Raw genomic sequence first — 288,358 nt, forward strand, 5'->3', positions numbered from 1 at the left:
GGAATTCCACTGTGAGAAAGTTATTTCCTACTACAAACAGGTCAAGCTAACATTTCAGTAAATCTGTTATTCGGTTAAATCTGACCTGATCTCCAAGGTGAAGAACAATTTTGGCAGAAGATGGCACCCTGCAATCAAAGGCGTGTCTTTGATGGAAAACAGTCGGTCTCATGTCGCCGATGTCACCAGTTTGGTGCCAGGGTGCGGGTGATTAATTTTGCAACATTTAATTGCTGCAAGGTTTAATGTCTTAAAACAAATGATCTGGGAGAGCAGGTTAATTTTGTCGTCTGCACAAGAAGAAGAAGACGACGATAATGATAATAACGAGGACAACGACGATGAAGACGTTTTTGATTTGGTTTTGTATTGTTTTTAAAGCCATTTTTTAGCACATGATCGACTAAACATGACGCCAGTAAATTTGGTGGAAGAAGAACCCGGGCAGAACCAACCACCCACGGGAAGCTACTGGCAAGCTTTCTTGCATTCCAACATTAGTCGAGCCGAGCCAAGATTCTAACTCACGCAAACAGAGGTGAGTTGTCCATGATCTGTAAAGGCGAACGCCTTTGCTTACCAGGCGTCCCTAAGCCCCCGACGAAGGCGTCGAATACTATCTTTTCACTGACGTCACACTATCTTTCCAATAATGTCCCAGTATATGCTTGCATTCATCTTTTCCAGAATGAAGTACATATTTCTGTAGCCTCCTTTCTTTGTTGAATATGCTTTTATTTACGTTCCCCATTTAAGTTCGGCCAATGTGGGTATATGAGAAAGCTTGCCAGTAGCTTCTCGTGGGTCAGTGGTTCTTTCCGGGGTTTTCCTGGGTTCTTCCTCCACCATTAATACTGGCCGCCATGTATAGCCTATCGTGTGCTGAAAAATGGCGTTAAACCCTATAACAACAACAACAACGTTCCCCATCCCCTGTTAAATATCAGTTTTGACCAACCGGCTAGTTTTAAATACCTTGTATTTTTCCCGATTCTAAGATGACATCAATTTTGTACGAAGCAGAGATAGATATGTGAGTTTATTTCAGGAATCATGCATGTGTTTGTTTTTGTTTGTTTTAATCATCGAGTAAAAACAATTCGGACTTAGCCCCCTGTTGCCCTTGTGCCAGCGAATACTAACTCGAATTTATAAAGTAGATGATACCGCGATAATGTATCGGTACATTCGGGAAGAGTGTCTGACACCTCATTGATCCATCTGGATGCTCCGGCTGGTGATTTACCTCCGATAACAAACTTCGTGGAGACTTATCGATGGCAAGGGTATAAAACAATTTCGGTTGCGCTTTATGGGATTCAAATATTGATAAACGATAAATGAGTGAATGCTTGGCTTATCGCGATGACCTGTTGTATCAGAAATTTACTTTGGGAACGACGAACAGTACCTATTTTACGTTTTTGCAGATAAACATTTGCAAATCTAAAGCTGTTTTTTATTTGTCTCCGGAATCCCATTACAAGAAGGTGAAAACAATCGGTTTACTGGAACTTTATTCATTGTCACGTGTTAAGATCTTCAACCTTACCAGGGCTCTGGATGGCTTAGTGGTTTAATGGTTTCGCCTTTACTGATCATTTACACATCTCATCTTGAGATAGCTTGCAAGTTCTTTCCCGCGGGTCAGTGGTTTTTCCCAGGTTCTTCTTCCACCAAATATACTGGCCGCCAGGTATAGCCAGTATATCATGTGCTGAAAAATGGCGTTCAACCCTACACAAACAAAACAAAACCGTAACCCCATCTGAGTTTACATATGTGAACATATAATACACGTAGTGGCCCTTTTATTATTTATATGTATATTAATGGGTGGAAAATTGCTTTATTTCCACAGAATACTGTGTAATCGAAAGTTGGGAATTAATATGCGATTCAGAAAGAGTACTCTTCGTCTTCCGTCTAAAAAATCTTGTTGGTTGAAGAACATGATTGGTAAAAGCACATGCGAAAGGCTGAGAGTTGATGACGTTTGAAAAATATAGAAAAAAGAGATCGCATGATACGTGGATATAATACAGTGTACAGTGACCCTCGTGTCTTTGTCTCAAAAGGCATTAGAGTAAAAATGCATAAAATTGGTAAGAAACTTGATTAATGACCTTGACATTAAAAATAAATATGTTAATAAAAATATAAATAAATCATTGACTACTATACAAGATATACCATCATATAGAGACTACTGCACCATAATTCATCGATGAACGTCAACAAGCTTGCAGGATATAAAGCAGAAACAAAAGCAACCTTAAAAAATAATCATGTGGCCTTGACATTGAAGATAGAACCCCAAAAGTGGATAACAATACATGTTCTAGTGACTATGTACGTATACCAAATTCAATTAATTTGCGTTCAACAGTAATATGTTATCGAAAGGAAGTGAAAATGCTAAAATATTACCCAATGACCTTAACCTTCAAGATATAATCCCAAATATGGCACATGGCAAAGACAGCAAGTTCCATCACTTAATCTAAGATCACTAATGTTATTGAATAGAAATGTAAGTATGAAGGAAAACTTAAAATACTGACCAAATACCTTGATCTTGTAGAGGACCCCGACGTGAGTTATAGCACTACTTAAGTGATATGCGACACACCTACTAGTGATGATGTATAAGTATGCCAAATCTCATAGTTTAATGAGTGTGTGTGTGTGTGTGTGTGTGTGTGATTTGGATTCATAACGTAGCTTTAACAATTTTTCAGTCATATCGCTTTGATGTCTGCAGTGTGACAGTTTATAGTGATGTCTAGCACCGGGGTATCATGCCGCAGACATCTCATGTTCACACATATTCACATTATCCTGACCCCAGGCCGACTAGTCCTAACACTAACTTCTTAATGTTGAGCACCAAGCGAGGCAGCTGTTATTACCATTTCTGTAAGCCTTTGGTACGACTCAAGCGGGGTTCGAACCCGCGACCTCCCTCATTCGAGGCGGACGCTCTAACCACTTGGGACACCTTTGTGGTATATTTTAATGTTAAACGATTCCGAAATATTGAGTGAAAAGGATTTTGTTAAGAAACTTAAAATACTGAACTATACCATGACCTTCAAGGCGTGACTCCCACCGTGGTGTACGAGACACTTCCTAATGATAAAGCGTATGTATGCATAGTTTCATCCCTAAAACTGAAATGTCCATGAAGCTGCAAATTAGAAAAGAAAGTGTGCTGAAAAATAAATGTAAAATACTGACGTGTGACCTTGGCCGTGGAGAAAGGAAAAACGGTTTAGTACAGAGCACATCTTTTAATGACGGTATATATGTATACCAAGTTTTATTCTCTCATTTCTAACAGTCAAAAAAGTTAAAGACCGCAAAGGAAAGTGTGGCGGAAAACTTAAAGTATTAAATATTGACCTTGACATTAAAGACACAGTTCCTAATGTGGAAGGCAACACATCTTCTATTTATGATTTTTTTTAATCGATATATCCGGTTTCATCCCTTAATGTAAACAACTCTAACATTATTGAGGAAGTGTGATAGTGAACTATAAATATTGAGCCATGACCTTGGAACTGGAACCCAACATGGTACGCAGTACATCGTGTAATGATGATCTAGAAGTAAACTAAGTTTTATTCCTGAATCTCGAACAACTCTGAAGTTATGGAGTGGAATGGAAAGTTTCAGGGAAACTTAAACATATTGCGTCGTGACCTTGACCTTGAAGATTCTGAACCCACAACCTTTTTATGCGGCATTGATGTATTAACACACCAAGATTACAGAGCTTATTGGAAAGTGGAAGTGAAATCTTAAAATATTGAGCTGTGGCCTTGACCTTGGCGATAAGACCCTTATGATGGTGTTGTGGAGGTAGTCTAAGTTTCGTTCATTAATCTCAAATGGAAAGGAACGTGTGCTGGAAAACTCAAAATACTGAGCTGTGATCTTAAATTTGACTCTAGTACGCCATGTTAATTACGCGACACACATTGTAATATGATGTATGAACGTACGAAGTTTCACCCCTTAATCGCAAGCAGCGTTCAAGTTACAGAGCGACTTTTTTGTTGTTGTTTGTTTTGGGCCTTAATATTTGTACCTCTTGTATTAATCCTGTGAGCGGCAATTACCTAAAATATGGTGAGATGCAGATGAAAGTTTTAATGTTCTGGTTTACTATTCGGGTTTTTTAATATACATATCCCCTTATACTTAGACCAGTATGGCCAATAAAGGCTCATGGAACACCAGCAATCATTGGTTCTGTTCTAGCAAGGCGAGGTGACTGCGTTGTGCTGCTCGGTGGTAATTTATTGTGTTATAATATTTACCAGGCAGAATCCAATGTTATTAAAGCTTATACCTTATCATTATTTACCTTTGATAGCAAAATCTGTTCTGACCTGGAATAATCCCCTTTCAGCACCTTACTGATTCTGTTTTTGATTTCATGATTTCAGGTGCTTGCAAGACGGAATTTATTGCGCATTGTCTGCTTCTGAGAGACAGTTTATGAGCCCAATGAACACTTTGTGTATTTCAAAATGTGAAGAGCTCTCAAGACGAATGTCTCCAGACTGGTCACGAAGATTTTATTGTTGAAAACGATACCCAGAGCGCTTATCGGTATCATGTCTTTAACTGAAGAGGATATCAAACAAAACAGAGACTACAACAAGGTATGCAACGCTTTTGAATGGAGTACCTGGGTAATCACTGAAGGATTAAGGAACTTCAATACGTGAAATAATAAGAATCAAGAATCGATACCCCCTCTTCAAGATGCTCTATTTTATGCTATGTTCAAGTCTAATGGATCGTCAGTGGGAATCAGAAATTCGCCATTAACATGAGGCATTGTTTAATCACTTTAAACTAAAGTGAAGTTACTGTGAACCATCCACTTTGTGCCCCCCCCCCCCCCCCCCGCAGACTTTTCATGTATTGGTTCCAAAAAGGCATTTTTGTAAAATTAATAAAAACATCAAGAAACTGGACATCTCTGTAAAACAGCTAATAAATAAAAATAAATAAATAAATAAATGAAGAATTTTTTTGGGGTCCTGACAGTGACTGGTTTACAGCACTTTTACTCCAGTCCCTAATAAGATCAAATTTTAAAGCTTTGTAATGTAAGGATGGATTCAGTTTCTTTCTTGAAACCGCCAATCCCAATTGATGTCCAGGTTTAATGCATGGTTGCACATAGGTAAAGACTTCTAAGACGGGGAAAAATGCAAAACTCGTCAATCATGCATGGAAAAATATACGAACAACTGTATCTGATAATGCGTTAATAACAATGGCATTACTAACTTCGTACACAGCTTGGCTGTTTCCGATAGCTTTGACGGGCATGTCCTATTGCGAGGTCAGCTGTACAAAAAATACAGACATTTTCACGAGCTGTGTGAAACGTTTTTGCTTCGTTTTCTCACATGGACAGCGTCGTGAAAATGTTGCACTACAGAAAGTGGAAACAAAGGCAACCTTAAAACAAAATGATGTGACCTTGCCCCTGAAGATACGATCCCAAAAGTGATATGTAACACAAATTCGAGTGACTATATGCGTATATCAAATTTAATTAATTAATTTTCAACAGATCATGAGTTAAGGAGTGGATGTAAAAATGCCACTTAAATCTGAAACATTGGTCATGACCTTGACCTTCAAGAGACAACCCCAAATATAGCACGTAACAAATACGTCAAGTTCCATGCCTTGGTCTCAGATCACTGAAATCTTAAAGGATGGAAAGAAAAGTGTGAAGGAAAACTTAAAATACGGACCAAAGACCTTAATTATGTACATAGAACCCTAACGTGAATAGTGCTACACCTGCTGGTGCATATGTATGCCAAATTTCATCTTTTAATCTTTAACTGCTCCTAAATTAGAAACAGAAAGGAAAGGTATGATAAATAACAACATAAACTACTGACCCACACCCATGACCTTGAAAATATGACCCCCTAATTCAGTGCACTTCCTAATGATAAAGTATGTGTATACCTATGTTCATACCCGTCTAAAATTGACATAGATCGTATTGGAAAGTGTCACCGAAAATGTAATATATTGACATTAGAAATTAACCTTGAAGAAAGAAGGTCCGGGTCGGTAGACAGCACACATTCTAATAATGGCATACATGTCTACCAAGTTTTATCCCTTCGTCTCTAACGGCCCTAAAGTTAAAGACCGCAAAGGAAAGTGACGGAAAACTTAAAATACGCAGGCTTGACCTTGACATTGAAGATATAATTCCTGGTGTGGAGGGAAACACATCTTCTAATTATGATGTATAAATACACAAAGTTTCATCCCTTGATGTTAAACAGCTCTCACTTTATATAGCGGAATAGGAAGTGTAATGGAAAACTGAAAATATTCAGCCGTGACATTGCCCTTGCAAACAGGACACCCAATATAGTACGCAGTACATCGTGTAGTGAGTGTATAGGGAGAACTTAAAAAATTGAGCCGTTGCCTTGTTATTGAAAATAAACCCAAAATGGGGTACACAATGCATTTTTAATGATAACGCAAAGGTATTACAAGCTTCAGTCCTTCATCTCAAGTGGCTTCAAAGAAAGGTTCAATGAATGATCGAGATACCAAGTTGTAACCTTGAATTTGACTATAGAACCATAGTGAGTTCCACGACGCACATTCTACAATTATACGAAGTTTCATTTCTTAATTAATCTCAAGTGATACTAAAGTTGGAAATGACTGCCGAACGAGCTGTCAAACAACCGGACGAATACGACAATGCCATGTCCACCGGTTTTCTCCATAAAATCTGTCCCTTTAGTATTAGTGCTTTGAGTGGCAATATTGCACGTGGAAGCGATGATTACAGATGCAAGTTTTGTTTTTATTACCCACTGTGCCTTTTTGTTTTGTACACACATCCCCTTATTCCTAGTCCAGTAATGCTAATAAAAACATCATTGTAGTTCAGTCTTTGTTTGTTGTTGGAAAATAAAGCAAAGTCAACAGAGGAAGAAGTCAAAGAGAGGCAGAGTGTGTGTGTGTGTGTGTGTGTGTGTGTGTGTGTAATTTGGATTTTTAACGTAGCTTTAAACATTTTTCAGGTACTTCGCTTCGATGTCTGTAGTTTGGCAGTTTATAGCGATGTCTAGCACTGGGTCATCATGCTGCAGACAAGTAGCATTATGTCCCACCCAGTCACATTATCTGGACACCAGACCGACCAGTCCTAACACTAACCTCTTAATGCTGAGCGCCAAGCGAGGCAGCTGCAAGTACCATTTTTGAAAGTCTTTGGTATGACTCGGGCGGCGTTCGAACCCATGACCTCCTCGCATCCGAGGTGGGCGCTCATCCACTTAGGCCATCGGAGCGGTCAAAGAAAGGCAGACTCATTGTACTTGATGTCAGGCTGTGTTGTAGCATGCCGAGATGAGTATGCAAATATTGTACTGTTTGGTGGTAATTTATTGTCTTACATTATTTACAAAGGAAAATCCAATGTTATTAAAGCTTAGGTCTTATCGTTATTTACTTTTGATAGCAAAATCTGCTCAAACTTGAAATAATCCCATTTCAGCACTTTTCTGATCCTGTTTTTGATTTCAGGTGCTTGCAAGACGGAACTTATTACACATCTGATTCGGAGAGACAGTTTACGAGACCAATAAAGACTTAGTCTATCTCATGATGTGAAGAGTTCTCAAGACAAATATCTCCAGACTGGTCACGAAGTTTTAACGATTGCAAAGGAAACACAGGGGGTGCTTATTTGTCTCAGGTTTTTAACTGAAAATGGCACCAAACAGAATAGAATCTACAGCAAGAGAGACAGCGTTTTTGAATGGAACACCTGGGTAACTGAGAGATAAAAAGAACTTCAATACAATAAATAATAAGTATAAAGAATCAATATCCCCTCCTCAGGATGCTGTATTTTATGCTATTTTCAAGTCAAATGGATCGTCAGTGGGAACCTGAAATTCGCCATTTACACAAGGGTTTGTTTCAAAGCGTAATTACTCTAAGCCACCCACCCCCCTCTGCAGACTGGTCTTTTGATTCCAATAAAGTAATTTGCTGATAATAGTCATGCTTCAAACAACCGACCATCTCTCTTAAACAGCAAAAATAAATAAATAAATTAATTTGTTGCAACAGTTTCTTTTCAGTTTATTGGAATCCACAGTGGTCTGAAGTATGCCAACTTTATTGTTTTGTTGAGTAACGGAAGTAAACAATTTCTATTTTCGGTTAACATTTAATGAACACATACTTGTTCATTTTATTGATTTTACAGCAAAGTTTTAAACTTGTGTGGCGTATAATCAGTTAATTGTGAGTTTATATACATATGGATAATTATGAGTACTACAGCCACAATTATAAATTATGTTACTGTGATCTTATATTTCAGCGTCTTCATTTAGGCTGAAACTCAGTTTGTCTAGGTTATGGTTTGTGATCATGCACGTCTCACAAACGATTGCCCGTACAGTTACAGAAGCTAAAACAGAGATTCAACCATCTCTGGTTCAAAGAAACCAAAGGTATACAAAATGTGGCAATGTTTAATATTCATGGTTTGTATTCCGGTCATGCCACCGTTACTTTCGATTTCTTGTTAATTAAAATTTTGCTAATTTTTAGTGTTGAAGTGTTCCATGTTTACCGTGAAACGCGTGAATTTTCCGGAGCATTTTCAATAGCTATACATTCAGAACCACATTTAGGCAGTTATTTCAGTAGGTCATATTTGTGAGGAAAGACATGTGCGTGCGAACGTGTGTGTGTGTGTGCTTGTGTGTCTGTTCACGTTTTATACCAAGATCATCAACATTAAATTTAAGCCATATGTTTTAGTAATGTTCTAAGAGATGAAAGTTACTGCCCACTTGCGTGCTTTTTAGGAACATTTTACCACTGGCACGTGAATATTTTTCGAACAGCATTTTCTTCTAAGAACTCACCTCTGTCTGCGTGGGTTCGAGTCTCGGATTTGGCCAATGTGGATATGTGAGAAAGCTTGCCAGTAGCTTCTCGAGGGTCAGTGGTTCTTTCCGGGGATTTCCCGGTTTCTTCCTCCACCATTAATACTGGCCGTCATGTATAGCCTATCGCGTGCTGAAAAATGGCGTTAAACCCTACAACAACAACAACTTCTAAGAACTATTTGCACAAGTCAAACTTTTATATGTAAACTCACACATGCACGCGAATGTATAGCTACTCTATTCTTCTTTGATTGCAGAACCTTAAAACAGACTGTAAAAGGGTAAATGAGTTTGTTCTTGTCTACACAAGAGTTTCTCTGTTATTGAAGTGGCCCCAGACAGACACCATCCAGGGGCGTTGAAAATGCACGCTGAGATATTGGATACAGTCTGAAAGGCATAGTTTTGTTGACAAAACCTGCTCATCTATCGTCTGCTTTGTTATTTTTCCTCTGGTATTTTACAGGTAAACGAGACTTCATTATTGCATAGAAAGTGCGGTATGCATCACATAGGAAGGCATTCATATTTTTTTTAAAGGTTTATTTATTTAACATTAAACAGTCAGATGACTGTTAATTTATGTTGCATGTTTCTGTAGGTTATTAGATTATCTGAAGAGTTATCTGTGTTAACCTTTCATTGAAGAAGCAATTAATTCCTTGTGTTGAACAAAATTGAGATATGATAGATGAAACCGGATTTAGTCTGCTCTTCACGCTTTGTTGAGAACGTCATAATTTCTGTGGCCGGTGCTGCCACCAAGACTTTCGCTGTTTGTGTAACCGGTGTTACCATGGCTGTACATCTGTCTGCGGAGTAAATGCCCTTAAAAAAAAGTTTCGAATCAGCGTAGCATTATTTCAGTCTAAAATACAATCAATAAACTGGTGGTAAGGAGAAATAAAGCGAAAATCTACGAGGCGCCGTAGCGGGAAAAAAAGATGGTCCAATGAGAAACTTGCAGTTGAAATTTCGATGTCGTATGTCGAGAAATCCAAAATCATGTGTTGGATCAAACCGCATGTCCTTAAAGCTCCATTTTCTAGATCGAGTTTTTAGAATTTATATGTTGAATTATACTATGTCGACGTTTTACAGTGTATATTTTGAATTACGCAGCGGTGATTGAAATTTTGAATATCATATGTCGAGAATCCCTAATTGACACATTGAATGTAACTGTTTGTGATGACAGTTCCATATCATATCGCGAATATTTTTATTTCATCTGTTGAATTTCACAGCAATGAGAAGCAGCCTCCTTTTTTAAAAAAAATAACACGGTCCGTTCACGAGAGCGACCTCTAGCGAAGAATCTCATTGTAATTCTCGACCTGTGAATAGTAACTTTCACACTGTAAATGCATGAAATGTAAAGGCGCCTCATGCCTGAATACACGAATATCTTTATACTCGATATTATTTGGAATTGTTAAAGCGGACATTTTGTAATGTTACTTTTAACACCAACGCATTATTTCACCATATAAAAATAGCAATTCTGACAAGCACAATGAAATGTCCAACCACCGTTGTGTAATTCAACAGATACAATCTAAAAACTCAACATACGAAATGGATCTCAGCACAATCAATGTGATTCAACATGTTAATTCGAAACTCTCGACATATGACATTAAAATTTCAACAACCGCCGTGTAATTCATTCAGAAGATACAATCTCTAAAGTCGGCATTGGACATCGGATTTTCACGTTCACGGTTGTGTATTTCAACAGATGAAATCTAAATACTCAACATATGAAATGGAACTTTCAACATAAACTCTTTGAATCAATACGTAAATTAATAATTCTCGACGTATGACATTGAAATTTCAACCACCGCCGTGTAATTCAAACGACACAATCTAAAACCTCGACATAGAAAATATAACTTTCAACCACTACTGTTTAATTCAACAGATACAATCTAAATTCTTGACACAGAAAATGGAACTTTAAGGACAAGCATTTTTGCAACAAGACGTGAAATAGGAATTCTGGACATATGACATTTAAATTTCAACGGCAAATTAATTAATTTCTACGGCGCATTGTAAAAATCCATCTATATTTGCTTTGAATGTACTATCAGCATATCTAGCCATTCTGCCTTACAATTCCTTGTAACAAAAGGTCATACTACTTGCAATTTTGACGACGTCAGCATTGATTTTATGTAAACTGCACATAGCCCATAGGTGTGGATGAAATATGGAACAAACAAAGCGTTAAAATTATCAGGATATAGTGAGTTGTGAGTTCATTAAACACATTAGGAGAGAGAGAGAGGTGAGCCGGCGTGTTTGCTACTCATGAATGCTTATACCAGACATGTCCAGCGACTTTGTAGGATCATTTTTGGAGATGTTTGCATGGTCGAAATGATACAGATATCCCTGGTTCGAATCTCTGGGAAGTAAGACTTAATTATTCTCTAACCTGTATGATAACGTTATGTATTCATGTTTAAAATTTATGTTCAGGTTATCACGCATTTCGGAATAGCATCTGAATTTTAACCTTCACTGATAACGGATTTCACAGTTTCATTTAAACATATACATTACAGCGGTGAATTATTAAAAATATAGATACATTGAGGTATCTAGATTTGTATTTATTAAAAAAATGGTTCATTGCTAGTAACTGAAAAATACCTAAGTGTTCAGATGAGTTTAGCTCTTTTTATTTAGAACAAATTATTTATGGTTTGTAAAGAAAAATACATAAGATTCTTTATTTACTCGTTGGACATGTCCTTCATTATGAAACAGTAATACTGTATAATGAAAAGATGTTGCGTAAATTCATAAAGTTTTATTAGGGCCGAAGAAATGCCTACTAATTTGGATATTCTTTATGGGGTTAAACCCATTGTTATAAATTAGAAAAATACGTGTTTAAAAATTTTGGAGTTGAATATTAGTAAATAGAGATAGTTTGATTTGTAGAACTTAAACTGTGAATTTTAAAAAGCGACGCTAATAACGGTAACCCTTGTAATGAGTACATTTGGGCATTTCAAGTTAAATATCTGTTGTATGAACTATCATATAACCTACGCAAGGAACAATCAATCTGATATTCTAATTCAAGTCAGTGAAATATTAGATTGGGTTTTTGAGTACTATAAGCAAACATGCAAACCTCTGTGACGTCATCAAACAAGTTAGTATATCAGTCCTTGTGTAAAGAATATTTGTCATTTGAAAAGTACTTAGCTGTGATACATGAACCTCGTTTTAAAATTGCACTAAGCATGATTAGAGCAATGTGGCACAACCTAAATACAGAAATGGGTTATTATGAGGGGGTAGCAAGAAACAAGCGAATGTGTAATACGTATAATATATCACATAACTTGAATACAGAAACGGGTCGTTATGATGGGATAGCAAGGAACAAGCGAATGTGTAATACGTATAATATATCACAGAACTTGAATACAGAAACGGGTCGTTATGAGAGGGTAGCAAGGAACAAGCGAATGTGTAATACGTATAATATATCACATAACTTGAATACAGAAACGGGTCGTTATGATGGGGTAGCAAGGAACAAGCGAATGTGTAATACGTATAATATATCACATAACTTGAATACAGAAACGGGTCGTTATGAGGGGGTAGCAAGGAACAAGCGAATGTGTAATACGTATAATATATCACATAACTTGAATACAGAAACGGGTCGTTATGATGGGGTAGCAAGGAACAAGCGAATGTGTAATACGTATAATATATCACATAACTTGAATACAGAAACGGGTCGTTATGAGGGGGTAGCAAGGAACAAGCGAATGTGTAATACGTATAATATATCACATAACTTGAACACAGAAACGGGTCGTTATGATGGGGTAGCAAGGAACAAGCGAATGTGTAATACGTATAATATATCACATAACTTGAACACAGAAACGGGTCGTTATGATGGGGTAGCAATGAACGAGCGACTGTGTAATACGTATAATATATCTCATAACTTGAATACAGAAAGGGGTTATTATGAGGGGGTAGCAAGGAACAAGCGAATGTGTAATACTTATAATGTATCACATAACTTGAATACAGAAACGGGTTATTATGAGGGGGTAGCAATGAACAAGCGAATGTGTAATACGTATAATATCTTACATAACTTGAATACAGAAATGGGTCGTTATGAGGGGATAGCATTGAACGAGTGGCTATGTAACATGTGTAATACAAGAACTAAAGTAAAAGAATATAGTCGTTTACTTGTTCTACCTTCTAGAAGGAATGAAGAACAACATATTTACCATGATGTCATTGTTCTTGACCGAGTATAGAAAAATGTAAAGCCGCTATGTCTGTAAATTCCAAAGATTCTTAACTGCATTATCTAAATTTCTATACTTTTCCGCAAAAGGACTCGAAAATATATATATATATATATATATATATATATATATATATATATATATATATATATATATATATATATATATATATATATATATAATTAGTCATAATTTTGGTCAATTTGGTCAGTAAATTTCATGTAAATGTGATAGTATCTTTTACGAAATTAAATCACTATTATTTTTAATTCTCAACATAATTACGTTGCATATCCTCTTTTGTAATACATATTTACATATCCTCTGTTGTAATAAATGTTTACATATCCTCTGTTGTAATACGTGTTTACATATCCTATGTTGTAATACATATTTACATATCCTATGTTGTAATACGTGTTTACATATCCTATGTTGTAGTACGTGTTTACATATCCTCTGTTGTAATACGTGTTTACATAACCTCTGTTGTAATACTTGTTAACATCCTCGCGTCTGTATGTATGCACTGCTTTTGCAATATAATGCAAATTGTCTACAACGCCAAGTCAGTGTGCAAATATATGCCTTTTTTCTAAGCATTTGCTAATCTTAATAGGTCACACACTTTTACTTCCCATAGTGGCTTGCTTATATACGGTTTAAAACATTTCAGTGCTGACAACCCGACAATCCATGACTCGAATCTCTTCGCAAACTGGTATCTATCTTCTCTCCTTTATTGTTATGTTGAGTATTGGAAGTAAACATCGGCATTTGCAGTGTTGAATCAGGTGGTTTTAGCGGTCGCCACAGTGCTACCATCAGCAGAAACAAGGTTGTCACGGCGAGTACAACTAGGAATAACAAATTCAAGTCATACATGGATCACAGGAGTCTGACGTTTTATAAATAAAGTACGACGATATCTCCGACAACATGAAATCACCTTATCGGTACTCTAAAGAAACACAAAACGTACAAGCGTGACCACAACCCTCCACTCGATTCTACTTTTCTCACGCGTCTTTTATCGCTTCAGAATCGCAAGAAGATTGAAAAACTACGCATATGCATTCAAAAGACAGCGATGACGTGCCCACGCATAACTCTCATACGAACATCGCTTAAATCCAATCCGGCGAATTAACCTTTATTTTCTGTACTACGGTCACAAACCCTTTTTAGCAGAATCCATCAGACGAAAGTAGCCCATTCTACCAGTTTCTACCCTGTAGTCAATATGCGCTAGGGTCTAATAATCGTACCGAACAGGGCGCAGAATCCGTGTTATCTTTTAATACTTGGAACATCTAATAATGCGGAATCAACCGATTAGCTGAATTTGCTCAGAATAATGCATTGCATTTTACTTTTTGTTTTGCAAGTGCCTGTGATAAAGTTAGGATTTTGCCTGTTCGAAGGGTATTTTGAAAAGTTCTGAATATTGATACCCTGTACAAGAAAGTTCTTTATTATTGAACAACCAGTGCATCGCCTAAATTCAGGGCCCCATGACGGATATGGCAAAGTCTGGACAATGTGCTTCTTCAGGAAGTCTCAAAATTGTTGGCAATACTTTGGATGCATAAGAATGACCAGTGACACTAGTAGAGACCGGCAAAAGTACTGGACTGCATGGCCATTTGCGTCGAAAAAGAATTGTGTACAAAACGGTCTTCACTGCCCGACTACGTCAGCGATGTGAGGTCTCTGCTTGTAAAGTACAGACTTTATGGTGTTTTTTTTCTTCTTGAGTCTAGTTCATTATAGTTCAGAAAGGAAAGTTCATGTTTCATCACCTATAACAATCTCAGTCCCTCATTTCTTACTTGTTGAGTAGCTGTTTGGCGATTTCAACCCGAACCTGTTTTTGACCCGCCGTCAACAAATGCCGAACCCAATTTTCCCAAATCATTCTAAGCTTGTAAAGATTCTTTAATGTATTGTACAACATCTGACGATAGTATGCCCATAATGATAGAAATATCTTCCACTGTGTATCTTCATCAATTTCCCCCTTCGCAGCTGCCACTTTCCTCTCGACAATTGCATACAACGGTCGATTATCTTCCATGTATTCGAGACGATCTTGAAAACGATGAAACAGCCTGACTGTTGTACGATATGACAGAGAATAGCCATAAATATCATCCAAGTCGACGCTGATATCACTCTGAGAGCAATCGAATAGCGTCCAGATTTCAATGGAATAATAATAATAATAATAATAATAATGATAATGATAATAATAATAATATTAACTATTATTATTATTATTATATGATGTCATTGTTTATGACAATATCATTAACCTACGTTATGTCAGACGCATGTATCTGCAGATGTCTGGCTTTTTGCTCTTTTTTGCACGTTGTCTTGCTGATCATTGAATATAAATTTATTTGGTCTTTGATCGGAGTTAGATTTATTCACAGGTTTCAAAAAAAAAAAAGTTGATATAAAATATATTTTTTTAAAAAATACCCATAGTACAGTTGAGAAGTCCTCCACCCCTGTGTGCCACAATTGTGGTACGAAAATGCCCATATCAGAAGAAATTTGGCATTGATAGTTTTGAGAAAAAAAAAACGCTTTTGGTGAAGTACGAGCCAAGACATGAAATGACGTTATTTCATAATTACAAAGTTAACAGCACGTGCGTAGTTTCCCCACCACTAAACGATGAACAAGGTTAAACACATTAGTGAACGGGATGAGATGAATCTGCAGGGTGCAAATTTGCTGTTATATCAAGCTACAATGTAACCTTACACTTTCTATTCATTAGAAATTCCCCCATCCCTCCACAGATGTGAGAGTGATAAAACTTGTACCACTGCCTAATAGATTCACTACTAATCTGATAAGTAATTATAAATGAAATAAAATATAAATCTGAAATTTGAAAACTGTATTGATCCACACATACCTAAACATGCAAAACTGACTCTTCCTTTGTCCTTATACGCAATCTGATTAAATTCGGATCTCCACTGTCCTACGTGAAGATCTAATAGCGACCGCTTAGGGTTCATGTTCTAGAGACATTTGAATTAGCCAACGGATATGCAGCTTTCAAAATTCTAAAAGTGAATAAAATCGTTCCACACATATTGATGCTCTTCAGCCACACTGCCCAGTCTCCCAAACGCGAACATATAAGACTTCGTCTTATTGGCTGATAAAGTTAGCGATTATATTAATAACGCAGGTCAGCAGAACATGACCCATAAGCGGTCGCTGTCAGATCTTCACGAAGGACAGTGGAGATCTGATTTTAATCAGATTGTCCTTTGACCTTGCTATCATTGTGTGGTTCAATAGGAGCTGATGGAAAACAGGTGCGTGTTCTCAAAGTTTCATTAATTATATACATCTAACAACTCCAGTGATAAGCAATTTCTTTCGGCATTGGCCAAAATTGCCATCTTTATGCAGCAAGCGTATTCAGAAGAGTCAAAAATGTGCATGATCTTGATAAGCAATGCCAAAAATGCCACACAACTAACCATGCCTTTTCAAAGGACATAAAATGACCATATAATCCCAATTTATTTTTCCAATATGGCGCCTGATTCCAAGACGACGCCCCTTGACTGTCATTAGAACACTATCAGATCCTGTCGGAAAAGCATTAAATCTGACCCATGTTTCCATAATTGAAATTTGTTCCCCGAGTCCTGTCAGAAAGTTGCCAGTATATTAAAATTGGTTTAGCAAAAACGTTATTTTTATTCCTTACAGCTTCTCGATTGAGACTGGGTCCTTCAGATCCAAGGATAGTTGAATGTTTAATCAATACGTCACTATATTTCACCGAGACTGCACTCAAGACATATTAAATGGCATAAACAAAGTTTAATTCAGGGGACATTGTTTTCAGAATTAGGGTCATAAATAAAGGAGAATTTTATAGGTCCTAGCTTTTTAATGCAATATTATGGAGGCTAGATTTTTATCAGTCCCCGTTTTGCAGAACTGTAATCCCTGAATAGGATAAGATAAAGATATGAGCAAATTCACGATGATAAAGAAAATTCTCCGGCACAAGTTTTATTTATGTTAATTTTCTTAAATTCGATAATTTTGATTTCACAATCGTGTCATCTATAAAATAAACCGTTGTAGGAAAACTATTTTTGTGATGCGCATTAAAAACGTGTATGCAAATTATATAGTTCAGCTTTTAGCACCCTTTGACTGAACAGTAAAACATTCAACAATGCAATATTTGTACTGAATTCCTTTCTTGGGTCCCGAAAACTGTACCATTCACTGCTTCTAGCATCTGTAACAGAAACTCTGGGATGAAATTTTAAACTGGTTTGGTTTTACTGGACTACATTAAATTTGCTAATGTGTGTATCTAATGACAAATTTGATGTCACGGTTCACTCTTCCCTCTCACATAATTTATTGCTCGCCGACTGCCCGCCGGTCAGTCAAACATTAATACTACAACACTGGCCAAATGGAATTACATCACAATTAATACTTCCAGTTCAGTACCCACGAATGTAGTTCTAGTCTATTTTTAGAACAGTTTTTCCTCTCTCATTTTGATGGTGATAGAAGAGTTTTATTTATGCAGTTTTGGTAGGGATTTAAAGGTAACTGTTTATTCTTGATAATATGAGCTCAGGGTGTTGTTGTCTGTATGTATTTTGGCGACAGTGCACAGTGAGTAATAAGGCCTTGGTGATGATCCGGAAGTGAAATACGTGTTCTGGTTACATGCTGTTATGTTGAGAGTCAATGATCTAAAAAAAGAGCAGGTCAACCTTTGACAAGAACTTCACCGTGAAGTCATCTTTGAAGGTATTTTAGATTAACATATGATTTGCATTGATTGTCACACAGTGGAAAGGTCAGTACTGAGAAACAAATGTAGAGAACATATAGTAAAATTAATTGTGTACTATGTCCTGTAAGGGCAGTATTTGAGCAAAGTTTAAATTGGTATAAAATCTTTATTATTAAAGATAGACACATGAAATTTTAATATGTCATGTATATTGACTTTTAAAATATAAGAATGAAATTAAAAGTAAAAAATTAATTTTTATTTTAAAAATTTTAATAAAATTTTTAAAAAATTTAAAAAAAAAATTAAAAAACCCCTAAAATGCACATATATAATATTTTTGGGAATCATATTAAATGTTATCAGCATGTATGTATTCCTACACCATATAAAAGCTCCAATGTTGGATTTTTGTCACATTTTGTCAGAGAAAATATCTTTGTAGTCAAAATGAGACCTTCATTAAAAATACATGAAGACAAAATTATAATTTGTATTGGCCATTCAGACTATTTATTAGGGGTCCAATCAGTTAATTTATGTGTTTATGATGGGGTCACTTCCTGAGTAACAAACATCTGCTTGTATAGCCTTCAGTAATTGTTTATAAACATAGTTATAAGGTATTTAGTGAGAGGACAGCGATGAAAACTTTATACTAGAACCTACTCAAGTTCTCTACTAAATCATTTTAAACTGTCTGAGAATGAAATACAGGTCAAAGGGATAAAATATGCTTCCCCCAGGTATATTTACCCTTGGATGTAAGAAAAAAGCAAAATGATGTAAGTTGAATACAAAATGCATTCCATTTTATTGTTCAGTTAGGTTAAGATATTGATTGGTGTAGTGCGGCATTGTGGCCTATATGATGTTATGGGAATTCTAATGATCCATCTTGATTTATGCATTATTAATTACTAATACTATTTGTTAATTGACACTCTGAAGATTACATAAGAAGCATTCAAACAAATTATTTGAATTTAACTTTGTACATGGTTACATATCCCACATGTACAAATATCCATCCATTTTAGAATGTTTGGGATCAAAAGTTCACATTCAGTACATCATATAGGCTGACATTTTACCTATAGTGAACCTGTAAAGCACATTTATGGCTATGTGCACTGAAAATATCCCAAAATGTTATTTTCATCATGAATATGCCTATGTATGGTAACATATTTCAATTTAGTACTTTGACAGAGTGCGGTATTGAAACATCAGCTGATATCTGATTCCATTCAATCAATGAGCTTAATAATTGGTAACCAACACTCTTCAAAATACCATATAAATGTTCAAATAGATAATTTGAATTATGTTTGCACATTTGATCTTAACAAGTACATTGTATATGTCCCACATATGCAAATTTCCATCCTTGTTTACAAGTTTTGGGGATGAGAATTTCACATTTAGCTGATGATATAGGATTTATTGGTACTTATAGTTGATTTTTATGACCACATTTGGCTGTATTCACTTGCAATATCCGAAATTGTTATTTCCCTCATGAATAAGAATGCTTATAGTAACACATTCTAATTTAGTATATTGTCACTTGACTTTCCTGTATACTGGTATGTAATAATGTTTACACCAATGATCAAACCTCACCGCCCCAACATTGCCTTAAACTTTATGATACATAGTCTACCTGATTAGTTATTTAACTTGTAAATGGCTAAATGTGCTTCTAGAAACCTCATATACTTTTAGGATGAATTTAACACTTTAATACATGGCCATTGCTTCACATTTCTGAGTGTCACTCTGTCAAGTTTAATATTTTCCCCCATGCTTGCAACCTTAACGTTAATTTGAAATCACCATATCTAACACATTTTAACTTCATTTACATAGATCTTACTGTTTTCTAGAATTAAGTGAAACATATTGTATCTTTTCAGGTCTAGCCTGGTATCTGGAACAAAGTGTTAGAGTTGGATTAGCTTGGAAGCTCTCCTGAGTAGTCTGGTGGTAATAGCATGGTTTCATAAGGGCATGTGCAGTGTACTGCCATAAGTGACCAAGATTAGTTCATATCACCACACTGATACATGGCACCTCAAAGACATGGCTTAGGTTTTCATGAGAGAGATCAGCACCATTTTTCAGTAAGGTAGAACCTCCCTAGAAACTATTTTCCTATCCCATTGCCACCTTTTGTTGTTATCGACATTGAAATGGAATGCATTTTTGCTATAAAACATGGTAGTGGTCCCATTAGAACTTTAAATCTGAATGTGCTATTAGTTATGGAAACAACTGCCTAAGTACCTGACACAATAAATGTGGAACATAGCACCTGTCAGTGTTTCTTTAGTGTGTACACCTATATGCATCTGGACAGGCATATTGCGGTTTGCTGCCAAAATCACTATGAGCTATGATGCTTCACTACCCCTGGGGAAAATGTTATCACTTATAAAAACCCAAACTACCATTTGTTTTAAATATCATTCATTAGTCAACTTTTCTGTCTAAAATTTGTCAAACTGTGTTTTAAAACTTGTATGAAAATTTAAGTTTTCAATAAAATTTAGTTTTTAAAATTTAAATGTTTATTTAATTTGCCATTAAAACTGAATTTATCAATATTTGTAATTTTCAAACATATTTTTAGACAGGGCTTATCTTGTATCACAATTAGGTTTTTACTGCATTGAAAAATTCCTATAATTAAGGAAGATATAGCAAATTTAGTTTTGGTTTCTCAAGAGCACTTGGACCAGAACTTGCACCCTGTGGAACACCAGCACTACATACTTTCTGACAGGTGTCACATGTTTTCCTTGCAAGGAAATTCAAAAAGACTTCATGTATAAAGTTGAAATAGGTATAGCATGCAAATATAAAAGTTTGACTAAAATTGGTGTAAAACATGGAGCCTGTCAGGAATTACATCACAATTAATACTTCCAGTTCAGTACCCACGAATGTAGTTCTAGTCTATTTTTAGAACAGTTTTTCCTCTCTCATTTTGATGGTGATAGAAGAGTTTTATTTATGCAGTTTTGGTAGGGATTTAAAGGTAACTGTTTATTCTTGATAATATGAGCTCAGGGTGTTGTTGTCTGTATGTATTTTGGCGACAGTGCACAGTGAGTAATAAGGCCTTGGTGATGATCCGGAAGTGAAATACGTGTTCTGGTTACATGCTGTTATGTTGAGAGTCAATGATCTAAAAAAAGAGCAGGTCAACCTTTGACAAGAACTTCACCGTGAAGTCATCTTTGAAGGTATTTTAGATTAACATATGATTTGCATTGATTGTCACACAGTGGAAAGGTCAGTACTGAGAAACAAATGTAGAGAACATATAGTAAAATTAATTGTGTACTATGTCCAAATGACCACAGTGTATCAGCGGGCTAGTGTGAATGTTGCTTGATTTACAATTCCCCACATTCCGCCTTGCTCCCTGGAGTAGCTCCGAAACATTTACGATTGTCGCAATATAACATTGTCATAGTTTGTCACTGACTCATTCGATCAAGTGGCAGACTTGGTCTTTATCCCTATAAGCCTTCGATTTGTATGTTATAAAAATAAAATAAAAAACATAGATTGCTATTTTTGTGTAATGACTACACGTTATTTGAAGTAGTTCATTCTTACAAATTATCTAGACTAAGTTTGAGAAATTTTATAATAGTCACATTAGGGAAATTTATGTCAGAATGAAATATAAGACTCGAATAAACTTATTGTTTGCAATTACAAGAAACAGCGGTCCAGTCCGTCCTAAGCCGTATATTAAAATTATGGATATAAATCCAAACAGTCGTAAGTTCACAAATTTCACATCCAATGGTCCATTTTCGCATTCATTGTCGAATACCTCCAGTCCTTGAAGTGACGCTAAATCCTGTGAAAATTTTTAAGGATTTGCTTGCTATCAAACTTGATCATGTTAATTAACTAATAAGAAGCAATCACACACAGTTACATCTTCAAGTTTCATAATTTACATGAAAATCAATAAATAACAAAGGATAGTAATCCTTGACATATCATGAACAGCAATGGTTGGTGATCCTTGACATATCATGAACATCAATAGATGGTGACCCTTGATGTATCATGAACAGCAGTGGTTGGTGATCCTTGACATATGAACTGCAGTGGTTGGTAGTCCTTGACATATGATGAACAGCAATGGTTGTTGATCCTTGACATATGAACAGCAAGCAATGGACGATGATCCTGACATTAGCAATGGATGGTGATCCTTGACATATGAACAGCAGTGGACGGTGATCCTTGGCATATTATCATGAATAGCAATGGATAGTGATCCTTGATATATAGCAATGGATGGTGATCCTTGATATATCATGAATAACAAAGGAAGGTGATCCTTGACATATCATGAACAGCAATGGTTGTTGATCCTTGACATATGAACAGCAGTGGTTGGTAGTCCTTGACATATAATGAACAATAATGGTTGTTGATCCTTGACATATGAACAGCAATGGACGGTGATCCTTGACATATTATCATTGATATCAGTGGATGGTGATCCTTGACATATCATGGACAGCAGTGAATGGTGATCCTTGATATATGAACAGCAATGGTTGGGGGTCCTTGACATATCATGAACAGCAATGATGGGTGATCCTTGATATATCACGCATATCAATTTTTACAGGCAGTATAATCAAAAGATGCATCTAGTATTTCATCAGAGGGCTGTCGAAGATTTAATTAGTCATCGATGTTGTTCTGTTCCTAATAAAACCTATAAAAGATACACAATTATTATATGTTCATTTTGTTTTCTCCGTTACCTATACATTGTCAGAATCGTTCAGTATTTTACGATATTGCACTCACGTTCACTTCATATTGCACTCACGTGTGCCCAATAGTGTCTTAGGAACTACTTTGTAAACAAATCAAGTACACTCACGTAGTGAGCGTTTTACGTTTTGGTTGATTAAATTTGTTTCTGAATGAACTAAAGCAGATGTTTCGTGGACTGCCACATACCCACTGCTTTGCCACATTCCGCGTTAACTTTCTTGACACAATGTTTCGGATTTAGGCTAGCGATAGACGCCAGATTTCATAAAATTGCTAGGTCCCTACAAATAACATGCAAGTGACAAGGCATAAACTGTCTTATTTAGCTGGTAATAAGAATGGCAAAAAATATACTTACAATTTTACATCCTAAATTTCCTCAAAATGTACTTTCTTAGTTTTCCAAATCCGAATAACACGAGCCATGTAATGGGTTCTCAACCTTAATTACACATTTCGAAATTGTACTGTAATTTCGACTATATTTCAAGTGCAATTACATCCTCCTTAATGCACTCAAAATGAAATAAACATTATATTCCATACCGTCTTTCTGATAATTGCAATAAAAAGACTTCATATTTTCCCCACAGTATGATTTCAAACATTCAATAACCGAACAGAAACACACTTGGAGATGGCAACACGCTGCTGAAATCCGATGTACTTCATGTAGAATTGGCATAGACGAATCCAGTCTATAATCACTAAATTTCGTAGAATCGACAAAAATGCTAAAATCTATTACTTCTAGATCAAATGGTAAAGTTGATGCAATACGCATCCATTCACAGTATGACTCCAAATTTCAATTTTAAGTAGACCAAACGCCATTTTCTTTCGAAAGTTATGTCTAGCTCGCGACAAAGTTCAAATTTATCTGGGCGGAGTTATGTGCGCATCAATAATGTTGTTGTTGTGTAATGATGAATCAGCGCTTGTGTATTTAGTTTGGAATATAGTATACGTTCATTTACTTTGTTTCTTGTCGTGTATTTTTGTTTATATAATTAAGCCTTAGGTAGAATAAGAAAATGAGCATATGATAAAAAGGTTACTGCATTTGTATGGGAAAATATGCACTCGTTTTGTCGGATGGATATACTGCACTCCCAAGGTCCTGCAGTATTTCCATCCGAAAAACTCGTTCATATTTTCCCATACAAATGCAGTAACCTATAATGACAAAACACCAAGAAGCCGAGATTAAAATGAAGGCATGTATTATACTGCGGAATCCTCTAATTAAGTGAGATCAATGACTTGTCACACATTTCGAAAGTTTATTGTGTGCACCTGAGGTCTCCCAGCTAGAAGATAATTGCTTATAGTTTGTTTGGTTTTTTTTTTTAAACAACAAAACAAACAAACAAAAACAAATAATATAACTCATATTACGATGCAGCAGCTTTTATTTAAATTTACTCATTACTACCGTACTTCACTTCCTTGTTTTTATAAAAGTTAAACATTTCTGTCTGATAGAAATAATTTTTACGTATGACCTTCTGATTTTACCCTCATGTACGTAATTAATTCTCGTTTTTGTGCTTTGATTTTACATTCATTTATTCTTCAATTATCCAATTTGTCTCTTGTTGTATAAATTATCGATTCATTAATTTCCACATTTTCTCCCATGTATCTTTCTGCGTTTGGTCATCGTAACTTGGTGCATTGATTAATAGAAACTAAAATGCTCATTGGTGAATTCGTCAATGACATTTTGTTCTTTTTACCTACAAAGGCAGTATAAGTAAAATGTTACTTCAAGAACTTATTTCGAAGGTTCGTGAAAAACAAAAACAAAAATCAAATCATCTCAACATTCTTAACGCGGAGAGCAATTTAAAGATATTTTACACGTGGAAAGAAAAGGGCTGCTAATATTTTATATATTTTTTTTTATATAATTTAAACAAAAATATTCATCAGGAATGGATCGAACCTAGCGCAATTTATCTTTATCTCGGGCTAATTTTTTTAGTAAAATACTTCCATAAAAATCGCAAAACTACAAATAATGTACAAGCACGTGTAAATTATTTTGTACTGAGAAAATAGCAAAGGCTTCCTTTTCATTTTCTCCTGATAATTTCCTGTAAAGAAGCTTGTCAAATAACACTTATTGATAAACAAATATTCTGGTGAAAATATTAAATTTTTAAAAACGTCATGTAGGCAGTTTAATCGACAAATTTGGTTAAATTATTTATTTAAATTGCCTCATTATTTCTCGTTTCTTGTACAATATATTTTTCTTCAATCATATGAAACGTATTTTCCTTAAAGCTTTAACTTACCACTTCATTCATCATTTATGAGTTTTGATTGTTTATTCCCTAGACATGATTGGCTTTGACCAATATAGGTTTTGGTCAAAACAGAGTCTTTGATCTTCAATTAAACTGCGATACCAAGGAGACACACCCCACCCCAAACAATCTCCACTCTTGCGATCCATTAATTAACCCCTTTTCTAGTGATAGATGCGCGAATCCTTATGGGTCAAACAAGCAGGGAACTAATTGACAGCATTATGGATCTGTCATTCGGTTGGAGATAGCTTTCAGGGTGTAAAATTTCTATAAATTCAGAGATGTTAATTGACGTTTGGCGTGCAAAATCTAAAACAAAGCAATTTTGTTTCGATAGTATAATTATTCCATGTATTATGGCTACTCTGTTTTCATATGTGCGTGGTATGTTTCTGTACATACTACTGACAGAGCGTTGGCACTTAATAGCAACAAATCCATCTATTATATTCGTGGTACAGAAAAGTGAACCAGGTCCGTACTGTTAATCTTAACGGAACAACAGAAGAGTACCAGTCACGAACATTTGACCTACTTTTGGTTCTAGTACAAGCTGTTGAAAATGAACATGCCTCATACAGTATTTGAGTTGAATATTACTTTTTTCGTGTGATTTTTCTCGCAGTAATTCAAAATATTCCGATTTTTATTCAGCTTGAGTATGTTCCAGTTTAGAAGTATAATTATTAGCAATTTTTAATCACTAGCAATCAAAAACGAAACGAATAGAAAAGATTGTGGGATCCCCTTGCCCTGATTTGAAGCAAAACAAGTTATTCTATGTATCGTCCAAATTATATAACAAAACCCCAAAACAAAGACCCCCCACCCCCAGCGCCGAAAATCGATTGGTCCGGCTTATATGTGGGTTGATAATTTAAAGCAACGGAAATTATTTGCTGCCATATTGTACATATTTCCTTAATCCTGTAGTTTTTCTTCAACATTACTATATATTTTGATGGACATTTCCTATTATCCCGTAGTTTTCGTGATCACAATCGGCTAGACAACAGGAGATGCACGCATCTTTGATGCCATTTTGTTTCACTTTAACGACTTCGAGAAAATGACTTAGTCATTATCTGCCTTCAATTATGTGGATTTAGAAAATGGGGAGAGACGAGATACAAAATAAAATAACGAAAAGCATGAACAAAATGTACGTAGTAGAAATTATATAAAAATTGTACATTTTTTAATGTGTGTGCGTCTGATGTGGATTTTTAACGTGGCGTTTACAATTTTACAGTCATATCGCTACGATTTCTGCAGTGTAGCAGTTGTTTTTTGTGATGTCTAGCATCATGTCCCACCCAGTCACATTATCCTGATACCAGGTCTTTCGTATGACTCGGCCCGGCTTCAAACTCACGACCTCCCGCATGCGAGGCGGACGCTCTAACCATGTTTGCTATCACAGCTGTTCTTTTAATGTGTATGCCCCTTACTGCATATTGATCATTTGACTAAAAATATACATTTTAGAGAAATCAAATATACGGGTCTGCATTGTGCACGGTAACACACTCTCTTCACGCCATGGAGTTCCAAGGTCAATCATCAGTGCTGGTGACGGAAGGGTTTGTCTGTACCTATGCATCCAAGGTCACTGATTTTCTTTGGGCCACAACCGATACATCGATGGAGCCAACTCATTCAAACATACAGGCCACTAAGGGTACATCATAAATGTTTTTATAATGTGTTATGCAGTAAGTATTCAAGAAATATATTTGTAATTAAAAAAACAAGGGCGTGCTTTTTTATTTAATTTCATGTCTACATGTTCTTGCGCTAATTTGTTATAAATTAAAACTGTTGACTGATGGTCGGGGAAATTGGTGGAATGGGTAGGTGTGTGAACGCCTACATCTGACATTATTGTCATTCTTCATTTCACACCCCACATACCATTACCATGCAGGAGTCTTGTTTACTGCACACTCATGACACCATTACACATGGCAGAATAATATTACTACTTCATCACACTTGATACCTCAAACTTACAGAACAAATAAGCAGTAACTATAATCATGTTTGCGGAATTTGTCGTCGCAGTGTGTGCTCATAACACTTTTAGTACTACAAAGTATGACGTGGTGCTGGCACAAAATTCATACACGTAGCACATTGGGTCGCTTCCGAGTACGTGCACATCGGTAAGATTAAATCTCTGTCTTGATACCTTTTTAGTTTGTGAAGTAATCCCGGCCTAAGGATTTGATCTTGTATGTCTGTCTGCCCGTCCTTTATTATGGTGTCAGCACTCAAGGTTTGCGTTTATGTAATTGTCTTACACGTTCCTCGTACAAGCACATACATAATTATTTTGATGTACCAGATAGAGTAGAACATGTTTCGACGAAAATAAACTCATTTTGATATATTTCACGGTCAGTTGATTTCGGTTGACCTTTGTGTTTGGCTCATTTTGCAAGGCAGAGCCTATGGAGTCATAAAGGAACTGCATGTAATTGCGTCATGAAGAATCAAGAATACTACAGCCATCACTAAGATATAGGTCACTATGGCCGATATTTCATGGTTCATTTAAGTGCGCTCACCTTTGCGATGAAGTCAGTTTCTCTAGGTTAGTGGTTACGTTTATGTCATTTTCTCATACACTATTGCCTTCATTTTTTATGCAATTGCAAGTGATACAGCGATAATTGAAAACCAAGTCAATATGACCTACATATAAAAGTTCAGGGAGTTGTTTAACCTTCTCTTTTGCGCTCAGTTTCTTTAAGTTTGGGTCTGGTTTTCAGCAGGTTTAGAAGTAAAGACGCTAAATCAAATCAAATGTATGCTACGGACTTCAACCTCTGACAGCAATATGACTTTAAGAGTTATAAACGTCTTGGGCATTGTTATAAGAGTGCCTCAAGGTTTATTCAGAGAAATGCAAACAATTATCAAACTTTTGTCATTAGTAATACCCCAAAAATCAATATCAACATTTTGCTTCTGTTTTTAAAGATGGTGCAAATAAAATTCAATCCGTATTAGTCCTGCCTTCATCCCAAGTTCTCTGCTACATGAACTTTAATTAAGCAAGAAAATCAGAACTGGTGGTCGCTCTCTTCGAACGCTGGTCAAGGTCATTTGCTCGGACAATGTAGGAGATAAAGTCACATAACTTGATATTTATATGTGTCAGTACGTGTTTCAAATGAACAAAAATCAACAAACTTTGGTAGCCCATGAATAAAACTGAAATTACAGTATTCATGATTTGCAATCAGACCATACTGCCATTGGCTGTTTGCAATCAGACCATACTGTCATTGGCTGTTTGCAATCACACCATACTAGTAGTGAAAGGGGATACCCTAGCGTCAATGGAAATTAGCATTACAGACCCCCTTGGGACAATCTAGCGTCAATGGAAAATTAACATGGAGAAAAATCGTAGGACAATCTAGCGTCAAGGGGAATTTAACATGGGAATAAATCGTGGGACAATCTAGCGTCAAGGGGAATTGAACATGGGAATAAATCGTGGGACTGTCTAGCGTCAAGGGGAATGGAATATGGGATTTTTTTTTTTTTAAATTTTTTTAAATTTAAATTTAAATTTAAAAAGGGGTAGGCAATGGAAAGGCTATCTCTTTTCGAGAAATATGGCTGGCCCTGAAAAGGGCCTTTGGGTTTATGTTAATGTATTCATTAACATAAAGGGCACCGCATTGGTCTTCTTCTTGTCCTTAGGCTGCGTCTCACTGTTGGCCCGTACATTAGCACTCTTTTCAGGCATCCTTGTCTTTCCACGTAGATCCTACGTATCCACAGGCTGGTGTTTGTCCTGTGGACAACGGTCCACTTGGATCGGACATACATGAGCAAGTCTGTCCGAAACATCATGGAAGACACAAGGGTGGATGACTCAACTGTGGTCCACATCTTGAAGCGACGAGAACAGGTGAATCAATGCACTGAACTGCGCTTATTTATAGGCAGAGGTAGGATTGAAACGGATTTAGTTCATTCACCAATCCGAACACGCGTTACAAAATTCAGTCAGCCTGCATCCAATCCGAAGAGAGCAGTCTGTGACGTCACGTAGTCTATATAGATTGGCTAGCGCTTGTGTGCAGTCAATCTATGCGACAGTGATTCAACATGACGGAAACTCAGAAAACGATCCAATGGGGTGCACCAACAGGGGAGACCGCCCAAGGGAACCCGGACTTACTTTCAGAAGAGGTGAATTGGGATTTTGTGGATTTTCTCTCCTCGCAAGAATTTGTTCCGGAACCTTCGTTACCTTCTTCATTACCGCAAGTGGAGAATTTTAGACAGAGACAGAAAGAAGAATTGGAGAAATTTATACAACGACAAAAGGAAGCGGAACAAGCTTTTCTCCTACAGCAGCAAGAAGAAGAAGAGGTAAGAAAAAAACAACAGCAACAACAGCAAGAAGAAGTAGCAGCAAAGAAACAAGAGGGTGAAAATCAAACGGTCACGGTACTGTTGGACATTTTAGCGGAGTTAAGAAGTCTGAAACAAATGTATCAGACTTCTTTATCACGACCGAAGAGAATACGACCTTCCCGAGCTAAACACGTCAACCCTGTGACTAAGCCTACCGTACCACCCTTAGTGATTTCAACCCAATCATCATCAACATTACGCAGTTCAGAAGTAGGCCTTGGCCGTGCCAAAGGCATAAGGCAGTTAAAGTTGATTGCTTAAACTCACCCCTACACCATAAAGAGAAAAAGGCCCTTTTCAGGGCCACCCACATTTCTCGAAAAGAAATACAATTTCAATTTGCCAATAACTCAAAAAAAAAACCCACCCATTTTACCCTTATAGTACGTGTCTGTGTATGAGTGCGTGAGTGTACGTTCTTATTTTAAAATCAAAACTAAAAGACTCTTACCTTATATCATTAATTTATTCTTTTATCCATTTTTTACAATCCAATTCACAATTCACAACACAACACTTTAATAAAAAGTTCATTGACTTCTTCTTTCTCCTTGTTTAGTCTCTCTGTTTTTTGAATTTCTTCACCGTCTTTTCCTCATTTTCTTCCCTTCTTCTTTTCTTCTTCTCCTGTTTCTTTGCCTCTTGTAAATAGAATTGTCTTTTTTCTTCCTCTTCTTCCTCTGAAGAATCCCTCTCTTCTTCCGAAGAATCCCTCTCTTCTTCTGAAGAATCCCTCTTTTCTTCTGACTCCTCTTGTTTCTTTTTTGGGCAATCTGGAGACCAATGTCCTTTTTCTTTACAATAATAACAGGTATCTTGACTTTTGTCTTTTTTAGTCCCTGTTTTTGTTCTTTTTTGACGGTCTGGACACTCTGAAGACCAATGCCCTTTCTTCTGACAGATATAGCAAGTATCTTGACTTTTATCTCTAAAGGAAGGAGAGTAGTCCGTAGGCTGGTCTGAAGAGAATTTTCTAATGACCCCTCGCAAAGCTCTGACGAAACGTTCCATCTGGGCAGTCTCTTCCATCGTTGTGCTCGGCTTGAGAGTGAAATGAATAGTGAAAGGACAAGACACACACCCTTTTATATACGCTGGTCTGCTATGACTATAAAGTAGCTCATGGTGTTTGAACTTGAGTCATTTGACTTTTTGCTTTCAAGATGAAACGATCTAATTCATTCGAGAAGAAAGAAGAAGAAGAAGAAAGTAAGAGGCAGAAACGTGATCTATCGCCTCGTACCAGGGCTGAAATCTTGGCACTAATTCATGCCAGTGATTTTGAAGAGGACATGAGTGAACCAGAATCCGAACCCTCTAAACCAAGTTCACCACCCTTAGTCAACCCTGAAAAATACTATTCCATTCGAGAGACGGAAAAGCGCTCCTCTAGAAAATTTAGAACTACGGCTTACAAATACACAGTGAAGTTTAAAGATTTCAAGTCCGACGTACCATTGGAGAAAGCAGAAGGGTTTATCACTGGGGTGTGGGATTCTTTGCTCACTACACTCAAGCGACAATGTCAACCCAAAGAAGACGATCGCTTGAGACTTTCCATACAACACGACGGTTTGAAATCCCCTGTTTGGATCGAGTTTAGCACCCCTGCAGAATTGACTGCTTCCAAAGTCATGGACAAGATTCAACACGTACAACAATCTAATGACCAGTTTGACATCACCGATGGAAACGCCACACTAGACATGACCCACGTCTCTCCTCCTCAAGGGACAGGACGCAAAAAGATGTTATTGGTGGACGACCTTCGCAACACCAAAACAAGTCTCGTCCGAATTAACAACCCTCATGACCAGATGTGTTTAGCCCGTGCCATCGTGGTGGGACGAACCTATGCCAACAAGAACGACACGGTAGAATGGAAAAGAACCTGGAAAACTATTCAACAATCCGACCGAGCCAAACAACGAAACGAAGCAGAACTCCTGTTACAACAAGCTGGCCTGTCCAAAGACACACCCTGTGGCATTCCTGAGATGCAAAAATTGCAAGATGCCCTAGCTCCACGCTACACCTTGAAAGTGCACCCTCAAGAAATGCGCGGGCCTCTGTTGTTTCGAGGCCAAGAATTTAAGGACGGAAAATACATTCATGTCTATTATCACGATGAACATTTCGATACCATTACCAGTATCACTGGATTCCTAGGATACGGATATTATTGTGAGAAATGTGATTATGGTTATAACAATCGAGAGCAACACAAGCATTGTGGATCGAAATGCCCAGGATGTTTGGCCTCTTCACCCTGTCTGAGCGAAGAACCAGTGTTTTGTTCAACTTGTCTGCGCACGTTTGTCAGCCCTACCTGTTACCAACAACATCTGAAGACGCAAGGTTCACAGAAGAAATGCGCTTGTCAACTCCTGAGATTGTGCTCTACGTGTGAACAAGTCATACGTACCAATAATACCAAGACACACGTATGTTCAGGAAAGAAAAAATGTCACATTTGTCACCACATCGTGGAGTTGGAACACCAATGTTACGTCCAAAAATACCAACCCCCACCAGAGAAAGAGGACGGTCACAAGAAGAAAGGCAATTTCATCTTTTTCGATTTCGAATGCATGCAAGAGACTGGCATTCACATCCCTAATTTCTGCGTGGCTCATCGAGCGTGCGAGAAGTGCATTCAAGAACCTATCTTCAGTCATTGCCCTCACTGCAGCAAGATTCCTGGAGGACGTGAAAAAATCTTTCGGGGGCCAAACACGTTAGCCGATTTCGCCCAATGGGTCTTAGACCCCGTCGACAAGACGTGGAGCCAAGAGGACATCGAACGTTACGGAGATTGTCATCGTCATGCCACAGTGATGGCTCACAATTTTTCCGGATACGATGGACAGTTTCTTCTCAGATACTATACGGAACAAGGCACCGAACGTCCTAAAGTGACTTTGAACGGAGCCAAAATCATTTTCATGCAAGTGGGACAAGTACAGTTTAAAGATTCGATGAGTTACTTGGCCATGCCTTTGAGTCGAATGCCTAAAACGTTTGGAATGACAGAAATGGCTAAAGGGTACTTTCCACACTTTTTCAATACGGAAGCCAATCAACACGCCGTTCTACCCCATTTGCCTGAGGCTCACTATTACGACCCCGACAACATGCGTACCGAACAACGAGAAGCTTTCTACGCTTGGTACCAGATTCACGCCTCGGACCCTTTCGACTTTCAGGAAGAAATGCTAAAGTATTGTCGTTCCGACGTGGACATTTTACGGCGTTGCTGTGGAAAATTTCGAGAACTGTTCATGGAACACGGAGGGGTGGATCCTTTGAAAGAAGCTTGCACCATTGCCAAAGCGTGTTCCCTAGTGTATCGGCAACGATTCATGCCTGAAAACACCGTGGCTGTCATCAGCCCTCAAACGACCCACTTTGTCAAACGTCAATACTCGGTCAAAGCCCTACGTTGGTTACATTACTTGTGCGACAAGGAAGACAAGTGGATTCAGCATGCTCGCAACGGAGGGGGCGAAAAGACCATCGGAACGTATTCGGTCGATGGCTGGGACTTAGAAAACCCCAAGATCGTGTACGAGTTTAACGGTTGCTTATTTCACGGATGTCCTGTTTGTTACCCTGACCGTGGCACTAAAAATCAGTTTTTGCAACGAACCATGGAAGACTTGTACGAGGACACTTGTCAGCGACGCCTAAAGTTAGAACAGCAAGGATACCAAGTGGTGGAAATGTGGGAACACGAGTACGATCACCGTATGAAAACCGATCCCGAGTTTAAACGCCTCGTGGAAAGTTACCAGTTCATGGACCCGCTGAACCCGAGGGATAGTTTGTACGGAGGAAGGACCAATGCCACCTGTTTGCTGTACCAAGCCGACGAAGAGAAAGGAGAAGAAATCAAATACTTGGACGTGTGTTCGCTGTATCCCTACGTGTGCAAATATTGTCGCTTTCCTGTAGGGCACCCACAATTGTTAACGGAACACATCGACCTGAAAAACATTCGACAATACGAAGGCTTGATCAAGTGTAAAGTTTTGCCTCCCACGAACCTATACCATCCCGTCTTACCTCACCATTGTCAAGGCAAACTGATGTTTCCCTTGTGCCGTACTTGTGCCGAAACGTGCAACCAAGACCAGTCTTGTCATCACAGCCAGGAGGAACGGGCCTTGACGGGAACCTGGGTCAGCGTAGAATTGTTCAACGCTTTGGACATGGGATACCAACTGTTAGAAGTGTACGAAATTTGTCACTTTCCCAAGACACAACAATACCACAAGGGTGATCCCAGTCAGAAAGGCATTTTCGCCGACTACGTGGATGCCTTTTTGAAACTGAAGCAAGAAGCCAGCGGCTATCCTTCCTGGTGTCACACTCCCGAAGACCAAATAAAATTCAAAGAGAAATACTACGAACAAGAAGGCATCACTTTAGACCACATCGAGAAAAACGAAGGCAGGCGATCGTTTGCCAAAGTGATGTTAAATTGCTTGTGGGGTAAATTGGCACAACGACCGTGTTTACCCAAGACGGAATATTTGACAGAACCTTCCCGCTACTTCCAGATGATTCACGACAAAACCAAATACATGAAACACGTGGATGTCGTTCGAGAGAATTTGATCTTGGTCAATTACGAAGAAGATCTGGACTTTGTACAAGACGACCCTTTTGGAAATGTCATCATTGCGGCTTACGTGACAGCCCATGCTCGCTTAAAATTGTACGAAGCTTTAGAACTGTTAGGGGAACGCGTCCTATACTTTGACACGGACAGTTGCATTTACATCAATCACCCGATTCAACATCACCCTGACATAGAAGGAGACCGTTTAGGAGCCTGGACAGACGAGCATCCCGACGACAAGATTCTAAGTTTCGTCAGTGGCGGTCACAAAAATTACGGCTACGAATACCGTGACAAACAAGGAGAAGTGCACACGACGTGCAAAGTGAAAGGACTGACTCTGAATTATCGTACCAGTCGAGTGGTCAACTTTGGGGTATTGAAAGAAGCCTTGCAATCGGGAGAGGATGGAAACTTTAAAGTGACCACCTATCAACCGAACAAAATTGTACGTTTACCCACTCACCACATCGTCAGTCGACCCTTGGAAAAAGTCTATCAAATTGTATACCAGAAGCGAGTGAGACTTCCCAATCACTTTACGTTGCCGTACGGTCACGTCGGTATTGGTCTGTATATAAAAAAGGAACCCTAGGCAAGATCGATAGTTCATTGTGACTACCAAGACCGAGCGAACAAGATGAATACTTTGAAAGAGACATCGTTCCAGTTTGGGGATTGTAAAAAAGTTGTATCTTCCTCTAGTGTGACTAATATTGGATGGATAAGACCCAGACATTGCGACGGAAAATGTCCGGAAGGAAACTGCGATTGTCCATGTGGTTACCATTGTAATTGCGTAACGGAGTTTGCAGACGAGTGCGATTGTGAGCCTTGCGATGGATACGATGCTGTACCTTGTGACCTGAGCGATGCCGTAAAGCATAATGGGAACTTTGTTCTCACTGCCCCTATCATGGAAAGTGATGCTGTGCGTGTCAAACCTGAGGGATGCGAAAGCGATGCCGCTCGTCCTCTTAGACATTTTACCGGGTTTAAAGGGGAATGTCGACCTTCACGTTTACCTCCCTACGGATGTCATCCTGCCCTGAGCAAACTCCTGCCCATGTCACTCAACCCTCATCGAAAAGAACCTGTGAAAGACGAATATTCGTTTCCTGTGCGTTTGTCGGAATACTGCAACTTTGAAAATCGTCTTCAATCGTTCAAAGGAAAATGGCCAAAATATCTGGGAGGACCGACCCCTGAAGAATTAGCCAGAGCCGGATTTTTCTACTTGGGCGAAGGAGATAAAGTCAAGTGCTTCAGTTGCGGTGTGTCACTTCACCACTGGGAACCGCAAGATTCGGCCTACGTTGAACATGCTCGATGGTCACCGAATTGTCATTACTTACCTTTAGTGGGACCGAGACATTGAAGTAACTTTTTACCATAATAATCTGTTCATGGATACTTTACAAGAGAACATTCGTGCTTTGCCTGTGGAGTTGAGAGAACGCATTTATCGAGAGCTGGTCAAAGTACAAGTGAAACGTAAAGAACAATTGCATCCGTTACGTCACCGGTGTTTGAACCACTGGTACCTGAAGGCTATACAAGGATTGATTCAATTGAAAGTGTTTCATCGGACAGACATTGATGAACGATCGTCTAGTTTTAAAAAGGATTGGTTTGGTATGGACGATTCTACCTACATCATTGTAAACGTACTGCATCGAATTCCAGAGGAAGAGTTAACGAATTACCAACATCTTGAACACAATGTCAACTTGGTGAAAGAGGAAACTTCTGAACGAATTGTAATGTGTAGATTAGTGACTCAACGATTTAAATTCGACACTGAAGTAAAACCATGTTTGTGCAAACAGTACATTTCTTGTGTCAGACCAAAGAGGATTTAGTATGACCTATTCATGGATACTTTGCTAGAGAACATTCGTGCTTTGCCTGTGGAGCTGAGAGAACGCATTTACCGAGAGCTGATCAAAATACAAGTGAAACGCAAACTCAAAGTGATTCGTCCGGTTTTAAATTATGCTCTGTTCCAAAGTACAAGAAGACTGATTATGAGTGGATATTACATTAGGCACAAAGTTAAACGAGGCTATTGGTCACCACCTAACGATTCCAAAAACAGAGTATATACTTATGGATACTTTACAAGAGAACATTTTGGGCTTGCCTGTGGAGTTGAGAGAAAGGATTTACCGAGAGCTGGTGAAAATACAAGTGAAACGTAAAGAACAATTGCATCCGTTACGTCACCAGATCTTTAACCACTGGTACCTGAATGGTATAAGAGAACTGATTCGTCAGAAATTCTTTCAATGGTCAGACATTGTTCAACACTTTGAGGTCGCTAATGATCGACATGTTCATAATTATGGTTACTTCGAGATTCACCTACAGCAATACATTGAGGAAGACAAGGTAAAGGATTACCAACATTTGTTACGTGGAATCTACTTAGCGGAAGAAGAAACTTCTAAACGAACTCTGACGTTTCGGTTACAGTATGCAAGATTTAGATTCCCTACTGGAGAACGAAGATCTCTGGCTAGAAAGTACGTGTATTGCATCCAAAAAAAAGAGAATATAAAAACAGGCTGCCATGCCACGGTTTATGTCACATGTCATCCAACAGATTCCGTGGAAGGAACTCAATGACCATATTCAAACCGTGGATCATTACCATCAATTATTACAAGAACTGTATCCATTCAATTTGGGACGACAAGTAGTGTGTGTCTTAGTGACTTGTTTTTTGGGATTTCGTTTACCAGCCGATTCTTTGTGGACTCTTTACGATCAGTACTTACCACCTCAATGGCCTTAAATGGTCACGAAAAACTCCTTTTGCTCAAAGCCTTGCGTTTTCATCTGGATACTTCTCGACCTCAACAGGAAAAAAAGATTCGTCAACTTTTAGCTACCCAAGACGTGTATGACGATGTGTGTGTAGCTTGTGACTTACATCCCCATTGGACAGATGTCCGTGCCTGGAAAGAATGGGGTTTTGAGGCTTGGACCCAAGAAGTGGCCCAGTATGCACGAGAGTTGTTCAAGGAAAAAAGTTACTTTTCAACCCGTGTTAGTGACGGTGCCAGAAGAACCCGTCACCCAGGACAGGACTGTCGTGGACAGGCCTGAAAGACCCTTTCGGGAGGACACTTGTGTGACCTTACCCCCTACTATAGAACTGGTTAGAACATTACCCAAAACATGTTGTTGTACAGACACTTGTTTTTATTTCACGTTAATGGTTATCATGTGCCTTTTATTCTTGTACTTAAGCCTTTGGCTTTTATGTATTTTTGTCTTTCGTATTCATGTTTGAAAAAAAAAACATTCAATAAACGTGTTCTGAAAAAAGTATATAAACTCTTGTCTTGTTTGTTTTCGTGTCACAAGTGACATTTCTCACACAATGGCTACCTCTGCTGTCTCTGCTCCCTCTTCCTCTACTGTCAAAGTCATCGACGAACACTTAGATCGTGCCAGTTGGGAGACTTTGTATCTTCGCCATCCCTTTAACATGCTCATTGCTGGACCTAGCGGTTCAGGCAAAACCGAATTCGTCAAACGTTTGATCGAACATAAACATCATTTGATCGATCGGCCACCTCAACGGATCTTGTGGTGTTACAAAGAGTGGCAATCGGCGTACAGCCTCTTGCGAGAAAGTCAAGGCGATTCCATCGTGTTTGTGGAAGGCATTCCTAAAGAAGACGACGGCATCGTCTCTGACTCCCGTCAAACCCATTTGGTCATTTTCGACGACATGTTAGGAGAAGACGAAGAAGAAATTAAACTGTGGTTCACGCGCAAAGGGCATCACCGTAATGCCAGTGTCGTTTACATCACCCAAAATTTGTTTCAACAAAGTAAAGCCCATCGCACCATCAGTCTCAATGCGCATTACGTGGTCTTGTTTAAAAGCCCTCGAGATAAATCGCAAGTGCAAGTCTTAGCCAAACAGTTAGGAACGCCTTGGCTGACTCGTCGATTTGAAACCTACGACCCCCGAGGATTTGCGATTTCGTACCCACTTGTTTCACCACTGGTGCCAAGACGGAGGGCCTGTCCTGTACACGTCTCCGTCCTCGACTTCATTTCACTCCCCATAAAAAAATCTATAAAAACCTCAGACCCTTTTTCGTCTGTCTCACACAGTGTGAACATGACGTCCCTTCAGTCGCATCTTCCCGTCAAATTGATTCGTGCCTTGTATGGCATCAGTCGAAAAAAAAATCCACAAACACGAGCTCGTGTCTTAGAAGCTAGTCTCAAAGAAGTCTTACGATGGTTCACGGTGACAGCACGTCAAATACTCCAAGGAATCATTCAGATTCCTCATCAAACCCAACGCTTTTTCGATCGAAACAAAGTTGCTTTGGTCCAACTGGCCGATCCCCGCATCGATACTCAAACCAAAAAACAAATCATTTTGAAACCTGGAGGGAGCGGTACTCTAGGAGGGGTCATCATTCGCTCACTCTTAAGATGGGATCCTAATGCCCCCAAAGTTATCCCCAAGACAAAAGTCCAACGAAGCCCCAAGAAGAAAAAGAAAAAGACCAGGTCCCCAAGAAGAATAACTTCTCCAGTGGCAGGACCCTCCTCTTACCAGACACCACCCCGGAAAAAGAAAAGAAGCCCCCAGAAAAAGAAACAGAGAAAAAGTCCTCAGAAAAAGAAAAGTCCACAGAAGAAAACTAGTCGCAAGAGAGGCACTTCGGCCAGGACGCAACCTTACACTCGCAAACCACCACCTGCCATAGCGGTGACTGCGTCTCCGGCAGCCTCACGTTTGTCCACTTCTCCGTTAATGACACCCAGAACTGAAGAGTACTTGGAGACGTTGATCACACCAAGAACTTCTCCGTTGATGACCCCCAAAAGAACTTCCCCAGTGGCAGGACCCTCCAATTTAGCGGCAGTGGTTGCTGCTCACAAAGTACCTTCTCCCAAAATCAAAGTCCATGAAAGATCGGGTATGTTACAAAGTTTACTGGATTTGTCCAAGCAAGAACTGGCTCGATTTAGTCCGTTGCGTACCCCTGCACGACGTGTCATGCCTGTCCTCAAACTGATACGACGTAAAGACAATCAGTGGCGACGCGTTCCAGTATAAAAAGACCTGTGACCAAGTCGGGGTATCAGTGAACTTGTAAAAGATGTCACCTCCAAGAAGCCACAAAAGAAAGAGACAAAGGCAGACGCGTCATCCGACAAAGCGCTTAGCCAAGCATCGACGTTACCCTAAGAAAAGACACAGTCGTTCCAAGAAAAAGAGGCGTCAACAAAGGTGAGGATTCCTTGGCGATTTTGGGAAAAACATTGTCACCTTTATGACAAAGCGATAGTCCCGAAAAAAAGATAAAAGGGTGTGTGTTAAGTCATCGACGTTAGTGTCTGTTTGGTGAATGTCCCGGAACCCACAAGCAAAGATGTCACCCTCCAGAAAACCCCAAGGAAAGAAAAGGAAAGGACTACCACCACGTTTAGCCAAACATGGGGACATGTTATCTGTCCTGTCCAAAGCTTCTCCACCCCTACGAAAAAAACTCATTCAAACGGCCTCCAAAGAGGTCATCGATACCGTGTGCGAATGTTGTTTGAACGTTTTGAAAGGCACGATCCCTTTGTCCAAACACCAGAAACAATGCTTAGGCAAACATCGTCACGTTCTTCGGAAAATGGTTCAAAAGAAAATTCCCATTCGTCAAAAAAAGAAGATGTTGGTCCAACGTGGAGGCATTTTACCTCTCTTGTTAGGCCCCATACTGAAAGGAGTCTTGGGAACCATGTTGGGAGGACTGGTGGGAGCAAGATAAAAAGGCCCTCGGAAGTCCCAAGATCTCAGAATTCACCCCTGACAACCCCATGGAAGGACGAAAACTAGCTTTAGTGCCGTACAAACGATGGATGGAATACCATCGGTGGCAAGAACAACGTACCCCGCATTTACCTCCCAATCCCAATTTGAGCGAGATGTCCCAGTTACAACACGAATTGCAATCCTTGATGGATCGCCAAGATTTGTCCGAAACAGAAAAATCGCAAAAGTACGGTCAACTCTTGCAAAGACTGCAACTCTTTCACCAGAAAGCTTTAGACGAAACAGCTTTACCCACTCTAAAAGATTTTAAGACCTTGATGAAAAGTCCAGCACCATCATCATCATTACCACCACCACCACTACCATCCCCAAGGGTCACCAGAGATGCTACCCCACAAAGACCTGAGGAAGAAGAGATGCGCGAAGTGTTTCAAACACCGTCAGCAGCTCCCATTTCGAGTAAGATTGCAGCATCCTTGTTGACCCCGTCCCCCACACCCCAACGAGAAGAAATGAAAGCTTGGGTTAAAAAGATGATGTCCACGCCTCCTTCGACAGAAGTGAAAAAGAAAGAAGGGAAACCAGAAGCGAAAAAAGAAAAGAAAACCAAAGCCATTCCATTGTCACCTCCACCTCCACCACCACTACCTTCGACTTCTACTCCCGTAGCCCATCGGACACGTAAATCCGTTTCCAAACCACCCTTTCGACCCACCCAAAGTAGCATCACCGAAGAGTGGGTGACTTATTAACACACCAACACAAAAAATAAAAAATGGAAAAAGTCTTAGCCAGCATTTACTACGATCCCTCGCATCCTGCAAGTTACGCAGGAGTTCAAAAATTGTATCGTGCTGCCAAAACGCGACTGAAAAGTCTCCGTTTACCTCAAGTGCAACGATGGTTACAAGAACAAGCTACCTACACTTTACACAAACCCATTCGACGCAAGTTTGCCAGAAGTCGCACCCGAGTGGAAGGCATCGATCATCAATGGCAAGCCGATTTAGCCGATGTCTCTCATTTGGCCAGCTACAATCGTGGCTACAAATATTTGTTTTGTGTCATCGACGTCTTTTCCAAATTTGCTTGGGTCGTGCCCTTGACTTCCAAATCGAGCAGCGAGTTAGTGCGAGCCCTGCAACGGGTGTTGAAACAAAGCGGTCGTCACCCTCTTCGATGGCAAACGGACAAAGGCACCGAATTTCTGAACCAAGCTTTCCAAAAAGAATTAAAGAAACGTGACATTCATTTTTTTACCACCGAGAATCCCGAAACCAAAGCCAGCATCGTGGAACGTTTTCAACGCACTTTGAAAGAACGCATGTGGAAATATTTTACGCATCACCACACTCTGAAGTACATCGACATCTTACCTCACCTGGTGCAAGCGTACAACCAATCTTACCATCGAAGCATCGGACGTGCCCCGCAAGACGTGACTCCCGACAACGAAGTGTTGGTGTTTGAGCGCCTGTTCGGTACGTCCCCGACGAGGGCTGTCCCCAAGAAAAGTGGAGAGTTGGCCGTAGGAGATTGGGTGCGCATTGGCAAAACCAAACGCACTTTCGACAAAGGTTACTTACCTAACTGGACGACCGAATTGTTTCGCGTCACTGGACCAGTGCATGGCCGTCATCCTGCCGTCTATAAATTGGAAGACATGAACGGAGAAGTACTCAAAGGGACGTTTAATTTGCCCGAGTTACAACGTGTCACCAAAAAAGAAGACGACGTGTACGACATCGAAAGCATTCTCGAACGCAGAACCCGTAAAGTGGGCAAACGACGTGTCAAAGAAGTCAAAGTACGTTGGAAAGGATATCCACCCAGTTTCGATTCTTGGATCGACGCTTCGCAAGTCATCGACTATAAAAAGAAGAAGTGACCATCATGCCCTTTCACACAGCAGACGCAGCTACGTCGACCAGTCCTTCTTCCCCTAGTTCTTCTGTGCAAGATTTACAAAAACAACCCTTGTGGGTGTGGTGTGGAGAACGTGTGCCTAAAACGCAGATCGTCTTTTTCTGCCAAATCTTCGTGGTGTATTGTGTCATCGGGGCAGCCATTGCCAATTTGAGTTTGCAACAAGGAGACAAACAATTGTGGACCATTTTATTGAGCAGTTGCATCGGTTACCTGCTTCCCAATCCCTCCCTGAAATTCTCCTCGAACGGAAACCCCGGGAACGTTGTGTCCAGTGCCAGTGCCAGTCACCACTCCAACAACAACAACAACAACCACAACCAGAACCCCATTTTGGGCGGAGACACGCCTCTGACATCCACTAACCCCTCGGACAGCCACATAACTCTGGAATTATGAGTCACCAAAACCAATTTTACTTAACCTTACCCAGTGACAGTTCCATGGAGGTGTTTCCCAATAACACGTTGTGCTGTTACACGGCCAAATTACCTCAAGCCATCCCCTTAGATCACGAAGCCCATTGGGAAGTGGCTTTAGTAGAAATGATTCACCCGACCCAAGTCCTCAATGTCCTTCCCAATCAAAATAAATTTGATGTGGAAGTTTATGACGAACAAATACAACAGTGGATGGATACCCATAGCAAATATGAAAAGAAAACCCCTAACAAAGAAAATCCAAAGTGGACCACCTATCAGTTGTTCATTCCCCCAGGCTATTATTTTAGTGGTCAACATTTGATCAGCACCATAGCCACCAAGTTTAATGGCGTGTTTGGGGAAGCTTTTAAGATTGCAAAGAACAAAACTGTCACCCTGGAATACCACAAAACAGCTCGTCGCTTCCTGATGAAATTTCCTGAGGGGGATAAAATCATGGGTTTCTATTTTTATGATGAATTGTTTGACATGTTGGGCGGTGACATGAAGATGAGGAAGAAAGTAGAACAACAAACACCACCCCAAAAAACCGTCATTTACAACAACGAGTCTTTTGGCCAGTATTTTCGTACCCCGGTAGAACTGAACCAAGGACTGAATTTGATGTTTGTGTATTCCGATGTGGTGGAATACAACGTGGTGGGACACACCTCCGTACCGTTACTGCGTGTCATTCCTTTCAAAGTGGATTCTGCCGCAAACGCTGACGAGGAAGGTGGAAACACTTACCACGTCCACCGCGAATTTGTCCATCCTCACTATTTGCCGGTCAGCAAGTCGTATTTGGACACGGTCAACATTACTATAAAAGGAGATTTGGGACAAAATATTCTATTCACCAAAGGAAAAGTCACGGTGAAACTCCATTTTCGAAAACGGTTCTCTCACGACTCGTAAGTAAGTCATGTATCCAGTGTACCGAGGGGTTGCTCGACAGCGAGGACACGGTTTAGGAGACATGTTAAAATCGGCCTTTCGTTCGGTGGCCCCGGTGTTGAAACCGATGGTGACACGCGGATTGCACGCCTTGAAAGATGCGGCACTGACGCAAGGCAAAGAATTTCTCCAAAATGTCATCATCGACAAACAAAACCCTAAAGAAGCCTTCATGAGGGCAGGCAAAAATGTCTTGCTGCAAACGGGCAAAGACATTTTGGGCCGACGAGACACACCTATAAATGCCCTGCACGCTACCGAATCAGGCATTCAGCAAGGACAAGGCAGAAAGAGACGACGAAGAAAACACCCTTTCACCAGACTTCAAGCGAGAAAGGCCAAGAAAAGAAGAACCGTTCGAGACTTAGACGTTTTCGATTATTGAGAAAGAACAGAACAAAATGATGCACCGAGAATTTTGCGCTTGTTCCAAGACGGAACTGGATCTGTTTGCCATGCCCCCTACCATGATGACCATGCAAGAATCCCAGTGGGTGGAATTTCATCCCGTCTCCTCATTGACCGATTCTGCTCCCATCGAGTTTGAAATCAAAGGACAGCCCGAAGATTACATCGATCTGAATAGCAGTTACCTATACTTGAAAGTCAAAGTGATCGAACCAGCCAACGACCTAGACAATAATGATGCAGTAGCTCCCGTCAACAATTTCATGCATTCCTTGTTTAGCGAGGTGGACTTGTACTTGAATAACAAACTAGTCAGCAGCAGCATGGATACTTACCCTTACCGAGCCTACCTGGAGAATCTCTTGACGTATGGAATAAACGCCAAGAACACTCATCTAGATGCTTGCGTGGTATGGAAACCTGACCCAGCGACTAAGTTCAACACTATTGTACTTGCTGCGGATGCTTCACATTCAAAGGGATTTGTAGATCGACGAGCGAAATTGCACTAAGTCGTAGTTTAGAACTGATGGATCGCTTGCATTTGGACATGTGGTTACAAGAAAAGTATTTGTTGAACGGGGTGGATATCCGCCTGAGAGTAAATCGCAGTAGTGCTGCTTTCCATTTGATGGCTGCAGAAAATTCCGTTTACAAAACCGTCATCCAAGAAGCCAGACTTTACGTGCGTCGTGTGGAAGTGTTGCCTAAAGTGGGAAACGACATCAGTCAGACATTGAGCAGAACAACCGCCAAGTATCCGATCCGACGTGTGGAAGTGAAAACGTTCACCATTCCTGCTGGACAGCGATCCATGATCCAAGATCATCTGTTCCAAGGACAGTTACCCAACCGTTTGATTGTTGGTATCGTCAAGAATTCAGCTTTCAATGGTGCCTACCACGAAAATCCTTTTGAGTTTCAGCATTACAATGTGTCCAAGATCGAAGTCAGTCGCGACGGCAAGACCTTGTGTACCCGACCTTTCGAGCCTAACTTTGCCCAGAAGAATTACTTGAGATCGTACTTGTCCCTGTACGAAGCTGCCGGTCAGTTAGGGACCAACACCAGTCACGGCATTACGTACGACGATTATGAAGGAGGCTACGCTTTGTGGGCTTTCGATTTCACTCCAGACCAAGGCAGCGACGAGGGACATTTCCACCCTATAAAATCCGGCCAGATTCGTGTGGAAATTCAGTTTGCAGAAGCTTTACGCGCAGAAAACAGTGAACGTCATCCTGTATGCAGAATTCGATAATACGATAGAAATCAACAGTTTGAGAGAAGTCATTCTAGATTACTAGAAGCCATGGAAGACTGTTATCCCTCTTTACCTAGTGAAGAAACTTTGGACATGGAATGTGAAGAGACCGTGGAAAAAGAAGAAGTTGTCATGATGAAGTCAAGATGGCCAGAACAAGAAGCCCATTTAGTCTCCTGTTTTGCCAAACACTTGGTCGACAAAATGACGGAATTAATCAAGAAAAATTGCTATGGATGTCAAAACGATCATCCCAGTCAAATTCAACACGATAAATGCCTGATGTTGAGTCAAGAAGAAAAATTGGACGAGTATCTGGACGAAGCTTGGAGTCTCATCTCAAACAAAGACGTGTTGCACCAGTGGTATAAAGACTTGCGTGAACATTCTTGTCCACCATTAACCACTCAAGAGATCCATCGTATCGAAGCTCTCCTGAATCAGAGTGAGGAAACAGAACGAATAACCGTTTATTCGTCAGACATTTTCAAGCAAAAAGTCAGGATCGAATTGACAACTTATTATTACCTGTGAAGAAGAAAAAAACAGAAAAAAATGGATACCTGGGAACTTTATTACCTTTTGAACCACAGTTCGTATACGTCTTCTTGGAATCCTGTCGTCTGTGCTAAAGATGAACTCCCTCATCGCAAACCTAAAGACCATCAAGCTTACGTGATCAACACGGACGACAGTCATCTCCCAGGAACCCACTGGGTAGCCGTCTACATTCCTCAAGAAGGATGTGTGGAATATTTCGATTCGTACGGATTGCCCCCTTTGGAAGACGATATCATCGACTTTATGAGAAGAAATGCTCAAACCACCCGATTCAATAATGTGAAATTACAAGGCACAGATTCCTTGGTGTGTGGACAATATTGCGTGTATTTTCTGCATCATCGCAGCCTGGGCTATTCCTTAGAACATTTAGTGACTCATTTCGATCCTCGTTCTTCTGCTAGAAACGATGTGAAAGTAGATCGATGGTTTTGTGACCATTATGCTTATCTTTTGTCTCAAGCTAGGAAACGTAGTGTCCATCAATGGCCTAATGATTTCCAACAGTGGAAATCACAATTTCATTCACAACGTTGTCAACCCTGTTTAAAGTAGATTGTCCATTGAGAAAAAATGTTTGTGATTTGAAAAAATTGTTTGATGTTATAGTGTTGAATTATTGTTAAAAAATGTTAGAGTTGTTGTTGTTTAGTGTTAAGTGATTTTTGAATGAAAAATGTTGTGTTTTGAAAAAAATGCCTTTGTCTTTTGTTTAGCTATAAGAATGTTGGATTGATGCTCTTTCATTTCTTACTATCCATCTCATGACACTCACTAAACGTTGCGACTCAAATACCGTGTGGGGATGTTTTCCTTCACGTCCGCGCTTTGACTTTAAGAACCGGGTTGTTTCCAGTCTAACCATCCATTGTTGACTCATCCTCCTACGAAGATGTGCTCCAAACTAGCTAAGCTCAACGAAGCCTACGTGAATTTGCATAGGGTCAGACACAGTCTGATACCGAAGCCAGAAGAAATAGAGAATGTGAGAATGTTAAAAATCACTGAAGACCTGATAGAAGAGCTCTTCAGAGAAGAAATGAACAGGGAAAAAGAAGAATGGACAGAGAAGTACAGACTTCAGAGACAGCAGCAACAGCAGCAACAGCAGCAACAACAACAACAACAGCAGCAACCTGAAGCTGACAGAGGCTTTGTCGATTGCCGTATCGACACCAAAGAGTTCTTCTTCTCTTTCCGAAGAAGCAGACCTATCGCCAGAAAGTCTATCCTCAGAGGACATCGGATTCTTAGAAACTAAAAAAAGAATGCCATAGCAAAACAAAAAAAACAGCCCTTTTCAGGGCTACCCAATACTCTAGAAAAGAAATAACTATTAATTTGCCAATGTGTGTGTGTGTAGGTAGAGTAGTGTGAAAATAAACACTAACTCTTTTATAAAAAATGTGAGGGTATGTGTTTGTGTGTTTGTGTGTTTGTAAGTGCTCACGTAAGTTGGTGTGGATAGTACATTAAAATGATGTTTGTTTTTTGGTGTTTGAGGTGTATATTTGGGGTTAGATTGGATTGCTTTGCGTATGTGGATAGTCTATTGAAGTGATTTATGAAAAAATTTTAAAATAGTGATGGGTAGCATAAAAAAGTGAGTGAGTGTTTCTTTTAGGTCCGCGCGTTGTTTTGGGTCATGATCTAGGTAAGATCAATTTCATGTTATTAGGGGGATTTTTTCCATCACGTCCGCGCTTTCACTATAAATTGAAACTCGCTGGGGCAGTCTAGCTACCCTTGTTGATTGATCAACACAGCCAGAAGAATGAATAGCAGAATAGTGAAACTGTTAGAACTCCAGATGCACCTGGAATATGCCAGGCGCATAGTAAATGAACTATCAGCGGAGGCTATCGTAGAAGAAGCAAGAATAAAGAAGGAAGAAGAGGAGAGAAGACAGAGGGAAGAGGAGGAGGAAAAGAAAAGAGAAGAGAGGATGTCATACAATATTCCCGAGACAGAGGATTGGGGTGCTGAAGCGAATCATCCCGCCTCTGCACTCTCAATACAAAAAGTAAAAAGAGACTGGAGTCAAAGATGCGTGTGTGGCGCCAGGCCAGGAAGGTGCAACCATTAGATAGCTGCATCAGGAGTTCAAAAAAACCAACAGCCCTTTTCAGGGCTACCCAATACTCTAGAAAAGAAATAACTATTAATTTGCCAATGTGTGTAGGTAGAGTAGTGTGTATATAAACACTAACTCTTTTTAAGATCGTGTGAGGGTATGTGTTTGTGTTTGTAAGAGTAAAGGTATGTTTGTGTGAATAGTAGATTATGGGTTTATTTATTGTTTCTTAGCGTATGTGAAGAGTATAGTTAGGGTTTTATTATATGAAATGAGAAAGATGGGGATGTTTTCCTTCACGTCCGCGCGTTGTTTGGTCATGATCTAGGTAAGATCCATTTTATGTTTTTAGGGGGATGTTTTCCTTCACGTACGCGCTTTAAGTATAAGAACCCACAGTATTCGTCGTTCAAACCATTCTACATAGAAGATGGCTTCAAACCACCTGGATAAATTTCAATCATTGCAAGATGTCCTTGACAATTTGGGCATGATAGAACAAATGCTCGTACGACTCGTTGAAGACCACTATTCTTATAGTCCGCATAGAGTAAAAATGGAAATTAACAACTTAAGAAAAGCAAAGGACATGATCAGTGGTGTGATGAAGGAAATAAAGGAGGAGAAGGAGGATGAAGAGGAAAAGATAAGAATAAGAACATGGAACGAAAAAATTGAAAAAGAAGAAGAAAATGAGAAGAGGAAGAAAGAAGAAGAGGAGGAAGAGAAGAAAGAAGAAGAGGAGGAGAAAAAAAAGAAAGAAAAGAAGAGAAAGAGTGTTGGAGATAAAATAAGAAGTTGGTGGAGGAAAAGAAGAAATTAGAAGCAGAAGAAGAAGAAGAAAACCCAAAGGCCCTTTTCAGGGCCCCCATATTTCTCGAAAAGAGATAGCCTTTCCATTGCCTACCCATTTTTTCCTTTAAAATTTAAATTTAAATTTAAATTTTTAAATTTTTAAATTTAAAAAATTTTTTTAAAAAAAAAATCCCATATTCCATTCCCCTTGACGCTAGACAGTCCCACGATTTATTCCCATGTTCAATTCCCCTTGACGCTAGATTGTCCCACGATTTATTCCCATGTTAAATTCCCCTTGACGCTAGATTGTCCCACGATTTTTCTCCATGTTAATTTTCCATTGACGCTAGATTGTCCCAAGGGGGTCTGTAATGCTAATTTCCATTGACGCTAGGGTATCCCCTTTCACTACTCATACTGCCATTTGCAGCTTGCAATAAGACATTCTGCCATTGGCTGCTTGCAATCAGACCATACTGCCATTGGCTGTTTGCAATCAGGCCATACTGCTATTGGCTGTTTGCAATCAGACCATACTGTCATTGGCTGTTTGCAATCAGACCATACTGCCATTTGCAGCTTGCAATAAGACATTCTGCCATTGGCTGTTTGCAATCAGAACGTACAGCCATTGGCTGTTTGCAATCAGGCCATACTGCTATTGGCTGTTTGCAATCAGAACATACTCTCACTGGCTGTTTGCAATCAGACCATGCTGTCATTGGCTGTTTGCAATTAAACCATAATGTTATTGGCTGTTTGCAATTAAATCATACTGTCATTGGCTTTTTGCAATCAGACCATACTGTCATTGGCTGTTTTCTTGTTTCACTAAGTTCATCTAAGAACCAATAATATTAAGTATGGACTGTACAATGGGTGTGTCAGAAGAGAGACAAGAAGAAAAAATACACCAGAGAAACGCCTTTTGAAAGATTTTATGATTAGTTTACTAACTCCATTACATTGTAGGTAATGGTCATTATCATCTACCGCCTCACTGTTATTCGTGGCATCATCATCATCGTCATCGTCATCGTCATCATCATCATCATCATCATCATCAGTCAAACGGATCAAGGCAGTATTTTATATTAGCGTTAAATGTCTCGCAAACATCAATATCCAGTAGTACACATAGTAATAGTAAAATAGTAAAATATTGTCAATTGTATGCCCCCAGCTTAAGATTTAGTTCTGTCTGTCCTCCAGACGTCCGTCTACCTGTTCATAACATCTACCTGTCTGTTCAGAGACGCTCGCGAATCCGATGGCGCAAAGCCTGTCAACATAGGCACACAAACAATGTCTGACATATTCGTATGCACATTTTTATTCTACGTTTTTGGACTCTTTGATAAAAGAAAATACTTTCTGGCACAATTAAGAAAACAAAATTCAAGTAGACACAAGCAGTTTAACTGGATTATTTGCATTGATATGTAGATACAGTTTTTTTTTTTAACTGTGTGTAGTAAGACTTCTTTTTTGTTTACAAAAACATTGTTATCACGATTTTAAGAAAACAACAGTTGTCTAACGTGGACAAATGATGTATACTATAGACGACCTGATTAGATTTTCATGGCATTTCAGACGCATTTGTTAACATATTTTTTTATTATTTTACTTTTCGATAAAAACGATGTTAGTACGATTAAACAAATACCATTTGAGTTTGACAAATTAAACATGGCATGCATGTTAACATGCAAATGCAGATCAAATGGATATACTCTTATGCCATTTTAGAAATATTTCCTTTCCCGGCATATACTTTGTTGTTGCATTTTTTTGTACACTCTGGAAAAGGTGTTTTAAGGAAAGAGCATGAATATAGGGATATAATCTGTTCATACGTATTATTTTGCACTTATTTAGAATTATTTTTCAGTTATGGAAGCCACGTGTTATCATTAGTTGCCCAATTAAAGTTTCAGTATAACCCCATTTTTACCTGAAACAAATTATCAGCAACGACTATTGGATTAAGGTGAATGCCTATCCTCACTACCATCTGTTACATCCAAATGACCCCACTACCTCCTCTTACATCCAAATGACCCCACTCCCTCCTCTTACATCCAAATCCCAATAAATAGTGTTATTTACCAGTTATTTTCCAATGAACCAGAGAAGTTAAAATTGTACACATCAGCAATTATGTTAAATACCGTTTATGTGGTATCAAAATATTGTAGTTCCTATTTGCTTCAAGTTTAGGGTGTCGAACTATTCATTCGGCTGTTTGTTCGGTTTTATTTTTCTTTCTTAGTTCCTGTCCCATGTTTACTGATGTAATTGACCATGTAACGATGCCCCACATGCAAAACCTGTTTGGGCATCTTACAGGGTTGTTTATGTGGACTGGGAGGGATAACCTTTGCCTTTCGTGAAAATAGTTCTCCTAGTAGTCGCCTGGTATACTGTGTATCAAATAACACTTATTAGTGTGAGCAGGTCCTCGCAATACCCCCCCCCCCCCTTCTCCGGCATATACTTTGTTGTAGCATTTTTTGTACACTCTGGAAAAAAGTCACAGTACACAATATTTAACTCCTCCTGGCTAGAGATCTTGTCTTCTTGGCTGATATAAATGCAGGGAGAAAAAAAAAGAGAAAATGGTAGAGACGCTACCAAATGCTGGAGATATGTATGATTTTATTTTTATAAAGGTTTTTATGGCACCCAGAAGTGGCTTTGAATATGCCTTGATAAGTGTGCAGGACATTTACTGCATCATCCGTTCCATGTGTATGACAGATAATACCACGTGTATGCATGTGAATGGTACATATACAGTTACCGTGGTAGCTCAGTTGGTAAAGCGTCTGACTCGTAACACAGGGGTGCCAGGCTAGATACCCGACGAGGCCAGCCCAGCCCGGATCAGCTGCCTCGGCGTGACTTTGAGAAAGGCGATTAGCTTCAATGTCCTCGGCATTATACATCCAGTCATGTGTTTAACTTGCCGTTAAAACAAACCAACAAACATGAAGAGGAGCGAATGACATTCCTGTTGAGCGTTCACTCCAGGGCATATCTAAAAAGACATATGAACGTTCGATGTTCACTCTGTCCCTCACAATTTTATACAGATATATCCCTGATTTACCAAGAACAAAATCTTTCAATTACGCTTCTGGTCTTTACCTTTTCAAGGATTTTTAAGGAATGAAATCAAATTTGGTACAAGGCTTTGTGTTAAGAAGACCTGAGGTAAAATTTAATGTTTATTATTTGCTAACAATATGCAAAGGCCTTGTGGCCACTGTTTGACGTAGGACTTTGCTCTTAGATTTCGTTCCTGTTCAACAACTTTTGAAGGATTTCATAGATTAAAATCAGCTTTCAATTTTAGGTTTTATATTATAAAGAGCTAAGTCACAGTTGGTTTTCACTATTTTCTGGCAACATTTTAAGGAGTTATTGTCCCTTTCTGACTGTTGTCCTTCATTTTCCGCTAAGTACCTTTTGTAAGACATCATGGATGGAAACCAATTCGATAAGAGGTTCTATATAAAAAAGACCCGGATCAAGTTTGATTTGCACTATTTTCCAAAAAACAATTATGGAGTTATGGCCTCTGGTTGACTTAGCCCTTTGTCCTTTAGTTGTAGCACAGTGCAGAGGGAGGAGAATTTATGGTACATGCACAGATTTCTGCATCAGATGCTATGGACGGATTATAGTTTGGGAGGCAACATCCTTTATTTATGTGAAGAATGTGCTGTCGTATGATGAGATGTGAAGTGGGGATGGGGGTGTTTAGATTGATCGTAGGAGAGGGAGTTTCTCTTTTTAAAAAGAAAATTGAGGTCGCACACCGCCCCCGATATTTAAAACAAATAGCGAAGAAGAGGAGATTGAATGCTGCTTTATTGTGCACTTTGTAATTTTAAAGGATTTTGTTGTATTAGTAACTTTTCTATGACCGTTGAGTACATTTTTCACGACTCTAGATTCCATGTTGATGTACATTACAAAAAGAGAAGCGTACATCTGATCAGTCATTATTCTTTATTAGTATAAAAATATAAAGACAGGCATGTCGTTCTACTTTAGTGTTCATACAATTCCCCGTGAATATAAATTTCTCGTTCTGTTTTATATTTTGGAGTTTAAACGAGTTGCAGTCCACAAAATGGCAACGAAAGAACGAGATTTCCATCCGTATGCCTCGATAATTCTTCGTCTCTGTCTTTCATTTCCGTTTAACACAACATTCCATAACAAATCCATATGGACAAACAGAATACAGGGTAAAAAAAATGGTAATTTCAGTCAAATGGGGAACAGTGGTCACATTTTGAAAATCTAGTTTAATAATAGGTCGTATGTCATATGAATAGAAAGAGGAACACTAATTATTTTTGCTTTTTTTTTTTTAGGGGTCTGGTTGTAACGACACTTTTAGCATATGATTTTTTATATCATGATAAGGAAATGGAAGCTAAGCGCCTTTCCAATGACGAGTTTCGAACCAGCTACCTTTGGATTACGAGTCTAACGCTCTACCAAGCGAGCTTCTTAAAACCCTACCCAACTTTGTTAAAATATTTTCATTGGATGGACTTTTGGTTCAAAGTACAGCTAGAATGCACTTCATTGTCCCTCTTGATCTTATCAATTCAATTGGAGCAACTTCGGCTTTTACTGTCAAACAAGAAAGAGATAAAAAGATTCGGATGTTTTTGACTGATTGATTTTCCGCGCCTTGTTTTCATTATAAATTTTATTTTAGGTTTAGTTAACATTTGTAATGACACCTAGCGCCCCAAATTTATATGTGTTGGGGGCTCGTTTTCATTTCGTTTCTTTGTTTTCCCCAAGCTCTGGTTTGATTGTGCATTGCAGAGTGATATAAACCGAAGAGGGTCAGGTGTTCAAGGCTATTGTAAATCGCACGTTCATTTAATCTTGTGAGGCGTCAGACATTGTACATCTTTACCCTATGTGTGACGTATAGCACAAAACTGCAAAAGGTTTAAAATGGTCCACTTACCTGGAACAAACCTTTTCAACAAGTTCCACAAAACAGCATTTGTTTTCTTCGTTTTACTTTCACAGTAAACTTGTTAGCTCGTCTTGTCATGCGAAGAAAAATGTATTTAGTATTTGTATATTCACGTTTGGTTATGCACAGAAAGCATACAAGGTTAGCACAAGAATTCACGGTATTTTTCTAATTTTTGCAGAGTGTGTGTTGTTATAAATAACTGGAGCTGCATCTCCTCTAATAGGCGCATCATCGGCACGAAATTCATCGCTACATTTAGGGACCGACCATTGAATTTTGGCCGGGGGAGACGGTTTACGGTGCGTTTGGGATTGAAACGAAATCTGGCTCTCGAACAGTTTGAACCAAAAAATATTCATGATCTGGTTTATGGCACAAACAACCCTGTTGTATATATTATGTTGTTGGATACAATTAATTATCTGGAGGTACAAGGGGGAAAAATATACCGACATGAAAGAAAATCTCAGACTTCTACCCGCCCGGAAAATTAAATGGTCGTTCTGTTATATTCAAGAACTTTGTTATGTAATTGCATTCATTTTAGGAATATGTCATCTTCGCCCGTTTATTGTACTTGCGTCATTTAAAAATTATATAGGCAAACATCTTTGTTATCACCACTACCATTATTTCCATCAACGCCGTAAATATGTTTTTTGTCATTATTGTTGTTACCTTTGTCATCATCATCATCATTATCTGTGTACATGTCAGCATTATTTCCACTTGATTAATGGAGTTGCTGCAAAGAAGCAACTATTGCGTAGGCTCTAGCTATGAACAGATGGAAAAACAATTAGTCTTCAGACGTTAGCATGCTTCTGAAAGAATCTGCTGTGAGATAAGTGTAACTACAGAATTTATACGCCACATTTTTGGGGGGTGGAGTACTTGTGTCATATCTGTACCGACATTACTCATATAACAGTAAATACTCGCTTCTTGGTTCAGTCCAACTATAAACAACACAGAGCCAGATTTGATGTCGCATAATGCGCCGGCAGATCAGGGTTTATGTTATTCGTTTCACATATTAGTTGTTGTTGTTGTTGGGTTTTTCCAGCACAATATAGGCTATACACAGCGGCAAGTATAAATGGTGGAGGAAGAACCCAGGAAAACCCCGGAAAGAACCACCGACCCACGAGAAGCTACTGACAAGCTTTCTCACATACCCACATTGGCTGAACCCCGGACTCGAACACACGCAGACAGAGGCGATGATCCGTAACGGTGAGCGTTTTAGGCCACTCGGGGCCCTTGGTCAGGATATAAAACTTGTATATTGGTAAGGATGATATTATTGGTAACAGATTGTTTTATATTGTTGTTAATGAGACCCCCAAAAAATAGTTTTCATATAATACAGTAGCCTAAAGTACTATTTATTTGTTGTCACATTTTTTTTCAACTTTGATCATCATCATCATCATCATCGTAGTCGTCATCGTCGCGATCATCTTCTTACATTTACATCATCATTCTGTCTAATAGGAGCATGTACTGAAACGAAGATATTACATGGGATTAAGCTCTTAAAACAGATGATAAAAGCATACGCACTTCGAGTCGTCTGCTTCTCAGAAATTTGCTGTATGGTATATATTAGCTACAGATTTCATACTGCAGCTTTTGTAATTTATGTGAAATTTATGTCATCGGCGTCGAAATCACCTTTGCTGCTTTTTAATGGAATAACATTCCTAACTTGTGAAAGCACGAAGGTCTTGTTTCCGAGACATGCTACAGCCAATAATGTATTTAATATTCCATAAAAAACAACCAACCAACAAACAACGTGTGCCCACACTACCCCTACCGTGAATTATTGATGATGGTAACGATGACAACGATGATGATATTTTTGTTGATGTTATAATAATAATAATAATAATAATAATCATAATAATAATAATAATGATCATAATATGGTAGCTCAAGAATGTTTGTTGACATAATGAAGAGTTTGATCAATTTTATCACGAAAATCGTCATCATCATCATCATCATCATCTGCATACGTTGTCAGCGTCATGGCAACTTAACAAGTATATATTTGTTACAATAATGTAAGCTAATAGCCAGGTGGAAAAGCCATTGCTTTTTGGATAATGTTTATTATAATGTATGTGTCACTCCAGATCTCGACCTCCTGGTGTCTCATTTCATATCACCCACTACCGTGACTAACTCTATTATTATTATTATTATTATTATTATTATTATATCTTCTTCATCGTCGCTACTTTATCCTTTGTATTAAGTTATCTCTGGTATTTATGCTGCATAAGGATTATGACCAGATCTGCACTAAAAAAACCTGCCTCATTAATAAAACACCTTTTCTGGGTGGGTCCATGTAAACTGGATACTTACTTTGGGTTAAGTTAGTACAGTTGAGTATTTATGATATCACTGTCACAAAGGAAGTTATGGCGCTGTACTAGTACATACTAGGGTGAGACAAGTAAGATAGCTTCAGTTTGAAATACAAATTGTATCAAAACTAATTTGTTTCCGGCTGTTTTCGTTTTAACGGCACAGCATCACATGTAGGTTATTACGTGCAAAGGAGACTCACCACGGTACCGAACCTGGGCTGATCCTATGATAGGATTTCAACCTGCACCCTTTCCATGTCGAATCTGACACGCTAACCACATAAACGCTGTGGCTCGTGCCTCCATAAGTGGCATTTTGTGATAAGAGATATACAGTATTACCTCATTATAATGCTGTCCATGTGAGCCATACAGTATACCGCCTTATACTGAGACTGCGTTTTAATGAACGTCATGGCAGTATAAGTACGCGGTATTACCGATATACTGGTTTATCTGGGTATTCCTTTCCGATGGTAGAACCAAGATACTTTTTCACAGGACCAATCCTTCGGTAGTTTCCGTCAGATTGTACGGCAATTCCCGAATAATTTTATTATGAATTTAATTATATTAAATACGCGTTTTCCGTTTTTCATGCAGAATACATTTTTTTACATACTAAATGCATTTGTCACAATTTAATTTCGAATAATACAAGTATAATTATATTTTTCAATGTTTAATTACATGTTTGACATGTGTCACGTATGTCAACAAGACGGACGAACGGAATGTTTTGAAACATATTAGGGTCACATCCAACTTCTGGAAAAATTTCGAAAGAAAACAATCCCCCCAAAAATAATTTTATTTAGTTATTTACTTACGTATGTTAGGGCCCCGAGTGGCTGAGTGGTCTAAAGCGCTCTCATTTTCGGATCACTACCATCTCACCTCTGTCTGCGTAGGTTCGAGTCTCGGATTCGGTCAACGTGGGTATGTGAGAAAGCTTGCCAGTAGCTTCTCGAGGGTCGGTGGTTCTTTCTGGGGATTTCCCGGGGTTCTTCCTCCAACATTAATACTGTATCGTGTGCTGAGAAATGTATTCCTTTTTAAGACAGCGAATCATCGTAAGATTGTTTTCTTTTTGAATTGTTCTTCCTCCACCATTAATACTGGCCGCCATGTATAGCCTATCGTGTGCTGAAAAATGGCGTTAAACCCCACAACAACAACAACAACAACTTTTTGAATTGTATATAATTTCTCTAGTCCAACAAATATTTTCTCGTTTCTAGAGTCAGCGTGTTTTATCTTTACTCTGATAATTAATTATCTTGCGTCGATATTAGCATCCCACTCGAAGTTTTTCTGCCGATTATATCAGTAGTGTAGCTTATAAACTGTAGGCTATGCTAATACATCCCATTTTTCTGGACATGCTCTCTAATGTCACACGCAATGTCTTTCACATTGTAACAGCTACAGTGTAAGCTTAATCTCCCACTTCAGTTATATTTTTCCCCCCAGATGACAAATAATGCAACAATTAACATACACTCATCTTCTATAAGGCACTGGCCATTTTATTTGTGGGGATGGGGTGTGAGATAATCTTTCAATACGAGATATTTTATACCCTTTCGTCTCACGATAAGTATGTTCTTTCAGATAATAAAATCAATATAATTTGATGTTATTTCCCTATCAATCAGAGCAAGATATTTTTTCCAGCCATCTGAGAGCCGGAAAAGAAAAAGAAAAATATCACAGGCTCCTGCCCCAGAAATCGAAGTTCTGGTCCCTAATATAACTGCGGTATACCGTGGTATGTTTCGCAGTACGTTCCGAAATACCGCGGTACAAATGTGTCATGGTACCCAGCTAAGCATGGTGCACAGTATTTTACTACCACTTAATGAAATGGGATCTATCACATACCCACATTATAACAGAAACCATCGTATAACGCGGGCCTTTAAGTGATTGCGCGCTCTACGAAGAAAGGAACTTCAGGCTTCTAGTACCGTGAACAAATTTATTTTTGTCAGAACTTACATTTTTTGGGTATCTCTGGTAACAAAATTGCATCTTACGTTTAATATTGGTGTGAAAATTGGTTTTCGTCTGGTTTGTCTTTGTACTGCGCAGCAGGATGTTTAGATTATTTAGTGCTGAGGCCAGTGGATTAACATACTCTTCAGCCACACTGCCCAGTTTCCCTAACGCGATGATATTAGATTTCATCTGATTGGTTGATACAATTGACGATTATAGTAACAAACATAGGTCACCAGAACATGACTCCTAAGCGGCCGCTGTCCAATCGTAGCGCAGGACAGTTGGGACCTCATTTTATACAGATTGGTAGGAGGACTAAAATTGTTATCTCACAAACAAACGTGATCTCCCAGTATTATTTACAACATGTCACGTGTCTAAATCAGGGAAGAGCTATCTACATGTAATACAATTAGTTCTTCAATGTTAGAATTTTGTGAAATATATACGTGACCATAAAATAATATAAACTGAAGAGAAAAAAAGGAGAAGAAAACCCGGAGCTTTTGACAAATATAAATGAATTGAAAAAGACATTTAATTTCTTTGGATGCCAAAGTTCACAAGGGCAGCATCAGTGCTCAGATTGTTGGTACATGTACTAATGTCCACAACCTTGGTCGAGTCAGCAATGATCATTAATAGGCTCGCTAAAAGAGCTTCAGGTGGCTGCGTGATCTAAGACGCCAGGCTTTTACTTTTCACTAACACATCTCACCCCTGTTGGCTTGAGTTCGAGTCTCGACTCAACCAGGTTGGGTATGCGGTTCTTCCTTCACTGGTTATACTGGCCGCCACGCGGAATGGCCTTATCCCCCCCACCTTTGTAAGAAAACACACCTACAGATACATTATATTACTGTTAATAATAATAATTATAATACTGTTAGTAATAATGATGATAATATTGTTAATAATAATGATGATAACAATAATAATACTTGCTGTAATATAATCTAGCAAAAGAGATTAAAGGGGTTCTTTAACCAACCACTTTAGCATGACACTTAGAAGAAATAGTTTTATAACTTCCTTTTCCTTCCCCAAATGCCAAATACACTTCCTTTGTCCGTTTTAGCTAAAGAAATTCACCCCGATGCATTATTCACGTCTTACCAGTACGCCGACGTTTCAGATGGTCACAACTTCAACAGGGTGAACCTAAAGTTATTACTGTTGGAACGTTGCCAAACAAAAGTCTCATCTGCATGCTGAAAATGTTCGAGTGGAACAGCCAATGGACAATGACTGATGTTCATGAAAACAACTTGAAATGCGAGATCAGGGTCGATTGTGTCTAAAATATTATCATTAGTTTGGGTGTGTACGGTATAAAATGCACAATTGATTTATTGTCGAAAGGGTGGCCCAGTGTTAAAGTTGGATAATGGTTGACACAAGTTGGCCACACTTGAGTGAGCCTAGTGTACAGTTATACATATTATTTCCCACTCACATCTCTTTGATAGTCCTTTAATATACAGCGTATATATTCCTTTTATTCCAATACAAATTGATTTAATTATATAAATAAATAAGCTAGTGGAGTCTACTTTTATCTTATACTGCATGATGGAATCGCAACATTATAATGTTAATCTAAGATTCTATGTGTAGCATTGTCCAAGCGTGGAACTGCCTGGAGGCAGCGTACTTACCTGATCTCCCCTATTGTGAAAATGGTTTGGTCCGATTCCGCATAATGATTTTAAGTATTGATGGAAACTCGTGTCTATTTCAGTGTGTGGTTGTGGGTTGAGGGAGTAAGAATAAAACGGAGGTCTATGTAAAAAATAATTACATTTTGGTATTCTTTTTCGATTAGACTCGCTGACGGGAATTGTGGCGATTTCTGACTAACCACGCTGGATTATTGATGCAGATTAAAGGATAAACTTGGGATGTAACATTCTGTGGGTATGGATGTACCATGTACAGTGCCATTGTCGAGTGTCGATAAAGGACAGGCATCATTGTGTTGTTGCAGGAAGGCTTATAGAAAGATGCCTGATGCAGATGCTGCTGTCATTGTAATCGTAGCCTTATTTCTGGTTTTGGATTTTGGAATAGGGGTGACAGCTTTGGAGTTGGGTAAGTTTGTGAGCAATATATTTGTTTCAGAAATTTGCACTCTCATTTTTCATCATGAACGTTTTTAAATGAATTAATTAGAACGTCTCATTAGGATGACATTATTATTAGTTGTTGCATAGGGTAATTAATTAGAACGTGAATTGTATTACGAAATGTTGTCACAATTCATGGATAGGGCATTAATTTTGAATGTATAACGTGAACTTGATAAATTTCGTTTGGAGATAAACTGACAGGCATTAACCTGATGCAAAAAACTTTATTTAATATTGTGTGACGACTTGAACATCAGAATGTATTGCGCTGGTACGAATCCTTATCTGAAATGTGTAAAATCGTTGAAATCAGAGGATGTGGTTTATTACGACTGGAATAGCGGATAGTGTTACGATCATGCTCAAGGGCTGCTAAAAAAGATTTGATAATGTTATTCAAACCCAAAAATAACGTTCATTGCTGAAGTAAATTTTTCATGTTTGTTTGGGTTCTGTCCCGGAAAAAGTGTCTTGCATTATTAATTACAACAAACAACAACAACAACAACAAAAAAACAACAGAAGTAACAAGAACAGACTTAGAATACATTCCGATTTGCATGTAGCTTTTAGATGAATGTATCACGTGCTTTTGAAATTTTAACAATAGAGTATAAAAACAGAATATTTGCAAAAAAGAAAAAAAAATGTAGCAAAGAAAAAAAAACACAACCCACATCATTAGAATATTTGAAGAAAAAAAAACAACGGAAAAGACTCGTATCTGTATATAGTGGTTTTTCCATTTTCTGTGTTTTTCTGAAGTATTATAATGGCCTTTCTTTATTAATACAATTTCAAATGCTTTTACTTGAAAGCATTGCTTCGCAGGGGAAAAAAAAGGTAAACAACATAGACAATTATCAGACGTCCAGCGGTGATCTTTTGACAGTTGCCATGCTACCACTCCCTTACACCCCCCCCCCCTTCCCGCACCACGATCCAACTTGAAAGTATTTTGTTGATATTTTGTCTTGCTCAATCTCCTGTATAATTTCGCCTTGGCCATCTGCCTTTATACTTTCTAGTGTAAATGTTGCGTTCATCGAGGTGGAAAATTTTGAAAAGATCTGCCATTTCTCAGACGTCTCGTAAATATACATAGAAGGCACCTTTAAATTAATAATCACCAATTCGGAGAAAATACAAAGAGGCTTGGAACAATTTCAGGCTTCACAGCTTCAACTCAAGTGCATGAAGTAGATTTATTAGTGGGACAAATTTGTAACATTTTACAGGCATAGATTTGGGACTTTACTTATATCAATCTGTAGCATGTTGTCCATTGTAGATGAACACACTTTCGCCGTTAGTAAAAAAAAAAAAATCTTTTAAGAGGACATTTTTATTCATCCCTTGCTGTAGGTTCTTTCCACTATTTTGGTTCGATGCAGTAGGTGAGTTTGTTGAGCGTAGGACACGTGATTAAAGGTTTGTGGGTTCGACATTCACGTAGACAAACATGTAGATTTCTTTTTTTCTTCTTGCCCTTTTTCTGACATTACCGCTGCCAGTATTGAGAGAGAGAGAGAGAGAGAGAGAGATGTACTTGATGGTCTAACACCCACTATGTCCATCCTGGATCGGCCGCAATAGTGCGGCTACGGTGTGACCTTGGGAAAATGCACAACCCATGTAAATAAAATAAAAAAATAACACAAAAAAACAAGGAAAAAAATATTTATAATTTTCATTGAATTGTATGGGTTGTAAAAATATCTTTATTAACGGATTGAGGAAATATACAAAAAACAAAATTTTTGATTTGTTTGAAATAATGAATATCTTACAGCTGGAAGGTTGCAGTTTTGGAGTTTTAAATTCAAGTGGAAGATTAGCAAAACTGTATTTAAAAGGAAAAGCAAAACTACCCAAATCGTCATGGCTGTATTTTGCCCTCAAGTCACATGAAAACTTGACTTTGCACCGGCCTAAATCAAATGGATAAATTACTTTCAGGTATTGATTTTCCTAACCTAGTAGATAAAAATCAATCCAAATGTCTTGCGGCAACTCAAGGCTGTAGCAGGTAATTTTGCGATCGTGTCAAGCTAGATACGTATATCCGTGTTGCAGGGGGGGGGGGGCATATAGTCAATCTATAAATAATTGAAGGGACTGCAGCTGCCTCGTGCTGATTGCAGAATATGAACTCAACTGCAGCTGAAAGTCATTGTGCTTTTTGCATGCTAGAACTCAGCTAGCTTTATGCTGCTGATAAAAATCTATAAAATAAGGCTATATTTCCAAGAAAAAAATAATTGTAGCCCCCCCATCTTGTCTGGCTTATCAATATTTCATAAAATACAATTTTGTTCAATTTGAAGATTTACAAATATATTAAAGAAACCAAAAAAAGACCACATTTTCTCCAGACTTTCGTTTTTGTAAACTTGCATAAAAAACTCTTCTGATTTAAAACTGTTTACACTTTATTGCACTGAGAGTGAAATAAAAACTGAGCCAGGCTGAGCACGTGTAAAAATTCTGGCCGTAAATGCATGACAGTTTAAGGTCTGGGATTGAAAACAGACTTAAAACTCCAGGCTTATTTAAGACTTTGGACTTGGTGTCTTACAGTTAATGAAATCACTCCTAGGTCACTTTGAGAACAGAATATTTTGAAGAAAATAAAATGGGTTGAGTGTGGGTAGAGTTTCTTAATGTTAGATGGATTAAATAAAGAAATAATGATAAGATTTGAAAATGTGATGCAAGATTTTTGGGCATTTTCAGCAATTCTTTTTTTGTATAGCTGTTTTGAGTTGATCCCATAATTGCATATCCTTCATAAATGAAGCACTCATTGAAATATGAAGAAAAAAAATAGTCTCAATATTATGATCTGTGTTTGTAATAACTCCATGAATGCTTGAGACTTTGAAGTTTTATGTCTTGAAAGCTGCATTAAAATAAATCAATTTAGTACTGCTTTTGTTATTATGAGGATATATAATTGTAATAAAAGTTTAAGGATAAATAGTTAAAATATGTTAGGAAAAAAAAAGAAGCTGAGTTCTAATTCCAAGAGTCTTGTCTCCAAAACTTTGTTTACATGTTTAATCTCATTTGTCATTTGAGAAAGTAAAATTACACCCAAAAAATGTTTTTTATTGGGGCATTTGCTTCCTGTTGTTGGACATTGGCCACCAGGCTTGGCACTGACAGTGAAAGGAATGAAATGTTTTGATAATGAACTACTTGTTAATTGATGAAACCAACAACCCTGTGGAGAAATGCATGTACACTGCCAATTGCATCTGGTTCCTTACTTAGTAACCCCAAAGGGGGTATAGATTAGTAATTAGAGGAGGCAATGGAAGGGATGGGGGTGGGGTTGATGCAGATAAGATTGGTATCATGCTACAATACTTTAGATATTGACTTTGACATGAGAATAATATACTGTCATGGAAATTTTCTGTCTTCTTCTCTTCCTGTCCAGTATAATAATAACAACAACAATAATAATGATGATGATGATAATAATAACAATAATAATAAAAACTTTAATATGGATAACTCATTACAAGAACAAATTGTTTTATATACTATTTAGAACAGAGATCTTTTGCTATTTAGAAAAGTGAGAAGGCAGACATATCAAATATGCTAATGATTCCCACTCATATATCTTTGCTTTTAAGAATTGTTGGTAATAAGAGAAATAAAAAGGCAATGAACTAGACTGTAGGGTAACCACCAGAGTTACTATCTAACAATACACTCATGTATTTTAATCTTTCTTTCCTGTTCATTTGTGAAAATCACAGAGATAAACTCTTTAGATTATATCTAGGTATTATCCCTGTATGTGTTTATAATCCTCTCTGTGGAAGTTATATATCAATATTGTCACTTTTGCACCCAAAGTGCCAGAGGCAGGGGGCAACATCAAAAGTACCTGCTATTAATTCAGACTGACCCTAGGGCCTTTTCTTTCATAATGGCTCCAAAGAAACTGGGAACCCTTCCAAAGTGATATGTCACTGTCTTATGGGATGGTCTTGTTACAAATTTACTTTGATAAGTTTTGTGGTTAACTATTTTTGGCACCCCTGTTTTTAGTTATTAATGATTTCTTATTATGAGAATTTTTTTATGCATGCTATATTTTTATTTTATTTGTATTAAATATAGTATTGTATTGTGTTATATTGTATTGTATTGTATTATCAGTGAATTGTTAATATTGAATTGTTTTAAACTTTGTTTAAGCTGTCCTGGTGTTACAAAAATATGTATGCTACCTGTCATGTTTATTGATTATGAAGTTGTGTGAATAATTCAACTTTAAAGAGAAGATTTATTGATAGTTTTGTCAAATTTCATAGATTGTATTTCATGAGCGTAGATGCCACTTTGTTTTGTAAGGTCAACTAACATTTTTGCAGTTAAATTCAACACATGTTGCTGGATAAACGTTATACAGTATGGCGCCATGTGACAGTGTTTGAGATTTTTGTAAATGTGCAGTTTATGAGTATAAAATACAATTTGTATATAGTATAAAGTTTGTTTAAAACATGTGGCGGCTATTTTCTCTCCAGATAGAAACTAAAATGATTTACTTTCATTAAAATATATTTTTTATGCAGATGTCACTGTTTTGAAGTTTCTCTTTAATTGCTGTAAACTTGTGTGATGTATATTCTTTAATAAAGGAGATAATAGTTTTTAGGGATAGTTTTTCAGACTTTAAGAGAGAATTGGCCAGGTTTTATATAGAATGCTCCCAGTGAAATTAAGAGCAAGTTTTCACTTCATAAACATTATTTAATGTGAAAAAAAAATCAGAACTGAACTCTTCTAATATTTGAGTGAGAGGCTTTAACTATATACATGTGTGTATGTATGTATGTATGTATGTATATGTATATATATATATATATATATATATATATATATATATATATATATATATATATATATGCGTGATGCACTTGGATGAGTCATTATGTTTGAAGTATTTGGTTACCTAAAATTGCTGCATCAGTACGTGTAGTTTGACGTGCATCATACATTTATTCCATTATTCTGCTGTGCACTGAATGCTTTTTAAAAATGATATAAAATTTGGAATAGCCTTGAAAGAAATTAAAATTAGAATGTCGGACAGAAAATGTCATAGAACACAAAGTCTTAGGACAGAAAGTTGCACTGATTGTAAAAACATTTTAATAATATTTTATTCCAGTTTTCAAGAAAAATGAAAAAAGACTACGCTAACAAAAATAATCAAATTGTTGTATCGGTCACTACAAATTCAAAAGTTCATTAATGATTTTATTTATATGGCTAATACAGTCTTAAACTGATCATTATTTGTGCACTGCTGTATTTCTTGTTAGTCATATGTTCATAACGCCATGAAGAAACCCTGGAATGGTCTCCCTGCCCGAAATACAATCAGTACACAAATTCTGCAATCCCTTCCGTAGTAGAACTAGGCATTGTGGTACTCTCTTGATTGGATTCCGACTGCATTTTGCTGAGGTAACTGCGTCATTTTCTCTTTGAGACTACTTTGTGCAGGTTCTGCGCACGGGTATGACGAGCCTACAAGTTGTGAAAAATGTTATTCCATCCATCACATATGTTGTTGGTATTGTGTGTAGATTACCCTGTATATTGTTAGTTGTAGTGGCTCCATATCGCTGGTGGAAACGAGGGTGCTACTCCTTGGATTTAAAAATCTCCATCGTGAAGTTGTAACTTTCTCTCATATGCACATGGCAGTGTTACTTTATTCAAAGTATGACTTTATGTCTTGTAACCTTTTGTCATACATGTCCACCATTACTGTAACATTTTGTCATACATGTCCACCATTACTATAATAAATCAAATCCTGACCTTTTGTCCTGTGACTCTCTGTCCTATGCGTATTTGTGACTTTTTGTCCCAGGACATTTTGGTTCTGTCCCTTTGCCCTGTAAATATTGTCAGGCCCTCGTTAGTGCTAAATGAGGATAAAAGCAGTTTACCAGCAGGTCAAATAAAGGTGGGGGTTATCAAGTGGTATAGTTTGGTAGAGGTCATTTTGTAATTAATTACTATTCAACTACCTGTTAATCTGAAGTGCTTCAAAATGGTGGATCATAGCAAAATGAACAACACCTATTAGTACAGCACTTGCTCACTGTAAGGCCACAGTTTTGGGTCCCCACTGGACTCCCCCTCCCCGACGCAGATGCAAGGATGCTTGTACAGTACCTTTCCCACCCAGTTTTCGTTAAACCTGTGGACAGTTCCGTTCGAATGAGAACCCTTACTATAAATTAAAGGAAGGTAACCATGAACACTAGAATTTGACAGCAAGGTGACCTTCAACACTAGAATTTAACAGTAAGGTGACCTTGAAAACTTGAATTTTGCAATAAGGTGACCATGAACACGAGAACTTACAACAAAAATTAATAGTTAATTGGAAAGTTGGGTGATAAGCAGTCATTTCACAAAGGGAAAGAGATAGAATGACCGTTCTTTAAGACACTTAAAGATCAGTGTTCCTTTTTAAAACAATTGCAGTGGAAAAAGTATGAAACATACTTGAGGAAATGGAGTCCATGTTTGTGATACAACAAATAAATCCAACTAAATTCTCATTTTTAGCAGTCAGTCTCAGATGTTAACAAAAGTTGTAAAAATAATAAAAGAAATTCCACAGATTTGCAGGAAAAAATTCCATAAATATTAACAGTGCTTCCTGGATTAGTCTTGGGACTTTTGGTGGCAGGTGGATTTAGCATTTTGGTCAAGTGTTAATTATATGTAGACTGGACAAGTGACCACTCACTGATGAGTATTTTAAAGAATGATAAATGGGGTGAAAGAAAGTAATGAGGTGTCACTCCATTTTTGGAGAATTAATTAACTTATTGACCCCTAGAGATTCATTTACATTTTGCCTGAAATGTGGGTAGGAAATGCGTTTTGTGGGTTACATCTAAATGCATCCAAACACACCTGTTGTCAGAGATTTGTTTAGTAGGTTTCCTAGGTGTATAAAAACATTGGATGTCATTGGCTATGTCCCTACACATGCACAGAAGGGTGACAGTTTTGACCATTTTGCATACTGAACCCATGATTTTTGTGTTCTTGTTCCCTTTTTACTTTAGATTTAAAACTTATCCTACCTTTGCAAAGGCTGATCCGTCCATTTGCAGTTCAGACTGGTCTTCTTTAGATCTGAGGCCAGAAAGTGTAAAATCATGACACAAACGGAAACCAGCAATTTTCCAGGTAAAAAAAATAGGTGTAAAAAATAATATCTTTCAGCTATATTTTTAAATGGTAGTAGAAGCTCTACATGTTTGGCATCATTCCCCATTTCTCTAATATCACCTGTTTTAGTTATCATAAATTATGTTCATGTTGGAAAGTAGGGTACAATCTCGTAATTGGTAAAGGTGTCATGCAGGATTAATGAGTTAAGTAGTGTTTGTTTGGGTCCTAGGTATAATGGTAGGAAATTTCATTCCAGTAACAAGGCTTTGTCCATCAGCACACTGGGGAGGATTGGAAGAACAATCATAAATGCCAGTGTTATTATACACATGTACATTATATAATCCCTTATAAGTCGGGTCCAACTGCATGCTGCATAAACCCAGATCTGCCATATGCCAGAAGATCTGGGTCTATGCTGTTTGTTAAGAGTAATCAGTAGAACAAACAACATAGACCTTGATCTGCAGGTACATCTCATAACAGCACTTCAGGATCTATGTGTGTAGTTGGACTAATCTTATATAGGCAATTATACACGGTACACAAATTTATTAAGTACTAATTATTTTGTAGGATGCTAATGTAATTGTATTGATAATATGTGTAGGAAAGCATTCGGTTTATTTTCTTCGTGTATCCATCTATCTGCACATATGTGTACATGTATGTACATGTGAACAAGTGGATGTATTCATGGATTGATGCTATTTTACCCTGAATAAAATGATTTATGGATTTTTGTATTTTTATTTCCTTAAATTATCATTTCGAACTAAATTAATTGAACCAAATGTCATCAGGAAGTTTCCTTTGTGATAAATAAAGTTTGATATGAAAAGAAATTTGTATTTTCTGGAAAATAAAATTACAATTTACACTAGTGCCAAATTTTACAATAGTGATAATTTTGTAATAGTGAAGTATAATCATTGTGATAATATTTACTTTTGGAAATGAGAGCGTAGTCTTTGTAGACCAGATATGATTCTCGGTGAATAATTAATTTTTTATTTATTCTTATGACAAAGTTCATTTTGCTGTATTTTTTATTTAAAGGTGTATATTTCATTTAAAGGTGTATATTTCATTTTATGGTGTTTATTTCATCTCGTGTGTTTGTTTCATTTCATGGTGTTTATTTCATTTCATTGTGTTTATTTCATGTGTTTATTTCAGTTCATTATGTATTTTAAATGTATGTATGTATTTTAAATAGGTGTATGGAAACACCTTTTGCTTAGTATATCACTTCTGCTCTTCTGCAGAGGCCAGAGATAGATAACCTGTGTCAATTAATGTGTTCAATTGACATGGGTTGTCGAGTTTTATGAGACTGTGGTGTTTTCTGTAATACACAAGGTGTGGGGAATATTGCTTATTGTGACAAAGGGATACAGTCCTGGGTAAAATTAATTATTTGGTTTGGTTTGGTGTTTTACTACACAGAAACACAAGGTTTTTCTGGAGTTGGTGCCTTGCCCCATGGCACACTATTGTAGCCAACCTGGGCAGATATTATGCCAGGATTCAACCTTCAACCTTTTGTTATGAACCATGTATGCTGACCACTGTTACAACTTTAGGTTTAAAATATGTAACAGAAAGAAGTGAAACCAATGGTTTCAGTAAAATCAACAAGTTATTTGTTTCTCTACAATACAAAGTGAAAATTCAAGAGATGCAAATTATTGTGAATTAAATCCCAAATAGGCCCATATGACATACTACAAAAAAAATATATAATTGTTTTTTAATTTCATATTTGTACACAATTTTACTTGACCTATAATATAATAGAATGTGAAGATTTCAAATGGAAAAACCTAGTCTAACTAAGCAAGACTGACCTTGAATTCTTGCTAGGTAAACATGTAAATTTACAGCTTACAACCATGGACAAAAGTTAGCTATGTAAACATGTTTTCAACTTACAGCCATGGACAAAAGTTAGCTATGTAAACATCATTTCAGCTTACAGCCATGGACAAAAAGTTAGCTATGTAAACATGTTTTTCAACTTACAGACCTGGACAAAAGTTAAGTTTTTTGTATTGTTCTTCTCATGACTGCCCTCATCACCTCACTATTGGCTTGGATTACAAGCTTCCGTCAGTGAAAAAGTTTTGAACATAGTTAGACCAAAAGGCTTTACTGACTCCAAGGTGCTGTTTTGATGTCCAGAGTATGAATGACCGTTTTCATGCAGCTTGATTTATCGAGCTATTTTACTTAGAATCCTCAAACCTCCATGTTAATGGACCACACCCACCTTATTTTCCCCATCTCCGTACCCCACTCTCCCCCCATCATTTTACTCTGGATTGGATCCATGTAGCATTGCTTGTAATGTTTAAGAATTTGGCTTACACAATACCCAACACTAGCAGGCACACTCGATTTCAATGCATTCTGATAGGACCGACCAGCAACCTACTTCACAACCTGAATAGCACACACATACATTTTTGACCTGCTTAGATGAAAAAGTTTTGGCAGTTTGTTTTAAATAATAGTTGGCAAGTTTCAGAAAATGCTACAAGTATCTGGCACATATAGAGGGGCTGTGAATAGCAAACTAGTTTAAAGCATTCACCTTACCAATCACTACCATCTCACCTCTGTCTGCCAGTGTTCCAGTCCTGGCCTTGGCCAATGTGGGTATCTGAGAGAGCATCCCAGTAGCTTCCCATGGGTTGGTGGTTTTTCCAAAGTTTTTCCCAAATTCTTCCTCCACCAGTTCCACTGGTCACCATGTATAACCTATTATGCGTTGAAAAATGGTGTTAAGGCCAGAAAACAACAACAACAACAACAACACACCATGGAATCTGGTATTGGGAGTGCTAATATAGACATACTTGTACAAATCCCCGTTCTTATTCTCCATCTCTCTCAAACATATGAAAGGATAGTATAAATTTATAGAATATCAAACAGGGACTCGATGCAGAGAATTATTTTATTAGCTGTGTTCAAGAGAATGTGCATTAATGAAAATATACAAGACGTGAGAAGCATCATTAAATTGACTTTGACGTTGACTGCATGACATGATAAATAAATTTTCATTTTTTGCAGTTATGGCTGTGGTAATTACTTTAAAGGTGACAGTTGTTGTAGTTGTAGGGTTTAACGCCATTTTTCAGCACATGATAGACTATACATGGTGGCCAGTATTAAAGGTGGAGGAAGAACCCGGGAAAACCCCAGAAAGAACCACCGACCCACGAGAAGCTACTGGCAAGCTTTCTCACATACCCACATTGGCTGAATTTTCATTTTTTGCAGTTATGGCTGTGGTAATTACTTTAAAGGTGTCAGAGGTGACACTGATAATTACTTTAAAGGCCATGGAGATGACACTTATATGGTAGAAATTTTTTTTGTGTCACTGTGTGGTCCTACTGGTTTGGTTGAGAGTTGTTTTTCAACATGTGTGATCAGACGCATCATTTATGTCTGAATAGATACATGCATACATAAATATTTATATACTGTTCTGATATAGGTCAGAAAGAATTGACACATCTCCATCGATTCATTAGTGCATAAATATTTATATTTAGCCCCCTTGTAATTTCGGATTGCTTTGAACAACCGACCAGGGGGTGGGGCTTGGTATTTACTTTCCAACCAAAATATTGGATTTTTTTTTTAACTTTAAGATAATACATTATTTTCAAATAATGTATTGGTTGTAATTAGTTTTCTTTTCTGCAAAGAATTTTTCAAGCAATAGAGTGGATGGAGAATTTTATTTCCCTCTTCCCCCTCCAATTAATATAAACTTTACCCTATTTCATGACACTGACAGTTCATACCTGTGCATGTCTCACAGTAAATATCCATGTATGCTTGTTCAACCTTCAAGATGATTATTGTAAACAGTTATTATATTTTGCATGCAAAACAAAGAAATGCAAGAAAAATTAATATTACTTTTTATCATGTGGTGGTGTTTGCAAAAGTTTATTTCCTTTCATGTTGATTTTTCTAAACTTTAGATTTGCAAATTTGTTTTTTGGTGCAAACTTTCCAAGTAAGCCCATGTAGACAAAGGTTTATATATATTTTTGGGTTACAGTTTCCCTGTTAAATAAGATACATGTATGTGTATACATGTATTGAAGAAAACGTAACTGGTTAGTTACAGAGGTATGTAAATCTGACTGCATTTAATTTACCACTTCTTTGGTTGTTTTACAGTTAAAGATTTTATGATCCACTCCATACCAACAGTCAATAATGATGGTATAATTAATTTATGAACCAGTCTGGAATTGTTGGAAATCCGGCAATTCAGTCTATGTATGGCACTCGTATTGATCCAGTCATCGATCTGCAAATGGATTTAATGTGTTACAATAACTTTTTGTTCTCTTGGGCACTGATCCTAATTTGCACTTAATAAGACTTGTGATACAAGGGATGGATCAGAATAGAATATGTGTAAATTTAAGCCTGAAAATGTCATTTATAGAGCACCAGTCAGGAAATATGGACAGGTACATAGAATTTTAAACTTGGAAAATATTGACTTGTGATAGATTTTTTGATGTAGCCCAAGATTATAACTTTTGTTATCTAGTCAGAAGTATTGACTAGTTCAGTTACTGAATTGGAAATGTTGGAGAAGGATCTGGACTTTTGAACCCCCAGTCAGAAAGATAGTTCACTTACTGAATTGGAAATGTTACACAGGGATGTGCACTTCTGAACCTTGGTCAGAAAAATATATTAACTAAAAACCTATCTCAACTGCCGAATTGGAAATGTATCTTAATAAATATTACTGGCATCATCATGAGCAACCAGTTAATTTTAAAATAATTTGAAATTTGATTTTTTAAAAATGTAATCCAATCAAAGAGCATTATTAATTTAATTATACTAACAATCATTGTAGTGGTTGAACCTAATTTGTGCCCAATATAGTTCTTTACCATGAAAACTTAATAAATTCAATATTTATTAACTATTCATTAATTAATGTTTAACTAATAACTATAAATTAATTGTTAATTAACTAGTAAATTAGTAACATGATTTAAAATGATTTTAAGTAAAAGTAGAATTTTGGAAATATATTTTTTCTTCTTCTCAGCTTGCAAACAAATGCAATCAGATGCAAGCAGGAAAGAAAGATTCTGGCTTGAAATCGCTTTTGGTCACGTGGGTATCATTATCTTAGTGCTCAGTTTGTTGAGAATGAACGTTGGAACTAAAGTAGAATGGCACTGCACACCAGGGTCTGATGTAGGATATTTGAATAAAATCAGACCATAAAAAGTCCTGTAGTATGCATGATTTTGAATGTGCAGATTCATCCTTATATTTTTTCAATCCCATTTTTATATATTAAATCCCTGCCATATTTTGAAAATTCCACCCATTTTTTACAAATGGTAGGTGAAATTGTACCCCCATCCATGTTTTGTTCTAGACCCCCCCACCCATTTTTGTTCTAGATCCTCTCACCCATGTTTTGTTCTAACCCACCCACCCCGTGTTTTGTTCCGTGACTCCCCCTTCTCAACTATCTGTAAAGATCAATTCACATTGGTGTATTCATCAAACGGACTAACGGCCTTGTGTTCATATTTGATGAGAACTTCTTGTTTGCAGGGTTTGGATTTGATAGGTTTCACTATCTTGGTAAGGAAGTAAGCAATGTACACCATAGATCAGGGATAAAGGGAGGTGCTTGTCAATCAGTCAAATCTCCTGGGATCATAAGGACTAGCACATGTTAGAGTTGGTGTGCACTGTATTGCAGCAGATAGTACAGATGTCAGTCATGTACTTCATATATCAGGGAAATGAGTACAACATGGGGTTCTGTGATTGCTACTTCACCTGTGGGTTCTTCTCTTCACTTGACCCTCAAAAACTGGTTATCCCCCACCATCCCTCCTTCCTTTTTCCCCAAAGGTTTCCGAACAGGTCCTCAGAAAAAGGGTTTTATGGTTGGCTGGTTAGTTAACCACACTTTTAACACATTATTGGTTGTATGTGCATGATATATGTGTGTATTCATGTATAGGGTTTAATGGCACATCAGCACATTCCTGGCCATTTAGTACAGAGTAAAAAGTTGAAAGACAGTAAAGGCAAAACAGATCTTCCTAAAATCTGAATAAAAATACATTTATCTTTAAAAGAAAAGATGTTAAAATTCTTTAAAAGTTTGTAAAATTAAAGAAACAGGTAAAACAAGTAAATTACTTAAAAAGTCATTACAATGTTTAAGATATATACTACATTCTACAATTTTCACTGGTGGCACATACAAAAATTATATAATCAAAGAGGTCAATATAAGATTTAATAAACTGTGTATTTCATGATGCGGGGGTGGGGGGGTCAAAATAATTAATTAATTAAAAATTAATGATTGCATTTTAAACAGTTGCATGGGATATTGTATAAGGAATGTTCAGTGCATACTCTGAGACCAGACTCATTCTTAGTCATCAGAATGCTTATCATGCCTTTTAAAATGAATGCATAAAACATCTTAGTGACCAAGGATAATTCAGCATTTGATTACATGGCTCAGTTTGAGTACACTGTATCACCATGGTAGGTTATTTTTTTTTTCAAACATCTGGATCTTGTCGGAATGGCACATTTTATGTTTTATGTTGATCAAATGGGCCATCATAAAATAAAGACTGTACTTGCTAGGGGTGAAACGATTCATCGATATATCGATGCATCAGTACTTTTGCTGTAGTGATACGGTACACACATTGATACAAGAGATGGAGAATCGATACAAAACGATACGTATGCAAGTTATTTTAGTCTTCAGCAATCATAAATAACTATTATTAGTTTGCCTTATTCTACGAAATTATAATTCATCTGAAACAGTATTTGCAGTCACAGGAACTCATTTTTATTAGTAAAAACAAACAAGACCATTGAGAATACTCGCTTGCCGTCGACAAATTAACACAAAGTAACATGGTTCGTAATCTACCCCCACCACCATTCCATGCTAATTATCTTAACCCAGCAGTATGTTCTGCATATAGTGTTCATTCCAAATGTATTCAACATGTATAATGAAGTAATTAACTCATCATTTAATAATAACCTTTATGTGTCATTTCCATGTCTACTTTGGACGATTTGAAAGCTACACTACCGGTGCATCGCATGGTGAAATTTGTTACACTGAATTCTCATTTATGTTTATTGCTTGTTCTGGTCAAAGTTAAACAATAACCTTCAATCACAAATTAATGTAGCATATTCACTGCATGACAAAAAGGAAGTGTTTGCACTAAAATCATTAATTGATATGTAAAGTACTTAAAAAGAGATGCTGTCAGGGTGTGCGATTGCGTGAATCGTGCAAAATTTGTACGAATTCGCACAGTTGGAGAACATTCATACAGGAGAACTCCTGCATATGAGTTGAAAAAGTCCTGCATATGAAAATGTGTTCGTAGAAGTATACAATTTTTATGTAACCGTTCTTGTCACGACATCTGTTTTTCGGGTACTGTTTACACATCTGGGTTCTTCAAGCAATTCATGAATGTTTGTTAGGGTGCGAATTGGCAATTACTTTGGTTTTACTTGGCATAACAAATTTTTTACCCAGTCAGGATGCGAAGACGAGTGGTTTTCATGAGTGGGGTTGAATCACACATCCTAGAATAGACGCTGTGATGTTGATAGTAAAATTTAACCTAGCTACCACATTCATGGTGCTCTGCCCATTTAATCATGTACATCTGTAAGTTTGTATCCAAAAATAAAGCTTGACCAGACACATATTTCCTCTCTCCTCTAAAAATCTGACAAATTACATTAATCAGTGTTATTCTATCTGTGGAAAATATTTTATTCTTCATAAAATTGTAATCCCATCCTTTTAAAACATTTTCCAAGCCGCTGTGACTTGCACATTCTTGTGGAATGACATCAGATCTTTTGTACCCTTTCATTTTCGATATATATATAACAAATACATGGTTTGAAATGTAAAGTTATCTTGCCGGCTGGGTGATATTCAAACTGTTGGATATGATTGGATACCAGCATGTTAACAGTATTTCTATTATGCATATGGTACTTCCCATATAAACACTGCACTCCCACATTATAATGCCACATGCTCATAACACTCCCTCATTATAATGCCTTCATTGATAGCCATAGACTTTACTGCCTTGTAGGGGTGGCATCCTTATAAAGAAGTGTATTATACATACAAGTTTGCTACTACATAATGACATGGTAGCTATAAATCATACATGCCTCATAAAAATAACAGTGTTATAATGATGGGCCTTGTAATGAGACTTTTTTATAATGAAGTACATGATACATATAATTTTGCTACTACATAATGAAATGGCATCAGTGACCATTCCTACCTTGTAAGAGGAACATACCTGCCTTGTAAGAGGAACAGTGTTATAATGATGGGCCTTGTAATGACACTTTTTTATAATGAGGTACATGATACAGATAATTTTGCTACTACCGTAATGAAATGGCATCAGTAACGATACCTGCCTTGTAAGAGGAACAGTGTTATAATGATGGGCCTTGTAATGAGACTTTTTTTATAATGAAGTACATGATACATATAATTTTGCTACTACATAATGAAATAGTATCAGTGACCATACCTGCCTTGTAAGAGGAACAGTGTTAGAATGGTAGGCCTTATAGTGAGACTGCCTTATAATAAATTGTATTATACATAGAAGTTTGGTATTACATAATGAAATTGTTTGTATCCATGACCATACCCATCCTTTCATTAAATGAATGGGAGGGATTCCCCCCCCCCAATTTTACAGTTTCTGGGTCAATCCAGAGCGTGTATGCAGGTCTAGCAAGGCATGAATTAGGCTTTGGTCGATAGTACTTATTTGACCGCTCCGGTGGCCTACTGGTTTAAGAGTATCCACCTCGTATGCATGAGGTTGCAGGTTCAAACCACGGCCAAGTCAGTCCAGAGACTTATAGAAATGGTAATTTGGTTGATAGTGCTTATTTAGTTCTGGTGCAGCAAGTTCACTTGTTAACAGTGCTTGTAAGGTAACATTACAGTCCAACCTGCTCCAACAGTCTTATTTGTAAAACAACAACCATTACAGTACAGCTCCATTTTTCGTGATCCAGTGTTTACAATTAAGCTAAATATAACTATATTGCAGTACAGTTTTACCCAGTTCAAAAGATGGCTGACAGGCGATGTAGTCCAATAAACCTACATTATCAAAATTTCCCAAATGACGAAAATTGAAAAGGAACACAATTTTAAATGGCGGATCTTGGGATTTGGTTGAACTTTTTATTAGGCAAAATAAAGAAGATAACATGTGTTTCTGGTCATGCGACTGTCCCTGTTTCTCACTGTTTACCCTGTCACTTCTTTCCCCCATGGTAAAAAGAAAAAATAAATATTACAAACAATCACATTATTAATATGTTAAAAAAGACACATCCCCCTGGCCTACCCTACTGTTATAATGAGTGCAATAGGACACATATATTTGGGGAGAAACCTTAAAGTTGTACCATGTTAAATAGAGAAACAGTAATATTGAGTTTAATTGTTCCATTTTTAGAATTGTTAAATTGGTTAAGGTTATGGTGGGTGGGTTAATTGAAGCAAGGTGTCCTCACTCATCCGGTTTGGTGTGAGATAATTTGTTCTCTGAGCAGCATTTTTTTTCCAGATTCAGTTTGGAATTGTATTTGACATGACAAAATCAGACAATAATAATGAGGTGACATTGTCACTTACATTTTATGCTTGCTAAAATTATGTTTTGAAAAACATGTATGATAGAAATGCTGATGAAGGTTGTAAGGGGGAATGCATATTAGAAACCGTCAATCACAAGCACGGTGCGGTAAATAAGATGTAATAGCAATCGATAGACTTGTTGAGCTTGCTGCTAAAAAGGGAGCTGCATTGAGCATTTGGACTGGTAATTTAATGGGCATAGGTTTGATCCCCATGCATGACAACAATATGTTAAAAGTACAATTAAAACCAACCAACCAATCATCTTCCAAGAAATGGTCTGTAATTTTATTTTAATATCCCTCATTGCCAACAGCCATCTGTCTTAATTGCAGTTGGATAATACCTCGTGCTGAAATAAAACTACCAAACTTTATATTGCCAGTGTTGAAATATCACAGCATGCAAGTAGTATTGCTTCTTATTTGGTGAGCAAAAAAATACCTCATAAAATTTGTATTTTCATTCATCGGTAATTTGCTTCAGTTTCATGTCATTAGTATGCTAAATGCACCGATTTGCTAAAATTAAATGACACTAAAGTATGGTGATTGATAATCATACTGGATGGCTGAATAATAAAATAACATGACAAGTCACAGGCTGCATACTATTTATGAATATTTGGAATCTTCACATCAAAAAATTAAAAGATAAGCAAAAAGCCAATAAAGCAAAAAGCCAGTGCCGACAAAGCAAAAAGCCGATAAAGCAAAAAGCCAAAATCCTGTCTAAGCAGGTTCTGCAGTTGTTTTTTTCTTCACTCTCTGACCACTCTGGTGGCCTAAGTTGTTAGAGCATCCACCTTGGATGTGGGAGGTTACAGGTTAGAACCCCAGCTGAGCCATACCAAAGACATAACAATGGTACTTGCAGCTGCCTTGCTTGGCACTCAGCAATAAGAGTTTAGTCGTATTACTGATTGGCCTGGTGTCAGGATAGTGTGACCAGTTTGACATGATGCACCAGTGCTAGACATTACTGTAAACTGCCACACTGCAGACATCAGAGTTATAGGACTCAAATTGTTAAACAATGTTAGTTTTTATTTTAAAAATCCCACACTCTTTGATGTCTTGTAGGTTGTTTGAATCCTCTGGTTGGATCAGCCTTCATTGACTGCCATGGTGTGTCCCAGGGCAAGACACGTAAATCCGTTTGCCTTGGCAGTGATAATCATCACCTGTTGCTGTAGAACACCCAACTAAATAAAACTCTGAATATTCAAGGCAGGAGGATTAAATATACATTGAAATCTAACCATAGATTTATTACACCATATGACGAGATGTGCAATAAAATCTGATCTTATCTTTATTACATCGTTAATATGCAAACAATGAAATTTGACCTCTGCTTGATGAACTTGATAGGGTAGTAATTGATTATGCCTTTGACTAATTATTGACAAACAGCTAAAAGAGATGTCAGTTTCAACTGAAATTGACATTGCTTTAGGATGAGTCATGTAACAGGTTTTATAATTGGGAATCTGAAAGGTAACTTGAGTAGGACAAGCTAGTATGATTTAATCAAATACCTCTATGTATTATCAGGTCCTTGTGCCATTAACACCCTTGGGAGATGGTCAGACAAAGAACACAACCCAGCTCTGAAAATTAACATTGATTTAACACATCGTGTTACTATAAATGCCAACTTTATCTGAAAAAGAGGACATTTTGTATCATTTTATTTGTGACACTGTCAAATATAAAAACTGAGTGAAATCTATATGTACAAAATAAGTCTTGCAAAATCATGGTTGTTAAGATACTATATTTTCTTGTAAATAATTTTACAACAGCTAGTTTAGTTTATTAATTCCTGTTTTCAATAATCACAGTGCCTAAATGCTTCTTTTATCATTAGTAAGTGTGAGAAACAAGACCATGAGTAAACAAAGAAAGGGGCATTGACAGAAATACTGTCTGCATCTTCTTTACGGAATCTGTGTATGGTCACTTGTAGCTTCAGTTTCAAGTGGTGATGATACAACCTCAGTATAATGCTGTTTTAAGTATACTGTTATATAAGTCAGATGATGTTATACAGGGGTGCATCATATGGAAGAAATAATACCTCATATGGAGAAAAGAATACAATCAGTACAGTGGGATGGATCATCCATGACCTTATAATACCTGTGTTATAGCAGGGACTGTGCTATACTGAGGTGCTTTATAGTGATCCATAACCCAACCAGTGTTGTATCAGAGAGTGTTATACTTAGGTGCTCTTTTCTGAGATCTATCACCATATCTGTGTTATATCTGAGACTGTGTTATACTGAGGTGATTTATAATGTGATCCATGATCCAACCAGTGTTATATCAGAGAGTGTTATACTTAGGTGCTCTATTGTGAGATCTATCACCATATCTGTGTTATATCTGAGACTGTGTTATACTGAAGTGATTTATAATCTGTTATATCAGAGGTCATTTTGTACTATTAGGCACTGTGTGATACTGTGGTACTTTATAGTGAGAGACCATTGTATATAGTTGGGGAACTCTCTATTGACTTCCAAAAACTTTGTACCAATAGGTAAAATTTGTCGTTTAACATGAAAATTAAAATTTAAGAAAAACATTTTCATCACATTTTTGTATTATAGTGGAACATATATAATCAGGCTATCAGGAGTCTCAGCGGTATAGGCTGGATTGGACAGTGAGCTGGAATATTCAGGGTTTTACACAATTTAGGGAGGTTGTTGTTGTTTGTCTAGGGTTTAACGCCATTTTTAAGTACAAGATAGGCTATACATGGCTGCCAGTATAACTGGTGGAGGAAGAACCCTGGAAAACTCGGGGAAGAACCACTGACCCACAAGAAGCTACTGGCAGGCTTTCCCACGTACCCATGCTAGCCGAGCCTTGGACTCAAACCCAAGCAGACAGAGGTGAGATGGCAGTGATCCAGAACGGTGAGCGCTTTAGACCACTTGGCCACTCAGGGCCCCTGTTTAGGCAGGTTAAGACTAATTAAACCAGTTGATGTGGGCAGGAATGCAAAATATTTAGGTACCTAGCCACTGAATCATAACATTATTCATTTTAGCTAATTAAAATAATGCATTTGTAAGCATTATTCATTTTTGCATCCTGCAGTGAGGTGTCTCCAATTAAAAGCAGTCCTTATAAGGATAATTAAAATTATTAGATAATTCATTGATTTTTGACCTCTGCAAATATCCTGGTCGCCATGTTAAATTTCCAGGGATGTTGGAGCTGATTTTGGGATATTTTGGAACATTATTATGAGTATAATCGCAGAATTGGTGATTTTAGTCAAAGTGGCTTGCTCTGCCACCATTTATTAGTATGCTTGCATGCATTTCACATGGCATCCTGCAAGAAAATCAATTGCACTTTGACTTCTAATGAGCCAAACAGGCATACCTCATGAGCCATGTATCCAGTTTTAAGGCCCAATTGCCACATCAACAAGGCGTCCAATGTATTAGTAATTGTTAAACTTCCATGGAATCAATAATTCACTAATAACGGTTCTCTGTTGTATCAACAGTATTGTTTGAAAGGTTTATTACTGGTTTAGAGAAAATAATTTTCTTAAGTGGCTTTAGTGCCACAAAATGTAGTTCTGGAGATTAGACGCTTTGATAAATCATTTTCTTAAAAACGGAATCTGGGTGTGAGTATTTAGCGCTGACACCATAGACAAATTATAAACACCATATATACTTGCTTATAGGTTGAATCCAACTGCAAACAACACAGACCCTGATATGCTGTGGCATAATGTTCCAGCAGATCGGGGTCGATGCTGGATGTTCTATTGATTATTCCTAACAAACTGCATAGACCCAGATCTTCTGTTACATTATGCAATAGAAAAGCAGGGTTGTTGCAGCTTGCAGTTGGACCTGACTTTTGAGTATATATGGTTGTGTAATAGTTGCTTTCTTATATAAAAAATGCACTTCCTTGAATGTGATCAAAAAAATTAAAATCACAGTATGTTAAAAAAAGTTTTACCGTATTGCTATGAAACCCGTTATGAAATAAAGACCAGAAGTTGATCAGTTGGCATAATGTCAGTACATAGTTTACTGTATTTTTGTTAAAATTGTGCTGTGGGGTAGGACAGGGGTAGGTGGAGTTGGAGGGGATGGGTGGGGAACATAACATTACCAGAGAAGTACATTAAAAAAGTGCAATATAAAAAACTGGCTTCTCTCATCAAGCGAAGTAACAACATATGCAGTTTATTCCATTTTTCTTGGGGAACAAAAGTTTCAAGTCGGCATCAGATTGTGTGAAAAATGAAAAAAGAGAATAGTTGCCCCATCATGCATTAGCATCTTTTCTCAACAGTGAAGATAAAATTGTAAATATATTCATGGATGGCAGAAGATGTTCAAATGGAATTGATCCCATGATAGTTACAGGAGTTGAATCAGCCTTTTCATTGTGCCTTGGTTAAGACCAGTTTTGACATTGGCGAGTTATTGATATGGGTTCAAGATAATATGTACAAAAGCCGTTTTATTTTACACCTCAATGGTTCTAATCAGATTTATTATAGAACGGTGAAAATAACTGCATTGTGGGCACCAGGAGCAACCAATCTTCGGTTCTCATCAAGATGAAACTTATTCTAGCATAGCTTCCTAAAGATTATTGAATCGAAGAAATACAAATGCCTTTCATTTGGCACTGAAATTTCTGCATTAATTGAAAGATTAATTTAGTTTTTGAATCCAATAGATTTGGATTTCAATGCTTTTGTATTAGCTCTGTAGAAGTGTCAAGAGTGGATCCAGGTCATGTGATTTCAATTTTGTAGTAGCAGTATACATAACATGCGAAGTATACCAGTGGATCCAAGATTTTGTCAGTGGTGGTTCAAGTTTGAGATGGGAAGGTTTATTCTGTATGTTTTAAAATATGCTGTTTCTCTTTGCTTCGCTAAAAATAAAATGTACCATTTCAGTGGGGAAAAGGTCGGTTCAGTTGTAATCACCACCCTCCTCTAAATCCAGTACTGAATGCATATGTTCTGTAATTTCATGCTTTCCATTTTAGCACAAGCTAAAAATTTGCCTGCCTTTCAGTCGAAAACTGTAGATATAAATCTGGTGTAGTAATTTGGTTTCATTGTGTAGATATTTCAAGATAAAATTCGTTAACAATTTGTATAAGAAAATTGATGAATAGGCAGTATTATATTTTATTATAAGTAATGTTGTAGATAAGGCTGTTTGGGCGTGTTTCACTTGCTGTATTCTTAAATTGGCTTTGTATTAACATGGTGTGTATAATTACTTGGTTGATTTAATCAAAATAATTACCCCACACCTTTTCTGCTCCTTTCAAACATTATATAACCAAAGGAGCACAGTACATGTTAAAATTAGGTGTGATTACAACTCAGCAGCAGATGTAATTGGCATCATATATACCCGCAGTTAAGTCCAGTCCAACTGCAAAACTGCACAGGCCCAGATCTGCTGGCACATAATGCGTTGGCAGATCTGGGTCTTTGCAGTTTGTTAGGGGTATTCTTTAAAACAACTTGGACCCTGATCTGCAGATTGGTTCTGTTTGAAAGTTTGTAATAACTCGATACCTACACATGGGTTGTATTGAGCCATTTGGAGAAAAAAAGTCAGTTACATTTTTAAAAAATATTAACATTGATGTCTGCAGAAATTAACACTGATGTCTACAGAAAATACATTGGTGGCTTGAGTCCAACACTTCCATGTCAAGGGGTAGCCATGGTGACTCTAGCTAGAGTGCTGGGCTTTGTGATGGGAAAGATGTTGGTTTGAATTCTGCAATTGGACCAGATTTGGTAAGCTGCCATGGCATGTCCTAAGGGAAGGCACTCTGCTCCTATTGCCTTGGCAATAAGTAACATTACTGTGCCATAAGCATGAGAATAAAATTGCCATAGTCCAAGTCCAGGCAGACACATCCAGCTTCCCACAGCAGTGCAGATACCTGGATGATACTGATAACATGAATGTATCTCCATTATGGCTTCAACTCAACTGGTACCAATCATCTCAGGAATGGAAGTATGATTGGAAGTGAGTGTGCGTGTGTGTGCATGATTTAGATTTTTAACATCGCTTTCAAAAAGTTTTGAGTCCTCTCACTATGATATCTGCAGTGTGGCAGTTTATAGTGATGCCTAGCACTGGGGCATCATGCCACAGACATGCAGCATCATGTCCCACCCAGTCACATTATCCTGACACCAGGCCAACCAGGCCTAACACTAACCTCTTAATGCTGAGTGCCTAGTGAGGCAGATGCTTGTACCATTTTTATAAGTCTTTGGTATGACTTGGCCAGGGTTCGAACCCGCAACCTCCTGCATCCGAGTTGGACACTCTAATCACTTAGGCCACCAGAGTGGTCAATTAAAAATAGATTTACTTAAAACAAGGAGATCTGACAATTACTGATTCACATTCTTCTGACCGTTACAGTTTCTAGTCCTATTTGTATTGGTAGAATAAGAGGTAAAGCATTGCATTTTTTGTGCAGTCATTGTTAGAAATATTAATTTATGATACTTCTTTCACTTTTGTCGATGTAAAAGTTGATGTTTGATCTGGCAAATCAAAAGGTCAGCAGAACTGCCAGATCTCCTTTTGACTGAGATTTTGATTTTAATCAGACTGGGCAGTGGTCAGCTTTTGTTGATTAGCATAGAGAAGGCACTGTCAGTCTTCAGACTAAACTTTCTCCTTGTCATTAATAATTATTCTTCTTTGTGAAAGCTTGTTGTAGTTACATTTTTTCATGTTGTAGAATAACCCATAACACACAGTAAAGTAGCAAACTGGGATTTTTTATTTGAGCATACAGTAGCCCAAACCTTGCCCTGTAGTCCAATGGGTAATGGGCACTATATTTTTCAGACCCTGATCAGGTGCCTTCTGATAATTGCAGAATACGAGTCACTTTTGTGTACTTGACACAGAAACTTATTTTTTTTGGGTAGATTCCTCAAGAACTTACGATGACATTGTTTTAATTCTTTCAAATGTTCGCCATCATTTTTAGTTGTATTGCAAGAGATTTTTCTTGCATACTACATAGTCATCAGGTTGGTCTTATTATGGTAAAGCCTGTTTTGAAAGCTCATTGCTGTGGGAGAAAACCAACTGTCTTGAGAGACCACTTGTTCTGAGAGACCAGATTCTCAGTGCAGATTTATAGCTAACATAGTATTATGACCTGTCATGAACAGCTACCTGTTTTAAGAGGCCATGAAGTTTTTGGCAGAAGGTATGGTCTTTCAAGACAGGTTCCAGTATATGACTAAATTCTACCGAAGTAGAACTGCTCCAGTGGCCTAGTGGTTAGAGCATCCACCTCGGATGCGGAAGGTCATGGGTTTGATCAACGGCCAAGTAATACCAAAGACTTATAAAAATGGTACTAACAGCTGCCTCGCTTGGTACTCAGTATTAAGAGGTTAGTGTTCGGACTGGGCGTCCTGGTGTCAGGATAATGTAACCTGGTGGGACATCATGCTTCATGTTTGCGGCATGATGACCCAGTGCTAGATATCACTATAAACTGTCACACTGCAGACATCGTAGCGATACGACTGTTAAAGCTACGTCAAAAACCCAAATCACACACACACACCAAAGTAGAACTGAAAGAATGTAGAGAAAAAAAATGTCACCATTGGTAAGAAGATTCTAATAACCTGAAATTCTAATTTGTACGCTTTTTCCTTAGAATTCACTAGATATCCCCCCCATGCACACATACACAGTCCTTTTAAGTGGAGAATCGCTCTTTCATCAATTAGCATTGTTGATTTAAAGTAAAGTTGATTTAAAAAATCTACAGTAGTAAGCATTATTCAGGTGAGACCAGATAAACTTCATTAGTTGGTTCATTTTCACCATTTGGACAGAACAGTCTTTGTTCTCTTTTGATGTTTACCTGTGTCAGGTATGAAGATGTACAGAAAATGTCAGCATGGAGCCTTTTGTTCGTTGTTCCTTCAATCCTGCCAGATTCCCAATGTACGTACATTGATTTTTATTGACCCATGAACCTTGTGATGCAATGTCAGGGCAGAATGTTTGATTTGATGATATTTGCTTTGGATTACAATGTGTATGGAATAGCAAATAAGGTAGATAAAGCCACAAGATTTACCTTTGTTTGAATTTCAGTAGGTAATTAGGAGTGCAAATAAGTAATAAGTAGGGACCACTTTATTTGATTACTTTTACTTGTGTTGTAACTCACCTGTGCAATTACCGGCTTTTGACTCCGTTCAATAACTAGAGGATATTGTTCAGACACTTGCCAGACTACTGGTATTTTTGTTTAAACGAAAGAATGGTTTGTTTCATTAACAGAAATATCTGTTCATAATACATGTCTATGTTTATATTTAGTTCTTTTGTGATTGTTCAGCATTGTTTATTTCTGTGGACTTTTTATATAAAAAACGTTGATTCTAGAGAATTCAATCCATTTATTTTATTTTTGTCATATGCTTGAAGATTGGTTTTTGGCTATGGCTGCTTTTCATATATAAGGCACTTTTCTTATTTTAAGACACGTGCCTCCAAGATGTAGAAAATAAAATGTGTGCCTTATCAAAAAGTTTGTCTTTCAGTGGTAAATTGCTGATAAGTGGCATAGGGACAGATCAGATGTTGCTTCAGATTTATATGTGGGTTCTTCTCAAGCCTTTAGCTAGGTTTTGGTCTTTGTGGAGTCCCTCCATAGGTCCTAACATTTAGGTAATTTCCCCATATGAGACTAAAAGGCAGAGTACCCCTTGATATATTGGGACAAATTTTTTCTTTGGGAGTGATTTATTAAGGTATAAAATCATTATGTTGACTGTGAGCCAGCCCAAAATTACAGGGGAGAAACAAATTCATTTGCCAATATTCTATCTGGTGGAGTTCCCTTGTGATTTGGTTGGAAAGCAATCACATATCCTCAACCATTTCTATCAAGTCAGGAAAGAATCCTGGGATGTAATTCACTGTCATGGTGTTTATTACAACTGTGTTGTCTTAAACTAAGTAACCGAACAGAAAAGAGTGAAAGTGAATAAGCTTCGTAAAATGAAACAAATAATGTATTTCTCTATATTATGTGATGGCAGATCAGGGTCTGTGTTGTTTGTTCTACTGATTAGTCCTAACAAACTGCACAGACCCAGATCTGCCATTGCATTATGTGATGGCAGGTCTGTGCCTCTGCAGTTTGCAGTTGGATTGGACGTACAAACAAGTACAGTATGACATGGTATGCAGACCACTGTATGATAGAGCTAGATGGTTATTCAGTTGGGGTGTTAAGTTAATGAAGATTGAAACTGGAATTGTAAAGTGTCAGACCTCAAAGTTACACTTTAAATTTCATCCAGGTACTTGGATAAGAGTGGCTAGATCTTGGTATGCATTATTGTGTGTCTCTGTATTCTAGGGAATGTAGGAATTTGACCTGTAGGGTACTAGGTTAAGGAGGTCTGTTGTCATATCAGGATATCAGGGGTGTGAAATAATGGTAGCCCTTTGGCACCTACATAATTTACTGTGGACCTCTGGGCTAATACACTTGATGAGAGTAAATAGGAATTGACCATTAGTGACCTAATTTTATGTCACTTCAAGGCCAGCTCTTTTTAAATGGCTATTTGATTACATAGGCTTCCCTTCCCTGGGGCTGAGCTATAAAGTGACTACTAAAACTGAGAAGGTGATTATTGGATTAATTGTAGGTATTATTTCCTGGAGTGTAAAATAAAGTCTTTGATTATTTATTGATATCCCTAGAGGGAGATAATTTTAAGCTGCCCTTTTCTTGTTGATTGAAGCATAAGACCAGATTAAGAAATGGCACTTAAAAATTGTTGATTTAGAATTATTCCCATAAATATAGACTCATGGATTAAGGTCACTGGTTGACAGATTTAATTCTAGGTGGTCATCAAGTTACAGGTGTGTTGAGAGCAAACTGGCAGCTAGCCATGTACAAGGCATTCTAAAGCAGCTGTTGTTCATTGAATAGCAATGGATACTATGTCATATTTTCGTTTCATGTAATAGAAAGCCAAATTTCCCCCATATCCTGGTTCATCAAGTCTAAATCTACCTTCAGTTCATCAGCACACACAAGAGTTAAGTACATTCACAATGACCGTACGAAAGAGTTAAGTACATTCCCAGGAGATGATAAGACAATACAATGACAGCTAGTTTAAAGCCAACCACAATCTGACATTTTCACCAATCATACTGAGACAAAACTATATGTGAATTAATAATATGGGTTGTAATAGAAATTAGAAATCCTACTTTAATTTCTGATTCCTTTGATGTATATTTTGCCATGTTTTCTTGACATTCAGGGAATTCAGTTTCATTTTTATCTACTTCGAAACGATTAAAATTTATTAGCTGTCTTCTAGCAAGGTCACTGATGACATCTTTTGAAAAAATCCCATTCCCCAGGACTAAATAATAAAGTATGGACTGTTCAAGGAAAATGGATTGTTAATTTTCTACATTTTTTGTTTCATGCACTAGGGTTATATTAATAGGAAAAACACCCTATTCTACAAGGATACATGTTTACCCCAATTTTAACCATGTACGTAGTATACAATAACTAAAACTTATAGTTCAAATGAAACGATAAGGCCTAATAAAAAAATATATATGGTTCTGGTTACCCGACTGACCCTATACTTTAACTGTGGAACTCCCCATTTTTGAAAGTATTTTTGAACTAAAATTGTTTAAAAAACTAAAAAATATTGGGAGAAATTTTTTTGCAAAGGGATGTAACTAAATCAAAGTTACATTCAGTCAAGATGCAGAGGATGCTGTTTTTTCCCTCGCTTTTGCTTCATATAAATCTGCCCAGACCAAAATAAAAAATAAAAAAAGGTTTGTACCAACCTCTTTTCCGTAATTTTTTTCTTTGGATGGGAACCATACCTTTTTTGTAACCATTCCCAGTGAATGGTGTCGGTTACTATAATGTGTCATCTGATCCTGTTAAACCTGCCTTTGTTTCACTTTGCGCTTGTCATTTACCTCTTATTATGACAGGATTTTGTTTGTAATATTCTTCATTGAAGGTATTTGACAATTTTTGTAAAACATCCTTAAGATCGCCGTGACATTGTTTGCATGTGCAACTTGTATGTCATGATGGTATAAAATTGATGATGTAACTTGGTGTACTCCTTAACGCCCAATGAGGATTCTCTTTTCGGAACTAGTGACCAAAAAAGATGCAGTAGGTTACAGACTTCAAATTAAAATGTTAATAATCAAATGGACTGTTGAATAAACATGTTTGAAAGGTAAAATTTTTAGTTTAAGATGAATTTCCTTCAGCATGAAATTAAATTAACGTGACATGTAGGGTGTGCTGAAACTAAATCTGGTCAGTACAATTTTTGCTGGCCCCTTGTCCCTTGGGTGGCCAAGTGGTCTGTGGTACTTAACTTTACAATCACTCTCACACCTGATATCTGTCCATGCAAGTTTGAGTCTTCGATAAGATAATGTACGTGGGAAAGTTTGCCAGTAGCTTACTGATTTTATAAATGTTGACAGGCACACATGTAAATGTTACAAATTTAATGTTATATGATCATGTTGATATTTTTGAACATTGACAGCAAACGTGCAAATGAGTACCATGTAATACATTATAAAGTCTGAACATCTTTCTATTTTTTGTTTCATATTTGTAAGATTGGTAAGAAAAACATTATTTATTTTTAGTAAAAGGACGCCAAATTATGATGCCATTTTAGCATAATGACTAATGTGACTGGTAGGGTATATTGGGATCTTTAGTTATCTGCAGGTTGAACAGATTTAAGGTTCTGACTGGGATCATGCCCTACCAGATAGTTGAGTAAAGTTTGAATCACTTAATCAATTTAAATATCAAAGTTTCAGCCATTTATTCAGTATCAAAAGTCTGAGCGAGTAATTCAGTATCAAAAGCCCCAGCGAGTAATTCAGTATCAAATGTCTGAGTAAGTAATTCAGTATCAAAAGTCTGAGCAAGTAATTCAGTATCAAAAGTCTGAGCAAGTAATTAAGTATCAAAAGCCCCAGAAGTAATTCAGTATCTAAAGTCTGAGCAAGTAATTCAGTATCAAAAGCCCCAGCAAGTAATTCAGTATCAAAAGTCTGAGCAAGTAATTCAGTATCAAAAGCCCCAGCAAGTAATTCAGTATCAAAAGTCTGAGCAAGTAATTCAGTATCAAAAGCCCCAGCAAGTAATTCAGTATCTAAAGTCTGAGCAAGTAATTCAGTATCAAAAGCCCCAGCAAGTAATTCAGTATCAAAAGTCTGAGCAAGTAATTCAGTATCAAAAGTCTGAGTGAGTAATTCAGTATCAAAAGCCCCAGCAAGTAATTCAGTATCAAAAGTCTGAGCAGGTAATTCAGTATCAAAAGTCTGAGTGAGTAATTCAGTATCAAAAGCCCCAGTAAGTAATTCAGTATCAAAAGTCTGAGCAGGTAATTCAGTATCAAAAGTCTGAGCAAGTAATTCAGTATCAAAAGCCCCAGCAAGTAATTCAGTATCAAAAGTCTGAGCAAGTAATTCAGTATCAAAAGTCTGAGCAAGTAATTCAGTATCAAAAGTCTGAGCAAGTAATTCAGTATCAAAAGCCCCGGCAAGTAATTCAGTATCAAAAGACTGGGCAAGTAATTCAGTATCAAAAGTCTGAGCAAGTAATTCAGTATCAAAAGTCTGAGCAAGTAATTCAGTATCAAAAGCCCCAGCAAGTAATTCAGTATCAAAAGTCTGAGCAAGTAATTCAGTATCAAAAGTCAGAGTAAGTAATTCAGTATCAAAACTCACAGTGAGTAATTCAGTATCAAAACTTGCAGCAAAAATTCAGTATTAAAAGAACCAGCAAGTAATTCATTATCAAAGCCCCAAGCAAGTAATTCAGTATCAAAACCCCTAGCAAGTAATTCAGTATCAGAGTGGTCAGTATATTAGACTATAACCACCAGTCAAGTTGGTTTATCTATGACACTAGGTAATTATTGGTGCTCAGTCTTGTAATTTTCTCTATGAAAGATAACCAGTCTGCAGCATTATTTGGATTCTTGTTACCAGCATGGTTCCCTATCAGTCTACCATAAATTAGCTGAGTGCCAAATGGTTTAGAGATAATAACTGGTTTACAGGAAGATTCTTAAAGTTTTAACTTTCTTATTGATCATTTGATTGATTTTAACCTTGGTATGAATTATTTGACAAATAGTTTGTGCTGTATTTACATTTCTTAATTTTCTATTTATATTAAAATTCCTACTGTTGAATCAGTGTAAATATAAAGCTGAAATCTACTCCAAAAAAGCGTGAAGAAAATATTGACATTTTCAAAATATGTTTGCTAAAATCTGTTGATCTTATGAACCCGAAACTGTATTTTTTATTCAAAATGAAATTATATTTTTTACTAAAGAAGAGACATTTGGAAAACTTTCTGATTGCATTAAAAGCATGCAGTATGAATATCCTCCAGTATGGTAAATTGTCGACAATATAGATGTCACTGTACCGGACTTTCAGTTCATACATTTCAATTTATTGTCCTTAAGCGACACTATTTGTTTTGGATCTATTTGTCAGTTATCCAGAGGGTGCCTGGTTAATTCACTATGTATCAGGCATGTTGTAAAAATTATTTTTCTCAAAGATACAATGCATTAGCTATTCCATTTGCTCATGTAGCAATGAAAGAACTGAAGTCTTATTTGTAGTACTGTAAACATTGTGTGTCTTCATTTGATTGGCTTGGGTTGTTGAAGCAGGATGAGGTTGAATTGTGTTCTGGAAAAACATTTGGATAATTTGATTTGGAGTTTGTATCTCTTTGGAGAATTTTCAGAATTCCCCAAACTGGTCGAGATTATTAGTATAATCCATACAGGTACAGCTTATCTTGAAATAATCCATCATTCTGAAATGTGTCAGAGTCATTGATTATTACCAGTTGGAGGCAGTTTGAGGTAACTGTATCCATGACTGTTCATTTTGTGAAACAATTTGCACCATACCAGTCTAGAACATTGGGGGAAACAACAGTTAGTATTTTGGCTGGTTTCTGACAATGTTTTACATAGTTTGGAATGGCAGTTAAAGATTTGGAACAATGCTGATGAACCAGTCTGAACAGTTCCTTAGTAGACAAACTGGTTCCAGAACATTGGTACTTTGATTTGGATTAGTTACCTGGTGCCATATTGCTGACAGAGAATCAAACTAACAGTGAAAGGTGCTGCCAAGTAGGTTTTTATTCCATAATTAGCTGTGGCAAGTACACATATTAGGCATTGTTACTTGCAGCTGCTACCAAAAATAAGCTCAGTCTTTTAGTTGACAAGTTCAGATTTGTTCAAATTACGTTGAAAACTTTGGCCCCAATTCCCCAGTTGTTGATTGGTTCTAATGATACTTTCAGCTGTTTATTCAGCCATATCTTGCCAAGTCAATGCCTTTCCCAAAGTCACACCAAGGTGGCAGGTTTGGGTATGTATTGAACCTGCTACCCTTGAGTTAGCAATCAGATGATCTCCCAACTGAATTTCCAGGGGTCCCTAAGAGGAAGTTGTGAGACATACACCTATCGCCATTCACTCCAAGTTTTATTGTCACGATTTAATGATGTTTCAACTAGGCTGGTCTCTTCTACTTGATATTAAAGAGAACATAAAACATTAAACAGTTAACCTTGCATCAATAAACTGGGTAATAATTTTGCTCAACTTGGCTGGTTCTATTTTTTTTATTTCAGATCACAAGGATAGTAAATTTTACAACCCTGAAATTACGTTCAGTTTTGAAAGAACATATGTGAAACATAAGTTGTTAATGCCTTTCTGCATTTTTTATGACTGTTATATCAGCAAGGCTGGGCATCAAAACACATCATTTTATTACAAGAAGAAGGTCATTTTCATGCAGTATCTGGGAACATTGCTAATTCATAGTTGTAAATTACAGTTTTAAACTTTTATGAGCAGACTGGGTTAATGTTTTAATTTCTTTTAAGTGTTTGAGATTTTTCACACATAAAAAATAATGTAACTAGTATTAGAAATGGCACTGTGTGGTCTCCTTTGTATTAACCATGGTTCAACAACTTAAATGGCAGAAAAAAATGGTGCTTTCCAGTCAGGCTTCATTACACTGCTGAGAAAGTACAAGTGCCACCCATCTGCCTTCAGCTGTCATCAAGACTGTGACGCAGTAAAACTAGAATTCTTAGAATTTGTTGATGTAAAACTGTTCATTTCAAATCATTGGTTTGAGAAATTCAATTACAAACACATAACTTAAATATGTTTAGTGAAATAGTTCATGAATATAAAGGCAGTTTGTTTATGCTTTGCAGCTGGAATTGCATGTTGCTATTTATAGAGGAAACTATCTAGATGCTGTACCCCATCCAATCCCATCAGATGTAATTAAGTAATGATTCACACCTAGCTGACAGTTGGATTGCTAAGATGTCCTCTGAAGTTCTGTTTGAACCACAGCTGCCAATTGTTTTGCTTGAGGAGTTAATTTTGACATTTCAAAATTTGAATAATCTTGTCATGGGTGATATACCTAGATTCTTAAATCTTTTTTTTTTAAAAATGGAATTCATGAGAATTATTTATATTAAATTAATTTGATATTTTTCCCCAATGCTTTTGTAATACTCTCTGTCTAATCATATATCAATTTCTCCATTTGTGTTATCACATTCCTTCTTAAATCTCTCATTTTCAACCCACGATGAAATGCCGCAAAACTTGTTAGCCAAGATACCGTGATGATGATCATCTCCTGGAGGTGGCATCATTTCAGATATTGTCTGACCTTATTTCGTATTCAGTCATTGCTGGAAGATGCATTTGGGATAGGTATTAGGATCCCTGGGTCACTGTCTGTGTGTGTGTGTGTGTGTGTGTGTGTGTTATAACAGGGAAGAGGTTATTGATGGGAAATGTTTGGGGTTGGGATGTGCAATAAAATCATAGGGATTTAAAATGCCGAGTCGTTAAATTTTGTGCTAGTCTATATTCATGAAGAGTCTGCTTGGCAGATTTATTTAGTTATTATGGTGGTAAATTCACACATCTGAAAAGTTCTGTTCATATTTTTTTTTCTTTTCTTTTCCCCCACAGTGGAACCATTCATCATCTAGTTTATTTTCCAAACAATCCACTCGTTAGCGGCATTGTATCAAGTCACATGTTGTGTTTGTAAATTTTTCCAAATGAAGATCTTTTCATTTCTTTTTTTTCTTCACTATGGGTAACCAGCCTTTTTTATTCTATTGTGTCATAACTTTTTATTCTATTGTGTCATAACTTTTTATTCTATTGTGTCATAACTTTTTATTCTATTGTGTCATAGCTTTTTTTTTATTCTATTGTGTCATAACTTTTTATTCTATTGTGTCATAACTTTTTATTCTATTGTGTCATAGCTTTTTTTTTATTCTGTTGTGTCATAACTTTTTATTCTATTGTGTCATAGCTTTTTTTTTATTCTGTTGTGTCATAACTGAGGATCTGTTAAAGTATTCACTCCGTATCATAATGTAGGGTAATAAATGTGTATCTGGGCTTAATCTCCCACCCTTATAATTTTTCTCATCATGGCAGCTGACTTATTCTCTTATTATTCTTCTCTGAACTGTCAACCTGCATTAATATTTAGTGACACTGAGGTGACACACATGGGCCTTTTGCCTGAAAAATATACTGGGATGCTGCAGTGGTGTACCTGGGATTTATGCCCGTGAATATACATTGAACCCCTTGTTTGTATGTGTAGTCCTTTGTTTTGCACGATTTGTCAATTTCTATAAATATTGTGTCCCCATGTGATGTGCAAAACACGCTGGCCAGCTACAGACTGCCCTAAAAGTGTCTGCCATATTTGCCTGAGTAGAATGTATACCCAGCTGTGTATGACATGATCCAAATCTACTATCGTATGGGCGGGTGGGGTGGGTGGTAGATGGTAGTATCAGTTTTGCGTACAAATATATTGCCTTTCTTTGCACAAAATATACTATCAAATACTTTTACAAGTTCTGTATCTATATACACTGTATCTGTATTCAAAGTACTTTACTTTTTGTAGAAAAGGTTGGAATTTTAAATGGGCCTATGTGTCTTGTGGTTTGTTCTTTTATTTGTCCTTTCCAGTTGTGTATCCTTTTGTACATCAATCCGTTCAACTTTATTTTATGTACATTGCTGTTGATAAGGTCATGGATGATTTGGATTTTCCTCAATCTGTGTTGTTGCAGAGTTATATCCCCTGATTGATACACCAGTCTAGTTTCTTTTCCTCACAATGAATAAATTGATTATTAATGGATTTAAATCAAAATTGGGTAAGCAGCTTGATTTTTTAAAGACTTTTACTGAGTTTGATTGTCAGTCTTCAACACCATTTAGCAGAGTTATAGCCCTTGAATGTCACACACCCAGTGATGTTTTTTTACACAATAATAACAAAAATTATTATTAATGAATTTCAGCCAAATTTTATATGTAGCTTGCCATTAAATATGATGTTTTAGCAGAGTTTGCATCAATTCATCATTTAACAGAGTTGTAGCCCCTGATTGATGGACCCACCAACTTTAATTTCCACACATTTTTATGATTGGATTTCAGTAATATTTGGTTGATTTCTTGATGTTGAGAGGACCATTTTTATAGTTGATTATCAGCATTTGACATTATTTATTGGATAAGTCCCTGTTAGACAGTCATTCACTTCCATGGATTTTAAACAAATTTAGCAGGTGGATTGATATTGTGAGACTGCAGCTGAGTTTGATAATCTTTGCTGCATAGGTGCAGCATGCAACTTAATTTGTTGATGGAGTTATGTCCCCTGATTATCAAACTTGTTGACTTTCCTCTGTGAAACAAGTCCTTGGTGTGCAGTTTATGTTGATGACATCTTGACTAAGTTTGATTATTTTTTTCTCATCATTTGAGCTGCATTATGTAGCAGAGTTGTGGCCCCTGATAGACACGCACCATGTGTGTTTGCACAGGATAATTCTATAATTTCCTTAATTATTATTGGATTATAATTAAAAGTTTAGATTTAGCGGTATATTTATATAACTTTTTTTTAAGCAGAGCTTCCAATGTCGTCTTTTAGTGGAATTTTGGCTGTCAAATTGAGGCTCCACATTTGTTATGCATTTTTGTTTTTATTTTTTAATGAGACCATATTGGGATTCTTTTCCTCATTTAGCACCGTTATCTGTTCAAAAAAGTGTGCACAGGAAGTCGTAATTGAATTTACTGGTGGGAAAAGAAGGAAAAAAGAATTGCATCTGCTAGAGAAATTGTATGTTTTTGGAGGAGAATAAAATTCCTTTGTCTCTTGATCAGATTCTTTGGGTATCACATGACAAATCTTTTAGTCTGCTTCTGTCAGGAACTTCCAGTCAGCCCAAATCACCATTTAGGCATGGTTCTTTGTTTTATGGATGATTCATGTAGAAGTGGTAATGATTTTAAACCAGTCTGAACCTATTTTTACTCCAAGCATCATTCTTGGACCAGACAATAGAAAGAAGACCCTTAATAAATGTTATAATTAAAGGTTGAGAGCTTTTCTCCCTGATGCTGGGTTTTCTAATTGGGGCCTGTGTTGTAAATTCTGTGATTATCAGATTGAAAATCTAGCTTAGATGCAGGGAAAGGTTTTTAATGTGGATATTGATTCAAGAGACGTGTGCATTAATGTACATTGTAACAAAAGCTGTTTAATAGTGTTGGAGGGTGATTACAGGTGAGATCAAATCGGTTTCATTAGGGTTGGACTAGTCTTTGTCTCTTCATTAAAACTGAGACAGTCAGGTGGCATTTTTCTGTGAAAATGATTTGGATATCTTGGATGTGTCATGATATCCAAAGTTTCATTAACAACAATTTTTGTACTTAGTCTGGATGCAGAATATGAACATGGGTCATATGTTCAGTAAAGTAAAATGTATTGGACTTGCATGTACTAATTTTATGGTATGTGAGCATGTTTTGGAAAATTCAACTTGTCCATGCTCACCCATAACTTGTCCAGATGAAACAGGTGCATTATTTTAACCCAAGTTTTCTGTACTGCCATTTCAATCTCACACGTGTGTTGTAATGTGTACAATTTGATTACTACAGTTGTGGTTTGACCAGCTGTTGCACTCAGAATTTAGTCCTTGATGGTCTTTATTAGAAAGAAATCATGCTTGATGAGAAAGGAGGTCTGTATACCATGGAGGGCAGTATATAATACAAGTTATGATTGGATTTGTTTGATTTCATTGACCTCATGAAGAGTACATATGGTGATACCTTGTTTGCCATGTGTGCTCGCTTACAGGTCATGTCAACTGTAGACAACAGACCTCAAGCTGCAGCCACATTATGCACTGGCAGGTATAGGTCTATACAGTTTGTTAGTGTAATCGGTAGAACAAATAACATGACCATGATCTGCCGGCACATTATACTATAGCAGGTCAGGTTCTATGTTGTTTGCAGTTGGACTTGAGTATATACAGTATACTGTATTCCAATCCTTGGACCAGATGTGGCCTCCTTAGATTTTTTTTGTTGCAAGTTGTTTTAATAAAGCATTATGAGAAAAAATTTTTTGGATGAAAAGAAAGCAAGTTAGGAAGCAGGCCAGTATCTACAATGTTTAAGGTACTGGGACTGTGAGCCGTGGTCATGAAGTGGTTAGCATGCTAGACATCAGTTTAGGGTTGTGGGTTCAAATCCTGCCAGAGCATTATGCAGCACTTTGGGCATTTTTCTCAGAAAGTCACTTTATTGCCATTTCCTGGTGTACTGTGTGTGTGTGTGATTTGGATTTTTAACATAGCTTTAACAATTTTTCAGTCATATCACTACGATGTCTGCAGTGTATCAGTTTATAGTGATATCTATCACCGAGGCATCATGTCACAGACATGTAGCATGATGTCCCACCCAGTCACATTATCCTGACACCAGGCCGACCAGTCCTAACACTAACCTCTTAATGCCGAGTGTCAAGCGAGGAAGCTGTTAGTACCATTTTTGTAAGTCTTTGGTATGACTTGTCCAGGTCCTGGTGTACTCAACAGTCTTTGAAGTGCTGATATACTAAGCATTAGTCAATCATTCAGCCATCATGAAAAGTCAGTCTTCAGGGAGTCACTAAATTGGCCAGTTTGTGTAGAAAAATGTTAACGTTTTCATCTTCCCATTCCTATATAAAGTAAGGTTGTTATACCTATCAGTCACACAGTTTTTGTTCATGTCCTGAAAGACAAAGAACTAGGTTCCTATTGCCATTTCAAATGTATTTATTTTGTTTTCTTACCTTCTGTGATAAGTACAAACTATTTAGACCTTACTGTAAGTTTTCACTCTGATATCAGGATGATCAAAAACAATTAGCCATTAGTCCATATTTCTGTCCAGAGTAAGTCCATCTTTCTATAAAGAGTAAATCCATATTTCTATCCACATTAGGTAAATGTTTCTATTCACGTGAAATTCATATTTCTATCCACATGAAGTCTATATTTCAATCCACAAGAAGACCATATTTCTATCCACATGATGTCTATATTTATATCCACATTGTCAATATTTCTATCCACAAGAAATTATATTTGTATCCACATGAAGTCTATATTTGTATCCACATTGTCAATATTTATATCCACAAGAAATCTATATTTGTATCCACATGAAGTCTATATTTGTATCCACACGAAGTCTATATTTTTATCCACATTGTCAATATTTCTATCCACAAGAAATCTATATTTGTATCTACATGAAGTCTATATTTGTATCCACACGAAGTCTATATTTGTATCCACATTGTCGATATTTCTATCCACAAGAAATCTATATTTCTGTCCACAAGAAGACCATATTTCTATCCACATGAAGTCTATATTTGTATCCACATTGTCAATATTTCTATCCACAAGAAATGTATATTTGTATTCACATGGTCTGTATTTCTCTCCACATTGAACACAAACAACTGATGAAACCAGTGAACCTATCATTTTCATGGTATTCTGATGTACAGGAGTCCAGCTTCAAACAACATAGACCCTGAAGTGCCATTGCATCATGCACTATCAGATCAGGGTTTATGTTGTTTCTTCTACTGATTTCACCCAGAAAAACTGTAGAGACCCAGCACTGCTAGTGCATTGTGTAACAACAGATCTAGTTCTGTGCAATTTGCAGTTGGACATGTACATGTGTATATATGGTAATTTATCCACAAGATTGCAGTGTTGGATTTGAAATGTATTATATGTGGTAATGAATCTCCTAGATTGTAGTTTTGGACATGTACATGAGTATATATGGTAGTGAATCCCCATAGATTGCATTGTTGGACATGTACATGAGTATATATGGTAGTGAATCCCCATAGATTGCATTGTTGGACATGTACATGAGTATATATGGTAGTGAATCCCCATAGATTGCATTGTTGGACATGTACATGAGTATATATGGTAGTGAATCCCCATAGATTGCATTGTTGGACATGTACATGAGTATATAAGGTAGTGAATTCCCAAGATTATACGGTTTTTAGATGTGGAGACCTATTAAAAAAGAAAATTGGTATTTAAAAAAATAAATAGTCAAACAATTTAAATTTTGATCATGATAAAAACCTACAGTTCTGTATTATGTATCAAAAAATATCCATAAGAGTGACAAAAAAATCCATTTAGTGCATATATCAATGTTTTCAACCAACAATATTTTTGATGTAGTTATTAACCTTTTGCCAAATTTCATTTTGTAGCTGACTTCTTTGTCCAGTATTTCTGATCAGCTGCCTGACAATCAGTTCCCTGAGTCTGTTTGCCATATTAACTTAACACTAATGAAATAATTTAAATCACTCCATTGTAGATGCAGGAATTCCCTACTTGGAACAAACAAAGTAAGGGTTTCAAAAAGTATTTAATGCAGTGAATTAGCCTTTGATCTGGAAGATGTGGACTGGTGTTAGGTTCATTTTTTAAGTTGCTTGTTTCATAATATATCAGTTGTGGAACTAGTCTACACTTCAATTTGGAACATCTGGAAACCATTACACTCAATTTCCTTGTAATAAAGTGTGCAATCTTGTATTTACTGGTTTAAATTGCACAACTAAAATCTTAACAAACCACTTGATTGATTGGAATCTACACTGTTTTGTTGAAGTGGGTATGGATTAACTGCCGAATGATAAATCCCACATGTTGAGGAAAAAAAAGACAAAACAGAAAGCCTGGAGTCACAAGTTAAAAATATGGTGCTACAAGATTTTACACATGTTAACCAATACTCACACACACACACACACACACACACACACACACGTCATAAATTGTTTATAGCAACAATCAGTTCATTTAAACACTTACTAACATTTAACGATTCTTCAAATATTAGTGATGAATTTGTGAACAAATAATAACACTTGTTAGCTAATTGATGTTAATGAACTTGCAATCTTTTTATACCATCAAGCTATTTGACTCTATTGAGATATCCACTAATATGACAACTTCGCATATGCTACCTGGCATGTTACCTGAGAATACCTGTGTATTACCTGAATTGGTAAGCTGTGCTGTGTGAATGTCTGCCATACTTGTCAGAAGGTGAGATAGCCAGATAGATAGCACAATACAGGACCATGGAGACATGATGTTGGGATATTATATCCGATGGCTATATGATGACACAATTAAAGTTATGAGATCTCAAATTAATCCCCTCGTATCAAGCAAAAGGTAGTATGTATATTTCATCTGGTGTATTCAGAGGAATACACAAGTGGCTAGTGTTAATTGTGACTGCTTGATGTCAGAATACATGCCTTTTTCCTTTCTCATATTTCCTTGAAAAATTTAAAATTATGCTCAAAGCTTCCTTGAAATAATCAGGTTTTAAAGATGATTTTAAAGTCTTTTAAAGTAAATCCGATTTCCTTTTGCAACATTAAACATTGTTTCTTGTTACCATCAAATAGATTTTTCGTCAAGGAGTGACTTTAAAAAAAAATGCATTAGAAAAGAGAATTAAGAAGTTTTGTATTTAGATTTCTGTTCATTTATTTGATGAATAATATTTTTCAAATTTTTGTAGATGCGCAAGTAGGTCTTTTTCAGCATATTTAAATTATTTTTAATACGTACTTCCATGTAAGGAAACTTTAAGAAATTTTTTGAAACTCATTTTTTTAAAAAACTTTGGCTAACCTCCTTATAAAGGGTGCTTTTCCACAAAGGACAACCCATTTGTAAATCCCCATTTTGGACACCTGTCCACAAAGGACATGGTTTTTGAAAATCCTATATAAATGTCACGTTCCTACAAAAAAACTTCATACAAAGGACACCTTTTCACAAAGTAAAAACGTATAACTTCCACATAAATGACTCCTTTCCATGAAAGACAAACATTTCAACGTCCATTTTCTGGACACCTTTCCACAACGGACATTCTTTTATAAACCTACATATAAAGGACATCTTTCTACTTCACCCTTAAAAATTCGAGATATAGAGGGCACCTTTCCAAATAGGACAGAATTTAAACCTCCATATAAAATCACCTTTTCACAAAAGACAATTCGTCTTTTATTTCTTTTTATATTGTTTAGTTGCTTTTTTAAATCAAAGTTAAAGATTTTCCATTGTAGCTTAGTTGGTATAGCATTGTAATCCAAGTTTCATAGGTTTGATAACTGGGTTGCCGAATCTGTGTCCTTGGGAAAGGCACTTGGTTCCCATCATTCCTTCCTCATGATGTAGCCAGTAATTGATTAAAAGCGACATTAAAACAAAAAAACCCCAAAAAACAGACCCATTCCTGCATCAAGTAATTAATGTCATGTGACGAAAAGTATTTGTTATTGTAGAAATAAGACTTGTGGTAACAATGTTCATTCATAATGTATCTTTTGTAGAGAAAGCTTGTTGGTAATTTGAACTGAGGTAAAGATCAAGAGTTACAGCAGAAATTTTCCTTTAAAAGGCTCACACCTACTATTAACTTGTTTTTGTTTTCTTAAAGCCAACCCAGCAGAAATGATTCCCATATGTTCATGTTGACCTTCCAGGCAGTAGTGTAAAAGTAGGTGTTTTGCCTTTTTTATCACCTTTGGATTCCACCCATCCTTGCCATGGCAATTTAGCCCACATGAGAATATTGCCTGTTGATTACTTTTAATTTTGTCCTTGTGGGTGCAAGCACATGTGTGAGGTGAGTGAGCCAGTTATGTTCTGTAGAATCTCATTCAGATGTCAGTAACTCAAAGGTGTCAAATACCTGCTGATTAATTATTAGGATATGTAATTGATAGCGGACACAGTAACCTTCTTTTTCTGATAAATACTGTTAAGTGGGATGTTTTAGATGTGGAGAAACTTAGTGAAAAAAATAGTGAAAATAAATCACAGCAGAATTTCATTTTCCTGAAGTTGGTGTGAACTGCTTCTCACATTGCTGTGAGTATATTGTGTGCACTGTATTGGTGGAAGTGAGTATATTGTGTGCACCATATTGGTGGAAGTGAGTATATTGTGTGCACTACATTGGTGGAAGTGAGTATATTGTGTGCACTTTATTGGTGGAAGTGAGTATATTGTGTGCACTATATTTGTGGAAGTGAGTATATTGTGTGCACTATATTTATGGAAGTGAGTATATTGTGTGCACTTTATTGGTGGAAGTGAGTATATTGTGTGCACTATGTTGGTGGAAGTGAGTATATTGTGTGCACCATATTGGTGGAAGTGAGTATATTGTGTGCACTACATTGGTGGAAGTGAGTATATTGTGTGCACTTTATTGGTGGAAGTGAGTATATTGTGTGCACTATGTTGGTGGAAGTGAGTATATTGTGTGCACCATATTGGTGGAAGTGAGTATATTGTGTGCACTACATTGGTGGAAGTGAGTATATTGTGTGCACTTTATTGGTGGAAGTGAGTATATTGTGTGCATTATATTGGTGGAAGTGAGTATATTGTGTGCACTATATTGGTGGAAATTTAGTAACATGCTGTTGTGTTTTTTTTTCTCATGTGATGTATGTACCCATCTTTATGTTTACTGCTCTGATGGCCTAAGTGGTTGGATGTCTGCATCGGATGGGGGAGGTCATGTGTTCGAACCCCAGCCAAATCATACAAGTCTTATAAAATGGTACTGGCAACTGCCTTGCTATTTGGTTTACCAGCATATTGATATATTGTAGTATGAATCCTGCCTGTAGGCATTATTACATATTTTCCCAATATATTGTAGTACGAATCCTGCCTTTAGGCATTATTACATATTTTCCCAATATATTGTAGTATGAATCCTGCCCATAGGCATTATTACATATTTTCCCAATATATTGCAATACGAATCCTGCCCGTAGGCATTATTACATATTTTCCCAATATATTGCAATATGAATCCTGCCTGTAGGCATTATTACATATTTTCCCAGTATATTGTAGTACGAATCCTGCCTGTAGGCATTATTACATATTTCCCAATATATTGCAATACAAATCCTGCCTGTAGGCATTATTACATATTTTCCCAATATATTGCAATACGAATCCTGCCCGTAGGCATTATTACATATTTTCCCAATATATTGCAATACGAATCCTGCCTGTAGGCATTATTACATATTTTCCCAGTATATTGTAGTACGAATCCTGCCTGTAGGCATTATTACATATTTCCCAATATATTGCAATACAAATCCTGCCTGTAGGCATTATTACATATTTTCCCAATATATTGCAATACATGTCAACAATATGCTGTTCAGTATATTACAGTGCAAAAGTTCTTGCCATATCAGACCCCAATGTCTATGGGAGCCATACAAGTATACTGATGTTTGTGAGGTTGCTGTATTCTAGGGTGTAATACATGGAAAATAAAACTCATTCCACATTATAGGTTACTGCATTTGTATGGGAAAATATGAACGAGTTTTTCGGATGGAAATACTGCACGACCTTGGGAGTGCAGTATATCCATCTGACAAAAAGAGTTCATATTTTCCCATATAAATGCAGTAACCTTTTTATTATGTGCTCATTTTCTTGTTCTACCTAAGGCTTAATTATATAAACAAAAATACACTACAAGAAACAATGTACTGTAATTGAATGTATGCTATATTCTAAACTAAATACACAACCATCATTATACAACATTACACAACATTATTAATGTGCACATAACTCTGCCCAGATACATTTGAACTTAGTCGCATGCTAGACATAACTTTCAAAAGAAATTGGCGTGTCTACTTAAAATTGAAATTTGGAGTCATATTGGGAATGAATGCGCATTGCAACAACTTTTCCATTTGATCTGGAATGAATAGATTTAGGTACTTTTGTAGATTCTACGAAATTTCGTGATTATGGACTGGATTTATCTGTGACAATTCCACATGAAATACATCGGAATGAAACAGCGAGGGAGAAGTATGTTGACATCTGCAAATGTGTTTCTGTTTCTGTCATTCAGTGTTTGAAATAATAATGTGGAAAAATATGGAAGTCTTTCAATTGCAATTATCAAAAAGATGCTATGGAATTTAGTGCTTTTTTCATTATGTGTGGAGTATGGAGGATGTAATTGCACTTGGAATTTATTGTAATTTATAGTACAATTTCGAAATGTGTAATCAAGATTGAGAACCTGTGACATGGCTTATGTAATTCAGATTTGCAGAAGTAAGAATTTGCATTTTGAGGAAATTCAGGATGTAAAACTGTTCAGTATATTTTTTGCCATTCTTATTACCAGCTAAAGAAAACAGTTTATGCCTTGTCACTTGCATGTTATTTGTAAGGACCCTGTCAGGCATCTATAGCTAGCCTAAATCTGAAACATTGTATCAAAGAAAGTTACGCGGAAAGTGGCAAAATAGCTGGTATGTGGCAGTCCACGAAACATCTGCTGTAGTTCATTTAAAACAAATTTAGTCAACCAAAACATAAAGAGCCTACTATGCGAGTGTACATGATTTGTTTACAAATCAAAAGTGCTGGCATCTGCATCCATTGTTTGTTTGCAATAGAAAGTAGTTCCTTTATGCCCATGAGTGCAATATGAATTGCACATGAGTTCAATATCGCAAAATATTGCATGATTCTGACAATGTAAAGTTATCGGAGAAAAAATGAGCATATGATAAAATGGGATCTGTGATCATACCTGTGTTATGCATGGCAAAAACATATTACAGCAAGTATAGATACTCTGGATGGAGCCTATGTGAAAAGCCTCGACCCAGACCTACCTTCTCTTAGTGTGCTGGCATCTGATTTTAAATACAAAGCATCAGCTGTGATCATTTGGCGTGTACCTGGGCAAAGTTACTTCCATTACATCAACATTTAATAATCTTTTATGTGCTGCTGTTCATTTAAACACTAGCCAGCCAACCTGTCCAACTGGCACTGTTCACTGTTGGGGTGGGAGCAGCAGTTGCTAATTGGTTAGTGTATCAGACCAGAATGCTGTGGCTTCAAATCCTGTTCTGACCAGGCTTGTTCCTGGGCAAGGCACATTTTTATTACAGATTACCTCAGTATGATATGTCCTTTGTGTGTTGATGTTCTTTTAGAATCCAACCAATCAATTAATCAATCAGTTGTTGGGAATGATAGATGGATAAACAAATTCCTACAGCTCACACTGATAGGTCTTCATTTGCATGAAGTTTGCAATGGGTATTACATGGTGCTTATCTGCAAAGGCAATTGTGATATTTGTAATCTTGGTGATGGAATTAGCAGATTGGTTATCTCACTGCACGATACGGTATGAGTGCCTCTCTTGTTAAGCATTTTACACAAGTAACTTTGAGTGGATTTTTTTCTCCATTGCACTAGATTTTTATACACTAGATTTATTGTTTCTCTTGATTCTGGAGGCTTTGAACCATCTGAAAAATTCATTATATTACAGTAATGAAGCTGTTTCTGTGTCTGTCAGTTCATGCTTGCTTTTCAGAGACAAGGCTACTGTAGATTGTTTCTCTATCTGTCCATTCATGCGTGTATTTCTGAGACAAGAAATATATAAAAGGTTACCTTCTGCAGTATGGTAGGTCCAATGTTTTTCATGCTTTTTGTTTCTTTGTGTAAAATATACCAAGGAGAAGAAGAATTATGTGACAAAGACAGATAGCCAACATTAAACTAGCTGTACCAAATAAGTGGTAAAAATGATCAATCGAGGCGCATAGCTACCTATATGTAGATACACAGCTGTGTACACAAATTTTGGCAAGAATTTAAAAAAATTTCAAACCAATTAAATTAATGATTTGTTAGTATTGCAATCAACTTTGATATGAGAAAAATCCCACACCCTCCCCCACTTTGCCTTTGTGATTCTATACTTGTGTATGATGACAAAAGGTCTAGCTACTTACCTGCAATAGAAGCTTTGTGTTAAGAAAGTGCATGGTTCAGTTTTACTTTTCCTGAATTTACTTTGATTTTATGAAGACTGACTTATAGAGTAAAACAAAAAATAAAATATAATTTATGAAATTTCCAGACAAATTAGAGTTTAATTGTTTCTTTTTGTACAAATTGTAGGTCTTAACCCGCCATTGTAATGTAACTAACAGACCCAATGTTATTATAAAGTGTTCCATTACGAATACAACAATCAACCAGCCATTGCTGATTGAAGAGCACTCATGAAAATTTACTTAAACCTTTTAGTGCATTTGAAAATTTTAGGCTTTGTCATGGAGTAAAGAATTAAGAAAAGGCAAAATAAACCTGATTTGTTGTTTTGTAAAATTCCACTGCTGTTGTCATTTTTATGATAATGTGATACACACCTAATCCCATAATTCTGGATGTGTCCTGTCACTATATTATGTTTTTTTTTGGAATGAATTCTAAAATGAACAATCACAGTTATAAGTCACAAAGCATCTCTAACCATCAGAGATTAGGCTTTTCTGGTACCTTGAATATTTCATGGACATTTCAGTGTTCAGTATAGACTGAGAAGTTTTAGCTGTGAATGGATGCAGCTGTATGACACAGAATAATAGTTGCAGTAATTTAAAATGTTGCTTCCCCAATTGATGTAAACTTGGTTATTCATGTACACATTGGATAATTGTGGACATAAGTTTTATAAAGAGCTTCTATTAGCTCTACTGTTTATAGACCAGAAGAACATGTGGGACAGTCTGTCATCCATCCATCATCTATCATCCATCCATCATCTGTCTGTCCTCCATCCATCATCTGTGTCCTCCATCCATCATCTGTCTATCATCCAGCCATCATCTGCTTGTCATCCATCCATCATCTGTCTGATATCCATCCAATGTCTATGTGTCATCAATCCATCATCTGTCATGTCATCCATCCATCATCTGTCTGTCATCCATCTGTCATCTGTTTGTCATCAATCCACCATTTCTTGTCCATCCATCATCTGTCTGTCATCCATCCATCATCTGTCATCTATCCATCATCTGCTTGCCATCCATCATCTGTATGTCATCCATCCATCATCAGTCTGTCATTCATCCTATGTCTGTGTTATCAATCAATCATCTGTCATCCATCCTGTGTCTGTGTTATCAATCAATCATCTGTCATCCATCTATCATATGTGTGACATTCATTCCAACATCTGTTTCATCCATCCATCATCATCTGTCAGTCATCCATCTATCATCTGTCATCCGTCCAGCATATGTATGTTATCCATCCATCATCTGTCTGTCATCCATCCAACATCAGTCTGTCATAAATTCATCATTTGTATGTCATCCATCCATCATCTGTCTGTCATCCATCCAACTTTGTCTGTCATTAATCCATCATCTGTCTGTCATCCATCTGACCAATAGCACAGGTTATTGATGTGCCTTTTAAACTACTTGAAAGCTTGTCTTGAAGCTTTGCAAACATATTCATCCCTTGGTCTAGTTGGTCCAAAATGAAAATGGTGCTGCTTGGACATCCAGTATGGCCACCACAGTGGACATCTTGAAAATCTTGTTATCACTACTCAACTGAATGGATAGTCATGTCATTATGGGGTTTTCACAAAAAACTTTTTATCATGTCTAGTTGGTTCTTAATGAAAATGGTGCTGATCTGCTGTCCAGTATGGCCACCATAGTAGCCATCTTGAAATTCTTATCACTATTCCTCCAGAAGGGATTATCATATCAGCATGGGGTTTTCACTAAAAAACTAAATATGATGTTGGTCCATAATTAAAATGGTGTCAAGCTGACATTGATTTTGGCCATGATTGCAGCCATCTTGAAATTCTTTTTATAGCTATGCCTCCAGAATGGATGGTTGTATTAACATAGAGGTTTCACTGAAATACTTCATATAATGTCTAGCTGGTGCTAGATAAAATTGGGGCTGATCTTAAATCCAATATGGCTATCTTGGCAGCCATCTTAAAAATCTTTTTATCAATAGACATCTTGTCATACCTAGTTGGTCCTAAATGAAAATGATGTCAATCTTACATCCAGTATTACCTCCATGATGACTGCCTCAAATGTCTTATTGTCACTACTCCACCTGAATGGATGATTATTATGACAAGGAGTTTCACATAAAAATTTCTGATGATGTCTAATGTTGTCCTAAATGGAAATGGTGCCTACCTCACATCAAGTATATGTACCACAGCAGCTAATTTGAAAATAGTATTGCTGAAGAATATCGGAGATGGTTCCAACACTCAACAGTTAAGAGGAAGAAATGATCTTATCTTGAATTCCTGGAAATTATTTTCGCCTTGTAGAGCATTAGCCTGTTTTGAAGGACTTAATGTTTTGTTTTAAAATTTAGTGGGATGTAAGGAACATAATTCCATGGAGTACTGTGAAGAAAAAGAGATGCTTTTTACAAAATATTTATGGATGGCATGGAGAAAAAAGAAAAGACAAAAAGACAAAAAAGACATGAAGCATGTAAGGCTCACCAGCCATATACTTTGCATTGTAATCCCTTTTACAGAGGGAAAAGATACTTGGATATGCAAAGTGTACTAAACTTCATTCTAACAGACATACAGAAGAACAGACAGAAAGCATTGATCGTGTACACCATATCAGCTCAAAGCTCATGATATATGAAGATATTTTCCAGATGGCAGACTGGTACTTGGTTAGGCACAGTTTACATTTTACTCTTGACTGGTAGTTTTGCTTTTCTCTCAAAGGACCAGCAATAAATACATCGGCAAGAGTTGTTAGTGAACAGTATATAACCAGTATTTATATGTGTCTTTAGATTTCCATCTACACATGAAGACTTCAGAATGAATCTCAACTGTTGTTACTAAACCTTCTTGCATTATTTCTCAGTACTGCATTTTTGTGCTTGCATCAATGTATCAAAATTAGGTTACTTTTTTAGTCTGGTTTTTCATGTTCTAGCTGACAGTTGTTTTGCACTCATGTGTATGTAATCTTTGATTCATTTATTTTTAAATTGCAGTTGATCCCTTGAGTCACTTTTGCTAGAGAGTAGTAAGGGACTGACCATTTATGGGCGGGGGGCGGCTGGGATTTTTTTAAAGGATTACAACCCTAACAACTTTGAAATAAAATACTTTCTTAGATTTGTAAAGAAACTCTTATTCTATTAGTCATATAAGAAATATCTTGTGATAAAAAAAAGAAAACTCATGGTTGGAAGGCATATCCTAGACTCCCACCTAAAAGAAAAAATGGTTGGTCCCATAGAATTGAGATCTAGATTCTGAAGTGTCATTATGAATGTTTGCAACCGAAGACAATGGCCATTAAGAATCGACCAAGAAAGAAAAAAAAAGAACATCAAGCAAATATCACTTTGTTCGGTTTACTAAAGATGCAACTTATATTCAGAGTGTCATGAAATAGTAAACATTTTGTAAAGAAAGGCCAAACTGTTTCTGCCTCTTGATAGGTGAGCAAAGTTTAATTGATTCCTAAGAGGATGGATTGTTTCAGGCTGTGTGAAACAGTAAACCGAGACGAGGGAACACAAGACAGATCCTTACAGCACTTAATATCTTAACAGAAAAGTGTTTCCAGCATTGGACACTTTAGAATGCACAGCAGACCACTTAAAAATGTCCTTATCAGCTAAGAAGCAGTGACTGTAGAATCGGAAAAGTTTTTTATTTTGCAAAACAACAAGGATAAATCTAGAATTCAAGGATACGGGGCTAATGGTACCTTGAAGTTTCCTAAGAAAGCTAGGTCAGATTTTCATGAGCCAGTAGTGTTATGTTTTTTATATATTTTAAAATAAAACTTTTTTGTTATTTATCATTTTCTCACTGCAGTTGATAATGTTGAATATAAATAAATCAAATGTAAAAAAATTAATTACTTCATTTGAGCTTAACTCTACTGGAGGTCAGTGTTGTAACAGATGTGCCAGCTAATATGATGTGGACATAACCTGCTTGGTTCTTTAATTGTACAAAAAGTTTTGTTTTTTTTATATAGTAACCTGAATCATCTTTACATAAATGATATATGTAAATTATAATAACTTCATGTATATCTCTCTTGTGATAATATTTTAAACTTGTACCATATATTGATTGCTTACAAGTCAAATCAAACTGCAGTCAACAAAGATTCTTCAGCATAATATATAGCCAATAATGTGTTAAAATTGCCCTTGAATCAACAAAGCATAAATATTATGTTTCTAGAAGACATATCACCACAGTGGTACTTAACACTGAGGACCCAAAGCTTCTCTGAGATCCAGTTTAGTTCTTCTGTTGTCTAGGTACTTAGAGAATATTCTCAGGGTTTTCAGCCAGCAAGAGATGACAGAATTATAAATCTGTTTCCCAAAATGTTTACAGTAGTGCAGACAAGACTAATGTTTTGTGCTCATCAGTATGTAATCCATGGGGGTGTTGAACAAGCCTGGTGAGGCTTGTTAACTCCTGTCTACAAGGTCAGATAAGTACTGATGTAAGCTCAGGCATTTACAGAATGGTCCATGCTAGGGAAGAACTCCTGATCATTCTTGCCCTCAGCTCTTCGTAGGGTATTTCAAACTTGACCTTGTATTCTCCAAACTTTTTGAGCAAGGAACTATACTGCAAGCTTCAAGTTCCAAAACGATGACAGCCTAGGATATTTTGTGTTTAGTTGGAATAAATCTTGGATTACAGAACCTTCAGAGTTTAAAAAAACAAAAACTTTTGTTCTTTGAATGTATGCCAAATGTCCATTATATACTGTACATGTTAGTTTATAAGTCATGTCCAATACAGACAACATAGATCCTGATCTGCCAATACTTTAATGTGCTGGAAGATCAGGGTCTATGTTTGTTCTACTGACCACTCTTAACAGACTGCATAGACCCAGTTCTGGCCATGCATTATGCAGATGCAGATATCGGTCTGTGCAGTTTGCAGTTGGACTGAACTTGCAAACGAGTATGTATGGTAGGTGTCCCCAAAATATGTTAGACTTTTGAGCTTGAGACTTATTGCTCAAAAAGTTTTGAGAATACAGGAACATGATTTGCAGTGTGGCATCAAAGTTGAGAATATTACAGCATGACTTGCATTGTAGCTTAAATATTGCAGTTTGTAAGGAACCGACTGTTTTTTACCCCATCAAAAATTCTGCAGTAGGTGTCGTGTAATAGTGACTGGCAGTATGGTATGGTATTCTTAGATCTTGAATAGTACAGGCCATAGATCTTGAATAGTACAGGCCTTAGAACTTGAATAGTACAGGCCTTAGAACTTGAATAGTACAGGCCTTAGATCTTGAATAGTACAGGCCTTCCCTTACCTTAAGGCCCTATAGTATAACAGAAATATTATAAGACAGTTATGGTTATGAATTCCATCTAAGCATCTGTACTTAATTGTAAGGCAGCCTCACTGTAAGGCACATCATTACAACACTGTTCCTCTTAGAAGGTAGTTATGGTAATGAACCCCACTTCAGTAAGTGTACTTTGTTATAAAGCAGTCTCACTATAAAGCCCATCATTACAACAGTGTTCCTTTTATAAGGCAGTTTTGTTCATGGATTCCATTTAATTAAGTGTACTTTGTTATAAAGCAGTCTCACTATAAGGCCCATCATTACAACACTGTTCTTTTTATAAGGCAAATACAGTCAGGAGTTCCATTTCATTAAGTGGTAGTAAAATTATATGCATATTTTACTTCATTAAAAGGCACACTCACTATAAGGCAGTATACTCTGGCTCCCATGGACAGTGCTATAATGAGGGAGTTCTTTATCATTGACTCCATTCTAAGGCAGTATATTTTGTGGCTAGTCATGGAAAGCGTTATAACAAGTAACATGATCCCAAAAAATAAAAAAGCATCCAAAAATTACATCAAGTGTTTGTGGCATGTATATGATGAATTTTTAATTTATTGCTTGGTTTCAAGCGATGTTTGTTCCATTTGAAGTTGGATCCAGTCATTTATGGGTTTGATGTATTTGCTAAAGGTTTCATTAATGGTATTAAGCTGTTTCACTTTTGTTTCCAGCTGTATTAAAGTTCATCCCTTCCAAGTTTCATTCAAATAAACAAAACTTGGATCACCCAAAAGTTTTTTCTCTGTCTGTCTCTTTGAAAAGAAATGCTTGATAAAATATACAACCCTGGTCTCGCACAGGGGTGCCCAAAAAAAACTCCAGCCTGATTTTCAATTTTTTCCACACCAGGTAAATAAAACATTCAGTCCCTATTGTGCCAGTCTTTATGTGTATCGTTCTTTTTTATAATTGTCCCAGCTTATTTAAAGAAAAGTGCTCTTGAGGTATAATTAGTGTTGGTGTATTTTACTTTTATTTTACAAAGCTCTTGGTTTCTCTGATATTTTATGTTGAAAAGGGCTGGTTGTGTTTTAGTTGTTGTTGTTGTAATGTGATTCACATTATAATCAGTAATCTTAATGCAGCACTCCCTCATTATTATACCATTCATTATAACATACTCCTGGTATAAGGTGAACATGGTCATGAATTCCATTTCATTAGGTGGTAGCAAAATTTTATGTATAATGTACTTCATTACGAGGTAGTATTCACTATGGTTCATATGAACTATATAGCCTTACACGTGTTTATGTGTTGGTGTAAACCTATCAATCTGTTAACTACCCATTTCTTAACTTTCTGTACATACCTTATTTTTCACAACTGAAACATTGTTTTGTTAGAATTAAAACTTGTGGACTAACTTTGTGCAGGAAAATGCCCCTCTCCGCAAACTTGAAAAAGTGTCGGATTCTAGTCAGTTGTACGTGTGAAAAATGATATTTTTATTATAAATAAGTACTTGAGGATTAAAAATGAAATCGCTTGGCATGAAAACTTCTACTCCCCCACCGACTGAAAATTTACAATGAACTTAGAAGTCTCCATTTCATAAGCCAAAACAAGGCTAGTTCCAGTCCAGTATTGACAAGGACTAATACGTTGGATTTAGAACCAGTCCAAGTCAGTCAATACATATCATGGTAATAACTGTTTTTATTGACATATGATTGATTTTCCAGCCGTTATCCAGTCAAAATATGCTATGGGATAACCAGATAATATTCCTGGTGCCTTTTATTGACAATCGGAAATAGTTTGGCTTTTCCTGATGCTTTCCACCATGTTATCGTGTTGCTTAACGATGTGTTGAGATATTTTTGTTAGCAATGATAGTTTCTGTCACTAATCTTCAAAAACTTGAAATGGATTAGTGCCATGATTTGTCTTGTTTCAAGTTATTTCTAAATACTATTTTCCAGAGAAATGATGATATTTGACATTAAACCAGTCTCAGGTGGGCTTGATCAAGACCAGTGGTATTTGATCTGGTCTTGATAGCCAGGGACTAATGAGAAATTGATGACAAATATGAATGTGTTTAATATTTGTGCAGATTAATCTTGAATAATTTATGAAATTTCCTGAGTCTTATTTTAAATTATGTCATCCATAGACATCATATTTGACTCTTGAAGCTTACTTTGTTTGGGTTAAGGGAATCACAAGTAGGTAGGTACTAAAAGAGAACATTAAATGTACTTGCTTGTATGTCGAGTCCAACTGCAAATTGCTGTTCCATGATGCATTGATAGATCTGGGTCTGTGTACTTTATGTAGAATGAACAACATAAACCCAGATTTGCCTGTGCATTATGCAGTGGAAGGTCAGGGTTTACGTTTGTTAGCAGTGACCTTGAAATGAGCATACATGTATACAGTGTATAGATTTATATTGCTGGAACTTAAGGTGGATTCAACCAGGTGAGTCTCAGGTTGACTTGGTCCAAAGTGACTTTTTAAATTAATAGTTAGATAGTTTGAAGATCATCCAGTATACATACATAATACAAGTACAAATAAAGTTATTTAACAGTGTTGTAAGGTGAAATAAAATTCTTATCAATATAATATTTAAAAAAGTACATGTATGTATTGTTTTGGGTGTTAAATGCTCAGATATTGCACAAATAAAATTACATTCATGCATCCACTAATAATAATAATAATAATAATAATAATAAAAACAACAACAACAATAATAATAAATAATGATGATAATAATAATAAAAACAACAACAATAATAATAATAACAACAATAGTGATAATAATAATAATAATGATAATAATAATTAAAACAACAACACTACATGTAATAATAATGATAATAATAATAATAATAATAATAATAATAATAATAATAATAACAATAATAATAACAGTAATGATAATAATAATAATAATAATAGTGACTTAGTACAGAAAGATACTCATTTTTAACTGAATTGTCAGTGTATATATTCTTGCAAGAGCCAGATAGTGTTTGGTTGTAAGACAAATACATGCAGAATCCATGGGAGGTACTTAGATTTGATGCATGTAGGTTATCTAGTACTGAGGCAATTGGAGTAAAGTGCTTGCTCAAAGACAATATATGGCAGCTGACCAAGGCTGGTCTGATGATAGTAGGATTTAAACCTGCAACCTTTGGGTTGTGAGTCTAGCACACTAACCACTGAGCCACTGCAGCTCCAGAAGTACCTTAGTTACAGTCTTATTCAAGAATCATTAAACAAAAAGGAAAGCAGACGCAAAATCTTACCCAGAAAGTATGTGGTGGCTATCCCGGTTATAATGTGTGAACAAACATTTCCGTCCAGTCTATAGTGAGTGCATATATATTACATGGTTTTGAAGACATACATTTTGGTGTATGTTTTTATTTAATGTGACTGTGGTTCTTATTGCAGATAGGTGTACTTGTATGGTGATGATAGTTGATAAAATTAAATTAATTCTGACAATTGTTTTATTATTCTTTGTAAGTGAATTAAATACTATGAAAAAAAACAGACAAGTTATTTTCATTCACTCATATTTGAAAATTTCCAGTCATTATTTAATGGCTTATATTGAAAGATAGCTTATTATCATTTGGACACTGTTGCTCTTTTGGTCACTCTCACTGACACCCACCCACCCTGTGGGATCTCAAAACTATTTTTGAGTCTCAAAAAATCCTGAACACTGTCTGGGAATATGGCAGGCATGAACTCTCATTTTGGGAATTTTTTTTTTTTTTAATGTCAAAATGTCAAAATGTTGTCACATTTTTGGAGATTTAGATCAAAACCGTATATATTTATTATCAGGTTCAGAATGTTAAAATTTGAAAATGTGTAATGATGTATATGGAGTCAAGGCATGGTTTAGTAGGGCATACTTGTCAATTCTTGGGTGCTAGATAAGAACAGGTGATACTTACTGTATGCCAATTCAATTTACATGCTTTCATTTTAATGCCTTTTATAATGACTAAATACTATTAAATTTATGCCACTGTGCTTTTTTATGCCATTGCTGGTACCATGTGACATGACTCATGCACAGCTCACATACAAATATGCACATGCCTCTTGTTACTCAAAACAGTTAATTTTAAGTTCGTCCAATTTTTATTTATGCCAGGAATGCATCTATGGTGTAAATTGAGCATGACCTGAATTTAATAAAATTCAGTAATTTCCTCTCCGAATTGGAACTAAACAATATTGCACTTTTTACAATTAAATGGACACATCAAAATGCAAACATTGGGGTACAAGACTGAATCCTAGTCATCAAGATGTTAATCCTACTCTTTAGGATGCACCAGACACCTTAATGACCAAGACTAGTTTCAGGTCACATTTGATTATATGGTTCTTTTTCAGTGTTAAAGTGATCAAGTACTATCATTTCAAGTGGCACAGAAATCTGGAACTTAAACTGATAGTTCAGTTTATAATCGAATGTGCCATAATAAGACATGGACTGTGCTGATGGCAGGAGATGTACATTGGGCTAAATACTAAAAATTTAAATGCTTCGCATTATCTTGGTACATTTAAAAATGTGTATGCAATTTTTGGGGGTCATATTTGCCAGCATACAATATGCTAGTACTTTGCTTCTTTTCAAGTGGACTCTTTCATTTTTATTCCACTTGCCAAGTCAAAACCCCTTAACTCTGAAAGTGAGCATCTGTTGGAACATGTAGAGAGTAAACACCATTTGAAATTGAGAAGTTCCTGCCACCAGGGGGAGCCAGTTTTGACCCCATCAGGCTCTTACATACCAGATTGAATTGGACATAGGAAAGATAGCCAGCTGTTACCAGTAGAGTATGAGAGCTTTCTCACTCAGTGCACCAGTAAAGTCAGCTTGGAAAACTAAGAGCAGATGGTAGGTGGCCAGATTTAAAAAAGTCCCAGCTTAACAGTTTTGTCTTTCCAGTGTATAAAGGTTTTTGTGTTTTTTTTGGGGGGGGTTAGATTGTTTGTTAAAAATGTTTTCTACCTCAGAGAGAGCTTGAAATAAATATTCTTGCTCGCATTTATAGAGAAAAAGTACTAAGTTTATCCGTTATATGAGGGGAACATTATTTTCATGTAAAGGCAGAGACATATCCTGACTCAAAAGACCCCCACTCCCACCCCCCTGAAAATATATGGTCAGTTAGTAAGCACAAGCACCAAGGTATTACTTCACTAAAAGCAGCATCAGGGTCAAGGTCAACAATGCTGACAATTTGGGAAAGTTTGGGAAGGATTTTCAAAGTCATATACAATGCATTTTAGTATTTTTCACAGGCATAGTCACTACTAGAATGAACTGTTAAAAAATCTGTTTAAATATTGAGGCATCCTTTACAAAAGTTTCAGAGCTTGGTGAAACTCAAAATGGGTGTGCATTTTAATGGAGCTACCAGCAGTTTTGTCAAGGAGAAGAAAAAAAATGCAGATGAATATCCAAGGAGGCTTTATTGGTTTCAACAGACCAGCTGCTAGTGGGGGTATCAGGTTTCGAGACCAACAACCTGATTGTGTTGAATTTTAATTTTGGCCCTATATCTGAATATTTTGGTGGTAATGGCTTGCTGGTCCTTCTTTCCGTTTGACCTAGATTGACTAAGGACTGGGGGGGGGGAGAAGGCATTTTGGACCTACTTGGAACCCAGTACAAAGGTGTATGCAGAGGAAAAAGCAAGAACTCCACAGAATAAATGCCTGTACAAGTGACATGACTTTCAATTATGATTTCTATTTGACCCAGTAGGGAAAATTTCTGACTCTCTGAAATCTTTTAAAATCAGGTAGGAAATTCCCCAATTTTGCTACAGCATTAGCATTGGGACTATAGACAAGTGCTGTAGCAATATCACCAGGATCTTGTTTGCAGCAGTAGTGTCAGGACTTCTGATAATGGCTATAGCAATAGCATCATGACCATCAGTAGGCTTTAAAGCAATAATATCAAGACTTTTGATAAATGCTATAGCAGTAGCATTGGGGCTATTGACGAGTGTTATAGCAATATCACCAGGATAGCAATAACAACACTGTTGATAAATATTATAGCAATAGCACCAGGACCATCAATTGGCTTTATAGCAGTATCAGGACTGTTGATAAGTGCTATAATGATACCATAGGGACTCTTGATAAGTGCAAAATACCATTAGAACCACTGAAAGGTGCTGTAGCTGTATCATCAGGACTCTTGATAAGTGCTATGGCATCATCATTCTTGATAAGTGATATAGTAGCATCATCAGGACTCAATGAGTGTTATAGCAATAGCATTGGGACCACTGATAGATGCTATAGCAATAGCATCAGGACTCTCAGTAAGACCCTAAGTGCTAAAATCTTGAGAAAAACCCTGCTTCTATGTTATATTTTTGGTATATACTTGCCTTTAAGTTGTTGTAGGGTTTTTAACACGATTTTTCAGCACATGATAGGCTATACATGGCAGCCAGTATTAATGGTTGAGGAAGAACCTGGGAAAAACCCGGAAAGAACCACCGACCCACAAGAAACTACTGGTAAGCTTTCTCACGTACTCACATTGGCTGAATCCGAGACTCGAACCCACGCAGACGGAGGTGAGATGGCAGTGATCCGTAACGGAGAGCGCTTTAGACCACTCAGCCACTCGGGGGCCCCACTTGCCTTTAAGTCAAATTGAACTGCAAACAAAATAGACCCTGATCTGCCACTACCTCATGTGCCAGCAGATCAGATCAATGTTGTTCTATGCATTACTCTTAAAAAATTGCAGAAGCCAGTATCTGTTGGTGTATTATGAAACAGCAGATCTGGGTATGTGCGGTTTAAATTTGGACTAGACTTCAGGTGAGTACCAGTGATAGTTGAGATGATGTTGTGGTATAAACCAGTCCTTTATCTTGTATTTAAAATTTGACCTTTCCTTGTAAATCATAGGTGATAATGTTGGGTGGTTTGACACCTTCATGGGATAATGTAATTTGGCAGTTAGGTTATTGTGGTTGACTTCCAACCAGCTGCCCTAGTTAGAGCTGGAAGGTGCCTTGTCACATTTTGGTATGAAAGAAACTTGATAGATAGTTACCATGTAACACTTTTTAACAGGTTAATAATTTTGTTTTCATGATTCATTAATTTTTTATCTCCAAGATTACACACTTGACTTGATATGTTGCACCTGATGTGGTTTTGCATGCAAGGTTGAAACCAAATATTGCAGGGTCAATATTATTAAACTTAATTTGAGTCATTCCAGTGGCAGATGATAATACTTAAGAAAAGCAAAGACTTGGAATAGGATTGCATATCTTTAATGTAAGCTGTAAAGCACCGTTGGTGACTTACCTTCACTAACAGTAATTTAATTCTGTTTGCCAAAGAAGAATTCCCATTTATTTCACTTTGTTAATTTTTTAGGATGAATTTCCATCTATCCTAATAATTTTCTTAACATATTGCGGGGGCCCCGAGTGGCGTAAAGCACTCACCATTCTGGATCACTGCCATCTCATCTCTGTGCACGTGGGTTCGAGTCCAAGGCTCGGCTAGCATGGGTACGTGGGAAAGCCTGCCAGTAGCTTCTCATGGATCGGTGGTTCTTCCCTGGGTTTTCCAGGGTTCTTCCTTCACCAGTTATACTGGCCACCATGTATAGCCTATCTTGTGCTGAAAAATGGCCTTAAACCCTAGAACAACAACAACAATTAACATATTGCATTCACTTTGAATGCATGGATATTTGCATATTGTGCTTCAATGATAGGCACTGAAACATGGAAAAAAAGTTTACGTTAGTAACTAACAAAGCTATCGATTTCCTGCAGTATTAGATTTGGCATGTTTATTAGAAGTTGAAGTGTTGAAGTTTTAAGTTTTATCATCAATTCAACACTTTACTTTAATTCCTCCTTCAACTAAAAATTGGTTTTTGACTCGTAATGAAAAGCCTGTTTGATATATACAATTTCATGTTAAATATGACATGCTTTATTTGTAAGGATTCCAGATATAGGTGTAAAGTCCTTATCATCAGTTCAGCACGTATTTTATGCCCTCTTCTAATGGATTAATTTATGACTCGTAAAATAAAGTCGTACTAAAAGTCCTTTTTTAACACTGATTTTATGCCTTCCGCTAAAGGACAAATTTATGACTGATAAAATAAAAGTCATGTTTGAAATATGCAATACGTTTAAATTTGGCATGATTCTCTGTCAAGAACTTTAACTATCTATAGTCTGTATTTAACACTAAATTTATGACCTCCTTTAATAGACAAATTTATGACTTGTAAGTATAAGCCAAAATCTGATATATACAATATCAGTTTAAATTTGGCATGCTTCTTTGTAAAGAACTTCACCTAACTGAAGTCTTTATCTAACTTTACCTAACTGAAGTCTTTATCTAACTTTACCTAACTGAAGAATTTAATGCTTAATTTATGCCTTCCACTAATGAGCTGCTCCCAAAAGGCAACCATTCAAGCTAAGTTGTAGTTTAAGTAAGTTTATTGATGTAGGCACCTGGAAAGCATTGACATTAGGAATGATATAAACAATTTGAAAGGAGTTCCAGGGAAAACAAGAAATAAATCAGAGGTCTTATCAGAAAGCTATCCAGTTTCCTGCTGCAGTAATTGCCTTTCATTGTTGGTAATTAGCTTGCAGATACTGTTGTACCATTACTGAAGCTACATTACATGTGAACTCAAAGGGCCTGGATATTGAACTTTTTGAGTGTCAGTATTAATAGATCTGAGGTTTTGATCTTTTCTGGTGTATCAGACATGAAGCTTGCCATATGTTTTTTGATACAACATGGGTCATATTCAGTATGGAAGTTTGCCCTCATTGTATGGTTGTTTGATAGTGTTTGAAGTGGTTTAAATCTTGGGATCCCATTGAAACTTGCATACAAATTAGGTGCAACTGTAAAAGGTTCATTATGCAATGGCAGTTGGATCGGGTAGATGAAAATGCTTCAGTTTTTTGTTCTGAAGTCAGTAAGGATTGGCTATTATTTAAATGGATTTTCTGTTGGAAAGTGAAGCTTCTCAGAATTACTGTTAGTCCCTTATCTTTGATCATTGTACAAGTACTTCCTTTTACTTGGTGAAGATTTGAACAGGTATTTTTAATTTTTTGTCCTACTGTTTCCAAACAATCTGGAGAGAGTGTTTTCCTATTACCAAATATTGAATGACCTCCTGTCCTCAGCACCACACTGAAGTTAGGTTTGTTGTAATCAGAATTCATCTCTTGGTGTCAGCCATGGAGAAGGTCTGTCTTTGACTTTGTTATTAGACCTATGTTTCTTGGTTCCAGCATGACTGACATGCCACCTGGGTAGAAGCATAATATCCTGGAATCAGCCTGTAGACATTCTTTTGCACTAGGTACTGATAGAACCAAGAACCCATTATGCCATAGGCAGCAAGACCAAAGTTTGCATAGCTGTGGTTATTTATGCATTTGACAGAAACTTGTATCAACTCTCCAATCTTTCAGCCACTTGTTTGATTCCATACTGGTTGGTGGTAAGAAGGAAGAATTAAAAATTAGTTTCATTTCATGATAAAACAGTCTTTGAGAGAATATTTAATTTTGAACTGCTTGGCTACCAGTACCTTGGATATAATGTGTCTTTTCATTGTCTTCCACCATGTATGAAGCTGTCAGAAGCTGGTTTTTCTTTTGCTGAAGTTGATGCAATTAAACTCTTTAAGTTTTTGCAGCATGGATCCAAGGGAAGTTGACAGATTTGGTTGAAGTTAAAATTTCAAAGGGACAAAGAAAAAAGCTGGATAATACCTAATGCATTTGTAATGCCTAATGCATTTGTAATGGTAACAAATAAAGAGATGATCTTGGGTAACTTTGACAGTTCTTCTACCATAGCTTTGTTGTCTTCACTGCACTACATCTTTTCTTTGGACATTGTTATTATAAATATTGTATCAAGTGCACGTATAATCAATGTTCCTATTTAACTTTATTGTTAACTTATTTTATGTAAGCATTTGTAATTCCCATTTGTTTCTAAAATAAATTTTTTAAAATAAAAATTAATAGTTCTTTGATTAATTGGCAAGGTATGTATTTTTGGAACTTTCTCACCTCTACACATTTTGTCCCTTTATTGTTAATTAAAGGATGAGAATCATTACATTTGTGGCCATCATTAACTTTTCACTGCCGTAAATCTTGATTGGCAAAAATCTTGATTTAAAATGGAAATTACATCCATCACCTTTTGCAATGCTGGCCATTTCTAAAGCTGATACAGATGTGGAGAGGTGTGAACTAAAAAAAATAATATTGGGCATGTATTTCCCATTGTAAACATGCATTGAGTGGGTACACAGTGATCAAGATTTGTGGGACAAATGAGGATGAAACAAAATTGTTGTTTCAGAAGGAAAATGGTGTGCTGCCCTTGTCATTATGTTTGAACTTTTGGCTTCAGCTTGATGGATGTATCTACAGTAGTGTAGTCCTCAGGAATATTCCTGTCATTGTGTCAGGATTCTGTGAGGGCATAAAATCAAAAGACTCAATGAGTCCAAGGAGGTGTTCTTAATTTTGTAATTACTGGCCTCTGGAGCTAGTGCCTGAATTGCTTGCTTGGAGCTACCTTTTTGGGAAATTATACCTTAAAATACTGGATGACTGATAACTAACCTCAGTAGGATTTCAATCATTTGTTGATTTTCATTCTACAAAAGAGCTGAAGAAAAATAGCCTCACAAAAGATTTGATTGCAATGTGATTCTTTTGGAGAGCTCGCCATTGGAGCCACAGTTGATTGCATCAGCTCTTGTGCAAGTAATAAACATAATGTATAGAAATAAACAGTTGCAGTGACCCTTGAGTTGTATTGCTGAATAATTAGATTGCAATGCATTTCAGTGAACATTTTGATGAAACAGTTCATCTGACACTTGGCTCCTATTCTACACTATGTTCAACCCCCAGTAGCTTGGTTTTTCTTTAATTAGTAATTAATTAGAGTCCTCCCTTATAGATCTAAGAATGTTGTAGTCTTGTAACAGAAACTCATCACTTAGTGTTCAGCAGGGAGATCTTCTGTTGCTTTTGTCATTAAGCCTAGCTTCCTGGCTCCAGCTTGATGGACATGTTAACAGTCTGGGGGTCTGATCTGAGATGAGCCTGTCAGTTTGCTTGTCAAGATTTCTTCATGCATAGCTGGGGGTCAGAGGTTGTGCATTGGTACTATTTTATTACCAATCTACACCAAATCAGCTCAGGTCTGCCATTCATTTGAGGATGGGTTAATTTATTGATTAACTGGTGCCTCTGTGTGTGTGTGTCAGTAAATTAATAGATACCCCAAATGGGCCATTCCTTGTATTTAATTGGGAAAAATTTGGGGATAATGAGAGGACTTAAGGTGGATTGTATCATAGTCCTGGAGTAGTTCTTAGCTGGTCCAATGCTGACCTACCTTGAAAGTTATAAATTGGATTGTTGGATTAAAGGTATGAAGAACACATTCCTAGGAAAACTTGGAGCCATAACACTGCCTATTTGCTTGTTACTGTGTTAGTATGAAAACAACTGTCTGTCAGTGTGTGGTGAAGTGAACAATTCTTCCATTGCAATACATTCTTTAAATTAGATCGTCCTCTGTTTCCTTTTTCTTTTTTTAACCTCCCAGCAGATAGATGGTTGCCAATCACCAGTTCATTGAATCACCTACAATTTCCATGCTCCTGCAGAATGTAATTTTCTCTCTTTGATTACAGCAAGACATTTGTCAGGAATGTAGAACTAAAACAATTACTGCCCAGACCATCTATCCAAGTTAGACAACTTATGAGAGAATCCCCATTCAGCTGCTGATGCAGATTGTGACATTAGCAATCATCAAAATGGCCAATGGCAATTAAAATTCTCTGATGGTGAACAAATGTGTAGAGATTGAAAATTTAAGAGCATGTTATGTTAAATTAAGGAATACATTCAGTGATGGTGGGCAGGTGCCTCCGTAAATATATCTATACATTATAAGCCTCTGGCTTTTTAAAGGGAAACTTGATCTTAAAAGATCTTTTAAATCTGGGGGAGAAGTAATTAGTAAGTGATTTTATCATTTAATTTACTGCTTCTGCAGCAGCGAAACATGGACACTCAATCAAATTTCCATGTTTTGTGGAAACAAGTAGAATATATATATATATATATATATATATATATATATATATATATATATATATATATATATATATACACACACACACACACACACACACACACACACACACACACACAAATTCACACAAATTCATATCCAAAGCAAAAAATATTAACTTTTTTTTCTGAGCACTTGACAAGTTCTTTAGAGTGTGTTGGGCTGGTTTGCAGTTGTTTGTGATATAATCCTCTACACACAAGGCCAAGCTTACCAGTCAATAATGAACATTTAGTTGTATTGCTTGTCTTGATGTTATTTAAGCCATATCTGAGCTCAGTGGAGGTGAACTGTTCTACATGGTAATGTGCCATTCAGAGGCAGAAGAGTGTAAAGATATCAGACCATACAGATGGTCAGAAAATAAAGATCAAGTGAGAATCTAGCAGAAGTAATTGGTTACATTTCATGTAGAACATTGTTAGGTTGGTATTCACCAGCTGTTCCTTGCTTCTGTGAATGATCTATAATGAGCAAAGAGGAAATCACTAAGGTACAGTCCACTGTCTTAACAAATTCTCCCTACCCTCATGCCAACCCACCCCATTTCCTATTCTGTTTTCTAAAGAAAGAAATAAAAGAAGAATTGGCAAAGAAAAAAAGGCATGTGCTGCAACATTTTACCAGTATAGATTCCCATGGGTGATTATGTAACAGATAACTTGTTGTTTGCAGAATTGATATGAAAACCTATTTCATATTAAAGTTTCAGTTCCATTTGCTTGTCATACATGTTAAAGAGAATGGTTGACAAATATCAGTCATTTCTATTATTGATAAATGCGGTGTAGTCATAGTATATTAATGATTTAACATCCTCTTTTTTGTCCTTCCTTCCAAATGAAACTCCTCAGTTTTGCTTTATCACAGTTTGCTGTAAGGGGCCCCAGAGTGGCTCAGTGGTCTAAAGCGCTTACTGTTCCGGTTCACTGCCATCTCAACTCTGTCTGCATGACTTCGAGTGTGGGATTCGGCTAATGTTGGTATGTGAGAAAGCTTGTCAAACTTCTCTTGGGTTGGTGGTTCTTTCCAGGGTTTTTCCTGGTTCTTCCTCCACCATTAATACTGGCTGCTATTTATAGCCTATCTTGTGCTGAAAATGGCATTAAATACTACAACAACAACAACAAAAACAATTTGCTGGAAATGCTATCTTATTCAGTGAATGAAAGAATGTTTAGTCATGCATCATTTAAATTACCAATAATTTCTTAAGGGCAAATGTTAAGAGTTGCCTGATTGATTTTTGTCTCAACATTTACAATTTTGCAGTTGTCAAAATGCTTGGCTGATGTCATTTAATTTTTATGTTGGAAATATTTTTAAAAGTGTAACGTGACACATTTATAATTATTATGTTTGTGTTTTTACATTTTATGTGAACTAATCTTTGGCCCTTTTCACACACATACAATTTATACTCGCTTATAAGTTTGGTAAAAATGCAAACTCGATAAACCCAGATCGCATAATTCACAGGCTGATCTGAGTCAATGTGTTGTTTGTGGGGCCCTGGATGGCAGAATGGTTGTGGGCATTTGACGTCACAGAATACTGGCACATCGCACCTCTATCAATGTGAGTTTGAGTCGTGGCTCAGCCAGTGTGGATATTTGAGAACGCTTGCTATTAGCTTCCCATTGTTGGGTGGTTTTCCCAAGTTCTTCCTCAGTCTAATATGGTATACTGGCCAACATGTATAGCCTATCATGTGCTGAAAAATGACATTAAACTGCACAAAACCAAATCAAACTATGTTGTTTGCAGTCGGACTGAACTGAATACATGTAGTATGTGTTACGATATTGGGTATACGCAACAGATGCCAGTAAACCCAGAAATGATAAACTTGTATTGATGCTTTATAATTTGGCTAAATGTTTTCAGGTTTCATTTGACACTTGACAGATACGTGTGCACTTTTTAAGATTGGGACTAATTTTATGTTCAATATGTCTTCCAGACTTTCAAGATGAAGCAAAAAAAAAAAAGATTTATGAACATAAAGAACAATTAGTACCTGTATTTAGAAATAAACGTCGGTTTATGTGTAAATCTCAGTTCTTGCGAGGAAAGAATACAGGCCTTTAATTCACTGATAACCAAATATTTGTTTTTAATTGTTATATTTTTCTCTTCAAATTTCACTCATGAGTACCATATAAACTCGCATATAAATGAATTCCAACTGCAAACAACATAGACCCTAATCTGCTGTCATGTAATGCACTGGTAGATTAGGGTCTATGTTGTTTATTTTGTTGCTTGCTCATAATAAACTGCATAGACCCTGATCTGCCAGACAGCAGAACTGGGTCTGTGCATTTTGCAGTTAAACTCGATTTGCAAGCAAGTATATATGGTAGATGCCAGAAGTGATTGTTCGGAGTAAGGTTATCGGTTTTATATTTCCCATTCATTGAGAGATATTTGTTCTCGTTAACCAGTATGTGTAAATATAGCCTCATCTTGTATTCCTACATATTTGCATTATTTAGCATGTTTTGTTACAGTTTTGTGGCGCAGACATAAGTAGCTTTAGGAATAAAATAACGAGCCTTCACAAAATATGTAGACACTTTTGCTATCATTAGAACAGTAGATCAGTTGAGCTGGGGAAAAAAACCTGGAACTGATATCTGATAATTACAGGGTGGATGAAAGATCATGACCTTTGGAGTCATCATTATGTTGAGACTTAAAATTTACAAGTCCGTTGACAGTATACTAACTTCTTTGTCAATTAAATATATTTAGCCATTCATGTGGACTGGCACCTAACTGGAATGTATTTATACCTATATTTAGTTGCCCTCAAGAAAACATTGCATGAGAACCAGACTGATATTCATCTTAGTCTTAATTTTCTTCTATCTCAGCATCAGTTTTTGCTAAATGTTTGATGATAGTTTCTTGGGCTTAAGTTTGAAAAACAAATACTGGTTGATGTTTAGCATAATATTCCATTTTTCTGAATAAAATCGTAATAAATATTGAAATCTTACTTTTCGTTGAGATGATTAGATGCCTTAATTGATTGTTGCTGTAAATACACAAGTTGTGTGATGTTAAAAGAATTCCAAGAAATTTTCATCATGTGTACCATATACGCTTGCTTTTAAGTGGAGTCCACTGCAGACTGCACAGACCCAGATCTGATGTAGCATGATGTGCCAGCAGATCTGGGTCAATGCAGTTGGTTTGGAGTAGTCAGTACAATAAACAACATAGACCCTGAGCTGATACCACATTATGCAATGGCAGTTCAGGGACTATGTCGTTTGCAATGGTCTTTGAGTACTCTATGCAGTACAGTTGTATAGTAGTAGTTCACTGCTGAATGTTTATATGGATTACTGAGGTCACCCAATACAGCATCCTCATCTCAAAGAAGACCAAGATGACAGTTGAATCGAGCGGTGTGGTGGGGTCTCGCTTGCACCTCATTTCTGTATTAATAGTACATATATGGTTATTTCAAGTTTTCACAAAATTTCGTCATAATTTATTGCTAAAACGTCATATATCTGTAACCATATACACATGCTTAGAAGTCCAACTGCTAACAACATAGATCCTGATCTGTCACTGCATAATGCACCCATAGATAAGGGCCTGTGTTCTACTTATTAGTTCTAACAAACTGCAGGGACCTGATTTACCGGTATATTATGTGACGGGAGATATAGTTCTGCTTTGTTCACAGTTGGATTTTAGTTCCGAATGAGTATATCTGGTGTGTTAATATAGTATAGTAGTTATGCATGGATTCTGCTCAGAATTTTGATTTTATGTTGAAAATTAACTTGACAAAAAATGAAAATTGTAGACAAAGCATAATCACAGATGTTGTGCAATGTGGAGCCAATGCAGCAGGATCTCAAACTGTACTTGTGTATGGTGTATATTAAGATGGAAATTGGCATTAGCTCAGAAAAGCTTTGAAGTGCAGCAGGTATGAACACATCAAAGGCAGGTAAAAACCCGTTAATTACAAGGTATCAGCTTCATCAGCATACTCACATGTTGAGCTGCTTACAGAAGCATAGAGAGAAACCTTTTTAATTATCACTGTGGTTCTCTTGAATAAAAAATGAATGCTATTATTGCTACGTACCCTCCATACTCTCTAATATAAGACAAGTCCAACTGGACTTATGTGCTGGCAGATCTGGGTCTCTGCAGTTTGTAGTTGGACTTTTTTTTTAAAAGTGAGTATTGATGGTACTTGGGTATTGGATTGGCCTTAGAATAAAAAAATTCAGTGCTGAAGATAAGCAGCAGTTGTGTGTATTTTATCAGACAAATTGACTAAAAATGCATAATGAAATGTTTTATGGATTTAAATTGTGGAGAAAAAAAATTAAATTCATGCATTTACTTCAGATTTGATAGCATATTGCTTCTGTTAAGGACAGTCCATGTTAGCATGTTCGATCAGTATAAACTATGGTATCAGTACATGTTTTGTATGTTTGTATGAATGTTTCAAACAGTAGTACTAAGTGTGACAATACTCGCTGACATGGTGCCATATAATCAAACACACCCTGAATTAATCTTAGTCACTAAGCTGCTTGATACATTTAAATAGGCAAGGCTACGTCTTCATGATTAAGACTGTGTGTTAGCTTAAGTTTGTTGTTGTTGTAGGGTTAACGCCATTTTTCAGCACAATATAGGCTATACATGGCGGCAAGTATAAATGGTGGAAGAAGAACCAGAGAAGATCTTTATAAAGAAACACCGACCCACGAGAAACTACTGGCAAGCTTTCTCATTTAACCAGAGGTGAGAGGCAGTTATACGTAACGGTGAACACTTTAGACCACTCGGCCAATTGGTATCTGTGGGTATTGTGGTATTATTATGAATTTTTAAAAAGCTCAATTACTTCTAAGGCCAGGAATAAAATACACGATTCAATTCTCATATTGAACTCAGAAGGATATTAATGCATACCTTTGATTAGTTATTGACTGTTGATAGTCTTTCAGAAGTAACTAATGAGACAGCTAATCTTATGGAATAATGTTTGTAAAACCAGTGTGCTGATGTGTGTGTTCTGTGAGAATTGATTGCTGCATTTGTTTGCAGCCAGAAAACCTTTTATGCATGCTTGCTTATAAGTCGAGCTCAAATACAAACTGCACAGACCCAGATCTGCCAGCACAGTATACACCGGCAGATCTGGGTCTTTGGAGTTTGTAAGGAGTAATCAGTAAAATAAACAACATGGACCCAATCTGCCAGCATATTTTGTAATGGCAGTTAGGGTCTATGATGCTTCTTGTTGGACTCAACTTACAAGCAGGTACTGATGATAAATATTACACATGTTCTTTTGAGCATTTAAAGGAATGAAAATTTCAACGCGAGCCATTGCTGGCTTTCTCTTAATGTTTTTCTTTTGTTCTTCATTTTGGCTGCAAAGGTTTGTCACTGTTTTCTATCATTCTGTCATATTTCTTTTTCCCAAATCATTTACTACATTTATATTGATTTGAAAAAAACTGGAGCCTTTTCCTTGATAGAAATATGTGTGAAAAGGGGATAGTCTCTGTCTTTTCTTTGATAGAGAAGCACACATGAAATGGGGGTAGTCTTAGTATTTTCTTTGATAGAGAAGCACACATGAAATGGGGGTAGTCACAGTCTTCTCTTTGATAGAATTACACATGAAATGGGGATAGTCTCAGTATTTTCTTTGATAGAATTACACATGAAATGGGGACAGTCTCAGTATTTTCTTTGATAGAATTACACATGAAATGGGGATAGTCTCAGTATTTTCTTTGATAGAATTACACATGAAATGGGGGTAGTCACAGTCTTCTCTTTGATAGAATTACACGTGAAATGGGGGTAGTCACAGTCTTCTCTTTGATAGAATTACACGTGAAATGGGGATAGTCACAGTCTTCTCTTTGATAGAATTACACATGAAATGGGGGTAGTCACAGTCTTCTCTTTGATAGAATTACACATGAAATGGGGGTAGTCACAGTCTTCTCTTTGATAGAATTACACATGAAATGGGGATAGTCTCAGTATTTTCTTTGATAGAAGCACATGAAATGGGGGTAGTCACAGTCTTCTCTTTGATAGAATTACACATGAAATGGGGATAGTCTCAGTATTTTCTTTGATAGAAGCACATGAAATGGGGGTAGTCACAGTCTTCTCTTTGATAGAATTACACATGAAATGGGGGTAGTCACAGTCTTCTCTTTGATAGAATTACACATGAAATGGAGATAGTCACAGTCTTCTCTTTGATAGAATTACACATGAAATGGGGGTAGTCACAGTCTTCTCTTTGATAGAATTACACATGAAATGGGGGTAGTCACAGTCTTCTCTTTGATAGAATTACACATGAAATGGGGGTAGTCACAGTCTTCTCTTTGATAGAATTACACATGAAATGGGGATAGTCTCAGTATTTTCTTTGATAGAAGCACATGAAATGGGGGTAGTCACAGTCTTCTCTTTGATAGAATTACACATGAAATGGGGGTAGTCACAGTCTTCTCTTTGATAGAATTACACATGAAATGGAGATAGTCACAGTCTTCTCTTTGATAGAATTACACATGAAATGGGGGTAGTCACAGTCTTCTCTTTGATAGAATTACACATGAAATGGGGGTAGTCACAGTCTTCTCTTTGATAGAATTACACATGAAATGGGGGTAGTCACAGTCTTCTCTTTGATAGAATTACACATGAAATGGGGGTAGTCACAGTCTTCTCTTTGATAGAATTACACATGAAATGGGGGTAGTCACAGTCTTCTCTTTGATAGAATTACAGATGAAATGGGGATAGTCACAGTCTTCTCTTTGATAGAATTACACATGAAATGGGGATAGTCTCAGCCTTTTCTTTGATAGAATTACACATGAAATGGGGGTAGTCACAGTCTTCTCTTTGATAGAATTACACATGAAATGGGGGTAGTCACAGTCTTCTCTTTGATAGAATTACAGATGAAATGGGGATAGTCACAGTCTTCTCTTTGATAGAATTACACATGAAATGGGGATAGTCTCAGCCTTTTCTTTGATAGAATTACACATGAAATGGGGGTAGTCACAGTCTTCTCTTTGATAGAATTACACATGAAATGGGGATAGTCTCAGTATTTTCTTTGATAGAAGCACATGAAATGGGGGTAGTCACAGTCTTCTCTTTGATAGAATTACACATGAAATGGGGATAGTCTCAGTATTTTCTTTGATAGAATTACACATGAAATGGGGACAGTCTCAGTATTTTCTTTGATAGAATTACACATGAAATGGGGATAGTCTCAGTATTTTCTTTGATAGAATTACACATGAAATGGGGGTAGTCACAGTCTTCTCTTTGATAGAATTACACATGAAGTGGGGATAGTCTCAGTATTTTCTTTGATAGAAATACATATGAAATGGGGATAGTCTCAGCCTTTTCTTTGATGGAAACACACATAAAATGGGGATAGTCTCAGCCTTCTATTTGATAGAAATAAAATGTGAAATGGAGGTAGTCATCCTGTTGCCAGTACATGTACTATTTTGATCACAAGCACTAGTTTCTATCAGTAAAAAAGAAAATACTGAGTTAAAGAAAATATTTGATAACAACCATTCCCTTCCTGGTAATAGTTGGTCGAAGACAGTGGGTTCTGGCAGTTTTCCTTTCTTTCTGACAGAAATGAGCAGTTTTGAAACATATAAGCGGTAATATTATTTCCCTATTTTCTGGAATATTTCACATAGAAGCTTTAGAGGAACATTTGATCACATGATTCTCTTTTTGATTATCCATGGATTTATTCATGGGGAGAAGGGCACATGCAGCAACACACATTTTATCCAGAAGGAGCTGATGATTATCAAATGTGATTACACAAGGCCTCCTTATTTTGACAAGGATCCTATAGGATTATGGTGAACAGCAGGAGAAATTTTCTCCAATGTAGAAATATATGAATTGCTGATAAGAAAGTTAGTGGTATCATGTAAAGCCTTTAATCCTGCCCTATCTTTAGACAGCTATCTGGAATCTCCAGTGGATTACATAAGCCCTCTGTGTAATTCAGTCATCTGGAGTCACCAGTCTTTCATAGGGGTGTCATGTGCTGATAAGGGTATAAGACAAGGTTCTCCCCATTCACCTTGACTGTTAAGAGCCTGATTAATTTGATTTTGCTGTTGACATTTGGTTGATGTGGTTGGAAGTATTAGACCAATATTCTGAGCATAATCTTGTTCCAATAAACACCTACTTGTTGTGTTTGGGGGGGGGGATAATAACATTTTGTTGGTATGCTTTCCACTGGGATACAGTCAGGAATTTTGTTGGATCATTTTGGGGTATTTATTATCACAACAAGCCTATAGCACTTGATTGTAATAAATTTTTATATGTTTGAGGAAAAATGTAAATAATCCAAGTCTTTACCTTGTTAATGAAATTCATGTCGTATGTATTGGTGTATGTCATGTCATGTTTAACATATCATATGTTGAACATGTCATATGCTGAACATGTCTTATGCTGAACATGTCTTATGCTTAACATTATCTTAATCTGTGAAACATGCAGACAAGATTGCGATTTGCAAAACTTGAATTATCAGATACCCAACAATGACAAAATATCCAACAATGATGGATTGGGTGGGGGTGGAGGTATCAGGTGAAAGAATATTCTTGTTTAGAAATTGTTTGGAGATTGTAAAGGCCCATAGCAGTGTGTCCAGTAGATTGCATAGTAGTTGCCCTTGGAAGTACATTGGGTCAAGAAACAAGTAAATATTTGCTGTTCTTTGAAACCACTGATCCAGTGTAGGAAAGACCACATATGAATAAATTATTAATAATAAGTGTCTTTTTCCCCCAACATTTAACTTTGCTGCCAATTAAAGAAGCCAAACATATTAATTTAATAATTTTTTTATATATTCATTGTGGCATGTTACTTGCATAGTCCATTTGCAATAACAAAATGATACCCCTTGCAATCCTACCCACCCCCACCCTGAGCTTCAAGCTTTCTTGCAACCTCCACCTCCACCATCTTGAAAAGAGCTAGTACAGTTTGATTAAACTGACCCTTAACTTGTCACGAAAACAAGAAAATGGATGTCTGTCACATTTTTCTTCAAGAAACACAACATGTTGAGCTTGGGATCAAAAGGGGGGATGTTTTGAATCCTGCCATCAGATCCGATCTGGTCACCTGTTGCAGTTTGTTCTCGTCTATGTTCTTTGCTCCTCTCTGCCTTGATACAATGTAGCCTTTATGGTTGATGTACTCTAAAACATATATAATTCCTATATTATATAAAGCTCTTTAAAATCGAAAATCAAAACAAATTATTGAAAAATTTACTCAGATCATTTGAAAACATGAAAATTTGTTTCCTAGATCAAATGTATCACTGGTACCCAATATTGATTTAACTAAAAGTTGTACCAAATATACTTGCTTGTAAGTTGAATCTAGTTGCAATTTGATTGTTCCTAACAAAATGTAGAGACCTAGATCTGCCAACACATTATGTGATGGTATATCTGGGTCTGTGCAATTTGCAGTCAGACTTGACATACAAGCCAAAATATACAGTAATCTGGTTTGTGTTCAAATAGAATATTCTATATTCTCTCCAGATAGTAGTAATAATACTTGTAGTAGTAGTAGTAGTAGCAGTAGTGGTAGTATTAGCAGAGGAGAATATACCTACATATAATTGCTAATTATCCAGTATATACAAACAGTAATATTCTGACATAAATAACCATAGCTTTCAAATAGAGAATTAAATTTGTGAATTTTAATGTGTTTAATATGATTAATTACCTGGCAGTTAATTAAGTTTTAATTCTGCATTTCTCATTAGTTCAGCATATCACACATGTGAATTCCTGCAATAAGTCATTAACATAATCATTGTTAATACCCATTAATTTACTCACCCAGCCACTGACAAATTGATGTACCTGGTTTTTATTCAGCATAACTACAAACACCTAGCACATTTTGGAGCAACGCGGTGATAAATGCATTTTAAAGTGGCTCTAACATTTATATTCCCATCAAAGTCATTTATCTTGAAAACTGAGGTTACTACAGGAGTACAATATCTCAATTCATAAAGGAAGTTGTGGGGGTATTCAAAGAAAGAGGAAGTTAGGGGATATAGACATCAGATAAGTCCATTATCATTAAATTATGATTGATAGTGTGTATATGTTATTAATGTTTTCCTGTGTGTTTTGAGTATGGTCCAAAGGTTAAACCAGCTTGAAACTTGGCACTGTAATCATAGACAGTTGTACAGTAGTAAGGATGTGGCCGGGGGTGGGTGGGGGGAGGGGAGGGGGGGCTAGAGATTCTCACCCAGATAAAGCTGGACAATATTATTTTTGCTCTTATCAATGAAAAAATGCCCTATTAATAATACTCATTGGTAAAGACCATGAGGCAGAACAGGAAATTAACATCCTGGCTCAGAAGAAAAATCCACCTGCCCCTTCCCCCAATTCGGAAGATTAAATTATAGGTCCCTGGTGGGTGGAAGGAAAGGGCATGTATTTTAAAACTTGTTCTGATTGATAACATTTGTCCTGGTTGAAGCCTTGATTTGAGAAGGAACTGCCTTTTTTTAATGTCCGACTTTTGCTCTCGTCCCTGCCTCATGTTTTGTCTACCTGTGCCTCTGCATCTACCTTGCTCTGCTGTTTTCTGTTGTGGACAGTAAAAGTCATTATTATAGTTTAATCAAAATTCTTTTGAGTGGGACAGCTATTTTAGTCAGACATGGGGTACTAGATGATGCCAGTAATAGATTGATATTTGACAAGGCTAAGTGAGCCCACTTCCAGGATTGGTTCCATGCTGTCTGTTAAAACATTTTTGGGGTCTTCATTGGGTACCTTGTGGTCATGCCATATGTACCTAGTTTTGTAACCATGGCAACTACCTTAAACACAAACATTGTTAACTGTGCTAGTTTGTCTTTTGATTTTTAATTTTCAACTTTCAGCCTGTTTTGGAATAGATGTTTCTATCTGCTTGTAACATATTCAGAGACACAGGTGGCCAAGTGGTCTAAGGCCACAGGTGGCCAAGTGGTCTAAGGCCACAGGTGGCCAAGTGGTCTAAGGCCACAGGTGGTCAAGTGGTCTAAGGCACTTGATATTACTGAACACTGACATCTCACTCCAACCCATGTGGGTTTGATTCACAGCTCAGCCAATTTGGGTATGAAAGAGTTTGAGACTTAACTGTAAATGGACATGTTACACATTCTTACTTTCGATGCGTTATTTCACATGATACATTGAAATACATGTATATGAAATTTAAAATGTTCAGTAATTTAACCACAGTAGAAAGCATTGGCTGTAGCTGTAATGTAAAGAGTGAATCTATAATATACATGTTATGTCTAGCACCTAGGCAGTGTTTATAGTGCCAACATTTTTAATGTAAAATATGTGAATACCCATAGCCAAATGGTCTGGAGCAATGGTTCTACAAATTTGTTTGCACCTGTTGTCCATGTCCAGGTATTCAGTGTATGGTTACTACATGTATATCACTTGCAGCCCACAAGAGGGCCATGGCCCATAATTTTGAGACCCTGTGGTCCAGAGGGTTCACCTCTACAATCTCAAAATAAAAGATTCAATCCATTGTTTCTGCACCACCCCCACTGCCACCCCCATACAGTGATAAATTGAAAAACAGTTCCCACAAAGACTACATTTAGCAGTACAAAAACAAATGCAACATACATATCTTTAACACAACAGCTACAACATAAACATCTGTAGAAAAACAACTACAACATAAACATCTGTAGAAAAACAACTACAGCATAAACATCTGTAAAAAAACAACTACAGCATAAACAACCATTGAAAAACAACTACAGCAAAAACAACAGCAACCTAACGTTGATCTTTGTGGCTACAAGTTTTATAAAACGAAGTGGAAAAAAGATTGGGAATGATTGAATAAAATCCATTGATGTTAGTCATCCGTTAGAACGAAATCGGAAGCTAGCACTTTTACTCAGTAATTTTCAACCATCCATCTTTTTGATGAGTGCCTGAATAAAATATGAAACCACAGATAGCATGAAAATACCAAGCTATGACATCTTACTGGCACTTTTTCAACAAAGACAACTACAGAGTAGAATTAAAGCTTGAATAATTTACTGTTGATTGACAAAGACGCTATTGACAGATATAAAATGGAAGCCTCTCTGTATGTGATATCAGAATGCTTTTTATAGTATTATACACCTTTTGAACTGTAGTGGAATTTGACTTTTATTAATTCCCAGTGTGGTACTTTATGTTCAAACCAAACCTATGATACACCATATTTGCTTGCTTATAAGTTGGATTCAAGTGCAAACTTGATAGAACCAGACCTGCCATCACATAATGTACTAGCAGATCTGGGTCTGTGTAGTGTGTTAGGAGTAGTCATTAGAACAAACAACAAAGACTCTGATCTGCCAGCACTTTATCCAGCCACAGATCAAGGTGGATGTTGCTTGCAGTTGAAGCTGATCTGTAAGCAAGTATTGATGGTAGATTTTCTTGCTGTTCTTCTGTGCCCTTCCATCAGATGCACATCTTATAAGAAACTGTCAGGGTTAAATGGTATCCTGCTGTTTCCTAGAAGGATCAAAGTTCCTCCCCCATTGATTTTTGATATAGAGAAAAAAAAATGACTTGCTATTTCAAGCCTTTAGGAAGCAGATTGTCAGCAGAAATGACTAGAATTTCCTCAAGGTTCAAAGATAAGATTGATAAGATTTCTTTTGGGCCATCCTGCCAAAACAAGCACCAGTTTTGTTACAGCCAATGCAAATAGTTCACACTTGTTTGCAAAAATGAAAAGAGAGAGAGCAGAATACATTTTAATTTTTGGATTTCTTTCCTAAGTTACTTTTCCATATTTGTTTTTTATTAGTTGAAATTCTGTTGAACTTTTCTTATTGGTCCATTTCTTCTCCATCCATTACAGTTTCATCCTCAATAATTGACACCATTGTGTTCCCAATTGACACCATTGTGTTCCCAATTGACACCATTGTGTTCCCAATTTACACCATTGTGTTCCCAATTAACACCATTGTGTTCCCAATTGACACCATTGTGTTCCCAGTTTACACCATTGTGTTCCCAATTGACACCATTGTGTTCCCAATTAACACCATTGTGTTCCAAATTTACACCATTGTGTTCCCAATTTACACCATTGTGTTCCCAGTTCACACCATTGTGTTCCCAATTGACACCATTGTGTTCCCAATTTACACCATTGTGTTCCCAATTAACACCATTGTGTTCCCAATTTACACCATTGTATTCCCAGTTTACACCATTGTGTTCCCAATTGACACCATTGTGTTCCCAATTTACACCATTGTGTTCCCAATTTACACCATTGTGTTCTCAATTTATTATGGCCACTTAGGATTTTGTTTCTTACATAAATACGTATTTGCATGATCTCTGTAGCACACATTATGGTGGTAATAATGGAGTTTACATTCCAATCCAATCAAAAGGTGGCATTTTTAAATGTAAAGTCCTTCATGATTGGTTGACACAGAAATTCAGACTGGCTCCCAGCAGGACCTCCTGACCCTCAGGCTTTTGATATGATTTTTTTCTGGTGACCCTTTGTGACCCTACAGAGGACCACCAGCAGTGCTGATTTGGGTTGTGACCTAAGGTTGAGAACCTCTGATATAGATAGATTTGTTTGTCTTAAGCATTTGAAGCATTTTGAAATGGAAAAGTAGTGTGTGTGTGTGTGTGTGTTTGTGTGTATGTGAGAGAGATTTGGATTTTAACGTAGCTTTAACAATTTTTCAGTCATATCACTACGATGTCTGCAGTGTGACAATTTATAGTGATGTCTAGCACTGGGGCATCATGCTGCAGACATGTAGCATGATGTCCCACCCAGTCACATTATCCTGACACCAGGCCGACCAGTCCTAACACTAACCTCTTAATGCTGAGTACCAAGTGAGGCAGCTGTTAGTACCATTTTTGTAAGTCTTTGGTATGATTTGGCCGGGGATCGAACCCATGACCTCCTGCATCCGAGGTGGACGCTCTAACCACTAGGCCACCGGAGCAGTCCAGAAAAGTAGTAATGGTATATTAATTCAGTCATCAATGCATTGATTTCTAATGAATATGGATCATTCTGAGGAAGATGTTGGCATAGAGCAAAGTGGATTAATTTAGATAAAAGGTTTATGCCTGTAAAACGTACAAGTTGAAGAATTTGTCTGTAAAATGAACAAGTTGAAGAACTTGTCTGTAAAATGTACAAGTTGAAGAACTTGTCTGTAAAATGAACAAGTTGAAGAACTTGTCTGTAAAATGTACAGGTTATATGCTGTATGGTACTCATAACCAGCAACTCACATGCAACATGCATTGTACGTCAAAGGGCTCTCAATGCACATGTGATATATGGTACCTAAAACCCATATCTCACATGCAACATGCATTGTACGTCAAAGGGCTCTCAATGCACATGTGATATATGGTACCTAAAACCCATATCTCACATGCAACATGCATTGTACGTCAAAGGGCTCTCAATGCACATGTGATATATGGTACCTAAAACCCATATCTCACATGCAACATGCATTGTACGTCAAAGAGCTCTCAATGCACATGTGATATATGGTACCTAAAACCCATATCTCACATGCAACATGCATTGTACGTCAAAGAGCTCTCAATGCACATGTGATATATGATACCTAAAACCCATATCTCACATGCAATATTTGGTTCCTAAAATTCTCATCTCATATGGAATATATTGTATTTGACGCCCTCAATTCTCATGCAAGTATGCAGTTGAAATATATGGTACATAATCCACCCACCCACTCACCTTAGGAGAAATATTGTAAAAAATATTGGCCTGCTTCATGAAAGCAGGTTTTTTGGGATACATCTGTGCTCTTGGGTAGGTGGAGAAAGCCTTTTTATAGATATGAATATTTTTTAAAAATTTGTTACAGGATTTAATGTTTAAGCTATAATAAAACATATTTCCATAGGATATTGAGGGGTGTGTGTGTGATTCTGTACTTTATAGAGGTGTGTCCTTTATAGACAATTTTCTTGTAGCCCCTTTATATCCAGGACTCTTCTAAAAGTGTTCTTTATAGACATGTATTCTCTATATGGTTGTGGTCTTGATGACATGTTCATCTATTCCATGTTTTAGTTCTCATTTTGGAACTGGTTCAAATAATTGTATTGGTAGGTGGTAGGAGTTTAAGTTTTCTTCACTTTGGCAATATAACAGGTGTAATGGTTGAAAGTCAGAGTTTCAGTTTTCTTCCCATTGACAATTAAACAAAATGTTCACCATTTATGGTAGGAACTTTGTGAAATTCCGCTTTAATGATTATAAAGTTTTTGAGAATATTTTAATGAAATTTGAAATTTAGATTGAAGAAGTTTTATGAAGCTGTCAGTCTAATTTAATTAAAGAGAGACAATTCACACAGCTAATGATGATCCCTGCCCAAAAGTTATTCAACATATTTGAGTGCCTTGATCCCTAGGGAGCCAGATATCTGATAATTAGAAGGGTTTAGAGTTCCAGGCAGATTGGTTCGCTCTTCTTTTTACCCCAAGGGGATTTTAGCACTGAATCTGATGCTTACCCAGTCTTGGCATTCCAAACATGTCAGACTGGTTATTTTGGTTGATTATGGCCATCCAATGAGTGAACTAGTAAGTGTACAAAACAAACTGATAGTCTGTCTGCACTGCTGATAATAATCTCTTGAGAGGTCCTACAGCAGTCTGTATTCTTGGCATTGTGTCAGAGTATCACACAGAAACATTCCATCTTTTTGTAATTGTATTCCAAGATAGCAGCAACATTTTTAAACATTGTATTGTATTGTATTGTATTGTATTGTATTGCATTGCACTGTATTGTGTTGTATTGCATTACATTGCATTTTATTGAATTGTATTGTATATTATTCTAATGATGAATACATATAGTGAATGGTAACGCTATCAAGGTGTAAGAATAAGCTCAATGGGGGTGTGACAAGGGCTTGGGGGTTGGGAATGGGCAGTTGCCCCTGGGAGCTAGGCAGAGCGGGGCAACATCAGGAGCATATTTATTTGCTACTGAAATTTTCATAGTATTTCACCTTCACTGTATATTTAGGAGGAAGGTGGGGTGGGGGCAGGGGAGTTTGGTAACTGACATAAAACTAGAGGAATAACCAGTAAAGAACGTTGCCCCTGGGCACCATCAATCCTAGAACTGCCATGAAACTAGCTGGACTTGGCTTTATCAAATTTGGTTAAATATGTTTTGCCAAGATATAAGAGGAAAAGTCACATAGTTCAAATATTTTTGAAGGAGGTTAAGTAATGTTATAATTTTACTGAAAAAGATTAATCTTTGAATTGGTATGGATCAGACTGGTTTCACTGAGCTTGTTTGCATCCCATTATGTTTGCTATACATTATCATCGAGGAAAGGGCTGCTTATAATGGCAATTAAATTTAAGAAACTGACCTACACAGTGTATGCATCCCCTATAAATAAGGTCCAGGTCCAGGCTGGAAGTACCATATAAACTTGCTTACAAGTTAAATTCAGCTGCAGTTTGCACAGACCAAGATCTGCTGGCTCATGATGTGCCAGCAGATCCAGGTCTGAGACTATGCAGTATGTTAGGAGTAATCAGTAGAACAAATCAACATAGACACTGATCTCCTGGTGCATTATGCAATGGCAGATCATAATTTATATTATATGTGGTTGGACCCCCCTCCCACACATATAGTCCAGTGAAAAATCCCCCCAAATCCACAGATTATAAATATCTTAAACATTACGGTATGCAAGCGCAATTTGATAATGTTAGGGTGTGCTTGATGCATATATTAGGTTTTGCTGCCTCTACTGCGATAACAGAAGGAGGAAGTATTGCTTTGCTGCTGTCCATCTGTGAGTCTTTTATCATGAATACTGGACTTGAAACTATATTGTATACTCTTTACCATGAGTAGATGACTCGGTTCAGTTTCCAATAAAAGTACAGCAAGTGTTCAATCTTTCACACATTTTTTAAAACTTTTTGAACTTTGTGACCTTTTAGAGAAAAACCTTGTTATCATAACTAAACAAATACTACTCAAGGCACATGAATAAAAATTCCATGCATGCAATCTTACGTCTGTGGCATTATGGTCATTTTTTGACTCTTATATAGACAGATTTTGGACTTGAGGACAGATGTTGTTCACACCGTTTAGCCGATGCCGCATGTGGACAGGTGAAATATAGTGTGGATGTTGGTATGCATATATAAATCACCTGACCAGATTTTCACGCTGTGTCAAATACTAGAATCAAGCGTGGAAGATTAAATGGGTACATAACAACCTTCTTCGTCAGCTTGTAATTGTTTCTTGAATAGCATTGAAGTCGTACTTTGGAAAACACAAAACTTGGGTGGCAGTGGCTCAGTGGTTAGTGTGCTAGTCTCAAGAACCTGAAGGATACAGGTTCGAATCCTACCCAGACCTGGCTGGGTCAGCCATTTTGTTGTATCTCTATGACAGGTACTTTATTTCACTTGCCTCCGGACATTATAACCTCTCTTGTATTGGTGTGCCAGTAAACTAAACCAAACTGAACCAGAAATGAATAAAACCAAGATCTTGATTTACATTGATCTGACCAACACTGATGACGGTTCATGTTCTGATGACTTCTGGAATTCACTGCCGACTTAGTTTTAGTGACCAGTCAGAATAAGCTTTACATTTTTTGTTTTGGAGATTCACTTTTATAAACATGAAAGCTCTGATGTGATTGGTGAATTAAAAGGTGAACAGAACATTACCTTGCAGTGGTTTCCATCAGATCTTTGTTATGTTGGTGATGTCAGTTGAATTAATTGAACCAAAGTAAATCAAACCAGAAAATTACATTACACTGTACCAATTCTAGTGCAGTTTGTCAGGTCTACTCTTTCTTTCCTAGCAAGAAGGCGGTTCAAAGCATTTAATCTTCAGGGTAGTTCAGGTTTGAATTTCCTTCAGAGAAACATCAGACACTTGCGTGATTTATGTACCAACTCCTTGTCGGCAAGTTTGTAACACAATATCGATAAAATGTGTGTCATGCAAGTTTAATAGGTCTTGATTTCTACTTCATTTAAGTCTAGCTTCAGCTTTCACATCTTTGCCTCCAAGATGGCTGTCCTATAAATATAGGCATGCTTCACTGAGGGGGCAGGGTCCAGTTTTTATGTACAAATTTAATGCCGCAATCAGTGACCTAGTATAAAAAATCATAAAAAATCAAATACACAAGTGAGGTCAAAAAGGTCCATATTTTTAGATACCTATATTAAAACAGAGCATAAGAATAGTATTCACTTGACCAGAGAAGTCAATGGCAGTTCATAGCAGAAGAGGTTTATGCACCCCAACCCCTATTTTATACCTGCATTTTTCACATCCAAATGCCATTTTTGACAGCATGTAGTACTCACAGTGCAAACGCAAGCCCTTTCCCTGGATGAAACTTTTGAAAAACATTGTCTACTAAATAGTTTGATGCAATTCAGAATAGTTGTCATCCAAGCCGTTTTTGAGATACTCAGCTTGCCTTGAACCCACGTGTCTACTGCTATGGGAAGCTAGCTCTTCTTCCTAGCCAACTATTGGTATTTCACTATCAACATACTGCAGAGCAACTATGGAAGGTGTACATGACTGACATCAATTTCAAGAACAACACAAGCCCAAAACACCTAGTTCACAAATATATCCATATCTATAAATAGTAAACAATAATAGCTGAAAAAGTCACACCATAGCCTTAAGTTAAGAAATTTGCCAGGGGCCAAATTACGAAACTGGACCCTGCCACCTTAAGGATTTGGCTCAAAATGGTTTATGTCAAAAGTTGTGTACATATCACATATTTAGACATTATCTAGTACAATGGTATAAAGGAAAACTTTCTGTGCACAAAACTAAAAATGGTATTATGCTTTTAAAAAAGTTACCTCTTTGCGGCAAAAAGCACTGCATTCTTTACATTGTGAATTATGACTGACTGCATTTCTTGAAAGATTTCAAATTGTTTGCAACCTACAATGCTCTTGGTCTTTGTTTACCACCATAGCATCAGTACAAAATCAAAATTCCTTTACAATGTTTCATGAATGTCAAGAAGAGATCTGGAAGTTATACATTTTAGGAGGGAATAACAGAAATGCTATGTTAGGTGTCAGTGACAGAAGTGAAAAGTTTCTCTAAACTCTTCTAGCAAACTTAAAGAAATCACACATTTAAGTAAATCATGAACTTTAGAAGTACTCTTAGACTGATATAAAAGAAGTGGTTCCTAACTTTTCATTATCATTCTGGAGATGCTAATAGCAACATCAGTGTTGTGTGAGTGTATATTGGGGGGGGGGAGTAATCGCAACACAAGTCTAGCTAGTCTGGAAAAGTCAAAGTTTAATCAATTAACATTAGACAATGCTGGAATATTGATATACTGATGTGTAGGACCCTAAAACTTACAAGGAGTGACATATCAAATAAATTCATTGATACATAGCCAATGAAATTGACCATACATATAAAAATTACTCAATACAGTTTAACAGAGAAATTTCTTCTGAGACACTAATTTACTTACAAGTGACTTTAATGTTTTCTGGAGTTTACAAAATCATAGTAAATAATAAGATAAGGTATAGAACAAATATTTATAGTGGAAAATCCAGTTCAAGGTAAAAAGCATATCACCGGCTTGGCTTTTGATAAGCACGTACCATAAAACAACTCCTGCAGAAGCTAAGTCAATCCGTCAAAGTCACTCTCTTGTGCACTTAGATCAGAATGACTATCTGGATGAGATTGAAGCTATTGTTTCTTTCAGCATGACTAACCGATTAATCCTAATCTCTCACTATGCAAACTGACACCTGCAAAAAGAAAAGAAACAAGTGATACTGATGTACTTTTAACATTCAGTGAAAACATAAGACTTTCAGAGGAGAAACTGTATGTGCATTGTCAAATGCATGAAGCTGCCACTTAATTTTAAGCTTTTCCCCCTTTGTTAACTGAACCTAGAAATTTCAAGATATATACATAACACTGAAACATTTTCTACTATCACCCAAGTGTGAGATATGAATCTCTTATGTCAACTTCAGAGTGGGGTCATGAAGGTAGAAACTATGTCGGTGTGCTAAAACTTTCATTCTTCTCACCAAAATATACCAAGTAATATGCCATATGCATCATTATTTCTAAGACTGTTCCACTGGTGACATTCAATATTCACAACAGTATGTTTATGTATGATTCCTCTGAATTCTATCTGCTCCTGTGGAGTTAAATTACTTTAAAGAATACATGTTGACATGCTATGCAATTGTTTAGGTGTGTCTGTATTGAAATGTGAATAGTATTCATAAAAATAGAGGTGCAAAACCTTGACAGCTACAGAAAGTGCAAGACTATACATTATGGTTACCATTTTGTTCCCATATTTAGTAAGTTATATCCAAAATATGCTACTTTGTCATGATGTAAACAGTCCTCACATGGAGGTACAAAACACAGTTACCTCCCTCTCCAAAAAGCATCACATACAACACTATGTAATATATGGAAAAAGGAAGGAGATATAATAAAGCTAATGCATAAAAATTATTTAAATATACACAAAGAAACAGAAAAGTGTAATAGATGTGGCTGACTGCACCATCAAAAAATCATCAATTTTCCTTAAGGGGGCAGGGTCCAGTTTTTATGTACAAATTTAATGCCGCAATCAGTGACCTAGTATAAAAAATCATAAAAAATCAAATACACAAGTGAGGTCAAAAAGGTCCATATTTTTAGATACCTATATTAAAACAGAGCATAAGAATAGTATTCACTTGACCAGAGAAGTCAATGGCAGTTCATAGCAGAAGAGGTTTATGCACCCCAACCCCTATTTTATACCTGCATTTTTCACATCCAAATGCCATTTTTGACAGCATGTAGTACTCACAGTGCAAACGCAAGCCCTTTCCCTGGATGAAACTTTTGAAAAACATTGTCTACTAAATAGTTTGATGCAATTCAGAATAGTTGTCATCCAAGCCGTTTTTGAGATACTCAGCTTGCCTTGAACCCACGTGTCTACTGCTATGGGAAGCTAGCTCTTCTTCCTAGCCAACTATTGGTATTTCACTATCAACATACTGCAGAGCAACTATGGAAGGTGTACATGACTGACATCAATTTCAAGAACAACACAAGCCCAAAACACCTAGTTCACAAATATATCCATATCTATAAATAGTAAACAATAATAGCTGAAAAAGTCACACCATAGCCTTAAGTTAAGAAATTTGCCAGGGGCCAAATTACGAAACTGGACCCTGCCACCTGAGTGTTGCCCAACTTAGCCAGCTTTTGTTTCCTTCCAGGAAAGGAAATGTGATTTATTCAATCATCATAAGGATAATCCAAGCCTTGAATCTAATGTAAATTTCTTTTTAGCCAGAAGGATTTGTAGACTGAGAAATTCACAGGTCCTGCTGAGTAGTCCCTATAGTCCTTCCCATAAAGGGACTGAATAATCCATATAGTCCTTCCCATAAAGGGACTGACTAGTCACTATAGTCCTTCCCATAAAGGGACTGACTAGTCACTATAATCCTTCCCATAAAGAGACTGACAAGTCACTATAGTCCTTCCCATAAAGGGATTGAATAGTCCTTCCCATAATGGGACTGAATAGTCACTATAGTCCTTCCCATAAAGGGACTGAATAATCACTATAGTCCTTCCCATAAAGGGACTGAATAGTCACTATAGTCCTTCCCATAAAGGGATTGAATAGTCACTATATTCCATCCCATAAAGGGACTGAATAGTCACTATAGTCCTACCCATAATGGGACTGAAGAGTCACTATAGTCCTTCCCATAAAGGGATTGAATAGTCACTATATTCTTTCCCATAAAGGGACTGAATAGTCACTATAGTCCTACCCATAAAGGGATTGAATAGTCATCATAGTCCTTCCCTTAAGTGGGACTGAATGGTCACTATAGTGAAACTTTGCTAGCCACTGACCTATTGGAATTTTGAAAATTACTAGTTTGAGAAAAAATTTACCATCTTCAGGCTTGTGAACTGCTGCTAATTTTGAATCTAGTAAATGGAGAGAAATTTCAGAAACATTAACTGATATTAATTGTGTTGATATTGAGCCAATGGATTCCAGAGTAGATTGAAATGTTAAACTTCTTTTTGTTATTTACATTGTGTTGTATTTTTGATATATACTTAACTTATAGCTCAAGTTCCAATGCAAGCAACATTGACCATGATTTTCCATCACATAATGCACCAGCAAGTATTTGTTTTTGTTCTGCCGATTAATACTAACAAACTGCAGAGACCAGGATTTGCCAGCGCATTATGTGATGGCAGATATGGGTCTCTGCAGTTTGCAGTTGGAATCATCTTACAAGCATTTACATAAGGTAGCCCTGTTAGTAGGGCTTGATCCATAAGGAAAGTTGCTGTCATGGATGAATTTGCCAGAACTGAGAGAAAAGCTTACCGTTACAAAATCTTCCATTTTATGAGAGACATTTGTTTCAGTTGATATTAAAGGTTTACAGTTTTTGAAAAATAAAATAATGATTGCAACAAATTGAAATCCTACATCATGCAATGGAAACTGTCTAGGTGTCTAACATTTATGGTGGCATGTGTCCTCTTATTAAAATAAGTGAAACACGACCTGTGGCATTACTGGGTCACATTTATCCTGGGAAAAGATGGACCCGAGGATCACAGTAATTTGGAATAAAAACAATTTGATGACTAAGTTGTTGATGGCTGAAGTTTAGGGCTGGCATGTGCAACCTGTTGCTTATTCGGCCCATACCCTCGAGAAAGTTTTGTTGCTGCCGGACATACACAATGGTTCATACAATATTGTACCACTGAATTCAGTAATTATGATTGCCTGGTCACTTCCCCTGATAAAAATTTCCACTTCATTGATGTTTACTGGATGTCAGTTCACAGTAAGATTCATCTAATGTTCCTCACACTTGATCTGTTAACCTTTGCGCCTAATGAAGATGCCCAGGGCTAATTGTGAACCACAGCCATTACCTACCAAGCAACCAATAATTTTGTCAATTGCATAGGTGAAAGATATGTAGTTCTGTCACTCAGCTGGAATAATTTGACATTAAGATGCCAGATCATGTACCGGTGACATTATAGTCTGGTTTTAATGGTCACAGTGTGTACCATTTATCAATATCATGTATGGTGAAGCTAGTGCGAGAGTGGTCATAGGTTGGTCGGAAATCGTAACATTTGTGAAAGTTTGTTTGATGAATAAATGTAATTGTAAAATGATGAAAGTTGTATTGCTGGTGTGGGTTGTCAAAACCGAATGTGACTATCAATTCAGGGCAATTTCATACGGACATAAATAAGAGAGTAGGTTGTTGGAGATAGAGTCAAGACCTAAAAATGTGACATCAAAAATGTTTTAACCTTCTTTTGTATTTTATTGGACATTGATAAAAGAAATGTTTCTCTTTGAAGACTTGATAACATCCCAATTTCCTTAGCACACTTTATAGTTGGATTATATCCCAAAACCAAGTTAATTATTCTTAGAATTTTTTTAAAAATAATATTCATTATAACATAAAAACATTTGAAACTATAATTCATGACTAGTTTTGATTTGTCTTGGGCACACATTGCATTTCCAAAGTGAGAGAGTAAAATATTTAATGATGATACGAAATCTAAGTTCTGTAGCAAAAGCAGTTTATAGAGGGATGTAGTAAATCATGACCCTCAAGGTCACTTAGTAGATGCCAGATAATATGTTGTATTAAAATAAACGACCCTTCAAAGAAATAAAATATATGCAATTTAAGCATTTTTGTCTCTATAGCCAGTTACTTGGGTCAGTAATATTTATTTTAATGCTTTAACATTCATAAATGACATGTTTGGGTCACTAACTGGTCAGGCAGTTTCTAAATGGGTTAGGAATTTTTGCAACCTCTGTCATCTTTCGGACACCTGCTTTAATAAGGGGTAATAACCCTGAAAAAACATTTTCTTGAGCTGTTAAGATACTAGGGCTCCAAGTAGGACTGCTATTCCTGTTTTGTGGTTACATTAACACTATAACATTGATGAATGGCTTTCTTCAGTGATAATCCTAGTCTCATACAAGGGAACTGTGTGGGCCATTTGTGAGGCAGTCTGGTTGGAGACACCACACTCTGCTAATCGGTCACTCGTCTAAACTAGAGTCAGGTCTTCTGAATGCCCATTAATCTTTCTTTGGCCAGTGGTCATATAGTTGGTTGATCTTACAGTGGATTGTGGGTTGTTTAGGGTATGAAACTGCAAGTAAGTGGGATCCAGGTCAGGGGTGGACTAAGCTGCATCGTACCTCAACAAGCACTAAACAACCAGAATGTTTCCAGAATAAGTTTTCTTCATAGGTAAATGGTGAAAATTATGCGCTGAAAGCATTTATAATGAAGGAGCATCAATGGACTTTGCTCCATGGGATCCCAGTGGGGGGGGGGATTCCAAAAACCTGTCATCAAATTATTTATCCCCCACCTGAACAATGTTTCTAGACCCACTGCTGCAAGTGGAGAACTGGGGACAAAGATTTGGTGATGCAGTACATCTGAAAAACGTTGTAACATTTTTCCTATAATGATATTCCCTTCTGCCTCAGCAAGGTGGTCAGTATAAATGGACACCCCTTTTACTTCTTCCAGTGCATGACAGTAATTAAAAGTAGACACCCCTTTCTTTTTTGCCTTTGCAAAATGGTCAGTATAAGTGGACAAAATGGTTAGTATAAGTGGACAAAATGGTCAGTATAAGTGGACATAATGGTCAGTATAAGTGGACAAAATGGTCAGTATAAGTGGACAATATGGTCAGTATAAGTGGACAATATGTTGTGAGTTAGGTATTTACTTATGAAAAAAGATGTTTCTGTCAGTATGCTACTTTTCATGGAGTCCCAGTTTTTGGCAGATTTTGTATTTTGCTGCAAGCCAGAAATAAAGACCAATGAACATCTTGAAAGATCAATGAACATCTTTCAGTGGAAAAATCTGACATATCCTCCAATCCACGAGTACATGTACCAATGAACATTTTTCAGTAGGAAAATCAGACCCTATCCCCAATCCTTGAGTATAAGTACCAAGAAACGTTTTTCAGTGGAAAATTTGAACTCTATCCCCAATCAACAAATCCAGGAACTGATGAAAATGTCATTCTTTTTAAAAACCATGCAAATTTATATCCAGGAAAATCAATAAATTCACCATACTTACTGAATATTGAAAGAAGAAAGAACTTTACATGTAAAAGAAATGTATATTTCAGTAGCCTGTGCATCCAGGCCAAACTTGTTGCCAAGAAGTAGGGAAGGAAAGGAATTTAGCCCTTCTGCTTCCACTTTGCTTGCATTAAAAATTTATCAATGAAAAGCCCCGATTTTATTGATGACCAAATGTGATTGATGATAATGTCCATATTTTGTACCATATGTACTGGCTCTTAAGTCTAGTCTGACTTCAAACTGCATAGACCCAGATCTGCTGTCACATAATATACTGGCAGATCATGATCTGTGTAGTTTGTTAGGAGTGATTAGTAGAATGAACAACATAGACCCTGATCTGATGGTGCGTTATGCTATGGAAGATCAGGATCTTTATCCTCTACTTATAGGTGAATATATACAGTACTTTGCTATTAGACCTTCCTGTATTGTTTATATCAATTACACAGATTAAGATGTCACAAGGTCTAATAAAAATACATCTGTACACCATCTATACTCACTTATAAGTCAAACTACAAGCAACAAAGACCCTGATCTGCCATAGGATAATGCATTTGCAGATCATGGTCTACTAATTACTCCTATCAAACTTCACAGACCCAGATCTGTTGGTGCATTATGCCATGGCAGACCTGGGTCTGTGTGGTTTGCAGATGGACTTAAAATATAAGAAAGTATATTCGGTAGAAGTGCCAGGCTATTTCTTGTACGTGGTGCATGTCTTGGCATCAATATGTTGGACTACCAGAGAGCAATGCTTGCCTGGCATAACATGACAACTACTAGCACAGTATGTCATAAATACAGGAACAATTATAGCACAGTATGTCATAAATACAGGAACAATTATAGCACAGTATGTCATAAATACAGGAACAATTATAGCACAGTATGTCATAAATACAGGAACAATTATCCTTACTAATGTGTTTGTTATTTGTGACATGGTTATGTGGTTGGAGTCTTCATCAGAAACACTATGTTTTAAGGATTTATCATTTGTTACATTTATTTCAATTTTATATTTATGTTTTTCCAAATGATAACATTTTTATTATATACATTTTATCATAATGTACTCGAGTTTTACATTTATTTGGAAGGGTTTCTCTTTCAGAATTTTGTTGCAAATCATTTGACAAAGTTTGCTTACTTTACATATTGCCACAATTATGATTTGCCTCAGATGTGGGAGGTCACTAGTTTGAATCCCGGTCGAGTCATACCAGAGACTTAAAAAATGGTACTAGCAGCTGCCTCACTCGGCACCCACCATTAAGAGGTTAGTGTTAGGACTGGTCGTTCAGGTGTAAGAATAATGTGATTGGGTGGGACATGATGCTACATGTCTGCGGCATGATGCCCCAGTGCTAGACATAACTATGAACTGCCACACTTAAGACATTGTATTGAAGTGAATTTTTTTTAAAGCTACATTAAAAATCCAAATCACACTATTGTCATGTATTACCATAAAATCATTGTACTGCACATACTTCATAAGTATGCGACCTATTTTGCTATAAAGTTTGAGGAGAAAAACATTATTGAACAAGGAGTGGGAATTGAAATTACCTCAATATAACTGTAGTAATTTCCAGTGATCTTTTTTGTAGTATATTATCTATCAGTCTGTCGATCAGCACTAAACATGAATTAAGCGTAGAGGATTGAATCTGGTGCCATAAAGGTACAAAGCAAGATTGTTACCAGTATGCTATCTAGGCCAACTACAAATTTAAACGAAGAAGAAAAAAATGTTATTAAATTATAGTGTCACCACTGAATTACTATAAATTACAATAAATAAATAGTATTTGAATAAAGTTCTTATATTCTTTGTTGAATTTTATTGCTGACTTTTGACATTTGAAATAATCATTTGTCTTCAAACGCCCCTTTACAGTTATCATGACATTTAACAGATACCTTTGTCTTCATAATTTAATATCTAAAACTAATTAATTATTGTCTTATTTGCATATTTTGAGAATTATGCGTGGCTTAATATAGTATTCATCAATCTTTTATGGGGTATTCCCCCCCCCCATTCATGTGGAAAAAATAAATCAGATTAATAAATGAGAATGTGAATGAAGTTAGTTTATGTAATAGACGATAGCTACATTATGTACTCACTTAAAAGTCCTCCAAGTGCAAACTGCAGAGACCCAGAACAGCCATCCCATAATGCATCAGTTTATCATGTTATATGCAGTTTGTTAGGAGTCATCAGTAGAACAATCAGCATAGATCCTGATTTGCTGGCGCATTATGCGATGGCAGATTAAGATCTATGTTGTTTGTGGTTTGACCTTACCTGCACGTGGCCGTATATGGTACGTTCGCATTTGCATTTTCAGTGAATTGGTTACTTGACATTTTCATTACCACATGAGGTGTCAATTTATCTTAGCTTTTATGCCTGCCTGATAAACAAAGGGGGGATATAATTTGGAGAAATGCACCATTCATTAAGGATTCCCCCCATGCATGGAAGCTCTGTTCTTTTAAACAGCCAGTATTAAAATTAAACCTGACATGATCAGTCTTTTAGGTGCAATCGTATTACATGGAGTGAATTTTGTCAGGCATCTTTCTACAGAGACCAGTTACATGACTTGTCCTTTTAATTTCATTGTCCTTGAGACATGAGAGAGAAAAACAATCTCCCTATCCTCAGATGTGCAGAAATAAGCTGATATGGGCACGTCTGTCTCCAAAAATCTCAGGTTTCAAATGATTTCATTTTCCTGCTCCAGCATCATGTCATGGTAGCCGTAGCAACCGCTAATTAAGAGTTGCAGTGGAAGATAAAGCACATGGCAATTCCAAATTATCGGTAAAAATTAACTAATGGAAAAAGAAATTCAATTAACTTTTCTGTTTTATGCAGTTTTAGCACATTGAATTCGGCATTATTAGCTGTACTGGTCATAGATCAGAAGAGCTTATGAAATGGCTTATTGTTGGTTATCCATGTGTTAATTAGCACAAGTTTATTGTCATTAATCCTAATCCTATGGATTAAAATTAAACTTTAAGCGTACACTTATCCCATAGTCTAATTGGAATTGGATGAAATTGCTGCCACTCCAATATACAAAATGGTGGCCATTTTGAAAAATCTTGCTGTCAGTACTACACCTGAATGAAAGATTAGGTTGACTTTCTATGATATCTGGTGGGTCCTGAATGAAGAACTTTCTGTGATATCTGGTGGGTCCTGAATGAAGAACTTTCTATGATATCTGGTGGGTCCTGAATGAAGAACTTTCTATGATATCTGGTGGGTCCTGAATGAAGAATTTTCTATGATATCTGGTGGGTCCTGAATGAAGAACTTTCTATGATATCTGGTGGGTCCTGAATGAAGATGGTAGCTTACAGACATCCAGTATGGCTGCACAATAAGCATACCGATATTGAGACTCTTTTCACTAATTACTTAAATGGATGGTCATATTGATATGCAAATTTCACCAAAAGTCTTCTAACAGTGTCATCATATATCAAAATGGCAGAACATGTAAACATATTGGTAAAGGTAGCTGCCATGAAAATTTGGACAAAAATTGAGAAGTTTGTTCCAAAAAAAAGTGCAAATCCTTGTTTTGAACAATAAGATTGGGAAGAGCAATGGATCACTCTCCTGGAAGCAATTTAAGGAGCATGACAGCTTGCAATATTGATTGCACTCCACAAGACACAATCCCTATTTAAAGAATAAGTTTCTATTTTTAAGTTGCTTTAGATTTTAAAATTAAAAGAAAAATTGTATTTTTCCTGCCTGCTTGAATTTTGACCAGGTTTTAATATGGACTTCACAGGATTAATTTTAGCTCATAAGAAGCTGGCCAATTTCAAGTCCATGTTGCAAAGGTGTTTTTTCCAAAAGAGAGGTTAATTTTAACTTGCTTTGCTAATCAATTTTAGCATGATTTAAAATGTAAATAATCTGGTATTTTCTTCTGTTTTACAGCACAATGTCGGAACTCACTTGGGATGCAGTCAGGAGAGATTCCTGATTCCGCTATAACAGCAAGTTCGTCTTACGAGGACAGCAGTGTAGGACCCAAGAATGCCAGGTACAGTAATGATCAACTTTGTTGGCCCTTTTAGTTTAATTAGATAGTCACTGTTGATCTGTTACAGACCTTGTTCCAAGATGATAATGAAATCTTGGCACTAATAGAGCCACTTAAGGCATATTGGTTAGTGCTCTAGACTCGTGCCCAAAAGGATATGGGTTCGAATCCTGCAATCAGATCTGCATGAATTAGTTGCAGTGAAATGTCCCTGTCTCTTTGACACACACACACACACACACACTCACAGATTTGCACATGCACTAAACTTGGACTCTAAATTTTGATGTTTGATTGGCTAATAATGTTAGACTGCCAATCAGTCAGATGTAAGAATAGTGTCCGTGTGCCTATGTGAAAATTTTGGTGTGATTCTGTTGATGGTATATAATGTTCCAATACATAGAGATAACACGGATAATCATTTACAACATCAGCAGCAAATAGAGGTTTTCTACAACAGTATTTTGAGGGCAGAATCACATGAGCTTGGGATGGTGATGGATTTTTAAAAATGGTACTTTCAGCACCTTATTGGCTGCATCATGCAAAGGATATGGGTGGCCTAAGCGGTTAGAGCATCCACAACAGATGCAGGCAGTCACAGATTCAAACCCAGGCCAAGTCATACCAAAGACTTTTAAAAATGGTACTAGCATCTGCCATGCTTGGTGCTCAGCATTAAGAGGTTAGTGTTAGGACTGGTTGGCCTGGTGTTAGGATAATGTGACTGGGTGGGACATGATGCCACATGTCTGTAGTGTGATGCCCCAGTGTTAGACATCACTATAAACTGTCACACTGCAGACATTGTAGTGGTATGACTCAAATTGTTAAATCTACATTAAAAATCAAAATCACATTTGCACACACCAAAGATATGGGAACAAAGTGCTTTTCCTGTGGACGTATTGAGGTAGTTGACATGGGTTGGCCAGGGTGGGCATTGAACCTGCAACCCTTGGATTGCCTGTCCAGTGGTTTACCAGCTGAGATACCATGGTTAGTAATAGTATCATTGTAACTTGACAGAATCTAAAGTTAGGTTTATAAGTTTCATATTTGGATAATGAAAATTTGTCATATTTATGTTTGCAGCAGAAAATAAAAGTAATCCAGATTGGTCGTTGAGCTAAAACTAGGCTCAATGGTTGAAAGACATCAGGATCAGAATGGCAGGAAATAATTATACAAGACAGATAAATGGCATCATTCCAATATCAGCATTGAAACCATAAGCCCATTGCCATGGCAACAAAGTACAGCAGTCATAATGCTTCTGTGAATTGTTCTCTGTCTTCTTGTATAGTCTTAACATGCCCATAAATAAGGTTATCTTTTTAAATCTACAGCTGGGAGCCAGTCAGTGTAGAGGATCATAAGCAGCTTTGCATAAATTTTTTGTGTTAAAATGGAAACTTTCAGCTGATCTGAGCTATGCAAAACTCTGTCCTAACTCCTCAGCATGTTCAATTGGGCTGGACATTTGGACATGTCCAATGTTCAAGTTCTGTTAGGCTGGACATTTGGACATGTCCAGCAAAGTCTTTCTATAATCCCATGGATCAATCATGTTCACATGAAATCACAAAATGAAGTATTGATTTAAGAGACCTGGCTTTGTGCTGGCTCGGCATGTCAGAGCCATTTCTGGTCATCAGTCATAATGGAGGAAAAATAGAGTAAAGACACAGTTATCCTATTACTCATGCACAAGAATGAAGCTTTATTGACCACCACCTTCTAATCGTGATTGGCTTCAGTGCCACAGGCTTTTTACAGTCTTTATCAAAATATGTTGTTGGTGGGTTTGTGCATCAGTGACAAGGCATAGAAGTCCCAAATCAAGTATCCAACATTGTTGTTAATTTTTGTCATTTTTGTTCACTACCCGGTTCAGTAGACCATAAGATCATTGTTATTGCAGGTTGCCATTGTATGCACTGACTTGTTCTTCATTTAAATGTTGGACTGGTTTCTGAAAAAGAGTAACAGAGCCAACAAAGCTAGTAGCCAGTCATCTTACATTACAGTACATATATAGCAATTATGACATTTCATGTGTAGGATTTTCTTATGCAAAACAATTTAATTGGTTAGAAGTTACACAGTTTCATTTGCAGAACTTTCAATTAAGGTTGCTAACTATGATGATTCTTTAGTCAGTTGATAAGGTTTGTGAGAAACAATATTCCAGAAAGAGAGATTCTTACTTTATAAACCTTTCTTTGAATAAATAATTAACTGCAATTAATACAGTGGAGTAGTCTTATTTTGAAACTGTAGATTTCACACCTGCAGAAATATAGGTACACATCCTGTCTGAAAGTACTGTTTATGCTCGCTTAGAAGTCCAGTCCAGCTGCAAACTGCATCGACCTTGATCTGCCATTGCATAATGCAGTTTGTCACAACAGCAAACAACATAGACCCAGACTAGGCAGTGCATTATGTGAGGGCAGAGCTGGGTCTGTGTTGTGTGCAGTTGGACTCAACTTGTGAGCATATATAATAATATGGGCCAGTTCACAAATAAAATAAAGATTTTATGCAAACTGAGAAATCTTATATGCAAAATGGGAGTGAATAAAGAAATTTGGCAGCAGGCAAGTAATGCATGAATAAAATAAACTGATGCTAGTCATATCTGAGACAGCATTTAAAGATATAAATATCAAATCACCAAACTTGCCCAAAGTTTATTGCCTCCTTCCCCTCCCGCCAAGAATGAAGTGTTTATGCCTTAATCTGTAAAAAAAAAAAAAACTACTTAATCTTTTGGTGCTAAACTACATTCCTTCTTTTATGCCCTTACTCCCCTCCTTCTATCCCTCTACTTAATACAGTTTCGTATCATGGGTCGGTGATCAACCACAGTGTTATTGCCCAGATGAAGTAAACAATAAAATAAAATATGAAATTAATGGATGGAATAACCGAGATCTGAGCAGGGATATATAATAGAGTAACATGAATTCCATTGTTTTAATATAACAATTTAATCAATTACATAAAATGAAATTGACCATGACTTTTGAATGATACACATTCTCTGAGAATTAGAGTTACAAAATGTTCTGTTATACCAACTCTTTCTAGCCTGCCTTTTATTAGTAACTATTCTTGAAAATACCATTTTATGTCACCGATTTCAAATGGCCCATGACTTTCCAAATTTTGTCTCTGGTTTGTCTCTATCTTGTCATTTGCCATTACTGACCTTATGTTAACATTCCTCTCTTCTTTCTGTCTCATCATTATCCATACAGACTCTAATTAAAATTCAGTTGTGCCCCCAAAAGAACAGAGGTTAACCATTGCAAGCTACCAATCTATTGCAAGCCTAGCCCATATGTCATTCTTAACACAATAACCCCTGGAGCTTTTTGTCATTTTTGCCTGAAAATCGAGTAGGAAACACATTTTGAAAGCTATTTCTGAATAGGCTCGAAAACACCAAATCCCCGGTCATCTTTCAATAACATACTGCCTAGTTGTGTTAGAAACATTGTTTTGCATTGGCTATTTGACTCGCGCATGACCAAAAAGGTAAAAGTTGGACTTTAAAAAAATCGATTCCAAAAAATGAGGTTTTTCTATCTGTATTTTGTAGTGCAACTAGATATTCCAGATTATTTGGTATCAATGTAGAGCTACATCTGTCTACCTTTCTATAATACCACCCACTTGAGCGTATCATGCATGACCATGACGCTACAGAGCTCGGCAGTAGGCTACTACCTCCTGCCCCATAAAGTCATCACTAGGGATTAATGTGTTAATGGTTACATGTCACGCTGATCATGACAAAATGTCTTATGAAAATATCACCAAAAACAGTAGCAAACTGTATGCAAGGACATCTTGCAGTTCAGAATCCATTACCAAAGTTGAGCTCTCTCCTCTCTCTCTCTCTCTCTCTCTCTCTCTCTCTCTCTATCTATCTATCTACACTATCTACACTATATATCTACCTTTGTTCCTTTTCATAAAATATCTTTTCCAAGTTGGTGCTTTTTTTATCTGTTATTATCTTATTACATGATAGACATTTTCAGTGTGGTTTAAAATATGATAAGTATGTTACTGATGATGCTATCTTACAAATATCTGGTGATGTATGTTTACAAGGCTGGACTACACTCCCATTATTTATGGCTGTGTTGAAGAGTTTTGTAAATATCCAGTTCTTTGGAATCTGCCCACATGACCATAATAATCCCATAAAATAAGGGTCTGACCTCTCCCAAGTGACATTACTGCCAAGTGGAAAGAAGATGAGGTTGCAGTGGATGGCACATGCTTGGATTGATCCAGAAAAGAGTTTGGTCCATGGAGCCTTGTTGGAGCCATTGTTGATAATCATTGAGATACTTAATATAAAATGCTTGAATAGGGTCAAACTAATTCAGTGAATTATATGGACTTTAACCTCAAATGCCTCCTGGTAAATAGGCAAACAAGAGTGGGCAGGGTTTACAAAAAATCTATTTGGTTCCCTCAAATACTTTTCCTCCCAAATCCCCCTCCCCAGACAGTGTTAAATATAGTCTTCTGGTTGTAAAACCTTCTTCAGTAATGAATAATCACCCAGTTTAGGAATAACAATGTTTTTAACAATTTTTTCCACTTTTTATTAAAAAGTTTTGTTGCATTAGAAAAGGCTAAAATAAATAACTGAAATCAGTATAAAAAGAATGTATTTTATTTAATGGATATTAATGGAAAGTGAAACATGGTTGTCAGCTTTATGGCTGAAGCAGCAGCAGACATTTTTTCCAGCCCACATTAGGGGGGAATTGACACACTATGATCACTTTTCTGATTGCAGTGTTTTTCATGATTTCCTAAACCCTTTTTAGCATCTTGTTATACTTGGCATAAATCCTTAGGAAGCATTGACAGTTCATTCTTTGAGACACTTAATCACCTGTTTGACCATGGTTATAGAAAAGTTTGGTCAGTTTTTTCATTTATATATATATTTAATGAATACTTGGAATGAATCATTATGAAGCTAAAACAATCAATGCTGCAACAATCATACTTAGCATTTTGACCTGGGGTCAAGGTCACACATTCTACAGACGTGCAAAAATGATTAAAACGAGATCACCACAGACCTACCAGTCCATCTGACAGACACTAATAAGAGGTCATTGTTCTGCTGACCTTGTGATTGACCAATCAAATCACAGCTTTCAAATTTTTTAATCTGGTGCACTTCTTTCGGAACTTATAGTAACTAACAATAACCCTCACTAACATGAACTTGCAATGCTTTCTTTGATAGGATGCTAAAAATAAGCAGACTGGAAATTCCCAAGGTCAACAGAACTGAACTTTTTTATATCTGTCAGATCAACTTGAAGGCTGTGGAGATTTGATTTTAATCAGATTGGCAGCAGTGCTTTAATTGGGGGCTGTACATGCATGTCATGGTTTCTTTGTTTCATGGCAGACAAGTGAAGGACCATTTTTTAAAAGGGGGGATTGGTCAAATTCCATCCTTCAAATACATTGAAAAATTTATTTTTTACTCAGATTTGCTGAAGAAAAAAACCTCATTATATCCATTTTATTAATAGTGGAAAAGAAATAAAATCTTGAGGTAAATTAAAAAAGGTCTATTCAGCTTCAAAGAGGATAAGCCCAGCCCCTGCTCCCCCCCCCCCCCCCCCGCAATCAGAAAATGAAATGGTTCATATGATATTCAAAAGCAAATAATTGCTGTCATTTACAAAGATCCTCATCTGCTAAGTGTTCTCTCTTTGCAACATTGTTCGTATTAAGGGACAGAGACTTCCACTGAATTTTGTTCCAACAAGGTAAACATTAAAACAGAGAGAATTATTTAATGATGTGAAATCTCTATATAATCAGTTCTCATCAGCCAAGAATTAATTATTTTTTAAAATGATGAAAAATAAAATAGATATGAAAATACTCAATGGCATCCATAATCATACCAGTATACAGTGGTATGTTGAGGGATATTATATTGAGGGAGCAAAGATGTTTAATGTGTTTAGATGAATTTAAGTGTACAGGATACACCAGAGTGACCCATCTATAGCATATTGGTGCAGGGATGGGTCTATGATGCCTTGTTGAATTCAAACAAGATTTTGTTTTCATTGGAACATTGCAACCACAAATTGAGGTAAAGCATGTTTCCATTTGTTTCTACATCAGATAAAAGTACATAAATCTGTAAGGTGCTAAATACCTGGAGACGCTTGAATTGCGCAAAACCAAACAAATGGAAAATGTTGAAGTCCATTGATAACTGATATCTGTGAATTTTTACAGTTGGACACTTGTTGTCTCACACCTTGTACCTTTATCTCCTGTTATTTCACTTAAGAACAAGATTACCGTGACATAGGCTGGAATTACACTGTAGTTATCCCATGTTTTACACTCAGGCAAATGCTAACTGTCATGCAGTGTGAGCAAACACCTGTTAATCTAGCATGCACCACTAGTAAACATTTACATCTGAGGAATCCTTCACAAATCAAACATTTCCTGAAAGAAGTCTTCACAAATCACACACTGACTGTGAGAAATGCGGCATGTTCTTGCTTACAAGTCAGGTACAACTGCATACAACATAGATCCTTATCTGTCGGCAAACTATGCAATGGCAGATCAGATTGTATATTGTTTGTTCTACTGGTTACTCCTAACCAACTAACTAACTAACTGCATAGATCCAGATCTACTGGTGCCTTATTTGTTGGCAGATCTGGGTCCGTGCTTTGTGGTTGGACTTCTATGTGAGCATTAAATTTCTCTAGCATTCTCGCTTGATTTTGTTCTTGAGGAAATGAACACAAAGTATTTTGATCTGATTGTATAATAACACACACACACACACACACACACACACATATATATATATATATATATATATATATATATATATATATATATATATATATATATATCATAAATGCAGCAAATTGCTCCATTGATCATACATGTATTATACATGAATTCTATGATAATGATATTTTACTGTCATTAAATTGTTAAGTGTATCTAGTATGTTTGCAGCATCAAATTTTGACAAGTAACTGATGCTTTATTAGATCAATTCTGGCAAAAAAAATATTTTTATGCATATAATTTCCTCACTTAAGTTGCTAAAATTTTGTGTAATTCGGCAGTGTTCTCTGATGTTAATTAATTAGGCAATGTCTTGTATAATGCAATTTTCAGTGATGTACAGCGATTAGTCAGCATTCTGTATAGTACTGTAAATGGGCGGTTTTCTGTGAAGTACACTGATTTAGCAATGTTTTGAATAGTACTGTAATTGGGCAGTTTTCTGTGATGTTTAGTAATTTGGTTGTGAGGTGATGTTCAATAATTAAACAATTTTCAGTGACATACAGCAATTTATTAGGTAATGTTTGTGGTGTAATTAAATCTTTGAGATTATAGAACTCTAGATAAGAATGAATAAATTGGCTGTTATAATCCCTGGTTTTGGAACTGATTTAATTTTGTTACAAATATTTGTTGGAGCATTATTTGAACAAAGCAAAACACAAACTTTCAATATGCAAATTGAGTCTTACTCATAAAGTTGCTAATTATACTTCTTAGAATGCATCAGGTGGCTTAGTGACCAAGGATAATTCAGGGTGCTTTAAACATTATGGCTGTGTTTGATTGAGTGTTCTCACATTGATCAAGTACTACCATTGCAAATGTGCATGAAACATCAAAACCTGCTTGATATGGTTGTTTATATTGATCAAAGGTGCTGTCATGAAAGTGGAATTGTGGCAAACTGCTAGAAACTTTGAATAAAAGCTTAAATTTAAATTCTTTTAAATGCATTAAAATAATTTCCACATGCATTTTTAGTTGATTCATTTGCATAAAATATGCAGATATGCAACTTATCTAAATCTCTGGGATTACCATACCTGGATCAGCTTATCTAGATCTCTGGGATTACCATACCTGGATCAGATTATCATAATATTGATTTAACAACGAGGACGGAGCAAATTGAGAATCCCCGGTAGGAATTTCCTGACTGAGATAGCTGTGATTGGCATGATGCAGCAAAACTAAATGGAAATTCCTCAAGGAATTCTTGTCTTTAAAATTTTTATGACTTGCTAGATGCTTCTAATTTTCTAGGATATTATTGGTTTCAGTTTTCCCCAGCAGACTTTGGATGTAATATTTAGCCAGTGCTTAATTTTTTTAAATGTTGTAATAGTCGACTATTGGAGGAAATCTGTTTGCTGTGGGATGCAAAGGGAATTTTAATTATTAGAATGTTTACGGCTTTATAGGAAGTATTAATTGATTTTCAGAACTGGACTTGCTAGATGTAATAATCGCGGGGGAATTTTTCACTCCCATGCTTGCCATTTGCGATGCGCATTTCCTCAAAAATTCCTCATCCTGAAGCTGTCATCAGTACTTGTTCAAAGTAACTTGTTCATATTTGTCACCTTTTTTCCATAGCAACAGTAATAAGTGCCTTGCCCATAGCAACACTAGAAGTATAGTCTGTTTCATTTATTATTAACTGCTTGTTTAATTACTTAATTAATTTAATTACTAGTTTTCTGCGACATAACAAGTCATATATCTTGTACTTTTCTCATTTTCTGCATCACAATAGGTTTCTTCTATGCAGGATGTAGATTAGGTCTGATGCGTTCCCCTGTGTATCTTCATGTGTGACTGTTGGTGCATACCTTGCCATGGTGGGATGAGTCACATGATGTTCAAACTGAAATCTCTGACTTGTAACAAATTATGTTTTATATATGGAAGTTTTTACCAGGTATTTAAGGAGATTAGTTGCTTTATCTTTGTTTTTTTTATGATTTATCTGTTTTTTTGTCTTTATCTTTCTTTTGTATGCCTTTTGTTTTTGTTTTGTTTGTTTTTTTGTTTTTGCAGCATCTTTTCCTTTGATCTTTTGTATCATTGTGTATATTATTTTTGGTTAGAGCTTTTGTCTTTCTGGGGATTATGGCGTGTTGTTTACTTTTACATGTTACCTACCTGTTGGTAGCCACTAAATAGCCACTATTGTGCTGATGTGCCTTTATACCATATACATACCATACCAGGTTTCAACTTGTTATTATATTTGCTGTATATACTTGCTTACAATTAAAGTCCAGCTGCAACCAACATGGACCTAGATCTGCCGTTGCAAAATATGCCAGCAGATCAGGGTCTATATTTGTTCCACTGATTACTCCTAACAAACTGGATAGAACCAGATCTGCCTGTGCATTATGCAAGAGCAGATCAGGTCCTGTTTTGTTTGATTCGGAGTGTATATTATTTCCATAGCATGGTGCTGATTATATTTCTCCTTTTTTTCTGTTGTTTTAAAAAATTCAAAAATAGATTGCTGTTTCTCTTTTTCTTCATTAACATGAAAAGAACTGATTCTTGTTCTTTTCAAAATCAGCTACTGTGTGCTTGCACATTTTCAGCAATGGTAGATTCTAATTGTCATCTTTTTCAATCAGTAAGTCCAGGTACCCCCACCCCTTTTTTAACATGTAATCCATAGGGTTACAGGTTTATATCCTCAGGCTGACATCTGCAAATTTTCTGTGCAGATATAGTCTGAATGGGCAGAGATGGGTCCATATTTAGTTGAAAGATGTTTTTTCATCAAATACATTATTTCATCAGAAAGATATTGTTTTGAATTTTTTTCGAATTTTCCTTCATGAAAAGATGATGGAGTTATTTTAAAGAGTCATTTTAGTGAGGAGTTCTTTGATGCTGTGAGGAATGTGTTATCAAGAAAATCTTCTACAAATGAACGTGAAAGAGTTTGTAACATTTGGCTCTACTTTTCGTAGATTTGAGAAGACGTTATGGGATAGTCTATTGTCCATGGTCAGTCAATGGTTTGTCCATCAGCTGGCACGAGTTTATTATTGCTGCTCCTCCTAAACTTCTTGCAGGGTTGCCCTGAAACTTTTCACGCATGGTCACATCACATGGTCTGTTTGGTCCAAAATGAAATTGGTGTTGCCCAGACATCCAATATGGCCACTATATTGGCCATCTTGAAAATATTATCATTACTTATCCTGAATGGATGGTCATATCAAATAGGGTTTTCAGAAAAGACTTAGTATGATGACTAGTTGGTCTTAAGTCAAAAAGGCACTGATCTGTTGTCCAATATGGCCAACAATGTGTCCATCTTGAAAAGTTTGTTATTGCTATTCATCCTGAATGGAAAGTCATATTTGAAAATAGTTATCTCACTCACCAAATTGATGGATATATGAACATGGGGTTTTAACCAGTTCGTTGCTGAAAATGGGTGCCTCATTGTGCATTCAATATGGTTGCAATGATGATGTCTTAAAATCTTTTCACTATGCATGAATGGATGGCTTGAATCTTTTTGAATATTTCCTGAACCAACAGTGGATAATTTACAAAATAAAATAATTACAAACTTCGTTAGTGATTTTATGGTAGGTACCATGCAAAGATTACAACTCACACTTCATCAACAGTTTTGACAGTATAATAGCTTAGTTACATATAAGTTAATATGTCATGTAAAGACAATTTAAAACAATAATTGGAATTTACAGTAAGTAATTACTTTTGTCTTGATGAATACATGTAAATTCTAATTAATTTGATTCCTGCAGTTCAAAATGTCAATTAGCATTTTAAAAATTCAGGCAAAAGCACCTGTCATATTATTTTTAAACAATATTTTTTTAATTGAGTAATTTTTAATTCACAGACAATAGATTCTGGCAGTTTGGTAATTTATGATAATTTTTCATGATTTAAGAACAAACTTTCATTTTCATGATTCTTTTCCATTGAAACAAAAGGATTTTTGGGAAAAGTCAATTTTATGTTGATTGTTAGATTTTTGGGAAAAGTCAGTTTTATGTTGATTGTTTGGAGCATGTTTTCATATTTATTTAAATTTTTAAAATCAAGAGCTTCTTACTCCTGGAAATACACATGTACAGGTGACTGTCACAAGATATTTTATTTCATGGATAGCATAATAAAATTATTATAAATACTGTATGTACTCATTTATAAGCCCATTCCAACTGGAGTTAACACAGCCCCTGATCAGCAATTGTATAATGCACCAGCAAATCAGGGTCTTTGGTGTTTGTAAAATACAAGGCTATACTACCAAGCAATTTTTAAAAAATCAGAGTTGGTAAGAGCATCCTTGCAGGTACAACATTCTTTTTTTATGACTGGCATTTAAGTATGTGATTTAGGATCTTGTTGCATGGGAGACATAAATGGCAATGGTATGTACTTGATATCCTCAGTGATTATCCCCAGGAAACTGCTGGAACTGAAAATACTGTCATTTTAGCTGCTTTATGAGGGTTTAATTTGCCTAAAAGAAATCTATTGGCTCATAATTCCACATGTTTTATTGGTCTCAGGTGTTCATCCGTAGCTGAAAGCAGCAAATATTTTCTGCACTCTGTTCCACCAACGCAAGATTCTGTCTGACCTAGAAACTTCCTAGAACCTTCCTGACTCAGAGTTCTATGCATCATTGTAATATTTGATAAATCTTATAGAAAGAAGGATATGTATGTAGGTATGTAGGTAGGTAGGTATGTATGTATGTATGTATGTATGTAAGTATGGAATGGATTAAATGGCACATCAGCACAATCTTGGCTATATAGTACCAAGTAAGTTTTAGAATCCCAAAGAAAATGAGAAAGGCCAAAAAATGTTTAAATCCTTAAAATATGATGTCACATTAATTTGATATAAATCTCAATCTTTTCAAAGTCTTTTTGACAAGAACATCATCAGTGGATCCATCCCAAATAAGAAAAGGTTGCATCCATTAGTCACCTTATATGACATGAAGGCAGGCACATCAGGCCTATTAGTGTGATACCATATGCCCTCCTCCCCAAATAGGCGTTTCCAGTCAGATGATCATCCTGTTTTTCATTGCTGACCCCTGCACTTTTTCCTCTCAGGGTAAAAAGAAAGAAATTTGTGTAAAAATTCCCGAAATTGATTTGTGCATCTAATTGAGCAGATTTTGCCAAGTGCTTGAAGCGCTTAGTTCAGTATATATATACTAATCATTATAATATATATACAGTAATGTATATAAAAAATATTTTAAAAAAAATAAACCCATACCTTCCCGAATTTTAAAACCAGTGCAATAGGAAACAAATTTTTGTGTGTGGCATAATCTGTCTAGACATCAATCTGTCAATCTGTTCACCCAAAGGAGGAGGATCAGGCCTGTTCTGTATTGTGGTACCCTTCCTCTCTCTATGTATCCATATGTCCATCTGTTCACCAGTAACAACATGCACAGCTGGATTAAGAATTTTAATCTTGGCAAGATTCTGTCAGACAGAGATCTGACTGACACCATTACAAGGCCATGTTCTGTTGACCTTTTGATTCACTAGTCAGACTGCATGTTTGACATTTATGAAAGTAAAAAAAAATGTCATTAAGAGTAGAATGTTTCTTATGGTAACTCTCCCTAGCATGAAATGCAACGCCTAATCTGATTGGCCACCAGCAATAAGTAGACCATGAATTCCAATGGTCATCAGAAAATGAATCTTTTTACATGCCTATCAGATCCACGTTTTTAATAAGGAGGTCAGAGGTCGGAGATACAAAAATTGCAATATAAATGACACTTTTAACTATTTATTTGAGTAAACTTTGTACATGCATTTGTAGCAAGAGGTTAGTTAATATATGTAATGGATTTGGAGTTATCACCTCCAAGTCAATAGTGCCTGGGGTGGGGGGCGGCTTGGGTTTTACTGTGTCAGCATTTTCATTATTTCTTAAACTCATGAACATGACTCAAATGGCCTTTAAAGAATTTTGTTTATAGCAACAACAATATTCATGAAAATTGGTACCTCTTCGATCAATCTGAATTTGTTCTGTAAAAACTGCCCTATCAGTTGTGTGACAGAAAATATATTTACTGATATGTTCCTGATACACACACACACAGACACACGCACACAGAGATGAAGTATAGTAATGATTTCAGTTGATGTAAATTGTATAAATGTTGTGCATTTTTTCAGGATACGGACGGAGAAGAATGGCGGAGCCTGGTGTCCTAAACCAGTCATTGCCAGGGATACATATGAGTACCTCCAGATTGACCTATCCCAACTCACTGTCATTACCATGGTTGAAATTCAGGGAAGATTTGGGAATGGACAGGTAAGATCAGTAAAGGTCAAAATACTTGTAGTACTTATTCTATTAGATTAGCTGAGATGACCAAATAGAAATACCATATGTAGGTCATGACAAACTGCAAAAAACAAGACCCTGATCTGCCATAGCATAATGCACCTGCAGATCGGGGTCCACATTGTTTGTTCCACTGATTACTCCTAACAAACTGCACAGACCCAGATCTGCCAGTGCATTATGAGATGGCAGATCTGGGTTTGTGCAGTTTGCAGTTGGACAACACTAATTAGCAAGTATATATGGTACTCCATTCAAACAATTCCTTAAGTATGCCGTATCTTTCTTGTCATTCCTGAGTGATTAAAATAAACCTTCCATAACTTGAATTGTGAGCAGATTGTATCAAGATAGTCCTTCAGATCAAACACGTCATTGTTGAAATGCATAAATATTTCATTTAAAGCATTAGGTATATGTAACAAAGAAACAAAATATGATCCCCCCCCCCACAAAGAAAGGTGTCAGAGTTTCGGAAACTGTTTGACAATCTCTCTCTCTCTCTCTCCCTCTCTCTCTCTGTTTCAAACAACAGATATATCTCAGAAATGCCTTGTTGATGATGTTGCATAACAGAGAAAATCAGAGTTTTCTATACAGTCTGGTACTGGTATAACACTTCTAATTTAATGTGGGCATGGGGATATCATTATACACGGACTAATTTCCCATAGACTATGATGGCAATATGATAGCTTAGTGTAATATCCTCCCACCATCCCCCCCAAATAAATTACTATTAATATGTAAATATGTATAGAAATATCACAGCACATATTGTGTTCAGACTCGTAGATTTAGTTTGCTGCTTTAATTCTGTTTGAGATTTATTGGGTTATTTTAATTCAATTTGTGATTTAGTGGACTAATTTAATTTAGTTTGGTATTTAGTGGGTTATTTTAAATAAGTTAAATAAGTCTCCAGTGACAAGGTGTGGAAGAGGAAGATAGAATTTCTTAAATTCTGCTAACAGATGTCTTCCCACAAGTTTCAGCCTCAGGATTGCAGGAATAAAGTGCTACCTTCCTTCAGATTTCAGGCAGCTAATATAATGGGCTGAAGGTAACCGAATGGTCTAAGATGCTCGCTTTTGCCCTTGCCCTGGGTGAAAGTATCTTAACATCTCTCTCCCCCACCAAAACAATAATGGCAATAATATTTACTTTGCTATTGCAATGATATTAACACAGATAATTGTGACAATGTAAATCAGTGTTATCAGGATTAAGGAATGACCACAATATTTTCTCTCTATAGACCCTTAAATAAGTGCCATATATATTCGTTTACAAATAAAGTACATCTGCTGACAACATAGACCCTAATCTGCTGTTGTTTAAAGCACCAGCAGATCATGGTCGATGTTGTTTATTCTAGTGACTGGTTCAGAAAAAAGCCATAGACCTAGAATTGTGTGTGCTTTATGTAGTGGCATAATTGGGTCTGTGGAGTTTGCAGTTGGTCTCAACTAATAGGAGAGTATATGCGATATATATGTGGTTGCTAAAATGATTCATTGATGACAGTGATTATTTTGAACATTTGCTTTGTGATCTGTGCAAGAATACATTCAGCTAATTTGCGGAGAATTTTCATGCAGGTCTGTTGTGGAAGCCAACCCATTAGTGTAGAAGTTATGAAATTTTATTACATTACTTGCCTGGAACAGACATCTGAATAAAGTTGCAGATTATTCAGGTTGCAATTTTTTATGCTCCATTTGTCAGATTATGTTTTGTGTTTATATTTCAAAATGTGCTCTTTGGAGGACAGTCACATATGAACTTCAAGGCAAGTTGCATACATTTTATTCGCCCTCAAAAGGTTTGAAAATTTTCTTGGCAGCTGAGCAAGGGATTTTTCGAATTCTGTGACTATCTTGTAAAAAATTTATGCCTTCATCTGTGCATTGGTAACATTTTAATTTCACTTCTTGTTTGTTCTGCCTGCTTTTTATTGGGTTGATGTTTACTCCATTAGCATTGATGTCTACTTTGATGAAATAACTGATGGTCTTGAAGTACTTGCAGTAACATAAATGCCATACTGGTGGCATTAAAATCGCCTCCTAGTTTCACATGCTGCCTCCAGTAGCAGTCTTTGAAGTGAGTTTCTGAAGTAGCTCTTTGTTTTTAATACTAATGACAGTGAAACATAAGCATCACTTTGCCAGCCAATATGGTGTCCATTTTAAGGTACTGCAATACATTTTTGTGAAAGTCACATAAACTTCTGGTATCAGCTGCTGAATTGGAATGAAACTTTGGGATAATAGTATTATAGCTATGGGATAATAGTATTATAGCTATGGGATAGCAGTATTATAGCTATGGGATAGTAGTATTATAGCTATGGGACAGTAGTATTATAGCTATGGGATAATAGTATTATAGCTATGGGACAGTAGTATTATAGCTGTGGGATAGTAGCTATGGGATAATAGTATTATAGCTATGGGATAGTAGTATTATAGCTAAGGGACAGTAGTATTAATGCTATGGGATAGTAGTATTATAGCTATGGGATAGTAGTATTATAGCTATGGGATAATAGTATTATAGCTATGGGATAGTAGTATTATAGCTATGGGATAATATTATTTTAGCTATGGGATAATAGTATTATAGCTATGACGTAATAGTATTATAGCCATGGGATACTAGTATTATCGCTATGGGATAATAGTATTTTAGCCGTGGGATAATAGTATTATCGCTATGGGATAATAGTATTATGGTGATGGGATAATAGTATTATAGCTGTGGGATAGTAGTATTATAGCTATGGGATAGTAGTATATAGCTATGGGATAATAGTATTATAGTTATGGGATAATATTATTTTAGCCATGGGATAATAGTATTATCACTATGGGATAGTAGTATTATAGCTATGGGATAGTAGTATTATAGCTATTGGATAATATTATTTTAGCTATGGGATAATAGTATTATAGCTATGACATAATAGTATTATAGCCATGGGATAATATTATTTTAGCCATAGGATAATAGTATTGTCACTTTGGGATAATAGTATGTTAACCATGGGATAATAGTATTACGGCTATGGGATAATAGTATTATGGTGATGGGATAATAGTATTATAGCTATGGGATAGTAGTATTATAGCTATGGGATAATATTATTTTAGCTATGGGATAATAGTATTATAGCTATGACATAATAGTATTATAGCCATGGGTAATAGTATTATCGCTATGTGATAATAGTATTTTAGCCATGGGATAATAGTATTATTGCTATGGGATAATAGTATTTTAGCCATGGGATAATAGTATTATGGCTATGGGATAATAGTATTATGGTGATGGGATAATAGTATTATAGCTATGGGATAATAGTATTATAGCGATAGGATAGTAGTATTATAGCGATGGGATAGTAGTATTATAGCTATGGGATAGTAGTATTATAGCTATGGGATAGTAGTATTATAGCTATGGGATAGTAGTATTATAGCTATGGGATAGTAGTATTATAGCTATGGGATATTAGTATTTTAGCGATGGGATAATAGTATTATAGCTATGGGATAATAGTATTTTAGCTATGGTATAGTAGTATTATAGCTATGGGATAATAGTATTGTAGCTGTGGAATAGTAGTATTTTAGCTATGGGATAGTAGTATTATAGCCATGGGATAATAGTATTATAGCTATGGGATAGTAGTATTATAGCGATGGAATAGTAGTATTATAGCTATGGGATAGTAGTATTTTAGCGATGGGATAGTAGTATTATAGCTATGGGATAGTAGTATTTTAGCAATGGGATAATAGTATTATAGCTATGGGATAATAGTATTTTAGCTATGGGATAGTAGTATTATAGCTATGGGATAGTAGTATTTTAGCTATGGAATAGTAGTATTTTAGCTATGGGATAAAAGTATTTTAGCTATGGGATAATAGTATTTTAGCCATGGGATAATAGTATTATAGCTATGACATAATAGTATTATAGCTATGACATAATAGTATTATAGCCATGGGATAATAGTATTATAGCCATGGGATAATAGTATTATGACTATGGGATAATAGTATTATGACTATGGGATAATAGTATTATAGCTATGACATAATAGTATTATAGTTATGGGATAATAGTATTATAGCTATGGGATAGTAGTATTATAGCTAATGTTTGTAACCAGATATGCTTGGAATTCCTGTCTTGTGTGTGTAACCAGACATAATAATACCGTTAGATAGCTGCGATAACTCAGAGTTAGAGTGTAAGACTTGTAATCAGAGAGTTGCAGGTTTGTTGCCAGCCCAACCCAGCCCAGCTCAGCTGCCGCATTATGTCCTTTGAAAAGACATTTAGCTGCCATTTTCTCAGCATGATTTAGCCAGTAAAGAGCTGAAAAAGTTGAAAACCAAGAAACCAACCACCATTATTTAGTTCAGTGGTGAAACACCACAATGAAATGGATACTTTGCTAGCAGATAGCAAGAATTTGCTTCCAAGATTATCAAAATTGTGTATTGGTTGGCAGGTATGATATCGCAGGGGAGGGGTCATTGGTAATTATACAGTTAAACTGAATTCTCTTTTGAATATGTTCCAAATGTTTATTTACTTTGCTTTTAAGTACAGCATTATAGTTGTTCTATCAGAATGTCTTAACGACCCATACAACTTCCAAATGCACTGGGTTTATGTTAGGTTTTTTTGAGCTTTTGGAATGGTCAGTCTTCTGTTTAATAGGACAAGTTTGTTATCGCTTCTCTTTCAAAACTATTTGGTCCTGCTCTTATTATCACTAATCCCCCTGAATGTACAGTGGGGCTTTTGAATAAAAGACTTGTATCTAATTCATCCCAAAGAAAAATGGTGCCAATTTAATATCTGAATTAGCCAGCACAGCAGCCATATTAAAACTCTTGTCACTATTCCTCCTACATGGCTGGTCAAATGAACGTGGGGTATTTATTCACTGCAAGACTTCCAATGTCTGGTTGGACTTCATGAAACTGACGCTGATCTTATTCAGTGTCAATCGTCTTAAAATTTTTCATCAGGTCATATTGATGTCCAGTTTGTCTTAAATGAAACTGGTGCCAATCTGACCTTCAATATGGCCACCACATAGCAGCCATCTTGAATATCTTGTTATTAGTACTCCTGAATGGATGGCTGTATCAACATGAGGTTTTCACTAAATGTTTTTATCATGTCGAGCTGCCCTTAAATGAAAATCGTGCCAATTTGAAGTCCAATATGGCCACCACATCAGCCATCTTGAAAATATTGTTTATCTCTGCTCCTCCCAAATGGATGAAAATGTTAGCATGCAGCTTTAATCAGTAGACCTCTTAAAATACCTAGTTGGTCCAAAATGAAAATAATGCCAGTCATACATCCAGTATGGCTGCAATAATGACTGTCTGAAAAGTCTTGTTTTCACTATTTGTGTTCGTGTGATTGGGATTTTTAATGTAGCTTTAACAATTTTTCATTCATATCACTATGATGTCTGCAGTGTGACAGTTTATAGTGATGTCCAGCACTGGGACATCATGCTGCAGACATGTAGCATGATATCCCACCCAGTCGCATTTTCCTGACACCAGGCCGACCAGTCCTAACACTAACCTCTTTATGCCAAGTGCCTAGCATTAGGCAGCTGTTAGTACCAATTTTATAAGTTTTTAGTATGACTTGACGGGGTTTGAATCTGCAACCATTTCCCCTGAATGGATGTTTGTTATGACATGGAGTTTTCACTGAAATACCCCTAATGGAAATGAAAATGGTGCCAAACTGACATCCATTACCACATATACTTGCTTATAAGACTAGTCCTACTGCAAACTGCACAGACCAGTTTCTGCCATTGCATAATGCATCGGATGATCTGGGTCCATGCAGTTTGTTATCGGTAGAACAAACAGCGTAGATCCTGATCTGCAGGTGCATTATGATATGGCAGATCAGGTTCTTTGCTGTTTGCAGTTTGACTTATAAGTAAGTACATATGGTATGTGTGTGCTATTTCCTTCTAGAAGCCATTGCATACAAAACATCTGATTAGATTAAGAAGTGAGAAACAGATTTTGATACAGGAAAGCTGAAACATACACCCTTTCTGCAGGTGTTGTTTGTTTCTGTGTGTTGCTTTCGTCATTCTTCTATGTGTAATTAGGGTTAGTTAACAATTTGCAGATTCCCAATGAGATCAGTTACTTTTTCCATCCGATCAGATATCATGTGTTTGATATAATAAATTCTGTTTCATCTTGCGTTCAAGTTGACAATTAGTATTATGTTATACATGGTACACCTGTTTCAAATAATTCCTCATATTTTGAAGTTGAAAATCCCAGATTGTGGGAAGTTGTTGATCAGTGAGTGTTTATAAAACAATTAATATAGTTTTAGTTAATAAATAACCCACAGTTATTATTAATATGATTTATGTACCTTATTAACTGACCGATCTTCTCCAGACGGATCTTCTCCAGAGGGGTGCTGTTATTGTATTTGCATTTTGTTCAGTTGTAGATTTGAAACCTGACACAGTCAGCACAGTTATTTTCACATGATATTGTGTGGCAGGTTCTCTCTGTATGTCTGTATTAGGCCACTGTTCAAGAGGATATTTTTCTTTGAAGGTATATGGTAAGTGAATGTTACATGTATTTCTTCCTCACAGACAAAATACACCTGTGTAACAAGGTTGAATTCCAGAAGGTTGTTGATACAGTAGAGAAGACACACACTACCCACATCCAGATGTTGTGACTGGTTCTAGTTTGTAACCAGCTTTTGGTTCACAGTATTTGATGCATGTGGATGTTGTTATTAGGTTATTCCAGAAAACATATGACTGATTATTATTATATCATTATGATGCTGAATAAATAAATACATAAAATCAAGTACTGGGTGGAACAATATGATTTTCAGACCTTATTAATATTGCTGTAACATATTGAAATCTGGACTAGTGAAAAAATGGGTCAAGGAACCAGACTGAGGTATGTAAGAGTGTTGTTATTAAACAAAATTCTATTTTATAAACTATTTTAAGAACTGACAAACTGCTCATTTGTGTTGTATGGAACTTCATACAGATAGCAGCGGTAACTAATTGGTTCATTTTGTCTGCAGCTTTCATTTGGATTCTTCTGATTTTTTATATACCATATGTTATACTGTACATAAAACAGGTAGGAAACCTCACTGAAAAGACTACTCATGGAACTTTAAATGTTCTTATTTCAGGGGTGGAGTTAGTAAAGATTTCTACTGAATACTGAAAGGAAATTTTGGTTGTTTTAATTTTCACCAATTTTAGCAGGGTGCATTATTTCTCCCATAATAAGTTATGTGGTGAACCTACACTGTATACTCACTTATAAGTTGAGTTCATTGGCAGACTGCACAGGCACAGATCTGCAGTTGCATAATTTGCCAGTAGATATGGGTCCATGCAGTTTGTTAGGAGTAATCATTAAAACATGTAATATGCATCCTAATCTGTGATGAAGTATGCACTGGCAGATCAGGGTCATTGTCTGTGTTCTTAACACTTGGACATGACTTATAAGTGTGTACATACAGTAGTACATTTTTAAAAAGTAAGGTGTGGACTTTTAGTGGACAAAGATATCCCTAATTAAGATTTTCTGAAATTTTTATAAATATATGCTGTCTTGTTATTAAGCATTAGGCTTATCATGGGATAAATATGGTAAAATATTAGGCTTATCATGGGATAAATATGGTAAAACATTAGGCTTATCATGGGATAAATGGTAGCTTTACAACTTAGGTGGTCATACAGAAGCATGGAAGGGACATAGGTAAAAGGAAATGTTATCTCATTGCCACAAGAAAATGGAAGAAAATATGACACGGTTATGAAATAGTATCATGTAGCTATGTGATATGTCATTGCCATGAGAAAAACTGTCTCATGGCTGTTATATGTTATCTCATGGTTAAGAGATTAAAAAAATTAACGGATGTTCCTTTCATGCATTCATACTTACCTATTTCCTACCACCCACTATTTGTACGTACCTATTTCCTACCACCCACTATTCGTACGTACCTATTTCCTACCACCCACTATTTGTACATACCTATTTCCTACCACCCACTATTCGTACACACCTATTTCCTACCACCCACTATTCGTACATACCTATTTCTTACCACCCATGCACTTTCATAAGTCTGATGCCAGATTTGGGGGATAGGTTGTTGAAACAGTAACTTTGGCATTGATAAGATGGTAGGTTTGGATGTTGATACAGTTTGGTATGTTTATTTTCTTTAAAGAGTTCTTAGACAGGAGGAAATTAGAGTAAAAGAATGGTATTTACTGATTGTAAAGAGACTGATCTTTTTTTTAATGTTAGAGGCTGTGATTAATGGTGTATTTTACCTGAATGAGGCTTCCTGATACCCACCACTGCATTTAAAGAAAGTAGGGATTGTGGAGGGGGTCTCCAGGAATTGGTAGCTGGCTCTGTTTCAGTTAAGAATATTTTAAAATCATGCAGAACTCCCAGATTTAGTAATTTACTCTGAAGCTTTAAACTGGTAATCCCCCATGATTGGCTCATGAGCCATTCCCATAGAAAAATCTCCATAAAAATTACAGATACATTTAGAAGTTGAGATGGAGATGGGGTGGGGTGGAAGAAAGTGTGTGTGCCATTTTCTTTATTTTATTGTCAGTTACAGAGACAATTATTTGTGCAGACAAAATTTGTTTTCTACAGAGCGTTGCAGGCAGTAAATGTAAGAAAAGGATTTTATGAGCGCTACTGGTCATAGACCAAAAGAACCTATGGATGGCCTGCTGTCACAAGCTTTTGATACTTTTCCATGTCAACCACATATACTCACTTGTAAGTCAAGTCCAGCTGCAAACTGCACAGACCAAGATCTTCTATCCCATAATAATCTAGCAGATTTGGATCCATGCAGTTTGGTAGAAGAAATAAAAATAGACCCTGATCTGCAGCACATTATGATACTGTAGATCAGGATCTTTTTTGTTTGTAGTTTGACTTGACTTATAGGTGAGTACAAATGTACTCACAAGATTTCCATGGAGACGCACAAACATCCCAATGATTTGTTCTTAAATGGAAATGGTGGTGTTCAGATACCCAACATAACTGCAACTATTGACGTCTTGAAAATCTGTTCACTTCTCAATGGAAGATTATATCAACATGGAATTAAAAGAAAGAAAAAGGCTCTCATAGTTAACTGGTAGTTGATTCATTATGGCAGCCATCTTGAAAATCATGTTATCTCTAAAGATTATGCAGATCTTAAATACACTACGTTTATCGTGAAAATCTTGTTATCACTCAGTAATATCAAAAATGGTTTCATCATAAAGCATTTACAAGAAGACATGATCTTATTTGGGATTTCTTGAAATTCTTTTCAGCCATTAGAGCATTTAAGTCCCTTCAAGGGACACGTGTTTTGCTAAGGATATACAACCTAGGGCAAAGGGTGGAGTCAGTGGTATGAAGGATATAAACTTTATATGAAAAGTGCTAGCTATGTGTTAATAATAGGGACAGTGTCCATTAAGAATGTGAATGAGGTGTTGAAGTAATGGACTGTGGGGGTAGGTCCCAGATAAGTAGAGATTAGCAGCTTCACACTTCGTGCCATTAGCATTAAAGCATATGCATGGTTAAGAGAGGATAACAAATGCACAATTGTATTCATTTAGTTTAATAGCTTTGGCCTCTTAAAATATCCCTTCTTGTATGTAATTGTAGAAGGCCTCCTGGAAGAATGGTTTGTGGACCAAATGAGCCACTTGTATTATCAAGCCAGTGTTATATTACCGAATATACTTGCATATAAGTCAAGTAAAGCTGCAAACAACATAGATCCTGATCTACCAGCCTAAAGTGCATGCAGAGCATGCTCTATGTTGTTTGTTCTGTTGATTACTCTTTACAAACTGCACAGACTTAGATTTGCCAGTGCATTGTGTGATGGCAGATCTGTTGCATGCAGTTTGCAATTGGACTCGTCATATAAGTGAGTGTATGCGGTATTATTATTATTATTATTATTATTATTATTTTTGATTATTATTATTATTATTATCATTGTTATTATTATTGTTATTATTATTAATACTTTTATCGTTATTATTATTATTATTATCATCATCATTATCATTATTATTATTATTATTATTATTATTATTATCATCACTCCTCTACCAACAAAAAACTATTCATTGGAATCTATTCCTGTTCCTTTTATCCTTCAGTTCATCCATTTTTAAATATTTTTTTTATAGCAGTACTGGTACATAGACCAGAATAGCTTATGGGATGGTCTTTTGTCCCCCATATGTTGCCATCTTATCGCTACTCGTTATAAACTACCTGGAGGATTGTCATGAAAATTAACATCTACATTCATCCCATGGTCTAGTTGGAATTAAATGAAAATGGTGATGCTCAGATATCTTGAAAATTCTTTTATTGCCATTTCTTATGATGTTTAGTTGGTCATGACATGACAGTGGTGCCAATCTAATATATCAAGCATGGCCCCAACAGCTGCCATCTTGGTATTCTTGTTATTGATACCTCTTCTGAATGGGGGGCCATAAGTGGCTGAGTGGTCTAAAGCGCTTTCCATTACCGATCACTGCCATCTCACCTCTGTCTGTGTGGGTTCGAGTCTCGGAGTCAGCCACTGTGGGTATGTGAGAAAGCTTGCCAGTAGCTTCTCGTGGGTAGGTGGTTCTTTCCGGGGTTTTCCCCGGGTTCTTCCTCCACCATTAATACTGGCCAACATGTATAGCCTATCGTGTGCTGAACAATGGCATTAAACCCTACAACAACAACAACAACCTCCTGAATGGAAGGTCATAATTCAACATGGGCTTTTCACTAGAAGATTTCTAGTTGCTTGAAAATGGAAATGGTGCTCATCTGATGTCTAATATAGCTGCCATAGTGACCATCTGTTAAATCTTATTTCATTAAAATGATGTCTAGTTGGTCATAAATGAAGATGATGCCAATCTGATGTTCAGTATGGCCACCACAGTGGCCGTCATGAAAAGCTTTTCTATATACCTCCTGAATGAAAATTAATATTGACTTTGGGGGTTTCATCAGAATATTTCTTGTAATGAGTTGGTCCTAAACAAAAACATTGGTGCTGCTTGCACTTTAGCATGGCCACCATTGTACATTAGCCATCTTGAAAACAACTGTTGTTGCTACTCCAGCTATATGGATGGTCATATCAACATCGTGTTTTACTAAATGATGTATTATGTCTAGTTGGTCTTGAATGAAAATAGTACAGCAAAGACATCCAATATGTCTTGCACAGTGGCCATGTTGAAAATCTTGTTATCACTATTTCTCCTAAATGAATGGTCATATCAGCAAGAGGTATCCACAGAAAGACTCCTTATGATGTCTAGCTAATAATGAATAATGTCTAATTGAAAATTATATTGCTGATTTAAAATATTGCTGTCACAATGGTCATCTTGAAAATCTTGTTTTCACAAATTTATCTCAGATGGCTGGTCATATCACCATTTTGCTTTTAGCAAAAAACTTCTAATGATTTCTAGTTTGTATTAAATGGAAATGGTGCCAGTCTATTATCCAGTATGGTCTCTGTGGTGGCCATCTTGGAAATAAATGTATTGTTATCATTATTCCTCCAAAACAGAAAGTCATATCAACATATAGGTTTCCAGCAGAAGCCATCTTACGACGTCTTGCTGGTTCTCTATACAAATGGTGGGAATCTGACATCTAATATGAAAATGTTGTTGTTGTTGTTGTGGTGTTTAATGCCATTTTTCAGCACACGATAGGCTATACATGGCAGCCAGTATTAATGGTGGAGGAAGAACCCGGGAAGAACCACCGACCCTCGTGAAGCTACTGGCAAGCTTTCTCACATACCCACATTGGCTGAATCCGAGACTCAAACCGGCGCAGACAGGGGTGAGATGGCAGTGATCCGTAATGGAGAGCGCTTTAGACCACTCGGCCACTCGGGGCCCCTGATATGAAAATGTAATTACTGCATAAGAATATCAGAGATGGTTTGAACACACTGTAATTAAATGGAAGAAATGATTTTATCTCAAAATCCTAAAAATACATTTCAGCCAGTATAGAGTCAGTCCCTTCAAGGAATGCTCGTTTTTTTTTTCAAACATTCACATTTAGAACTTTTTCAGATGGATGAAAAATGTAAAAGCTCTCAATGAACAATGATTGGATAAAACAAATGTAGTTTCATTGTGTTGAAACATTTTGTGTTCATTTTATTTTTATACATTATGAGTAAGCAAAGAAGTCATTGACATTGAAATTGGCATTATTTGCCAATCAGAGGAATGTACTGATATGCCAGAAGGTAGTTTAATGGTTGATTTATTCCAACTTTTATGCTGTTGCACCAACTTCCTGTCTTTCATCACTCCATTACTGATAGGGCACATAGGGCCCTAAAATACAGCTATCAGCAGAACTGATATCTTTTGGGCCAATATATCACCTCTACCATTGCACTTAATTGGCCCTACCTAGTTCCATATAACTTACACCTTGACTCAGCTTGTTACTTTAGGCACTAATCTTCAGTACTGTTACCTTTCCAACTAAAACTGAGACATCATACTTTTCCCAGCTCTCTATCTTTTCCTATTTGTTCTGTACATTCTACATTTTCCGAGCGGTAGGAAGAGAGTGCTGTTTGATTTTGTGACTCCATTGTCATCAGTAATAAATTACCCAGTATTTAAAAGTACGCAAATTTAGCAAGTTACTCGGTAATGCTGAGTTGACTTCCACGAGAGATATACCAGAAAATGTTCCATTGTTTTATAAGTCTTTGACCTGTTACAAATGTTCTTGGTATTTTCAGGTGCACAAAACCCCCCTGTACTTTTGCGTACTAGCGGAATGATGACCCGTTACATAGCACAGTGTAGGAGCTGCAATGGCTTCAATGGTGTGAACATGCCATTCACACTTTGCTTCCATTTCCTCAGCGTCACGTAGCCATTAATGTGCTAAAAGTGCTGCTAGGGTTTCAGAAGAGTTCAGTTTTAGGGGAAAATCACTCATACTAAAGAGGTCCTTATCACTCAGATTGGTCAAGTTTTTTGCCACTATGCATGCCCATTTTCTGAACTGATATTTTTCCAACCTGGATCTTGGATGAGTTTGTTAATGAGTGTGAATCATGCATACTACATAATTAGAAGATTCTGCCTGCGATTGACTGGGTTTGTTACCACTCAGAAGCCATATTTATCTTGTTTTTGCTTTTTATCAAACTTGAAATATGGTCATATATCAAAAGGGCCTGGATTGGTTCAGTGAAGTCCACTCATGAGGTAATCTTGCATCTGATTAGCTAGCTGACTGTACTACCGAAATGGGGGGCTATAAAGCAAGGGAAGTAACCTGTGATCATGCATAGTGAGAATCAGAAGTTATGCGTTGTGAAGAGAATTCTCCCCTTGTAAAGCATTTGAAAACTTTAAAAAATTGTGTTAAAAATAAAGAATACATGAATTTCAATAAAACATTTTGTGGAAATGAACAAGATAATGCACAATAGGGATTAAATCATTTGTAATTTGAAAGAATATATAAAATAATAATGCTAAATAAAATATAAAAAAGTAAAAAAAGTCTGAGATAACTAATATTGTATATATATATTGTTTCAAATGAATTCGCTACATTGAAGTTAAATGACCAGTAGGTATTTTTTACAGGTTTCTACACACCAGAGACCTCATTGTCCAACGAAACTTAAAAATCACTAACACTCAGTTGTAAAATAAGATGACAAAATATTTCTTTTTTATATTCTCATATTTATATGCATTATTTAATGGCATTTCAAATATTAAATGTCAATAGTCACACATTACTTTGAATTTACAGTTGGTATTTTTGTTTTAAAAAAATAAAAATTAATAACTAGGTATGCTCTTCTCCTGAACCACGTCAAAATTTAATTACCTTCATTAACCCAGTTATTTGGTTCCTGACTCTAGAAATTTTATAACCATAAAACAGAACTTAAAAAATGACTGAAAAAAATTCTTGATTCTCTGAATGTTGTGGCCAGACTGCATTTAATTTCCTTTCTAGCTAACAGTATTAGACATCACACTCATTTTATTGCTTTCCATGTCTCCTAATATTTTTTAGCATCTACTGGACATAGATTTTTTGTTGTTGTTGTTGTTGTATGGTTTAACGCCATTTTTCAGCACAAGATAGGCTATACATGGCAGCCAGTATAATTGGTGGAGGAAGAACCCTGGAAAACCCCGGGAAGAACCACCAACCCACGAGAAGCTACTGGCAGGCTTTCTCACGTACTCACGTTAGCCGAGCCTGAGACTTGAACTCACGCAGACAGAGTTGAGATGGCAGTGATCCGTAACGGTGAGCGCTTTAGACCACTCGGCCACTCGGGGCCCCCTACTGGACATAGACTAAAGAGTACAGTTCAGTAATGGATTCTGTTGAATGCTGCTTGATAATTGTGGTTGTGTCAGAGTTACAGCCAGTTGCACAAATTATTTAAGCAATTACAGTCAAACCCACTTATCTCGACCTCGGTTATCTCGACAACCCGCTTATGTCGAGCGTTTTGGTCCGGTCCCGAAAAAATTCTTCTTTGTTATGCTATTTTTTACCCGCTTATCTCGACCTCTGTTAAGTCAATAACCCGGTTATGTCGGGCATAAGTTTCGGTCCGAAGTAACATGTGGACCCGCTTAATTCGACGAAATGCAACTTTTTTACGTCAATCTCACAGAAATTGTACAAGAAATAGTCAGCAAAAGCGATCGATTTTCAGGCACAATTTTGGTCCGTTACGGCAGTAGTCACATGTTTATTTCATATTCTTTCTATTTTTGGTTCGTAAGAGTAGCTTAATCGATTAGTTTATTAAGAATATATCATGTTCACTACATAAAATATTCAAGGATTCACAAAGACAAGAGTGTGTACAAATTACAATGTAACTTTATTTTACGAAAACGCAGAATCTTAGATGTCAGCTACATGTGTATTTTATCATTTCCCTTTTATTTCTTAAATAACCTTTGTATTTGATATCCTGCCGGTAAGTTCAAAGAATTAGTTTACTGCTCGCTACCGGATGTGTTTATTCACCACCCGCGCATCTATTTATTTGCCATCTGGAATCATAATTGATACAAACTCGCATTGATGCCTGCGGGGTAAGTAGTCTACTCAACATTAACTTGCTTTAATAAATACTCTTTGTAACCCATGCTAGCGAAAGGAGTGTCATTTGCACTCACAGTCAATGTACATGTACATGTACATGTATTTTCAAAAACATTTATTGATCTTTATCTGCGAGATACTGTCATATATTAACCTGGATATAATACAATCTTGGTTATTTTGCACCTAACACCGCGTTATGCGTGAATGGCGGGTGCCTGAAAGCAATCGGTGGATGTTTCTCTCTCACTCTCTCGTTTGTGATTTTCTTTGATCCATTTTTCAATCTGATAACATATTCAAACCTCTGAGTACAACCAAACATGATTTATTTTTCAATATTCACATCAATTATAAAAATGCGTCGTGTGTTATCTGACATAAGTGATGCACACTACAGTAATGGATGCATACGCTACATGTGATATAAGGAGTTCATAGATATATTTTTTCTTTAATAAATTACTTATGATGATAAAAAAGGAATAAATGATAACAACACCAGGTTAGTTCATTTCATTTTATTATCAATTAAGCGTTTTGTTTATTTTATTGTAACATGCAGTGGGAGGGGATTCCAGTAAACACCAGCAAGAGACAGGAGTAATGCTCAAGGACATTTTTAAAATTACCGGTTTTTATGAACCCGGATATCTCGGGACCCGGTTATGTCGACGATTTTTTTACACCCCCGACGTAATCGAGATAACCGGGTTTGACTGTATATAGATAGTGTTCATCAGTCATAAAACATTGTGTTCCTGAGTAATGCTAACAAATTGTTTTCTCAAAGGAATAAAATTGGGTCATGCAGCTGGCTGTGGTTCACTTTTGGTAAATGGAGGAGGATAAATGATTTTTTTAAAAATCTCCGCACCAGCCAATCCAATATAAAGCAATGTGGCAACTAAATGCTATCAACTTTTCTATACACTCTACATTTACACTACATGTATGAATTTGCTTCTGCAAGCTTATATTTATCCGTTTACCTACATGAGAGATATCAGATCCACCTGGACCCCTTTTTTTTAATACTCACTTAGGTATGATTTTATGGACAGTTAGTGACTGCTTACTTTTAACACATTAACCCCTGGTGACGAGTTTACGTGGCAGGAGGTAGTAGCCTACTACCGAGCTCTGTAGCATCAAGGTCATATATGATACACTAAGGTGGGTGGTATTATAAAAAGGTAGACAGATGTAGCTCTACAATGATACCAAATAATCTGGAATTTCTAGTTGCACTACAAAATACAGAGGGAAAAACCGAATTTTTTGGACCCGATTTTTTTTTTCCACCCAAAATTTGCCCATGGTCACAGAGGCGTAGCTATGATATTTTGCGCCCGGGGACGAACTATAAAATTGGCGCCCCAGCCCCCTCCCCGTTTAATCACATTTTTGAATATTACCCTTGTTTACTTATTATAATGTAACGTTGTAAGCCTCATTTTGGCGCCTCTGTACCTTGGCGCCCGGGGACATATGTACCCCCCTGCCCCCCCCAGCTACACCGCTGCATGGTCAGAATCTGATTTTGTGTCTGGATTTTAGACTTTTTGGTCTCAGATCTAAGGCAGATCAGTATGAACTGCAAACAGACAGATGAACCTTTGCAAACAGTAGTATAAGATGGTCATTTGGAATAAAGAGTGGTCTCGATACGAAAATAATGGGTCCATTAAGCTGGACCTATAGTTGTTTGTAAAACATATAAATTTGTCAGAAGCTTACATACTTGAATGTTCCTTAAAGAATGCAGAATCTTTTAGCTTCAGATGGCACAACTAATGTGTACTTAAGTAAAGTGTCATTAGCCTTTCGTGGAATAAACTTTCTTTGAGGCAGTGATGGTTATTTAATGTTTTGTTTTGTCTGTCTTATAATGTTTACTCAATCTCGAAATGTCTTCTGTCAACTAATACCCTAATTTCTTTTGATTTTTTTTCAAAAGCTCTAACAGCTGGAAAAAGATACAATCTCTATAGGCTAACCTGCCTTGTTTCCTTAAGTAATTGCTCCACAAAGTGCAACACAATCGTACAGGCCATGGTGTTAGAAAAGGCCACTTGAAGGTGCCACTTATAATTCATGACTGTTGGCTACTTTTCAAAGTTTATCAATGGGTTACGTCTCCCAAATGAAAGGGCATAAAAACTTTGCATACAAAATGGAGGCATGTACTGAAACAGCTGACAGTTTTTTGTTCATTTTAATGACCGCAGTTTTATGACAATGTTTAAAGTGTGTCAGAATAGTTTATGGTTCAAAACTTTATCTTCTTTGGAGCCATCTTGATTTTTCATGTCGAGTGAAATAACAAAAGTGCAGCTGCAGTCAAACAATTGGCTCTCAGAATATTCTTGTATTTAGGTGCAAAGAAAATACTGAGTCGAAACGGTTAATCGGTTTTCTACATCTCGTCTTTTTATCTTCAGATAAATGTAATAATGAGTTCACTTTATAGTATTGTTATTGTATAATATAAAGAAAGGAAAATAATTTTAATTTGTTTTAGAACATTTTTTGGTAGATTAAAATCAGCCATAACTTTCTCGTTAGCTGTAAAGCTTCTTTTCTGTATACGAACCATTTGTACATTTTACTCATGCTAAATTGATTCCGAGTAAAATATAACTTATTCACCTTATAAGTACCATATATATATGCTTGCAAGTCAAGTCCAACTGCAAACTACACAGACCCTGATTTGCTGTTGCATGAAGCCCAGGCAGATCTGGGTATATGTAGATCGTTAGGAGTAATCGATAAAACAAACAACATTAACCTTGATCTGCCCATGCATTATGCAACAGGAAATCTTGGTCAGTGTTTTTTGCAGTTGGACCCAACTTGTAAGTGAATATAAACAGTACACGTACATGTAAAGAAAAAAAAAAATTGGCACTTTAAGCGAGTTATTAAGATTGCTTGACATAATATGAAGCATCAGGTTACAATTATCTAAGGTGGGGATCTCCCATAATGCATCAGCATCTCAGGGTGTATGATGTCTGTCCTTTTCTCGGTGTCATGTGAACAGAATAGACCCTGGTCTGTCGATTCATTATGCAACAAAAATCTGGGTCTGTATTGTTTCCATTTTGTTGCATGCTGGGTAAATTTTATGCCATAGTTATGAGAATATGAAGGATTCATAAAACAGCATTATAATTTCCACTTCAGCAGATTTCTGAACTAGTGCTTGTAATTCAATGTTCGCACTGAAATATACAGATTCTTTATATTCTGAAGGGAAAAAACTGCCTTTAATAAATATTTACCAAATTATGCATCAAAAATATTTTGATTAGCTAGAATCTTGTAAATTCTAATGCAGTGCCTCAAATTAAAAACCAGTCACTTCAGTCAAAATTTATATTTTCGAACTGGCAACAAAATTCTTGGAAAGATATTGAATTTCTGAATGAAACATAAACCTGTCTAGCATCTCAAAATGTAGACATTTTATATCGGTTTTGTTCCAGATGTATTCATTTGAAAAACTAAATAATATGCACCGAGCACAAGATGGAATATTGCAATAGACACCAAATACACCCACAAGTTGACCCATAATGCACCAGCATGTCTGGATCTGTACAGTTTGTAGTAGTCAGTAGAACACAAAAGGTAGACACTGCATGTGATCTGCCAGGTCATTTTGCAGTGGTAGATCAGGGTCACTGTTGATTGCAGCTGGAAGTGACTTACAAGTGAGTCATCTGGTACATTTGTTTTGCATTTACAAGTCATTATAATAATAATGACAGAGGTTAGTTTTATTGAATCGATAGAAATGTCTTAATTACCAGCATGCTGCATGAAAGAATATTGAAATGGCAAAAGTTTATTTTCAATTTGCAATCAGTGTATCGATCTAAAATTGTCTTTTATTACAATCTTAAGCTAATTTTATGCTTATTTTGCATGTGTGCCAACTTAAAATTTTAGTTTATCTTAATATATATGAATATCAATTTTCAGAATTTCTGCCAGAACTTAAAATCAGATTTATTTCCCAAAACTTTTATGCGCAGTTAAGAAAGGCAGTTACATCAGTTGAAAGCTTTAAATTTCTTAACAAAACATAAACCTGCCTCCCCTCTCAGAATCTAGACATTTTATTCCAGCTTGTCTTGGTTTTAATGCTCAATTTGATGTAAATAATGTGTATCGTGAACTCCTGAGTTGAAAATGTTGTCAGTTTTAGGTTTTACAGACATAAGAATTTTCCAACAATCCAGGATTCTGACTTTGTGGTTTGGTTTGTATATTAAAGTAATGTTTATACCCACTTGCAAGATTAGTTTAACTGCAAGCTACACAGCTCCATATCTGCCATTGCAAAATATACCAGCAGATCTGGGTCTCTGCAGTTTGTTTGGAGTGATCAGTAAAACGAACAACATGGACCCTGATCTGCTGGTACATTATTAGGATCTGTTTGCAGTTGGACTCGACTGATAAGTGAGTATGTATGGTAATCTTGAAAACTATTTTGCAAGAGTTGCTTCCTTTTTCCACAGTGTTTTCCGTGTCGTTGAAGATTATGTGTGAAAACAATTCAGTTCAGTGGTATAGGAAGTAAAACTTGAAAGTGAGGTCTTGTACCCTTTGTAGTTCATTAGACATTGAAGTGAAGTCTTGTACCCTTTGTAGTTCATTACAGATTGAAAGTGAGGTTTTGTACCCTTTGTAGTTCATTACAGATTGAAAGTGAGGTCTTTTATCCTTTGTAGTTCATTACAGATTGAAAGTGAGGTCTTGTACCCTTTGTAGTTCATTACACATTGTAAGCGAGGTCTTCTACCCTTTGTAGTTCATTACACATTGTAAGTGAGGTCTTCTACCCTTTGTAGTTCATTACACATTGAAAGTGAGGTCTTGTACCCATTGTAGTTCATTACACATTGAAAACAAAGTCTTGTACCCATTGTAGTTCATTACACATTGAAAGTGAGGTCTTTTACCCTTTGTAGTTCATTACACATTGTAAACGAGGTCTTCTACCCTTTGTAGTTCATTACACATTGTAAGTGAGGTCTTCTACCCTTTGTAGTTCATTACACATTGAAAGTGAGGTCTTGTACCCATTGTAGTTCATTACACATTGAAAGTGAGGTCTTTTACCCTTTGTAGTTCATTACACATTGTAAGCGAGGTCTTCTACTCTTTGTAGTTCATTACACATTGAAAGTGAGGTCTTTTACCCTTTGTAGTTCATTACACGTTGTAAGCGAGGTCTTCTACTCTTTGTAGTTCATTACACATTGAAAGTGAGGCCTTGTACCCATTGTAGTTCATTACACATTGTAAGCGAGGTCTTCTACTCTTTGTAGTTCATTACACATTGAAAGTGAGGTCTTTTACCCTTTGTAGTTCATTACACATTGAAAGTGAGGTCTTGTACCCATTGTAGTTCATTACACATTGAAAGTGAGGTCTTGTACCTATTGTAGTTCATTACACATTGAAAGTGAGGTCTTTTACCCTTTGTAGTTCATTACACATTATGTACATGATTTCATAAGTTAGTATTGCATATGATTTCAGAAATCGGTATGGGGTAATTCTGGTTCCTTTTTTTTGCCTTGTTCCTGACACTGTGAAGAGCATCCAGGATTTGGCACCACTTTCATAGTTCATTCTGTGCATGTAAGAAAGCAAAACAAACAAAACATTTTCTCATACTTGAAAATAATAAAAGGATAATACCAGGACTTAATTTTCCCTTGACACGTTAACTTTGACATACTAAAACTATTGTGCCCTAAATGAACCAGTACATGCAACATGTACTTCTTGATTGAAGTAATCACATATTTTCCAAACAATTAAGTGCTTCCCTGCTTTTTTGTCAGATAAATGTCAATATAGGGGAACACTCGTGTACATTATTTATCAGTTTTAGACTGGGTAGACACAAAACAATTTTAGCTTGTTGGAAAAAAAATCAAAATGATGTTCATGCTATGTCAGAATCTTTGTAGAAATTAAAACACTGATAAAATTAATGGAAAATTAAAACACTGATAAAATTAATGGAAAATTAAAACAAAAAAATTCCATGCTGATCTTAAGGAAAATAACAGTCTCCAAGTATTAAGCATGGCAGCCATTGTTCTCCCACTTAGAGACGAGTACTCTGCTTAAATAGTGACATGCTTAATTAGTGATCCTAAGGGAATTCTGTTGACTCCCATGATCAAGTTACAAGAACCTGAAATTGTCACATGTGCATGCGGGTGTGTGTGTGTGTGTGTGTGTGTGTGTGTGTGTGTGTGTGTGTGTGTCTGTGTGTGTGTGTGTGTGTGTGTGTGTGTGTGTGTGTGTCTGTGTGTGTGTGTGTGTGTGCACATCAGCATAATACTCATTATATAGTGCCAATTAAAAGTTCTAAAAATATATAAACCAAATGACAAAAATGTTTGGGAGATAAATCTTTCCAAATGGGTTTAGGCAATTTGAACGACCAAGAAATTTTTTTGTTGTCATTATGTTTGTGTGTGAGTATATATATATATATATATATATATATATATAAAAGAGGTAATTGGGTGATCTGTTGTGTGTTGTCAGCTATTTGTCTTCTTATATCACATTTTTTTTTTGTCTCTACTCCTCCTAATTTACTTCGAGAATTGGCATGAAATTTTACACCCCTCCCCCAACTGCATGGTCAAACCTAAATGAAAATGGCATTATTCCAACATCCAATATGGCCACCACAATGGCCATCTTGACATGTTTTGTTATAGCTACTCCTCTCAAGTGGATCGTCATATCAACATGGGGTTTTCACTAAAAGAATAATTGTGATGTCTAGTTGGACTTAAATGAAAATGGTGTTCATGTGTCATCCAGTATGGCCACCATGGTAGCCATCTTGAAAATCTTATTGCCACTTCTTGTAGATGATGGAAAGGCATATTGGCAGATGACTAATTATGATATCTAGCTGGTTATGAATGAAAATTGTGCTGGTCTGAGGTTTAATTTGGTTGCCTTTGCAGCCATCTTGAACATCTTGTTGCTTCTTCTCCCAAATAAAATGTGATACTGACATGGAGGTTTGATGTCCAGTTGGTTGGGAATGAAAATGAAAATCTTGTTATTGCTACTGGTCAAGTTGACATCGAGTTGGTCCTAAAGGAAAATGGTGCCCCACCGACATCCAGTATGGCTGACACAATGAACATACTGAAAATCTAGTCTGTAAGTTTCCTGAATGGATGGTCATATTATATTCACATGGTGTTTTCACCAAATTTTCTGATGTTGTCTAGTTTGTTGTCAATGAAAACTGCCTATCTTACATTAAATGTGGCTGCCAGGGTAGTAAATTTTAAAATCTTGGCACTCAAGAATGTAAGAGATAGTTTTAACACTTTGCAGTTAAAAAGAAGAAATTATCTTATTTTAAATTCCTGGAAATTCTTTTCAGACTGTAGTGTGCCAATTTCTTCAAAGGTTTCCCCACCCCCAATTTTCAATTCTTGAAAAAGTGCTGGTTTGGGGTAACTGTACAGTAAAATGTGTAGATTATACACAAATGTCAAAGTTAAATATCTCAATTATGGATAATATCAGTACATCTTGTTGTAAAATGACAATGCAGTATTTATGTATATCAAAAGGTCATCCAGTTCAAATGAAAAATGCCTGGCTAATTAATGAACAAATCAGATATCACCATCACTTCCTGTAGACACATTGTAATGACATGTGCCTGAAAGACTACTGCATGGAAATTGGGAAATCTGGAACTCCTCTTGATGCATGTAATCGTGTGTGTGTGTGTGTGTGTGTGGTGTGGTGTGTGTGTGTGTGTGTGTGTGTGTGTGTGTGTGTGTGTGTGTGTGTGTGTGTAGAGAGAGCATCATTTAATAGATGGCTATAATTATAATGAGAGTTACCAACACTGTAGGCCTGCTCAGGTCCAGAGGCTAATATGAAATGGGAGGTTATTAGTTGGTGGCAATTTAACCAAATTCTCCTGCTTCCATTCCAGATAATGGGATTACAAAGAAACGATAGCTGGCCCTTGAAATTGGTGACCACAGGCAATTAATATTGGTAGATCTGGATTAGGATAAACTCTTCCAGCACTCTCCATAAAATCAGATCTGTAAAGAGATACACTATCATTGTTTCCAGTCATTTCCAGTCAGAAAAATGAGACTGCCATATTCCTCCCATTATAAGACCAGGATGTCAGGCTAATACTGTGAAATAATTTATTTTCATGGGTTTCAAATTTTGTTGTTTACGATACAAAGTACATATTTATGGGTACCTAATTTCATGGATGTATCATTTACATCAAAGAATATGATGTATTTGTCTCTGAAAATGATTATAACGACATTCATTTCCATGCATTTGTGAGCGAACAGAACTGCATTTATTAGGCTTGTTAAATTATTCATTGCTACCATCTGGCATAAATGCATAGATCTTAAAGCAAATGCATACTTCTTTTTCCACACATCTGATTTAACACATTTAATACCATTATTATAATCTTAAGGAATTTGGTTCTCATGTGTTCCTAAAGACCACTGTCAAAGCATCAAGTTCTCAACAGTTAGGGATTAGGTGTCTGAACAACGCCAATGACCATAAACCTCTTTCGTTCATAACCATCCTGTCAAAATCACTCTTTGGTAACCCCTTTTTATTGGGTGACCTTGACCTTGTAGTCCAAAATTGGATCCATAAAATTTTGATGAATATCAATGTTATTAATACACATATTGTGATGGCTGGTGATGAAGGAATTGTTGCAAAATATGCAAAGATACGGACAATGGAGACACATTAGGGTTGACCTTTGACCTGAAAACATCAACCCTTAAGCTGATTCAAGCTAAGTGGCGTAGCACACCTGACAAAGTAACAGTTTGGAGAGACCTGATTGGAATCGGCTTTGAGAAAGAAGGGTATGGAGATATAGTAAATCTGCATTTATTTAAGGTTACCGTATTTAAACTTTCAAAACAGAACACTCCAAAGAGTGGGAGTATCTGTACAGATATTTAAGGACTGAAAAGGAGGACATATACGGGGGGGGGGGAGTGGACGTATGGCAACCCTGATTTATTACTATACATCAGGGAGAGTCATTACAACCTTACACAAGTTTTCATGCTCATTCAGTTTTGTGTTTCATTTAAATTGTAATCAGTTAGTTCCAGTGTTCCTCACATTCATGTGCTTGTCCTCATGTATATTTCAGCATTCTCTGTGCTATAGATGGCGATGATATTAAAACGAGGAAAGAAGCAGGTGATGACTTCCATTGCATTGATTGGGGGTGGGGGATGTTGGCCTGGTAGATATTTCATTGTGACTTTAAATTCATGGCCTAGCTCACCAACAAAAACCAAGAAAATTGGAACTTAGCAAGTATTAAGCATTTTGCAGTAAATTTTTTCAAAAGTAGATTTGGGATTATTAGCAGACAGAAAATGTTGGCCGTCCTTTTGTCGAAATATGTATGGTCATGTGATCAAGCTGGGCTTGTTAATACTAATTATAACTTCTTTTAGATACAATGAGAGAACGACTTAGATATTTTTTTTAAGGGACTTCCTTTATATATACTTGGTTGAAGGAGGCAGCACCCTGTAGGTCATACCATTAATGTAAATATTCATACCCTTACATTTTCTGGAGGGGCCTTGAGTGGCCGAGTGGTTACCGTTACAGATCACTGCCATGTCACCTCTGTCTGCATGGGTTCGAGTCTTGGGTTTGCGGCCAGTGTGGGTATGTGAGAAAGCTTGCCACTAGCTTCTCATGGGTCCGTGGTTCTTTCCGAGGTTTTCCCAGTTTCTTCCTCCACCACTAATACTGGCCGCCATGTATAGCCTATCTTGTGCTGAAAAATGGCTTTAAACCCTACAACAACAACAACAGCATTTTCTGGACACCTTTCATTCAAAATTTGTAAAAAATTTCAGTAGGAGATCAAATTCACAGACATCTGATATGTTTCTATAAGCCAAGAAGAAACAAGTTAAATATGAAATGTGAACAAAGGAATATTTTGATTGTACTCTGAATCAGGTGATTAATAAACAAACAGTCATTTTGTGAATGTGAAAACAGCTTTGATTATGATAATTAACAAATGGATTACCTGACAATTTGTTATTATGCAGCAATAGAAACAGCTGACATGATGTACAATTCATGATCATTTAATTTTCTAAACAAAGTAGTCAACATTGCGAGTCTCACCAGTTATTGTCGTCTTAATTTTTTTTTACTTGCCAGAATTCCCCTTGATAACCTCATTTTTGACATAGTTTGGTCTTCACATCTTTGGTAACATTAAAAATAAATATATTCCTTGATTGAGTTATTGAACCAGTCTCATTTGCATACTTTGGGGACTCTTCATCACATTTGCTTTTAGTAATGATAGACATGGAGGACGGGGCACTGTTTCTTATTAACGGATTGTTTTTGTGAAGAGCAGTTCCAGGTTCTGTTAAGCTTCATTGTTTGCTTATCATTGCAATTGGGAGGATATTATCCCATTTCATCTTACGGCTCAAGTGGAAACTCACAACTAAATCTTTCAAATAACAAATAAACTGGTGTTATAGCTGTATTATATATATCAGGCATGCAGCTCTTGAGAAAGACGAGATAGATGCAGTCTATGTGTGTGGTACTGGAGGTGCATTGTAGTGGAGTTCCAGTTTCTTCTCTACAGATGATAGAAAAAGACTGATATCTGTACACAGGGTTGTTTCCTTGGCAACTATGTATCGTATCTCACTATGTAATTTAGTAACATTTCGGCCATAAACTTATTTTATTATTCAGCCAACTCTCTTGATTGATTCCCAGCTGAAAATTTTTATTTGCATCAAAAATTGTTTTATTTTATGAAAGGATCTGATAAGGAAAATGGAAATGATCCCATTACTTCCTAATTATGAAACATGTTATGTGAGAACTTAAAATGTTTTTGTGTAAACATCACTTTATAAAATCATAAAGGAAGTTTTATTGTTGTATTTTTTCTTGAGAAACAGTTGAAAAATGCCCCAGTACACGTTTGATTTATGTGTTTATATTTTGTTTGGTCAGTTTGTTTGTGCCGTTATACAATAACTACTACTCCAGCTATGGCCATATAAACCTTTGATTTTACTCATGTGTCTATATCAAGTCATTGAAGCCAGGAGACTTTTTCATTTTTGCTTAAGATTGGGGTAGAAGAGAAAGTTTTCTTGTTATTTCCAATGGAATCCAAGAATATGTGTTTCAGAGTGACTTTCCTTTGGACATTTGCATTGATATGTTGGAGAGGTTGTTTTGGATTGGCTGTCAGGCCTGCGGGTGAGCGGCTGGGTGAAAATTGGACTGGCCTTTTTTTCTTCTTATTGGATACATGATTTTTGCCTGCTTGTCTTCATTTAGTCCAAATTCCAAAGTTACCCAATTTTTTTAAAAAAGGTTCATCTGTCATGTGAAGTTTGGTCAGGTCTGAGGACTAACAAATGGAAGCCCCCCTCCTCCCCTCCCCCATCCCTCCCCCCACCCACCCTTACCCTTACTACCACAACTATCACTGCTCATTGACTTCAGACCTCCACTCTCATGCCACACCCAACCTGCTTTTCCCCACTCCCAACCACCCTCACACACACCCCACCCACCTCACCTCTCCCCCACTTCCATCACCATTTTACAAAGACCTGTTTCAACTGTCTCCAGAAAATTATTTTAAAAAAATTCTCATCAGTTTCTTGTGCATCCCTATGGCTTCGGCCAGCAAGATAAAGTTTCTGGTGCATCCCTATGGCCTGGGCCAGCTAGATCAAGTTTCTGGTGCATCTCTGTGGCCTGGGACAGCAAGATAAAGTTTCTGGTGCATCCATATGGGCTGGGACAGCAAGATAAAGTTTATGGTGCATCCCTATGGCCTGGGACAGCAAGATCAAGTTTCTGGTGCATCCCTATGGCCTGGGACAGTAAGAATAAGTTTCTGGTGCATCCCTATGGCCTGGGCCAGCAAGATAAATGTAGACACTAATATGATCAGATCAGTTTCACTTAGACATGATTTCACTTGCACTCTCATTCTATTTATAGACCTTGACATGAAACAATTTGCTTATTACCTTTCTTTTGGCTCATTCATTGTTGATCTCGTATAGATGATATATGATCTGGTCATTTGGATAACATAACAAATGAGGAGTGGCACTTTCAGATCACTCACACCTGTCTGCTTGGGTTCAAGTCTTTTCCCAGGTTCTTCCTCTTCCAAATATACTGGCTGCCATCTATAGCCTAACAAGTGTGAAATTGAACATTAAACCCACCCACCCACCCAAATCAGTAAAGATAGAGGGTGTGTGCATGTGTGATGTCAAGACAGATGGTTTCTCAGTAGGTTAGTGTGTATTGTGTTATGACAGTATATAATCCATTACTATGTCAGTCTGCAGTTTGGTAATGACATTATAAGGCATGGATGGAATTAACATCAAAGAAAGTGCCTGATAAAGACAAAGATGTGACTTCAAAGAATGTGCCAAACAGCTCAACAGTTTTTTTCTTCTTCTCCCAACCAGAAATCAATGGTTACCATGGTAATCTTTAATTTGCATATTAATCTACTTTTGATAGCAGTTGACAATGAAATCAAGGAAGATAGATTAAGCATGAACAGTATTATTGGTCATTGAGTGCAGCTGCAAGGTCATTTTAATTTATGTTTCAAGGGCATTTCACTTAGTATGTGCACTATGGAAAGACTGATGAAAGGCATGGTTTTAAAGGGCAATAATAAAAGAATATTCAATATGGAAACAAAATAAGCATCATGCAGAACTGGAATAGCAGGTATTATTAGACCAGTGCAGATACAATCTGCAGTATTCTTTGATCTTTGAGCGCATCTGCAGGGTCATTTTCATTTCTAAATACAATTGTTGAATTGTTCAAGTCCAAATAAAATTTGGAATGGTTCAAGTCCAAATTCATTTGTGGAATGGTTCAGATCTAAATAAAATGTGGAACTGTTCAAGTTCGAATACAAATTGTGGAATGCTTCAAGTGCATTTTAATTTATAATTTATATGTGCATTGTAGACAGACTGAATTAGATTATATTTACAGGACTTTAAAATAAATGGCATGGATCAGATGATGGTTTTAATTTTATGGGAGAGTAAAGGGGACAGATCATGTTGATTCGCCATTGTGAATTTTAAAAGCTGGTCATGGTTTTGATACTGGACGTTTCTTGTTATAAAGTATTGGCTACAAGTTGTATGTAACAAAATGCTAACCAGGGAGATGCAGATAATGTTAACTGTGGTGAAATATAACATGATATTGAGAGCTAATGATAGAACATGATATTGAGAGCTAATGATAGAACATGATACTGAGAGCTATTGATAGAACATGATATTGAGAGCTAATGATAGAACATTATATTGAGAGCTAATGATAGAACATGATATTGAGAGCTAATGATAGAACATGATACTGAGAGCTATTGATAGAACATGATACTGAGCTATTGATAGAACATGATATTGAGAGCTATTGATAGAACATGATATTGAGAGCTATTGATAGAACATTATATTGAGAGCTAATGATAGAACATGATATTGAGAGCTATTGATAGAACATGATATTGAGAGCTATTGATAGAACATGATATTGAGAGCTAATGATAGAACATTATATTGAGAGCTAATGATAGAACATGATATTGAGAGCTAATGATAGAACATGATACTGAGAGCTATTGATAGAACATGATATTGAGAGCTATTGATAGAACATGATATTGAGAGCTATTGATAGAACATGATATTGAGAGCTATTGATATAACACGATATCGAGAGCTATTGATAGATGTTTTAAATTGCTAGTCTTGGCTTAAATTCATCCCAAAATTGAGGGAAAACAGTTGGAAAAATATGAAAACTGAGAGTCCTGTGTATAGAAAGCTTGTTAAAGAAAGTGAAAACTGAGAGTTCATGGAATATAAATCTTTTGGGAAGAAAGTGAAACTTAAGAGCCAAGAACTGTCAACAGAAGGTCCTGGAAGTAAGAACTTGTAAACAGAGGGTCCTGGAAGCAAGGACTATCATTACAGAGAGCTCTGATATGAAATAGCAAGTCAGGTTTGACCACAAGATGGTGTCCATTCTTATGGGCGCAGCAGGATTTTTTGCAGGGTTGGTGGGGGGGCAGTCAGTCACGGCCAGGAGAATTAGTTAAATAGTTAGGATAGTAAGCAGTCTGAAACTAAAGCTAATATTTACTAAGCATTTTAAACAGAATCTTGGGACATATTTTCAGCTACATTTGCTTGATTAAACTTGTCGGAATTTTTATATATATATATATATATATATATATATATGCTGATGGTGCCCATGTCCATTCTGTAGATTTTCTATACATTATGATTAACAGAGATGTTATTACAGTAATTCTTCTATGATAAACCCAAAGATAAAAATTTGGCTCATGGTTCGATATGGCTTTCATAGCTAAAATGGACCAAAAATGCGGTAAAAGTTGCGGATGAGCTTAATGTGTTCTATGGGTTTATTATTAAATGAATATGGTAATGTATTCAAAGACCTAAAAAAAATTATTTAAAAAAATTAAAGTGTTCAAAACCTTAAAGGCAGTAAGGTAATCAACTTTTACAGGGGGATGTTTGGCCCTAATTTCCCTCTGTGTTCAGTTTGTCTAAAATGAAATGCATCAACTTTGTCCCAAGCGATGAGGATGGTATGAAAAGCAAAGCATTCCTAAGTGCAGTGTAATATGATTATCCAATGGTTGTGCTGCAAACAAAAAATGCTAACATTTTCTCCAGGGAGCTCTATTAGAATGTGTGTCATGCATCTTGTTGAATTAATGACTGACAGTTAAAAGCTACATGATGGAAGAATTATTGCATTTTTACTTTCTATTTCAGGGGCAGGAGTTCACGGAAGAATTCTTGCTGGAATATCAAAGAGAGGATGGAGGGGAGTGGATGAGATTCAAAAATAAAAGAGGAGAGGAGGTGTGTTTGTGTTGGATTATGGAGTGGAGAGTATAAATTGATCATTTTCAGAGATTTTGAAGCTGCATCAGCAACTGCCAGCAGCATAGATCCTGAAGGGGTGGGGTGGGGGAAGTTGATCTGAAGAGGGCAGGGGTCATTTGAACTTTTCTAGACAAGCTAGAAAAATAAATAGAGAAAATAGAAATTTGGCCATTTGAATTAAAATGCACAACCCCATTGTCAGAATAAAGAACAAAACCTGCCACTTTAGAGAATAACAGAGATTTTCCTGTGTGTGGTATTGGGGAGGGGGAACAAGTTGCCAAATGAAATGTATACACGAAACATTACAGAATAACAAGAAGTGACATAATGGGTTATCCCTGAGAGATGTTTATGTTCATCATACTGAGCATGAGTTCTCCCAGAAATTTTGTTTATCTTTTTCGTCACATCTAACATAAACAAATTACTGGTTTAGTTGTCAAATAATACAAATCACTTCCATGTTTTGAAGAAGATGAAATCTGCAATTGTATCTGAAGTGATTTTCCCTCCCAATTGAGAAAATTAGGCATTGGATTAGGCAATATGGCAAACATATGGGCTGCATCTGTTCATACATTGAACCCATTCATCACTTCTGTATTGTCATTAGGGGCCATGGTGGCTCAGTGGTTAACATGCAGGATCATTGACTGAAAGAGTATGGGTTTTCTAATGCAACCATTGAATTAGCCCTGGTTAGATACCTTGGTTTGTGACTGGGCAAAGTACTTTACACTAATTGCTTTGGTACTAAAATAACCTACATGTGTTGCTGTGCCATAAAACACCTAACTAAACTGAACCAAACCTGACCTAACCAAACCAAACCAAACTTGATCAAACCAAAACCAAACCTGACCTAACCAAAGCAAACCAAACCTAGACTAACCACTCCAAACTTGACCAAACATAATCAAACCAAACCAAACCAAAACTAACCTAACCAAATTTGATCAAACCAAACCAAACCAAATCTAACCACTCCAAACTCGACCAAACATAATCAAACCAAGCCTAACCTAACCTAACCTAATCTAACCTAACCTAACCTAACCAAATTTGATCAAACCAGATCTAACCTAACCAAACCAAACTCAATTGAAACCAAGCCAAACCTAACCCAACCTAACTAGACCACATCACACCAAACCAAACCTAACTAAACTAAATCGAACCAGACCCAACCAAACTCTCATTAAGTTAATTGCCAGTATAATTGCTGTAAATCTGGATCTATAAATTTGTAACTCCCAAGGTGCTTTGGTAGTCGGAACAAGTTGCACAAAATAGGAAAATGATACTTAGTGTTGATGTGGTCATATAGGTCACAGTCACTCATCTTAAATTGAATATTAACTCTTGTTCTAAATTTTAAGACTACTAGTTAACCAAAGTTTATTCAATCCTGACTAATGAATGCTCTGCACCTTAAATGTCAGCAAGAAACTTCCAGACAAACATTTTTTATCACTACAGACTTGTAGTGTTGGGCAGGTATTATTAAACTGGGTCAAGAAAAAGGCATGTCAGTTGTTATCATCACAATCTAGAGTTGTGTGAATTTATTTTCAACATGCATAGCTTTTATTGTGACATCACAGCACACGACATTCAATCTAGTTTTTGTACTGGATCACACCTTTAGGTTGACTTCGTCCAAAAGTGTCCATGTACTTCAACATTGACAGGGTTATTATGGTCTTTGAAGGTCTTTGACAGTTTGGGAAAAATGAAGTAGCATTTTCAAAATTTGAAAGTTTGGGAAAATTGAGCAGATTACCCTAAGGTTTTTAAAATTAGTCTTTGAAAATTGAAATAAACCCAAACTTTCTACTTTCTTTCCATAATCACAAATAAAATTGTCCAAGGTTGTTAGATTGAGATGTAGTCGAATTTTCCTGGTTTCTTTCTCTTGAAACTAGGAAATTAAATATAGTTTGAACCTCGTTATTAAACAATATTGTAGTATTTTGCATTCAATTTTTTCTCATATAACATAACTTGTATACAAAACGTTAGCAAAAATAGGTCTTGGAAATATGTTTGTGGTCTTTGAAAGTTTGGGAGAAGTCTTTGAATTTATCATTCAGAATTCTGTATGAACCCTGATTGAGTTTTGACTACATGTTTGTTTATTTGGGGTGTGTAAATAATGGCCTTCTAAAGGAACTTGGATGTATGAGGAACCAAATAAAATAAATAATGACCATTTAAAAATATGTAGAATCAGTCTAGGAAAAGACTCCTGTTACTGAAATACAGTAAAACCTGTCTTGAGAGACCACCTGCTTTGAGAGACCAGAATCTCCATGCACAGATTTATTCATTATATAGTGTTATGACCTGTTATGAGAGACCACTTGTCTTGAAAGACCATTATTTTTTGGCAGAAGGAGTGGTCTTTCAAGACATGTTCGACTGTAGTAGTTACGGAACACGTACTTGACCGTTATGACTTTTAATATAGGGGTATGCACTAGAGGACGGGGTTATGCAAACTTGCACATGTTGTACTCTGTTACCGTATGTACTTGCTTATAACTTGAGTCCAACTGCAAGCTGCACAGACCCATATCTGCCATTGCATAATGCACCAGCAGATGTGGCTCCATGCAGTTTGTTAGAAGTAATCAGTAGAATAAAAACAAAATAGATCCTGTTTTGCAGGTGAATTATGCTATAGCAGATTATTTGTTATTTGCAGTTTGACTTATAAGCAAGTACATGTGGTAGATATGTTTATGCAGTCATCACTGATTTCTGAGAGTGAAACCTAAACAAAAGCTAATGTAGATCAGACTGGGTTAAAAATTTATTTAGATTTGTCCCTAATTGCACTGATTTATGTCTAAACAAATTCCTTCAGCAGACTACCTTATCATGCATTGCAGACAATTTATTTGCTGCAAATTTGTTTCATTTCACAAGCTTATCTCAAATGAGGGACTAATGAAGCCAGTGCAGTCTTGAGATGAAGACATCTTTGAGAGAGTTCAACAAGGCCATTAGAAAAAAATGTATAAAAGAAAACTGCACTCATATTATGGCAGAGTTTAGGTTAGTACATCTCAACCTGTTAATTCCATCAAAATGTAATCAGCATTTATCACCCAGACTTTTTTGCACTGCTTAGAGAGGTTTTAAAACGCTGAGAAAAAATTCCTGTTGATGACAACTTTAGTAGAAGTGGTCAACTTTAGTAGAAGTGGTCAACTTTAGTACAAGTGGTCAACTTCAGTACAAGTGGTGTTTGGATAATTATGTTGTACTTTGCCCTCGTAAACATTGTCAGTATTTACATCATGATGGTACTGTTGTCGATAATGCTGATTGTTGCCATAAATATCACAGGATGTCCTTACTATGATAATACCCCCTGAAACAGTGTTATAATTAGGATTGTCACAAGGTGTGGGAAATGCAGGTGACCATGCAGGGCCCCCAGGTGGGTGGGTAGGGCTGAATTTATTATTCTTATGATTTGATACATGAAAACAATATTCTTTTGAGCGTGGGGGTGTTGAAGGTGTCGCTCATATAGGTGCTGTTTCGGCCAGCACAGATGTGTGCTGTCATGCTTATAACAGGAACCATGTCAAACTTAGATGATTTCAACTTGCGTGAATTTTGTGTTAATGTAATTTCATGACTTTTTTCAATTTCATTTTGTAGTGAAGACTAAAAAATAATGAAATTATTGGTCTTAAAGAAAAAAAATTGGATTTGAAAATGGTTAAAATGAATACAATTAAGTTATTATAATTATGTACTTTTCAATGAAACTAAACAAATTGCGAGCTGTGCAACCATTCTTGGGGAAACGACTATCATGCAAGTCAAGAGTTAGCTGTAAAATAAGGGGCAATATAGTGAGGAAGTTCTGTAATAATTGACCCTTTTTTACAATGTTTTTAATGAGATTTTTGCATACGTCCACTGAAATTCACAAGTAATGCCCACATCATTCTATGGGACTTCTAATTAGTACAGTAAGTTAGATTGAATTGCTCTGTGAAAATTGACAACAATACACTTAGAACTAAAATCGCAGAACAGAATATTTTTCAAAGCTTTCTTTTATTTCCTTTCAGAGGTTTGAAGGTAATGACAACACATACTTGGCAGAACTGCGGGAAGTGGAACCACCAATTATTGCCAAGCGGATCCGTTTCATCCCCTATTGCCGCAATCCACGCACCGTTTGCATGCGAGTGGAAATATATGGCTGCAAATGGGAAGGTCAGTAAATGGAGATGAAAAAATGAAGTAAGATTGATCTGTGTATTTTTAGGGCATTGTGATTGCCATGCATTATATCACCTCAAAAAAATAATCTGGTACATGCAGCATAAAATGTTGCAAATCATTGTATAGTCTAATATATACTGCGGTGTATTGTATTTTCATTATCATTAAGACTATTTTCCAAAATAATTTTCCACGGTAAATGTGCTGATTCACAAAATTGACAAATCCCTAATCAGAGATGGACATGCCCACTTTCTGACACTGCACCTTTTATAAAATCAAGGAATTTCTCTTGAAAATTAAACAATTTTATCAGAGAGTAGTATTTAATTTTCAGGGAAAATTTCATAAGATTTGGATGGAAGCTGGTGAAGATGTAGATTTTTTCTCTTCATTTGAAAAGGTGAAATTGGCCAAGGTGTCAGACCATCAGTAATAAGGTGGCTTAATGTCCCAATTCTGCCATTATGTGTAGAATGTCTTGTATGCCAAATTGTCTGAACAATACTGAATCTTGAAAGAGATTGGTCCTAAACATCATTGGGTTCCATTAAAACCAGATTATGTAGAAGTTTCGTCACATTACGAGCTGTGTAATTTCTTCCTGGATATGAGTAACCTAGCCATTTCTTGTGTGTATGCATTATTCCAGTGTTGATTGGTGACCTTCGTGGTGACCTCCATGGATCGTCTTATTTTAGTCAAAATTTGCTTGCAAGATTTGAAGATGTCACCATTGTAAACATAAGAATCCAAAACAACGCTATGTCTGACTGTCTTCAGTGCACGTTAAACCCTTCTAAGTATTGCACTGCCCCAGCAGATCACAAATATCACCCACGCCTTATTTATATCGAATACATGCTTTTTTGTCTCAGATCTGCTTAACAAAAGCAGGCTAGCCTCAAATCAGTTTGTTTACTACTTGCAAATGTTGTAATTAAAATCACTAACAGAATGGGTTAAATGTATCACATCACTATTGTTTGGTACACTACCAAAAAATAATGGAATTACAAGTGACTTTGTTGACTGAATTAAAGGTTTGCAAACTTATTATTTGAACATTTTATAAACATAACAACTTGATTATTTTAAAAAGCAGTTTATGTCAGATAGCTTTTTTTAACAAATCATTTCCTTCATTCCAAACTTAACTTAGAATGGACAAATGGTGAAATTTATGATAAATGGTGGTATTGGGGCTTTAATACACAAACTTGGCAAGCCAGATAATATATTGTAATAGAAGCATTGTCTGCCTTGTGAGTAAGTACTGGTTCATTGGAATGTGGAACAGATACGCTCGATGGACAGCTTATGGTAGGTTGGTTGGGCTTGGAGATTGGTCATTTTGGTGCCAAATGTTGCAAATGACAAGATTTACTTTCTTTAATGAAATTTTAATAAATGGATCTTGAAAAAGCCATAAAATTACATGTACGTTGTCACTGTACAGTGTATGTAATGGTTTCACTGGTAACTGTTGTGTTATTTAAAGATATCGTCCATCTGGGTTCATTTAATTTACATCGGCTGCAAGTGCAATGCTGCCATCAACAATAACACTGCAGTGATAAGGTCACATTCACTAAATTCCCTGTTCATAAAAAAAATAATGCTATATAAAAAAAATGGGAACAGTTTGTTATGACTATTTTATAATCAAGAATTCTCAGTATTTTTTGACAAAAATGAAAATTATTTAACTGGTTTTAAATTGTTTGACTTTGTGGATGTCAGAATTTGGCTAGTCAGTTCTTGTAAAGTTGAACTGAACCAGATTTCTAATATTCATAACTTTCTTATTTAATGATTTGTTTTTTAAAAGAATTCAAAAAAGTCCATGGTTTTCTTTACTTTAAAATATTATGCTTGCCTTTTTGACATCTAATTTATTACAATTAATAAATTCCTTTTTAATCAATAAAAATGAAAACTTAATCTAAGTTATTTTCTCTTTTTTTTAAACAGATAATGTGGTGTCATACAGCATGCGACAGGGGGAAAAACGAGGGGCCGATGTGGACCTATTTGATTTCACTTACGATGGAATCATTCTTAATAATTACTTATTTGATGGATTGGGACAACTTACTGATGGAGAAGTAGGTGAAACAAATTTTCGCCTTGACCCACAAGACCTTGGGATTAAAGGATACGAATGGGTCGGCTGGAGAAACGATTCAATGGACCAGGAGGGTCAACCAGTTGAGATTATTTTTAAGTTTGAAACGGTCAGAAATTTTTCATCAGTCATCATCAATAGCAACAATTACTTCTCAAAGGAAGTACGAGTGTTTCGGATGGCAATGATTTATGTTAGTACCGGGGGAGAGTACTACCAGCCTAATGCGGTAAAGTTTGACTTCGTGCGTGACACTCTTGTGGAATATGCACGACCGGTGATGATTCGACTAAACAATCGTGTTGGGAGGTTTGTCAAGTTACAGCTGTTCTTTGATGCGAAATGGCTTCTTATCAGTGAAATCCAGTTTATTTCAGGTAAGTGCTGCTTCAGCCTTATATAAGATTTGTCCCTTTTTGCCTGGACTTGGAGAAGTTCATCATATATGTGTACAGGTTTTGTTTTCTCAGTCCATGCATCTATCCATTTTGCAATCAGTGCTGAAACTCTTATTTAAATATTCCAAGAGATGACCAAACTTTCAGTGTAGATGCATAATGGGAAGATTTTGGCGCACCAAAACTGGGTTGCTGTGACCTGCTTAGCAGGTATTTTTTAAACACATAAATAATATCCACACTTGAATTGATACCTTTCACATATTGACTCTGAAAGTTGCGATGTTCGAGTATCCTATTATAAATTCTTTTCTCATTTCCCATTTTATGACATGGTGATTTAATAACATGGTAGGATCCAATTTGATGATGTCACATAGCTTTTCAAGGAGACATAATACATCTCCTTGACTTTGATATACTTTTCCCCATGTCTGCCCCATGGGTGTCTGCCATGAATTTAATTTCAGCACTATAACACGAGTTTTAACCATCTACAGTAACCAAACTTTATGGATGACTTGCTTTAGAGGTAAGGAAGAGAGTTTGTGTTGTAATGTATATTTGATTTAATTTATATTTGATTTGATTTAATTGTTTGTTTGTTTGTTGAAATTTTTTTAAAATATTTTTTTTATTCCATTACATGCTGTTGTAATGTAATTTTATTTACTGGATTTGATATTGTCCGGAAATTTAGTTTTTCGAAAACCTGATATTAGAACTTTGTATCAAAAAGCTGACCTAGTTCCTGACCTTATTTCATGATTGGAAGTAAACAAGTTGTTTTTTACTTCTTTTTTTCTTTCTTAGGATGGGATTTATAGAGTGAAATCGAGGTTGTATTGGGAGTATGTGACTTTAGATATGTAAATAGCATAGCTCCTACATTGTTATTTAAAAATTCTGGTTTTAATAGTGATGTGTTGGGAGATTGTTTCAGTTGGGCTTTTAAACACAAAGTGTTGTTTTCATTTTGTGACCAGTTTGGGTTGAAATTCTATTTTATGGAATTATTTATTATTTTCCCTGGGAATAATTAAGTGTACATTCAGAATTCTTGGACAAAGACATTTATTGAAATTTTATTCGGAATTCAAAACAGGAATATTATTTTCTGTTATTCAACAGAGAACTGTTTACACTTCAGTACTATACTGACTACAGTATATGTCATCATATTCCATTTTAGGTGTTCGTCGGGACTCAAACTCATATTCATTAGAACATTTTATTACTAGGACTTCAAATTTTTCATTCTTAGATTATTCTTGGATTTTTTTTAAATTTGATTTTTAAAACTGTAAGTTCTTTTCCTCATTTTTACCTTGTTTTTCTGGGGAAATAAATTATGTTTAATCTTACAAAGCTTGTTGTCTTCACTTTTTCCTTGTTACTGTTTATGAGGGCCTAAACACATAGCAGTATGTGTGTGTTTGTATGTGTATGTGTGATTTGGATTTTTAATGTAGCTTTTAAAAAAATTCAGTCATATCGCTACGATGTTTGCATTGTGACAGTTAAAAGTGATGTCTAGCACTAGGGCATCGTGCCGCAGACACATATAGTATGATGTCCCATCCAGTCACATTATCCTGACACCAGGCCAACCAGTCTTAACACTAACCTCTTCATGCTTTGTACCGGTACCTAGCGAGGAAGCTGTTAGTACCATTTTTATAAGTCTTTGGTATGACTTGGCTGGGTCACAAAACTAGGGTAAGGAAGAAACATTAATTTCAGGATCAAAAGCTCCAAGATCAGGGTCACTTTGGCAGAAAGAAGAACATGGTTCCGCACAATGATTGATGTTTTCCACCATCTACAGTAACCAAGCTTTGTGGATTACCTGCACTTAAAATAAGGAAGAAAACTACATGTATTATTTAAGGGTCAAAAGGTTAAAACTCTGGTCACTGTCAAAGCAAGAATAAAAATGGTTTTGCACCACAACTTGAATTCTCACCATCTGCAGTTACGAATCTATGTGATTGGCTTGCACTTAGGGTAAAGAAGAATGCTATCAGTTGTTGGTTCAAAAGGTCAAAGATCAGATCACTATGATAGAAAGAAGAAAAATGGTTTCCATACAAGACCATTAGTTTTACATCATAGAATTGGAATATGGATTTATTGCGTTTGAGATAGATCATGAATTTGTTGGGGTTTTTTTTTAGGTGCAAAAGGCCAAAGATCAACATCACTGACTGAAGGGGGAAAAAATGGATTCTGCACAGAAATGTCAGTTATCTAAATAGATGACTATTAAACATTGGGTGGGCATGTAATGGAACTAATGCTAAAATGTTTGGAATATTTAAATACTTTCTGTCTGTCCATTTGTCTGTCCATGCATCATATGATTCTACATCTAAATTTAATGTTCTTGTAAACATCATTGTGACTCCCAATACTGTTGACCTTGGGAGGTCAAAGGTCAGGTTTAAATTAAGAGAGTTTTTCAGTTGTAATGGTATTTTCAAGTATTTTCTGACCAAAGTTCATATACATGTCATAGCCCGAAGTTGCATCATATATGATTGATTTTGCATTATGACTCCAGGTTCACTGTCTGTGGATGGCGATAAGTATCAGGGACATTTGAAATATGCAGTTAAAAGCTTGGAGACTGAGGTGTCATGCCATTGCAGTTGTTGTTATTTTTATGTCAAAAATAGTTAAAATTCATTTTTAATAAATAATATGTTTGCTTTTATCTGCAGAGCCGGCAAAAGGCAATTTCACAGTGGAGTCTCCGCCTCCCACAACTTTGTCCCCCTCCACTCCAGCACAACGACATGTTGTGAATCCAACTGTCTTTGACTTTGAGGTGGAGAAAGAGAGCGGTGCTCGAGTAGAGATAGGTGAGACATTTTAACATATTCAATTTCTCATAAGATTGCACAACAATGAGCAAATGCTATGTAAAAACACAATTACAGTGTTGTAAAAGTTTGTATGTCTTTTGCCACTTTATGAAAATGTATTAATTGTATACCTTGCTTTTACTTTTGAGATAGTGAGATACAGGAAGCTGCTTTTGTGATAGCATTAATATAATTTGTATTCTGATTTTCTGTCAGAAGTTTCTCAAAATGTAGTGTGTGTGTATATATATATATATATATATATATATATATATATATATATATATATATATATATATATATATATTCACTTATAAGTTGAATCCAAATTCAAATCTGCACAGATTGAAATCTGCCATGGCATCATGTGCTTTTAGATTGGTCTCACCAGTTTGTTAGGAATAAACAGTAGAACATAGAGCCTTGACTCAGATCTGAGAGCGCATTATGCAATAGCAGATCAGGATCTGTTTTGATTTGGAGTTGGATTTGTAATCAATGCATACAATAATTGCACAGTTAAATAGTGTTAGATTGTGTTCCAGTTGTAACTTTGGTGATTCAGTAATTGATAATTAGGTGATTAAGTGATTGATAATTAGGTGATTAAGTAATTGATAATTAGGTGATTAAGTAATTGATGATTAGGAGATTAAGTAATTGATAATTAGGAGATTAAGTAATTGATAATTAGGTGATTAAGTAATCGATAATTAGGTGATTAAGTAATTGATAATTAGGAGATTAAGTAATTGATGATTAGGTGTTTAAGTAATTGATAATTAGGTGATTAAGTAATTGATAATTAAGTGATTATGTAATTGATAATTAGGAGATAAAGTAATTGATAATTAGGTGATTAAGTAATCAGTTATTTAATCAATTCCAGGTTCTGACACCCATGTCCCTCTTGATGAGGAACACCTAGTGCCGGAAGAAAAGAAATCATTTGAAGACAAGTATATTGGAATCATCATAGGCACATTATCGGCCCTCATCCTCCTCCTCTCTCTTATTGTGCTCATCGTGATTCTGCGCTATCGCCGCCGTAAGCAGAACAACAATCGCAGGAACCTTAAGCCATGTGTCGATCATGTGACCATGAACCTGAACGACCTTCAGTCATCAATAAATGGGAAAATTTTGAATGGAAATATGTATAATGGTGTTCCATCAGATGATATGGATTCGGACCGAGAATTTGGTAACACTGGTGATAAAATTTTGAAGGGGCCATATTCTGAACCCAAAGATTCCATCATGGGAAGGCAACTTCCCGATCTTCCATCTAGCTCAGAAATAACAGGTACTGGAGAGCAGAAATTGATCATTTTGGTATGGTTAAATATAAAAACTGTAATTAATGAATATATATATATATATATATATATATATATATATATATATATATATATATATATATATATATATATATATATATATTATTGCTAACAAGACTGGAGAAAATAACTTTTAATGGGGAATTTTGGTGAAAATATATTGGTTTAGCAAAATTTATCTCTTTAAATTTGTAAATTTTTAATGTCATTGGCTGAAAAGGTTCAGAACAATGTAAAGAAGTTTTCTCTGTGGTTGAAGGTACTGGGTTGAGGTTGTGTTTGTGGTGTAAGAAATTTGGATGGGTGACATTATACTTACACATATGCTAAATTGGCATCAAACAGAACACATTGGATAGAGCATATTGCTGACTTGATTTTTCTCTGCATACAAACTTCATAAACATAAGTTTAATTTGTTTACTGTGAATTCAGAATTCATTTTGTGGTACCAGTCTATTCATGGATGTACTGGTGGAACATTTCCAGTCCCCATTAGACTGGTTCTGGCAGGTAACACTAAATGTGCTGATAGAACATGTGAAAATACTGCTTTTTTATTATAATTTTTAAAAAATTCTCTTCATTTGCAAAAGTGGTAAATTTCAACTCAAGAATAGTATGTATGGTAGGTGACCTTTAAAACTGTAATTTTGGCCTACCACTAGTAGAATCACATGTAAGCCAATATAATCATGGTTTTCATGGTTGTTGTGACTTTTTAAAAAGTAAACACAAATGTCAAAATGATGTGAACAATGATCATTCTATTGTAATATTAGGACATAATTTGGAAAGCACAGATTAAAGTACAGATAAAAATATGATTTCTCACAAAACCAGTCAAATTGTTACTCACAAGAATAATTGAAACCCCAGTGTCTTGCAGTTAATTCAGATCTAATGTTTCATTGAAACATGTGCCACAATTACCTACTTAGTATCTACTTATTATCCACCAGTTCGATTGTATTTGCCAGATTAGTTACCAACTCAGCACCAACTAGTATGATTGTATTACCCATCGTAATTGCCGTCTTAGTATTAACCAGTATGTATTTACCATCTTAACAACATAGTACCAACCAGAATGATTGTATTGGCCATCTCAATTCAAAAGTTGGTACAAGCAATTTCCAATTTTGTATCAATCAGTATGATTATTTGGCTATCTTAATTACCAACCAGTAGGATTGTATTTACCATCATGGTTGCTGTCTTAACTGTGAAAGAAGAAAGATTTTTACATCCTTCGATTGCCTAACATTCCTTAACACAACGATTCTGCAGAGCTGTTTGCTTGTTGTTCTCTTGTATGTTAATATGTGCATCCTTATAAACTGAGTCAGACTGCAGTGAAGATAGTGTTGTAATTTCCTTTTAATTACTGCTAATAAATTGGACAGACATGCATCACGCAACAGCAGATCTGGGCCTGTACATTTTACAGTTAGACTCGAACTATAAGCAAGTACCTTCACAAAAACAGCACCCTGACAGATTAATGCTAATTCCATATCTATCTCAAGTGAACATTAACATGGTCAAGTTGGTGTCTTTATTGCCATCTGTACTCGCTTATAAGTCGAGACCAACTGTAAACTGCACAAACTGAGATCTGCTGTTACATAATGCACTGGCAGATCTGGTTTTTGCAGTTTTGTTAGGAGTAATTAGTCGAAGAAAATGACGTAGACCTTGAACTGCTGGCACTAGTACAAATTGTTTCCAGTATGCAGTGCTTTCATTGTATTAGCATAGCGTGACATTCAATCCAGACTGCACTAGATCTTGGTTGGTCTCATCTATAAATGCTCACAGAGTTTTCATCGTTGGTGTTTCCTGGGGCACTTATATAATGATCTTTCAAGGAATATTGATAGTAGAGCCCAGCAAAAGAAACTGGACGATTGCCATTTAAAGCCATGTGTAATCATATTCTAAAAAACAACACCTATAGTTGGTACAACATACCTTCATGGCCTTTATGACTATTTGGTTTAGACTGGTACAAAATTGAGACTGGGAAATAATGTGGATATGACCAGTCCAATGGATCATTGGTTTCTCAGTAGAAACACAAAGTCAGTGGGTTTCACATTCAAATCCTCTCCATACTAGACCAGGTTAGCTGAGGTGATGTGTATATGGGCAATGAAATTTTATTCCCATAGCCATGCCATTAGATACTCTTTTCTATGCCAGAGTGCTTTAAAAATCAATCAATCAGTGTATCAGTTTCAGATAGTTTTGTAAATTAAAGTTTAGATGTAGTTACTGGAACATTCATGTTTTGCTGTCGTTTACTGGTTGCGTGTGGTGCAGAAAGTCATTTCTTGGGGTTGTCGATTTTTACTGGATGAACTGGTATAGCTGTAATCCAATCGTATTAAGTTTTTCCATCATATCTGTTTGATAGAACATTGTTTAAATTCTACATAAATTGATAGAAGATTGAGAAAATTTCATCTCGCTGCAGAAATGTATGAATTAATTGACAACTGTCATAACTTTCATTTAGAACAAGAATAGGTGTTCAGATAATGTTCATCATGGGACAGTGTAAAGAAAAAATGCATCATAACGGGAAGGTAGCGTCAAAATGTTTAAGTTCATTCAGACAACTCATTCAATAAACCTTGGCCTTACATTGTTTCATGATATCATGTATGTGTGGCAACATGTCATATGTGATATGTTTGACATTATGTCATGTGACATGAAGTCATGTGACGTGGTGTAATATATGACATCATGAGGTGATGGGACATGATTTCATGAGGTACTGTAATTTTGAAGAAAAATCATGAACACAAATGACATAGTAGCCATGATAAGATGTCAGTTGTCATTATTCATCCTTATTATGGTCTTTATCATGTTTGTTCAGGCCAAAGTATTGGTAAAGATTTCTTGAAAATATATCAAACAACCGGCACGTGTCTCACAAGTTCCATGGAAATCTCTGTATTTACATCATAAATATTTCCAGTGGTATGAAGAATTTAGATACAGTATAGTACAATTATCCCTACATTGAAAAATTCATGGAGTTCAACATAAATGGGTTTTGTGGTGTTCTTCGGTAGTAGTTTGTCAGTTTTATCAAAAGTTTGAATAATAATCCACTTTTTTCTCAGTATCCCAGTTTCACCTGTCAAAAATGCTTGCTTCGAAATTGTGATGGTAAATTGCTGATTCTTTTTACCTTTTTATTGGCAATGATGTGAAATGTGCTGATCATGTAATTTCATCTGTTAAGTAGCTAAGATGGGAAGAATGGAATGGAAATCTAGGTTCAGAGATGGCCTATTTTTCGTTTTACATTTTCTAATCTATATTTTGTTCAGGTTTTATGTTGTGGTTAGTGGATACATTTTTCATTCTCTTTCCATTTATCTATTGTTCGTTTTCGATGTGTATTTGTTTGTTTTCCTGCAATTTATTTTCCGCCCATCTAGGGGTAGTGTGGTGCTCATCGCCATTGGATTACTTACATTCCATACCTTTGTTAATTGTTGTTGTGCTTCATTGTCTTTTATAACATGTTTACAAGTGCAGACATTCTTTTTACTATTTTTTTAACGATATTTTAAAGCTGCAATGTTTGTATTTTTCATAAGTTTAAAACTGGTTCAAATTTATGCATTCTAGGTGACTCGCATAAATTAGTCTCTCAACATGTATGCATTAACATTGACTTACAAATAAACAAGTATGCATTAACATTGTCTTACAAATAAACATGTATGCATTAACATTGTCTTACAAATAAACAAGTATACATTAGCATTGTCTTACAAATAAACAAGTATGCATTAACATTGGCTTACAAATAAACAAGTATGCATTAGCATTGTCTTACAAATAAACAAGTATGCATTAACATTGGCTTACAAATAAACAAGTATGCATTAGCATTGTCTTACAAATAAACAAGTATGCATTAGCATTGGCTTACAAATAAACAAGTATGCATTAACTTTGTCTTACAAATAAACAAGTATGCGTTAACATTGTCTTACAAATAAACAAGTGTGCATTAACATTGGCTTACAAATAAACAAGTATGCATTAGCATTGTCTTACAAATAAACAAGTATGCATTAACATTGTCTTACAAATAAACATGTATGCATTAACTTTGTCTTACAAATAAACAAGTATGCATTAACACTGTCTTACAAATAAACAAGTATGCATTAACATTGTCTTACAAATAAACAAGTATGCATTAACACTGGCTTACAAATAAACATGTATGCCTTAACATTGGCTTACAAATAAACATGTATGCATTAACATTTGGCTTACAAATAAACAAGTATGCATTAACACTGGCTTACAAATAAACAAGTATGCATTAACATTGGCTTACAAATAAACTAGTTTCGTGCCAATTTGCTATATGGAATTTCATGATTTATCAGTCACTTAACAACTTTACATTGGAAACTGTGATATGAACTTTCATGAAAATAATAATGAGGACTTTGTATAGTGCCTAATCTTTAGAAGCTCTAAGCACTTTACAACATTAGACAACACCTATAACATAAAAAACATATAATGTTACGATTACAAAAAAACAAACACCATGAAATTAGAAAACATAAAAAACAAGCTGAAAATATTTAAGGTAGGAAACATTATTAGGTCTTTAAGTTTGTTCTTGCAGTCGAAATAAGTGATGTGGATGAAAAAAGTGTATAAACAAATTAGTACATGTACTTACCATCCTACCCTCTTTTTTAAACTGTTACCAAAACCACACGTATTTTTGTTTGATATTAACAATCTCAGTATCAATACAGTGTGCTCAGAATTTGTTTAAAAGTCTGTTGATGGAATTAACGAGGTTTTGTGAATTTCAGCAAAATATAGAAAACCAAAATATACAGACTTTGCAGCTTTCGGTCTGAACATGTTAAGTTTTTAATGCACAAATTTGTTTAATTTTATTACTGTATATATTCGCTTAAAAGTCTGATCCACTTTCCCACTGCATTGACCCAGATCTGCCATTGCATAATGTGCTGGCATATCTAGGTCTCTGAAGTTTATTAAGAGTGTTCATTATAACAAAGAACATGGGCCCTGATCTGTAGGTACATTGCATGACAGCAGATCAGGGTCTTTATTGTTTAAAGTTTGATTTGATTCATGCGCGAGTATATACAGTAATTGAATTTTTATCTCACCTTAGAATTTCATGACATCCATCTACAATAGTTGCAGCATCAACAATCTTGAGGCGCTGTGTTCCTGTTTTCCTATATCAGTAATGTTACGGTGATGCGTTTCAATTTTTCTACATCTGTAATTTTAATGTGCAGTGTTCCCATTTTTCAAGATCAGTATTGTTAAGGCACCATGCTTCTAATTTCCAATGTAAGTAATGTGAAGGTGCTGTGTTCCCATTTTGCTACATTGGTTGCTGTATTGAACCAATTTTTGGGTAAAATATGGTTTGTCTATAGTTTAAACCCAGACGGGCTAGGAATTCCTATCCCACCTTACTTGTCACAACACTTCACAGGTGAGACATGATGTGAACACTTTTATGCTTCAGTGTGTTTGTAAATCTTACTATTGTGGAAAAAAATCACGAAAAAATCAAATACATAATTATCATGTTTTAAAGATTTTTGTTATTATTATTTTTATTTTTATCACTATTATATATAACAATTATAAATTATTAGGACTAAGTTTAAAATTAAATTTGAATTCGTTGATTTCATTTTATTTAGTTAGTTGTTAGTCATTTTGATGATTTATAGCATATTTTACTAATTTCAAATCAGTGTGAAAATATAATTCAACGAAATAATGATAAAAGTCAACCAATTATTATTTCTCTTTATATTTACTCGTTGTTTTGCATATAGAAGTTTGAAATTATTTCTTTTAGATTCTCGTGATTATGCTATTCCTGATGTGACAAAATCTGCACTGGTCGTTGCCCTCCCACCACTGAGAGCTGCTCTTCACACACCAGTTCGGCCAAATGGAACTAATGCCCTGGACAAGCCGCCAACATATGACGCTCTTTATGCAGCATCAGACGTTGTTAGTACCCAAGTTCCCAACATTCCTAGCTTACAGGGTGTTAGTGGAAATAGTATCTATTCTGTACCTAATGCAGATTTGCTTTTGACCATTGACCTGTCAGTAGTGGAATTTCCTAGAGGTAATCTGCGATTCATTGAAGTGCTTGGAGAGGGACAGTTTGGAGAGGTATTTTACTTTCTTATTTTTTTTTTTTTCTTTCTCTTGAACTATTCAATTCCAGGTCTCTGAAAAGTGAACAAAATTAGCTATCCTTAAAATAAACTAAACTGCATGAGAGAAAAAAAGCGGACTTTAAAATATACCCTTTTATTTTTAGTACTGAAGAGCTACATGAAAACAGCCTTTAAAAAATACTGCTCTATTTTGTAATACAATAGAGTTACATGAAAACAGCCTTTAAAAATACCGTTTTATTTTTAGTACTGTAGAGTAACATGAAAACGGCTTTTAAAAAATACCATTATATTTTAGGGTTGTAGAGTTACATGAAAACAGCTTTTAAAAAATACCAGTATATTTTAGTATTGTAGAGTAACATGAAAACAGCCTTTAAAAAATACCAGTATATTTTAGTATTGTAGAGTTACATGAAAACAGCCTTTAAAAAATACCATTTTATTTTTAGTACTGTAGAGTTACACATAAAATGGCATTTAAAAAATACTGTTATATTTTTATTATTGTAGAGTTACATTGTAATTAGACTGATCATACAGGTCTTTATTTTATACAAATAACAGAAGATGGGGAAAAAAAAGCCTTTGAATTTGGCATTGATTCAATTCTTTATTCACAGTAGTCATGATACAGTTTAAGCATATAATTTTGACACACAAATTAAAATAATTTAATTTTTTTTAAAAATTTAATGAAAGAGGTTCACTTAAATGAATTTTGGAAATTATTCTGCAATTAGTTGATGAATATTAATACCGTATTTCATGTTTATTTGTGTACCCTTTAATTTTTTGTACACAATCCAGTTATCAAATTAATAATTATTTAAATGTATCATAATTTTTTGTACATATCACTTTGTATTTTTTGAAGAAAAAAAACATTAAATTATCAGATATTAAATTTCTACTAAGTTGATTTACATTTGGAAAAAAAGATCAAAAATTAGGTATTGCCATTTTGTTTTTACAAAAGTTAATAATTAATTGTTGGTGAGAAAATACATTGATTGATGCATAAGCATGTGCACCTACAGCAAAATATTTCACAAGGTTCTGTTCAGAATGCTTAGTAAATATTAGCTTTAGTTTCAGACTGCATACTTTACTAACTCTCCTGGACGTGACTGACTGATCCACCCCCCCTTTCAAAAAACTCCTGCGGGCACCCATGTGCATAAGCTCTCTAACTGTCATTACAATATCTACTGGTGTTTATTAACAAATGGACAAAGCACTTCACAGACCATACCTTTAAGTATTATAGTTTATTAGTTCTCCTTATTAAGTCAGTCACCATAACAAAACACCATGTGCATTTTAAAATGAGTTTGGAAGCCCTTTGATGTTTTCTTATAGAACAAAAATTACATCTCAGTACATGCTAAAGTGAAGACCACAGACCATTGGTCAGCTAGTCCTATTGTTTCATTATAGTCATTTTCTATCATAAATATGAAAGTCACGGACTCATATATAAACATGTACTATCTTTTAAGTGATTGTTCTTTTTTGTCTTGGATATAATTAACATTTTATTGCAAATCTATTCTATGATATACCCCACTATTATCTTTATTGGTGAATTCGAATAACAAGTAATGCATATGTCCTTATAACATCTGCTGTATGGACAACTTCTTGAATAGCACATTTACAGATTTTCATTTTCCTGAAGAGAGCCTCATTTCCCTTCTGGCAGCCTCGCTGATTCGACCTCTTCTGTTGATTCTTGCACTCAATTTGGTTTCAGCTGGAATAACCAAAGTACTAAGCATGTTTAATTACCATGTAAATAACACTGCATAGCCATGTGGTTGTTGTGACAATGTACATTGTAATTAAAACAAGAATGAATTGTTGATTTGGCGGTGTTTATTGATAATGGAAACTAGTAGGGTCGTAATACAGAGGATTATCACAATCATCAGCTAACAGTCTTTTTTCTCATTGCAAAAGCTTCAAATAAAAACCACCCTGAATAAAAATGGTCTGGTACACTGACAAAATTTTGTTTCATCTCTCTCTCTCTCTCACATACATGCTCATGTGCATTAACTAAAACATGACAAGTTCTTTATTTTTTTATTGCAATTTGATAATGAGATTATTGTTGCTGTAAGAATACAAGTTGAACTTAATTTCTTGACAATGTGATCTCGTATTATTGCCTACAATTTACCAATAAATAATACCCATAGCTAATACATGTTCAAACCATCTTAATCATTTTGCCATCATTACACAACATAACAGCTACATGTGCTCTAAATGCAGACGAGCTTGCACACTGAAACATAATCCCCTCTCTATGTCTCTCTCTCTTATTTACTAATAACAACAAAATCTTTGAGTACTTTTATTTTCATTGTAATTAGATTCTTGAGTTGAGAGCAGAATGAGACAGAAAATATATGCTTACTTTGTACGTTTGTACTGGTACATTGTCGAGTAACGTGTATTCCGTAGAACTTGTTCAGGTACAATCCCTTTATTTTTTGTACACGGTCATTACCACCAAATGATATTTATTTTACATATAATTTTTCGTACACTGAAATTAATAATTATTTTTTCTTGTACAAAAAATAACATGAAATATGGTACAAAATCTCATTAACACTGAGGGAATTGAAGTGGATTTGTTTTAGTTTTGGAGACGTGTTATGTTTATGTAATTGTCTCATAAAATTGGTTTATTTATACAAGGTAGTGTATATGGGAGACACTGTTGGTCAGCATGATGCAAAAGGCTAGAAAAGTTTTATGTTACTGGTTGTTTTGTACCATTTTTGTACTTGATTGTAATATGAGTTGTACTATACCATCTCTATACTTGATTGTAATACATCTTGTACTATACCACCTTTATACTTGATTGTAATTCATCTTGTACTATACCACCTTTATACTTGATTGTAATACATCTTGTACTATACCACCTCTATACTTGATTGTAATATATCTTGTACTATACCATATTTATACTTGATTGTAATATATCTTGTACTATACCACCTCTATACTTGATTGTAATATATCTTGTACTATACCATCTCTATACTTGATTGTAATACATCTTGTACTATACCACCTTTATACTTGATTGTAATACATCTTGTACTATACCACCTTTATACTTGATTGTAATATATCTTGTACTATACCATATTTATACTTGATTATAATCGATTAATATTTTTGGATTGTTGTTACCTCTTTCAGGTTCATTTGTGTGAAGCAGTCAACATAGCAGACTACTTGCCGGAGGACTATTTCATGAATAGAAATGCCAACAGACCAGTCCTTGTTGCTGTAAAGATGTTGAGAAAAAATGCAGATGATAGAGCAAGGTTTGTATGACACTGAATGAATAATTTAATTTACACACTTCAATTTTAAATTCTTAGAAATGTTGTTATGCACAGTCTGTCAGATAGTTAGAAGCAGACTGTTATCAGGTATTGTCTAAATATCAATGTGTTTTTGCATTCCATTGGTGCATACGTATGTTTGTATTATCCATCAGTGTTTACATGCCTGTGTGTCTGTGTTATCCATCAGTGTGTATATGTGCATGTGTTTCTGTTATCAGGAGGTGTGTACATGTCTGTTTCTTTTATCAGGTGACGTGTGTCAGTCATCAGATGTTGCATTCTTGGCCATCTGTGTTTCTATTATCATTTTCTGTGTACATGTCAATGTGTGTTTCCATTATCAGATGGTCTTTACATACTTATGGGGTGTTCCTGTTTATCATAAACTCATTTCTGATCCTTTTCTAACTGCTTCATGGAGTAAACTTGCTCACTGATGCTTCTGGGATGTGGAACTTTTGGAATCCTTTTTGTTGTAAAGCTTTGGTTGAAAATAAATTAACGTGAAAACCATAAGTTCACCATACAGTTAAGTTCTGATGCATTTGGCATGTCAGAATATGTGTTTCACATAATAAACATGCTCTTTTGTTAACACCGATTTATTTGTTATGGCATTGTCTAGGAGGCAGCCATGTTGGAAGATGAAATCTTGCCTTGATAAGACTTGGCTCAGGTCAGCAATCGGTCAGTCATATTCTTGGTATTAATAGTGCACTAGAACTCAGAAAGAAAGAGAATTTGCCACAGACTAACATTTCTGAGAGCAAACAAGGATCATCTGGTGACAAACACGTCTGTGGATGTAAACTCCACTAGTATGACACTGTTTAATCGGGTGTGCTCATAACGTGAAAAGCTCTGTGTCATTGAATGTCCTTAAAACATGGACAGGCAATATCACATTTCTTCACATTTGTACATGGAGCTAATTTATATGCACCCATGATATGATGGACTGCATTAAATTATAGTGTCTCTCTGTCCATCAATCCATCTGTTGCCATTTTCATTTCTTCATTTAATTTATCATGAGCTACAGTCACCAAGCGGCTGTGCATGGCTTGCAATCTGGATAAGGAAGAACTGAGTTGGTTTTGGAATCAAATCATCAAAGGTTCAACATCACACACCTGAACCTATGTTGTGGACAGCTTGCACTTGGGATAAAGAACTCTGTTGATTTTGGGATCAGAGGGTCAAGGTCACTGACAGGAAGAACAATGGCTTCTGCATACTGGCATTAGTTGTACATGATACACCTGGACCAAAGTTTTATTAGAGGCAGTTGTTTACAGTGATCTTATTTGCATTCTTGATAGCGATGAATAAAGCTGCATTGACCTACATTTCTGTCTGATTGACCCATTTTTTAAACTGGGTGGTGTTGGTGGTGCCTAGTTTTGTGAAAACCTAGTAGCAATAGTGTTTACCAATAATAATTGTAGAGATTAATGCTTTCTTGTAGTTGGAGTAGCTCAGTAACTTGGCATCATTGCTTTATTGCACATTCCAGTGGAAACGATTCTGCTTCATTCTAATTGGTGGCCTGTTTTTCTTCCATAGAATGTATTACGTGTCATTAGTTGTAACATAAATGATTCTTTGAAGCCAAGAAAAACAAGCATAGTGAGTACAGCAGATTATTAAGATACTTCCTGTAATAACAATAATTACATGTTTTGTATTCTGAGTAAGCATGCCTGTGTCTGAGTTGAGAACATTGTTAACTAGCTTCAGTAAAATTGCCATGGAAACATTAGATGACTACATGTATTTTATGTTTGATTAATGTCATTCCAGGATTTCATCAAGTTTGTGTGGTAACATTTATCATTTGGGGCTTTACTTCCATAGAATATGTGCATTAAACTTATTTTGTCTTGTCTGTCAAAAATTTCCCATAGTGAGGAGATTGTAATTTTTAGTAAACAAACTGAAGGAAAAGTCATGTTTGTGTTGTTTTACGAGATTAGAGAGAGAATGGAATTGCCATCTCTTACTGTCATTTTCGTTAGGGAAAGTAAGTCCATTCAATAAGACTCATTAACATGTGCATGGAATTAACAATATTAGCAAGGTCTGCTGTCCCATATGGTTCCATTAGTATGGGATTTACCTTTTTTTGGTCTTTGTATAATTTTAATTGGATGGTATGAAACCAGATCTGCTATTCACACTTAGTTACATGTTGTATGCTGAAAGATGCCATAGAGTCTAAAAGAATCTTTCATATGTACCATATATATTTACAAGTTGATAATCCAAATGCAAACAACAAAGATTCTGATCTGTGGTCACATGATGCATGTCAGGGTCAGTGTGGATCTATATATTAATCCTAACAAACTGCATAGACACAGATCTTTTGGTTCATTATGCAACTGCAGATCTGGATTTATGCAGTTTGCATTTGGATCCAACATTTTAAGCAAGAATACATTGTGTATAGCCAGGACAGGAAAATCCAATGAAATGGAGAAAATCTGTGTTAGGGTATGGCTTCTTCAATCACCATATTTGCTGGACATGTCAAGCAGATCAAAGGTTTTGACAAGCACATACACTGAACAACTGGACATTGATCAGAGGATCTTAGATATCATATCAGTCTTTGTTTTGTTTATCCACTAGGGTGCAAAATAAACACCATAAAGAGGTAAAATTCAAAGGTCATTTTGTTTGGTCCACTTATTTACTTATCCACTAAGTTGCCGAATAAACACCATAAGGAGGTATATTTCATTGGTCATTTTGTTTGGTCCACCGAATAAACACCATAAGGAGGTAAATTTCATTGGTCATTTTGTTTGGTCCACTGAGTAAACACCATAAGGAGGTAAATTTCATTGGTCATTTTGTTTGGTCCACCGAATAAACACCATAAGGAGGTAAATTTCATTGGTCACAGTTTAGTTTACAGATTATTTCTTTGTCGGACAATTAATAAAGATGTCACTGACTAAGCTTATTTCCAAGGTGACTAGGTCTAGTTTACTCATTATGTTTTTTTGTTGAATAATCAAAAGATGGTTTCCCAGTTGTTTAAACATGCAAAACACAAAACAAAAGAGGCATGATGGCTTCTGTCCTGGACTTGTAAAAATAAAACCTATAATTGGACGATTCCCCAGGGTCTATACTGTAGACTTACATCAGACTCTTGTGCCACATGGTTTTAAATACAATATGGTGTGGTGTGTATCACATGATTCCTTTTAGAACTAAATACATGAAGCCCAGACCCAAAAGAAGAATACTTGTAACTTTTAAATATATTCTGGAAGCTACAATTGTTTCAAGATGGAAGACCAGTTCTTCTTGTTTGGTTCCATGGTTAGAAAGAAACAGCATCCAAGGAAGTGATTGGTACCTATTCAGAGACAGCTGTAATGTGTGTTAATATCCATTAATGAAGTATGCAAGACCAGTCTGTCTTCTTGTTTTATAGAGGTTTGGTCTGTGTTAAGATAAGAAAATTTCAGATCTGGTCTTGTTTAAGATAATTGTTTTTTTATGAGTAAGTGTATTGCATGAAATGAGGTTAATTTCACTTGACTTCTTATTTTAAGCTGTGAGTATTTATAATTCCATTCTATAACTCACAAGTAACCATGAAATTCAGTTATGGGTTTGAGTGCTATGCAATTTGATACTCTTTTTGTAATCCTGGATTCAGCATGTGTGTGTGCTGCTGCTGCTCTCCTCCATTTCTATATTGAAATTCCATGGTAGCAGAAAGTTACTTTCTGTTAAGTGGTAGGCAAAATGAAGTCATCAGTTACAAGATAGATGGTTTTGTCATTCATGACCAATTTTTAAGCTCCGAGGTAGCATATGATTTAGAATGTTGATTTATATTGTGAAGCAGTTGAAGTTGTGAATGTGCTTTTCTTGTTAGAGCACCAAAAATGAATGTGTTATAAAATATTGACATGTTTATCTTGGTGTTTAAGTACAAGTATTGACATGTTTATTTTGGTGTTTAAGTATAACAATTTACCTGTCTGTTTTGGAATCCAAGTATAAACAATGACATTTTTGTTTTGGTGTTGAAATATTGTCATGAACATACTGTAGACACAGATCTTATGTCTCACAATGTGCTAGTGGATCTTGTCCCATGCTGTATCTTGTCCCATGCTGTATCATGTCCCATGCTGTATCTTTCACATTCCGTATCTTGTCTCATGCTGCATCTCATCCCATGCTGTTGTCATGTCCCAAGCTGTATCATCCCATGCTGTATAGTCCCATGTTTTATCGTGTCCAGTTGCTGTATATTGTCCCATGCTGTATCTTGGCTAAAGTTTGTCCCATATTGTATCATGTCCCATGCTGTATCTTTTCACTTGCTGTATATTGTCACATACTGTATATTATCCCATGTTGTACCATGATCCATAACTTGTCCCATGCTGTATCTGTAAAATAAGCAATTAGGCTTGACTGCATTAACCTTGATCTGCTACACACACACAAACACACATCTGGATCTTTGCTGTTCATACTGAAAAATTCAATAAATTTGATGCAATTTTTATTTTCCGTCTGACATTGAGACCGCAAAGTTATGAACATGCTTCCACTCTAGCAATAAGGTACAGGTAAAAGATGGTTCGGCAAAGACTATTTCCCATTTTTAGGCCTTGGTCTGTCATCTGTTTCATTTTGACCTTGCACAAAAACTTTTAAATTGAGTTTTTTGCTGCTGACATCATAGATGGTTTGTCTCTCATCTGTCAGTCAACCACTTAAAGAACCTTACATTTGTTGGATTGAAACCAAGCCTACAGAGATGCCAAGCAAGTGTATTACATTGCTTCTGTCAGTGCCCATTTAACCTCATTTATACGGGTTTTTCTCTTTTTTCAGGGCTGACTTTCAGAAAGAAATCAGGATAATGTCACAGCTGAAGGACCCCAACATCGTGAGGGTTTTGGGCGTATGCACAATGGAGGAACCGCTTTGCATGATTGTAGAATACATGAAATACGGTGATCTAAACCAGTTCTTGCTTGAACATGTACCAGAGAGTCCAGTTGCACTGGCGACAAATGCTAAAATGTTAAGGTTAGTGAATAAAACATTAGTAGGAGTTTCAAATAAATGAGGTAATTGTTTTGTATTAACAGAAATTTTTCTTTAAGGCCAACAACAAAATCCAAAATGATGATCAGACATTGTTAGGTTGTATTGGTGCCTTATTATAATATTTACTATACATGTATATATGCCACTAAAGTAGCGTAGAACTACTGTCATTTGATACAACTGCAGATCAAAGTTGACGCTGTTTACTTGAAATTATTTGCAAAATGAACAGTACTATCTCTGATCTACCATTGCATACATGTATATTTTTATATATAAAAAAGTGAATACTGTATTAAATTAGGACTGATCTACCATCGCACACACGCGCACACACACACACACACACACACACTGGTCTGGCTTGGGAGAGGATCTGTGGTCAGCTGGATCTATGTTAATCTGTAGTTACTTACTTACAGTACAAGAATGGATACACCTGTGGCACATGGATTTGAGCCAAATAACTCCCTGATAACATACTGTATATAATCACTTGTTAGTCCGATAACATACTTTATAAAATCACTTATTAGTCTCATAACATACTGTATATAATCACTCGTTAGTCTCATAACATACTGTATATAATCACATATTAGTCTCATAACATACTGTATATAATCACATATTAGTCTCATAACATACTGTATATAATCACATATTAGTCTCATAACATACTGTATATAATCACATATTAGTCTCATAACATACTGTATATAATCACATATTAGTCTCATAACATACTGTATATAATCACTTGTTAGTCTCATAACATACTGTTTATAATCACTTATTAGTCTCATAACATACTATATATAATCACATATTAGTCTTATAACATACTGTATATAATCACTTGTTAGTCCGATAACATACTGTATATAATCACGTATTAGTCTCGTAGCATACTGTATATAATCACATATTAGTCTCATAACATACTGTTTATAATCACGTATTAGTCTCATAACATACTGTATATAATCACTTATTAGTCTCATAACATACTATATATAATCACATATTAGTCTTATAACATACTGTATATAATCACTTGTTAGTCCGATAACATACTGTATATCACGTATTAGTCTCATAACATACTGTATATAATCACTTGTTAGTCCGATAACATACTGTATAAAATCACTTATTAGTCTCATAACATACTGTATATAATCACTTATTAGACTTAGCTGCACACACGCAGATCTTCCATCTCATAATGCGCTAACTGATTTGTGTCTTGGCAATTTACTAAGAGTAATCAGGAGAACAAACAACATAGACCTGATCTGCCAGCGCAAAATTAGCCCTTATTTGTTGAACAAGAAGAAAGTCGTGTTCAAAACTGGTAAATGAAACCTTGATATATTGCTCACTTTATCATCAAAAATGGTGTTTACTACCTGGAAATTTGAATTGACCTTGTGAAATTGTCAGCTTTTAAAATAAAAGAGTCATAATTTGGTCAATTTTCTTTCCAAATGACATTCTCAGCACACTTTAAATAACAATATTCGGCAAAAGTTCAGTCAATGAAAATTTCACTAATGCCTTTTGATGGCAACACTTAAATAAATAAATGCCAAGTAAATAAGTTTGTCAAGTAAAAATTTAAGTTTTAATTTGATCTTTTAATTCAATTTGAGGGCAATCAGCATAAATGCAAAATGTTCTTTGGTATTCAAACTCGAAAAATATAAACTTTCCATCACAGCCATGCCCAGGAGCATTTATGTAAGAAACTAATCAAATACTGACGTTATATTGATCATCGTCTTATGCAGATAGTTGTCATATTGTTACATTCAGTTAAAAGCATACCTGCTTTGTATTATCATGATAATTGCGCTGTTTTTATCAAATCAAATAAATGAGGTGGATTGTAAGAAAAGTTAAAAGTTATGTGGATCGTACCTGTGTCAGAGCTCAGCTAGTGGTCACAGTTGCATGTTGGGTCAACTTATTTCAATTGATCAGTCAAACGCTGTTGTAAATATTATTTGCCTAACTTGTTCAAAGCTGTGGTTAAAGATGTAGCAAGATAACCAGGTAAAATGATTACTTTGTGAATAAAAAGATTTCATTTCTCAGATACGTTTCTTTATGGAGAAGGGAGTTCTAGAATTTGTAGTGTACTTAATGAATTGGCACTCGGAGATTTCTTCATGGATGAGAAGACATACTATCAATTGCAATGAAATCACGATATCAGTATCTTGCTAAAAGAACAAACAAAAAAAACAACAAATTTCATGTCAGTTGTTTCACAAAATGTCCCATGTTTTTGAAAAAAAGGATACTTGTTGTGAATTGGCAACAGCAAAAAGTGGTGATGTAATATGAATTATATTGTTTGTAATGTTTAGACAGCAGAGGATCATTCCTTTTGTTAATGTTTTATCTCTTTTCTAGCTACGGATGCTTAATTTACATGGCCACACAAATCGCATCGGGCATGAAGTACTTGGAATCCCTGAACATGGTGCATCGAGACCTTGCCACCAGAAATTGTTTAGTCGGCACAAACTTCACGATAAAAATCTCCGATTTTGGAATGAGTCGGAGTCTGTATAGTGCAGATTACTACAGGATAGAGGGCAGAGCTGTACTTCCTATTCGATGGATGGCATGGGAGAGTATTTTATTGGTAGGTATTGTGCTACAAGAGAATTTTATGTAACATATCAATAAGGCATGCAAAGGAACATATTACATATTAGATTGTGAATTGAAGCAAAGGGCCAAGAACAAAGGTGTTTATTTCATTACAAAATATGCATAACAACTGTGTGCGTTAACTACAATTTTTAATAAAACAAAATAAAAATATCTTCAAAGGAAGTCAACACCAAACTTAAATATAAGCAATAGAAACTGATGGAATGTTGTATTTTCCAAAGTGACTGGAATATGTGTATTGTGCTGTGAAAGTTTCCTTTTTTGCAAGAAAAATGATTATGCTTACAATTGCTACCAACAGCGGCATACATACAAATTAAATCTATATTCTTTTGAAACAATACACATCTGGTCATCAAGTTAATTGAGGATGGGGTATCCAGTAGCCTTCTCACCAGGTTAGGCTTGGCAAGATGATAGCTGACTCCAGCTGACCAAAAGCTAGGCCAATTTAAGTACATGTACATGTAGCATGTAAACAACTAAAACCACATGCCACATCCAACAATATCAGAATGAATTGTTTAGTGTAAGTTGGATATAATTCAGATGAGGAGTACCATTTTTTTTAAATGTGTTATTTGTTTCCTAAAAGGGATGTGACTGATACATGAATTTTATAACATGTGATCTGCACTCAGATTAATGGATTTTTTTATATATACATGTACAGTACTTAATGGATTGTATTGAACAAATGTAAGTTGTCAAATATACACGTTTTGTTTCAGACTAGCTTGTCTTCATTTAATCAGATAATCATATTTTTGTGCCCACTTTTATTACCCCACTTTTTCAGTCATTTTTTGGTACATGCATCATTTCCTTCAGCTAACTGATTTAGTTGGTTATAACATGGTTCCATCTATAACACGCGCAGGTTCTATGGAGCCCAACCACCATGTCATAGAGGGGTCACACAGTGCTGATTCAGGAAAGCAAAACTTTGGCAAAGCTTATGTAAATGAAAATCTTTCTTTGAAGCAGAAGTTTCAAAAAAGACAATACCTTTGAGCTGTGGAAAATTGTACATAACAACCATAAAGAAGAGTTCCTAACTTGTTCCAGCTGGATTTCAATAGGGTTCTTACAGGGTAGAACAGGAAGAAAGAGAGATGGGTATTGATGTGTTATGTAAATACTGAATTATGGCTCCTCCCCCCTCATTTTTGTTCTACTTTCCCCCTTTTTTTGGGGGGGAAAAGGAGGGAAAAACCCCTCTTGTGATAAAATCCAGGGAGCATATTTGAATAAAGATGGTTTTTGCTGTATAATTCTGGTCAACTGTGTTGATATTTGTCATGTTACAGTTGTTTTTGTTTTTCCTACCAAAATGCTGGGAGGTCAAGTCCTTTCTTTTTACTTTTTTTTTAATAGATAAAATCAGAAAATGTATAATACATGTAGATTGTTTTGAATTCCAGCTTAATTTTAATATATGTTACCGTATATACTTGTAAAATGTTTAACTGTAAACAACATAGATTCTGGTCTGCCATTGGATAATGCACTGGCAGACTGGGGTCTGTTGTTCTACTGATTACTCCTAATGAACTGCATAGACCCATACCTGCCACTTCTTGTGATGACAGATCTAGGTCTGTGCAGTTTGCAGTTGGACTCAGCTTATAAGTGAGTATATAATGTAAGTATTAGAATTCTTGTTTAGATGATTACTGAATTTAAAGAAAGTTGAGACATTTGATCCCTCCTGCCATCCCCACACTCCCTCTGTCTCCCTCTCTCTGTCTCCCTCTCTCTCTCAACCTGTCTCTCTCAGCCTCATCTAGTTATTAGCGAAGCATTTCTGTTGGCCTCCATACACCAAAAACGTTTTATTCCAGGGAAAATAGTGATGTATATTCCTTTTTCTGCCACGGAACATGGATAACTTTTATCTTCAACTTGTAAACTCTTGTTTTCATGGGTATCAATATTTAATAGTTTAAACAAACAGTTCCATCAAATATTAAATTCACAAATGACCCTCAGATGGGAAATGGCATCCTATTAAGTTCACAGTTTGACTACTGGTTTGTGGGATAGTTAAGCTCACAGTTAGACTGTTGGTTTGTGGGCCAATTAAGCTTTCAGTTTGACTACTGGTTTGTGGGATAGTTTAGCTCGCAGTTAGACTGTTGGTTTGTGGGCCAATTAAGCTTTCAGTTTGACTACTGGTTTGTGGGATAGTTTAGCTCGCAGTTAGACTGTTGGTTTGTGGGCCAATTAAGCTTTCAGTTTGACTACTGGTTTGTGGGATATTTTAGCTCACAGTTAGACTATTGGTTTGTGGGCCAATTAAGCTTTCAGTTTGACTACTGGTTTGTGGGATAGTTAAGCTGACAGTTAGACTGTTGGTTTGTGGGCCAATTAAGCTTTCAGTTGGACTACAGGTTTGTGGGATAGTTAAGCTGACAGTTAGACTGTTGGTTTGTGGGCCAATTAAGCTTTTGATTGGACTACAGGTTTGTGGGGATTTAAAAATTCATGTTTTGCATCAACCACAAAATCAACACAATTATCATATGTGCTTTCTAAATAAGCTGAGTCCAGTTTCAAACAGCACAGACCCTGATACATCACTGCATACTGTGACAACAGATTAGGGTCTAAACTACTTGTTCTACTGATTGCTCTGAACAAACTGCATAGACCCAGATCTGCCAGCACATTATGACATGGCAGATCTTGGTCTTGGAGTTTGACTTATATAAGCAAGTATATTTTGTACCCGATGAGTAAAAGGAAATTTGTTAAATTACTGAAAATGCAGGTGAAAATGTTTTGTTTTTTTTTAGGGCAAATTTACGACAAAGAGTGATGTTTGGTCTTTTGCCGTGACATTGTGGGAGATATTGACGTTTGCTCGTGACCAGCCATTGGACAGTCTACTTGATGAACAGGTGATAGAAAATGCTGGACATTATTATAGAAATGACAACAAGCAAGTCTACCTCCCTCATCCACCAATTTGTCCCAAGGAAATTTATGATCTGATGAAAGAGTGTTGGAACAGGCAGGAAAGTGAAAGACCTTCTTTCCGAGAGGTTCACATGTTCCTACAAAGAAAGAACATGGGATACAACCCGAAGGATGAAAAGATGAATCAGATTAAGGTACCTGTGTGCTGACTAGAGATAGGAACGCAAAATAATTTAGGTTGAGAAATGGTCATTATATGGTAATGCAGTTGAAGGAGAGATTTATTAGCACTGTAAAAGAGATATTCATCAAATCTCGAATTCTAGACATTGTTTTGTTCATCCATGTATGTTCATAATATATTTGTCCCTTGGAGTTGATAGTGTTATTGACATCATTGATTGATGCTTTGGAGAGCTCACAGTGCCATGGATGTCTTGTAAACGTGGACCCTGCAAAATGTCATGGTAAACTTTGATTTAAATATCGTCATGGATGTAATGGAAACTGGAATTCTACAGTACCATGGTTGTCATGGAAACTAGAACTCTACAGTGCCACAGATGTTATGGAAATGTGTACTATACAGTATCGTGGATGTCATGGAAACGTGAACTCTACAGTACTATGTGTGCCATGGATTATTGAACTCTTTTGTTCCATGGATGTCATGGAAACATCAATTCTGCAATACCATGGATGTCATGGAAACATGAATTCTGCAGTACCATAGATGTCATGGAAACAAACTCTAGAGTACCATGGATGTCATGAAAGGCAGGACTTGTTAGTATTGCTGATGTCATGCAAAATATGATGTTCATTATCATGAATATCATGGGAACTTGGACTTTCAAGTTCAATAGATTCATGGGGACTTGGACTTTGCAATACCATAGATTTCATGGAAACTTGGACTTGGCAGTACCATGGCTATCATGGGAGCTTGAACATTTCAGTTCCATAGATTTTGTGGAAAATTTGAACTTGCTGTCGATAGCATTTAAGCTTGAATTCCATGTACTGTGAAAGTCATCAGAAGTTGGATGTGTCATTGTCATTTATATCATTCTGTGGATCAAGTGACTTGTAATATTGATGGAGTTTATATTATCGTGGATGTTATTTCGGTATGAACGTTTTGTTTCAGTGCATGTTGTTGAACCTTCAAGTTTGCAAGTTGGCAAATTTCACTGAAGCTTTGAGCTTTTGAAGTGGCTTGTCTTGAACAAAAGGTCTGGGTGGACATTGAGGTTTGTGTTGATATTTTCAAAGGAAATGATGTGTAGTTATGAGCATGGGAAGAAATCTTCAGTTCGAAAATATTTGTATTGTGCTAGGAAAAGTGAGACCTATTTTCTTTGGAGCCCATATTAATCGAACATTTTCTTTTTCAAAGGATATGTGATATTTCCCCCGTTTTTATGCCACAGCGTCAGTATTTGCAGCGATTTGAGCTTGATACAAAGCAAACTGAACAGAGTACACTCATTTGCATTTGTTTTGCAGTCACAGACATATTTGCTGTGATGCAGGTTATTTGCAACACCGAAGAAATGTAAATATTGGATGTGGATGGATATTAAAACAAAAAAGATATGAAGTTATTACTAATATTTATTGTGTTATTTTTATAATTTTCCTTATGTTTTAACTACATGTGTATAACTTTTAACTTGTGTAGAGTTTGTTACACTGTACCAGATGTGTTAAAAAAATTGTTACATGAATGCTGTTGACACATTTGGCACAGCAGTTTATTCACTCATCAATTTTGAAATTTTTTGATGGAGATAATTTAATGGAATACATTTCGTACTGAATTGCATCTGAAGGAGGCATCACAACAGCGTTGTATATGTAATGGATGTATCATTATTTTTATTGTCATATTGGTTTCTTCTGTACCACTGATAAGACAAGAACAAAAAATATTTTAATAATTTAGTGTTGACTTGTATGAACATAGGTCACAGTTGTGTTGCATATGTAACTGATGTGTCACAGAAGGAAGCAGTGTGACAGATAAAATTACTGTAACACAGACGCTTTCAAAGAATGTATCATGTAAGGCATCGAGATGCAATACATATCATTGTGATTTAATTTTGCAATATTGAGGGTGCTTTTACAATTTTGTGTTCTGAGTAACCATATTTTTTCAATGCTTGCTGGACAGAAAACTGCAAATTACCAACATCAGTCATTTAGATATTTAGACATTTCAGAACTTAAGACTTTCCAAACAGCATCAGACAGTATCGTGATTAAAGCCTGGCTCAAATTTGTATAGTGAATTTACAATATCGAGACAGCATGCATTCTCTTTTAGACATGATCACATTTTCGTTTGAAATCTTATTTTGAACGATATTTTCAGTTTGATTTAAACGGCGTACTTAACATGAACTTAAAAGTTCCTTATACAATTGTAAATTTGTTATTACGTTAAAAAGGCAGCTTAAATTAAAGAATCAGTTCTGCCAGGCACATATGCTCACAAGTTTGCAACGGGGAATTTACAGAAATCACAACAGTATTGTGTAGTTTCGTAAGTAATATAGGCGTCATGTTTTATTCTGACTTGGGTTTATTCTTTTCCCAGCAACAACATTGGTCATTTTGTCCGCAGTCTAGATCTAATAGCTGGTAGCTTAAGTAGCAGTAGGTAATTTGTTTTGTTTTTGGCGGGGTTAATGCCATTTTCCAGCACATAATAGGCTATATATTGCGGCCAGTAAATTTGGAGGGGGAAGAGCCCAGGTAAACTCTGGTCTGAATCACTAACCCACTGGAAGTAAACTGGCATGCCTTCTCAAAATACTCAGCCTTGCTGGGCCAAGACTTGAACCTGTGTCAGAGGTGAGATGTGTGAGTGATTTGACCACTTGGCCACCAAATTTTAAGTAGAATTTATTTGCAATGTGAAGTCTTGGAACTATGTAGGCCTGGAAGTGTATTGACCTGAAAATGTATAGGCCTGGAAATGTATAGGCTGTCCTGTTGATCCAGTTCTCAGAATATTTTCAGCATTTCTGCATTGTTTTTTTTTAAAGTCTTTTTTAGGGTTTAAAATAGAAGTGCAATATGTGGTATTAAATATGGATTAAAAATAATGTTGATATGTGAATACAAATATTTAATCACCCGCTATCATTTGCTGTAATTTATATCTCCTTGAACTGAGGTCAAGGTCATAATTTTGCCTTCATTTTTGCTGCTTGTTGACTGCCATATTTTTAATTCACAGGACATTTCTGTGTGTTATTTCATTCAGCTGTTGTTCAGTGTTATAATTATTTTATATCTAGTCAGTTTGCAAGGCCATTCCACTGGAATGGAATATTACCATAAACCATGTCTTAAGATGTAATTTATTCTTTAAATATTAGGTACTGTTTCATAAATAAGCATTTCTTTATGGTACTGTTTGTAAAGTATTTGATGTGAGACTGTTTCTGCTTTCTTTCAGTGAATACAAAAGAGCAGTGGGTTTAATTCTTTTGTCTTTTTACTGGTTTACAAATATATTTCTGAATCAAGTTAATTAGACTGTGTTGCAGACTTTTTACTCCATAAGATATGTACAGATATTGGATTGAAATCTCGTCCTTTGAATTATGATAAAGGGTGGTTAGTAAAAATTTATGAGAGACTTAAACATATCATGAAATAGTAATATCTTGGACTTGACATATTTTAAGCATGTCTATCACTTAAATATTGAAAAATTTCTGTATATATACCAAGACAAAATGACCTTAGCATGAGGTACAATGGAGCTGTGTTACTGATTGTATGAGTATACATATCGTATGATGATACAAAGGTCCCATTACAGTATCACAAAGAATAAAATGTACTATTGTTTTTCAAATAATCTCTGTTTATTATCTCTGTTTATTATCTATCTATCGCTCTATCTATTCTTTCTAAAGTTGTATCATTGTTTCCATCAGTCCTTTATTTGTATCAGTCGGTTGAAATAACTCTTACCTGCATATTAAGACCACCTGTCCTCAAAATCTGAACGTAGTGAGACTACTGTTTTTTTGTGATATACAGATATGAATGACTGTCCGCAGAATATGGTCATTGTTTCAGCATATCAACATTTTAAAAGGAAGTGTGATTTTAATTTCAATGATAACCCTGTGTTTGATCATCATCTCAACTGCGACTCCGTGCTTGTTCAGAATTACAGCCCCCACTTCTTACTCAGATATAATCTAGGCCACTTCACTTCTTGTTCATAACCCCAACTGCAAACTCTTTGCTTGATCGTAATCCCAACCCATATGCTTTACTTGGACATAATCTCAGCCACTTCTCTCTGCATGATCATAATCCCAGCCTTTACTCAACAAAATTTTTGAAAATATTTTTTTTAGTGAGCCTTTCCACATGTTGTCCCACACCTTATTTTCTTCAAACATTAAACAAGATAGGCCATTCATGTCTTGTCAAGGGAGAACACTCTTTCATACTGTATGGACATGTTAAATTCTTGACAAAGCCCTGTTACAGGTTATCATTTGAAAATAATACCCATAGCAGTAATAATAATAATTGTACAAATAGGCGTTTTATTAGTTATTAATTTTATTCAGGCTTTGCAGAATTATGACTGTTTTAAACTCAATGTTATGATCAAGTCTTAGAAAAGTGGAAATATACCTGGTGGAGTTATTGTTATTGTGTCAAAAAATGTTTGGTGACATAATCAAGCCCATATTGAAACAGTTGTAATCGATCTTTTAAATAAACAATTTTATGGTTTTAAAAAAATGAAGAATTATTTGTACAATGTATAATTGTTGTACCTGACTGTTGTTATGCTTATTGACCAGATTTGGTATATTGCTAACGGCCTGATTGATGCAAAATTATCATCAAGTTACCTCCACGTGCAAGTGATGGGGGATGAAACAGTAAGTTGCCCACCAGTTAAGTAGATCTGTTGTTTTTTTTAAAGAGTGTATGGGTTGCTGGGTTCGTTAAATGTCGGTACATTTTTACAAAGATCAGTATGAAAAGAAGTAAACAGGATTTATTTTTTGTTTCACAGAAAAGGGGAATAACTTTTGAACAACTGATCAAGCAGAAAGTTGAGATTATATCTTTTTAGTGTAACCATTTTCTGTAGGTATCCTCATAGTCATCATCAGGTATTGATTTCTGGGTCATGTGATTGAGGCCATTTTGTTGATCATGTGACAAAAGTTTTTGTGTATATTGCTATTAGTTCACATCCTTTCTTGCCTGGAAACTTGAGGAAACTATTGAAACCAAAACGTAATATAAATATTTAACATTATCCTTTATCATGTTTTCTTACTTCCATCATGTTTTCTTACTTCCAGATTTTTTAAATTTAACAGTTGATATGTATAGGTCATTCTTTTTTAAACCAAAATTAGAAAATGTTCACCTTTTGCAATGATAGTCATGGAGTCATAAAAGCTCTTCATTGCTTTTGCATTTTTTTCTTATAAAAGTCATGTCTTTAAAAAGTGTTTGGAGGTGTCTTTTGCTACAATGTTTCTCAGTATTATATATGAATATAAGTTCAGATTTTTTTTAATCATTTGTAGAAACGTATGCATTAGAAGGTGAATGCAGTTTGTTTAAATATAGACATTGTGAATGTTGATGTCTTGTTTGGCTGTTTGTCTGTCTGTCTGTATGTAAAATGGGAAGTGTGATATTCGCATACATTCTTACATTGATACATGCAAAAATATTTTAATAAAAACATGAAAAGTTAAGTTTTTGTGCCATTTTTTTTTTTAATCCCTTAAATGATCGAGTAGATTGCAAAAGCAGATGGCTGGTTCTTTGATATTAAGGTACTAACTTGAAGACTTACCTGTATGAAGGTACTAGATTGAATGCTTACCTGTATGAAGGTACAAGCTTGATGGCTTACCTGTATGACGGTAATAGATTGAAGGCTTACCTGTATGAAGATACTAACTTGAAGGCTTACCTGTATGAAGGTACTAGCTTGAATGCTTACCTGTATGAAGGTACTAGCTCGAAGACTGAACTGTGTGAAGGTATTAGAGTGAAGTCTTAACTATATGAATATACTAGCTTGAAGTCTTACTTGTATGAAGGTATGAGCTTGAATGCTTACCTGTATGAAGGTATTAGCTTGAAGGCTTATCTGTATGAAAATGCTAGCTTGAAGGCACATTCACGAACGTATTGTGAACATTTGCCAAACGATTTAGTATATTTCCAATATTATTGCAAATATTCACAAACGTATTGCGGACATATCATGGGTTCATAGGGTCTTTGAAGGTCGTTGACAGTTTGAGAAAATGGAGGTAGCATTTTCAAAGGCCTTGAAAGTTTGGGAAATCGAGCAGATTACCCTGAGGTCTTTAAAAGTCTTTGAAAATTGAAATAAGTCGTAATTTCTTGACATAATCACAAATAAAATTGTCCAAAGTTGTTAGATTCGGATGTAGTCGAATTTTCCTGGTTTCTTTCTTTTGATGACGCGTTCAGTTTCATTTCATCATTAAAAACAATATTGTACTATTTTGCATTCGTTGTTTTCTCATATAACATAACTTGTTTACAAAATGTGACCCAAAAAAGATCTTGGAAATCTATGTGTGTGGTCTTTGAAAGTTTGGGAAAAGTCTTTGAATTTATCATTCAGAATTCTGTATGAACCCTGATATCTTTAATGACAACCTGACACCAATTGTCTTCCGTAGTCAACTAATCTATTGTTTGAACAGATTTTAGGTTCATATAGCCAAAAGACAGCGAACTTGTGGTGTGGCTCATCATCCATTCTGCTTTCGTCAAGAATTGCTCTTTTCAATGTCTTAACAAAACCAATGACGAATTTCAACCAAGTGTAGTATGAAGCGTTCTGACTTTAACGCCTTTTACGACGCAATCAAATCCGCTATTCTGACTTTAAAGCATTTACATTTTGTGCCATTCGAATCCGCCGTTCTGACTTGAAAACATTTACACTTTGTATGACTGATTAAAATCCGCCATTACGACTTGAAAACATTTACACTTTGTATGACTGATTCACAATCCGCCATTCTGACTTGAAAGCATTTTAACTTCGATCTGTTTCAAATCCACCGTCAAATTACCCACCGTTACTAAAATATAAATATTTCAAGTATTTCTTCTCAAAAAAAAACACTATCAGACTCTGACGGTATTTAACAGAAGACATCCTGGCATAAAGAACGTTCAAACTGATATAAATGATGGCCGCTGTCAAATATTGCAACCAATACGAAAACCAGACAGCTCAATAGACTGACCAAATGAGTGTGTGTGTGTGTGTGCTTTGGAATTTTAACTTAGCTTTAAAAAATTCAGTCATATCGCTACCATGTCTGCAGTGTGGCAGTTATAGTGATGTCTAGCACTGGGGGCATCATGCCGCAGACATGTAGCATGATGTCTCACCCAGTCACATTATCCCGACACCAGGCCGACCAGTCCTAACACTAACCTCTTAATGCTGAGCGTCTAGCAAGGCAGTTGTGAGTACCATTTTTTAAGTCTTTGGTATGACTCGGCGGGGGTTTGAACCCGCTACCTCCCGCATCCAAGGCGGACGCTCTAACCACTTAAGCGTCTGCCTCGGATGCGAGAGGTGACCAAATTTGAAAGAAAGCGTCCTTTTGTAAAAGGCAAAGGATGAAAATCTTCCACCAAATGTAGCTGATGTTACTAAAAATAGAAAAACTTGAAAACAAATTTTACAAACCTTGAACACAACTGCTTAGCAGATTTTGACCAAAATTTGACAGAAAGGGTCCAGGTATAAAGGACTTTCAATATGTACCTGTGAGAATGATCTCTGGATATATCACCATTGTTATTACAAATAGAACAACTTTTAATGGATTTCTCCACATTTGCTCTGCAGAATTTTACAAATTTGACAGAAAGCAAACTGTTTTGATAGCATATAAGATGTATACAAAAATTATGCCAATCTGCAGTTAGATAATGACTGATGTTAATAAACATAAGCAACGTTACATTATTTATTGTATTTATATAAAAAATAGAACACCCATCAACATAATTTGTCCCAATTTGACAGAAAACACCCTGGCATTGAGTGATTTTCAGCTTGGTACATTTTATGACAACCTACATTCAAGTGTGGCTGCCGTTAGCAAAAATTGAAAATTAAAACAAAACATTTATGTTATCTATTTTAATAAAAGATGAACAAAATTGCACAACTTTGACAGAAAGCCAGTTGGCGTCTAGGCCTATTGGACGAAGGTTTTTGAAGTGCCATCAGATACGAAGGAAGCTGTGCAAAATGAAAAGAAGCAAAAAAAAAGGTGTGTGTGATTTGGATTTTTTAACGTAGCTTTAACAGAATCTTGAGAATTTGTTTTCTTCATAACATGCAGTCAACATCATTGGAGTGCATTTCTACAGAAAGCATCCTATTAACCACGATATCATGGCCAACTGCTATTGCATTTGTCTGTCCGAAAGACGTCAACCAGGTGAACGGTCTTAGGTCTGCTTAGACCTCACATTGTTAGTCCTCGTTGTATATGTTACAGTCACATATATAAACCTTTGCCAGATTCTTGGCATGCAAAGATCTTTTACCTGTATTTTACATTTATTACCTTTTTAATAATGCTTACTTTTTTTTAAATTTCATCTTTAACTGTACACGAACACACGTTACCTTTATTTGGAAGGGTTTATCTTCCTCAAGACTTTTGCAATGTTTGTGTTAATTTTACCATTTTAGTTGCCTACTTTTTTTCCTTTTAACCACGTACAATGCACACACACACACACACACATATATAGGCATTCTTCTCTCTGTCTCTTTCTCAATTATAATGTGTTAAACTAGAGTGATTGTGAAGATTGATTAACGTGCCCGTGTACATGTAATTTAATAATCCAGTTGTTATTAGAATAACAATACAAATAATGTGATAGCTTTGTAGAGTTCACCTATGCCCACTTAGAAAACTAAAACCAAGTACACGCTGGCGACTGTCTCCGTGTTAAGAGTGTTACTGAGCAGAACTTGAAAAGAAACATACATTTTGTTATTTTAATCGCTGTGTGGTTCTTGTCCTTTGTCTAGGTCTTAAAATATGCAACAAAGAAGCGAAACCAACAATTTAAGTCAAACCAACAAGTTATTTATTTATCTACATGACCAAGTGAAAATTCAATAGAAAGTTACAGTCAGTCAGTCAGTTTGCCCGTCACCCCTACCGGGGGTATAAGCCGCCCACAAAATATCGCCAGAGGCTTCTGTCCTGTGCCATCCCCTCGAGCTGACTCTAGGTGTAACCCATCTTAGTGATGTCCACCTCAAGATTGTGTCGCCAGGAGTTTCTTGGTCGGCCCCTTCTCCGCATGCCTTGAGGGTTCCATCTCAATGCCTGTCTGGTAATATTGGTTGTCAGCTTACGTAGGGTGTATCCTATCCAACTCCACCTTCTCTTCTTGATCTCGTCCTCTACTGGAAGCAAGGAGGTTCTTTCCTACAGGTCGGTGCTGCTGATGGTGTCTGGCCAGCGGATCTGGATAATTCTTCTTAGGCAGCTGTTGATGAAGGTCTGAACTCTCTTTACGGTCAACTTGGTGGTTCTCCAGGTCTCTGCTCCATCCAGTAGGACTGACTTCATTTTGCAGTCTGATCTTGGTAGTCAAGGAAATTTCTTTGGAGCTCCAGATGTTCTTGAGCTGTCTGAAAGCTGCTCTCGCCTTTTCGATCCTTGCTTTGACGACTGCGTCTGTGCCATCCTGCTGGTTGATAATGCTGCCCAGGTACGTGAAGGACTCCGCCTCTTCCAGGGGACTTCCATGCAGTGTGATTGAGTTGTTACTGACATAATTGATTTGAGGATCTTGGTCTTGTCTTTATGGATATTGAGGCCAACTTGTGCTGATGTGGCTGCCAGTACGTCGGTCTTGTTCTGCATTTGCTACTGACTATGGGACAAGAGCGCTAGGTCATCGGCAAAGTACAGGTCCTCAAGTTGACTCCACAATGTCCACTGGATCCCATTTCTCCGCCCATTGGTGGACTTCTTCATAATATAGTCGATGGCGAGAAGGAAGAGAAACGGCAACAGCAAGCAGCCTTGCTTCACGCCAGTCCGCAGCTGGAAACTGTCTGTGTGCTGTCCTGCATGAATGACTCTGCAGGACATTCCGTTATAAGTGTTATTGATCAGGTTCACCAGCTTGGTTGGGATACCGTAGTGGCGAAAAAGTTTCCAGAGTGTTTCTCAGTCTACGCTGTCGAATGCCTTCTCATAATCGACAAATTTGATGTAGAGCGAAGAATTCCACTCTAACGATTGCTTGACTATGATGCGAAGAGTAGCTATTTGGTCCGTACACGATCTGTTCTGCCGGAAGCCCGTTTGCTCATCTCGTAACTTTGGGCCGACGGCCTCCTTCGTCCTCTCCAAGAGGACCCGGTTGAAGACTTTCCCTGGTACTGACAAGAGTGTGATTCCTCTGTAGTTGGAGCATTTGCTGAGGTCGCCTTTCTTTTGGATCTTGATGAGGTGTCCCTCCTTCCAGTCAGTCGGTACTTCTTCCTCCCAGATCTTCTCAAACAGGGAGTACATTATTTCCACTGAAAGGGGCCCCGAGTGGCCGAGTGGTCTAAAGCGTTCTTCGTTACGGATCACTGCCATCTCACCTCTGTCTGCGGCGGTTCGAGTCTAAGATTCAGCCAATGTGGGTATGTGAGAAAGCTTGCCAGTAGCTTCTCGTGGGTCGGTGGTTCTTTCCGGGGTTTTCTCTGGTTCTTCCTCCACCATTAATACTGGCCGCCATGTATAGCCTATCATGTGCTGCAAAATGGCGTTAAACCCCACAACAACAACATTTCCACTGAAGCCTCTAGGTCTTATCACAAGTCGAAATATATAGAATGTTCCGAATGAACTTCAATAGTCTTTGAATGTTCTGATATAATACATTGATGCAATCTATAATGTCTTTGAATGAGTTGAACATGCTCCCAATGTAGTATGTATTAATCCAAAAGTAAAAAAGCACTTAAGTAATTCCAATTATTGTTTTAAATAAATAATTCCTCTCGAATTATGTCAGATGTCAAAAATACAACAGCAAACTATGATCATGGATTCTCACATACTAATATAGAAGAGAAAGTATTTGTTTATCAAATCCCTGTTTATACAAATTTTCCCTTGACCTGTAACTTAATAGAATGAGAAGAGGTCCAACGGAAAAAAATACAAGTGTAACTATAAACAAGACTGACTTTTTTAAACTCTTAATACATAAATACTTTGTTAACAACGTACAATCATGGACAAAGGTTAGCCATGTAAACATTCTGTTTACAATGTACAATCCTGGACTAAAGTTATCCACAAAATACAAATCAATATACATACTGATTTCATTTAAGTTGTTTTCTATTTGCCTTGTACATGTAATAAGAACCGTGATAGACAATGGCAAAAAACAACAACAAATTTTTCTATGTACACTGGAAACTAAATTAAAAACATACTGACAGGCTGGTAGATGAAAAGACGATAGCAGGGTGAATCGGTTGGTGATTGATGGATGGTAATATATACATTCAAATGTGGTAAATGTAAAGATTGGTAGAGGTATATGGATAGATAAATAGACATAGATTCTAAAACGAATAATCTTGGTGAAATAGCTAATCTTCCAGGGTTTAGTTCAGCAACAAAAACTAGCAAATCGTTGCGGTGTCCTTCGGACTTTCAACAATGACCAGTAGGTCTTATCAAAACATTTCACCTTTCTGACGTGTCGAAGACCATACTGAATGTACATCCTGTCCTGGCAATTTTAGAGGGAGTGCATTAACATTATTCGTTGAAAGAAGAAACCAAAAGAACAATAGAGGTTCTAGATTGATAACTTGGTTAAGATCAGGTCGGTTTTCTCCACAAAACACATAATAGGAAAAACAATTATCTCTATAAAGTCGCATTTTTTAAAACTTCTAATTTGCCAAAATTGTATGTCGTGTAGACCAAGAGAAACTAAAAAAATATTGACGTGAAAATATTGCGTTGTTAGTACTTTTAATGGTTCTAGTGATAATTCATTTAATCAGTGATGATATACAAACAAATGACGAGACAGACAGACAGACAGACAGATGTATGTCTGGAGACTATAGCTGAGACATGCTCTGGATACATAATTTGCATATCTCTTTACTGATCATGGAGCTGATGATGTCACAATTTAACGAATTTGGATGCAGAAAGTTATAAAATCAAACTTTCCAAATTCTGAATGTACAATAGACGTTTGTCTACAGAATATGGAAGTATCAAAAACCAATGTCAAAAGCAGATAAGGTGTGTTTAAGAAGTTGAACTAAAATTAAATGTCTTTGAAACTTGAAACTGCTTTGAGTTTTGGATGAAATTTGTCTGGCAGATAAAGATTAACGGCTTTCATAGATACAAAAATATTCGAAAAGCATGATTGACAATTTCCGGAAATGAGCACTGGCACGGATTCGGCGGCATGTTTTTAGCTTTTAGTAACGGCAATGAAGATAATCAATTAGGCCTTAATCATTTCCATCCAAAATAGTAGAAATTGCATGTTGTTCAAATATATGTCTGTGATTTACAAACCCGCATGTGTTTGATACGAGAATACGCATGTAAAAAAAAACAAAAAACCACATTTTAAGAACAGGAGACATCTCAATTACTTGCATCAGCATTGCTATAACTTTTCTTGCGGTACGATCAAAGGATTCGTCACAGAAACAATATCCGGTAATTATGAATACAAGGAAAGCCCATGGTTAAAATGTATCGAGAAAAAGAAGTCATTTATGGGGGGGGGGGGGCTAGTTCAAAAGAAATGGGATCTTCGCTTACAAATTGGTGTTTTGCATTAATCCGTTTTTATATGGTGTATAAAAATGCAACAGATAGTAATTAGAAGATAGGCTCTCTCATGGATCAATCGTTCATAGAGAAAGCTTAACATCTTTTATTAGCTATTCTCTGCCAACAATTTCGGAGCTAACGGGAAAAAAATGTTTACTTCAGTTCAAATGGGGTTAGCTACTATTACAATGGTATTTCATGTCTATCTAGACTAGACCAACCGACAAAATAATTTAACAAAATAATATTATTGGTGACATCGAGTTGTCTCTCAATCTGAAAATACCAAGAACGTAGAGGAATCCAGTAATGAGGAAACCACAGACGTGAACTGTTTTTGTGCCACAAATTACTACCAAGCTGAGTCAAAATGCTAATCAAGACATAGAAATATCGTTGCAGCTGTCAGCTTCAAATACTGGACCAATTATTTATATTTGCACATAATGAAGATATAAAAAATATGTTAGAACATTCAGCAGAAATATATTTTTTCGTGGCAGAGAGGTAGGGACCGAGACTGGAAAAAAAGTTGGGATTTTTTTTTACAAATACATTGATACGAGCCAAATTAAAAAAACAAAACAACAAAAAAAAAACATTATAACGTGCAGAAGCTGGCAAAATTAGTGGAACACTAACTATTCAGCAAAGAATTTCACGTAACACTAAATGTCGAACGAGGAGTCTACGGAATACAAAGGATGAAACGAAACATCGCCTCCAACAACTATTACGCGTGACACTTAGTCTTTAAGCAAGATTTCAGAAGAGCACCAGTCTTCAAAAACAAGTTTGTGGAACACTAAGCCTAAAAAGGATTAAATGGAAGAATAAGTCTCCAACAAGGATTAATTTGGAACAATAAGTCTTCAGCAGCAGTTTTACAGTCTCTATGTATCTAATAACACGTGGAACACTAAGCCTTCAACAATATTTCTGTTTAACATTAAGCCTCCATCAAGGATTCCTTGACATTCTAAGTCTCCAAAATAGATTACGTAGAACACTTGTTACGGCTCTACGGTCTTAAACTATGTAACGGAAAGAAGTAAAACCAACAAGTTTAGTAACATCAACAAATAATTTATTTCACTAGAATACAAATTGAAAATTCAAAAGACAAAGACGGTATTGAAAATTAAATGACAAATAATCCTAAATGTTCTTTCACATATTCAAAAGTATAGAATGTTCCGAATTAATTCCAATAAACTTGAATGGCGTGATGTACCAGGACTCTTGAATGCTATAATCCAGTGAGTCTTTGCATAAGTTCTCAATAATCCTAACTTAGTGTTTTAGTCCAAAAGTCAATGACCACTTTGTAATTCCAAGGAATAATTGAAATAAGTACTTCCTCTCAAATTATATCTAAAGACAACTATAAACTGCGATTATAGATTCCCAAAGACTAATATTAAACAGGAATGACAAATTTGTTTACCAAACCATTTTATATACAAAGTGTGACCTGACCTATGATGCAACAGAAAGCAAGGTCAGGTCTTGAATCCATATTTAAATAAATATCTTGTTTTAAAATCAAGTAAGCATCAACTCTACCCTCAATCACGGAAAAAAGTCAAGTACAGAATATAAATTAAATATACAGAACATACGAACTTTCTTTTGAGTATGTTACTATAATAAATTCTAGGCGAGTTTAAAAGCCGTGAACGAAAATTGTAATGTTTTCACCCGCGCTATTGCCATTCACTGAAAAGTTTTCCAACAAGGTTTCAGTGGAGAACTAAGTTTTAACAACGATTCTGTGGAGCACTAAGTATTTAACAAGGATTATGTGGGGAACTACGTCTTAAATAAGGATTCCGTGAGAACTAAGTTGCCAACAAGGACTCCGTGGAGCACAAAGTCTCCAGCCATGATTCCATGGAAGACTATATCTCTTACAAGGATTCTTTATAGCACCAACTCTCCAGCAAGGATTTCCCTGAGATCTGTAATTAAACAGCATATGTATCTCTGACGCAATGTTCTCACTAGGAGTCTACGCGCATGTCTACAACATGCAACTCTAAAGTCGCTAGATTTCCCACAAAGGATGCAATTTTTAACTAAGTCTTTTTGTAAAATCGATTTTCAGTTCCAATATCAAGAACAAAAGCAAAGAGAACAATAACCTTTGGTTGTTATAATCCTGAGTGACTGCAGATACAAATTTCAGAGTAAAGACAAATAGAACAGTGTCTTCGTCTACGTGAGGCTGAGGTCTTAGTCCCTCTTCATAAATATATATGTCACTTGAACAAGTTCGCGTATGTATAGCTTACCAAGGGATATTGTCTACCTTGATAATTACATCTGTTAATTTTTTTTAAAAATTATCTTATAACTTATTTAATTTTTTTTTTACTTGTCCCTAAAGCCCTGAAATTCTCAGACTGAACCGCTTTTTAGACCCATCTGGAGCTGTCCAGTAGGCACCAATTGGTTCTAGATGTAGACACCTAACACACTTAAATCCAGTTTGGGGCCCTTGCAGATCTGCAAGAATTTACTCTTGGCCAGCATCAAAAGATCTGTCCTTTTCAGACTTGTGAGTTCTGAGTAGCCCTCGTCCCACCTTCACGCGGGGGAAAAAGTCAGCTTAATTAATAGTTAAGAGAATTGATAATTTTCACCAGCCCGAAACAAGGACAGACTTCTGCATGTAACACATGTAAAATATTTGTCATGTTAAGAATGTTGATTTTTCTTAAGCTTGTTAGAACGTTGCGATTTAGCAACACCATTTGAATGCTTTGAACACCATTTGAATGCTTTGAACACCATTTGAATGATATGAACACCAGGGTAATGAATGATCGTCGCCTCAGTCAACCGTTCATTGTTCAAATCATTTTCTGTATAAGAACGAAAAACAAGGCTGATATTTGTGATTGCAAACTGCATTAAACGTAGAATACACGACTACACAGAACAGGTGGCTTAATGAACTCATTAAATGTTAATTAAAATAACATTGCATCATTGCAAAATAGGTCACAATATGAGGTGCTTCTAGATGCCGTAAGGATGGTAATGCAACGACTTATGAAACGGTTAAAGAAAAAGTTAACAGTAACAGGCTGACGTTGACAATTAGGTGTAGATTTCAACATTGTTTATTTAACTTCAGCATCTTATTTCTGGTAGAAGTCGATTTTAGGCACTCTGTTAAAATAATAAAAGGTTATCCGGTTTCGGGCACTCTGTTAAAACCATAAGCAGTCATCTGGTAAACTATTATATATTTAATGAGCATTCATGTTTGTTCTTGCATCCTCTCAATCCAGATGTTATATGTTGAAGACTTATTAAAGACTAATATTATTTGTGGAACATTATTTTTCGGCAGTACATATGACCTTTTCTAGTTTAAGTCCAATATTTCTGTAGCTGACACTTCAAAAGCCCCGCAATTTCAAACTCTGGAGCTGTCTGGCACACTAATTGACTTCAGACCCCGACACCGCGTTTTGGGCGATTACAGTTCTTAATTGTTAAAGCCTATTTTTTTTTTTCTTGAATTGTTTCAGAAGTTAGCTATTCCGAAATATATTGTTTAACAGTACACGTATTTTATCTATTTATCTGTCTAATCACACACTCACCCAGGCGCATGTGACGTTTACCTAACGTTGTGGTTGAGCTTGGATAGCTTCATCCAATTGATGTCGTTCACCTTATCACAACATTGAAATGCCACTGTCTGAAAAGTTACACAATTTTGCTCATTCTATTTAATCCTAACACCCTCCCTGTTCATAAAAACGCTGATGAATTCTGATTTGTCAACAAGACACTCGACTTCAATTTGCAATGTTTATTTTGTGAATTCCGCCTTACTTTATTTTTCCTTTTCATTGTAGTGTCTGTTGCATAATTACCTCTGTATTCATTCTTTCTGAAGTGCTCTTTTTGTCAAGTGAAATCAGAGGGATTGAGGTGCATTTGAGACTCTCTGAAGGTATGAATAAAGATCACTAAAACGTTCAGAAAATCTTAAAACAGTTGGGACTTGTGACATATTTTCCAGACAAGAAACTCACATGATCTACTGCAATAATTCATTTGATTTATGACGATGACGGGGTTGATTATGACGATAACGTTCATTACGTATTTGTTTCCAAGCACTATGTGAAGGGGTTGAGAGTGTGGTAATTATGAAACATAATCAAGCGTCCTTGAAACTCGGTGTTGTCAGACTAAGAATTTCAATACAACCACACCCTATTATTCTCCCATCTATGTATTGAAATTAAGATTTTTTTTTCAATTATAATTCGAGTTTTAGGATATACTAATGTGAATTAGGATGGAAAGGTAACACCTGTACAAAATGTCATCTCAGACATAATTACGTGAATTTATGCAACAATTTAAAATGACATATTCATTATGCTGGCACCACATGACTCCGTCCCAGCACATAGCTGGTAAAGTGTTGAGGCAAGGGTGGGCAAACTACGGCATGCGGCCCGCCAAGGGCTTTCATGCGGTCCGCCAAGGGTTTTCATGCGGCCAAGGAACAAGTCATCATTCGTACTGACTCTGTTCATGTTCTTGTGGTAGAACTAACCCGAGAAACTGAATGAAACTGTTGACATTGGATGGGAAGCCGCTACACAGGAGACGGCACCAGAGATAGAAGCTGGGACATTTGAGGTATCAAGCTACATTACTAACTTCATTCACAAATGTGACAACTCCTGTATTGACCAGGACTCTCATGAGTTTATAGTAAATATTCATGTCTCCTTCTTTGAATACAAATTATAAGAGGTATTATTATTCGTACCGTATATTCTCCCTTATCAGTCGAGTCCAACTGCAAATTGCACATACCCAGTTCTGCCCTCGCATAAAGCACCGGTAGACTTTTTCCTGTGCATTTTGTTAGGAGTAATCAACAAAACAAACAGCATAGACCCTGATATGCAGACGCCTAATGCTATGGCAGATCAGGATCTTTATTGTATGAAATTAGACTGACTTATAAGTTAGTTTATACGATAGGTTTCGACTGTTTTATGCTGTTTTATTTGTCTTGTTTTGTAATGTTTTTACTATCACTTCGCCATCGAAATCATAAAAAGTAAGAGAAACTGAATATTTATAATGCGTAGGAATTATTTTACCAAAGTGCTATTAAAAGAAACAGACCCAAATATAATTATCGGATCAAAGACATCACTGTGAGTACCTGTGTGGCTACATTTGTAATTCCTATACGTGAAAATTGCTTTTACCGAGCACTCATAGATTTGTATGCAAGAGTTTTGTAATGCCTCTTTACATCTGACATCTTCTACTGTAGTTCACATCTGCCATGTCAAATTATTTTCATCCGTTGGTTATGAAGTGGTCGTGCACCCCGTTATTTTTAAAACATTTTTCAAGAAAGTAGAACGATAGATAAAAAATAATAATAAAAAAATTCAACAATAACAACAACAAAAAAGACATCAACAAAAAAAACAAAAAAAAACAAAGAAAAACTACTCTTCAAACTCCCCCCCACCCCACAACAACAAGAACTGGAAGCCATTATCTTTAAATAAGATTTATCGTTAGCAATTAGCAACACACTGACATCAAAGATCACCAGGATTATTAAAGACCTATAACATTGTCAGTTATTTCATTGCTTGACTGTGTGGGTCCATAAATTCATCAGTTATGGACGAATTAAATAGACAATGGGTGTGTATGAAGTCACTCTCCTGAGACATGAGATTTGTCATTAAGGCTGCAGTCTCGTATATTTATTTGATCCAGTGGTACACGCAACATGGGTCCCCGGTTTCATCTGAGGACAGATTTAATGACAATACAAATTCTGTGGGTAAGACACTGCCCCACAAAGGTCCGTGTTATATTGGACAGTATTACAAAGCTCCGTGTTATATTGGTCAGTGTTACAACGGTCCGTGTTATATTGGTCAGTGTTTCAACGGTCCGTGTTATATAAAAAATGTTCAGATTAGTGCGTCTTCTATATATCCTCCATACTAATATTGCTGCTTTTGTTAAAAGTTTTTTTTTTTGCTTCATAACAGTAAACTGTGCACGAAAGTAGTTAGCTTGGAGGCATGAAACAAGAGTCCGAGAGAGGAGAAAAATAGTGTATTCCTCAATGGCGCTAAAATTTCAAAAACGACAATAGCAAAACTGAATATACTACTTCTACCGAAAAGTGAAAAAAATAACAAAAATTGTACAGATTTTAAAAAAAATTGCATCCCCAAAAACAACTCCAAAGCAAAACAAAAACAAATCTGTGATACAGCAAGACTTAAGTTGCAGTTGTAACAAGTATTATATACCACATTGCTTCAGCTTCAGTACTCACTCGACTCTTTCAAAGCTTTGAAGATACAAGCAATCCAGCTGAAGTACTGTAGATATCATTCTTTGCGACGGAATAATAATACACTCATTCAGGCATAACAAAACTATAAAGTTTATATTTTAGAAAACCAATCCAAAAATCGATATTTACTATTGTGTACAAAAAAAGGAATCATAACCGCTAACATCTGCTCTATGTGCAGTGTTTACAGTATATAGGTCCAGCCTGTATCAGAATTTTCTGATGCTATAAAATCTATCTCAGATGGCACATTAATGAAATTTTTGACCAGCATGGAGTTTTTACAGCTCTGCTACGAGAAGCCGTGAATAAAAAGAGCGGCTTTGTTTGGCCATTGACATTCTTAGGAAGAAAAAAAAAAAAACAACCTCAAGAATCAAATTTAAATTTGTGCCACGTGGATCAAGTTTAATGTTCTTCATCATAACATCTAAGAATCTTGAAAAGACAAACATGACCCAGTACTGGAAAAATCTTTTGAAGTACGAAACTAACGCTTAAACTGAAAGTCAAATAAAAAATACCCTCCCCCAACAAAAAAAAACAAAAGAAAACAAAACAAAAAAAACAAACAAAAAAAAAAAACAAACACGTTCTGTAACTTCATTGAATACATTAGAATTTTCAGGCCATTCTTGATCTTTGCGCCTCTACCAGCATGCAGAATATAAATTATATAGTTTTGTTCTAAGTACATGTATCACATCTGGTTTGGAGTTTGCAGCGTCAACGTGAGTTCCTTGCTTGAAAAGTAATGATCATGCGGGGCCATATGTGATTGTTGCTTCAGAATGGCGCACAATGCTGAGAAATCGGTTGTTATGATCTTTCAACGTTCATCTTAGGGAATGTTTCATGTGACACATTAACTTCGAATTCAGAACTCGTATGGTTTATATGGCCCACTAGTCTGAGTTGACTTGTCACGTTACTCGTCGTCATGTGAGCTTTTGCCGGAACGAATGGTGGGTAATAAAACAATTTATATTGACCTTGAAAAAAAAAATATACAAAAACCTCCAAAAACATAAGAACCGCTTGAGTCAACTACCAATCGACAGCACGAAATAAAATGTTGACGAGGTTAAAGGTCATGAGAACAAATATTTTGTAGATTTAATCGCTGTATAAGGAGAAATATAGTTATGGTTCATATTTCAGATAAAGAGTGTACTTAATGTAGATTTGAGATTAAAACAGTTACTTATTTGTTTACCTAGGTGCTAATGATATGGGTATAAAAAGTAAAGCCAGTCGCGTGAGGTATTATGTCTACAATCACCGATTTTATGCATTAAGTCTAAGAGGAAAGAATTCCAAACACATCGGAATGCAAATATACGACCCTTTTTCTCGAAATTCAGAAGATGTTTGTGTGAGCTGTCAAGTGGGTTTTAAAATAATGCCTGTACCGCTTCTTCAAAGATCGCTGATGCGAACATATCCAGCACTGGATTAGATAGGCTGAAAGCAGACAGAACTAAGATCAGTTTAAAGGGTTTATCGAAGTTAACTTCATTACTAATACAAGCTGAGAGAGAGAGAGAGAGAGAGAGAGAGAGAGAGAGAGAGAGAGAGAGAGAGAGTATGGGGGGGGGGGGAAGGTGACTAACCTTTTCTGTCTACAGAGAGATATAGTTCATCATTTAACCATAGGGCGCTTTAACGTTATATGTATGTATGTATGCATGTATGTATGTATGTATGTATGTATGTATGTATGTATGTATGTATGTATGTATGTATGTATGTGTGTTTGTGTGTGTTCATGTTTAAAGGAAGCTTTAATATCTATACAAATACAAAGCAATTTTATTCTTTTGCTTAAAAATAAATATAGCAAAGCCAAAACATCGTCTTTACCTTTTTTTTTGCCATTCTATCCGGTCTAATAGTCATCTGCCATACACTGTAATTAATTGTAATGGCACAAAAGGTTACCCAAACATACGACTGTTTAAACTGACAAGGCACAAAATGGGTCGCTGTTTCAACACCTTGCCGATAATGGATAATTGTCCAAAGTAAAAGTTTCAGTTTTCACAACACCTAAAGTTCCGAAAATATAAGGAAAAGAAACTATTTGATTGACAAAAACTACTCCCAGTAGCACGAGCCTGGGAATAGTGGACTAAGCGAGGTAACTCTGTCTAGGGCAATAATAATATTAAAATAGGATGTAAAGTATTACGTCATTATATGTGTGTACTGAAGTAATGCTTGGTAATGTACTTCATTATATATATATATATATATATATATATATATATATATATATATATATATATATATATATATATATATATATATATATATATATATATTCACATACATACTTACGTTATTAAGATAATGACATAGTATCATATTTGTGAAAACTTATGTTAACAAATCTTTTAATTCCATTATAATGAAGAGATTGTTAAATCAAAATGTAAGTTATTTTAGTGCAACAAACCCCTTTAATTAATTATTAGTATAACGCCCCTCTTTATATCCAAAGTTTTTAACTTAACCGTGAAAAAACACATTACTAGAAATTTTTTGATTCAGAAATTATCATTTTTTGGAAGTCACTGAAACATTCCTTTGCTTGTGAAATGCTGGGCAATGAATAACGAGACTGGTGGCACCTAACAAGCACATTTAAGTATAATGAAGACGAAACTTTAGACTGTCTCAAAACTTTTAGCCATAATTATCAACCCCTGGATGTTGACAGTCAAGTATCACTTGAAATAGCAGATTGGGAAATTAATGAGGTGAACCAGAACATGCTTAAGGAACTTTTAAAGATCTGTTAAACAGTTTTTCTGTCATGAAAAAAATGAAAGAATCCACTTTGTTTGCCAGAAGGAGAATCAATTATGTAGACCTATCTCTGCACGAGAAGAAACAGAATATTAAAGAGACTCTTGACTTAATTTAGAGCTGAACCAAATTTTGTATAAAGAATCAGATATTGTTATTATGATTTTTGTTGTTGTTTTTATTATATCATTATTATTATTATTGTTATTACTATTATTATTATTATTATTTTTATTATTATTATTGTTATTATTATTATTATTATTATTATTATTATTATTAACATTGCATGGACTTCAGTTAAATATGTACAATATCGTTCAGGGAAAGAACCGGGGCGGGATTGAGTCGTGGATGGGTGAAAACAAGTGGGTAGAGAGAATGTGGGATGGAACGCTAGCCAAGGTTCCGATGTGTTAACCAGAGCTACACCTTGACGGATCGATCAGATATTTCAGTGATTTGGGTCTGTGACTTTCATTTGGATGCGGCCGCAGACCACATCATCCAATCAAATTCAAGATGTTTAAGTTTGAATACTGTTCTTATATGATCAAGACAAGGGGAGCGCACAACTGGAGTGGACTTATGAATAAACAATTTTTTTCACTGCCGGTCTGTGTTTGTACAAATACACCCTTTGCCTCAAATACATCTCTAATGGTTTCGGTCTGGTACGTTGTTATACTTTCGATATTAAACTTACAGAGTATCCTGTTATAGGACACACGGTACTAATTATACGGAAGAACTGTGAACCAGTCTAGAAATGGGTGAACAAATAATAGAGTATTTACGGGTTTGGTGGTCCATAATTGGTTAATAATGAAAATTAAAATTTTAGTAAAAATATATTTTGAGAACTTATCCTATATGTAATTTAAAAATAAATATAGACAAATTTCTACTGATGCAGTTTTAGTATTTTTACTGGCTTGACTCAGGAGTACTCAATAATGAAAGTTGCACCTGGTTCATTTGGTGCAGACTCAATAATATGTGTTTCATGCACATGTAAATAAACAAAATGCCGCGGCTCATATAGTGTTATCCACACATAAACTTGCACCAAGGATAGATGTGCATGGAGAATTATAGGTCTCATCATCAGCACCCAGAAATTTTAAGTTCTTGAATTTTGAATATGATAGTGTTTCCATATGTTCACTATTGGAGTTGAAATAGTACCGTGAGTCCTATAGTCAATTGCCTCCACCATTGTTGGCCTATGTGCAATGCACAGCTGTTATGCGATACCGATTTGGCTGGCATTACATACTAAGGGAGATAACTCATGACATTCAATAGATGTTGCTAGGGCAAAGCACTGAAATATCTGATCCATCCGCTCTTGCCTTAGACGTACGCTCTGTTATACTACGAATCTTCTTTAATTAATGCGGGGGTATGAACTAGTTACTCCCCATTTCTCTGACTCTTCATTGATAAAGTAAATAAAAGCATGCAACAACTCCAACAAGAGAAGAATCCTTTAGGCGATACACATAATTAGATCATTGGAAGAAATTCGCATCAAAGATGTAGGAACAGTCTCTTAAAATAATAAAAACACTATAATAATGCTAATTAGTACCCTCATCGCTTGACCCTTATAGACGCGCTGATATATTTTAGATGTATCTTGGGGATGGGGTTGAAGAAGGGAGTGGCACCAACGTCTGAAATCGCTATCCCATGACATACGATTTGTCTTTGAATTTGCACACACACACACACACACACACACACACACACACACACATACACACATATATATATATATATATATATATATATATATATATATATATATATATATATATATATATATATATATATATATATATATATATATATATATATATATATATATATATATATATATATAGTGCTCTTTAAATAATGAGATTGTAATTCTTTAATGAGAAACCATATATATATATATATATATATATATATATATATATATATATATATATATATATATATATATATATATATATATATATATATATATTCAATTATCTGAAACAGTGTATCTTTTTCGTGGTATGAACATACTGATTTTAAATATACAGTATCAGTATCTATGCTGCACATCCACAAAACAATATCCAGTATCTCAGATTGTTTGAGGTTTTAATTATTCACTTGAAAATATTGCGGAATATCAAAATAGAAAATGAAGTTATATTGCAACAGTTGTCTCCAAATGCGGACTGACAGTTAGATTTTACACTCAGCACGTTCTGTACAGAGGCCACATTAAACTCTAACGATGAATTCGTGAAAAGGTTAAACATTAAAACAGTTGAAGTTATTTTTAAGCAACAAATGATTTGTCTATGAAATTTCCTACCATCCCTAGGTTTTAAAAGCCCGGATCCGAATTTGTGTCTGAAAAAAAGAGAATATGAAAAGGTCTGTGGGTTTGGGCATTTTCAGTATGGCTTTTATCAGATAAAGGTAGTCTGAACTTAATCGAGGTTCGAATTTTAATAAGGGCATCTCGAATCAGATTTAGTGCTCTTTAAATAATGAGATGGTAATTCTTTAATGAGAAACCAGATATGACGGATGTGTTAGGATAATTTATCATACATGTAGCCATGATTATACGGAAATGGAATGGTCACACACAGAGAATGAGATTGTATGTAACGTACTGGTTTTCCTTTATCAACCTATGCAGTTCTGTATAATTCACCTCTCTAAATAACTTGTATGAAAATCTGTGCTGAAAATAATCACGAGTCATACAAGTTTTCAAAATCAGAAACGTCACATCCGTTTCCGTTCACTTTTTGTAAAAATAATCACAACATGATGGCAAGTTGAAACGCCACATAGAAGGGTCACTTTGCCGACTTATATATGTGTCAATTATACCAGGTTTCACATTTGTTTCTTATCTAAGTTTTGTGATTTTTAGATCAATTAGAATATTATCAAATTAGTTTGGTATGTTACTTTATTTTATTATGGGGTAAATTAAATATCTACATATCTTAATGCGAATGAAAGACACATCCACCCAAACATTCACACTATGATGGCTTTGTGGTCACATAGTGTTTCTCTTTTAATTGAGTCAGTAACCTGCCAGTGTAGACAAATGTATATCATAAAAGAGAATACACGTATATACAAAACGGGTTATATAGAACTTTAGCACATCTTGCCTTCGAAAAGCACTCTAATACACGTTATCACCCGAGAAACGGAACACACAGCCTTGATCTCAATCGTTATCAAAGATATTTTGCTTTTACAAAACGCTGTTCACAACATTTGATGAAATCTAAGCTGATACGTACACCTCTTTTTAAGTGACCACAGTCCACAATACAGTGCATCCTATGGTCAATATAATTTTGTAGATAAAATGAGAAATTCATTATAATGAGCATGATGTATTCTTATTACTGGAAAATTGTATTACATTTAGCATACACAGCTCGAATAGCCGGCTTCACAAGGCATGCTCCGCCCAGGTATGAAACATTGTCTTACCTGCAACCTCAGAATCTGAAAATTACGGAAGGCTTGAGCAAACATTGGGGCGCTTAGCGCTGATTATCTTGGTATTTGTTTTGCTTTGAAGACCCGCTTGATAGGTATGTTTTATGTGATCCAAGCAGTAGCGTACTTAAAGGATTTGGCACCCGGGGCGGATCAATCCATTGGCACCCCCACAAATAATTTCAAAATGTAAGCACACAGAAAAATATATTATGTTTGCAAGTAGATTTTAAAACCGTACAGTGCTATCATAAGCAATAGGAAATAAGAAAAATGCAGGACATTAAAATGTAGCGAACAGACAATACTGCATTTTATGGCATTTTAACGTTCCCGGTGAAACCCCCACCGCCCCCTCACCTGGGGCGGACCGACCCACTCGCTGTACGCCACTGGATCCAAGTAGGTATTTGATACAGCCAGACATGCCAGAAATTCATAATGGTAATGTTCGTTACAGTGATGGATCACAAGCTTTATGTCTTGCGTGCTGATATCAAGTCAATTAGCAAAGCAGAATGAAAAGTAACGGAGAGAACAATGACACCGAGACATGTGGGTCATTAATACCAAACAGCATGCAGATTACATTTTCTGAATTGCAATTATTTGAAAAAATAATGTCAAATTATGTATTGTGCTATCAGAGGGTTGCGTACAAATAATTGTGTGAAGACTTTATTTACCAAACTCGAAAATATTTTAGCCAAATTTGTATAAATATTGTAGAATTTGAATTTTCGAACTATGCTTGAAAACATATCAAAGAAAACATCGTGGTGTATTCTTTCTTCTTTCATCGCTTTGTTGGAACGTATCTATATTTATTGGTGGTGGCATTATGTAAGCCTACACATGATTTGTGAAACCCGCTCTGCTGAAATTGACAACGCCCAAAATTATACAGTTTTTCATGGTATTACAGAGTCTGTAAAAGCCTAATGTTGGTTCAATATGACGGGTATTAATATTTACATATCATACATGGCTTTAAAAAAATATATGTTCGTTGTTAACGTACAAAATTAGCATAGTAGAAGTAAATTGAGGGGGCCCTGTCTGTCGGAACCACGGATACTGTCAGCCGGAGGAGGGAGAGCCACAAGTGCTCGTATCGTTGCTTACAATTGACCTGTCATACATGAACTATATAATAAATACAAGGGAGAACACTCGTCTCCTTGCTCACGAGACCTATTTAAGAATAAACGCTGATATTTCAAGCTACGCATTGCGTAGTTTAAGAAATGTGGTGCCGATATTTAGCCCAAGCATTCGACTGTATATCCATATCAAAAGTTTGATTTAATATCATAGCTTTAAGGAAAGCCAAACCATTTTCCCACGCTACTGCTCGACATGGCCTTGATCGCGCCCTCTTAATATGCAAATGAGATCCCGCTGAATGGAATCCCTCTCATTGGTTAAATGAAAATGACGTCCTGTACCAAGACACTCGATCTCGCGCTGGCGAATACAGTTACAATACGACTCTCTGACGGGTTGAATCGAACCTGTCTGTTTCTGCACGCGTGCAATAGAAAAGGCGATCGTGTTGGCGACAAGGAATACTCAACGTACGGGTGGTTCATCGAGAAACAAGTTGCTCGGTCCAGACATGTTTAAATTTCACGATGATCGACCCAATATCCAGTGTACATTCCTTTCGTCTTGGCATTATTCTATTGTAGCTAGCAATCCGTTTGTGCTCAAGACCGCTTTGGTTTTGTCTTTGTCTTTTGTAGACAAGCATGTAAGTATAAAACAACAACTGACACGAGTCTTCAGCATATCGCTAGCCATAAATCAGAACGATTCCTGCACACGTGTTTCCGGAAACAGATCCGACAATATCTCAGTTTCGTTCTTGTTCGCATGTTTTGGCAAGAAGCAGCTGGTCCAGTTCGAAAAGCAATGTTCGCTAGATTCAGGCTATCACTGTAATACTGTCTGTTACTTCGGCGATTTCGTTGTTGATATTTTGCAGGCATATTACATCTTTTTTTCCGTTGTGAAGCTAAGATAAGGCTGAACGTCAAACTATTATGTTCCTAAAGTTCATTAGATAATATATTTTTACGTTCGGCGACATAAAATTATGCAGTGCCAAAGTGTCATCTTCGGGTCTGAGATTTTCTGACATAGTGGGGCGAAAGTCTTTGACAATCACATTTCCGTGTTGTCCTAGTTTGCAAGAGCATGTAATTTCCTTCGTTTTTCGGCTATCCGAACATCAGCAAGAAGCATATTCATCGGCTGTAAGTAACATCGTCAGCCTGCTGTACGTTCCACAGAACCAGTTCTGGAACCACAACCATACAGTTAGTGTTCCATGTGGTTGAAAACTGTTGTGTGATTAATCCATGAGTCTCAAACTTGTGCCTTGTGCTCCGCAGAGCTGGAGATGGCCATTGAGCCGAAACTCTGCTCGACGTTGCAAATTGAATTTCATGTAGCTGGAACTGATTTACAAGCCCTAGTCGCCAACAATGCGTCAAGTGTATCATCGTATTTACTTTGAGTTATCTATCGTCTACGAAACAACTGATTCAAACGTGTGAATGTAGATAATTCTGATATAGAGCCAACTAACCATCGATCTCTAATTGGATATTGTTACTGTTGTTAAACTTAGCAATAGCCATGACATAGAACCGATTAAGCAGCTATCTCTAATTGAAAATTGTATTGTTCTTGAGCTCGGCAGCGATATTATTATATAACAAAACACATGCTTTCTATAATTGAACATTTTATTGGCCTTGAGTTCAGCATTGACCTTGCAAAGCAATATACGTGCCTTATTCTCTAATTGTGTTAGTTTTTTTTTTTTTTTTGACATTTTAATGCCACTACGACCTGGACAAATCCAATTTTAAGCCCCAAGACCACCCCGCTGCACTTTTAGCGTGTCTTTATTTGACACCCTCGCCTGCTCTGTACTACATGAATGGCACAGTATGCATTATGCATCCTTTCCGCAATACGACTGTGCTCCCTAGATTTTGTCAGGCGCACTTGTTTTCAGCTGGACTTGGCATTGATTCAAGATATACAACCTGTCACTATGTAGTATATGCAATTACATGTATACTAATAGCAAATCATTTCTTTAAATGGAACTAAATAACTTTTTGGGGCCGGTCTAGAGGTGGAGTGGGGTTGGAGGATTCGCAGTACAATCAACCATATTGTTTCGACGGAGCCACCGATCATCCGTCCTCAACATTGGAATATGACATCATCTATTGGAAGTGGCTTTACGTGCATCTATAACTTGTAAAATTCACTCTATTGTATTTGCCAAGAAACAGAAACTTTGCTGTAAGTGAATGCCTCCTTAGACCCAATAAGGATCTATGATTGACGATGATGTAATATTTCATTGATGGATGATCTTCCGATGAACAAGAAGCTAGCAGCCTGAGAAAATTGAACCAAGGCAGATAGATAATTGAACTAAGGGAGGTAACTATGATGTTCGTCCCATCGGTGTCGATGAGGACCATTCAATGGCATCGATTCACTGGAGATCGCGCTGATCATTCGGATCCGGGCTCGGAAGAGTCTGTTACAGTGGGCACGTGGATGTACAGTTTGCTGACTGAGAGTTGCGGAACTGCTGTTTCTGGATTTGCGCAGATCACGTTTATCAGCTGCATCCACCAGTATTTTCTGCTCTCTGCTCAAATGCTGCAGCACTGACATTGAATTGACTGCGACAAGCAGATCGATCATCAGCGACACTCTCCCAGCTGTCAGGGTCAATGCCTAAGTTCTTCAACGAGGCCTTGAGGGTGTCCTTGTACCTCTTTTTTGACCACCGTGAGATCACTTACCTTGCTGAAGCTCTCCGCAGAAGACCTTCGTAGGTAGGCGTTCTACCGGCATGCGTACACCATCGCCAGCCCATCGGAGTTGTGAGTGAGCACCTCTGTGTTCTGTACCTTGTCCTGCCATCTGATTTTCAGTAGTTTTCTCAGGGACCTCATATGGAAGTGGTTCAGATTTTTAACATGGCGGCTATACACAGTCCAGGTCTCGCAAGCATAGAGAAGGGTGGGGAGAACAACCACTGAGTAGACTTTGAGTTTGGTGGCAGGTGTGATGTATCTCCTATCCCAGACATTTGAGCGGAGTTTGCCAAATACTACGCTGGCTTTGGCAATCCTGGTGTTGACCTCATCGTCTGTTTGGACTGCTTGTGAGAGGGTGCTTCTGAGGTATGTGAACCAGTCTACATTTTTGAGCTTTTGGCCATTGACAGTTATGTATGGTTCAATGTAATCTTCGTCAGGAGCTGGCTCATGTAGAAGTTCGGTCTTGCTGGTAGAGATGGTGAGTTTGAAGTTTGTGCACGCTGTGGAAAAAAGGTCCATGCTCTGTTGCATGCCTTTCTCCGTGCTGGAGGCGAGGGTACAGTCATCTGCAAACAGGAGGTCGCGAATGTTCTCAACTTTGACTTTGGTTTTTGTTTGAAGTCTCCTCAGGTTGAACAATTTCCCGTCCAGACGGTATTGGAGACCTACTCCCAAATCACTATCCTTGAAAGCATTCATCAACATTGCATAGAACATGAGGCTGAGGCTCAATAACTCCCTTCCACGAGATGTCGTCCGCGCCAAATCTGGCGTTAAAATCACCAAGAATGATCAGCTTGTCTGACTTGGGTACCGAAGCAATCAGTTTCCAGATCCTGGTAGAACTTGTCTTTGGCTTCCTCCGAGTAGGTCATACATACATGCACACACACACATACACACACACACACACACACACACACACACACACACACATACATACATACACTGATGGACATATGGACTAATAGTGTTATTAGAGAAGTTAAGATTACAACATGTATGACAACGACAATGAGATTATGGCGTAAGTAAGTGACTGCATTGAGGAACAAAAGTCAGATTTACCTAAATGTTTATCAAAGGACTGAATGCTAAAAACAAGAGTCAGATGCGTTAGGACGTGAAATTCTCTGAGTGTACAAGGACCTCTAAATTTTAAGTTGAATACGGTCTTGAAATCCTCATTGTTTCTTCACATTACCGAAACGGTGTAAGAACATGATTTTGTAACGTTATAAGTTCCACTTCTTTGGATTAGCTATCCCAAAGCAACTATCTAATAAGATAAAAAAAAAAAGAAAAAAAAAAAAAAAAAGAAAAAGAAAAAAAAAATCTGCTGGGAATTTTCAAATGTCGGTCTCTTCTAGTTCCAGAAGATGTTTATGAAAGAAAGAGTTACATGCATGGAAAGAGATACACATGCTACAATGTTCATCAGCAACGAATGATCGATGACTGTCGAGTGCTTTCCGTTTTAGAGGGGGAAATGGGTATCACATCTTCAGGTATTACATCTGTCTGGCTGGCTGAAGTTAAAAGGATCTTCCTCTATATTTCAGTACGCACTGTCGTGATAGTTTTGTGCAAAGCCTGTGTATTTCTGAAACTGATGCAACGTAAAAGCAATAGCTGATTATTGCGAGAAAGTAGTATGAAGGTGCACTCTGTGTCAATTTCAACGTGTCCAAGATATCTGAAGATTCAACTGGTTTAAATTCTGATATTAATACGGGTGTGTTTATTTGCGATAACATAACTGCTTTGGGTTTATGTATAAAAGCGATATTCTTCGATCTCTGTGTAGTAACGAAATTATGAGGATCGCAGATGAATTACGCAGATGCATTACCAGTTTTCGGAATAAAGTGCCGATACCCATTTGATTTAAATATCTTCATCCGATACAACTACATGCTTCTCTTTCTGTATTTGATAATAAAATCATGCTTTTATAAAGATAAAAACACAATTTTTCGTTGCTTAAAGGTAACAGGGGGAAAGGTTTACCTACTTGTTTTGATTCCTTGGCTGGGGCTATATAATGAAAACCAGTGGCACATCAGACAATCTTTATAGTGATGATGTCTTAATTTACTAATGATGGATGTGTTCCCTTGAAATTATAATAGGGTATAGACAATGCCTTACTCCAGCAATTTGAATTTGGTTGAATCAGTGGACAATCTTAATGTCCGATATGCTGAAACGCTGCTTCCTTTGACAGTTTTATTGTTTTTATTGCATTCGCTGGTGTCCTCGACAACGTTGTTGTGTTGATTGTGTTTTCAATGAGTCGTAAATACAACAAGACTAATTTAAAAGTTTACGTTCTTTTCTTTGGCGTAGTTGACTGTGCATGCCTGTGATGACTGTGCATGTCTGTGATTGTGCATGACTATGATGACTGTGCATGACTGTGATACATGGCGAGATCTTAAAACTTAGAAGCTACTTTGCCTTCGATAACCGGTCCGCATGCAAGGTCATATGTTATTTTAATCTTCTTGGATCCGCAGCCACTGCTTTGATCCTTACGATAATAGCTGTAGAGCAATTTTGGCGCGTTAACAAACCACTAGCTACTCAAATTTTGTCACAGTTGGCTGTCAGACTTTGCTTACTATGGATACTCGCCGCTCTTCTTTTGGCTTGTCCTGCAGCTGTGATGTGTGGAATAGAAGAAGGATCCATTAAAAATACTCATGGAGGAAACACCACTGTGTATTTCTGCTTAGCCGAGGAGAAATTCAAACATTCAGTTAGGCGTAATGTATATAAATTAGGTCTTCTTCTCATGGCAGTCCTGTTTATTGTGACATGTATAGTGATGTACGCGTTAATATGGCGCAACGTCTATCAAGCAACTCGCGGGAGCATGGGTCCAGGCTCCTTCAGGTTGAGAGGAATGAGCGCAGATAAACATTTTGATTCAAAAAAAGAAGTTTATCAAAGGTAAAAATGCTGAAGAAGACTTGAAGAGGTATTGACTGAAGAAAGACCCAACACAAAAGAAAGTTCTACAGGCAGTAGGGTCCACAATTTAATCTCCACACAAAAAAGATCGACAAGCGCCGACTCAGCAAATTGTGGACAATTTCAATACAAAACTGTCATTTGGTTTGTATTGACGGTGATCTTTATTGCAACGTATATTGTACATTCTGCGTTATCGATTTTTCCGTATTTATTCATTTTTTTTCTCCAGCAAAACTCTTCACACTTTCATATTTCTTTTACAGATTGTATCTCATAAAAAGTGTTATCAACCCACTGGTATATGCTTTTCTAGATTCCAAATTTAGACGTACATGTAGAATAATATTTCGAAAAAAAAAAGATTTGTTTTTGTTCCGGATTTTTTTTAAAGCAATCATTCAGTTTGATAAATATATAATCTGCGACCTCCCTCATCCAAGGCGGACGCTTTAACCACTTACCTATAGAGGGTTTCACGGTTGCAACGGAGTTACTGATAGTAGCGCTTAAAATTACCTCCCTTAGCTCCAATGCGCATACTCACAAAAAATTTCCAGTTCCTGATAGTTGAGAATTTCGCACCGTTTTACGCTTGGTTAGCGAAGCATAAAGTCAACAAAGGAAGGAATCTTAGATGTACTATAGATCATTATGGTTAAAGCAATGAATAAATTATATATGTCTAACATCTTTTGTTCATACTAGGAGAATACTTATAGACATTACATCAGATAATTAAATATTTAATGTCCATACTTAAATAATATAAAATAATTAACTTAAATACATTGTCCATATTTTTATTATACCAGATAATATAGATTTATTATCCATAATTTTAGATACATTTTTAGGAACATTTTCATTGATCTCCGATTTTAAAAATTTATTGTACATTTTTGGCTGCATAACTTTTACGAAAACCATCTCAACAATTTGCATTTTTGATACGTTGATATATCCTTCTTTCTCAGCTATTTTCTCAAGACTAATAGTTCGTGTATAACACGAGTTAAGAAAGTTATAACACTAGTTCGATAAGTACATTATAAAACGAGTTCGATACATCAGCTAATCTGTAATGCTGAATATTTTAAACTAGAACAGTTTTTAAAAAAAATGGAACATAGTATATTAATGCATTCAGAGGAACTTTACAAAGCAATAACTACATTAGCTATCATGAAGATAAAATAGTGCAATTAATGCAGATGGAATATTTACTCATATTTGGGTGTAAATACCATACAATATTCAGATTAATTAACATACCCAATGACTGTTTTTTTTTTGGTTTCATTTTCTTTTTGGTGGGAGAGGAGGGGTTCTCCCAGCTTTAAACAATAAAAAAGTATTTCTTCATATGTATATTTTTTTCTTGATATGTCCGGCCAAATATAGCCATGCATTCATTCAGCCGAATATTTAATTATTTAGATTCCTCGCTGGTTTTCTCAAAACTTGAAACATCAAGTATCGGATGGTGCATGCAGTAACTTTCAGCATGATTTTTCTTTGCTTATGCTGACACGTAATAACTCTCAAATTTGCTGGTGTCTTTAGACAACATTTCTGAGTGCCACCAGCAAATTCATCTGGAACAGCCTTCTTAAAATTAGTTTAATTCTGTTTAACTTTCCTTGCATTAAATATGTAAGTTTGAAAGATCCAATTATTTAACAGATTCCGTCATATTACTTTGGTTCGCCTTTCAAATCAATATTGATCCACGTGACCGGATGTAAAATTGCAGACATTATGATCTAAAAAAGAGACTGCTTGTAAGAACATGCTCCTCAAGTCATTAATAAATGGATACTCACAAATATTCATATTTGTTGTCTTTATCTATCAGTCACTCTTTCCATCTTAGCACTATTATATAATCGTTTTTTAACCAGAAGTATGTTTATGTAAAATACGTATGCAAACACACATTCATTCAAGCATATACATACCCATGCACCAGATGAAATCAAACAGACAGACAGACAGACATACAGGCAGATAGGTCAGAGCCACATGCCTAGTGTGTCTAACATCGATATTTCTCCAAACTGTATACTCTAAAAATTCCAACTGTTCTAGGAAATACAATGAAAATAATCATCATGTAGACTCGTACGTGCGCCTGTCTGTTCAAGCGTGGATGACATTTGTGCATTTTAACAAAACATATCTTTCCTAGATATAACTCAACTTATTTCATGAAACATATAATGAACATTAATAGAAATGCAAACAGTCAAAATCAAAAATAAAAAAAACCTAAGAATTAAAATGTTTTTCTAGAATTCCTTCAATCTCTGATTACAGTTGTAAAATAATAAATATATTTTCATTATTCTTCAAGCAAGATAAATTGCAGTAATAATCTTTTTACGCAGCGATACACTTTCGCACACAATCAAATAATACAAACTAGAGCATGAGGTAGTAATGGAAAGATAATGAAGTTCCGAAATGGGCAGAGAACATTATTTGAAAGCTGGAAACAGCGCAAGTTAGTGAATAGAAAAAAAAAGATGTAAAAAAAAACAATCGATCAAATATTGATAGAATTTCCTTTTAAGATAGCGAGATATCGATCTTGCTTGCGAAATGTGAGCGGTCTGTCACATTTTCTTGATTTACATCTGCCATCTCTATTGACTGAACTATCTGGAAGTGAGTTGCACCGATACGCCCTCTGATGTTTTCAAGGGGAGATAATAACCGTGAAATGGTCTATAGCTGTAATAATCGTTGCAGTGTTTACTTATTTCTCTCGAATAATTGTTTTAGTCTTCTTTCTGCAAACGGTAACCGTTTTTAAAATCATGAATTAATTTCACTGTATTGTTCCCAAAGTTATGCAACTATCTATGTTCTTCTACTTTCAACACTTCTAAACATTTATTTATATTTGACGTTTTGTTGCATCTCTCATTTCTGATACATTTCGTATGTCCTTTATCTGTTTTGCATGCATTACAACCTCTGATTTCATACGTTATATCACCAGTTCAGCAACGTTTGCAGCATCCACTTAACATCTTATTCTCCTTCGTCTTACTGCGTAAATAATCTTTGCTCTTCTCTTGTTCTTTGTGGCAAGATATATTGGTCTCTACTGGTCAATTGTTGATCAACTAGTTCATTTGTATTAATTGATTGCATCTTTGATTTCTCAGCAACTCTTGAAGGCTGTTTAATAGCAATTGATAATTCTATCGGCTATTTGCTTGGTGTTTCCTCTGTACATTTTAAGTGAGGATATATATATCTACACTTACCTGGTTAGCAAATACTTGTCTTTAACTCTCGTGAAAGGCAATAATTTGAGAAATAAAACGCGTGGCTGCTATTTTCGCTCTTTCTAAAAAGAAAATACTACGTGTTGTTTATTCATCAGCAGATTCAGATTGTATTTCGCCACGTGCTTAGTATTTGCTTCTGGGTTTTCCAGGTTTGTTCCTTTGTGATATTCTTATTTTTGCCGCATTTATCATACAATATAACGTGTTATCTTCAATTTTATACTAATTTTCGTGAATCCTATTGTTCATTTATTTGCAACCCACGTATGATGTCAATTTTATTTCTATTAACTCATTCTGATTAAAAATTTTGTTGTCTGAAGAAAAATGCAATTGTATCGTTGTGTTCAGGTTTTGATTTGGGTGGAATTTTTTTTAAAATTATCACTGGAAACACAAAGAGTTCTTCAATAATATTCTAAAAATAATAAACAAAAATTTGGAATTATAATGAGTCCAGAGAAGAACATATCGGATTATATTATTGTGGTTAGTCAAAAAACTGTTGGCATAACTCCAGGTCACAGGCTAATAAACTGTTGGCATAACTCCAGGTCACAGGCTAATAAACTGTTGGCATAACTCCAGGTCACAGGCTAATAAACTGTTGGCACAACTCCAGGTCACAGGCTAATAAACTGTTGGCATAACTCCAGGTCACAGGCTAATAAACTGTTGGCATAACTCCAGGTCACAGGCTAATAAACTGTTGGCATAACTCCAGGTCACAGGCTAATAAACTGTCGGCATAACTCCAGGTCACAGGCTAATAAAGGCACATAAACACATTCAGTGTTGGATCATATATCAAACACCATTAGAATTTAATTAGAACTTTATTCGTTAGGACTGGTGATAACACGTTTTGGACTATTTGGGATTTAATTCGGAATGCTGTAAGATCTCTTTTAAATTTTCACTTTGTATTCTAAAAAACTGAATTATTGGTTGGATTTTAGAAACCTTGATGGTTTTTGTTCTTTTCTATTACTTAGTTTATGACCATAGAGTCGTATTATAGTCTATAGTTTAAGCTAATGGTTATTTGTAAATAAAGCTTTAGATAGATACCATTTGTCCATGGTGATTAATTGTTGTTTAAAATAATATTTTTAAACATTTTGACATGGCCTTTTGACCGTATTAAGTTCTGGAAGCGAATTTATAACCTACAACCTGGTGAGCTTATTGTGACTTAGGTATTATATATAAGGTTCTGATTAACCAAATTAGTCATTCCTGTTTTAATATCATTCTATGGAGTCGCTTTTATTTCTGTTCAGATATAGTTTGAGAGGAATAATTTAATTTATTTATTGAAATCAAAAAGTGCACATTGACAGTTCGGACTAAAGCACTAGTTTGGGATTATTGTGAATTCATTCAAATATTTTTTGGATTTTATCATTGTGATATGTCAAGACTATTGGTACATAAGCACAATCAAGACTTGGAATTATTTCGGAAATCTATATACGTCGATTTATTACAGAACATTTTGGATTATGTAGGATTTAATTCTGCATTTTCATCTTAATTTTTCACTTTGTGCTCTTGTTGGTTGAATTTACAAAACTTTTCGGTTTTGCTTCTTTCGGTTACTTAATTTAAGACCATATAGTCATAAGACAGCTCTGATCAGTAAAGTTCCACCCATATAGACTTTTAATGAATTACGGAGTTACAAGAAGATTACATGAAGTCAAATGCTTTTAGATACTTTACTGGATCTTATGCTTTGATTCGGGATCACCTCGGTCTGCATAGAACGCTTGCTCTATAACTCTAGAATTTGAAAACATGAAAATAATTCCAAAGACATATGTGTTGAACTTTTTTTCCCGTTGACCACTGTGGTAACAACTGTTGTAGTTATGGATGATTGTATCTACTACATAGGTAAATCTTTCAGAAGAAGAATAGAGAAAATATATACACAGTGGTTTTAGTTCACCGAAAGAAGCAAAGAAAAGAAAATGAGTTGTATGGAAATCATCATTAAGTCTAGCCACTAAAAGTCCATAGTTGGTATGCATCCAGTTGACAACGATATTTCGCATCATCAAGCCTAACCACTAAAAGTCCATAGTTGGTATATATTTCGCATCATCAAGCCTAGCCACTAAAAGTCCATAGTTGGTATGCATCGAGTTGACAGTAATATTTCGCATTTGATTCTGAGTTTGAACCCGTGCAAAATTCCAACTTTTGTCTTCTGAATTATCCTGAGATATTCGTCACTTTTGTATTTTTGTATTATGTATTTTTTAAAGAATTCATTCCAATGTTTTTTCTTCTATTTTTACCCCTTCCGTTTTTAAAATTAGTTTCTGGATTGTTCCTCTAACTTTTAGTATACACAATAATGACTTATTGTATTTTGGGTGTCTCCTCTATCCATAAATTTTGTAATGTTTTACTACCTAATTTTCATTGAACTTTCCACCACTTATAATGGATTGCTTTTACTTTCAACATATTCGTAACACGAGACTAGCTCCGTGTAAAGATTAGTTGAAACATAATGCAGATTAATTTTGAAATAACCTTAAAATCCTGTTTGTGTTCTCTTGATAATTTCGTTGTAAATACACTGTAACTTGAATGTGCTACAGTAAACACACATATGAAAACAAGACCTAAACATTTCACTGATACGGTAACTTTACAAAAGCTAAAGTTGAGTGAAGACTGCTAAACAATTTGGAAAACGTTCACGTGCTATAAACAAGGAGGGTCTGAAACAGAACACACAGTTTGCAAGTAATTTTGACAGTCAAGTTAAAACAAGTTTCAACAAAATATATTAATGAATAAGTGTTGGAGTCATTGCTGTAGGACTTGCGTTAATGTATATTAAGGTTCGTTGTATTCCAAAATATGTCAAAGAGAAACCAATTAAAGTAACAAATGCACGAAACGAATAATCAAATCAAATTCGAGTAATATTTTGTAATTTGACAGCAACAAAAGCGAGTTAGCCAAAATAATCAACACAGTTGTGGATATATTATTGTTTAGCCTTTACAGTCAGTTACAGTCAGCTTTTTGAGAAAAAAATGAATATGTTGATGGGTGCATCAATTAACTTTCATCACGTCACAAGATTGATTATTTCAATTTGACCGAGCCGGTTTACTTTTATTACTTGATAGCAGTCGAGTTCCTGACAGAGATAATAACTAACCAATTAAATATCATAAGTCAAGAAAATGAACAATAGTGGACAAAAAGATAATAATATTTACATGTTGACTAGCAAACCAAATACAACTGTGTGATGAGCGAAGACACGACTAAACCACACTAATGACCAACACAAAGCACGTGATGAATCTGTTTTACGAATTAATTCTAAGCGGTCTCTTTAAAAAAAAAAATGCAAAGAAAAATAACACGACTCACCATTTTTTTAATCGACTCTACCAATCAATAATGCCATTAATTTTAAGTCACAAAAGACCAACGATATAAGGAATGATTTGATTAGCGAGATTGAAAATTATACAGGTGTCAGAAAGAAATACAAAATCAGCTGGGAATATGATAGCATAGTCACAGGTTCTAGTAATCTGCCTGTTGCAGCTGTTAGTTTAGAAGTTGCAAAAAGAACATCAGGAGTCATGATAGATCTCAGTTTCAGCGGTTTATTGCAGATTTAATGGGGTTTGATAAAATAAGAGAAGTAAAAGTTGTATACAGGAATGTATTACAACACGATGAGATATTGACTGATGCCATGAATGTGATGAAGAGTGCATATGGCAGAGTGTGTGTGTGTGTGTGTGTGTGTGTGTGTGTGTGTGTGTGTGTGTGTGTAGGGCAATACGATTGAACACATTTAGTCATAATGAAGTTAATAAGAAAGGGATTGAAGAACAAAATCGGGAAAATAGACCAAACATAAATCCAAATATGGAGGAGTTAAAAGTGATTTTTTTACATCATGGAAATAAAGCTACGGGCGACGGACATTTTGGAGAAGCCTATCACAAACAAAAATATCTGTTATTGGTACAACACACCATCACATCGAGTAGAAAAGGTACACTCTCAATTGTTTACATTTCTCAACCAGAAAGCTGTATTACGCTGAGGGGAGGGATCACCTGAAAAAGACATGTATTTCATCAATTTAATTGACAACATAGATGGTAATGTATCGATATCTTTTCAAAAATAGCCTTTTATTGTTTTCTACAATGTTGACAATAAATTAGTCCTAATATATTACATTAATGAATAGAATTAAGCAAGAACTATTTCATCATGGTTTCTATAATCCTGCAATGTACGTGAACAATGTTTTCTGCTTGATATTTAAATCTACGTTTAACTTTTCTGCAGTGAGCTCATTTAGCTTTCTTCTGTAGGTCTTTATTGATTTTCGGCATTATTTGAAAATTAATTTGTATGTGCATGGTTTCATTGAATCTTTGTAAGTTTTGTTTACCGTGCTTGTTTATTGTTGTATATTCTTTTGTTATCTATCCCTATCTTGTATTTTGTTATTTGTTGGGCATGAATGTTCTGCATAGTCAGTTAGATTTTTACATATTAGTGCATATATGTGCGATTATGCTCATTAACTTAATTTCCAATTATTAAAAAAAAAGTTTATATGTATCTTTCCAAATGAATGCAGATATTATTATTATTATTATTATTATTATTATTATTATTGTTATTATTATTATTATTATTTTGATCATTATTGTGATCATTATTGTGATTATTATTATTCTTATTATTATTATTAGTAGTAGTAGTAGTAGTTGTAGTAGTTGTTGTTGTTGTAGTAGCATTGTAATAAACTATATGTTCTCTAACACGTTTTCGAGAAGTTATTTTAGAGCTTCCACATTGTTATTTTCTGAAAATGTTCGCGAGAACAGCTAATGCTAAATACTTCATTAGAGCTGATATACTATTTGGAGTAGCTAATGCTAAATGACGTCATTGGAGCTGGTATACTATTTGGAGGAGCTAGTGCTAAATGACTTCATTGGAGTATACTGGGTATACTGGCATACTATTTGGAGGAGCTAGTGCTAAATGACGTAATTGGAGCTGGTATACTATTTGGAGGAGCTAGTGCTAAATGACGTCATTGGAGCTGGTATACTATTTGGAGGAGCTAGTGCTAAATGACGTCATTGGAGCTGGTATACTCTTTAGAGGAGCTAGTGCTAAATGACGTCATTGGAGCTGGTATACTCTTTAGAGGAGCTAGTGCTAAACGACTTTATTGGAATATAGGGTAGAGTTGGGCAAAACGCCCCATTTAACAACTTTTGGTAATTTATGGCATGATTTACATGACTGTGTTCGCAACTGGACAATTTATTTACAGTATGCTTTACGTCTAACATAATAGAATGATGATTGGTTACAGCGAAGAAACTATTTACGAGAAAAATTAAAAATGGTAAAACTTTATAAAGGGGCATTTTGCTCCTATGGTGGGGCAACAAGCCCCCTCCGGGGCATTTTGCCCCACAATGCATTCGACATCTGTAAAAGTCTGTAAAACTACAGATATACTATTGAACTGTTAAATCAAGTATTATTCCTATATGGACGTTTTATATATGGCATAGATGCTAAAACTACATACTGTTGCATCATTCTAATTAGCACAACAATGCGGATAAGACAGCAGCTACAACAATGCTCAAATCTAAATAGTCCCTAATTTCCATAATTAATGAAGAAAAAGACAAAGCCCAAAAGTCGTGAATGCTCCTGTAAAATTCTTTTTTATTACTCACACTTAGCACAGAAAAATTGCATATTGAGCGTGGTGCCACATGATTCATGGCACCACCTGGAACATTTCTTGCACTGCGACCAGGAATCTTCTATTAAGGGATCATCACTTCCTCCATACTCAAATTCGCAGTTTCCACAAATGTTGTTTTTATTATATGTTGTGTGTGCTGACAAGGCAAGATCATGTTTAGCAACTTACTTTGGACCCGAATCCTTTTTTCCCTTTTCATGGTCCTCTATACAAGTTGTCTTCATAGTCTTTGATGGTTTTCTACCTATCTTTTTGTCCTCTCTACATGTCTGCTTCTTTTTGTCTGCATGTCTTTCTGTTTTGAAACTTTAGTTTCATTCCGTTTGCTCCCACTTGCCTGTACAGTCCTATAACATTTGCCTTTTGTATTTGTTATCGTCTTTCTTTGCTTTTCAATAAGCATATGGTGATGATGTTATGTTCATGGCTGATTCTGCCTTTCGCTTTCTTGTGCCCTGACTGTATATTCTAGGCTTTGGCGAAAGTTTAAGCAATATGTTCATAAATGCTGAATCGTCTGCACTTTTGCATTCGTTATCAGATACCCCCAAGGTAACACATTCCGTTCTTCCAGCAAGAATAGCTTCGTCAAACATTTTCCGATTGCCTGTCTCCTCTGCGGTGATGGTAGAGTGATGTGTTTGTTGATTATCAGGTGACTTAATATAAATTGTTTGATCTGTCTCTGGATTACCCGACCCATCCACAGTGGCTGTAGAACTACCAGTTAGCAGAAATTCAATCGTTTTGCTTGGTTCAATGTTTATGCATTGTCAGAAATGATCATAACCTTACTAATCCTTCGTGGGTTTCACAAAAGAAGTGAAATGTTCTAGCCATTGCAAGAAAATATGACTGACTGTCCACCCACTTGTGCTACACAAGCCTAGTGATCCGGCTGGTGCGCCATTCATCAGTGATGGAACCATTCGTTTACGTGGGTAGATAAATGCTGGCGATGCAAAGGCACCGGCCGCATTCATGGCACATATTACAGTAATAGTTTGACCACGTTCACCACATGTAACTTTACCAACTGATCTAACACCTTTTGGTGCAATAATGTTTACTGGCTTATGGACAGTACTAATGCCTGTTTCATCCATGTTCCATATTCTGAGACCATCAGCAAGTGTTGCGTCAAGAGATTCCTTATATACTTGGTAAAAATTAACTACCTGCGGCCGGTTAAAGCCCATGGCTCTGCTGACAGTGGTTGCCTCTGGAGCTCTGATGGCTAGATTTGGATGTCTTTTCATAAAGCCTTTCAGCCAACCAATACCCGCTGCATTACCTTGAAATGGATGGTTTTTAATATTCAGATGAACCGCTAAGTCGTATGCCAAACGCCGTACGTCAATTGTGGTAAGTCCAAATAATGCAGTTTCCATGGACTGGATGTGCTCAGCTAGAAGTAACTCATAAACAGGCTTGAAAACAGTAGTCTTACTTTCCAGTTTTGACACTCCAGATTGAGAAACCTTCAAATCTCTATTTCTACGCAAAGTTTTAGCTGGAATTCCATAATTCCTTGCAGAAGCTTTCAGTGAAATTCCAGAATGAATTGCTTCAAGATCCGCTTTTAGAGCTAGTGTCCCATCATTTCCTCGATCAGTTTTCCTTCTGTAAGTTCGCACCATCTGCAAAAAAGTATAGAATAATTTTAGGCATATGAACGGTTAGTTAAAAAGTGTACAACATTTAAACAGTATGGGGCAACACGCCCCCTGTAGGGGGCGTTTTGCCCCTATCGTACAGCATTGACAATTTAACAATAGGCGGAATTAACAACTGCTGAGAATCATGAAATATTATACATAATGCATCTCTATACTATCTTGTTTAAAAATACACATACCCTGTTTTCTTTAGGTAGTTTCAGTCAAAAATATTGCAAAGAAATGGATTGAACATTTTTACAGGAAGATGCCAAAAAAGTAATATTCTTGCATAAAACCATGCGTGCGGCTGCATCCAACAATGGCCGCCATTCACAAGGCCTGTGTAACCTGGGCAATCTTGCTGAATAAAGACCAGGCCATTTTCTAGCGCAGGGGCGTCAGGATGGCTTGGGGGCGTTTTACTCCACGGAGGCGTTTTACCCCCCTCTACCCTACTGGTATACTATTTGGAGTTGCTAGTGCTAAATGACTTCATTGGAGTATACTGGGTATACTGGTATACTATTTGGAGGATCTAGTGCTAAATGACTTCATTGGAGTATGCTGGTATACTCTTTGGAGGAGCTAGTGCTAAATGACTTCATAGGAGTATGCTGGCATACTATATGGAGGAGCTAGTGCTAAATGACTTCATTGGATTATACTGGTATACTCTTTGGAGGAGCTAGTGCTAAATGACTTCATTAGAGCTGGTATACTATTTCGAGTAGCTAGTACTAAATGACTTCATTGGAGTATATGAACATATATATTAGTTTTTCAAACGTATTAGTGTTTAACAGCTTTTGACTGAATTTAAAAGCCAAATCGTTTTATAAAGACGATAAGCAATTAACTTTCCAATAATGTTTTGTTCAACGTAATATATAAGCACACTTTCTTATCAAAGAACCACGTTTAAATCATTTTTGTTTTCCCTCATTTCAAACTCTGCAAAAGATTAACAACAGACAGAGTCAAGCATATGTTACTATACTGCCAAGCCCTAAACGACGAACGTAATACTATGTTTGAAAAACTAATAGATGCAATATACATTCTAGACTCGCACTGGCTTGGGGGCCCCGAGTGGCCGAGTGGTCTAAAGCGCTCTCCGTTACAGATCACTGCCATCTCACCTCTGTCTGCGTGTGTTCGAGTCCAGGATTCGGTCAATGTGGGTATGTGAGAAAGCTTGCCAGTAGCTTCTCGTGGGTCAGTGGTTCTTCCCGAGCTTTTCCCGGGTTCTTCCTCCACCATTAATACTGGCCGCCATGCATAGCCTAACTTGTGCTGAAAAATGGCGTTAAACCCCACAACAACAACAACAATAACGCACTGGCCTTTTGGTGAGGACAATGACTCATTACTTCATATCCTTCTGGGCAAGAGAGTGGGCATCTTTGATTCTATGGATGATCAATCATGGCAGGCATTCATGTGTGTGGTGGCTGATGAAATAGACACAATGTACAGAAGAACAAATGAACTTGAAAACGATATATGATACTATGCTTGTTCAGTAAATTAGGGAAATGGATCCATTTCATTTCGATCTTATAAATTATCTACATGTGTTCAAAGTGAGAGAGAACATGATAATCCATTTAAATCGTTACAGTCGAATGTTAACAATTCCAATTCCTTAATTTTCCTCTCTTAATCTATGTTGCGTATATATCTCGTTTGCAATGAGTTCTCTCACTCATGTGTTTAGATACTGCGTTTTCTTTACGTTTCTTTATATTTTTATATATATGTATGTGTGTATATATATGTGTGTATGTATGTATATATGTATCAATATATATATATATATATATATATATATATATATATATATATATATATATATATATATATACATGTTTATATTTCTGTATATATGTGTATATGTGCATGTATATGTGTGTATGTATATATATGTGTATATGTATGTATATATGTATCAATATATGTATATGTGTGTATATATATGTGTATGTGTGTATATATGTATATATGTGTGTATGTATTCATATGGGGCCCCGAGTGGCCGAGTGGTCTAAAGCGCTCTTCGTTACGGATCACTGCCATCTCACCTCTGTCTGCGGCGGTTCGAGTCTAAGATTCAGCCAATGTGGGCATGTGAGAAAGCTTGCCAGTAGCTTCTCGTGGGTCGGTGGTTCTTTCCGGGGTTTTCCGGGTTCTTCCTCCACCATTAATACTGGCCGCCATGTATAGCCCATCGTGCTGAAAAATGGCGTTAAACCCTACAACAACAACAACAACATGTATTCATATATATGTATGTGCATATACGTATGTATATATACATATACATATATATATATATATATATATATATATATATATATATATATATATATATATATATATATATATATATATATATATATATATATATAGTGTACTATAAGTCCATTAAGGTCAAGCTATGTTCCTATCTTTTCTGTATTAACGAAAAATTAACTGAATGAAATCTCTTCTCTAGAGGAGATAAAGAGTCAGTCAGTCAGTCATACATACATACATACATACATACATACACACACACACACATACATACATACATACATACATACATACATACATACATACATAGGCGTCGCTAGGGGGTTGCGGGGGTGCGGTGGGTGTGGACCTAACCAGGTGACATCATCAGAGGGGGTGACACAAAAATAACTGTCCAAAAAGTAAAACTAGTCATCTACCAATCTGCATCGGCACATGGTCATGTGTTCAGCTCATGCATGCGTAATCTGGTCTAATACCAATCTGCAGGTTATATGCTCAGCTCGTGCATGCATAATTTAGTCGTCTAGCAATCCGCCTCTGCACGTGTTCATATGCTCAGGTCCAGCAGGAATAATCTAGGGAATCTATAAATAAAAAGGATTTCATCACACCAGGTCTTGCCAATCAACTTACATTTTATGACTTTATAAATAAGGTCTCCTGCATTATACTTTTTAATGTCATTCAATCTATCTCAGATGTCTCCTCGATACAATCTGCTCCCATCACTGGGTTTCAGAAGCCCCGATACGAGAAGCTGTGAGTAATAATGATAGGTTTCTTTTCTGTTGCTTTTCCGGTACATCATTTATCTAATGGCCTTCTAAAATGAATAAAGGATTGAATTTTTGATTTTTTGCCACGCGAATCAGATTAAATGATCGTGAAATAATATGGGCTAACAGCGTCTAATTTCAGACCTAATATGATAGCCGTCTCGGAATCAAGCCGCAGATAAATATTTCTTGATTATATGCCAATTTTATGTCCTCTGAGAGGGTATGAGTTTTCTTGTGACATTTTAACTTTACTTTCTGAACTCATCTACATTTCACACTTCACTGCTCTGAAAACAGTTGCGCCATAACATAGCCATGTGCTCTAACATACAAAAGGTAATAAATGTTTAATAACATTAAAGTCTCCATGCCTACAATAGCTAAGTCTGTCAAGATAAGTGTCTTCCAGTGGCGTCACTAGGGTTGGTGTCACCCAGTGCCGTAACTCATGGTGTCACTCCATCTGATGGTGTCACCCGGTGTGGTCAGCACCCCCTGCACCCTACCCCCAGTGTCGCCACTGGTTTCTTCATAACTGAATCGACAGCAAATACAAACCCTCTTACCACAAAACATTTCCGACGTAAAAGTGAGTTTATTTGAATATCATTTAACTTCAGGATTACTCAGAGTTCGTTTACGTTTAGATTGATGAAATGTACGATGACACACCAAACTACTCGGCTTCTAGGCATCACTACACTTAATAGAACCAATTATCTCTTATTGCATCATTTTTAGTCTTTCAGAAAACCATGAATATTTTACTCTCTGATATTTACTGGAGATTTGCTAATCAATGAAGAATGTTGCCATAGAAACGGCAACTACAGACTAAACAGACGATAGTTGTATTGAGCCAGGTTTTTGCGTATGATCAAAGCAAACAGGTGTAAGTCAGCCCGTTCCGGAACGGTCGCTTGTACTATCAAGTCTAGTCATGTCTGTCAAATACTAATATTTATAAAACAATGCAACATAACCTATGCTGAAATCGTTCGTGCCTTGCTAAATTTATGCTTTATGTAAATAAATAGCAATAGCTTACCCTACTGTCTGCTAGCAATCGTTTGATTTAATCAAAACTGTAGAAATATTATGGAAATAGATTCTTTTTATATTAAAAATATCCATTGTGAACACTTTTTCACAGCATATAAAGCTTAATCTATTGATGCGTTATAAATTACTCACACATCACTATTACTTCTAAGCAACTAGAAACCTCTGAGTTAGAAATCTGAAACATACGATCTGCACAGACCCAAGTCTACAAAGTCTTCCATGTGACGTTTGACCTGCAATCATTTTGTGATACAAGACAAGTTGACTGGAATTAATTTTGGAACCCCAAAAATACCAAATATCCGCTTGTCTTTCGAGACCACCATGATCAAACTTGTATAAAGCAGCAGCCATTTGTCCTTGGATGCTTGCTTTGATTGTCCTTTTCAGGCCTTAATTAATGAGTTGTATTCTAAATAAAAATGAAAACCAGTCAACTAATGTACAAAGAATCATTATATCTAGAGCAATCAAATATAGAATTATCTTTTTTTGCTTCTTTCACATCCAAATCTGAATAGAAACGAATAGAAACTAACATGTATTCGCCTGTTAAGAGAGGCTAACAAGGCTCTTCAACTATAAAAAAAAGTCGCGACAGAAAGGCAAATACCGCGGCATATAATGAATGTTATTGAATTTCATGGGATTATTGATTTACGATGTTGTGCATTTTCTATACATTCCAAAGAAGGTATTCTTTTTAAGTATAACGATCTGTATAAACTAGTCCTCCTGTGAAAAATGAATAATCAAAGTTCTTGATTCATTATAATCACCTACACAGGGATTTAATTTTACCTTTGAAATACATGAGAAGGAATAACGAAGTGTTTTAAACCGTGTCAAATCAGTCACACTGTCATCTAGCATTTTCACACTCCAAAATGGTGGCTTTTTCCCATATATATATATATACCTCATTAATGCCCACTATCCGGAAACCATTCATTGAAATTGAAATGACAGTATTATATTTTTTTATCTGGAATAAAATTGCATTAAATAAGCGTTTAGGTTGTAAAAGAAATTATCTGAAATGGTCCCTAGGAAGCAACTAAGAATAAACCAAAGTTACCAGTCAACTTGAAACAGTTTTAAGTTATTTGCAGAAAAAAAAAGCAGTCATTCATAAAATGAAAAGACTGCGTCTGTTTGAAATATTGTTTAATATTGTTGGCTGGCTAGATTGTTATTAATGACAATGTTGATAAGATCATTATGTTGTTTCAATAGCAACATAAAATCCTCGGCTAGCAATTCCAGTACCCCACCTAACCAAACAAATAAACAAACCAAAACAAAACAAAAAAATTAAACGAACGCATTCAAAAGAGTATTTTTGTCAACACCGTAATCTATTACCAAAAGCAGATGTAATATTTGTTGCTTCTAGATATTAGCATTTATTTTGAATTAGTAAAGAAATACAAATAAAAATGCAAAGTTTATAGATTTAAAAAGTGTATGATGAAGTGTTTGGAGCAGTTAAGTCCTGTTTAATTATTTGTTTAGTGTAAGTTTTGTATTTTATTGTTGCTGTCGTTTTGGTTTATTTAATGATAATTGTTAGTCGTGTGTGATTTCTCCACGTTTGCTCAAGTCTACGATCGATGATATGTTCGGTAGTAAATGAAATTTAATTGAAATTTGACCCCGAGAGAAATGTTAACGCAATAAATTAAGCTGGGTGTGGTAAACAGAAGGAAAAATATATTTTCATCATAAATGATAATTAGTATGCGTCTCTCACCCCCACCCACCCCACTCTCTCTTACGTTTACAAAGACGCGTACAAACATATGTTCAATGATGTTACCTATAACAACGTCGAAGCCAAATCTGAGAAACATGCTAGTGGCGCTGAAATATGCACAACGTACTATTTCATTCATTCTGTATATGATTCCTATTGATTTCATGTTGATGTCGTTCTCTTCGGTGCTACATAATTATACAATTAAATATTATGTAACACCTTCAAAGTCTATATTATGGTAAAACAGATTTCCGCTGAGGCTTTGTTTTACATTCAACAGTCCTACACTAACTGAGTTATCAACTTTATTCTTCTACAAAAGGCAATAATTGGAAACGATAAGTAAAAAAATATCTGGATTCAAAACATTTAATGATATTGTTAATGTATACGTGATAAAATTATATTAGCTTCACTGATTATTATCGGAATTTATTAGTAATTGTTTCCTCTGCATGATACTGATATTGCTGTACAGTTGATATCATAGTTGCATATTGAAAAGAAGGACCATAGATAGCACCAAAATAGTGGACAAACCCATCTTCACACTCCATACAACTTCACCCATTATGATCAAGCGAAAAAAAAATCCCATTTGATATGGAAATATGTGCTGATAGGGTGAAGCAAGTCTTAAAAGTTCAAACGCTAACAATAAATTCCACAAAGGTTATTGCATACATTTCTTTTGTACTGTCAGAAAGTTGTTTACGACGAAAAAGCTATGAAATTTTATTCTATGATGTCATGGGAACATTACGGGGTAATAAAGGATGTCTGCTAGGCAATGGTATGTGAAGTACAATGTGAACAGCACTTGAAACTCAATGTTGGCAGACATGAGCTTTGCCATACACCCACACCATGATGATGTTTGCTAATCCTAGCCTACATATTTTCCTAACCATTCTATTAAAATGAAACAGCAGGTTTCCAGGCATCACCAGGAACTCATAATGATGAGAACTTGGATGAGAACTTGTCACGTTTCCAAAATTGCCCTTAAATTGTATTCATTGATGCAAATTATGAGACATGTGCAATGAGTGTTAATGAACACTGTAGATAGGCCAGGTGTAGGTTTTGACGGGTGATCCAAATAAATGGAGAAACCGAAAAAACTGAAACAGAAACTCCGATCGTAGATGGGCAGCAACTAGCTATCGCACGTACAGGTAACGTGACGTGTAGCCGGGGACGCACACACATAAAACGAGTGCATTTTCCTAACAAGACCATTACATAATATATATCTGTATCCGAGAGGATTCTCCTGTTTGTAAGAGAACCTTTATGTATCTTCCTGTGACCTCAGATTATGGTAGATCCAGATCAGGGGAATTCAAAGCTGGGACACACCGCATGTACTCTTTTATAAGACGAGTCCAACTGCAAAACTGCAGAGACCCAGATCTGCCGTCCCATAATACGCCGGCAGATCTGGGTCTATGCAGTTTGTAACAAGTAAGCAGTAAAAAAAACCAACAGAGACCCTTATCTGGAGGCGCATTATGCGCCGGCAGACCAGGATCAATGCTGTCTGCAGTTGAACATGGCTTATAAGTGAGTATATACCGTATGTTTTCTTCTAACGTTCTTATGGCTTGCCATTTGTCATCCAAATATTGAGCCGTCAAAAACTAGCCGAGTTTGAATTCCTTCCTTAAAAAATTAGTGTGATTTCGTCAGCAAAACATAAAGACTCCATATAATTATCATAATTACAATTATCATTTTCGTCGCTAAAATCTTCATTTTCGTCTTCCTTATGAGTATCATATTGTTCTGACGATTTTATGATCGTTATTATTATTGTTGCTATCCTCTTCCTTCCTTATATCGTGAAATTCTTTCTCAATAGCTATGCGAGAATAGCAAATTATTCGACAGAATTAAGTTTCACATCTAGCAGTATGCATTTTAAATGGACAACCGTGTATATCTGTAATTGGCACATCTTCAATTACAAATTAAGTTTGCCTAACAATCTGCGTTATATGATTTCTTTGTGAGCCAATTACACCCCTTGTTCTAACTCTCCATAAAAAAGGCCAGTAAGATATACTAGATATTGATTTCTTGTGGGTAATTGCAAATTGCAACAAAATGGCATCAACGATAAAGAACTATCTCCAAAATAATTAAGGATGGACAATCTTGCCAATTAGTCACATACTTATTCCGCCTTCATCGATCCACAAATCTATCACTAGGGGAAGGGCACCAGTGTTTGAAGTCGATGGCCAATATATAAAATTTGTCATTAAACCTGTACTGTAATAGATTTCATTAGGTTTAGTGGAATTAGCCACATGTGTCGCATATTTCGTCAGCTGGACTTTGGGAAAGGGAGATCCCATAAATATTTGACAGAAATCTGCAACTAAAATCTAAGGTTAAGCAACTTTAGAATAATTTGAGATGAATATTTTCCAGTTTTAGCTACTTTCAGTTTGTTGTCTTTCCAAATGATCTCTGTAATGTATATTTTGTTATATTCTAAGAAACAGTACACAGCAATTAAATATGCAGGAAAATTATATATCGCAGTGGAATGAGACATGACACCGATTCTGAAAAAGTAGCAAAATAACATATGGCAATGGCATTAATATTTGCTGGGGGAAAACATGCAAAAAATGACTATATCTGCCATAATTCAAGAGAGACAAGACAATTTTCTAGTAAAGTTTTTTCTTCTTCTCAATTCGGAACATTAAGACACGTTTGATATTAGTGTCATAGTAAAATTTGTATGTGGGCTTATCTCTGAATATTTACAAATTAAGACACATTTGCAGCAAGTTTCATCTATCGATGTGCGTGCGTGTGTGTGTGTGTGTGTGTGTGTGTGTGTGTGATTTAACGTAGCTTTAACAATTTTCTAGTCATATCGCTACGATGTCTGCAGTGTGTCAGTTTATAGTGATGTTTGGGGCTGGGGCATCATGTTGCAGACATGTAGCGTCATATCCCACCCAGTCACATTATCCTGACACCAGGCCGACCAGTCCTAACACTAGCCTCTTAATGCTGAGCGCCAAGCGAGGCAGCTGATAGTACCATCGTTATAAGTCTTTGGTATGAGTTGGCCGGGGCTCGGACCCGCGACCTCCCGTATCCGAGGCGGACGCTGTAACCACTATATCAATGAGTATCAAAGAATGGTCCGTTTGATTCATGTTTGAAAAAAAAATAATTAAAAAAAATTAGAAAGTAATCCGAAATAAAAAGTCTACCTTGCATATAAACCGTTCGATTCTTACACGCATCTAACACTAGTAAACCTGCTGGAAAAGGCCGTACAATATATTTTATCTCGACTTTATATGAACATTTGTATTCACGTGGAGGTGAGAGGTTTATGTTTCTTATATAAGAAATACATATATTCTCAATTATATGTGAAAATATTAGCGTAAAAACGTTGTCAGCTAAGGGAAAACAATCAGACCTAAAAACTGACATAAATCATTATTTTTTTCTTCATGTTCTTGTAATGTTCATAAGTAATGTTAGATGTACCAGAATTTATTTGTCATTCAGCTATTGCTTTTACGTCTTTTCATAAATACATACAATCTTCTTTTAAATATACTGAGCAAAAATGACTGAAATATTGATATATTTTCGAATTTGATGAGTGTGTGAATTTGGGTATGTAGAAACCAACGTAGAGGGAATATTTGTTTACATAACATGGGACTCTACCAGTCAGCGTTTGTATTATGTGTTGTCGCCACTGCTAGGAATTTTTTTGTCGGGTGGTGGTGCCGTCCATGAGAGACTGAAAATAAATCTCATTCAAGTGTAAATTAGTACCCATTCTATAATTCAAATACTGTAGTTTGAAATCATGCAACGCTCCCTTTTTGTGGCGTAGATATAATTACAATTTACGTCATGGGGATATTCTGTTCTGTTCCCAGTAGATGGATACGTTTAGGTTTTAATCCCATTTCCATTCACCATGGAAACATCCCTGTGCTCTAGATGTATAGCACACCACAACTGCAAGTTAAATAGCTAAGTATAAGATATAAATAAGAAGAATGACGTACAATTCGAATATACATCGCTTTCACCCCAACATTCAATACAAGGAATTCATGACTGCATGATAGGCTGCCGTATTATTATGATTCATCTAAATTAAACAGATGCATGCCTGATTCTATGTTTCATAGTGGACTAAATAGCAACCGATTTGCTGTCGAACAATAAACACCTCACAGATGCAAAATAATTCAAGAGACTTGGCATTTTAGGAAACTGATCATAAAATCAATCATTTATATCGATCATAACCATTAATCTCTACTCTGTTTAGTCTTGATCGCGTGACTATCGTACACTGCATTTGAAGGTCAGACCTTATTAAATTTCAATTTCGCTATTAGCTTTTGAGTTGCTTTTAAACCCAGGTTTGCGTATCTGATAATAATTAAAAGAATTCTTTCGTCTGGCTATTTCAGCTATGACATTTATCACGGGACATTTCCTAATCAAACTCCACGATTGAATTTCAGTTTGTGCCACGCAGATCAGATTTAAGTTCCTCGTAAACTTTGAAGTAGCAGACGACTCAAATATGAATGTAATACAGGAATTATTGACAATACAGACAAATTGGGATTTTATGATCGTTATAATGTTTTGTCTAAAGACACTTTTTTCATATGACATTGCTTATGGACAATTGTGCTTGCTATGAGTCACTGGTCGGCATTCAATCTCTTCAACCCAGTGGCTTAATCGGAGCCTGTCATGAAAAAAAAAAAAGATGTTGAGTCATTAAACGTCTAAAATTTGTTAAAACCGGAAGAGTGCGGTCTGAATTCATTCAGTTTTAATTTTATCGCAAAACGAGGGAATATCCTTTATGTTGATTATACCAGATACCAGGTTTTGTTTTTTTCGTATTTTTCAGATTGTAAATGTTAATCCCGGTGCTAATGGTGAGCAGTAGATAAGTCAGAATGCCACCTCATATAGTTTTGGAAGTGATCGTGCAGTTCATCTAACAAGTGGTTAAAAAAGACCCCTCTGTGCAGACTTGAATGCGAATGATAGACAAATTCACATTATCTTTGACATCTCCATTATTTTATATCAATTGAACCTTCTCGTGGGTCGGTGGTTCTTCCCGGGGTTTTCCTGGGTTCTTCCTCCACCATTAATACTGGCCGCCATGCATAGCCTATCGTGTGCTGACAAATGGCGTATAACCCCACAACAACAACAACAACAATATCAAGTGAACCAGCTGCGTGTCCAGACACACTTATACGTGTAGTGATAAAGAACACTCATATTGGAAACACGGGATAATACAAATCATTACACCTTGTCTTCCAACAACAATAAGATACATGCATTATGAATCTGAGTACTACAACTACAACTTTCATCAAAACGGTACAGATTCATATTTGTCAACAGCCATTCTATGCTTCACTATCCATTATCTCAGGAGACATACATTTGACATTAACATCTTTTAAGAGAGCACCCGTGTACAATGAACAGTAGTACTTCAAAGGATACTTCGGGTCAATATCGTGTGTTTCTTATAGCGATGTTTCGTTATAATGAGGTATTCTTTTATATAGTTGAGCGTCCTTTACAGGATCGAAAATGCGTATTTGTTTTACAGCTGAAAATACGCATTAAAGAGGTTTATTAAAGACGCAAATCATTTCACAACGTCTTGTAAGTACGAGCACGAGATCACGGAGAATCAGATACTGGAAACAATTTTCACCTTCATGTCTTATACATAAAACAACAGAGAGAAAAAATTATTACGACTCGAGGTTTATTGTTCAAAATGACAACGGAACGTGCAAAAGCAAGTTTCTACATCGCTGAGAGAAAATGAGCAGACTTATTGGAAAATTAACTTAAACAAAGTGTAGCTGCTAACATGAAGCCATGCTTTAAAAGACAATATCTTCTTGAACCTGAAAATGTAGCAATTCTACTCGTACAAACTTTTTTTCACGGTTAATTTATACCTTATTTTGAGACTGCATTGAGCACAGCAACACGTCGATCTATTTCCATTCTTACTTCTTTGCAAAAGCCGCGATGGTTCATGAGTCAGTATGCGGGACACGCGACTACAGGAGGATGCCAGCTGTAATCCAACCCATCCCATCCCAGACAGGTTCGCCCGACGTGACGTTTTTGTTTTCTTTCTGGGCAAGACACCTTACTCCGATTTGCTCGGTTCGATATCCCGTTTCGTGTTTGTGAACATCAAACCAAACAATACGATTAATTCTTTATCTTTTTCAGTTCAGTGGGAATATATCAGTGTTGACTGGATGTGGGTTTAGCTTACACTGAACATGATGTGTGGATTTCATTTGACTGCAGTTGCCAAGACACAACATAAGTCGGTAGCCATCTTTTATATGATGTCAGAGATAAGTTGTTGAAAATAAAAGCTTCATTTGGCTCGTTTTTTTTCAGGTTCTACACGATACATATCGGTTAGAAGATATATTAATCACAACATAATCTAAAAACATGGCTGATTGAACTAAGGGAGGTAACTATCTGGAACAATATGGATTATTATTAAAAAAAATAGTGTTTTCTGATAATAAAAAAATCAAATGGAAGATTCATAAAGTGTATTCTAATGCAAATCAGTGTCATTATTATTGTTGATTAACTATTGATTGCGGCTGAGCTTAATCATTATTATATCGCTTCATCAGACTGACATAGGATAATGTCACACCAGTATGTTTGTATTAATTTATCTGTCCGTCTTGCATTCTCCGTCTTCAAAGTTTGCAAATAAAACGACAATGGCTAACATTATCGTTCATGCAATGAGGACGATAACTAGGGGTGTTACGTTGCATTGCACCACACTCCAAATCGACGCATTGAAGACTTTTTCATGTGCCAATGAAATCTGCATAAGCAAATAAGAATAAATGACAAACTTTAACATCTACCTCTGTTTAGAGACCACCATATCTAAAGCGTTATCATGCAGCCGTCCTACCCTACCCTATATGTACGTATGGTCCTTTCCAGACGAGAGGGAAAACAAGCCCTAACAAAACGTTGTATTTTTTATCAATATGGTTGATTGTCATTCATACAAAGTAACATAATCATCATGTCTACATTTATGACATAATTATTTGTATCTAGATTGTTACTTCTTTTTTTAACCACATGGGCATATAAAGGAATATATAGTAACATTTGTTTCACCTGTAAAGCTTAACAATGCTCTCTTATACATAAAAAGGCGTTGTATAAAAGGACCTTATGCAACAAGGAAATACCTGAATAATATCATGTAAACAACTTACTTAATGTCTTACAATTAAGGGGTTATTTATTTAAGATGTAGCGAATTTTCAGTGAAATATACAAAAAATTCAAATTAATTTTAGGCTTAACTTAAGCTTTGGATTATGCTGCATACATTTATGTGTGAAATGGTTTTATTCAACCATTTTTTATTCAGACTGTATCGCATCATTGTAGACGCAAGTTACCTGTAAATTACAGAAAGAAATAATGAAGCAGTCTGAAATATCAGACTGTGAAAGTATAAAGAGAAGGACATACCAATTGAGATAGACCTTCAAAATATGTCTTATGATTTTACAAAGAAGAAAGGTGCCACAATCATTTATTGCCTAGTCAAGGATCAGTTATGAAAAACATACTTACACTAGAAGAAAACGGTATATGAAACTAAAGGTTTGTGTACAAAATAAAGACCATATTCATTTTAAGAAAGTTGGCAGCAACTAATATTTCTGAAATTTTGTGTAATTTATATCTGACAGAAAGACAGGATATGCTGAAGAAAAAAGATAAATTGACCTCTTTTAAAGGATTTGATTACGTACATGAAACCCAAATGTGCATTAAACTAGAAAGGTAACTTACCACAATAGCCGCCTCTGTTTCACACAACCCTTTCTCTCGATAGTCCCATCGCCATGACCGTCTGGGGCGGAGGTGCAAGAGGGATAGTTCTCCCTCACCGATTTTTTTATATACATCCACTGATCAGTATATAAATAAATAAATTTATAAATATAATTTATAAATATAAATATAAATAACACCATTGATTTTGGCTTTGTCGTCCCGCCCCCCCCCCCACGAAACGTTTCTGCGCAGGTCCATTTCTCCGTCCGTTGATGTATAACAATCTACTGATGGACAAGCGCACGGACTAATGGATGCGGGTGCCTTGACTGTTATAACCGGCCGTAGTATATTGGCAATATTTCGAACAACAAGAATAGAAAATCAACAACAAATACAAATTTAGGAACAAAAGTTAAAAAAGTGAAAAAAAGAAAAGCAGAGAAATAAATAGTTTAGATGACCCATGCCGTCGCTAACTAGCATTTCTAGCATGGCTACGGCAGTTAGAAAACCTTTGCTTTCATTATATACTTAAGTGTGAAATACACAGATTTATTCGCGAAATAATTTATGTATTTTTTTATTCCGATATATTCACACGTAAAACATATATCCTTATATATTCACATGTGAAAATATAATATTTCCCCATCATGCCAAGCAACGCTTTATTGTGTGTGACTACAAAAGATATACCTGCAGCAACAAAAACGAGGCATTCTGAGCTAGAACAAATAAAAAGAAACTGCCTTACATTTCAGACATGGAAACTAATCTTTGATTTTAAAATTTATTGCGAAAGATTCGGTCAACCCATCCTACCGCTGTCTAAATCACATATATTTATTTGTTCAGCCTATGAAAGTGAGGTGAACGCATGAAACGGGGGTGGGGTGGGGGCCAGCGTGTTGTGCAGAAGATTAGCGAGTTTAATCCTTTAAACTTCGATTATGGTTCAAGTTTTTTGGCATATAATAAAATAAAAATATCACATTTTGCGTACCACACGATGAAATATGTCAGGTAATAACGTTGGAAAAGAAAATATCCTCTATACATTTAGACTGTTCGGGTTACGTCGTAGTTGTGGTTCTAGCCTAGTAAGCCAATTTTATTACACGTAATATATTTCGTCACTAAGCACAATAAGTATCTTAATTATTTAATTAACCCTAATTAATTTCCAGTAATTAAAATGCGTTTTATTACAACTCTGTGGTTTTAAAATAAGTAATAGAAGAGAGAGTGAGAGAGCGGGGAGAGAGAGAGAGAGAGAGAGAGAGAAGCAGCAAGCTTTGTAGAATTCGACAAATAATTTATTTCATACAAAGTGGAAATGTAAAAAAGGAACTTACGGTTATGCGAATTAAATCCAAATTAATCATAGAATTACAAAAACAAGTCCTAATAATTAAAGTTCTGAATGAACATTAGTGGAAATCTATATTAAATCCATCGCTGAAAGTATTGATGTGCTTTCAGTGTAAACTCAAGTTTCTATTTCCAAGAATGTTATTTGTTAAAAGCACTTTGTATTTCCAGAGTAAAATGAATTGAATAAGTGATGTGAATTAATAAATTCCAGCCCAAATGAATTTCTGGACACAGCGATGACACAATTGATACTGATAATTTCTTAAAGTACACATGGATAATTTTTCCAGTAACAAGATTATCTACTGGACCTCAGGCCACAATTAGCATTTTCTAAAACAAAACTATTACCTAATGGAAAATAACCGTCCAGAAACTTCTTAATGCTTACAAGATTCAAATCTTAGTTATAATTAGAAAATCTGTGACTAAAATTATAATATAGGATGTGGAACATATCAGGTATGCCAGGTATATTTATAGTGGAATTCCGATAAACTAGACACAGACCTAAAAAAATATGTTTACTTCTATTAATAATGATCCTGATATTCAACCCATACACATAGAAAATATGTTCGCTATGTATTAGTTGTTTTTTATAATAAAAGACAATAAATGATTCAGGTCAAGTAGAAAATGAACTTGATTCTGGACAAGGTCAAGTCCAACATACAATGTTAAATTACAATAACGTAAAATGAAATTAAAATCTTTTTTAAAAAAAACTAACAAGCAATTCAAATTAAGTATGCATAACAGTTTTTATCCTCAATTAATGTCCATTAGTTCAAAGGCGTTTTTAATTCACTCCAATTAATGTTCAGAAGTTCAAAGGCGTGTTTAATTAACCCCAAATAATGACAGTAGTTGAAAGGCATTGATACATTTTCCTAATCTTTAAACTTTCACAAGAAATATAATTAAAACAGACAGCGACGTTTTGCAGGTAATGAAATCATACAACTCTAAGTAATGTGTTTGAATTATCTTTGATAACTTGAAAGGAGCCGACACACCTTCTGAATCTTTCAAAAGTTCTGAATTTCATGCGCTTTTACAAACTGAAAGCTTACTAATATATTTGCAAATATAAAATAACTGATCATAATTATATTATGACTGCTTCGTTATACTCAGAAGACTGTTCTTTTTTTCTTCTCATAATAACTTTTTACACACAAATACTTTATTACTAACCTGACAATTTTTGTAAACTTTGAGACAAAATATGACTAGTAATAAAACATGTGTTGACCAAAATTCAATTGAAAGGCTTCAACAATCTTTTTCACGGAACATAATTACTATTTAACTAATTGCCCTTAAAATAACGTATATCATGTATTGTCTGCGAATTAAATTAATATTTTGCGAATAGAATGAATATTTTGCGAATCAAACCAATATTTTGCGAATTTGTATGGAAATATTTCGAAATGAATAAACAAGTACTCAGTATTCTCCACGAACAATCATTATCGTTCACATTCGCCTATTCCATTTTCCCCATAGATTTCTAATTTTGCATTGCTTGAATTTGAATACAGGTATCCTTCAAATGCATTTTCTAATCTCGCAGCTCAAAGTTTGACAAATTATCTTCTCTCAGGTCGCATTAAGTGCCAATTACTTGAAATCCTCTTTTCCGAAATCCTATACATCATACAAGACGAATGAATTGCTCACACTAATGTAACGGTATTTGTTTGAACTACTTTTTTTCTGACACCAATTTTCTGTCAGCAAAACTGCTGATGACTTTCAAATTTGTCAACAAGACAATTGACTTTCATTTCCAATGTTTTACCCTGTGGATTTTGTGTTGTTTAGGAGGTACAGATACTTCCCGACAAGGTCTCTAACAGACGATCTTCTGCCCATTTCATCTGGAAGATGGGCAACCAGGCAGTTCCTCACATACGCGACCATAAAAATTGGCTATTTTGGAAAAGCAACACTGAGCAAGATTAAGTTATCAAATACAAATACAGAAAGCCTGATTTGCCTTGCTTATGCATGTATGTTTTGTATCAGTTTCTCTCGATTC

At 36.1% G+C, this 288,358-nt stretch overlaps 1 protein-coding gene across 2 annotated transcripts; it reads left to right on the top strand.

Annotated features, from left to right (window-relative positions):
• The first annotated feature begins 59,658 nt into the window (after positions 1-59,658).
• LOC149778769 (discoidin domain-containing receptor 2-like) lies at positions 59,659-233,629 on the top strand. 2 transcript variants are annotated; one of them, XM_089939520.1, is made up of 13 exons: positions 59,659-60,025; positions 152,747-152,852; positions 165,962-166,103; positions 196,429-196,518; positions 200,640-200,787; positions 202,771-203,301; positions 206,046-206,186; positions 207,079-207,495; positions 213,444-213,769; positions 217,006-217,133; positions 222,033-222,230; positions 224,673-224,907; positions 227,738-233,629. In XM_089939520.1, exons 1-13 carry the CDS (start codon positions 59,854-59,856, stop codon positions 228,068-228,070), a joined length of 2,967 nt encoding a protein of 988 aa, XP_089795646.1. In that variant the 5' UTR covers positions 59,659-59,853; the 3' UTR covers positions 228,071-233,629. The 2 variants fall into 2 exon arrangements, with proteins under 2 accessions (XP_089795646.1, XP_089795647.1); XM_089939521.1 differs by having other exon boundaries at positions 207,079-207,393.
• The last annotated feature ends 54,729 nt before the right edge of the window (positions 233,630-288,358 follow it).

This window comes from Sinohyriopsis cumingii, chromosome 17 (genome assembly GCF_028554795.1).
Source record: "Sinohyriopsis cumingii isolate HCF-2022 chromosome 17, ASM2855479v2, whole genome shotgun sequence".
In the NCBI taxonomy this organism is placed as follows: Eukaryota; Metazoa; Mollusca; class Bivalvia; order Unionida; family Unionidae; genus Sinohyriopsis; species Sinohyriopsis cumingii.

Excerpts from the sequence above, each read along its gene's own strand:
- LOC149778769 (XM_089939520.1), top strand. The coding sequence starts at position 59,854 with ATGGATGTACCATGTACAGTGCCATTGTCGAGTGTCGATAAAGGACAG. Across the intron at positions 152,853-165,961 it reads GTAGGACCCAAGAATGCCAG|GATACGGACGGAGAAGAATG; the intron begins GTACAGTAATGA and ends GCATTTTTTCAG. Across the intron at positions 224,908-227,737 it reads CATGGGAGAGTATTTTATTG|GGCAAATTTACGACAAAGAG; the intron begins GTAGGTATTGTG and ends GTTTTTTTTTAG.